Raw genomic sequence first — 275,308 nt, 5'->3', positions numbered from 1 at the left:
ATTTATTTGGCTGTGTCAGGTCTTAGTTACATCACATGGGATCTTTAGTGCAACATGCAAACTCTTAGCTGTGGAATGTGGGATCTCGTTCCCTGACCGAGGATAGAACCTGGGCCCCCTGGGAGCATGGAGTCTTAGCCAGTGGACCACCAGTGGCATCCCTTATTGAGCTTAATTTCTAATGTGGAGAAGCAGATAACAAACACGTAAACTAATGTGGTGGGTATTGGAAGCCTTATCTGTATCATACTTTAAATTTTTACCAAGAACTAGTTGTTATGGCAAGTTTAAAATAGAGCCACAAATTCTTTGAGACGCCTCCCATTGAGAGGTGAGATCTATGTCCCAACCCTTGAAACTGGGTGGGCTGTCGAGGCAGTGATCAACTAATAGAGTAGGACAGAAGTGATGCTGTGTGTTTTTGAGGCTAAATCATAAACATTGGTTCGGTCTCCACTCGGCTCACAGGAACACGCGTGTGTGAGCCCTGAGTTGCCGTGTAACCAGGCAAGCTGCCCTTGTCCACCATGCTGTGAGGAAGCCCAGCAGCCCACAAGCAGGGCCCAGGTGGGGGGAGGGAGACACTGCCCCCACCCCGGGCCCCCCCCCCCCCAGCTGCTTTGGCTCCCATGTCCCAGCCCCAGTCATTGTAGTCATTGTCACCGTCCAGTCACAGAAGAAATTTCCATCCAGAACTGCCCAAACCACATTCCTGCTGAATTCCTGACCCACAGAAACAGTGAGAGGTACTGATGATTAAGTCACTATGGTTTTTGGTGTTGCCGTTGGAAAATTAAAATAATCTTTAAAGCCACTAAGGTTTGAGGTGATTTGTTCTGCAGTGCAGTAACCAGAACAGTTATTTAATTTAAAAAAATAATTTGACGACAAAGGAAATGATCACCCTGCTAGAATGGGTCCAAAGAGGAAAGCTTCTGCTGTTTTCTAGCTGACAGGGGAAGGAAGGTGGCCTGGACCAGAGCAGGAGAGGTGGTGAAAAACAGGAAGGTTCAAGACCAGTTTAGAAAAAAGGTAAATGATCGGGCCTCAGGATCTATCCAAATGTGAGGATGAGGGAAGGTAGAACGTCTGGAACCACCCCCAGGTTTCTTATTTGGGGAACCAGACAGGTGGTGAGGTCATTTACCAAGCCAGGGAACACTGGAAGGGGTGTCTTCAGAAAGAGAAGGGTGTTATAGACTCCAGCCCCAAGATTACCCTTTCCAATGGGCATTTCTCTTAACCCTGGAGATAGAGCAGGGCTGTGCGTGCACCCTCTGTCGTGTCCGATTCTTGGCGACCCCGTGGACTGTAGCCCAACCAGGATTCCCTGTCCGTGGGATTTTCCTGGCAAGAGCATTGGAGTGGGTTGCCATTTCCGTATCCAGGGGAATTTTCCCAACCCAGGGATCGAACGTCTCTTATGCCTCCTGCATCCGAAGGTTGGTTCTTTACCGGCTGAAACACTAACCTTTCCCTTTCTCATAAAAGGCAAAGACCCTCCACTCCTCCATCTTCAACTTTCACACAATCTATATCTTGGCCATCAGAGGGCGCCAATGTTCAAGCAGTTCGGATAGACGCCACCTGGATCTATTTTACTCTCTTCAGGGGAAAAAAAAAGAAAAGGAGGGAAAAAGGTTTTGGCTTCCTCCTCTTGCCTTAAAATCATTCTCCTGAGCTACCTTGGCACCCGGAGAACCTCTAATAGTTATGTCATGTGTGAGTGCATACCAGCTTATTTTATTGCCCAGAGCTAATCAGAAAAAAATCTCCCTCACCACAATTTCCCATGAGCCCATCTTACAAAGTCTGGGGACTTTTCCTTTTTTTATTTTCATTGCCAGTCTTGTGCAAAAATCAGTCAAGGTTTTGGTACACTGACACCCCTGCTTTATACTCTCTGTGACTCCCGTTCCCCCTCTTTGACCTCTTTTCTTGCCTGTTCTCATTTCTGCGTTTCCAGCAGGGAGCTCTAGGACTAACTAGAAAGGTAAGAGGATAATTCCTCCCCACCGTGAGTTCAGCTACAACTGCCCTGTATGTCCCCTGAATTCTCCAAGGGGCTTTAAGAGTGGGGGTCGCGGGGTCCCAGTCTAATGGAGCCCAGCCCTCTGAAGTCTACTGTCCCAGGTACCTTGTGGTCCCTCGTGATGGTGCCAGGACCCCACCTGTCTCCTGACCCCGCTGGGGACTGCTGCTCCCCTCGCAAACCTGCCCGGGATGGGGGGTGGGCAGGCAGTTAAAGGCTAGTTTCTAAGCTGGATCCTGTCAGAGGTGATGGTTTTCAGAGTGTCTGGGGCCCAGGAGGAGAGCGGACCAATCCCTCCCCTTGCTTTCATGAATGCCCCAACTGGAAGAGATTATTTGGCAATAGAATCTCTGCTCCTAAACGGTACCAAGACTCTAGGAACTGTAGATTCTCTCCGGTCTGGGAAAAATTACCTCCCAGACTTATGGGCACGTAGAATTCATCCCAGCCCACTCAGATCTCTTCTCCCCACCTGGTTTTCCCCACAGTCAGAACTGATTTCTGTCTCTGGGTTCTTTTATTACTTGTGCCTCAAGGATTAAAGCAATTATCCTATTTTTTTCTTCTTGGAACCTGACTCTCCTTAAGGCAAGAACTGCTTTTTATGCATCTCAGAATTTTCTAGAGCTGGGGTACCTAACATCCCCCCAACTATACACACACACACACACACACACACACACACACATAACCTGGCTAGACAATGAGGAAGGTTTTGGATTTGTTTTTGGTTTTGTTTTTTATTTTAACCAATTCATGGTATTTTGGGGGAAACAACAATGTAGGGAAATTTTTATAAACAACTGCTGTTTATTCTAATATTTTAATCTTTTCCCCTGTTTAATGGATAGTGGTGCTTAAAATGTTCTTTGTGAAATAATGTGAAAATAACTCTTTAATTTTCTTTTATATTGAAATCTTTACTTAGCAATATAAAAAAGAGACCATCTTGTGTAGATCACCAAATCACGTGTTTTGTGGAAATATAACATTTGTGGAAATGCCATCTGATTCCAGACAGCCCTGTGCCTAACTCAAGAAAAAGAGGATAAAAGCCACTGGGCTCCACAGTTTATTCGGGCCTTTCTTGCTTCTGTAAACATCCACATTCATGCTAACAATAGCACTGGAGTCCTGGATCAAACTGTGCCTGAAATTAGGACGTACTCTGGACTTTTCAGTTATATAAGCTAGTAAGTTCCCTTTTGCTGCTTAAACCATTTGGGGTTGGGTTTTTGGTCACTTATAATCAAGAGTCCTAACACATTTATCAAGCACCTTTATTCTTGTATTCAGGAGATACATTCCAAGTATTGCCAAGAGTTCATCATTCTGATCTAACAGCATGGGAGGAAACCAAATCCTGTGGGTAGAGTCCAATCAGAGAAGAGTCCAATCAGAGAAGAGTCCAATCAGAGAAGAGTCCAATCAGAGAAGAGTCCAATCAGAGAAGTGTCCAATCAGAGAAGAGTCCAATCAGAGAAGAGTCCAATCAGAGAAGTGTCTAATCAGAGAAGCAGAAGCACCTCAAGTATTCAAACTGAGGGGCCATAATACAGGAAATTGGTTATGTGGGTGACGGAAGAACTGGAAAGCCTAACAGGGCTTATTAAGCAGCCCAGTTATTAATCGTAGTAGGAAGAGGCTGCCCCCTTGTAGAGGGGGAGCAAAGACAGGAGTTGGTAGTCATGATTCCATCCCTGGGTCGGGAAGATCCCCTGGAGCAGGAAATGGCAACGCACTCCAGTATTCCTGCCTGGGAAATCCCGTGGACCGAGGAGCGTGGTGGGCTACAGTCCACAGGCTTGCAAGGAGTTGGACATGACAGCACGCGTGCACGCGCACACAGTCAGAGCCTGGGCCGCCTGGTGGAAGCTTCGACAGGCAGCAGGAGCCAGGACCCGTGGGGGAGGGCCTATGTGGCAGGAACTGGAACCACGGAGGAGACACAGCAGCTGCTAGAGCTGCTGCTGGAGGCAGAGAGAGGAGGGAAAATGCCTGAATCTTCCCTTCCTTTCACCCTCTAATCTCCAACTAGTGCCTCCCATTTGGCAGAATTCACCCACAAACCAGTGGGGTTATGTACCTACAATACCTACCCGAGTCCTGGCACATGACAGACCTTTGGGAGGTGTTGGTTGAATTTGAAGAAAAGAGAGAAGTCTGTAGTTTCTCGGTGGGGACAGTGAGGATGAGGAGAGAGTGAGAAGTGGGATGGGCTTGAGGTTTAGATGAGCTGATTAACGTCAAGCCCTGGCACAGACATTGGCATATAGTAAGTGTGCAATAAACCCATTATAATAACCACAATCTGTCCCACCGCCGCACAAGGCAGATGTTAACACGTTATTCTCCCAGTCTCACTGGGAGGCTTAAATCTTTTTGGAGCAGTGGTTCAAAAGTGGGGATGGCTTTGCTCCTCGGAGCATACTAGGTTGGCACAGTGGGGTGGGAGTGCTACTGGCATCTGGGGGGAAGAGACCACGGATGTCACTAATCCCTCATTGTTCAGGACAGTACCCACAACACAGCAGGATCTGGAGAAAACCCCCCGGACCCCCCGCAGCTGCAACAGGACCCAGGGTGTGTTTCCTTTTCCCCTCAAGTCCCTCTCTTCCCCTCCCCCAAAGCCTGACACTGCTTTCAATTCCCCATTGGTTTCTGGGAAGCATTTCTTCCTGTTTATAAAATTTCATCTAAGTGGCTTGGGCTCCAAAATCACTGTGGACGGTGACTGCAGCCATGAAACTAAAATACACTTGCTTCTTGGAAGGAAAGCTATGACAAACCTAGCTTGACATCTTAAAAAGCAGAGGCATCACTTTGCCAGCAAAGGTCCATATAGTCAAAACTATGATTTTTCCTGTAGTCATGTATGAATGTGAGAGTTGGACTATAAAGGAAGCTGAGTGTCAAAGAACTGATGTTTTTGAACTGTGGCGTTGGAGAAGACTCCTGAGAGTCCCTTGGACTGCAAGGAGATCAAACCAGTCCATCCTAAAAGAGATCAGTCCTGGGTGTTCACTGGAAAGTCTGATGAAGCTCTAATACTTTGGTCATCTGATGCGAAGAGATAACTCATTGGAAAGACCCTGATGCTGGGAAAGATTGAAGGCAAAAGGAGAAGGGGGTGGCAGAGGGTGAGATGGTTAGATAGCATCACTGACTCAAGGGAGATGAATCTGAGCAAACTCTGGGAGATGGTGAAGGACAGGGAAGCATGGCGTGCTGCAGTCCGTGGGGTCGCAAAGAGTCAGACACGACTTAATGAGAGCAACAACCATAGTCTAAGTGGCTCAGCTCACCCAGGTAGGCACTCTGTGGGGAACTCTTCAGGTGCTTCCTCCCTTAATCCGTAGGACAAAGCCCATGAGGGCAGTGCTATTCCCTGCCCTTCACAGATGGAGAGATGGAGGCTTACAGAGGATGAGTGAATTTCCACATAGCTAGGAAGTACTGAGCTCCTGAGTTTGAACCCAGGGCCATGTGATCGCAGAGCCTGGAACTGACGCCATCTAGCCAAGGACTCTTCCAAAGTCCCTTGGACACTTCTAGACAAGGCGATCCAACCAACAGGACCCAACCCCATCTCCAAGAGCCAAATGGCAGTGCAGCCTGCCTGGGGGCTTTGACACTGGAAGGGCTACACAATTGGTTTCACATGTACCAGCCAGAGCCAGAAGAGTGTGGATGGATTGGGTCCAGAGGGCAGGGTATGGGGAGATAACGTGAGATTGCCTATGAACGACCTCACCATTGGTGAGGGTTTTCCTGTGATTTAACACCTTGGCATTTCCCCAGGAGAAGGATGATGCTCATATGCTCCCAGGAAGGCAGCTTGAAAAATAAAGGGGGTGTGGTAGAAATACCGGAACTGCCCCAGGAGACCATGAAGGAAGGGAGCCAAGACCCAGAAAGGCAGGTTTGTAAGAGTGAAGAAACCCCCTCCTGCGAGTCTGTTCTGCAGAAGGGCCCAGGGACTGCTCCATTCCCAAGCCCGAGAGGGATCTGCCGGTGCAGGGCTCAGGGGAGCTGGCTCCTGTAGATCAAGGCTGGTGATAGAGACGCTGCCTCAGACCCAGGCTCCCCCGTAGGTGTGGGATTGCTGGACATATCACAGTTTTTAAAATTATTATTTTTAAATTTTTTGGCTGTGCTGGGTCTTCGTTGCTGTCCTGAGGCTTTCTCTAGTTGTGGCGAGCAGGGGCTATTCCTTGCTCATGCGGTGCATGTGGGTTCAGTTCTTGGGGTGGACAGGCTCAGTTGCCCTGAGGCATGTGGGATCTTCCCAGACCAGGGATTGAACCTGTGTCCCCTAGAGTGGAAACTCAGAGTCTTAATCCCTGGACCACCAGGAAAGTTCTTACTTTTTATAAAAAAATCAGGTTTCTTCTTAAAGAACACTTAGGCTGTTTCCAATTTATTGCTGTTACAAGCAAAGTCTCAATAAGTCTCAATAAACATCTTTGTACACGTGGGCATGTTTTTCTCTGGAGTAGAAAAAAGTGGAATAGCTCAGCCGGAGGGTGTGTACAATTTTAATTTAGTAGATATGCCAAATTTCCCTCCAAAGAGGCTGCTATCAGTTTATAGTTCCATGTTCTTACACTCTTGCCAACGCTTGATAACATCAGTTTCCAAACGTGTGTTTTATAACTAGTGAGATTGAAGTTCTTCGTATATTTGTTGATCATCTGTTTTACCTCTTCCGTGAATTGCCTGTTTCTCTCCTTTGCTTGCTGTTGCCTTGGATCATTCGTCCTTTAAAAAAATTAATGTGTAGAAGTTCTTTTTTAAAAAGATATTTTTTTTATATCAAAGTACAGTTAATTTACAACATTGTATTAGTTTCAGGTGTACAACATAATGATTCAGTATTTTTATAGATGATATTCTACTTAAAGTTATTATAAAATATTGGTATTATTCTCTGTGCTGTACACTCATCCTTATATCTTATTTATTTTACCTTCCCCTGTCTTGCATTTGTAGGAGTTCTTTACATATTTTGGGCCTTAACCCTATGCTCGGATAAGCTACAGATATTTTCTCCCATCCTGTCCCTTGCTTTTCGACTTTGTTTCTTATTTTTCTTCTTGTTGAGCTGATAGATATTTATAAAACTTTTCACAGCAAGTCACCAAAAGAGTTAGCAATTCCCCAAAAGAAGCAACAACAATGGCAAAGGTATGATGAATGCTTCCTCTATGCAAAACGAGGCTGGGGCCAGGTAGGTTGAAGCAAGCCAGGCAAGATACAAGGAGGTGCCAAAAAAACTCCGTGATGGGGAGAAATGATATTTATAATGCAGTATTTACAAAAATCAAAATGAATACCAAAAAATCTACCACGAACAAAACACTAACATTTTCTGTAAGGACAGGATCAGAAACAGCGCCATGCTGCACCCTGATGGAGCCTGGGACAAGAGGCAAAGTCTATAGTACTTTGTTGTTTCTATTGTTTAGTTGCTAAGTCCTGTCTACCTCTTTTGCAACCCCATGGACTGTAGCCTGCCAGGCTCCTCTGTTCATGGAATTTCCATGGGATTTCCTAGGCAAGAATTCTGGAATTGCCATTTCCTTCTCCAGGGGGGTCTTCCCAACCTAGGGATCGAACCCACATCTCCTACATGGGCAGGTGGATTCCTTTCCACTGAGTCTCCAGGGAAGTTCCCTATGGTACCGCTCCTCTCTATTTAAAATGTTGGCTATTTTAATCCGGGGCTTCCCAGGTGGCCCAGTGGTAAAGAATCCACCTGCCAGTACAGCAGTTGCAGGAAGACCTGAGTTCAATCCCTGGGTCAGGAAAATTCCCTGGAGAAGGAAATGGCAACCCACTCCAGTATTATTGCCTGGAGAATCCCGTGAACAGAGGAACCTAGCAGGCTGCATCCCGTGGGGTTGCAGTGAGTTGGATATGACTGAGCACACATATATACACACACATTTTTATCTATCATGAGCTTTTTCCATTCATTTGATTTTTTAAAAATATGGCATTACAAATATTATTTATCTTAATCACCAAGTTTTTTGGTGCCCCTTAAATTTTGCACCAAAGCAAGTTCCTCACTTGTCTCACCCTGGTCCCAGCCTAGGTTCCAAGCACTCTTCTAGGTTCTTACATGCATTAATTCACTTAATTCTCATAAGAATGCTAAGAAAGATGGGGAAATTGAGGCACAGGGGAATGCTTTAACTTGATCATGGTCATGTGGCTTCTTTTCCATCAGCAAGTAGATTCTAAAATTCATGTGGAAATGCAAAAGATCCAGAATTGCTGAAATAACCTTGAAAAAGAACAAAGTTGGAGGACTCACAATTCCCAAATTCTAAACTTAATACAAAGCTACAGTAATCAAGAAAATGTGGTTTCAGCATAAAGCCAGATGTAGATCAATGAAACAGACCAAAAGAGTAGAAGTAAATCCCTTAGTTGTTTTTTGACAAGGATGCCAAGATAATTCAATGGGGGATAATCTTTCAATAAAAGGTGCTGGGACCAGTCAATATCCACATCCAAAAAATAAATTTGGATCCCTTCCTCACATTATACACAAAGAATAATTCAAAATGGATCACAAACTTAAAGGCAAGAACTAAAACTATAAAATTCTTAGAAGAAAACGTCAGAGCAAATCTTTGTGACCCTGAGTTAAGCACAGCCTTCTTAGATCTAACACCAAAAAAAGCACAAGGGACTTAGGAAGAAAAATAGATAAATTGGACTTTATCAAAATTTAAAACTCTTCTGCTTCAAAGATCACCATAAAGAAAGTGAAAGGACAAGCTACAGAATGGTAGAAAGTATTTGAAAATCATGTATATGATAAAGGGTTTGTAACCAGACTATATTTTTAAAAACCACCTACAATCCAACAATTAAAAAAAACCCAATAAACCAACTGAAGAGTGGGCAAAGCATTTTAACTGACATTTCTCCAAAGAAGATATACAAATGGTAAATAAACACATTAAAAGATGGTCAATATCACTAATCATTAGGCAAATCAAAGCCAGAAGACACTATGTCATGCCTACCAGTGTGACTAAAATAAAAAAATAGACCATAATAAGTGTTGGTAAGGCTATGGAGGAGCTGGAGCTAGTATACATTAGTGGTGGGGATGTAAAATGATGTAGCCACTTAGGAAAATAGCAATTCTTTAAAATGTTAAATATAGACTTATCATTTAACCTAGTCATTCCACTCTGAGGTATATAAACAAGAGATATGAAAATATATATCTGCACAAAAACTTGTGCATAAAGGCTAATATCTTCATTATTCATAGTAGCCACAAATTGAAAGGAACTAAAATGTCCATCGACATTTTAGCCAATGATTGGATAAACAAAATGTGGTATTTCAATAACATGGAATACTCTTTGACTGTAAAAAGGTATGAAATATGGATATATGTCATGACATGGATGAACCTTGAATACATTTTGCTAAGTGAAAGAAGCTAGTCACACTTGGGAAAAATGATATTGTATGATTCCATTTATACGAAATACACAAGCTAAGCAAATACATGGAATGAGGAAGTAGACAACTGGTTTTTGTCTAGGACTGGGTATGGGGGGAGGGGTTGGGGGGGAGGGGAGGGGAGTGTGACTTCTCATAAGTATGGGATCTCTTTTGTGGGGTGATGAAAATATTCTAAAATTAGTTGTGCTGATGGCTGTATAACTCTGTGAGAAACCAGTGAATTGTACATTTTAAAAGCATGAATAGTACAAGAGGTGAATTACATCTCAATAAAGCTGGTAAAAAAGTAAGTTGATAAAGAAAGTAGATAGAAAGGCCCAAAAACATGAGAGAATAGTGATGAGAGAAACTGCCTGTCAATTAAGCTTAAAGCAAATTTATTAAAAGGAACATTTAAAAAACGATTGTTGGAAAGGATTCGTTGCAGAGTTTAAATCTTTTTTTATTATGGAAAAACTTAAAATATACACCAAATCAAAGGGAAACATAAAACACACGCCCGTGTGTCCATCACCCAGTCCAGCAATTTTCAACTCATGGCCCATCTGCTTTGAGCTCTTCTCCCACTCACTCCCTTGTCTTGAGTTTTTGAAGCAAATCCCAGAATCGTGTTGTTCCTTTATTGCAGGAATATTGTTAAGGATATTACCCACCATGTCACATGTCTTCCTCCTGAAGACCTGTAGGGGAGACTTTCTTTTTAACCTCTATGTTTGGAAAAGGTGAGTTTTTTTGCTCACTTGTCAGTTTGGCTGTGAAGCGTGAGGGATTTTATTTCCCTGACCAGGGAAATGAAGCCCAGGTCTCAGTCATGAGACCATGGAGTCCTAACCACTGGACCATCAGGAAATTCTGTTTTTTTTTTCTTCTGAGCAGTGGATTTGCTTTCAGATATATGTATGTGTGTGTGTGTGTGTGTTAGTCACTCAGCTGTGTCCAAGTCTTTGTGACCCTACGGACTGTAGCCTGCCAGGCTCCTCTGTCCATGGGATTCTCCAGGCAAGAATACTGGAGTGGGTTTCCATGCCCTTCTCCAGGGGATCTACCCGACCCAGGGATCAAACCTGCGTCTCCTGCATTGCAGGCTTCTTTACCGTCTGAGCCACCAGGGAAGTCCGTGTGTGTGTGTGTGTGTGTGTGTGTGTGTGTGTGTGTGTGTGTACTCTCTAATTGTGGTGCACGGGCTTCTCATTGTGGTGGCTTCTCTTGGTGCAGAGCGCGGGCTCTAGGACGCTTGAAGACAATCTGACCACCAAATACCTGAAACATCTTGGCAGTAGGCAGTTCTGTGAACCAGCTCAACTCCTAGCTTTCTTCCCTTTTCTGACCTGTGGCAGAGATTCCTAGGGGCCTACCTGTTATCCATTATCCCTCTTTCTTGGCAACCAAGCCCTAATTTTATTTGAGGTGGCAACATGCACAGTTAAGAGACTTCAATTCTCAGTTTCCTGTGCAGCTAGGGTTAAATGCTGGCCAGTGATAGATAAATAGAAGTTTGGGGCTGGAACTTCCAAGAAGCTCCTTAGAGAAAGCTGGGATGGCAAGGTTTTCTCCCTTCTGGCTTCCTGTTGCCCAAAATGTGGTTGTAATGGCTGGAGGTCCTATAGGCACCTCAAACCATGAGAAATGACCTTGAGGATGGAAAACACATTCTAAGGATAATGAAGGAAGATGCTAGAAGGAGCCTGTATCTTCAATTATTGTGGATCTTTCACAGCAGTTCTGGACCTCCTCCCTCCAGACTTTAGTTATGTAAGAGAAAAATAAATGTCTATGGTGTTATTTCTGGTTTCTCTCGCCAGCAGCTGAGCGCAATACCTATCAGATGTACTGCTCTTTATTTTTCCTTCTCCCCGATTCCCTCATGTATTGATTTCATCTTGTACATATTTTTAAAAACCACTTTAAATCCTTTATGGACTTAGAGTCAAAATAAATAATTTATTAAATGGCAGCATTACGCAATCGAACTCAAGATTCTTATTTCAAAGAGCACCCACAAAAATCATTTGCAGATGAAAAGTTAAGCTGCGTCTTGTGATTCGCAAAAGCGGAGTTTGAAGCAGGAAGGAAATCCGTTGCTTATTACCAGAAAGATGGGCACCACATGGAAATTCAATTTCCAACAGAGTGAGTTTTTAAAATTTGAAAAGCTGAACAAAAATGGACCACATGTCCCACCGTGGAGGAAGGGTGAGGCTGGTCACCGTGTTAAAACAAAGGAGTGTCAGATGGCCACCAGGAATCACAAATGTGACCATGATGTAGAAATAAAGGAAGGAGTTCTACAAGATAATAGGCAGGGAGGAAAAGAGGACTTGGTCTGGGGCCCGTGCCTGCTTGGTCATCTCTGTGCAAAACTATGTCTCTGGCATCATTAGGATCAGAAGAGGCGACTTAATTCACAATAACTTGTGATTCGAGGGATCAAGGGTGAGACTTTTGTTTCATGGAACTGTTGGTAATTTAGTGTTTCCATCTGATGCATGTATATTGAAGAGTTGACAGATTATCCAGAGGTGATATAAAAAATATGTAACCTTAGTCAGAGAGCGTGTCCAAGAGGCTCCAGCTGGCCCTGGGGTTAACTCTTTAGGTGCTAGATTTTAGGTCAGGCTGGAGAGTCCCAAGAGAGGGCTTGGGTGCGTCCTGGAAATCCAAGGAGCACTTGGGAGATTCAGAATGGTGTTATTTAACAACCATCATGAAAATATTTTATTGTTCTAACAACCCACTTGGCCACACTGGTACCAAGTGAATACCAGCCCAGATGACGTGGAATTTTAATTACTTTTTTCTTAAGTAAATGTTTTAAAATTGAAAACAGATTTCAATATGTGTACAGAAGATGGAATCATAAAATGCTAATAATAATGATTCCCATTTTTTGGAGCACTCCCTGTGCTAAGTACTTTAGTATTCACAATCTCATTTAACCCTGACAACAGCAGCCCTTCAGTGTGTTCATCTGGTTGCAAGTGACTGAAACTGAGCTCAAATCGACTTGAGCAGAGAAGGGAATCTTCTAAGGCATGTAACGTTAAGTCTAGAGGAATTCAGGCATGGCAGGATCCAGGGGCTCAAAGATACCACCTAAACTAGATTTTTCTCTCCCTGCTTCACTGAGCTGCTTTCCCTGGTGTCTGTCAAGCAGGTTCTCTCCCTCCGCATGGTCGCTCTGGTGACTTAATATTTGTATTATCTTCCTAACAGCATTAGCATAAAGAGAGATTTTTATTTCTAATAATTCCAATGGAAGCGTCAGGATTGAATCTATTAGACTGACTTGGGTCACATACCCATCCCTCAACCAAGCTCTGTGAATAGTTCTGGAATGCTGCTGGAATGCTCTGATTGTCAGTCACAAGTCTATCTTTGGATCCGGGATGGGGTTAACACTTCCTGAAACACTTGGCGGGTGAAGGGATGTCACAGAGGTACCAGAAAAAGAGGAATGCTGGGTGGACAAAATGTAGGATGTCTCCTACAAGTATCCCCATCTTATTCATAAAGAAAGTGAGGCTACTGCATGCCTAATTGTTAGTGAGCAAGTGGAGATGAGCGGGAGAGGAAGTCAGTGAGGAATCGGAGTTGGGCAAGGGGCAGATCATGCAGTGCCTGGCGGGCTGTTGTAAGGACCTGGTCTTTTGTGAGACGGAAGGCCCAGAGCAGAGGAGTGAAATGACCGGGTGTAGGTGCTCAAAAAATCACCCTAGGTGCTCCATTGCTTGAATGTAAAATATTATATTGCTATCTTTAGCCTTTCATATTTATTCATGTAACAAATATGAAGTGAACATGGGCCCAAGTTTGGCCAATCAGCATATTCCATTCCCTTGGCCAGTGACTATCTCAGGAAGCAGCTTGTGACCCACATGAGTCCAGTAAGATCCAGTCCAGGCAGTTCTGCTATAACTATTGGGAGAAGAGAAACTCTTTCCACTGCAGATGCTAAAGATGTAATTCTTGCCACCAAAAGCTGCCACTTAGAATCTACTTGAGAATGAGGCCAACACAAAGAGCATGGGAATAGGTGATGGGGGGAAGAAAGTCTCACCTTGATGACTTTGGTTGACCCCTAGGTCCAGCCATGCCTGAACTAATTCTAGCCTTGAATTTCCCAGTTTCGTCTGAGCCATCCTGAGCTGGGTGTCTAATCCTCACTGCTGAGAGAATTCTGAATGAGATGACGTGTATATTGAGCCATTTTGTGCTTGCTACCAGAAACAGATGCCTGTGTAGTTTTTTGCATCCTTTCAGTATTTTTTATTTATTTATTTTTTATTTTTTCCCAATTATTTTTATTAGTTGGAGGCTAATTACTTTACAATATTGTAGTGGTTTTTGCCATACATTGACATGAATCAGCCATGGATCTACATGTGTTCCCCATCCTGAATCCCCCTCCCACCTCCCTCCCCATCCCATCCCCCGGGTCATCCCAGTGCACCAGCCCTGAGCACTTGTCTCATGCATCCAACCTGGGCTGGTGATCTGTTTCACACTTGATATGGACACCTTATCTTCGACAAAGGAGGCAAGAATATACAACAGAAAAAAGACAACCTCTTTAACAAGTGGTGCTGGGAAAACTGGTCAACCACTTGTAAAAGAATGCAACTAGAACACTTTCTAACACCATACACAAAAATAAACTCAAAATGGATTAAGGATCTAAATGTAAAACCAGAAACTATAAAACTCCTAGAGGAGAACATAGGCAAAACAATCTCCGACATAAATCACAGCAAGATCCTCTATGACCCGCCGGTGTAGTTCTGAGGAGGTCTGTGCTCCTAACGAGGTCACAGTTCAGCGAGCTAGATGAAGAACCTGTGTGGCTTGTCCCTCCTTGATCTAGATTCGTTGTTGTTGTTTGGTTGCTTAGTTCTGTTCGTGTCTTTGTGACTCCGTGGACTGCAGCACGCCAGGCTTCCCTGTCCTTCACCATCTCCCAGAGTTTGCTCAAACATGGCCATTGAGTCGATGATGCCATTACAGACCCCTTTTATGCCAAGACAGTCTTTTACTTTTCTGTCCCTCCCTCCTAAATGGTGTTCAACAGTTTACTTGAGGACGTGACTTGCAACAAGAAAATGTTAAAAATCCAGGGTGGCTAAGAAAAGCTGCCTGCCTCCCAGGCCAGAGTACAGTCTGAGAGTCACCCACAGCTCCCATCCCCCAGACCCCCTGGCCAGCAATTAACCAGGAGGTCAAAGGAGAGAAAACAGGGACAGTTCTATTCCCTTTCTTTGATTCCAAGGAGGAGTTGGCTCGGTCAGATCAGCACTCAGCCACCTTTGCCATCTTTCATGTTGCATTGGGTTTCACTTGTGTCCTCTAAGGGGCCGGTCTCGCGGTGAGAACTGTCTCCAGAGGACGCGGGCTGGCTTCCATCCTGCCCACCTGAGGCCAGGTGAATGAGAAAAACAGTTTTCCAACCTCAGTCTTAACAGCAGACTTGGGCTGGAGCCCGCTGGGGAAAGTGCTTCCTGACCCAGGGGTTGGGGATAGGATTACAGGATCTGTCATGCCCATCTGCCACGTGACCCCTCCAAAAGGTGTGTCTTTGTGCGAAGGAAGAGGGGGAAGGGCCCCAAATGCTTCATTCTGGTCCCTTGGGATGAGGGATCGGGGAGCTGAGCCCGACTGTTATCAGGAACCATCTGATCCCGCTGCTTCCCAGTTCCCGTGCCTGGTGTGGGGCATGGTGTACTGCCTACCCCCGGCAGAACCCTGGCATCCCCTGGGCCCCTCTCCTCCAGGAATCTAAGCTTATGACCTCTCCATGACCTATTTCCTTCATCTACCGGGCACATTCAGAGCACCCTGCTCTATCTTCTGCCTGGAGTGTCCTCCCCGCCCCCGTCGCTAGTGAGCTCCCATTCATTCCTCAAGATCTAGCTCAGATGTCACCTTGTGACACCTTCCAGATGCCAATCCCTCCCTCCTCTCTCCCACACCACCAACACACCAGAATTTGTCTCCTCTGTGCTTTGTCCGAACTCCGAGTACATGGCTTCTCAAGTTGTGTTATCTGAGGCACCCCTTTGAAACCTTGAATTTCCAGCTGCAGAGCTGACGGAGGACGTTGTACCCCGAATCATCACACAGTTCACGCGGTACCTCCCCGGCCCTGATCCCGAGCCGCATGCTGCCCTGACCTTGCTCTTTTATGTGCTCCCGAAGTCACTCTTGCACGGTCACGTAGGTGTGCTGTTCTCCTCTGGCATCGGCACATGGTCATGCACACTCAGCCCCTCTTACCTGCTTATCCCACGCAGGTCAGCCTGATCCCTGCAAGCTCTGCTGACCGCTTGGCCTTACCTCATCCCCGCTTCCCCGCCTCCATCACCACCCCCTACCTCACCACCCAGGCATCCTCTCATCCTCGGATACTCACACCCTCTCTGGCTTCCATCAGGGCTTTGCCACGTGCCATTCTCTCTCTTCCCCTGTTGCTGTTGTTTTTTTGTTGCTAAGTCGTGTCTGATTCTTTTGCCACTCCACGGATTGTAGCCCACCAGGCTCCTCTGTCTGTGAGATTTTCCAGGCGAGAATACTGGAGTGGGGTGCCATTTCCCCCTTCAGAGATCTTCCCGACTCAGGGATTGAACCTACCTCTCATGCATTGGCAGGCAGATTCTTTACCACTGAGCCAGCAGGGAAGCCCTACTCTTTGCCTGATTTCCACTCAGCCTTCAAGGTTCTGTTTGAAGGTCAGTTCCTCAAGAAACCTCCCCTGATCCCGGTCTAAACTGAGCCCCCTGGTGACACAGCCACATGACATCATGTTCCTGATGCAGGCCAATATTCATTCTTTCTCCTTCTCTAAATCCCTCCCATTTTCTAAGAAAGTGCTTAAGGCTCATGTCCTCCGGCGTCCACCTCTCAGAATAACAGAAAACATCCCATCGGTGTCCAAGCACATCCTGCTGTGACGCTCAACTGCATCAAGAGAGACTCCTTCTTTCTTTAATTATAAGTGACCGGAGGGTGAGTGTCTTTTCTCCACAGTGTTTCTCCCAAAGCTCCTAACACAAGCCCAGTCATAGTAACAACATTTTCCTTTTCCTAAAACTCACTGTCAACACACACACAGTCTTCCTTCTCGGAGGTCCCAGAGGATAGGCAAAGTGGGCTAGTGGCAAGTTTGGTGGTACAACTAGATCCCCCTTTTATAGAGGCAGTCTCATTGTAATAAAGATAATTTTTGGAAAGTCCTAGGTTTGAGTTCTGGTTCAGCTATTGAAGAACGGGGTGGTCTTGGGTAAATGTCTTAACCTCAGATTGCTCACTTATAAAACAGCAACTCAAAAGCTCTAATCATAGGGTCAATATAATTGTTAAATGGTTAGATACTTATAATTGTCATGTGAAAATACATAGAGTATGAGCTCATTGTGTAAAATAAAAACCTTCTGTGTGTGTGTGAAAGTGTGGGAAAAAGTCTGATGGGACTTGACCCAAAATGATGGGGTGATGGTGATTCTGCCCGGCTGGGGAGACAGGAGGATGGGGAGGAGGATAAAGTATTTTCCTCCCATGTTATGTTTTTATACTTTCTTTCTTTTTTAAAAAAAATTATATATTTTTAGTTGGAGGATAATTGCTTTACAATGTTGTGTTGGTGTCTGCAATACATCAACGTGAATCATCCATAGGTGATTTTATACTGTCTTGTTTAAGTTTTTTTAAACTATTAGGCATTATAGTTCTATTCTTTTTTTAAAAAAAATAATTAAAAAAATTTAGTTCTTACTCTCTTTATTTTATTTTTTGTTTTGTTTTATTATTTGGTCTTGCCACATTGGATCTTAGTTCCCTGACATTGTAAGTGTGGAGTCTTAACCAATGCCAGGGAAGTCCCTCTTGATTTAATATTTAATGCCACGCTATTCACATACCCAGTCCAGTATTCCGACCTGGAGAATTCCATGGATTGTATAGTCCAGTTCAGTTCAGTTCAGTTCAGTCACTCAGCTGTGTCTGACTCCTTGCGACCCCATGGATGCAGCACGCCAGGCCTCCCTGTCTATTACCAACTCCCGGAGTTGACTCAAACCCGTGTCCATTGAGTCGGTGATGCCATCCAATCATCTCATCCTCTGTCATTCCCTTCTCCTCCCACCTTCAATCTTTCCCATCAGGGTCTTTTCAAATGAGTCAGTTCTTCACATCAGGTGGCCAGAGTGTTGGAGTTTCAGCTTCAGCATCAGTCCTTTCAATGAATATTCAGGACTGATCTCCTTTAAGATGGACTAGCTGGATCTCCTTGCAGTCCAAGGGACTCTTAAGAGTCTTCTCCAACACCACAATTCAAAAACATCTTCTTTGGCACTCATCTTTCTTTATAGTCCAGCTCTCACATCCATATATGACTACTGGCAAAACCATAGCTTTGACTAGACATTATGTCTCTGCTTTTTAATATGCTGTCTAGGTTGGTCATAACTTTTCTTCCAAGGAGCAAGGGTCTTTTAATTTCATGGCTGCAGTCACCATCTGCAGTGATTTTGGAGCCCCAAAAAATAAGGTCTGTCATTATTTACACTGTTTCCCCATCTAGGTGCCATGAAGTGATGGGACCACATGCCATGATCTTAGTTTTCTGAATGTTGAGTTTTAAGTCAATATTTTCACTCTCCTCTTTCACTTTCATCAAAAGGCTCTTTAGTTCTTCTGTTTCTGCCATAAGGGTTGTGTCATCTGCATGTCTGAGGTTATTGATATTTCTCCCGGCAATCTTTGATTCCAGCTTGTGCTTCTTCCAGCCCAGCCTTTCTCATGATGTACTCTGCATAGAAGTTAAATAAGCAGGGTGACAATATACAGCCTTGACGTACTCCTTTTCCTATTTGGAACCAGTCTGTTGTTCCATGTCCAGTTCTAACTGTTGCTTCCTGACGTGCATACAGGTTTCTCAAGAAGCAGGTCAGGTGGTCTGGTATTCCCATCTCTTCAAGAATTTTCCACAGTTTGTTGTGATCCACACAGTCAAAGGCTTTGTCATAGTCAATAAAGCAGAAATAGATGTTTTTCTGGAACTCTCTTGTTCTTTGATGATCCAGCGGATGTTGGCAATTTGATCTCTGGTTCCTCTGTCTTTTCTAAAACCAGCTTGAACATCTGGAAGTTCACGGTTCACATATTGCTGAAGCCTGGCTTGGACAATTTTGAGCATTACTTTACTAGCGTGTGAGATGAGTGCAATTGTGCGGTAGTTTGAGCATTCTTTGGCATTGCCTTTCTTTGGGATTGGAATGAAAACTGACCTTTTCCAGTCCTGTGGCCACTGCTGAGTTTTCCAGATTTGCTGGCATATTGAGTGCAGCACTTTCACAGCATCATCTTTTAGGATTTGAAATAGCTCAACTGGAATTCCATCACCTCCACTAGCTTTGTTCGTAGTGATGCTTCCTAAGGCCCACTTGACTTCACGTTCCAGGGTGTCTGGCTCTAGGTGAGTGATCACACCATCGTGATTATCTGGTCGTGAAGATCTTTTTTGTACAGTTCTTCTGTGTATTCTTGCCACCTGTTCTTAATATCATCTGCTTCTGTTAGGTCCCTACCATTTCTGTCCTTTATTGAGCCCATCTTTGCATGAAATGTTCCCTTGGTATCTCTAATTTTCTTGAAGAGATCTCCAGTCTTTCCCATTCTGTTGTTTTCCTCTATTTCTTTGCATTGATTGCTGAGGAAGGCTTTCTTATCTCTCCTTGCTATTCTTTGGAACTCTGCATCCAAATGGGTATATCTTTCCTTTTCTCCTTTGCTTTTCACTTCTCTTCTTTTCACAGCTATTTGTAAGGCCTCTGCAGATAGCCATTTTGCTTTTTTGCCCTTCTTTTTCTTGGGGATGGTGTTGATCCCTGTCTCCTGTACATAGTTCATCAGGCACTCTGTCTATCAGATCTAGCCCCTTAAATCTATTTCTCACTTCCACTGTATAAGCATAAGGGATTTGATTTAGGTCATACCTGAATGGTCTAGTGGTTTTCCCTACTTTCTTCAATTTAAGTCTGAATTTGGCAATAAGGAGTTCATGATCTGAGCCATAGTCAGCTCCCGGTCTTGTTTTTGCTGACTGTATAGAGCTTCTCCATCTTTGGCTGTGAAGAATATAATCAATCTGATTTTGGTGTTGACCCTCTGGTGATGTCCATGTGTAGAGTCTTCTCTTGTGTTGTTGGAAGAGGGTGTTTGCTATGACCAGTGCGTTCTCTTGGCAAAACTGTATTAGCCTTTGCCCTGCTTCATTCTGTACTCCAAGGCCAAATTTGCCTGTTACTCCAGGTATTTCTTGACTTCCTACTTTTGCATTCCAGTCCCCTATAATGAAAAGGACATCTTTTTTGGGTATTAGTTCTAAACGGTCTTGTAGGTCTTCATAGAACTGTTCAACTTCAGCTTCTTCAGCGTTACTGGTTGGGGCATAGGCTTGGATTACCGTGATATTGAATGGTTTGCCTTGGAAACAAACAGAGATCATTCTGTCATTTTTGAGATTGCATCCAAATACTGTATTTCAGACCCTTTTGTTGATCATGAGGGCTACTCCATTTCTTCTAAGGGATGCCTGCCCAGAGTAGTAGATATATTGGTCATCTGAGTTAAATTCACTCATTCCAGTACATTTTAGTTCCCTGATTCCTAGAATGTCGACATTCACTCTTTCTTGCCATCTCCTGTTTGACCACTGACAATTTGCCTTGATTCATAGGCCTGACATTCCAGGTTCCTATGCAATATTGCTCTTTACAGCATCGGACCTTGCTTCTATCACCAGTCACATCCACAACTGGGTATTGTTTTTGCTTTGGCTCCATCCCTTCATTCTTTCTGGAGTTATTTTTCCACTGATCTCCAGTAGCATATTGGGCACCTACTGACCTGGGGAGTTCATCTTTCAGTGTCCTATCATTTTGCCTTTCATACTGTCATGGGGTTCTCAAGGCAAGAATACTGAAGTGGTTTGCCATTCCCTTCTCCAGTGGACCACATTCTGTCAGCCCTCTCCACCATGACCCGTCTGTCTTGGGTGGCCCCACACGGCATGGCCTAGTTTCATTGAGTTGGACACGACTGTGGTCATGTGATCAGATTGGCTAGTTGTCTGTGATTGTTGTTCCAGTGTGTCTGCCCTCTGATGCCCTCTCACAACACCTACCGTCTTACTTGGGTTTCTCTTACCTTGGACGTGGGGTATCTCTTCACGGCTGCTCCAACAAAGCGCCTCCTGCATTTTACCATGAGAAGAACATGTTCTGGGCAGTCTGCTAGTCTTCAAAAAAAAAAAAAAGAGTGACATGTGAGGCACCCCTAAATCAATTTGGCCCCTGTTGTTTACCTGGGGCCAAACTATGGTGGAGGTGATGAAGACAGTGGCGACCTCCTTCCAAAGGTCCCACGCGTGCACTGCTACGCTCAGTGCCCCCAGCCCTGCAGCAGGCCACCACTGACCCAAGCCTCTGCCAGAGACTCCTGGACACTTTTGGGCAAGTCTGTGTCAGTCTCTTGCAGGGTCAGTGCTCCTTTCTCTTGGGTCCTGGTGCGCAGAAGGTTCTGTTTGTACCCGCCAAGAGTTTGTTTCCCAGCCCTTGTATAGTCCATGGGGTCGCAAAGAGTTGGCCATGATTGAATGACTTTCACTTCACTTCCAATCATGTATTATTGCTTGCAGTAGGTAAACTCGCTTATGTTTGAGCAAATATATATCCTCTCCTCCTCTACTTCTGCAGAAGAGTCCTACTTCATCTCTTGTTGTTGGCCTTAGCCATGTGATTGGCTTTGGCCATTGGGCTGTCAGTGGACATGATGTAAATGAAGACTTGAAATGTGCTGGTGGAGTCAAGATGCTTCCCTGGCCTCCTGCATTTTACTGTGAGAAGAACATGCTTTGGGTAGCCTGCTAGTCTTAAAAAAAAAATAAAAAAGAATGACATACGAGGCATCCCTAAATCAAACCTGCCCAGAGGCCCAGCTGAGATCATGAGATCAACGGTAGCTCCCCACAAAATCCACAGATGTGCGAGCCAGAAATAAATGAGAATTTGTTCTGTAGCAAAAGCTGACGTACACTTTTTAAAAAAACAAACCCCCCTTTTTTTCATGTTCCCGTTTTAATTCCTTTTTTTGGTTAAAGTAGAGTTGATGTATAATGTTATATAAATCACGACTATAAAATAGAGTGATTCACAATTTTTAAAGTCTATCCTCCAGAGGATAAGGAGGACAACGGGATGACAGAGGATGCGATGGTTGGATGGCATCACTGATTCAGTGGAAATCAGTTTGAACAAACACTGGGAGATAGTGAAGGACAAGGAAGCCTGGCATGTTGCAGTCCATGGTGTTGCAAAGTGTTGGACATGACTGACTGACTGAACAACAACAAATCCTCCAGTTCTCATTACAAAACATTGGCTATCTCCCCTGTGCTGTACAATGGGTCTTTCTAGCTTATTTAATTATCCCATACTTTGTACCTCTCAGTCTCCTTCCCGCGTGATGCCCCTCCCCCTCTTCCCTCTCTCAACTGGTAACCACTAGTTTGTCCTCTATATTTCTGAGTCTGCTTCTTTTTTGTTATATTCACTAATTTATATTTTTTAGATTCCACATGTAAGTGATATCCTATTGGTGTTATTTTTTAAAGAGAAAAAACTCAATAGAAGAAATTAAATCAGGAAGCAGACTGCCAAGCAAATAGCTGTTGAATAAATGCGAGGTCCTCTTCCATTCCCTAATCCTCCTTTAAGAACTGATTCTGAATACTCCAGAAGCCCTTCCAGGCTCCCATTTGAACGGGCTGCCCTTCCCCAGGGCACTTTGCACATTTATTTCATTCCATCTTGCAAAATATTTAGCCCTTCCATGCCTGTGTCACCCACTAGAAGATAGTCCCTGCTGTCAATCTAGTTGCATAAAGTTGAAAGTGAAAGTGTTGGTTCTCAGTCGTGTCTGTCTATTTGCGACCCCATAGACTGTAGACTGCTCCTCCGTCCATGGAATTCTCCAGGCAAGGATACGGGAGTGGGTTGCCATTCTCTTCTCCAGGGGATCTTCCTGACCCATAAACACAATATAAATACAAAGGAACTGTTTTCCCTGTGTATGCAACCGGCACACATCTAATTATATTAATATGTGCTCAATGGAAAAAACCATGATGTGATGAATATGGGTGATTCTGTGCACTATTCTTGACTAAACGAGGGTGTGACATGGAGAAATAGGAACCCATAAACCTCCTCTCCTTTCACGAAGGCCCAGTTCCTTTGAACCTTTCATAGCCTGAACATCTTGGTGAGCTGGGCCTGATTCTCATGTTTGAGGTACTTATTTTGTGTCCGCTGTGGTTATCACAATTCCAAATGGGGACTATTTTTATCCTCCTATTATAGTTGAGGAAAAAGGAAGCTTCAGAGAGACAATTATCCAAAGTCATAGTGTTTACAGGAGGATTGAACCAGAAGTGGAACTCAGATCAGTCTGGACCCAAAGCTACGTTCTGGGTTTAGTTGCAGAGTCACTTCTGCAATAAGGGGCTTCCTCAAGCATGGGCTCAGCTTTACCAGGGCTCAGCTGGTAAAGAATCTGCCTGCAATGTGGGAGACCTGGGTTCAATCCCTGGGTTGGGAAGATCCCCTGGAGAAGGGAAAGGCTACCCGCTCCAGTATTCTGGATTGGAGAATTCCATGGACTGTATAGTCCATGGGGTTGCAAAGAGTCGGACATTACTGATCGACTTTCACTTCACTTCAAGCACTTGGATGAAGGATGTTAGATTCAAAGAACCCAAATAAATAAGAGTTTTGTGGTTGATTGTTACACAGCAACAACTGACTGATATATCTGAGGGGAGGTACTTGCTGGGTGTGGGGATAGCTCCGTTGACAGTCACCATCTGCAAATAAGCCTGGTTATTCTTTCAAATGTTTGAGTTGACAAGACAACTCTGCAGAAGCTCTAGCTTCTTACCACCTAAGCTGAGGTGTCCCCTAAGTTGGCAGTTGACTGAGAAGTAGATCAGGAATAGGAATCAAACTGTCAGGATTTGAATCCTGACTCTGCACTTCCTTTGCTTTGCAACTTGAGGGAGGTCAGTCAATGTTTCTGGGCGTTGAAGGGCTGACGTTGTTAAACTCAGGGCTGATACAGTCCACAGGCATGTTTGTTTGGATGCACATCATTTTTATTCTGTTTCATTTTATTTGTCAATATTAAAACAATAAGGTGTTTAATTGTGAGGAAACATTCATACACAATTAGTGAGAATGGCTCTCATACCACTACTATGAGGGGGACAATGTGTCAAGGTTGTTAAATATTAAAAATGCAAATATAGAAATTCTACCTTTTGGAAATTAGCCCACAGATACATGTGCACATGTGAAAAATGATATATGTTGGAGGTTATTCAGGCAGCATTGTTTGTAATGCATAAGTTTCAAAAAAAATTTTCAAAAACAATTCAAAAAAATTTCTATCAATGGGGGATGGGTTAGATCAAATGTAGGCCATCCATAGAATGGAATACTATGCAGCTGGAAAAAAGAAGACACTGTCTAGTACTAATCAGGCAAGTTCTTTAGGATAAAATGTTAAGTAAAAAGCCAAATGTAAAACAAAGTGTTTATTGTGGTCTCTTTTGTGTAAAAATGGAGAAAAGGAAAAATGTATGTAAATATTAATACTATTTGTTTGTATAATTATGAAGAGACTTTAAGCATTCATAAGAAATCAATAACTGTTAGCTATGGGGGTGAGGGACCCAATTGTGAGGGAGAATTTTTATGTTTATCTCTTCAAAACATTTTTAATTTTGAATTTTGAAAAAAGAGTTTAAAACATTTGGTGTTTTAAACAGCCAAGACATGGAAACAACTTAAATTCCACTGACAGATGAATGGATGAAGAAGATGTGGTGTATATATGCAATGGAATACTACTCAGCCATCAAAAAGAATGGGATAATGCCACTTGCAAACATGGATGGACCTAGAGATAAGCATACTAAGGGAAGTATGTCGGAAAAAGAAAGACAATACCGTGGGCTATCACTTATATGTGGACTCTAAAATATGACACAAATGAACTTACCTATGAAACAGAAACAGACTCACAGAGAACAGACCTGTGGTTGCCAAATGGTCAGGGGAAGGATGGATTGGAAATTTAGGATTCGCAAACTACTGTGGCTCAGCTGGCAAAGAATCCACCTGCAATGCAGGAGACCTGGGTTTGATCCCTGGGTTGGGAAGATCCCTTGGAGAAGGGAAAGGCTGCCCACTTCAGTATTCTGGCCTGGAGAATTCCACGGACTGTATAGTCCATGGGGTGGCAAAGAGTTGGACACAACTGAGCGACTTTCACTGATCACTGATACAGACAGTGGATTAAAAAAAAAGATTTTACCGTATAGCACAAGGAACTATATTCAATATCCTATGATAAACCATACTGGAAAAGAATATGAAAAAAATATGTATATAATAACTGAGTCAGTTTACTCTATACCAGAAACTAACACAACATTACAAATCAACTATACTTCTATAAAAACACATTTTAAAATAAATCAGATGTTTTCATATACAGATGATCTAGCATCTGTGTAGGCACGTGTCAGCTGGAGCTGAGTAGTGACTGCCTCTCGGATGGGGTTGCACGCACTCGTTTGCCACAGTCCCCGCCACTCCGTATTGTCTCCCTGACCCCAGTGTCTGTAGCCATTTATCATTCGCTCCCTGCAGTTTTTCTTGGACTAGAACTAAAAGAGTGATAGACTTGCCATCCCCATGCTCTACCAAGAGTGGCAGGCTCACTATACAACAGTGTGAATGCACTCAATGCTCCTGAAATGAACACTCAAAAATGGTTAAGATGGGACTTCCCTGGTGGCCTAGTAACTTCACTTTCCAATGCTGGGGGTATAGGTCCAGCCCCTGATCTGGGAGCTAAGATTCCCACATGCCTCATGACCAAAACACCAAAGCATAAAAAAAAAAAAAAAAAATAGAAGCAATCCTGTAACAAATTCAATAAAGACTTTTAAAAAATGGTCCACGTTAAAAAAAAAAAAAACTTTAAAAAATGGTTAAGATGGTAAATGTTATGTTATGCACATTTTACTACAGTTAAAGAAAGAAGTTGGCAGGCTCTCCACCTGTGAATAGATGCAGAGATGGCACCTGGTACCAACCAAGGTTCCAGAACCAATTCTCATGAGGCTGTAACTCTGACGTAGGTGGTCTCAAGGTCTCTTCAAGCTCTATGATTCCTGAACCGTTGCTGCCCCTAACTTGCTATGTGACCTTGGACAAACCGCGTCCCCTCTGTGAGCCTTGATTGCTCCACCTGTTAAACGAGAAGCTTAACGTGAATTATCTTAGAGGCCCTCTAGCTCTAAGAATCTCCCACTTGATTTCTCCTGGAGCAGTGCTTCTGTCACTGTCTCCAAAGAGATGGAAAGTGGGCTTGGAGCTGGGGAAGGGGGAGCAGAGTCCTCCTTTCATGTCGGGGCTGTGTGGGCTGCAGTGGGAGGTTCCCTTTTCTTTCTTCCTTACTTTTTTTTTAACCAGAAAGTTATTTTAAACTCTTAAGTGGGGAGCTGCTGAAAGCCACACGCCTCAGACCTCACGTGCTATAGCCTCTTGTGGGGAGAGAGCAGAGTTCTGAATCCTTCCTGTTCTCTCCCCTCCCCCGCCTGCACCCAGAGGGACGGGGCCACTCTTCCATTCATCCTCTGCTCGGCTGAGTCACAGAACCGAAAGACACTTGTCTTCTGGACTTGGAGCTCTGGGGGTGGCTGCAGCCTGAAAATCAGTGCCTCTTCACCTTGAGCATCCACGCGACACACCTGGGCATCTTTTCAAAACGCAAGTTCTCTTTCCGCAGGTCTTGGGGGGGAGCTGAGGTCCTGCCCTTCTAGCAGTCCCCTAGGTGATGATCATGAGAGGCCAGACTGAATCTCGGGGCCCAGGATGCTGGAAACTCAGAAAAACCCAGCTGGAAAGCCACCCGAAATTACTCAGCTGCTCCTTCTCCTTTGGAATTTGCCCTGCGCCCCTATTTCAATAATATTCTTGAAACATATGGTAAAAGAAAAACTCAAAGTCTTCAAAAAGGGGGTGCACTGAAAAGTCAGCAGCCCTCTCTCCCACCCACATCCTTTAGTTCCCAGAAACAGGCCCTGTACCATCTTTCTTGTGGCTTCCTCCAAAGAAGGTCTGTATGTTATGTTGATAATTATTATTATACCTAGCCTTTGTTGACCACTTCCTACGTCCTAGGCACTGAGCGGAGCCTCCCATATAGCTTACTTTATTGAATCCTTCCAACAAGTCCAGCTGTCAGGACCCAGTTTCACATTGAGGAATCTGAGGTACAGAGAGGTTAAGTACAGTCATCTCTTGGTCACTGGGGGTGTTTGGTTCCAGGACCCCTGTGGATGCCAAAATCTGGGGATGTTGAGTAAAACGCTTACAGCGGACGGTGTAGTGTGTACAGTCAGCTACCTGTATCTGCACATTAAGCATCCTTGGATGTGGAGGCCATCTGTACTTTGCTCTTCATTACACGGCAAGGTGGGGGGCTTCCTTGGTGACTCAGTGATAAAGAATCCGCCTGCCCATGCAGGAGATGCAGGTTTGATTCCTGGTTGTTGGGAAGATCTCCTGGAGAAGGAAATAGCAACCCCCTCCTGTATTCTTGCCTGGAAAATCCCACGGACAGAGGAGCCTGTCCAGCTACAGTCCATGGGGTCGCAAAAAGAGTCAGACACGACTTAGTGACTAAACAGCAACACACAGCAAGGGAGGGGCCAGAAATAGAATGCCTAGCCAAAGGACCTAGCCTTCTCTCACGACTCAGCACCTCTGTAGACAAAGCCCTCCCTCCCCGCTTCCTTCTGTTACAGCCGAGATCTCATATAATGTTCTGAGGCTTGCTTTTCCCCCCTTAACAATTTATCTGGAAGAAACCTCAATCACAGTAAGTGGAGAGCTGACTTTTCTTTTGAGCAAAACTACAGTTTCTTTATGAGTCTGGACCTTGTTTGTTTCACCAGGGACCTGTTTAGGGGATAGGAGAACTGTGGGATTATTCCACTTATTTTGCTACAAACGGCTATAATGTTTGAGTTTGTGCCTATATCATCTTGGATATGTGTGTGTGTGGATGGTGTTGATGTCTGTAGGATGAACTCCCAGACTTGGGATTGCTGGGTCAAAGGCTGTGTTCCTTTAAAGTTGAGTAATTGTGATCAGTTGTTTTTCAAAGCAACTACAGCCACTTTATCTCATCAGCAGTATCTGAGTACCTGTTTCCCCAGAGGTTCACCAACATGATTCCAGAAATTTTTTGCTTTTTCTGCTGCGGATTTTGAACCACACCGGCAGGAAGCAGGGTTGGGCAAGACTGCCTCCCTACCACCCCCCACCCCCCGCCTGATTGTCACAAACACCCGCTGAGGTGTGTAGCTTTTTTCCATACCCAGGGACTCTGCTCTCTTGGTTAGGTCAGGCTGCTCTTCCGAAGGACAGCATTTGTCATCAGGGATTTAATGTCTTAAAAATAAAGGGGATCTGATTGCACTCAGCAGCCCTGGCCAGCCACGAGCCCTTCCCCCCCAACCCCTAGGGACCAAAGCTAAGCAACTGGAAGAAGCTAGAAGAACAATGAAGTTTGGCTTCTCAGAACCTGAAAGGCAGGGAGCTCCAGCACAAAAAAACACAAGAAACTGAAGATTAGGGTCAAGTCTGGGCTTTGCCACCAGCCCTCAGTCTAAAATTACCTCCTATTATGTCACAGTGTAGACTTGGGAGACCCAAGACTGGGTTCAGATGCTGCTTCCTCCACTTTTGAGCAGTGTGACCTTAGGTTAGTGATTTAACCTCTCTGGACTCCAGTTTTCCTATCTGCAAATGGAATAATGATAGTCTTACTTCCCAGGAGGCTTGTGGGGATCAGCTGCCTTAATGCACACAGAGTTTGAAACAATGCCTGGTGCAAAGAAAGTACAGAATAAATATTGACTGTCCTTTCATTATTTATATTATTTATTTATTTGCTTAGTTATTGTCTGTCTAGAATGTCAACTCTAGGAGGGCAGAGTCCTAAACTTTGTTTTCAGCAGTGCCCCCTGCCCCAGCGCAGCACCTACACATAGTAGGTCCTCCGTAAATATTCACTGGAGGAATGAATGAGTGAATGTGTCACTTCCCCTCCCTGAGCCTCAGTTTCCTGATCTGTAAAATGGGAGATTTTTATTTCACTCTCAGTGTCTACATTATCTTAATTCATGATGTTCCTATGTCACTACTTTTTACAACTGGAAGAAACAACTATTGAAAAACGTATAAAACTTTGTTCATAATTGCTGAAATGTGGAAGCAACCAAGATGTCCTTCTATAGGTAAATGGATAAACAAAGTGTGTTACATGCAGACCAAGGAATATTATTCAGCATTAAAAAGAAATGAGCTCTCAAGCCATCAAAAGACAAAGAGGAACCTTAAATGCACAGTGAAATAAGCCAATCTGAAGAGGCTACACACTGTGAGATTCCAATTACATGACATTCTGGAAAAGGCAAAGTTACAGTGACAGTAAAAAATTGACTTTGCAAGTGGCTCAGTGGTAAAGAATCTGCCAACGCAGGAGTCATGAGTTCAATCCCTGGGTCAGGAAGATCCTCTGGAGAAGGAAATGGCAACCCACTCCAGTTTTCTTGCCTGGAAAAATCCCAGGGACTGAGGAGCCTGGCAGGTATATTCCATGGGGTCGCAAAGAGTTGGATATGACTTAGCGACTGAGCATTGCATTGCGAAACAAAAATTGGTGGTGGCCAGAGGTTTCAGGGGAGGAGAGGGAGGGATGAACAGCAGAGCGCAGAGGATTTTGAGGGCAGCGAAACTGTTCTGTGTGATACTGCAGTGGTAAATACGTGTCACTATACATTTGTCAAAATCCATAGAATACACAACACAGGGTGAACCCTAACGTAAACTATGGATTTAGCTAATAATGATGGCATCACCGATTCAATGGACATGAGTTTGAGTAAGCTCCGGGAGTTGGTGATGGACAGGGAAGCCTGGCGTGCTGCAGTCCATGGGGTCTCAAAGAGTCAGACACGACTGAGTGACTGAACTGAACTGAACTGATGTGTCGTTATTGGCTCATCAATCGTAACAAAAGCACCACGTCAATGTTAATAATGGGAAGCTTTGGGGTGGGGTTGGGAGCATATTGGGCAACTCTGTACCTTCCTATCTTCCCCTCAATTATTCTGTAAACTTAAAATGACTTTAAAGAAGTCTGTTAATTTTTTAAAAATATAGACTCAGTTTTGAAAGTTTGGTTAATAAGCTCTTTTTTGTTTGTTTTCTAACTATTGGATAACCAGTGACTAGTTATCCACATTGACTACATATCCACTACTACTATATATATATGTATATGTATATATGTATATATTCTGCATATATATATTCATATATGTGTATACGTGTACATATATATACACAGACACACACACACACATATATACTGGCCACACTGCATGGCATGTAGGAGCTTAGTTCCCCGACCAGGAATCAAACCTGCACATTCCAAACCTCTGCATTGGAAGTGAGGAGTCTTAACCACGGAACTGCTGGGAAGTCCCCAGATTTTTGAAAGTGGTGACAGAGACACGGGGCGCCATAGTACAGAGCTTGTCTGGTGAATCTCGGTCCTTGTTATGCTTTCCGTACACCACCCACAGGTATAGTAGCAGACAGTCCTTGTTCCTCTGGCCTGAGTCAATGCTCGGAGCTGGAATGCATGTCTCCTTCACAGCAGACTTCTGGATCTCCCGGAGTGTCCAAGGAGCGTGCTCTTTGAAGTCCTTTCCATGGATGTGCTTGAGAATGTTGATGGTGTATTCTCTGGGTACCCCCTTGTTGCTGGCAGAAAGGTCCTTCTTCTCATTATTCCTTTTTTGTGGGAGCCCTTCTACTGTCTGGAGTGGGAAAGAAAATAATGCAATGGATTACTGATTAGTTGGTTTTTAAAACACACACACACGCATAACACCCAACACTGGCAGGTAGGTGGTTTCAAATTCATTCTTTTTATGTATATGCTTTGATTGTTAGGAAATGTGTTCAAGGCATGACAAAAAGTTTAGACCGTCAGGATGACCTTGCACATCTTAGAGATTATTTCACAGACGCAAAAACTGAGACTTGGAGAGAGGAAGTGACTTGTCCAAGGTCAGGTCATAAGAGGCAGGAGAGCTGAGGTCTATTCCCCACTCCTGTGCAGGCTGTGCCTCAGTTGCCTCCTCTGTAAAATGGGGCTAAAACAGCACCTACCTCCTCCGCTTGTTGTGAGGACTGAATGAAACAATATGCAAAGTGCTTAGAAGAAAGCCTGGTACACAGCCAATGTTCAACTAAAAATAGCCATTATCCATATTAATGGATGGTGAGGCGGCAGAAAAAGAGGATGACAATGTTCCTTCCTGTTTCTCCTCCTGTTGGAATTGTCAGGGAACAATCGCAAGAATTTAAGAAGGGTGCATTTTGCTTTTACTTTTTCCAAGTAATTTTTGTTTATTCACTTCTTTTCGTTTGTGCCAGGTGTTGTTGCGTTAGGCGGGCTTTCTCTGGTTGCGGCTCCGGGCCCCAGCGCACAGGCTCAGTAGTGAAGTAAACTAGTTGGGGCACATGGACTTATTGCGGCTCAGCATACGGAATCTTCTCAAACCAGGGATGGAAACCCAGGTCCCCAGAATTGGCAGGCGAATTCTTATCCATTGCTCCACCAGGGAAGTCCTGCTTTTTTACTTGCTATAAGCTTAGAGACGGAGGGTGGGAAGGAGGTGACTGTCTTAAAGCCCCTCAAACTAGGAGGCCTGGCAGGGGGGGCGGTCATTGTAGGCTCTCTTCCTTTTTTGCTGGGAACCCCAGAAAACTGAGGTAGGAAATCAAGTTGTGGGATGTCAGTGGGGGTTTGTGAGGTTCTCCGATTTAGGGAATTGGTCTGCGGAATGCTGGGGTTAGGAGTTCAGAAAAAAAGAGATCCCAGGTCCGGTGGGTCCCATGATCAGAAACCTCAGAGCTGTGTTTTCAAGGAAATCCTCACCTGGGAGACTGTCACTGAAGCAGGAGGGCCCTTGGATGTCACCTTGTTCAGGCTTTGCAGACTCGGCCACCCGCAGGGCCCTGTGAGGGAAGGTTCAGGCCCATGGGGGGATGGCAGGGGGCTCACTGGCCCTGTCCAAGGGGGCTGCCTCGGACGGCAGGGACCATGGAGGGACAGACCGTGGTGGCTTGGCCTTCTAGGGGGAAATCTCCCAATTTAATTATTTTAAAAATTCTTCCTTGGGTTCTTTTCGTGTTTGGCTGCACTGGGGCTTTGTTGTACCCACAGGCTACTTTCTTACTGTGGTGCACAGGCTTCGCATTGTGGGGGCTTCTCTTGTCGTGGAGCAGGGGCTCTGGGAGCCAGGCTCAGGGGTTGTGATGCACGAGCTTAGTTGCTCCTCGGCGTCTGGTAACTTCCCAGACCCGGGACTGAACCTGTGTCCCTGCTTTGGCAGGTGAGCTCCCAACCACTGGGCCACCTGGGAAGTTCAGAAATCTCCCAATTTTAAATCTTGTGAGGGCCAAGCAGGACATGTGGGGGGCCAGATATAACTTCTGAAGTCCACCCCCGTTACTTGTACAGATGGGAAAACTGAGGTCCCAGGAAGTAGAATAAATTGTTTAAGGTCCCTCACCCCTCAAATCAACCTTAGAATTCCCACTTCATCCCTCTCCACCTCCTTCACTGCCCTACTGTCCTGGGGCCCAATCTGAGATGGCTTCTCTTAGGGTCTCAGAGTTAGCCTCAGATCATTAATGTTCAGAAGGAGCTGAATGGGGCCACAGGGCTGCAGTCAAAACCTTGTCCTCCCCATCAGAAAAAGAGACCTCCTCTCTGGGCCCCAGCAAAGAGTCTGGGGCATCTTCGTTTTTAAACTGCTTAATTGGGATAAAATACACCTAACACACAACTTCTCATCTTAATCGTTTTAAAACCTATGGTTCAGTGGCATCAGTGGTCACATAGTGTTGTGAGAGCTGGACCTTGAGGAAGGCAGAGCACCGAAGAATTGATGCCTTCGAACTGTGATGCTGGATGAGACTCCTGAGAGTCCCTTGGACGGCAAGGAGATCAAACCAGTCACTCTTATAGGAAATCAATCCTGAATACTCATTGGAAGGACTGATGCTGAAGTTGAAGCTCCAGTAATTTGGTCACCTGATGTGAGCAGCTGACTCATTGGCAAAGTCCCTGCTGGGAAAGCTTGAGGGCAGAATAAAAGGGTGCAGAGGATGAGATGTCTGGATGGCATCACTGATGCAATGGACATGAACTTGGGCAAACTCCGGGAGATGGTGAGGGACAGGGAGGCCTTGTGTGCTGCAGTCCACAGGGTTGCAAAGAGTTGGACACGACTAGGTGACTGAACAACAACAATAGAGTCTATTCACACAGTTGGGCAACCATCCCACCATCCATCTCCAGAGCCCTTGTCACCTGGCAGAACTGGAACTCTCTACCCATTAAACAAACACTCCCCGGTGCCCTCTCTCTCCAGCCCCTGACAACTGCTGTTATGCTCTCTGCCTCTGTGAATTCAGCTGCCTAGGTACCTCATAGACGTGGAATCATACACTGTTTGTCCTTTTGTGATTGGCTTGTTTCACTTCATGTTGTTTTCTCAAGGGTCATTCACGCTGTAGCCTGTGTCAGAGTTCTTTCCTCTGTAAGGCTGGAGAATATCCTGTGGTGAGTATGTATCGCGTTTTGCTTACCCATTATCCATTGATCGACACCTGGGTGGCCTTCACCTTTTGACAATTGTGAATAATGCTGCTATGAACATAGGTGTGCAAATACCTGTTTGAATTACTGCTTTCAATTCTTTGGGGATGTCGACCCAGAAGAGGAATCACTGCGTCATATGGTAATCCTATTTTTAATTTTTTGAGGACCTACCATACTGTTTTCCAGTGGCTGCACCATTTTACATTCTCACCAGCAATGCGTAAGGGTTCCAATTTCTCCACATCCCTGCCAATACTTTGTTTTTAAATCGCAGCTATCCCAATGCATGTGAGGTGAGGCAGGCATCTCGATTTGCGTCTGAAAGGCCTTCCTGAAAGACGTTTCCACAGCAGTTGTGTGTCATGATGTGCGAGTGTCTTTCAGGTGGCATGTTATGGGGGCAGAGAGGGGGGTTAAACGAACTCACAGGTTTTGGTTTTGTAGTTGTTTTGACTTAGCTGGCTTTTGAAAAATTCATAAAAATCACCAAATTTTCTAAGACTCTTTTTATTTCCATTGGACACAGATGCTTTTATGAATGAAAACTTTAAAGTACTTAATTCTATGCATAGTATATAGTAAGAGCTCAATGCACGTGCAAACGTGTGTGTGCTCAGTCGTGTCTGACTCTTTGTGACCGCTTGGAGTGTAGCCCGCCAGGCTCCTCTGTCCATGGGATTTCCCAGGCAAGAATACTGGAGTGGGTTCCCATTTCCTCCTCCAGGGGATCTTCCCTTCCCACGGATCGAACTTGCATCTCCAGTGTCTCCTGTATTGTAGATAGATTCTTTACCACTGGGAATCCCAAGAGCTCCATAAATCTGAGCTATTATTATTATTAACATTCAGGAGACTTATAGTTGCCAGAGGTGGCGACTGAGAGTGGGCAAAATGGATGGAGGAGATCCAAAGACACAAAATTCCAAATACGAAATGAATCCTAGAGATGTAACATACAGCATGGTGACTGCAACAATACCATATTGCATATTTAAAATATGCTGAGAACAGATTGTAAAAGTTCTCATTACAAGACACAAAATTGTAACTGTGTGTGGTGATGGATGTTAACTGGACTTACTGAGGTGATCATTTTGCAGTATTTACAAATATCAAATTAGTATGTTGTACATCTGAAACTAACATAATGTCATAGTTAAGTATCAGTTAAAAAAAGAGAGAGACAAGTATCTATATCAAAGAAAGATATCACCAAGGAAGGGTTTGGGGACCAAACCATGATTTGCTGGGGAGTGAGGACTCACATCTCCCCCACAGGGGTCCCCTAGAAGCTGCCCTATGCTTGGTTATTTCTGGCCAGCCTCACTCTGGTGTCCCATCTGCCATCGCCTAACACCAGGAGTGAGGCCAGAGGGGACAGCTCTGGCCCGTAGAAGCCTGTCCCCAGGGCAGGGCTGATAAGCCCCTCAGTCATGTCTGGCCCACGTTCTCCCTGCCTTCCTACCTAGTTCAGAGTCACTCCTGCTCGCTGTCTTTCCCTACCCCAGTGCCTGCCAACGCCAGGGAGGACCGAGATGTCAGTTCAGCTACTGCAAGACCCCCAGCGAGGGTGAACTTGAGAAACCGAGGTGAAGACCTGCTTTTGTGTGAGAAAGGCCAGTTGCTGCTGAGCTTGTGGGCAATCAGAGCTGGGGGTGGGAACTTAGAATCACGAGCCAGGGTACAACCAGGAACTTCAGGGTCAGCTGAGGAAGTCCCGGGATGTGCAGGAGGTCAAAGGGAGCTGTGGACGACTGAGCCTCGGATCTGAAGATCTAACACCAACCCCAGAACCCTCCACCGACAGCCACAGCTCTTAGGACTGAATCCACAGTGGCCTGCGAGGCCCTGCCCCCATCTCTCTGATCTCATCTGTCAGATCTCATCTCTTACACGCCTCCTCCTGATCTGCCCTGCACCAGCCACACTGGCCTTTCCTTTCTGTTCCTCCAACACCACACTTGTTCCAACCACAGGGCCTTTGCCCGTGTGGTCCCAAGGCCTGGAACCTTCTACTGCCTGGCTCTGAACATGGTTGGTTGTTTCTGGCCCCACTTATATGTCACCTCCCCTGGGGCCCTTCTCTGACCACACTCAAATAGTCTTGCCAGTTCCTCTGTTTTATTTCATCCACCCTCTTGGTGTTGTCTGAAATTAGCTTGTTCATTATGTTATTTTCTGTGTGGTCTGCTCCTCACTGTTTCCCCCGCATTCACCGAGGTGCATATATGCTGACTGAATAAATAAACCTGCTCTACAGCCTTGGATGAGCAATTTCACTACTCTGGGCCTGAGTGTCCTCATCTGTGGAAAGGTGATAAAGTGCTTCGCATGGGCTGAGAAGACCTAAGAAGATCAGGGGAATGTTCTGAAAAGCACAAATAAGTCAGCTGAGAGCAAAGAAACCAGCCTCTGGGGATAAATTGCTCATTTAATTTGCTTTGCAGAGTGTTCCTCACCCAGAGGCAACCCCTCAACAAATAGTCTCACCTCCTTCTTGCCCTGGGGGAAGTAACAACTTCTTAAGAAGGCAAGACTATTGATTTTATTTGCTCTCATCTTTCACCTGAGAGTGGGATGGGTCAATATTTGTTTTATTTTGGAGCCAAATCCTGAAAACCGGGGCCCTAGCAGGAATGTACTAGGTGGACTTGGGCAGATCTCCCTGCTCCCTAGCTTTTCCATCCCTGGAGTGAGAGAAGGGAAATGTCTGAATCTTGGGCTCACCCAGGATGGCCTTAGGATAACAGAACCACCAGGCGGGAGGAGAAACGGTGTTGTCGCTAAATGCCCCTGGCATGGGCCTTGTACAGCGTGTCCATTCGTGACATTCTGATCGGCTGCCTGGTCTGCCTCTCAAGGGCTTCCCAGATGGCGCAGTGGTAAAGAATCTGCCTGCCAATGCAGGAGATGCAAGAGACGCAGGTTCCATCCCTGGGTCGGGAAGATCCCCTGGAGGAGGAAATGGCAACCTACTCCAGTATTCTTTGCCTGGAAAATTTCAAGGACAGAGAAGCCTGGTGGGCTATAGTCCATGGATTGCAAAAAGTCAGACACGAATGAGCGACTGAGTACACACACACACACACACACACACACACACACACACACACTCCCTCTCAAAGCTCTTTCCCTTCATTATATCCTGGTGCCTCCTGGGTGGAGGTGGGGTAGCAGGCTGCTGTCTTCATCCCAGTGTTTCAGATGAGAGAGTGGAGAGAAGCAAGGCCTTGCCTGTCTATCCGAACTAATTTCCTACCACTCTCTCCCCTGACTGCCTCAGGGCCTTTGCACATGCTATTCACCACCTCAACCCTCACTTCATTAGCTTCACTTCAATGTCTCCAAGAGGCTGTCCCAGATCACTCTGTTAAGAATAACGAGTCTCAACTCCTACCACTCTCAAGGTCCCTACAGCTGTTGTTCAGTCACTGAGTCATGTCCCACTCTTTATGACCCAATGGACTGCAGCACGCCAGGCTTCCCTGTCCTTCACTATCTCCCGAAGTTTGCTCAAACTCATGTCCATTTAGTCGGTGATGCCATCCAACCATCTCATCCTCTGTCACCCCCTTTTCAACCTGCCCTCTTTCCCAGCATCCGGGTGTTTTCCAATGAATCGGCTCTTCACATCAAGTGGCCAAAGTAATTGGAGCTTCAGCTTCAGTACCAGTCCTTCCAGTGAATATTCAGGGTCGATTCCCTTTAGGATTGACTGGTTTGATCTCCTTGCTGTCCAAGAGACTCTCGAGTTTTTTCCAGCACCACAGTTCAAAAGCATTGATTCTTCAGCGCTCAGCCTTCTTTATAGTCCAGCTCTCACATCTGTACATGACTACTGGAAAAACTATAGCTTTGACTATATGGACCTTTCTCAGGAAAGTGATGTCTCTGCTTTTTAATACTCTATCTAGGTTTGTCATACCTTTCCTTCCAAGGAGCAAGTGTCTTTTAATTTCCATGCACTTATTCTTTTTTTTTTTTTTTCATGGCATCTCTTGATATTTGGCATTAGATGATCTCTTTACTTGTTTATTGTCTGTCTCCTCTTCCACAAGGCCAGCTCTATGAGACGGGGATTTTTCATGCCATCTCCCTAGTCCCCAGCAGGTGCCTGGAACAGCCCAAATACTAAATAATTGTTGAATTAGTCTCCAAGTGGACATAGAGATGGAAGTGATCTTGAAAAAATTTTATCTGTCCCCTTGCCACCAGGCTGGACTGGCTCCCCCATGTAGGTTTCTCTTCTGTGACAATCTCTCGGCAGATATCAAGATTCTTAATGTCTTTAAAAAAAAGTGGTTTTGACCCAGATCTGCAAACTTTCTTTTGCTAAGCCTATCTTGCTTTCTTACAGGGGTTGACAGGAACAGGAAAAGAGGCAAGATATTTAGGTTACTTGTTGTAGATGAATGATATGAATAAATTGTTAAAAAGAGAGATTTGATTCCTTCTTGCAGAGGTCTGAGTTTTTTTTTTTTTTTATATCTCATTCAATTGTACTGGATAAGATTAGGCATGATAATCTTATTAACAATGATGATTTTTCAGAAGAGTTGATATCAGGTGAAAGGTCTTGCCTGCAGGACTTTCGATACTTCATCGCTGAACCTGAAAACACCCTGAAAGGTGGGTGTGGCTACGATGATCCTCATTTTACAGGTAAGGAAATGGACACTGTGTAACATGAAGCACAGGGTTAATTTGCCCAAAGGTTACACTGCCAGATGCCCAGATAAGGGACACCTGAGAAACCCCTTCCAAGAATGAAATTGGCTGTGGCCAAGAGGTTCAGAGTTGGGGTTCTGGGGTAAGCTGCCTTGGGCCTCAGTCTCCTCATCTGGAAAGTGGGGATGTGATGATGATGTTGCCAGTACCAGCAAAGATTCACTGAATTAATTGATTAAAAAATTTATTTATTTGGCCATGCTGGGTCTTAGTAGCAGCACGTGGATCTTTAATTGTAGCATGTGAACACTTAGTTGTAGCAGGTGAGATCTAATTTCCTGACCAGGGATCAAACCCGGGCCCCCTGCATTGGAAGTTTGGAGTCTTAGCTACTGGACTACCAAGGAAGTGCCAACTGAGTTTAATCTGTGAGATAAATAGGACAGAAATTGGTACACAACAAGTGCTCAATATTTCTTAGCTTTATTATTATCTCCTTGTATGCTTTCTGTCTCTGCCACACACGCGTGTGCATGCTCTCTCTCTCTCTCTCACACACACACACACACACACACACACACACACACACACACCACACGGTGGGCTTCCTGGAGGAGGAGTTCTGCTAGACAGCCAGGCAGCCAGTTGAGTTCAGGACCTAAGGTCAAGCTTAGATCTCCTTGGGTAGGAAATTTCCCACTGAGGGGAGTGGCAGCCTCTTGTGGCTTTTCCCGTCCTCCCCCAGCCACTGCTCTCACAAGAGTCCCACACACAGGTCATGCGCTGTCCCTTACCCTGTGTGACTCAGCCTGGCAGCTGGACCAGAGGGTGGGCGGAGAGTTGGAGATTGCACGGTCAGGGCTTGCTCAGAGCAGCTGCGGCCTGACTGCAAAGGTCGTGGTGTTGGGTTTCCACCTTGCACGGTGCCCCAGGAGGTTAAGCAAGAGACCCCATGAGGCCAGGCAGGGGGCTGCCCCAGCCCTGGCCCACCATCAGGGCTCTTGGTATAATAAGTCTTTTCATGTGGACACTTGACAGCATTTGAAGCATTTTCCCACCATCCCAGGTCGGCAGGGCAGCCAGAGTAATTTTGATTGTCCCCATGAAATGGGGCTCATTGAGGTGGCATGTGTTGCCCTACACCACTCAGCTTGTGGAACTGAGATCCAACAGAGGTTTGCTGTGTTTTATCCCAGTCTCCTTGCCAACACCCTGCACAGACTGTCCTCAGAGCTCTATGCAAGTGTGTGTGGTGTGTGCAAGCACATACGTATGTGATGTACCAAGGGAGGGGATGACCTGCCCTGGAACTGCTTTTCTAATGGTCTAAATTCATGTGTGAGCATTAGAAGCACATAGTGATTCTTTTTTATTTGGGCATCATTATAATTTAAATTTTATTTTTTTGAAAAGGTATTATATTCACATAGTTCAAAATTCAAACGGTACAGGAAAATGTCACCCTCTCTCCCCCATCATCTATTCACTCAGTTCCTCTCTGCAGAGGCACTTAGTTATGAGTTTCTTCTGGCAGGCTGTTCTGAGCTTCTACAAGTCAATATGAATATGAATATTCCAACCCAACACTTTATACACAAAATGTACACATTCTATTTACTGTCCTGCTCCTTAATTTGTTTGTTTAGTAATCCTTCCTGGAGAACATTCCATGCCAGTTCATAAAGAGCTGCCTTGGTATTTTCCAAGGCTGTGTAATATTCGGCTGTAGGGATGCACCTCTCTGACTGGTCCCCTGTTGATGCACAGGCTTCGCTGCTGGCTCAGATGGTAAAGAATCTGCCTGGAGTGTAGGAGACCATGGTTCAATCCCTGGGTCAGGAAGATCCCCTGGAGAAAGGAATGGCTACCCACTCCAGTATTCTTGCCTGGAGAATCCTGTGGACAGAGGAGCTTGGTGGGCTACAGTCCATGGGATCAAAAACAGTCAGACACAGCTGAGCAACTAACACTTCACACTTTACTGTGGATGGAGATTCAGAATATTTCCAATACTTGCAACGACAGACTAGAGAACAAGGAGGGCCTTTGCATCTATATCACTGGGTATGTATGTGGGGAGATGTAGACCCTTGCTTCTTAAACTGTTCCAGAGCTAGCAGCTGGGTATCAACTGACAGCTTGGTTAGAACTGCAGCATCACAGGCCCCACCTTGGACCTGCTGGATCAGGATCTGAGTCTTAAAAAGATGCCCAGGGGATTTGTATGCATATTACAGTTTAAGAAGCACTGCTTGGAAAGACAGATTCCCAAAAGTGAAATTGTTGGGTCAAGACATAGGTAAATTTGTAAGTTTGACAGGTACAGACAAACTGACATCTGCAGAGTTTGATTTGATACATAATTCCTCTCACCTGCAATGCATAAGCATCTGGGGAGAATAAAAAAAAAAAATCCATATCCAGTGGTACAAAATATGGGGAGTAGGATTCAGCGGGTCTGGTGTGAGCCTGGAATCTGCGCTATGTACTGTCTGGGTGATTGACATCTTTCCAGGCTTGGGGAAAACTGGCCTAATTACATGCCCAACCTTTGACTCTAGAGGCTTCTTTAGAGTTCTTGGACATTCTGACCAGAAGGACCTTTTAACTCTCCATCCAGTGACAGCAAACTCAAATGCCCACAAGAGCTGGTTAGATAGCGCTCATGACTAAAAGGTGCCAGTTTACAGTAGGTCTGGTTTTCACTGACATCAAAGTAACAAAAAAATTAGAAAGCATGCACTCCAAGCCAAACAAATTTGGGCTGAAGTCGGGTCCACAGTCCATGAGTCTGCGACCTTTGGCGCTCTTGCAATGCACTTTTTCACAAAAATAAAAATAGAAAGAATCTGTTTTGGACTTCCGTGGCGGTCCAGTGGATAAGAATCTGCCTGCTAATGTGGGGGACAAAGGTTCGATCCCTGGTCCAGGAAGATTTCACAAGCTTTGGAGCAACTAAGCCCCTGAGTCACAACTATTGCGCCTGCGCTCTAGAGCCTGGAAAGTGCATTTACTGAAACTTGCGCTGCTAGAGTCTGTGCTCTGAAACATGAAAACCCACCGCAATGAGAAACCCACAAACTTCACCTGCTAGAGAGTAGCCCCTGCTCGCCACAGCTAGAGAAAGACTGTACACAACCACTAAGACCCAGTGCAACGCACCCCCGCCAAAAGTCTTTAAAAATGTTGCACATTAAAACAGTCTTTAGACAAAAAGAATCTGGGGACTTCCCTGGTGGTTCAGTGGCTAAGGGTTTGCACCCCCAGTGCAGAGGGCCCGGGTTCAATCACTGGTCAGGGAAGTAGATCCCATCATGCCACAACGAAGATCCAGTGCAGCAAAATAAATAAAAATAAATATTAAAAAAAGAAATCTGTTTTTGCAAATGGTCTTATATAACCTAGCACGGACTCAGATAGGCTTTCTCCACAGTGTTGAAGATCTTAGGGATCAAGGCTCCCATTATACAGATGACAAAACTGAGCCCAGAGTGTAGGAGGGTTGGCCCCGAGTCCTCAGGAGAGCTTGCCCAGTATTTACTGACTACCAGGCAACATGCTTAGTGCTGGGGGATTTCAGCCTGCAGGTCCCAGTCCTCAAGGAGAGAGGGGACAAACAGAGCAAGCAAGTGGTGGCCAGTGAGTGCGGGCTGTCCAGTGATGTGACTTGGTTCCCGGGGCCATAGGGAGTCCCCAGGAACAAAGGAGGTTTTCAGAGAGGAGGTAAGGCTAAGAAAGACGTTGGTGGTTTTTGGTTTTTGTTCATCTCAAAAAGGGATTGAGAACAGGGTTGGCAAACGTTTCCTGTAAAGGACCAGATAAAATATTTTAGGCTTTGCAGGCCACACCGTCTCTGCCGTTCTGTTGCTCCGTCCGTTGCTGCGCAGAAGCAGGCCCAGATGACAGGTAAACGGCTGGGCGTGGCCGGGCGCCAATACAAGTTTATTTAGGGACTGTGAAATGTGAACTTCATGTAATTTTCACAGGTCAGGAAGTAGTCTTCTTCTTTCTTCCCTCCAGCCATTTAAAAATGTGAAAACCATTCTTAGCTCACAAGCGGCCGGAAAACGGGCAGTGGGCTGGATTCGGCTGGTGGCTGGATTTTGTCGACCCCTGATTTAGTAGGTGAAGAGCAGCTTGCCAGGCCAATGGGAGAAGGGTGTTGCAGGCAATGAGGGTGGCAGGTGCAGGGACAGGGAGGAAAAGATTGAGTAGAAAAGCAGGGCTCAAAATGCTGCCTCTTGGGAATTCTCTGGTGGTCCGGGGGTTAGAACTCTGCACGTCCCCTGCAGGGGGCGTGGGTTGGATTGCTGGTTGGGGAACTAAGGTCCTTCGTGCCTTGGAGCAGTACGAACAAAAATAAATAAATATTAAAAAAAAAAAAAAAAAAGAAGTAGTGTAGACAGCACCTCCCTATCTAATAATCCATTGTTGCCAAATTCTTCTGATTGTTAAGAGAAGTTGGGAATGCACACATTGCACACATGTTACTATGTGCTGGGATGGTTCTGGGCACTGGGGAATCCATGGAGGGCGAAATAGCCAGAAGACACTGCTTGCAAACTCACGGAGGCCCGATGTGGACAAAATAGCAGGTTCGATGGTGGGAACTGCTATGGGGAAACATAACACAAGGCAGGGGGCAGAAGTGTCGGGGGGAATGTGGACTTTTAGGCGGGGTGTCAGGGAAACCTCTGAGATTTGAGTAAAGGCTGGAAAGAATCCCAGAAGGAGCTGCACGGTACCCTCCCCTCCCATGAGAGGAGCCGCAGGTGGAGAGAGAAGCAAATACAAAGTCCTCAAGAGGGAGCCAGGCTGGAATGTTACAGAAGAAGTGAGAGGTAAGCTGTGTAGCTGGAGCAGAGGGAGTGAGGGGCAGAGTCAAAGTCGTTGAGGGCAGAGAGGTCACGGGACAGACCATGCGGGACTTTACGGCCACTGTGAGGACTTCAGCTTTAGGTCTGAGTAGGTGGGAGCCATGGAAGGTTCTAAGCAGAGGAGAGAGAGGACCAGACTTAGGTCTTCACTGTATCCCTCTGGCTGCCTGTGGAGAATGGACAGGACGTGGTGGGAATGGAGGTGGAGAGAAGTCACTGACTTCTGGAGATTTGCAGTTTAAAGGTGGAGCTATAGAATTTGCTGACGTTCAGGATGCGGGGTGTGAGAAATTTAGATCTTCCTGTGAAAACTTTCTAGATGTAATTGATGGCAACCAAGTCAAAACTGAAAATATCTCCCGTTGGGCCACCAAAGCCTTGTGTAGGCTGCTAGCTTGCAGTCTTTCTTCTCCACCAGGTCTGCCTCCCATGTTTTGCATCTTTCATTATGATTTTACGCTTTTTATGTTCCTGTGTCCTTTTCCAAACTAGCTTGGCATCCACCCTTAATCAGGGGTGGGGACTGTACTTTTTCTTTTTATGTTTCATGATGAGATTAGTGAATGTGGGGGTGGGTGGGTGGGGCACCTTTTCCCTCCCCATGGTTATCTGTTCAGTAGACATTGGTGGAACATCTAACCACAGCAGGAACTTTCGGAGAGGGTCAGACCCTGACCTGCAGTCAGGACTCCTGAAATCATTTTTTCCCCTTAAAACTGCTCAGATCTTCTACCCTGAGAAATCAAAACATGTTTCTCCCCTTCCAAATACAGCCCTGTCTGGTCTGATTTCTCCTAAGGGCACTGCTGCTCCGGACCAGCTCCTTCCGCCCGAGCACAGGCCCTGGCCGTCTGATGCTGGCTTCTGCTCTAACGTCCCCAACCCCAGAGGTCGCTGCCAAGGTTCCCTGGTTGCCCGGCTGCGACGGCTACTGCTGCGTCTTCCCTGAACTCACCTCTGTTCAGGGGCTTTTGTTGCCACTGAACAAACTGCCCTTGCTTCTGGAAACTCCACTGGTTCCAGTAAAGCTGCTCCTCTCCGGGTCCCCTCCCCCTTGGACCGCCACTCCCCCACCTCTTCTTCCTCCGGAATAAATGTCCTGAGTCAGTGGGTGGAATAGGAAGGGGCTTCCCTCATAGCTCAGTCGGTAAAGAATCTACCTGCAGTGCAGGAGACCTGGGTTCCATCCCTGGGTTGGGAAGATCCCCTCGAGAAGGAAACGGCAGCCCACTCCAGTATTCTTGCCTGGAGAATCCCACGGGCTGAGGAGCCTGGCGGGCGCCAGTCCGTGGGGTCGGAAGAGTCGGACACGGCTTAGCGACTAAGCCACCACCACCAGCACTGGCCAGGAAGGTGAGAGCGCTGACTGAAGCGACCTGCAGGTGTTCTTTTAAGGACAAACTTGAGTTGGTTATTAAATACTAACAGTAGAGGACGCTTACTGAATGTTTAACAAGTGTCCATCCCTCCTCTAAGCAGTTTAGATACGTGCTGATTCTCATAACAACTCTTGGAGGTGGCTGATTGTTATTCCCATCTTTCACCTTGGAAACGGAGGCACAGAGAGGTTGAGTAACTTGCATGAGGCCACACAGCTTGTTGGCGGCAGAGCTATAATGGGAGCCCAGGGCGTCTGACTCCAGGGCATAGAAACATAATCGGATGATTCTACAATCGGGTTCTACTACAACTCTGTACCTATCAATACCTTCTCTCCACCGCCCCTAATTTGCCAAGTAAAAGAAATTCTATCTATTTACTGTTAATTCCCCTATCCCATGTCTCAAGTGGACAATGTATTGATCTCAGAATATCTGGTGGTAGAGATCCTGCCCCTTTGGCCAATTTCACTAAAATTTACACTCCATAGACTCTTAAGAGACGCTTGCTGCTTGGAAGGAAAGCTATGACAAACCTAGACAGCTTATTAAAAAGCAGAGACATCGCTTTGCCAAGAAAGGTCCATGTAGTCAAAGCTATGGTTTTTCCGGTAGTCATGTATGGATGTGAGAGTTGGACCATAAAGAAGGCTGAGCACTGAAGAACTGATGCTTTCAAATTGTGGTGCTGGAGAAGATTCTTGAGTCCTTTGGACAGCAAGGAGATCAAACAAGTCAGTCCTAAGGGAAATTAACTCTGAATATTCATTGGAAGGACTGATGCTGAAGCTGAAGCTCTAATACTTTGTCTACCTGATGCGATGAGCCTACTCATTGGAAAAGACCCTGGTGCTTGGAAAGGTTGAAGGCAAAAGGAAAAGGGGGCAGCAGAGGATAGATGGTTAGATAGCATCACTGACTCAATGGACATGAATTTGAGCAAACTCTGGGAGACAGTGGAGGACAGAGGAACCTGGCGTGCTACAGTCCACGGGGGTTGCAAAAAGTCGGACACAACTTAGCAACTGAACAAGGTGCTCACTCGGACCCCTCTATTTCCTTCTGAGCTACAGTTCTAGAGAAATACTGTGCCAGGTGGGGCAAGCCCAGGATGTTGAAGGCAGCAGAGTTGCTAATAATGAAAACTCGGAAGCAAACTAAGAGTCCATCCATAGGGGAATGAAAAAGAAAATTTGCATATTCCTGTCACAGCATATATGCGGCAGGTTAAGGAAGGAAATAGAATGTAAGTGTTGACTTAGAAAAATCTATGACTTACAGAGGGGGAAAAAGGGAGTTCCAGAACAATGCTGACACGATCCCGGCATTCCATAGATGTTTATGGAGCATCAGCTCTCTGCCTGACACTGCTCAAGGCACTGAGAATACAGAAGGGAATGAAACAAACAGCTTGCTGTTTGAGCTAACATTCTACCGAGGGGAGGAGAGAGGCTGGGAATAAGTTTATGTTGGGTGTGGTAAACTCAGTGAGCAAATAAGTAATAGGAGAAGGTTTCCCATTTTTGTAAAAAGATTCACCACAAAATAATCCTTGTGTTTTCTAGGGGTATTATTTATGTATATAAATGCACAGGAAAAAGTCTGCAAGGAAGCACCCCGAACTGTCGATGGTGCAATTCTGTGGGGAATGGCAGGTGCCTGGTGGTCCTCCAAAGGTGCTTTAGTTTTGCGAAGAATGTACCCACGTATCATTTGTGTAACAAAAAATGAGTAATAGTTAGCAACTGGAACCCACATGCCATGCTGGTGGAAATATAAAATGGTACCACCACTTTGGAAAGCCATTGGCAATTTCTAATAAAAGTAAAGCGTGTGACTCAGCAATTCCCCTCCTAAGTGTTAGTTTAAAAGAAATGAAAACCTATGTCCACACAGAGGTGAGTGCACCAGCGTTTAGAGTGGCTTTGTACGTAACAGCCTCAAAGCAGAGACAAGACAAAAGACCATCACAGGGTGGCTAGACCAACACTCTGTACGTCCACACGCTAGAACATTACTCCACAATCAAAAGGAGCATGCTATTGATATGTGAACAGATCTAAACGCATTGTGAGTGAAAGAAGCCAGGCAAAAAAGGCGCATACCATGTGATTCCAATTACACGACAGGCAAAACTCATCTATGGTGATAGGAATCAAAAGGATGGTTGCCTGTGGGGGTTGTGGGTTGACAGGAAGGGGACCTGAGGGAACTTTCTGGAATGACAGGAATGTTCTAGATCTTGACTGGGAGGTGTACCTGGAGTAGGGATTTGTCAGAATTCATTAAATCATTGACTTTAATCTGTGCATGTCACTGTTACAAATTTCACATTAATATTCATAATAGAACAACCTCCAAAGCCTGGAGAGGAATATTCTGACGTGTTGAGTGTTTATTTCTAAATGGTAAAAATATAGGTGATTTTCATTGCCATCATATGCACATCTGGGGTTTTCCAAAGTTCCAGCAATACACATATAATCCTTTAGTGATCAGAAAAAAAAAATAAAGAAAAGGACAAGGCCTATACATTTACATAGAAAAAAGAACATATGCCTCTTTTGTGCATATTTTATTTGTTTAGTCATTTTGAGGGGGTATGTTTTTTAAGAAGAAGGAAGGGAAGAGAGAGGAGGGTGAGAATAGGAAACCTTTCTGTCCTTTTAGTTTCAACAAAGATTAACTGGAAAGCATCAATATTCAGTGTAAGATTGTTGTGAACAAATGAAAATAATTCAGTGCCATATACGTGTTAGTCAAGAAACTTGTAATTGTACTGCGCATGTGGGGAATCCTATCTGCCTCTAAAAGAGCGTTTGAAAAAGGCCCCCTCATCCACGAAGCCTTCCTTGATTTCTCCTTCAAACCTCTGTCTCTGAACATCTCATCTTTCCACCGTGCCCCAGGAGGACAGAGTGCTTTCCTTTATTCTGAATCCCCAGGGTCTAGTGCTGGGCTTTGCACCAGGTGGGTCTTCTGTCCAGGCTCTGTGCATTTCATTTTTTTTAAAGAAAGCCCCAGAGCAGGTCCCAGGCGTGGGTAGGTCCCTAGCTTTTCACACTTTTACCCCACAATGAACCCATCCCAGGCTGAGGAGGAACCGAGAGGTTGACCTTCTATTCCCTTGGGGCTGGGAACAGATACTTAGGGGATTCCCAGACACGCTGTAGAAACTCCTGCCTTGCCTTGAAAGGTCACGCTGGTCACCTCTGGCCTGCTTTCTCCCTCCCCCGTTCTGGTTTCCTTGAGATGCATGGGTAGGTAGAGGCCGAGACAGCAGTGCCAAACTCACGTCTTGCTTCCCTTCTGCCCCTCTGGCCTCGGGGGACTCGGGCCTGTGGCGGGATTGGGACCAAGTTTGTTTGCAGTCTTGTAGAGCCACTGGGCCACTGGCATTGTTTTCTGCTTCCCGCAACACAATAAAAGCTTTGCTGAGGCCCAGGGAGCGTCTACAAAGTGCTTCTCTCCGGCTTTTTGGCGGCTTTTTATCTTTGGATCCAGGCAAAGCTGTGGAGGGCAGGGCAAGACCATGTCGGAGTCAGTTGCAGCGATGTGGGGAGATGGTCCTGTGAGATGTACAAGATGCTCTCGCTGCAGGTTAATGGGCTTCGGGATGGGGTGGGGACCTCCATCCATAAAGTGGGCAGGACGGACTCGGGGAGCCCGTGACCTGTCTTGCTGTGGCAGCTGCTGAAAAGTCTTGCTGGAGAAGGGAATCAGAAGGTACAGCCAGGATACTGCGCGCACCACCAGAAAGTTCTTTCCTTTTTATCTTGACATTACAGTCTTGATCCATCCTCTTCCAAGCCAGGCAACCCCCTCTCACCATACACACCGTAGCCTCTAGCTAGGCTCCCTGTTTCATGCAATCCAGGCTCCTCTAATTTACTCACTGTGTGACCCTGGGCAAGTCACCTTACCTCTCTTTGCCTCAGTTTCTTCATCTGTAAAATGGCATCATAATCATTCCCATTGTTATGAGGAGGTAATGAATTAATATATGGAAATTGCTCAGAACAGTGCCTGGCACGCAGTAGGTATTATAAAAGGATTGGTGATGGTCTTTTATTGTTATTACTTTTTATTATTGCAAGCTATTCTCCATCCAACAGTGTGACCATTTAAAAACCGGAATCAGAATCAGGTCATGGATTTAAACACCATTGTTTAAATCCCTCCCCAGGCTGTCCACTGTGCTTATCATAAAATCCACGCATGGACTGTCTCCACATTACTAATCTGACTTCATCGCCTACTACTTTTTTCATTATCATTGTTCCCACCTCACCAGCCTCTTTGCTGTCCCAGAATGTTCCAAGTGTGGTTCAATCTCAGGGACTTTGCACTTGCATTTTTTCTGCCTAGGAAGCTATTTTCACGCTTTATAGAATTGGTTCTGGCTCAGCATTCAGATCTCAGCTTAACCATTACTTCCTTCAGAGAGTCTTCCCAAATCACCCTATCTGGGTACAGGCCTTCCTGTATTTCTCTGTGAAAATGCCTTGTTTATTTCTTAGCTATTATGGGCTATGTGTTTATTTATTTACTATCTCTCTCCCCAGACTAGAATATAAACGTCAAGAGGTGAAACTTAGTCTTATTCACTATTTCCCCCCCTACATTTAGCATAATGATTAGTACACAGTAGGTGCTCAGTACATATGATTTGGTTAAAGGAATGACTGCAGAAATGAGAAAAGGGCTCTAGGATTTAGAGTCTCCTGAGAGAGACTATTGATGGAGAAGTCATCCATCTAGGGGAGAGTGGATAAAGTTTTTGGGGACTATGGCAGATAATTGGTTCAAGTGGGACATATTTTTGAGGTGCCTGTAGGATTGCTTGGAAAGATGTTCCCTAAACACCTCACACATGGGTCTGGAGTGACCAAGACTTTTTTCCACAACTGAATGAAGACTCAACTCAAGGTGGTTTAAACAACGTGACCTTATGTAGGGCAGTCTCAGGGTTGGTAAATTCAGTGGCTTAACTGCAATATTAAGGGTCCAGGTCCTTTCCACCCACTGTGATGGCACGGTCTCTCCTCATGGGCCCAATATGGCTGCCAGAGCTCCAGACATGGAGTCTTCATGCAACATCCACAGGTCAGAAGGACAAAGAGATCCTTTTCTTTTCCTGAGTCCTGTTTTAAGAGAGAAGAAAACGTGAAGCCCTCAGTCTTATTGCGTCAAGTCTTATTGGCTGCTGTGTCATATGTCTGTTCCTCATGATTGATTAAGACTCCTTAAGACTCCTTAAGATTTCAGAGAAGGCAATGGCAACCCACTCCAGTACTCTTGCCTGGAAAATCCCATGGACGGAGGAGCCTGGTGCGATGCAGTCCATGGAGTCGCTAAGAGTTGGACACGACTGAGCGACTTCACATTCACTTTTTACTATCATGCATTGGAGAAGGAAATGGCAACCCACTCCAGTGTTCTTGCCTGGAGAATCCCAGGGATGGGGGAGCCTGGTGGGCTGCCGTCTATGGGGTCGCACAGGGTCAGACACGACTGAAGTGACTTAGCAGCAGCAGCAGCAGCAGCCTTGAGATTTACCTGTTGTAGGTGGGAAGGGGTTCATTGTCTTCAGAGGTGGCCAAACTTGGAGTTTTGATAGTGAGAAGGGGAGATGGTTATTCTCTACAAAAATGGTATCGTCAGTCTTCAGAAGGTGAGGTCTGAGCATACAGTCTGGTTACCAGAGAAAGCCGGTAGGAAGTGGCAGTGCAAGAGAATGGGGGAGAGGAGGGGAAGGTGGGCAGGGCACCCCTTGCATTTACTGCAAAGAAAATGTTTTAAAAAGGAGGGAGATGTCACTGTGCTGAGTGCTACTGAGTCATCGAGTAAAATAACGATGGAGAAATAGCCACTAGGGTTGGTCTTGGAGGTCCACATTGCTGGCTTTGATGAGAGTAGTGGAATGATGGATGTTTCTGGAATTTACACCTGCATTCCCCCCACTGCTACCCAGCTCCATGCTTTACCACTGCTTTTCTGGATTCTTAAAATAGCTTCCTTACTGATTCCTCCGACTGGTATCATATTACAGAGGTCTTTCCACATCAAGCTGAGCAAGTTGTCATTGTATCAGTCAGCAGTAGGGAGCCTCTAGGGGTGCTTGAGCCAGGGAATAACTGGGTCATGGCTGCCCTTATGGAGGTTATCCTGAAAGAGTGGTAGAGGGCGGGATGGAGGCTGGTGAGACTGGAGGCAGGAGTCTCCCTAGTCCTTTGTTTTTGCCTCTGTTCTTTCTAGTGCTAGGGCCCTGCTTGATCTTTGGAAACATTCTCTCCCCGCTTTCAGCCCATAAGGTTCAAGTAGGACCCACTCTCCTATCCTCTCTGGTGGAAGAAGACACATGACCCAGACCCGGCTGTTGAGTCAGTGATTGGCCATAGGACCCAATTCTAATCAGATGGCCTTTCAAGCTGGACTTTTGGGAAACAGTCTATTTCTTTTAGCCCCTAGATCCAGCTGTACCTGAAGCTACTGCAGACTTTTTACTTATATAAACCAATATGTTCCTTGTTTTGCTTGAACTGTTTTGAGTTGGATTTCTGCCCCTTCCATCTTCAGTTCAGTTCAGTTCAGTTCAGTCGCTCAGTTGTGTCGATTCTTTGCGACCCCATGAATCGCAGCACGTCAGGCCTCCCTGTCTATCACCAACTTCCATCTTAAGAAACCTTAAATAATACAGTAACTAGGGGATTTCGGAGATGAGAGTTCTGGATATGGAAGGAGAGAGTCAAGGTTGACCGTGGATCTTCCTGGGAGGCTAGTATAGGCAGGTATTGGAAACCATTTATTAATTTATTCAATACATGTTTGTTGAGTACCTATATAGCTCCTAGCTCTGTCATAGACCCTGGAGATACAGCAGTGAGCAAAACAGATAAAAATTGTTATTTGTATTGAACACATAGTCTAGTGGCTCAGGAAATAGCAATATTTATTGTGCTATCATGATTATCAACATCATCCCCGTTCATAGATGTGGAAAATGAGGCTTCAAGAGGTGAAGTCACACAGCCAGTGAGGAGCTGAGTGGAAATCTGACTTCATCTCTATGATTTCCAAATCAGCTGTGTCCACCCCACCAGGCTGGAGAGAGTACACCCACGTGGAAGTGACTTCATACTTCAGAAAGAATGCTACACATTGGTTGAAAGGAGTAGAACAGGAATTTTCTGCACTGAAGGCTGGAGGAATCCACTGCAGGACAGAAATGCGATCAGAAGATGGGGAAATTTGAGTCACAAATCATAGTGGTTTTAGAGCTGGGAAAAGGTCATTGAGATCAGATTAGTCAAGAAGGCTTTCTGAAAGGAAAGGGTGCTGTGGCCTGTTTTTTTTTTTTTTTAAAGCTTTTTATTTTATTTTGGAGTATAGCCAATTAACAATGTCGTGAGAGTTGCAGGTGGACCGCAAAAGGCCTAAACCATACATATACATGTATCCATTCTCCCCCAAAGTCCCCTCCCATCCAGGCCGCCACAGAGCATCTAGCAGGGTTCCCTGTGCTGGACAGCAGGACTGTGGTCGTTATCCATTTAAAATATAGCAATGTGTGTTAATACCTGTCAATCCCAAACTCAGCAGGGTCTCAAAAGAAGGGAAAGGTATTGGTAGGAGAATGTATAAGTCTGTGGCTGCCTCAGTACTCCATGGGCCACATCTTCAATCAGATGCTGAATCAATTATCACTTTTTTCTTTCTTTCTTTCTTTTTTTTTTTCATTTGTTGGATGCTGATGACAGTGGGGAGAAGGAGTCCTGTTTAGTATGACTTGACAGCTTTTGCTGTTGCTGCTGAAATCATCAGCCCCCTGCCAACAGCACCCAGATCTTGCAGGTCTGCAGGCTGGAGATACACACACAATAATGCATTAAAAAAAAAAAAATTCTCCAACAGGAACTGTGACTCATACACATTTCTGCCGGGATGAATAAAAATATCGAGAGTGAAAGATAGATTAGTCACTGGAACACAGTTTGCTTTGGAGAACTGAGTCCCCCACAGTTGCTGCTGTTTCTTATTAGCTTCTGAAATTTGGAAACTGGACCTCTAACCTGGTGCCTACCAGGGGTGTGGGATGAAGGCTGGCTGGGTGGTTGTGGGCTTTGGGGGGCAGAGGGTGGGCTCAATGCCCCAGGACTGGATGCTGCTGGGGCAGCACTTCGGTCCGATAGGTGGTCTTCCCTTGGCTGCTGTTCTCAGGGGCCTTTGCCTGGGCTGTTTATTAGGACCACCTCGAAACCCACGTCGTCCGTTTCTTCATGCATTCACTGCTTTATTCATTCCATCAGTCCACTGTAAGCAAGGCGATGCGTTAGACTCTATGTGGGACCCCAAAACGGATTGAAGAGAGGAGCTTACCACGGAGCCAAGACCATTTCAAGGTAAAAAAAAAAAAAAAAAAAAGACTTCCCAGATGGTCCAGTGGCTAAGACTCCATGCTCCCAGTGCAGGGGCTGGGGTTCAGTCCCGAGTGCTGCAATGAGATCCCACATGGTGCCCCAAGAAGATGCTGCATGCTGCAAGTAAAGATCCCACATGCCCCAACTAAGACCTGGTGCAGCTAAATAAATAAATATTAAACAAACAAACAAACAAAACCCGAAAGAGCCAAGACCAGGAAACATGATATAAATGTCTACAGAGAGATTTAGAGAAAGGTGAGATCTTTTTTTTTTAGTCTAGCTCAAGGATTGGCAAACTGCAGCCTGCAGGCTACTGTTTGTATAAATAAAGTTTTATTGGAACACAGCCACACTCATCATTTACATATTGTCTCTTGCTGCCGTTAGTACTCCAATGGCAGAATCGTGTAGTTGTGACACAGACTGTACAACCCTGAAAGCCTAACATATTTACTAACTGGCCCTTTACCCAAAAAGTTTGCTAGCTCCTAATTTAGTGTCGGTCACAGGTTTGCAGTTGTAAACAACAGAAACTGCGCTAGAATTTTATGAGTGGTTATAAGGAGCTCCCAGAATCTCAAGAGTGCCCAGGAAGTCAGTCTTGGCAACCAGACCCCAAAGAATGGTGTCCAAACCACTCTGTGGGGTGGCTCTAGGAAAGGTCCTGCTGAGCTTAGACACCCCAAGTGGCAGTGCTGACTCTGGGTGACTGAAAACCAAAACTTCTGCTGTCACTCTGCCCCAGAGCCGGATGCTTCTGCCATCGCTTTGGTCAGGGGCAAGCAAAAGACACACAGACCTGATGGCGCAGCAATTCCATTTCTGATTGACAACCTAAAAAAATACTTGCTCACAGATACAAAAGGAAATACATATGAGGATGTTTGTGACACGTTACTTTGAAGAGTTTGCAATGGTTTCTAGCACTAGGAAATGGAGAGGTAGAACATAGTTTTATTGGTTAGGGTTACTATTAGCTATAATAAACAGACCATAAAGTATGTGAAGTCTCAGACCCCACGGACATTTCATTATTTGCTCAATAAGGTGTTCCAAGGTGAAAGTTACCAGTGGGTGGTCTGTCTCCTCTCCATGCAGGCATTCAGATCCAGGCTGAGGGGTCACTCTGGGGTCATTATCCGTCAGTTTAGAAGGGAAAAGAGCATGGGCAAGAGGGCATGAGAGAGGTTCTAAGGTCCAGGACTGGAGGTGATATGCATGGCATGTCCTGGCATCTATGGGCTAAAGCTGTCATATGACTCTGCCTCCCCGCAAGGGAAACTGGGAAATGTAGTCCTTCCATGTGTCCTGGACGAGGAGGAAACCATATTTGGGGCATAGCCAGCAATCTACCACTGTGATACATTCACATAATGGAATCCTAAGCAACAGTTGGAAGTCATAAGTTATATTTATAAAGAGCAACAAGGAATGATCTCAAAAATAAAATGAGGTTGAGATAAAAAAGTAACAAATTAACATAGCATGGGATGCGTAACCCTGTATCATTTATGTAAAAATTTATAAACAACCATTGGGCTTCCCTGGTGACACAGATGGTAAAGAGTCTGCCTGCAAGGCTGGAGACCTGGGTTCAATCCCTGGGTCAGGAAGATCCCCTGGAGAAGGAAATGGCAATCCACTCTGGTATTCCTGCCTGGAAAAATCCATGGACGGAAGAGCCTGGCGGGCTACAATCCATGGGGTTGCAAAGAGTCGAACATGACTGAGCAACTGACTTTAACTTATAAACAAGCAACCATAAAACAACATTTTATCTCTTTATATATTTTTTTTACTATGTCTATCTGGATATACTTATATCCAAATAAATGTATGGCAGATGGGCAGAAAACACACACTTTAAATATACCCAAGTGGGTGTCCCTGGGAGGGTGGGGAGGGGGGAAGGAGGAGGAGAAATGGGTGATGAAGGCAAAAATAAATGAAAATAAAATAGAGGCAATACTCTGATGTCACTGATGGTGTGACATGGCCTAAAGAGTGTTATTAACTAACTGCGTGCATCTGAGGTCCAAATTAAAAAAAAAGGAACCAGAAAGGGGACCAACGTATTAAAGAATAAAAGTAATATATTCAATATATCCATTGTAGAAAATTTGGGAAATATAAGTGTAAAGAGAAAAACAAATACCCATAATCCCACTGCCCACATGTAACTACTCTTGTTATTTTTGTACATTTCTTTCCTGTCTTTTTTTGGTATGAATACGTAAGACATATTGACAATATTGGGATCACAGTCTATATGTAATTTAGTCTACTCTTTTCCTCCCCGTTTATCCATGTATCTTGACCATGCTTCTATTTCATTAAATATACTTTGACAGCAGACTTCTAAATAGCTAAATAATTTTCCACATTGTGGATATACTATAATGTATTTAAGTATTTACCCATAAGGGAGAATTTGTGGTTGCTGTTATTGAGTCACTGGTTGTGTCTGGCTCTCTACGACTCCATGGACTGGTGCATGCCAGGCTTCCCCATCTTCCACTATCTCCTGGAGTTTGCTCAAGTTCATGCCCATTGAGTCGGTGATGCTATCTAACCAAGTGGGCATTTGGGTCTTTTCAAATATGAGTTATTATAAGTAACACTGCAGTGAACATCTTTGTGAATCAAAGTTTGTGTGAGTGTGTGATTATTTCTGTGGTTCAGATTCCTTGAATGAGAATAACTAGGTCAAGGGGTATGAACATAGATGTGTATCCAATTTTTAAGGTGTTCGATGCATTTTTAAGTGGTGAAATGGAGAACACAGAGAGAAGAGCATAGAAGACACACATGTAAATCATAATAACTTATTAAAAAGTGAACCTTTGTGAAATCATCAGCAAGGGTAAGAAATACAACACTGCCAGACCCCTCATGCCTCAGTATGGCTCATCTAAATCCCAGACCCCTACTCTCTGGTCTGGGAGGAAACCACTGCTTCGATACGTACAGTAAATGTTACACTCTTCTTTTTATGGCTTTGCCATCCAAATGTGCACCTCTAACTACTGCGGTTTAATATGCTTTTGAGCACTATGTATATGGAATCATACGTAATGTGCTTTTGTATATCTGGCTTTGCTGGCTCCATATTATATTTTAAAACTTCATCCACACGTTGTTGCATGGGGCTGTATGTAGTTCTTTTTCTGCCACAACTTCTCTTTTCTTTTCTCCAAGTCTGTGTACATTTCACATTGCTGAGGACCTACATTTGCGTGATAGGGGAACAAAGTCCTTTCTTTTGTAGAAGTATCTTTTTTTTTTTTTTTTTCAAGATTTCTGGGGGCTGTAAGATCTCACTGTGCCCTCACATTTCCTTGTAGAGCTGGCAGAGCAGGATTCTTAACGTCCGCATTTAACAGATGAGGAAACTGAGGCTCAAAAAAAGAAGCAAAGTTTCAGTTCCCAGTCTCTGCTGTCATACATTTATTTGGGTATATGTGTATCCAGATAGACATAGTAAAAAATAGTGCCTGATATATAGTGAGGGCTCAAAAAAATAAACGGCCACAGTTGGTATTAGAACTGTCTCCCTTTCAACAGAGGTTCCAGGAATGGAATTTGCCCAGGATGTCTGGAAGGCAGGCTACAGTATAAATGGCACTTGGAGTGGGTGCGGCTGTTAGTGTTTCTGCTGGCTAAAGAGGAAACCATCAGTTTTCAGTAAAAGTCACCACTGAGATTGCCAGGTGTCTGGATTTGGACTGGGCAGCCCTATTTTTTGAGCATTGAGTCTAGGAAACAAACCAAAAAAACCCCCAAAACCCAGACATATAAATGTGTGTCCAGTATGTCTGCTGAAACCATCTGGCATCTCTTGCTACAGAATTTCAAGATACACCATCCAGGTCAATCTCCGGGCTTGACTAAGCTGTAGAATTTACCTTTTATGCACCAGTCTGTTTCTGAACCTTTTTCTTCACTTTTACCCCCAATCTAGGCTTCAAGTTAGGGATCTTAGATCTTTGCTTCATTGGAAAAGCATTATGACAAATAGCAGTCCTCTCTGGGGCATCTGCCTTTTAAGAGAGAAGCAGTAAGTGGGAAATACTTATTTCAAAGAATTAGGTGACCCTAATACAGGAAGTGCAGATGTCAGATGGCTCTATAGTTGGTTAATTTAGGAGCTCAGTGACATCAAAGATCTAGGTTCTTTCCATCTGTCATTTCTGCCATCTTCAAATGATCAGCAATGTCCTCCCTCATGGTGTCAAGATGGCTGCCACACCTCCAAGCATCATGGCTTCACTCAGTTATAATAACTAACACTCAATCGAGTGTCAGCAGCATCCCATGCACTTTCAAGTTATTAAGTATTTTCATCTGCAAAACAACTCTGTGAGGTAGGAACTCTTATTGGCTACATTTTACAGATAGATACATCAAAGCTGGAAGAATAGGAGGTTGTGGGGCTGGAATTTGAACCCAGGCAGCTGGTCTCTAGAGCTACAGTGTCCAAAGTCTAGAGAAAAAGGAAGGGACCAGGTCAGCAGCCAAGCTAGGGTCAGAACTGAAGGTCCTAAGCACTTCCTTCTCTCTTTCCTCTAGGCTATATTTCCAAAGCTTTCCGGAAGGAATATGACTTGGCAAAGTGCTCGAACCATGAATCAATCTGATATCTATTATGTTCAGATCGGACCTTGAACCAGAGCCTTCTGGAGATATCTGCTTCTAAAAGCAAGGGTTTCTTTGGAGAAGCTTTGACTTGGGGAGTTGCGGGTGGCTCCACTAAGAGCAGCAGGAAGAGAATTGTGTTTTGGTCTGAAGAAATGAACTCTGGCCTGCGTGTGCAGCCTTGGGTCGGGGTGTCCAGCTGTTCTGTCCAATGCCAAGGGTGGAGACATCTCTCTCCTCATCTCAGAAGGTTGTTCTTGGTGCTTGGAATGGGAAAAGACTCTCTGGGCAGATGGCCTGAATTACTGAGAACTCATTTGTATGTGGGAAATGATTGGCAACCTGGGACAGTCCGATAACGTGATTCTCACCTGGCTTGTTCAACTTGGGATGGGGTAAAAACCACCCCTTGGGGCTTCCGTGGTGGCTCAGTGGTAAAGAGTCCGCCTGCCAAGGCAGGAGACACAGGTTCAATCCCTGATCTGGGAAGATCCCACACACCGAGGAGCAACTAAGCCCATGCGCTGCAACGACAGGGTCAGTGCTCCAGAGCCCGGGAGCCGCAGCTGCTGAAGCCCACGTGCTCCGCAACAAGAGAAGCTACCGCAGCGAGAGGTCCGTGCACCACAAGCGACAGTAGCCCCTGCTTGCCGCAGCTGGAGGAGAGGCCGTGAAGCAGTCAGGACCCAGCACAGCCAGAAAGAAAGAAATGAACAAATGAAACGAGAAAACCACCCCTTGCTTTCTCTTAATTATTATCATTTTAAAAAGCAGAGCTTGAGAAGTAGGGGGGCCTTCACATCCTGTTGGTTATTGTTTAGTCACTCAGTCGTGTCCGACTCTTGTGACCTCATGGACTGTATAGCCTGCCAGCTTCCTCTGTCCATGGGATTCTTCAGGCAAGAACACAGGAGTCGGTTGCCATTTCCTTCTCCAGGGGATCTTCCTGACCCAGGAACTGAACCGGGTCTCCAGCATTAAAGGCAGATTCTTTACCAACTGAGCTACAAGGGAAGCCCAAATCCTGAGCCCGCAGAATCTGAGAGCGTCTCATTAGGGAATAAGGAACACTCTGTGTAACGTTTCCAAGCAGCATTCACTTCTTCCGCACAACCGTGAAACTTGTGCAACAGAAACGAAACGGTATTTCCCACTGTTTGCGAAGTACACGGTGACAGAAATTCTAAAGTTGTCCCTGCAGGAGAGAATTCCCCTATTATTACCGTTGCTTTTTTTTTCTTTCTAAACTGAAAAATTTTTTTCTTCCTCCTTTCTCTCTCTTCTTTTGGTGAATGTTTCCCAGCTAGAGCTGATGTCAGGCCCTGCCCTGGAGACAGACAGGGATCTAAGGGGCTTCCAGCTGAACATCCTGGATGGGAGGGGTGGAAGTGATGAGGAAGAAGGGAGGAGAGGTCAGGCTGAAACAGGGAGAGAAAAAGGAAACCTCCCCTCGCTTGTGATTCCTGAGTCTCGTTCGGTTCAGTGAGCTGCTGTGTGCCAGGATTAGCTGGGATGCGGCCAGCCCTGGACTAAGGGAGTCCCCACTGATCACATGAGCGCCGAGCTCTCTATCTGAGTAATGAGACCTGGGCAGGCAGTGACCAGAGGCACAGGCCTGGAGGTGCCACCAAACAACTCTGGAAAAGTTGAAAGGATCCTGCTGATTTGTTTGCTTGTTTATTGATGGATTGCTAATCTGGTTGTTGCTTTTCTCCTCATGCTCTGATCTGGAAACACCAGGAGGGCGGGAACCTTATCCATTGTGGTCACTGCTGTAGCCCAGCCTAGCGCACAGTAGGTCTTCAATAAACACTTGAATGAATGACAGAAGGAACTTGCTGTCTTTCTTTGTCGAATGCCTCACTGTCTGCTCCCCTTGCTGGTCCTGGAGCGAGGGCAGTTCCATGAGGGCCTGAATGGTTATGTCTTGCTGACTTCTGTGGTCCCAGCACCTCCTTCCATGTGCAGAACTTTGTAGGTGCTTGTGGCGGACACCTCACTTTCTCTTTTTTTTTTTTTGGCTGCACCATGCGGGATCTTAGTTCCCCAAAGAGGGGTCGAACCCATGCCCCCTGAACGAGGAGCGTGTAGTCTTAACCATTAGACTGCCAGGGAAGTCCCAGACGCTTCTTAATAACAGAACCCCAAGTTGTTCAGGCAGCCATGTCCCAGGAGATGGAGCAGGACTGTTTTAAGTTGATAGTTACAAACTCCCTCTTGGTCAAGGACTATTTAAAGGTGGTCATGTGTCCCATTCTGGCCTGTGAGATGTAAGGGAGAGCCTGCTTGCTGCGGGCTTTGGAGAAAATTTGATAAGAGAGAGGCCCTTTATCCTCTTCTTTCCCTTCCTGCTTTGGAGTGGTGTTAGCAGGCAATGTGGTGGATAGAGCAGCCATGTTGTGACTGTGAGGCTCCAAACATTGGAAGAAAAGCCACCATGATGAGGACTGCAGGGTCGCAGGTGCCTTGGTCCTTGATGATGTCACCAAGTCCAGAACCAGGCTCAGGCGCCAACCTCTCCTCAGCACCTCTTGTTAAATAAACAACGTCTTACGGGTCGCAAAGAGTTGGACACGACTGAGCCCTGGTCAGCGTTAGTTACACTAACGCTGTAACACTGTATGATTTAACCCATCAGTAGCCCATTTTCTCCTCTGTGAGCTGAATGCATCCAAATAGATTCAGCACTCAATGCAAGAATTAAATAAATAAAAGCCTTCACTTCTGGAGGGCTTCCCTGGTAGCTCAGATGGTAAAGAACCTGCCTGCAATGCAGGAGACCCTGGTTCAATTCCTGGGTCAGGAAGATCCTCTGGAGAAGGAATAGGCTACCGACTCTAGTATTCTTGGGCTTCCCTTGTGGCTCAGCTGGTAAAGAATCTGCCTGCAATGTGGGAGACCTGGGTTCGATCCCTGGGTTGGAAAGGTCCCCTGGAGAAGGGAAAGGCTACCTTTCCCTTCTCCAGTTTTCTGGCCTAGAGGATTTCATGGACTGTATAGTCCATGGGGTCACAAAGAGTCGGGTATGACTGAGCGACTTTCACGTCACTTCACTGGAGTGCTTTCTATCTGTTCTTAGCGCTTTCCATGTATTAACTCAGGAATCTTTGTAACAACCTCACAGCGTTGGTGCAATTACGATCCTCAGTGCACCGATGATGAAAACGGGGCACAGAGAGCTTAGTTAACCTACTGAGTTGTACTATCTCACTAGGGGATGGGATGGTGGAGGAGAAACATCCCAGAGGAACCCGAGGGAGTAAAAGACTATCATGAGCTGGGCTCCATGCACAAACGCAGAAACGTTTGGATGGTCTTTTGGGCAGTATGGGCTAATTCTTGGGTGAAGCATGGGATCTGTGTGTGTGCGCACATGCATGAAACTATCCCTGAAGCTGAAGCCGTCTTCCTTGGTCAAAGCTGGGAAGGGGACTAACATGTTGAACACCTACTATGTGCCAGCTATCTGCATCAGATACTTTGAATCAGTGGTTCTCAGTGGGGAGCAATCTTGTCCCTGCCTGTTAGGGACATGTAGCAATGTCTGGAGACATTTCTGGTTGTCCTTGGGGACGGAGTGCTGCTGGCAAAAGCCGTGGGTACATCATGCCTCTGCATGCCCTACAATGTACGGGATGGTCCCCCACAACTAAGAATTATCTGGCCCCAAATGTCACTTTTCTGAGGTTGAGAAAACATGGCTTTCCATGTTTTTTTTTTTTCTTATAATGACTCCCATTTTACAGAACAGGCAACTGAGGCTCAGAGAGGTGAAATGTTTTGACCAATGCCACCTAGTCAATTAGATCTGGAGCTGGGAAACCAGTGCAAGTCAGTTTCATTCCAAAGCCAGGGTGTTTCCACTATGCTCTCTCCTTGGGGGTCGAAGGACCAAAGGCAAGGCAATTGAGGATCAGAGAGGTGCTGTGACCAGCTGAAGGTCACACAGCAGTTACTCCAGAGACCTCTTTCCAAGGGAGCTGGTCACCTTTTGGACACAACTGACTCCACTCCTCAAACCTGGCAGGCTCATCTACCTCATACCCTTGACTCTGTGTCCAGAGGAACTTAACTCACTCAAGGCCCAGGTCAAACATCACCTTGCCCAAGATCAAAAACAAACAGCTCGGACAGGGCAGAAGCCACCCTACTTTCTCCCTCTTAGGCACCTGCAGTATTTACCCAGAGGCCACTGGGAGAATAAACCTGGGTGTTTGGAACAGACTGAAGGATGATTACAGCCTACAGGGGGATATTATTGATCAGCTAATCCACCACACAGACAACACAATCTCTGGGTCCAGAAGAGGGGCAGGTCAGGAACTGTGAGGACATTTCGGAGAGTGGGGCCGGGCTAAGAGGGCTGTTCATACCTACAATATTAACCAAGAAACATTAACAGAGAACTTTCACCTGCGGGGCATTGTTCCAAGTAGCCCCTATGGATTAACCATAACCTTGTGTAGAACCCCATGAGCTAGGTACCAAGGTCATTCCCATCGTCCAGTTGAGAACACTGAGGTTCTTGAGGCAAGGAATCCAGGGCAAGGTCACCCAAGGAAACTAGAGAGGGTGGGAGCTGGGGTAGTAAACCTGAACAGCCCCCAGGGAGATCGTCCCTTTCCATCTTCCTGTGAGGCAGGTGAGGACATTTGTTGAGCACTTCGCTGACGACCAAGGTCACACAGAGCAGCCTACACTGGCAGCAGGGTTTCCCAAGGCATTACTGGGGGGTGGGGGGCTCGGGGAATGGGTGGGTGGGGCTCGGGCAGAGCAGCAGTCGCTTGATTAGTACCTGAGAGCAGATAATAATTTCCTCTGGGAAAGGCAGCAAAGGGCAGGTTCATCTCTGGGGTCGGGGGGTGGGCACAGAAGTTATAAAGAAAGAGAAAAAGAAAAGGCAGGAAAAAGAAAAAGGAAGGGGAAAGAGAGAAGCGGGGGTAGGGGAGAGAGGAAGAGAGCCGAGCCGTGCGTCTTCCTCCCAAGGTCGTGGGAGCGCCCGAGGGCACCCAGCTGGGCGCCCCAAAGGCAGCGGGTAAGGCTGGCCGCCTTTTTCGCGGGCCGCTAGGGGTGCGCGCGGCGAGGCGAGGCGAGGCGGGCTTGCTCCGGAGCGGCCCAGCCGCCAGCTTCCCCAGTCGGGGGTTGACTCAGCCCGAGCGGCGGCCGGCCCTGCGCGCGCGTGCTGCGCACGGCGGGGGTCGCGTGTGTCGGGGTGGGAGTGGCGTAGCCCGCGGCGGGCGGGGAGCCGGGAGCCACGCGTCCGGGCGCAGAGCTGGTGAGCCGGCCGCGTTGCCTCGGCGCCTCAAGACTCCGCGGGGCCCCGAGCGGAAGAAGACTCTCGCCCGAGAAGCCGGATCGTCCGGCTCGGGCCGAGCCGAGCTTCCGACGTAGCAGCGCCGCGTCTCCAGGGCACCCGAGGCGCGCGCGGAGCGCCTGTGCGGCCGCGCCGCGGCGTGGCACTTGGCCGACGCTCCCTGGGCGGCGGGGCCCGCCGTCCCGGAGCCCCGAGGACCGGCCCCCTCCCGCCCCTCGTCCGGCCTCCGCGCGCTGCCTCCGCCCCCGGCCCCGGCCGCCCGCCCCCAGGCCCGCCCGCTCGCCCTCCCGCCGCGCCATGCGCCGGGCCCGCCGCTGAGCCCGGCCCGCCGGCTCGCCCCGTCCGGGATGGGGCGCCTGGACGCCTGAGTCGCCGCTCTGCACGATCTCCGCGCCGGGGGAAGGAGCTGGTGCCGCGCGGCCGCGCTAGGATGGAGGTGTCCGGCGGCCGCGATCCTGGCGGCGACGGGGCAGGGGACAGTGCCCCGCCGGACCCCCTGGCGCACGGCGCCGCTGCGCCCAACTCTGGCCCCTGTGCAGCCGCCCGGGAGTCGGAGCGCCAGCTGCGCCTCCGCCTCTGTGTCCTCAACGAGATCTTGGGCACCGAGAGGGACTACGTGGGCACCTTGCGCTTCTTGCAGTCGGTAGGTGTCGCCCCCGGGGGGAGCGCAGGGACAGTCTCCGCTCCGGCCGCCAGCCCCGCTGCGGAGCTCAGCGGGGGCCTCCGGCGTGGGTCCCCACAACCTGTGGCCACGGTCCCCGGGGGGAGTCTCGAGGATCGCCTCAGAGGCATCCCGCGGGGCGCGCAGAGCCGTGGGGGCGATCGGGCTGCTCCAGAACTGGGCTGTCGCCTCTCTTGCCGGCCCGCGGGTCCAGCCCCAACCCGGGGTCTCCTGCACTCCGTAACCACCCCCCGCCCCTCGCATACTCAGCCCTTTTGTCTTTTTCAACCCCCCTCCCCTTCTTTCAAATAGTTTTAAAATTAGTTACGTCCGTGAGGCAGGGTCTCTGGGACCCAGGCGCCGAGAGCTCGGGCTCCTGCGTCCCCCACCCCCCCACCGCCGGGGATTTCTTTGCCACCTAGCGCACCACGGACTACTCATCTAGGACGGACCTTGGAAATCCTCGAGCCCAGCATCCCTGCGCGCCCCGCAGAGTAGGATAAAACCCAAAGCCCAGAGTAGGAACAGGGGCCGCCAAAGCCCCCTGGGTAGGACCTCTCTTTCCCACGCACACGCAGTTGCTGAGGCTTGGGGACAGTGGGTTTCAAACTCAGGACTCGCCGGTTCCATCCCATCCCCCCTCCACCCCCATCTCCAAGTTGCCAAACCACTGGCATCAGATTCTGTAAAATAACTGAGCGCTTATTATGCGCCTGGCGCCTACGTGTGTCGTGAGAAGGTTGGACCTTCCCAAGTGGCCCACGAAGTAGGGACGAATACCTCCCTCATTTTTCAGATGGGAAAACTTAGCCCCAGAGGGTCTGAGTAACTTGCCCAGAATCAAACAGCTGTTTAACTGGGGATACTGGGCAGCCTCCGTCAGTGCTGCAAGCCCCTGTTCTGTACTGCATTTCTTTTTTTGTTTGTTTGTTTCTTCTCTTTCTTCTTCTTCTTTTTTTTTTGTCTATGAGAGGGAGGAAGGGGCCACTTCCCTACCGTCCTAGGAAGTGAGAAAAGTGGCTAGAGGGTGGAGGGGGTGGGTCTGAGGCAGCCTGGCTGGAAGTTAGGAGACTGGCAGGGCTTTAATCTCCAGCCTCCTGCTGGGACCTCATTTACTCCCTTCTCTGCTCTAGGAAGTCTTTTAATCCTGGTGCAGGAAGGGCTGGGGGCAGTGGGCAGCGGGGGCAGTTGGTGGTTCCTTCAGAAACCCCAGAGCCGGGCCCTGCAGTTTCCAGTCTCCCGGGGAAAGAGAGAGGCTCTGGCATCCTCTGGGATCCTCTGTGGCTTAGGGGTGCAGCCGAGGCTGTGTGAGGTCTGAGTTTTAACTCCAGGAGGATGGAGCCCTTCTCTCTGTGAAAGGAGGGGTGTGTGTGTGTGTGTGTGTGTGTGTGTGTGTGTGTTGAGGGGGTGGTGGTAGAGAGTTGTGCGGAGGCATTGAAAACCTTTTGGCTAAAGGACCCTTCTAGAAAAGCCTGTGAGAATGAAGCAGGATTGGCATTTCTTTCCCATCCCTCCCTCTCTCACAGAAAAAAGAAAAAAAAAAAAAAAAAAGAAGAATCTGCTCAGTTTGAAGCTGGCAGTTTCTGAATTAAAGATGTAGGCAGCCCTGGTGTCTCTGAGCAATGTCAGCTTCCAGGGAACTCCTCACTTCTCCTTCTGAGCCACTCCCTGCTTCTTAGTCTGGAAGGGAAAGAGCAAAGACAAGCCAGTTTTTACATTAATGGGGAAGAAAAGATACCTCGTACTCCCACATCCTTGCCCTGGATGCTGTGGTGCCTTTCGGAAGAGATAGGAGATGGTGTTTGGGTTCACTGTGGTTTTAAATTGTCCACGTGTAGAGTCTGAGGAAGCTGAAATAATGGAAATTGATTAGAATCCACCATTCTTCTTATTAAAAAAGGACAGGAAAAAGATAAAAGACTTCTACACTTCCATATTGTCCCCTTGACACTTTGAATCTGCTGAATTCATCCTTTTTCTTTCTTTTGGATTGCCTGTCGGTTTTGAGATGAGCTGGTTCTGACTTTGACATCTTGGATCACTCTTATACCTGTCCTGGCCTCAGTTTCTCCACTTGTCAAAGGCGGGGAGGGGAAGCCAGGCTTTCTTTCTGCCTTGTCCTTCTGGGTGCCCCCAAGCTTGTGCCAGCAACGGACTGATTGTGTAACTTGACCAGGCGTACCTCAGTTGTGAGCTGCAGGAGACCTCTCTTGTTTTGCTTTATCAGAAATGGTCCCTAAACAACCCAAGGTCTTTTAGTTTTGAAAACCCAGGGCTTGGAGCTTCATGAACTGCTAATTACCAAGGCTTTCCATGGCAGCCAGGCTGGCAGCCTGCAGGTTGTGAATCTCTCTTGTCTTCCCACTCCCTCCTCCCAGCCTTTATGTGATACTTACTGAGGGACTGTTCCTGCTTGGAAGAAATGTTGGGTAATCCCTCCTTGCTTTTAATTCCATGTGGCAGAGGCAGGTCTTGAGGGGCTGCCCTGACCTCCTTGAGTCCCTTGTTTTAAGGTCCCTTTGCCAGTGAAAATGAAGCTCTGTGGTAGACCGAGCATTATGGAAAATGCGGAAAAACCAGGTCTTAAGTTCCTGTGCTAGAGGAGGGCATGTTCTAGCCAAGGGTGGCAATATGTGAGTGTTTCCAGAAACCCAAGTATGAGGTTGAGCTCTGGAACCGGACTGCTGGGGGTCAGGTCCTTGGGCTCTGTGACCTTAGGCAAGTGTCTTGACCTTTCTGAACCTCACTTTCCTCATCTGTAAATGGAGAATGATAGTACATCTTATAGGGTTTTGAAGAGGATAAGTGAATTATATTAATATATATAAAGCACTTAGAACAGTGCCTAGCAGGTTGTAAGGCAATTCTGAGTTATTATAATTAATTGTTATATGATACTTAAAGATTACAGATGATTAGGATTGTAGGATTCTAGTAGCCAGCAGGCAGGAGTAGTCAGGGAGGGCTGCCTGGAGGAAGTGAGATCTGAGGCATTACTGAAAGGAGGACAGGAACTCTGGGTGAATTTCCTTTTGATCATCTACATTCCAGAACTAGTGGTTTTGTTTGGCTCTGGGTTTGCGGGCTCTCTCAGGTTCCTTCAGAATCTCCCCATCTTTCCTTACCTCCTTCAGGAGCTGGATTGCACTTGCTGCCTTATCTCCAGTGGGGCCTGATGACTTTGGGGGCATATTCTCTGTGTGTTTATTGAAGAGTCATGGGAAGGGAAGGACAGCCCTCTCGTATTGATGCTGGCTGTCTCTTGGAGGACCCCCTAGAGGTGGCAGGAGAAGATGCCTCGGGTTTTGAGAACCTTGGATCTCAACCTTTAGAAGCCCTGGCTGTGTTAGGTGCGCCGTGTATATGCTTGTTAATAATAATGACAATGATGTTGCTGCCTGCCATCGCTGTGTAGGAGCTGACACTGACTCACTGCTTACCCTTCTATCCATTCCTTTGATCTTTCCAGCACCCCTGTGAAGGAAGTGCTGTCTTATCCCCATTGGCAGAGGAGGATGCTGAGGCAAAGATAGTTTAAGTGAGCTGTCTGGTTCATGCAGACAGCTGCCTGCCCTGGAACTCATGTCTGCAGCCACTTCACAGACTGCCTCTGGCTTATAAAGGGCTTGACTTGTGACTTTTGGAGGTGGCAGAACTGGGATTTGAACCCAGGTCTGTGTGACCCTTCCCCGCTGTGACTCCTGTCTCATGGAGGAAAGGTTGAATTTTCCGTGAGCCTGACGTTATTGCTGTTAGCTCTGTGCCAGGCACACAGTAGGTGCCCAGAATGCGCTGGTAGCTTTTTGAGGGGATGTGCAGCATTGGGGGGCAGAAGAGTTGGTCTTTTTGGGGCTCAAAGTCTTCCTCTTTAAAGAGAGGCCGGGTGATCCTTGAACCCACTTGCCTCATGTTTAGATTGGTTTGGGGTCTCCACCTACAAGTCAAGGAGGCTGCCTTTGGGGACAGCTGCCAATGGGTTCCCTGAAGGATGTATCATCCAGCCTGGGTGGATGGGCGGAGAGACTCCTGTGTTGGGGGTGGTCAGCAGACCCCTGAAGGGCTCCCCTTGGCTCTCTGATGAGAGAAAGTGCTCCTTATTCCTCCATGATGCAGCAGCTGCTATACTGTACCCATTATACAGATGGGGAAACTGAGGCACAGAGCAGGCTGGTGACCTGCCCAGGGCCACCTACAGTCAGTGTGGAGTAAAGCCAGGGTTTGAACACCAGGACAGGACAAAGACCAGGCACTCTCAGACACCCACAGGGTCTGCCTGAACTGGCTGGGCCGGGGTCCCTGAGGGACAACAGGTAGAGAGCTCCCAGAATGCTTTCTTTGGTTCTGCTTTTTGAGGGTAGGAGACGAAAGCTTTTCTTCTCATTGGAGCTCTGCTTGCCAAAACAAGAAACTGTGGTTTTGTGTTGTCACTTTTTTTTGTTTTTTTTAAGATTTTTGTCCTCTTAGTCTGACACTAGGGAGCGATGCTGGGGAGTGGGGGCGGGGGGTGCGTTTTAAATTCTACAGTCACAGAATGACCTGCCCGGTGACGTGGGGGAGTGGTTTCACAAGATTGTGTTGTGCAAAGTAGGATGCTCAGAAGTTCCGCCTTGGGAATATAAGCAATAACCGTAATATGATATACACTGTATGTATGACATGACAGGAATTGGGAGCAAAGGATGGAGAGATGTGTATCTTGTGAAGAAAGGCCAGCAGGAGGATAAAAAAAGGAAAAACGGTTCTAAGAAATGTTTTTTAAAATGCCCTTTCCATGTGAACTTAAGCATATGTATGAGAATATATTTTTTACAACTCGCCAACAGAAGGAATGATTGTATTTTCAGCCTGATTATTAGTTGAATGCACAGCAATAATTTTGCTAAGACTTACATAGTGCTAGAAGCTTGTAAGCCCCAGGTAAAGCATTCTCTGTGTATCACCTCCAAATTTCCAGGCGTTACTGTGCTTCCTGTTCTGCAAATCAAACAGAGGCACAGAGAGGTCAAGTCAGTTTCCCAGGGTCACACAGTTTGACGGAACTGGGATTCAAACCCAGGTAGTCTGGCTGCGCAGCCCACGTTCTTTAACACTACCCTGAACTGCCCCATCAGGGTGCTGTGTTCTCGACCCACATTCCTGCCTCTGTGAGACTTCTGGGATGCCCAAGTGTGCAAGAATTAAGCCCAGCGATCCGAATGATCTGAGCTTTAGGATGCGAGGGACCCAGGACCAGGCCACTCTGTATTGGGCTGAACGTCATCAGGAAAAGGCGGTGAAAATTTTGTGATGATAAAAACCTTAGCATCCGCAGGAGTTAGGTGGGGCCCCTCTTTTGTGTATGGCAGACACAGCTACATACAGGTAAAGCCGTAAAGAGATTAGACTGCTTTTTTCAGAGGTAGAGGCAGCATCTGCTGTGTATTCCAGTCCGTATTCCAGGCCACGAGGATGCAGCCAGCCGCCAACGGGGCAAACGTGGTCGTTGTCCTTATGAGAGAGATGAGTCAACAGGAATGCTTGAACTCACGCATTTGAATGAGTGTGTTCTTCAGATAAACATCCCAGACGCCCACTCACTATTATTCCGATGTTTGCTCTTGTAACCGTTGCTCTGTCACTTTAAGAAGAGATGGATGGGGTTGGTGTCCCTGGCTTTTGGAGGCTTCAAGGGCACCACTTTCTTCGAGAGTATCCCTTTTATCAGGCCAGTGAGCAGAAGAGCTGTTGGACTCGGGGCCACACCCTCAGATTAAGAAACCCACATCCTCTCTGCTTTACAGCCGGCCCTCTCTTAAAGCTTTTGTAAAAGTTGAGTCTTTGAAGTAGGCCATGCTTCGCTGCAGAACTTTACCTCCCAGATTTTTGTGTTTTCTCTTCTCCAATAGACGTAGGTTTTCTGGCTGGAACCCTAGTGGGAAGTGGGTAACCAGAGTTTGCTGTGCCATTGGCTTTGTTTCAAAGGCACCGGCTGAGGTCAGAGCTGGTTCTTGCCCCGGAATTTAGGAGATATAGAACTTGTGAGCAAGCCAGAGGTGGAGGGAGGGTCTCAATCTCCTTGTTTTGCAGGTAAGGCCCCTGCAGAAGTTGCATCCCCCAGAGGGAGGTGAGCCCTGGTCAAGGATGGTGACTGTGGCTGGTCGGGGTTCCATCCTGAGAGTTCTGGGGAGAGAAGGCTTGGGGGCCTTCTCTGGGGACTTGTGTTTTAGCCTGGATCCACTGTCCCCCTTAAACAGGTTCTACAAGGGACATTTCCAGCCCTAGCAACTGATTTGGGGTGAATCCCTTCATCTTTCAACCTTTGGCACTATTGACACATTCATTGGGTAGGGTTATTCTTTGCTTGTGGGGGTGTCCTGTGGGTTGCAGGATTTCAGAAGCATCCTTGGCTGCCACCTACTAGATTCCGGTAGCGTCCCCTTCCCCCAGCTGGGGCAGTCAGAAGTGTCTCCAGACATTGTCACATGTCCCCTGGGGGCAAAATAGCCCCCGGCTGGGAATCACTGGCTGAAACCTCCTTTGATCACCAGCTCCACTTTCAGACCATTTGAAGGCAACTGCATGTGTAGCATTGATATGTGTGTGTGTTTACATAAATGGCATGGTGCGGGTTTGTATTTTTCACTCTGCAATGTGTCTTCGGTTCACGGTTAAGGGCACAGACTCTGGAGACAGACAGCCTGTGCTTGAAACGCAGCTCTGCCCCCGTGTGACTTTGGACGAGTCGTTTTGCTTCTGCGAGCCCTGGTTTCCTCATCTGTAAGATGGTTGTAGCCCTCCGGGGGTGGCTGCAAGGATGGAGTGTGGTCTCTCACACACCTGGAGCAGCTGGGTCCTGGGGCAAGATCAGTCTCCCCGAAGTACATGCCACAGAAGGAAGCCCCGAGGAAGGAGGGAAGCCCTCCAGACTCCCAGACGAGTCTGGAGTTTTAGGTTTATTTTTAAATTCTCGATTCTTTGAGGGCCAGAAGGGAATCTGCCTGTCCGCCCCTCTTCTGTCGTGTGGTCAGACACACAATCTGTGTTTACCCGCCTGGTTCCTTCCCTAGGGTGGAGCTGGCAACTGATCCCTTGGTTCTGGGCCAGGAGAGGTGAGGCTATTTCAGGCTGGCTGGCCTAGGGCCACTGAAGTTTGGTAGCAGCAGGTGGCCAGTTGCCGTGGAGGGCAGGTAGCTTCTGCAAGAAGCTGCTCCCAGGAGGAATGAGGCCAGGGTCACCGTGGGGTATAGGCAGTCAATGCTTTCATTCATAAATTCACTCACAAATTCACTTCTTAAACCAACAGACGTTAAGCACCTACTAAGTGTCAGACATATGGGCTAGATGTTGGCACATGGCCAGTACAAGGTGGACAAGGTTCTTGCCCTTGTGGAATCTTCACACAGCACAAAAAGAGATCGCTTGAGAAAGTGACGAGAGGTGTAATAATGATAAGATAATCCACTGAGGCCCTGCTGGGTGCCAGGTACTATATGAATTAGCTCTTTGAGTCCTTGCAGCAACTCTTTGGAATAGAGGCTGTCATTATATCTATTTTGCTCCTGAGGAAACCAAGGCCCAGAGAGGCTGAGGATATTGTTCAAGTCCACACAGTTTGGAGTGGGTATGCCGAGGAGAAAGGAGAGTGGAGATACACTGGTGACGGAGGTGGTGTCATCTGTTGAGATGAGGTGGTCAAGGGAGGCCTGTCTGAAGAGATGGCTGAGAAGGAGCCCGCCGAGGAGGGAGCTGAGAGAAGCGTGCTCCGGGTGGTGGGCACAGTATGTGCAAAGGCCCTGAGGCAGGGCCCGATTCAGCTTGCTGAAGAGGAGGTGAGGTTGGCGTGGGCAGCAGGGGCTCTGGTGGCGTGAACCTCACGTGCATGGTGAGGCGTTTGGGCTTGAGTCTTGGTGGGATGAGGAGGCCCTGGGGTGTGGCACGGTTTGACTGGGGATCTGAAAGTCAGGACTGCACGGCGCCCTTCCCAAGGTCCAGCAAACACCTCCTGCTTCCTGCCTGGGCACCCAGCCAGGAGGCAGGACCACGTCTTCCCCTCCCACAGGCAGATCCCCCCTGTCTGTGCCCCGGCTGTCTAGTGACCTGGGCCATTTCTGTCCTCTGTCTGGGTGGGTGCTTTGAGCCGACCACACGTGGAGGGGAGTTTGGGCCCCTCTTCGTGGCCTGGGTGTGGACAGGCTGCACTGGGAGGGCTATTGAGGTCCGACAGGTCCCTGCTTCCCGTGAGGAAGGGGCCACCCCATGTTTTCTGTTCAGGAAACTGATTTGCATGATTAAAAACTGTTCGGTGGCACCTCTGACTCCACCCTTCACTCACAGCCCTCACGGCAGCATTTAACCTGGTGTCAGCTAGCATGTCTTTTTCTTTTTTATTTAATTAATTAATTTATTTATTTTTCCATTTATTTTTATTAGTTGGAGGCTAATTACTCCACAGTATTCCAGTGGTTTTCGTCATACATTGACATGAATCAGCCATGGATTTACATATATTTCCCATCCCGATCCCCCTCCCACCTCCCTCTCTACCCGATCCCTCTGGGTCTTCCCAGTGCACCAGGCCCGAGCACTTGTCTCATGCATCCAACCTGGGCTGGTGATCTGTTTCACCATAGATAATATACATGTTTCGATGCTGTTCTCTCGAAACATCCCACCCTCGCCTTCTCCCACAGAGTCCAAAAGTCTGTTCTGTACATCTGTGTTTGCGTGTCTTTTTCATACCCACTTCACATATGAGAAAAATGGAGGCACTGAGGGGAACTCACCCGAGGACCCACCCTGGGGAACTGGCCACTGCCTCCGCGGCCCTCATCCTTGCCTCCCGTGGTCTGCTGTCCATGCGCAGCCCGAGGAGCCTAGTTAGACTTGTTAGGTCATGCCACCGCCCCATTCAAAGCCCGGCTGTGGCTGCCAGCGCCCTCAGTCAAAGCCAGGTCCTCAGAGGGGCCTAGGAGGTCCCACACCACTTGCCCTCTCTCTTCTCCCCTCCCATTCTGAGTAATCTTTTTTCTTCATACGGTTTTTTTAACATTGAGATATGATTCACGCACCATACGTTCTACCCCCTCGAGAGTACAATTCAGTGGTTTGGGGTATATTCACAAAGTTGTGCAGTCATCACTGCCGTCTAATTCCAGTGTCCTGTTGCCTTCTCTTGCTCCCCTTCAGCCACATGGGCCCTTTCTCAGAGACCCCAGACGTGTTCCTGCATCAGGGCCTTCTCATTTGTTCTGTCTGGAGTGCTCTTCCTCCGGTATCCCCGTGGCTCACTCCTTCAGGCCTCTGCTTAAACCTCGTGGTCTTTGGAAGGTCTTCTCTGACTACCCCACCACTTCCCGTTTGAAATTGTACTCTGCCCCGACTTACTGCTTCCTGTCTCCTTTTCTCTGGGTGGTCCTTTATTTACTCTGTCTCCAGCACCATAAACAGTGCCTGGCACATAGTAGGTGCTCATTAAATATTTGTCAAGTGAAGAAAAAAAAGTCTCTTCTGTATATACACGTGTGCACACGCGTGTGCACACACACACATTTATTTGTTTACTTTTTGACTGCATTACACAGCTTGTGGGATCTTAGTTCCCCCACCAGGGATTGAACCCATATCCTTGGCAGTGAAAGTGCATAGTCCTAATCACTGGAGTACCAGGGAATCCCCATATTTTTAAAATAATGGGATGGTCTTGATTTATATAAATGTTCAGTATTTTTGCATGGACTTTTGGTCCCCGGGGTCTGGCCCAGACTGTTTGGGTCTAAACTGTGTTTCTGCCCCTCAGTGGCTCTGTGATCCTTGGCAAGGAGTTTCCCCAAGAAGTTTCCCCTCTCTGGGCCTCAGTTTCCTCATCTGTAAAATGGGTTGGGACACTTTGTTCAGTGTTGGCATATGGCCAGGCTCCAGTCAATGGTAGTTGTTCTTTTATTGAAATTATTATTATGTTTTAGAATCTCAGTATTTCCCTTCTTTTTTTTTTTTTTTTCAAGAACAGTTATGGGGTCTTGTCTTGAAAAACGTGCCTCAGATCATTCTTGGGGCTTGAAATAAGCAACTGAATTCATTTTGGCCAGGTGGCCCCTTGCCCCAGACTCCTGGTCTCTGTACTCTGAAGGCAGTTGGGAGCAAGGACATCTCTGGGATGACTGGCATTTGGAGCTAGAAGAGATTATTCATCTCCTTCCCCGAGGAACCCACCCAAAGATAGAAGAAAAAAAAGGTCATCTTCTCAAAAATGCATGAAGGCCCCTCCTGTTCTCCCATTCTGAAATCTCTCCACAGACTTGAGTGGACACAGAATAAACCGTTTTCCACTTCCTGGGCGAGGCTGTTGTACATTCTGCTTCCTTTGCATCCTCACAGTTGTGCAGATGAAGAAACCAAGGCCCCGAACTGTGAGCCCACTTGCCCAAGGTCACGAGAGGGTGTATCCGTTGTCTATCGCTGTTTAACAGACTACCCCGCATTTAGTGTTCTGAAGCAGCCCTACTGATGACCACTGTGCAGTTTCTGTGGTCAGAATTCTGGGCACTATGTGACTGGGTTTTCTTCTCCGGGTCTCACACGGCCGCTGTCATGGCGTTGGCTGCACTACTGTCTCGTCTGAATCTTGGGGACCCCTGTTTAGCTTCTTGGTTGAATTTAGTTCCCTGCGGCCGTAGAACTGAGGTCCCCTATGCTCTTTCTGGCTGTTTGCTGTGATGACTCTCACCTCCTCAGATTCTTGTCATCTGCTTTGTGAAAAATCCCTTCTGACAGTCTCTGCCTTTTCATTAGACTGTTTAGCTCACATACATCAATGCAGTTATTGACAGGGTTGGGTTTAGGTCTGACATCCTGCCGTCTGGTTGGATCTCCTTCCTCTCCTGTCCCCATTGTGCCGGAGGAGAGGGGAGCAGGAAATGCAGGTTGACTGAATCCAGACCCCTTGCTGTGGCTTACACGGCCTCTGAGGCCTGGACTCTGCTCACCAGGCCAGCTTCCTCTGCCATTCATTATGTCCTGGGCCTGTCCGCCGGCTTTCTGTTCTTGAACTTGCTAGGCTGGTTCCACCTTCTCAACCTTTTCATTTTGCTGTTTCTCTTACCTGTAGCACCTCTAACTGCGCGGTGCACGGGGCCCTTCCCTCTCGTCTAGCTGTGTAACCCCAGTGTCACCTCCTCAGGGGGCCTCGAGTCCTGGGCTCTGGATCACCACACCCGTTTTCTTCTTGGTAGCTGTCACTCCCTGAAATGCTCATCTGTTTACCTGATTCGCGTCTGTCTCCCGCACTGGGATGTAAGTCACACGAGGTCAGGGCCCTGGTCTGCTGTGTTCACTGCAGCATCCAGCACATAATGGGCGCTCTGTTAATGTGGGTCTCGGGCGTGAGTGTGCGAGCGAAAGGGATTGGATGGGGTGCACTGTGTGCTGGAGGCTCTCCTGGGTCCTGCCACCAGGCCTTCTGGTTCCTTGACTTTGGGGAGCTTGGACCTCAGCATGGGGAGTGCCTGCGGACTGGCGTCCTTGGCCTCTTGCCCTTACCACACTGGGAGGGCCGAGGGAGCTCTGTGTGGTCCCAGCCACGAGCTGATGGCAGGCCAGGCTGTTGATTGGGTGGTTATTTTTTTTAAAATTTTATTTAAAAAGTTTATTAATTAAAAAAAATAAAAAAATTTTTTTTTGTCTGTGCTGGGTCTTCGTCGCTGCATGCGGGCTTTCTCTAGTGGCGGTGAGCGGGGGCTTCCCTTCCCTGTAGCGTGCAGGCTTCTCCTTTCAGCGGCTTCTCTCGTGGAGTATGGGCTCCAGACACAGGGGCTCGTGGCGCGCAGGTTCAGGAGTTGCGGTTCGAGGGCTTAGGTGCCCCGCAGCATGTGGAATCTTCCTGGAGGAGGGATCGAACCCGTGTCCCCTGCATTGTCAGGCAGACTCTTATCCACTGTACCACCAGGAAGTCCAACTGGGTGGTTTTTTAAGACTTATTTCCCCTTGATCAAAAAGGTCATAAATATAGTGGGCGTGTATGTGTCAAAAACACATTCTGTCATGTCATTTTATTACAGACTTTCTCATATGAAACCAAGTATGGTAAAATGATGTTTTATCTATGTACTTGGCTGTATATGTTACACATTTCTGCACATGTTCAGAGGTCTAGATGTAAAACTCCAGTGTGCTGTATTTGTGGACATTTTAATTCACTTTTTCAAAGTTGATTTTTGGGTAACTTTTTATGTTGACATTTCAAGAGTAGAGAGCACCCCACAGACCTTTAACCTAGGTTCACCAGTTTGTTTTATAATTCTCCCCTCTTCTTTCCCCTCCCCACCTCTCCTACCTCCTGCATACACATGCATGCACGCACACACACACACACACACACACACAGAGTTTTTATTACTTTGATCCATTTGAGAATAATTGCAGACATGATGCCCCTAAATAATCTCCTAAGAACAGACATTCTCTGCTATAACCACAGTACACTGAACAAAATCAGGAAATGTAACATTGATAGTACATTATACAATCCACAGTCTGTATTCAGATTTCACCTGTTTTTCCGAAGGTGTTCTTTATACCTCCCCTCTGCTCTTTCCCCATCTCCAGAATCCAGTCCTGAATCATGCATCGTGTTTAGTTGACTTCACTGGCGATTTTGACTGGGGGTGACTTTTACCCCTTGTGTGGGTGTTAGAAACTCTCTGCTGAGATGTAGTTCTTCCACTTTTGTCCCCAGGCCACCACTTACCAGCTCTGTGACCTTGGGCAGATGGCTCTTGGGCCTCAGTTTCTTTGGCTGTGAAATGGGGAGATCTCTTTTTCTCCCTTGCACATATTTTATTGCACGTCTGCTGTGTGCCTGGGTGTGTTGACACTGGGGATTCAGCAGTCACAGGGTAGGCAGACATCTGGGTCCTTGGGCTGGCAGCGGAGAGGAGAGGATTTGGAGTAAGATACAATACTAGGTGCTGGGCATGGGGCTGGCTCCCAGGGACGCCCTCTATGCACGGGCCATTTTTGCTGTCACTTTGCTCATTGTAGAACGTTTGGAAAATAAAGACAAGCAAAAAGATCTCACCCTTCCAGACGGCTGCTTCACCTTTCGGTACATTTCCTGCTTCTTCTTTGTGTGTTGTTTCAGCCGAGGTGTGATCACACCACACACACGATGTTATGTCTTCTCTTGCCTCTTCTGTGCAGCGCCTGCGGCGCGACTGAGCACACTTCATCGCTGAGCTTTTGCAGGCTTCGTGGTGAAACGTGGGGCTCTGGGTCCGCACCGTCCAGGTTGCGTTGTTAGGGAGCTGTTGACCGAAACCGCCCACCTTGGCCAGGCCCACCTGCCTGAGTTGTCTCACCGCAGGAGGTCCCGATAAGGAACGCGGTGCTGCTGCTAAAGACTGACCGGGAACATTGGGGCGGGGTCAGAGGAGGGAGGAGGGAGGCGGCCAACCTCCCAGAATCCTTTGCGTTGGCCTCCATCTTGGCTGAGTGATGCACGTGCCACCAGGAAGGACCCTGAGTCAGACCATGGGCCGAACAAGATGACTGGCCAGAGACAAGCCAGAAAAGAGGCCCGTTCCCCTAAAGCCCGAGACTGTGAGCCGTGTGGCAGAGGGGTTCTCCTGGGCTCCCTTAACCCGCTGCTCTCCGCCTGGGCACCCCCTTCCAATAAAGTCTCTTGCTTTATCAGCACGTGTGTCTCCTTGGACAGTTCATTTCTGAATGTTAAACAAGAGCCCACTCTCGGGCCCTTCTCAAGACCCACTCTCGGGGTCTTCCCCTTCCTGCATCAGAATCTTGGTTACTTGCCAGCTGTCTAATAGTGAGCAAATTGCTTTACCTGGGCACGCTTCATCCTGGAGCTAGTGCCCAGGCCTTAAACCGATGGGGAATTAGATGAATTAAGACCTGTCATGCTCTCAAAGCAGTGCCTGGCACATGGTAAATGCTTGGTATATATTAGCTATAGTTATAATAATTATTATAATAACATAATGTAATAATATACTATAATAACAATGTATGAATATACTAGTAAAATTATTATTATCACTTAACCATCCCTTTTATATTGGGTATTTACACAGACTTCAGCTTTTCACAATTACAGACCATATGCGTCTTTGTTCAAGCTGCCAGTTCAGTAACTGGGAGCTGAAGAACCTTTGGTTTAGGGCTTTGTGGTCTTTACCAACCCAAAGAAATCACCCACACCTAGAATCCTAGAATTGAGTTGTCAGAGCTAGGAGAGACCATGACATAATCTCAGCCAATTGTGTCATTTTTCCAGATGGGGAAACTGAGGCACAAGATCGTTCAGTGAGTTAGTTGATCCAGGCTTAACAACTGAGTTTGTGGCTGAGATGGAACTTGAAATTGAAAGCAGAACCCCAGGATTGTTCTGCTTTTGTCCAACAGCTCAGATGCTTGGAGGACAGAGAGGGAGGGTTTAAGTTGTGTCCAGATGAACTGGAGGAATCCTCTGTGGCCAGAGGTTTCCTGTGTCTTTGGGAAACTTCATTTTCAGATCCTTTGACCTTAGTGGCCATAAATGATGTGTGTCTGTCTGTCTGTCTTTCTGTCATTTATTGGCCGTGGGTCCATGGCACCACAAGTTCCAAAGTGGGGGTCCTCAGGCCAGCGCAGGCCTGTGCAGTGTTTAAAATTTTTTTTTATTGGTTGCCAGCATTTCTTGAAAAATTAAGAAATTTCATGTAAAAATCTTTGTTTCTGAGTTCTGAAGTAATTAGAAGACCTGTCCGCATTAAGCTTGCGGGCCTGCAGGCAAGCTCTTGCCTGGAGCTGAGCAGCAGCTGCCTTCTTTAGACAGGACTTGCAGTCTTCACTTTGCCACAGTCTCTACCCTTCCCTAACGTCCCCGACATTGAAACCCAACATTGGTTGCCATTTACCGTTGTGCTTGCTCTGCTGGACTTAAGAAAAAAAAAAAAAAGACTCGAGGACATTGGACTAGTTCTTCTAACTCTTGTTTCTATCAGATAGAAAACTGAAAGCCAGACCAAGAGAGTTTCGTGTTCTTTTCTGTTTGCCGTTTGGAGATTTTATTGGCTTCTTTATTTTTGGTTGTGTTGGGCTTTCTCTGGCTGTGGTGACTGGGGCTGCTCTCTAGGTACAGCGTGCAGGCTTCTCATGTGGTGGCTTCTCTTTTGTGGAGCTGGGCTCTAGAGTGCATGGGCTTCATTGCTTCATAGCACGTGGGATCTTCTCGGACCAGGGATCGAACCCGTGTCTCCTGCATTGGCAGGCGGATTCTTAACCCCTGAGCCGCCAGGGAGGTGTGAGAGTTACATGTTTTAAGAAACAAAGGCGGCCAGCTTTCGCTTTGGAAGGAGGATGGATTCCCTTTGGAAGGATTACTAGCACCTTTAGTAAGCAAAAAAAGTGCTTTTTTGTCCAAAGGTTGTGACTCTCATCGTCATCACGGAGGACACCCATCCAGCCCCAGCCCCAGCCCCAGCCCCAGCCCCTTCCACGCAGGCAGCTGAGTTTGAGATGCATTTGTAGTTTGTGGGTGGTCCCTCTATTCTCTGAGGTGAGCGGAGGGGGAGAAGGTGGTTCTCTCTTAGAGAGGGTGGTTCTCTTACCCCAGCTTCCACTTCCTGTGGCCTGTGGGCAGTCACTCTCCTTTCTTTTTGCAACCTCAGCTGTTGAACTGGAGGTTCCCACATTCATTTGTCCTACTTCCCGAATCTTGTTCTGTATTTGGGCTCCTCTGGGAGATTCCGGGCTGCAGATCCCAGAGAGGACGCAGTGGGCTCCTCTGTGGGTGTTCGGGGGCCCCTCAGTTGCCATCGGGGGCCTCCGCTTGGACTTGAGGACCCCGATACCTTCCCGGTCAGGCTTGGTGTCCTCCTCCTCTCGTGCAGCCCCGTGGAGTTTCTCTCCCCTGCTTTGTTTCTTCCAAATCTAGAAGGTTTTGAAACAGCAACCGTAAAAGGGCAGCAAGTGCTGGTTCTCGAGCTTCTTTGGTTGCAAGTGACAGAAAACCCAGCTTAAACTGCGTTCAGCACGGACCAGACTTGCTTGGTTTGTGTTAGGGGAGGGCCCGGCTGCTCTCCTGAGGGGCCCACCTGCACCCCGTGCCCGTGGAGGAGCCGTGGGTCCCGGAAGGCTGGCTGCAGAGCCCTGGGACCGGGAGAAGGGGAGGGATGCCAGCTGAGAGCCTCTCTTCACCTCTGTGCTGGCACCATCACCCCGGATTGGAAGCCTCTGCCTTCCCCCGAGTCCTGGGTCCCAGGGAAGCCCTGTTGTCCCTGGGGCTGCCCACATTGCCCAGCGGCGTTTCCACATCCTACCTTCAAAGCCTTGCTCATATCCTGCTTCCTCAAAAGACCTTCCCTGACGGTTCTGGCTCTTGCCATGGGTCTAATAATAGCACCAGCATCCACATGTGTGTGATGTCCTCAGTGGACAAGTCTCAAGCAGCATAACCTCCCAGGAATCTCATGGAGAAGCCGATCCTGTGTTACCTATTTTATCCATGAGGGAACAGAGGCCCAGAGAGGTTCAGCACTCAGAAAGGCTTCAGGGTCACACAGCATCCTTCTCTCTCTCTCGTTGGAGGCTCCTGCGTGTGTGTTTTGTTTTCTCTGAGGCCACACAACCGGGATTTGAATCCCTGGTGGCTCAGTGGTAAAGAATCCGCCTGCAATGCAGGAGTCCTGGGTTCGATCCCTGAGTTGGGAAGATGCCCTGGAGGAGGGCATGGCAACCCACTTCAGTATTCTTGCCTGGAGAATCCCATGGACAGAGGAGGCTGGTGGGCTACAGTCCATGGGATCACAAAGAGTTGGACACGACTGAGTGACTAACACTTTCACACTTTTCTGCCTCTTTAGGAAAATGGCTTAGCCTCTGTATCTGGGGAAGAACATTCTAGGCACAGGAAATAGCAAGTGCAAAAGCCCTGAGGCAGGAGTGTGATTCAGGAACAGAGAGGAGGCCGTGAGCCAGGTGAAAACTGAATTGGAGGTGAAGTCAGGGAGGTAACAGTGCAAGTGGAGAGGTTGGTGGGCAGAGTGTGGGCTATTGTAAGGACTTTGCATTTGACTTTGAGAGAGCGGGCAGCCCTTGGAGCTTTTGAACAAAGGAGGGACAGAATCTCGCGTAGTTGTCCCAGGATCCATTGATTACCAGGGGAGAATGGACCGTAGTGGGGCAGCCTGGAGGCAGAGCAGAAGCCTGCCTGGTCGTAGCCCAGGTGGAACAACACGACAGGTCTGGGGTGTTCTGCGGGCGGTTAGAAGTTAGTTATTTGCCACTCCTTTGTGTTCCTGGGTTGTTCATTGGCTGTATGACCTTGGGTCCTGGTTTTAATCTCTTTTAGCTTCAGATTTCTCATCTGTAAAATGGGATTAGTGGTGTTACTTCTCTTATCAGGCTGTGAGTATGAATTGCATGCAGTGATAAATGTAAAGGGCTTTCCGGAATGCCTGACAAACACTCAGCAAATATTTGTGGAATAAACCAGTGAGTGAACGACAGGGAGTTTGGGGCTGCTCCAGCTCTGCCCAAGACAGCATCTACCCCTGAGGTTAGCCCCAGAGCGGGAAGCATCCCTCCCCACCACCCCCAACTCTACCCTCCTCCTCCCGACACATGGAGATTTGAATGAACAGAACCCAGAATGTTCTAGCAACAGTCGTTCCCTCTTTCCTAGTGACAAAGACATCTTTGTTATGCCTGGGTATGAAATCCATCTCAGAGATGAGGATGGTGCAGGCTCAGAGGGCAGCTTGCAAGGATGGGGAGGGACTTGGGAGGAAGATATCTCAGGGCCCCAAAGAGGGACAGCCTGCTCCCCCACAATCATGTAGCCTCATGTGGGTCAGAATTCTCTTGAATGGTAGTGTTTTGTGGAATGAGAACTATGTGGAGCCACATTCTTGCTCAGTAACCACATCAATCAGCATTACCTTCTGTAGCATTACCATTATCTGTCTCTCACACACAGAAAAAGTCATAATACCCGGTGCCGGTGTGCTTGTTTGGAAATGGACAGTTCCATGATTCCTGTCAAGAGTATTAATGCTGCTGTCTTTTGGGAAGAATTAGTCTGGCCATGTTTTCTTATTTGTTCATTTATTTTCCTTCCAACTTCATTGAGATATAAGTCATTGAAATTGGAAGGAAAATAAATCAGAGGACGAGATGGTTGGATGGCATCATCAACTCAACGGACATGAGTTTGAGTAGGCTCCAGAGATGGTGAAGGACAGGGAAGCCTGGCATGGTGAAGGGCAGGGAAGCCTGGCATGCTGCAGTCCATGGGTTCGCAAAGGGTCAGACATGACTGAGCGACTAAACAGCAACAAATAATTTACATACAGTATTGTATAAGTTTAAGGTGTACAGCATGATGATTTGACGTACATCATGCAGTGATGATCCCAGTAAGTTTAGTTGACTGTCCATCAGCTTGTATAGCTACAACAAAAAAGAAAAAGATTTTTTTCTCTGTGATGTGAACTCTTAGGATTTAATCTGTTAACCGTTTTCATATATAGCATACAGCAATTTAATGATATTTATCATGTTGTAAGTCTGGCAATATTTTTAAAAGTCAAAGACCATGATAACCTTTGACTTTCTTTGGAAATCTCTCCTATAGAACCGAGAAGCAGCAGTATGTAAAGATGTAAGTTAGAAAGTTGTTTGTTCCAGTTTTATGACGGCCGTCCCCTGCAGAACGGAAACCACTTGGATATTTGTTCACAGAGAGAAGGCAGAGGTTATCGTTTATCCATGGTTGGGGTGTCAGGCAGCTGTTTAAAGGAATGAAATTGATCTGTTCACTTGACGTGAAGGGCTGAACATGCTGTACTGTTAAGCAAGAAAGGTTAAGGTCAAGCGTAGAGGGTGATCCCAGTTTTGTAGGAAAAAACCCAACAGCCAAAAAAGACCCTCTGGATGGGTATTTACAAATGTTGAGAAGGGCACCGTAGGGTGCCCCCCAGGTGGCCTTGGGCTGAGAATGGGGAGGGTTTCAGAGAAAGATATTTCATCTTTGTATTTTTTGCATTGTTTCACTAGTTATAAGTATTGCATTATTTTTCAAATTAAGATAAATCGATGATTAAAGAAAAGACAGTTGCTGGCTTCTCACCCATGGGTGGTAGACGTGTATATAATATTGGTTCATATGAAGACTCTCATAATCCTTTGAGAATCAGAATAATGGGATGGGTGAATAAGATTCTGAATCCAGGTCTATTAAGTTAAATCTGGGCCCCAGACTTGACCAGTGGACAAAGATCTTTGCCCTTGTGGAGCTGACATCCTGGTCAGCATAGAACTGTGCCTAGAACAGGGGTTCCCAAACGAGGGCATTTTTTGCCCCCCACCCCCGCCCCAGCCCGGGACATTTGGCAAAGCTGCAGGCGTTTTTAGTTGTCATAAGTGCAGAGGAAGGATGCTGCTGGTATCTGGTGGGTGGAAGCCAAGGATGTTGCTAAATATCCTCCAATGCTTTAGGACCGCCCCTATGACATGAATGATCTGGTCCCAAATATTAGTAGTGCCGAGAACTGGGGGCTAGATCAGTGACACGCAGTAACAGCTCAAGAAATATTAGCTGCTGTGATGAAAAGATGGTGTAAACATGTCTTTGCTTGCCGCCCATCCTAGAGACAAAGAAGTCGGGGCTTGGAGAGGTGTCGAGGTGGGAGCGGGATGCCCCGTCCCTGGGAGGGGGCTGTGGGCTCAGGACTGGCCTGTATGTCTGAGAAGTGGGGAGAGCCTGCCACCGGGGAGACTCTGGAGACCCTGGCCTGAGTTTGGTGCTGGCTCCCCAGCTCGGTGCCAGCCCTGTCGTCCGCCAGTCACCACGATGCCTCTGGCCAAGAAACGTCCGCAGCCCCTCCCCATGTGTCAGCCTTTGTCACGTCCTCTGTGCTGGCAGCCCCGGAAGGCAGGGTGAGGGGGGCATCCTCTTTACTTCTGCTCGTGAAAAGCTGTGTTTGGCAGCAACACGTGGTGTCAACAGCCAGGGGGCCCGATTCGGGCGGCTCCGCCAGCAGACAGCCTTCGGATTCCCTGGCATCAGCCTTGTCGCTCTCCGAGCCTCACCTGGGTGATGGAGTGAGGTTTGTCACCCAGGTTTGTCACCTGGGTGATGGAGTCGGGGTGGGGGTGGATGCAGGTGAGATGCTGTATGTGCAGCTCCTTTGTCCACTCCAGGTCTTTCCAGAAGGAGGAGCTGACGTCACTATTCCTCTCTATTATGGCTTTCCCCCAGCACGAAGTTGGGAACGGGGGATGGGAGCCCAGGGGCAAGGGGGTGGGGGTGGCTCCTTCCCTCTCTCCCTCTGTCATTTCTTCATCATTTTGTGATTGAGTCTGTATTTTCAGACTCCTTCCTGCCATCCCTTTGCTGACATTTCCCAAATGTTTCTTAGTCTGCCCTCTGCCCTGACCTCCCAGCATCTGTATGTATCCGGTGACATGGCAACTCTCCTTAGGCGTCTGGTGGGCCGTTGCCAACTCCCCGATCTGTGCCAGCTCACTCTGCTATGGCCCTCCTGTCTTAGTAGTGGTGTCTCCATCCTTCCACCTGCCCAGACACATCCCTGAGACCATCTTGATGCTGCTCTTCCTCTTATATCCTGCACCTAAACAATCAGAAAATCCTGTGGGCTTCACTTTTAATGAGCATCCAGAATTGGGCCACTCCTTACCCCTCTGCAGCTGCCGCTGTGGTGTTAACCACCATCGTTTCTTCCTGGGACTGTGGTGGGCACCTCCTCCCTGGTCCCTTGCATCTACCCTTGCCCCTGACAGGTGGGTCTCCACACACACCCTCTAAGTCAGGTCACATTCCTCCTCTGCCTAAAACCCTCCCAGGGCTCCCCCTCACTTGCTGTCAAGTGTCAGGACCCTGATGATGACCTAGGAGGCCCTTCAGCGTCTGGTTTGCCTGTTCCTTGTGTCCGTCTCTCTGACTTCATCTCCAAACATAGCCAGCATATTCCTGCCTTGGGGCCTTTGCACTTACTGTCTACTTGCTCTAGAACACTCCCCAGGTATCCATGTGGTTTGGTACCTCTTCAGGTCTCTGCTCCCGGACTGTGCTTCCTCAGTGCATCCTTCCCAGACCTTCCCGTCTGGAAGCACCCCTTCTCCCCAGGCTCCGTCTCCCCCTTCGCCGTTGCAGTTAGATCTTACTCACTAGTTTAATAATTGTCTGCCCTCCCCTTACTAAAGTTTAAACTCCTGGAGGGCAGGGATTTTTGTCTTTCTTGTTTCCTGCTGCTTCCAGACATAGAACAAAGTCTGGCGCACATTGGGTGCTCAGCGAATATTTGTAGGGTGAAGGAAGAGCCATCCGTTCATTGTCCTGTATCTCTTGAGATTATATTGTATGTTAGGCTTTCTTCTAGGCACCAGGGACAGAATTAAATAAAAAAATGGTTTGTGTCCTCAAGGAGTTCCAGTCCAGGCGAGAGAATGGGCATACAAGTAATGATGCTACCGGGTGTTAAGTGCTTTAACAGATCTGTTAATACTCTTTGGGTTGTGAATGACAGAAACTTCAAGTCAGTGTCTTAAGGATAAAAAAGGCTATTAGGGGCTCGGCTGACTCAGGATTAATGGCTTCAGGCATGGCTGGATCCAGGTGTTCCCCAGCCTGACCTCTGGGACATGTAAACGAAGTAAACGAAGTATTGCCTATCTAGGAGCCCAGAACTGTGATTGTTTGGCTTTGGTCACAGGTTCATCCTTATCAGTGGAGATGAAGGGTCAGCTCTTTCACAGACAGGCGCATGTACCCAGAGGTTCAGGGTTGACCTGCAGGAGGTCACATCTCCGGGAGCTACAGAAAGGGTGGATTTCAGGTAGATTCTAAGTGGTTTTGGGGGTATGTGGCCCTGTCTGTCGCAGGCGGCTGGGAGACAGAGATGGGGGTGCTGCGGGCATCCTGGTGGCGGGTCCCCTGCCTCTCCCCGCACTCAGCTGCTTCGCCCGCTCGGCCTGTGCTTTATAAATACTCCCGGCTGTCTGTCTCTCTGCTGTCCTCCCCTCCCTGTATCACAAAGGGGCTCCAGATGGTGCGACTCTCGGGGAGTCTGCCACACAAATCTGTTGGGTTCGTATCCCCCTTCTCCCTCCCCACCTACATATGCCAGTCTGGGCGTCTCAGATCCTGTTTCAGGCCTGAGGGAGGAAGCATGCTTTGGGACCCTGGATGGGCCTCGCCGCTCTTTCTGGCCAGTGGCACTGGGAGGCTACGTTTTATATGACGGTGGCTTCACAGGCCTGCCCTGGGCCTTTCAGTTTCCAGGGCCACCCTGAGCCAGACATGCTTACTACTGCCTGCTTATCCTGGGGTCTAAAGCAGGATGTGTCAAGGTTTACTATACATAGGAACTGCCTGGGGTGGATCTAATTAGAATGCAGAAACAGCAGGCCCTGGGGGTGGGGCCTGAGATGCTGCATTTGTAACAGGCTCCCAGGAGATGAGATGCCCTTGCTGCTGGTCCGGGGACCACACTCTGAGGGGCGAGGATCTAACGCACTTTCTTCTTCTCGGCTCGTCCCCCCGCCTCCCCCGGCAGGGTCGCTGCCCCCATTGGTCTCTGCACCGTACATCTTCGCTTGGAGCCCTTGTCCCATAGGGAATGGGTGACCTGCTGTGTCAGATGCAGTTTAAGCTCCAGGAATCTTGTTCTCTGATGTCTTTATGCGCTTAGTCACTCAGTCGTGTCCGACTCTCTGTGACCCCATGGACTGCAGCCTGCCAGGTTCCTCTATCCATGGGGATTTTCCAGGCAGGAGTTCTGGAGTGTGGGTTGCCATTTCTTTCTCCAGGGGATCTTCCCAACCCAGGGATCGAACCCAGGTCTCCCTTATTGCAGGTGGGTTCTTTACTGTCTGGGCCGCCAGACATACTGTCTGATGTCTTTATACTGTCTGCAAATATTGGTTAAGGTTCTGCTAGGTTCCAGACATTGGAGAAGCAGCAGTGATCAAAACAGACAAAAACCCTACTCTGAGATCTGGTATTTTGAATAGGAGGACATGGAAAACAAACAAACAAGCAAATCCTGCAAGTGACAAGTGCTGCGAATACCATAAGTCAGGGATATGAGTTAGATAGTGTTGGGGGCTGTTTTGGATCTGATGATCAGAGAAAGACTGCCTGATGAGATGAGTTTTGAACCGGAACCTGTATGCCCAGAAAGCCAGCCATGAGAAGAAGGGCCAGAGGAGTTGTGTTTCAGTCAGAGAGAACAGTAGGAGCAGAGGGAGGGGTGAGCTTGGCCAGTTTCCGGATCAGCAGGGAGGCGGTGTGGCTGGGGTGAAGCGAGTGAGGGGATGACAGGTGGGCAGAGGAGGTCTGAGTACTGTTGTGGGGCCCAGGTGAGGTGCTGGGCTTTTATTCTATGAGCAGTGGAGGTTTTCAGCCAGAGAATCTCAGTGAATGACTTATCTTAGAAGAATCTCTCTGACTGCGGTGAAGAAAGTAGATGGATGGGGAGAAGGGGAGAGGAGTGTCTGGGTTCAGGATTTGGGCTGATTCCTGAGCAGAAAGTCAGTTTCCGTGTGGTGGAAGCTATTGCCTTGACTGTCACCTACTGAAGGATCATGCTTTGGCCAAAACAGAGCCTATTAAAGGAAGGTTCTAGGAGGCTTCTGGGTGCTGCTGTGTGGTTGGCCGGTCTGGATTTGCTTTTTACGGAGATGGCTAGTGCTGGGTGGGTGGCTGGGAAGGGTCTAACCTCAATGCTTGTCTGCAAGGGGGAGGGCCCGGCTGGTCCTGGCCTCTCACAGTGTGACGTCTTTTATCCACATGGACATGGAGAGTTGCTGAAACAGGGGATGTGCCTTCTCTTGCTTATATGGTTTTCATGAAACTAGGCTGCTTGCATGATAGCAATAGACATTGATACCAAAACTGCTACAACCATTAATAGTAATAGCTGATATTTAGAGTGTTTTCTTTGTAGATCATGTTCTAAGTGTGAGCTCATGGGATGCTCACTGTGATCTATGAGAGAAGGACTCTTACTCTTCCCATTTTACAGATGAGAAAACTGAGGCCCAGAGAAGAGCAGGAACGCGTCCAGAGGTCAACTCACTCATGAGTGGCACATGTTAATATTTTTAGAAATCCCCTGACTGTTTGCAGCTGCAACAGTTTGGTCGCATGTCTTGTATGTTAAACTGTTTCCCAGGTAGAGCAGTGTTAAGGAATCTGCCTGCCAATGCAGGAGATGCAAGAGATGAGGGTTCGATCCCTGGGTTGGGAAGATCCTCTGGAGTAGGGAAAAGGGCTACAGTCCATAGGATCGCGAAGAGTCAGACACCACTGAGTACACACGTGCACATGTGTGTACGCACACACACACATGTATGTTAAAGGCGTCCATCTCATAAAGGTTGGTGTGAAAGCAGACCATGACTCCTGGCTTCTGAGAGCCTCGGGACGTGGCATGAGGGATGCTCCTGCCATCTGGGAGGCCGTGTGCCCTCTACCTGGTGCTGACCGTGGACAAGTTCTGCAGCCTCCTGGTCCTCAGTTTCCTCCTCTCTGAAGTGGGGGAAGCGGGTAGGCGAACAAAAGCCCCATCTCTAGGCTGTTGAGGAGTCAAGGGAAAACCTGCCCTAGGGGTTTGGACAGAGCCTGACACGTGTAAGTCTACAGTGGTTGTCAGCTGCTATTACTTTTAATGTTATTATTATTTTTATTGATAACTAGAGTGGTAAATGGGGCTTCCCTGGCGGCTCACTGGTAAAGATACAGGAGATGCGGGTTTGATCCCTGCATCAGGAAGATCCCTTGGAAGACGAAATGGCAACCCACTCCATTATTCTTGCCTGGAAAACCCCACGGATAGAGGAGCCTGGCGGGCTGCAGTCTGTGGGATCGCAAGGAGTCAGACACGGCTTAGTGACTAAACACACATACACACCCATACACACACACAGTGGTAGAGTGACCAGCTGCCTTGGTTTGCTTGAGACTGTCCTGGTTTTAAAACTAAAATCCCATCTCCTGGGAGAGCCCCTCAGTCCTAGATAAACCAGGATGACCGCTCATCCTCTGCTTCAAGGGCTTATCAATAAGTTTGGGCCCCGGTGTCAGCTGAGCCTAGATGTGACTACAGCTCAGATGCTGAAGCATGTCACTTAGCCTCTCTCTGCCTCAGTTTCTCCACCTCCACAATGAGAGGCGATTGTTGTACCTGCTTCAATGGATTTTTGTGAGGTTTACTTGGGGATTAGGAGTAGAGAGGGTTTGGTGAAATAGTTGCCTTCAGATTGTCTGGGGGAGGGCTTCCCTGGTGGCTCAGTGGTCAAGAATCTGCCTTCCAGGGCAGGAGACGCGGGTTCCATCCCTGGTCCAGGAAGCCTGTGCTCTGGAGCCTGGGAACCGCGTTTACGGAGCCTATGCTCTGAAACTCCTGAAGCCCGTGCGCGCTAGAGCCCGTGCTCCGAAACGGGGATGTCACTGTGATGAGAAGCCCACGAACTGCTATGAAGAATAGCCCCCGCTTGGCTACTAGAGAAACGCCCGTGCAGCAGCGAGGACCCGATGCAGCCAAAATTAAACACAGACACAAATAAAATACTTGGTTTCAAAAAAAAAATTGGCTGGGGAGGGGGGCCAAAGTGGACCGGAGGGGGGCTGAGACCATGGGGCTCCGTGGGTCTTTCCCTCCCCCACGGCTGGCCCCGGCTCCCGAGTCAGGCTGGCTCCATCCTCCGCCACATCAAAGTTCTCCCAGGGCCCCTTTATGGTGGGGGCTGCCGGGCCCCTGGTCCAGAGGCTGATTAGAGTGAGATCCTATCTGCGTGGTCAGGGGTGCCTGGCGGAGGGGAGGCCCTGCGCCAGCGGTCCCTGCCCCTCCCACACAGCTGGTCCTCCTGGGCTGGACAGACGCTCGCAGGCCTGTGGGACCCCGCACAAGCTGGTCAGCCCTCTGTGCCTCATTCTCCTCTGAGCGAGGCTGCAAGTGTCTCCCCGTGGGGTGCATGGGAGCACCCCTCCAGTCTTGTGCCTTTGTTCACAAAATGCATGCTGGACCAAACTGGGTCCCCAGGGGTGGTATTGGAAATATCTTACTGTGAACCAACCGATGCTGCTTTGAACACATCCCAGCTCCAGGGCGGTGGTAGGACTGTACTGCTCACAGAAGGGTGGCTGGGTTTATGGACTTCCCCAGCGGCTCAGTGGTAAAGAATCTGCCTGCAGTGCAGGAGCCGCAAGAGATACGAGTTTGATCCCTGGGCCCGGAAGATCTCCTGCAGGAGGAAATGGCAACCCACTCCAGTATTCTTGCCTGGAGGATTCCATGGACAGAGGAGCCTGGTGGGCTACGGCCCATAGGGTGGCAAAGAGCTGGACATGGCTGAAGCGACTCTGCATGCACGCATGCCCAGGGTTTATAGAAGTTGCTCTTTATTCTTAGGATGCTCCAGACAGGGTGCTAGGGGGCATCTCACTGGGCGATGGCGAGGGGTCTCTGTGCCCTGACCCCCTGCCACCCCAGCCCAGTGTGCAGGGGAGTCTTGAGAATTACATGGAAGAAGCCATTTCTGGCTTCTCAAGAAATGGTCATTGCTGATTTTTTAAAGTCAAACTTTTATATATTTACGTTTACAGGTTTAAGTCAGGGCCTTGCAGAGATCTGAAAGATTCCAGTGTGATCCCAGTGGGGGGATGAGGTACACAGCTCTCTGCAGACTCACTTAGGCAGATGACAGTAACCATGGGAGGTACATTTTACTGAGCACCTACTGCGTGCGAAAGCCGCAGCGTCCTTGCTCTCCTCCAGCTTTGCTCCAGGGACCAACAGCACTGGCAAGGGAGCTTGGGCCCAGCCCAGCTCCACGGTGACCCAGTCTGCTCCTAACAAGCCTCACCCGATGATTCCCGAGCTGCCATCTGAGAGGAGTCCCTGTGGCTGTCATTCCCTCCTTCAGTCCCTACAACTGCCCTGTGAAGCAGAGCTCCTTAAAAGGGGGGGACACTGAGGCACAGAGAGGCTCAGTAACCTGCCCAGCTCACGCCAGCAGAGTCGCTAAGAGTCTCTGACAAGAGGCAGATGCAGGATTCACAAAGTCAGCCTGCCGCACCCCAGAAGCCTGCTCCTGACCGTCATGTGGTACCACTCAGTGCTGCACCAGCTGAGGACGTGGGAAGGGAGTGGGGGATTCTCTTGGGGAACAGGATTGGCCTCCGGGGCACCCTGATAGAACTGGATTTGCAGAGAGGAGGAGGCCTCCGCCAGCAGAGGGAGGGACTTGGCTGGTCCCCAGAGGGAGCCTTCACTGGCCGCCCCTGCCCAGCGCCTGGTGGGAGGGCCTGCGTCTCTTTTCTCTGCTCCAGCTTCAGGAGCTGTTCAGGACCCCAAAATGCCAACCCTCCTCTTACTGCAGGGAGGTCCCAGCCGGTCCAGTTAAATAGCCCAAGACCTGGTCAATAGCAGTTGGTTAGTAGCTCCTGCCCTTATTGTAACAGAGTACGCACCAGCTCTTGAATTAGATGCAATTAAAGAAAAAAAATAGGAACCATCTTTCATTAATGGGCCAAACCCCCTACCTTGTGCCAGGTGCAGTACTGGGGGACACGGGAAAGACCATAACCGAGTCCCGGCCCTGGAGAGGCTGATGTTCTAAGGGGGTGACAGAGAAATGGCGAGTACAAGGAGCAGGACCGTTCTGGGTTTGAACATCCTCACACTGGGATGGGTACGAGGCAGGGAGGGTGGTGGGAGTGATGAAGAGTGACCCGGAGGAGGGCCTGCCTTTAGCTGGGTGCTTGGGAAAGGCCTGACCTAAGAGCGAAGCCATGGAGGATAACCCAGGAGCCAGGTATGTGACCCTTTTAGGGAAGAGAATCCCGGGAGGAAATGGCAAGTGCAGAAGCTCGGAGCTGGGAAGGGACGTGGTGAGTTTGGAGTGCAGAAGGTGCTGGAGTGCGGGGAGGAGGGGCGATGAGAGGAGGGACTGGCGCCTGCGCCGAGCCAGGCAGGTACAGGTGAGCCCGGGGCTCCTTCCTCGTGCAGCGGGCAGACCTGGAGGGCTGGAAGCAGGGCAGGAGTATGGTCTGATCTATGTTTTCAGAGGGGCTGCTCGCGTCAGAGTGTGGAAGCTGGGCTGAAGGAGCAGCAGGACCGGCTGGGTGGGACTTCCCTGGTGGTCCAGTGGTTAAGACTCCATTGACATTCGACATTCACAATGCAGGGGTCCTGGGTTTGAACCCTGGTTGGGGAACTAGATCCCACACAGCGCAACTAAGAGCCTGCATGCGGCAATGAAGACACAGAACAGCAAAAAAAAAAAAGAAAAAGACTAGTTGGGTGGCGATAACTGGCAAAGGATGGTGGCGGCTTGGACCAGGAGCTGGCGCGGAGAGAGGGCGACAGATTTAGGATGGTGCTAGACCTGTCTCAGACGTGAAATGATGGCAGAGGAATGTGGGAGGTGAGGCTCTTCATCAGAGGGAAGGTGAGACCTTGACTGGTGTAACCTGGAAGGCTTCCTGGAGGAGGTGGAAGCAGTCAGGATGGGCACAACAGGCTGGGGGGCACTCCCACAGTGGGAATCCCATGAGCACGGGCCAAAGTGGGTTCATGTGAAGGGCAAGGGATTGGCTTATGTGACCTCCTTCCAATGCTTAAAGGTCATCAATGAGCTCAGAGCTGTCCCTGGGGTTTCGAAGCTAGAGAAGGGATTAAGGGTCAAAGGTTTGGGTCACCCCCTTGAGTGGGGGCAAGAAGACAGCTAACGGAAAGTCAGGACACACAGGCGGGGAGTTTCATGGCCCTGGACCACCCACTCTGGACTTCGGTTTCCTCAAGTGTCAGGTGGGGTTCCAGGGAGGTGCAAAGCCAGCGTGCTGGCGGCCTGGCAGGTTGGAACTGAGGGTGTTGATCCAGGGCCCGCCGCCCCCACGCCGGGGCCCAGAGCAGCTTGGTTTGCAAGGCGGCGCTTTCTGGGTGAGAACAGTTGTTTGAAGAGGGGGTGGAGAGGGGAGGAAGGGGGGGCTCTCTCCTTTGTCTCTCTGGGCAGATCACCGAGGAGGCGCGGGCACACAGCAGGGCAGGGAACAGAGACAGCGCTGTGGGCCTCTCTTTTGGGGGGTGGCGAGGGGAGGGGGAGCTAGGTCAGCTGTATGGGCCACTTAATACCCATGAACTTGCAATTAAATGCGGAAGTGGGAGACAAGGGGGTGGAAAAAGGGGACATTGTTCCCGCTCCGGAGAGGAGGACGGCTGGAGCCCTGGGGAGATGGCCAGCCTCCAACATGAATGGGCTTCAGTGTCCCTGGGGCGGGGGCTGGGGGGGCAGGGGGCTGTCATTTGGCCCTTTATCCCGCTCTGCTGGACCCAGCCACAAAGGCCAGTTTGATTCCCATTCGGCTTCTTTTGGGGGGTGAAGCAGGGGTGGGTAGGGGCTCAACCCCATCTTGGCCCCTTCCCAGGGCCCTAAGCAAAGAACTCCCTTTGGTCGAGGGGGCCGTCTAGAAATCCCCCTCACCTTGCTAGAGGTTTGTTTTAGCCTGAAAGTTTCTGCATTTTAATTTTCAAGTCATATCTTCCATGCAAAATGTATAATAGTAAGTACATGGCTTGATGAAAATTTACATGTAACTTGTCTATAATCTTCACCCATGTCAGCAAGTAAATATCGCCCGCCCCCCAGAGGGGGTTCCCTCTCACGTCAGTGTCCCCTAAAGTAACTATTGTTCTGATTTCTCTCATCACAGATTACTTTTGCCTGCTTTTGAACTTTTATATAAAATGGAATCATGTAGTATATATTCTTTTGTGCCTTTTAATTTTTAAAATATTGTAACATACATGTATATGTAACTGTATATGGATATATGTGTGTATCTAATAAATTGTATGTATGTGTCTATTGAATATATATTATCTTTTATATGTATTGTATGTAGTCATTTCCATGGTTTGTGTTAAAAAGGCATAAATAACACATATTAAAAAGTCAGCCTCCAGTGGGACTTCCCTGGGGGTCTCAGCGCAGGGGGCCCTCGTTCAGTCCCTGGTCAGGGAACTAGATCCCGCATGGCGCAATGAAGATCCCGAATGCCACAGCTAAAAGGATCCTGTAAGCCTCAGTGAGGATGGATGATCCCGTGTGCCTCAGCCAAGACCTGGCACAGCAAAGAAACACGTAAAGAATTACATTCTTGGGGGGAAAACCCTCAGACTGAGAGGTCTTGGAGCAAGTGTGCAAAGCTGCGGGCTCTGGACCCGGGCTCCTGGTTTAAATTCTAGGTTCATCCCTTTAGCTGCTCCCCCAGGGTTGCGATCACCCCGCATCCCACAACCTTGTTCACAGACTGTGTTTGTCTGGGCAATCTCTTTTTGTTGTTGTGGTTGTACACATTCCCAGCCCATTCCTTCTAACTTCTGTCTACTCTTTCACAGGACAGTTGTACCGGAGCTTGTATATCCTCTCCCGTCTCAATAGGTGTCTAGGTGGTTCTTTTCCTTCTGCATCAGGAGTTCTCCACCTTTGCACAGCGGACAGTGTGGGCCGCATGACTGTTTCCTCTGGGGGCCTGTCCTGTACATTGTAGGGTGTTGAGCATCACCCCCCGCCTCTGGATGCCCGTAGCCCCCTCGCCCCCAGTCGTGACAACCAGAAAGGTCACCAGACGTTGCTGAACGTAGTGCTGAGAAGTGCTCTAGGGAGTGTCCTTCTCCCAGCCTTCCTGTATGCACAGGCAAGGTCATCTTTATTGCGTTCCTGTTCCATAGATAGGGCTTCCCCGGCGGCTCAGTGGTACAGAATCTGCCTGTCAATGCAGGAGACTCAGGTTTGATCCCTGGGTCGGGAAGATTCCCCGGAGGAGGAAATGGCAACCCACTCCAATATTCTTGCCTGGGAAATCCCATGGATAAAGGAACCTGGCGTGCTACGGTCCAGGGGACCAAAAATGACAACCTTCTGTAGATAAGGAAATGGAGGCCCAGAGACGTCGAGTCCTTTGCCCAAGGTCACACAGTGAATACATGGCAGAACCAGGATTTGTGCTTACACTTCTTCCCATTTTGGGGCCCCCGCCAAGTGCCAGGCACGGTTCTAGGCTGAGCTGGATGTCTCATGGGTGAGAGGACTGACCCAAGCCCCTACCATCATAGAGCTAGCATTCTTGTGGGGATGGCAAACAGTAAGCCAGTCATCTAATAGACACCTGACTCATCGGGTGGTGGTTGGTGGGTGCAGGTAAGGAGATAGACAGTCACAATAATAATGGCACCTGACGTTTGATGACAGTAACACCTGATGTGTAGTGAGGGTTTCAATACGTCAGTTACTGTTCTAAGGAGTTTCACAAGATGAACTCATTGAATCTCCACCAAACCCCCTTATGAGATACCATTAGTCTTATTGCCATATTGCAGATGGGGAAACTGAGGCACGGGGGTGTTGAAGTCCTTTGCCGGGAGGTGGCAGGGCTGATCCGAGAACCTGGGCTGCTGGAACTCTGAGCCAGCATGCAGGCCCCCACCCCACCTCATGCCCACACTGGGACCTAGTTCCTGGGTGGTCCTGAGGGTCACCTAAGAGTGTGGTTTGTATGGAGATAGGACAAACTGAGAGTGAATGTTTACAGCTTTATAGTAATTTGGGAGAATGATTTTATGCCAGTATAGTCCAGTACTAGAAAAATTGTGCTTGTAATCTGCCTTTGTACTTTGTTTTTCTAATAATTCACTTTCATTGAAGTTTACAGAAGTATTAGTCTCAAACAAATGAGAAATTAAAGACAAAAATAGTTCTTCCCAGGGATTGCCTGGCGGTCCAGTGGCTAAGAATCTGTGTTCCCAGTTCAGGGGACCCAGGTTCTATATCTGGTCAGGGAGCTAGATGCCACATGCCATAGCTAAGAGTTCGCATGCTGCAACCAAAGACCTTATATGCCGCAGTGAAGATCAATGACTTCACATGTTGCAGCTAAGATCTGGCACAGCCAAACAAACTAAATAATAATAAAGATAAATATTAAAAAATAGTTCTTCCCAACAGATAGTTGGAGGAATGCTGTGTTAGGACGGGGAAAAGGGCTGGGAGCAGCTTATCGTGTGACCTGGCTTATCGTGTGACCTCGGAAAATGTGAGGTTTGTCATTAATCTGTTATTCTGACATTTGGTTCTCTCCACATAACCTCTTTACTGCTGGGAACTAGAAGAAGCTGAGATCTTCCTCCTCTTTAATGCATGAGGAAATAGAGACCCAGGCAGGTTAGGTGTTTAGGATTGGCTGGCAGGGTCTGGATGCTTGGGGGCCTTTTCTCTGCTGACCTTGCCTAGGCTGTGATTTTTCACGCCTCCTCCAACCTTCCAGGTGGCTCAGTGGTTAAAGAATCTGCCTGCCAATGCAGGAGAGGCAGGAGAGTTGGGTTTGACCCCGGGGTTGGGAAGATGCCCTGGAGGAGGAGATGGCCACCCGTGCTACTACTCTTGCCTGGAGAATCCCGGGGACAGAGGAGCCTGGCTGCAGAGTCTATGATCACAAAGAGGCAGGCGCAGCTGAGTGACTGCGCCCAGCTGCAGTTCACCTACTCAGGCCGCCGGATAGGCCCCGGCCTGCGGGCCTCCCCTCGGGGTGCGCTGGGTCAGCGGCCTAGCGCCCTGGGTAAGCAGGTCCCAGGACAGACTGGGCTTCCCTTGGGACTGGAGGTGGCTGGGGCCCCTCTTGGGGAACCATCCCAGGCCTCTCCTCAGCCCCTCTCTTTGTCTCCGTGGCCATGGCAACCTGACTGGATGCTTGGCACATCCAAGCCCAGCCCCCAGACTGACTGCTGGCTTCCCCCTTGGCTGAGGCCGCCCTGGCAGGCCTGACTGGGGAAGCCGCCCCCACCCCCATTCCCATCTCCCACTGATCGGGGCTCCTGAGCAGGGTTGATGCTGTCCCTCCGTGTGGGAAGGACCCCCAGATGCAGGCCTCAGAGGGTTCTCTCCTCTGCATCCAGGCCTCTTTGCTGCTGGCTCTGGTCACACTTGTATTCATTCTCCCCATTTGCTTTCTGTCTCCAGCCCTACCTCTGACTTCCTCCTGGCTTCTCTGCCAACCTGCGTCTGTCCCTTCCCTTCCCTCTGCTTTTCCATCTTGGTCATATTCTCTGTTTCTTTCCTGGTGTCTCTCCCTCTCTCTCTCTGGCTTCTAACACATCACTGTTTGCAGGCTGGTCCCTGCGTCCGAGAATGGTCTCAGAATCGCCCAATGCAGGGCACCCCTGGGGACCCTTCTGTGCTCAAAGAAGGGACCGCACTTGACAGGGGCTTGTTTGCAGAAAAACTGCAACCCCAGCTCCCACCAGCCCTGTGAGATCCTGCTGCCCCACATGGGGTAAGGGTGGTCTCCCCACCTCTCAAGGGAAGAGTTTCTGTTGTCCCGCGAAGGGGTCTTCCCGGTGAGGGAGGGGTGGTCCTCCCACCCTGAGAGCCAGAGGCTCCCCTTGTCTCGTGGGGTTTCCTCCTGCTGAGGGAGGGGGTCCTCCAGCCCCATGAAGTGGTCTTCCTTCCTGGTGAGTAAGGCATCGTCCTCTCCTAGGACAGTTCTCCTGGTCAGACCCTCTTGGGAAAAGGTGAGCCTCCTTGCTGTGACCTTCGAGCCAGCCACGTGAAGGGCCTGGACTTGGACAACCCAGAATGTTTTCTTCCCTTGCACCTGGGAGAAGGCCATATCCCACCGTGGGTCGTTAAAGTCATCATTTATTAATGGCCACAGCTGTCCCTATAGATATGAATAAATAATGCTCCACTATAGTCCCCTAGTCTTGTAGGATTCTTGAGCACCTTAGAGGGATCTAGCTAAGAGTCATCTCAGTCTGGCCTTTGACTGGAGCTCAGAGAGAGGAGGTGATTTGCCTGGGTGGGGTTTCAAACCCACATGCCCATGGGTTGACAGGTGAAGGAGCCAGGTGCAAGAAACATTATGTCACCGTCACCATCTGTCTTTTTGTTTTTCCACTTTTAACATCAGCTTGGATATCTTTAATCTCTGTGCCTTGGTTTTTTCATGTGTAAAACAGAGATAAGACTATTTGTCTCATAGCTGTTTCTTTAAAAATTAAAAAAAAAAAAATTGAGATATATTCACACACTGCAAAACTGACCCTGTGTTACCAGTGTCCACACCACTGCCTTTTATATAGTTGCAAGGTTATGCGCTGTCATGGCTTTGTAATTCTAGAACATTCCATCACTCTGAAAAGAAACCCCAAACCCATTAGCAGTCCCTCTGCATCTTCCCGTCCCCCAGCCCTGGCAACCACCAGTCAGTCTACTTTCTGTCTCTGTTATTGTTTAGTCGGTAAGTTGCGTTCGACTCTTTGTGACCCCATGGACTGCAGCATGCCAGGCTCCACCGAGTTGGTGATGCTATCTAACCATTTCATCCTCTGCCACCCGCTTCTCCTTTTGCCCTCAGCCTTTGCTAGCATCAGGGTCTTTTCCAGTGAATCGGCTCTTCGCATCAAGTGGCCAAAGTATTGGCCACTTCATAACGTTGGCGCATAACATTGTATGGGAAAAAAAAGGAACAAACTTCTTGGCCAACCCAGTACAATGTGTGGCCTTTGTATCTTTCACGTAGCGTGACTTTGTAGAGGTTCATCCTTGTTGTAGGTATGTCAGAATTTTCTTTTTTGTGGCTGCATAATTTTCCATTATCTGGCTACAGCACTTTTGTTTATCCATTCATCTATCGATGGACATTTGGGCTGTTTTTCCACTGTCTGGCTGTTACGAATAATGCTGCTGTGAACATTCACATACAACTATTTGTGTAGACAGAGGTTTTTTCTTTCTCTTGGGTGTATACCTTGGAGTGGTCTCATAGGTTTCTTGGGAAGATGAAATGAGTCCTTATAAGTACAAGTCTTAGGAAAGGTCCAGGCAATAGCAGACGCTAGATGTGTGCTGGCTCTTACTATTACAAAGCAAGCCTTTGGCCTTGACGTTGGAGAGACAGCGATGCTATTTAACACTCACTGAGTATTTCCTGGGTACCAGGTGCCCCATCCTATGGGGCGGCTGCTCGTTTACAGATGAGGAAACTGAGGCCTGGGAGCAGTAATTGGCCCAAGGTCACACCGTGAGGACGTGGCGGAGCTCAGATAGCAGCGAGCCTGGCAGGCCGGCTCCGGAACCGCGCGGTGACCCCACGCCTCCTGGAGAACCGGAGGTCACGTGTCCCGTGTTCCGTGAGAGGGGGGCAGCTGCTTCCCACCCCCGCAGAGCAGTCCCTGTGCGGGAACACGAGCCCAGCGTTGCCAGATCTCCTGCCTTTTTAAAGATGTTTTCCAACAGCCGGAAATGGTGGAGTTTGGGATATGAAATCACTTGATTTTTAAAAGTTGGCAACTCGATCATATTTTTAACAAACATTTCATTGGCCAAACAAAACACGTCTGCGGGCCAAGCCCGTGGGTTGCCAGTTTGCATGCTCTGCCCCTGGGGCGGCTTGTTGGTGGGGGAGGAGCGGTTGCTGGGCACCGGACTTGACTGCGGGCATTTCCGTACCTCGGGCTCCTGCCTTCCCTGGGGTTTTCGGGCTCATGTGTGTGCCCGTTGGGGTTAAATCTGGCCCCTCACTGGCATGGTGGGCTTGGTGAGGGCCCCGGTACCGTTTGATTGTTTGGGATCCTTGCTTCTCACCCCCAGGGTCATGAAACTGTGGCCTGCTCATATCAGGTGCTCATTGGACAGCGCCTGCCTTTTTAAAAAACCTTGTAGTTTTATATTGGAGTATAACTGATGAACAGTGATTTGATAGTTTCAAGTGGACGGCCAAGGGACTCAGCCATACATATACATGTATCCATTCTCCCCTAAACTCCCCTCCCTTCCAGGGGGCCATGTAACATTGAGCAGCTTTCCCTGTACTTTGCAGTAGGTTCTTGTTGGTTATCCATTTTAAATATAGCAGTGTTTACATGTCGATCCCAAATTCCCCAACCGTCCCTTCCCCCTAGGAACCATAAGTTCGTTCTCTAAGTCTTGTTAGTCTGTCTCTGTTTGGTAAATAAGTTCATGTGCAAATGTCCATCAGTGGTGGTGGTGGTGTTTAGTCGCTAAATTGTGTCCCTCTCTTTGTGACCTCATGGGCTGTAGTCCTCCAGGCTCCTCTGTCCATGGGATTTGCCAGGCAAGAATACTGGAGTGGGTTATCCTTTCCTTCTCCAGGGGATCTTCCCGACCCAGGGATTGAACCCAGGTGTCCTGCGTTGGCAGGAGGATTAGGAGCATTCTTTACTGCTGGACCACCAGGAAAGCTGATCCATCGACAGAGGAATGGATACAGAAGTTATGGTACATACACAAACAGTGGAATATTACTCAGTCATTAAAAAGAATGAGATAATGCCATTTGCAGCAAGATGGATGGAATTAGAAATTGGTCATACTGAGTGAAGTAAATCAGACAGAGAAGGAGAGATATCGTATGACTTCCCTTATATTCAGAATCCACAGCTCCTGTCTTTGACTTCAGGGGTTAACTCTCTTCCAACAGCTGGAAGCCGCTTGGCACATCGGGGTCTGAGGTCTAGAGGCCATCCCTGGTTCAAACTCCAGCCCTGCGCCTTCACCAGCTGTGACCTTGGGCAAGTTGTTTAACCTCTTGGTGCTTTTATTTTCTGAACTGTACATCTGCAAAATGGAGCTCATCCATTATTTCTGGACCGAATATGTAAATGGTGATCAGCCTGCACCTGGAGCCTGGCTGGTTTGCAGCAGCATAAAGCGGTGACGTGAGCGCAGGCTTCGGAGCCGGACTCCCTGGGTTCGAATCCCAGCTCTGCCACTCACTAGCAGTGTGACCCTGGGACAAGTGACCCGACGTTGGTGTTTCAGTTTCCTCATCTGTCAAGTAGAGGTAACATTATAGTAGTCCCTCCGTCCTGGGGTGGATGTAGCAAGTGGAGCAGCACCTGACTCATGGTAGGAACCCAGAGCATCAGCTATGGTTAGTATTACACACACACACACACACACACACACACACACACACACACAGACGGATGTGCAGACAGACGTGGTGACCACCAGGGCTCTGCCATCTGGCCGAAGCAGCACGAGGGGGACTGTTTGCTCATGCGTGTGTCTGTATGTTTGCTGCAGGAGTGACGTTAGCCTGTATGCGTGTGTGTGTGTGTGAATCTGCGTGGGTCTGAGCCAGCTAGCGGGGATGCTATTTTCTGCACACGCACCCCCCATGCATCAAGAGAGCATGTACCTTACGTGTGTGTGTGCACGCTCACACTCTCCCCGGCACGTTCCCAGAAATAAACTCACGCTCGGGCTCTCAGTGAACGCCGCGCCCTGAGCCGCCAGTGGTGTTTGAACTGATGCGGGGATGGTGGGAGCTGATGGGGCGGGTGGGGCAGGGGTTGGGTGCACCGAGGAAGGTCAGGGTGTGGCAGGGAGCGGAGTGAGGGTGCTGAGTGCTGAGCTGTGGGCCGTGGGTCTGAGCCTGCTGGCTGTGGTCTGGAGAAAAGGCTCTGGGGTCTGACTTTCATTCTCCTGATGCTCAGCGCAGGTGTGGCACGTCCAGCCGTCCCTGAGCCTTTTTCTGCCTTTCCTCACCTTCCCTTTCTTCTCCTTGGCATATTTGCAGGCACTAATTTAGGCAAAAGCTCCTTGGAGGCTAAGAAAAGCTGAGGCACGCAGAATTAACACAACAGAATTTAACTATCAGGAGAGGCAGCCTGGGCTACTGAATTTAGCCTCCCCGCCGCAGCTCACGTATTTTTTTTCTCCCCCTGTTGAACTTCTCAGATTACCTTGCTGCCCACTGCCCTCCTTTTCCCTTCAAGCCTGTGGGGGTGTGGAGCACTTTGTTCCCATCTTTTCTCTTTGGTTCCTGGAAACATTTCTGGGGAGCCCAGTGGGACGTCAGGCTGTGTCTGAAAGGGTGAAGCGGTGAGATTTTGGGGGGTTTTCCGGTCCTGATTCTAGGATGGAGTCACTATCCATCCTAATGGTAAGATTCCCTTTCTTACTGTTGCTGCTGTTTAGTCACTAGATCGTGTCCGACTCTCTGCGACCCCATGGACTGCAGCCCGCCAGGCTCCTCTGTCCATGGGATTCTCCAGGCAAGAATACTGGAGTGGGTTGCCATGCCCTCCTTCAGGGGCTCTTCCTGACTCAGGGATTGAAGCCTACCTCTTGTGTCTCCTGCAGGTAGATTCTTTACCACTGAGCCACCTAGGAAGCCCAGTGGACACATATCAGGCACTTAAGATCTGTTACGCTGTGTCCTTGGCATCCTACACCCAGGGCATGCATGCTTTCATTCTTTCACTCACAGGCCTGCCCCTCATCCTAGGTACTGTGGTTTCTGGGTGCTATGATAGTGAACAAGGCCGAGAGTCCTCACCCTCATGGAGCTTGCATTTAGGTGGGAGTATAGACAGTGAATAAATAAACAAATGGATACACAGAGTATCAGCTAGTGATAAACACTAGTGAGAAAAACAAGACAGAGATGGAGATGGGGTGCCGGGGTGGGAATGGCTTCACAGAGGTGGTGATGTTTGAACAGAGGGCTCTAAGTGTTAGTCATGGTAGCAGCCGGGCGGAACAGTAAGTGCAAAGGCCCTGGGGCAGGGGGCGGGCGTGCTGGTGTGGTGAAGGTTGGGATGGCTGGAGCAGCTTGCAAGGAGTGAGGTCTGGGGTGGCTTGGTGAGAATGTTGGGCTTGATTCTCAGCGGGGTGGAAGCCACTCTGAGAACCGAAGAGGGACGTGATCTGGTTCAAGGCGCAGAGAGGCTGAGGCTGCTTGACTGCACAGCAGAGAAGAAAGTGGTAAGGACAGAGTGAAAGCGCAGAGGAGCCCTGAGTTGTTGAGGGCTGGAGTCTGGGAAAGGGGAGAGGTGGGCAGCTCCTGGAAGTGGACAGGTCAGCGCTGTGGGTGGCTGGATGGGCACTGGCTGGAGCCTGGGCCTGCCACGGACAGGCTGTGTGACCCTGGCAAGTGACTTAGCCCTCTGCAGCTTGGTTCCCTTATGTGCAGCACGAGGGTGATACCAGTGCGGACCTCTGAGGGTTTGGTGAGGATTAAATGAGATCCTGCATCAAAGGGCTTATGCCTTGTGCTGTGCCCGCTCAGCTCATCCTGGACTCTCAGGAAGAGCTTCCTGTTGATACGCCCCTCTTCACCCACTCCCCTCCTCCCCTCCCTCACCTTCCCCCTGCCCAGTCCCCCAGCTTCCTTTCCCTTCCCCCTCCTCTTCCAGAGAAGCACTATGGTGAGGACCAGGGTCAGGGCCTGAGGCTCAGCATGTTGTCCTGGCAACGAAGGTGGATGAAGACATGGAGGAAGTCATTGCCAGATTTCACTGTGAGGGGACGCCTGAAGGACTTATTTCATTCTGAATTGGTGGTTATTTGGAAGGAGTGCTCATAGCTGGACTTCTGAGTTCCTAGCCAGGGTCAGGCTTTTATTTAATCTTTGGTGATGGACTTTCTGTGAAAGTGACTGAAAACCCAAACCAAACTGATGTAAACAAGAGGTTAAATGTAGCAGCTTGTGCAGCTGGGAGATCAGCTTCAGGTATGGCTTGATCTAGGTGCTCAATGTGTGTCTCTGTTGCACTGCCCTTTCCATTACCTTCATTCTGTGTCCTGTGTGGCTCAGGTGGAGGTTATGTATGACACCCCTCAAGCTGCATTAGGTTGCTTTGCTACAAAAGGGGACACAAAAGCTGATGGCAAAAGGTGAGCTGCCTGCAGAACTTATTTGAAAGAGGGGAGAGTCCTGTGTGAGGTGGCAATGGGTGGGCCTCTGGGTCTGAGCCCAGTGTTCCGCAACTGAGATTTCTGAAGGACATTTGAGGGCTGCTTTCATGACTCATTCTTAGATGAATTCACTTCACCCAGGTTACATCATATCCTCAGACATCTGCCCGCCATCCTGCAGAAGTCTCCAGGACACTGCTTGCCTGGTCCTTGGGTGGCGGAGGGCAGGGTTCTATGGTGGATGTGGACTTAACAGTAAAATCCTCTTCACTTACGAAACACTTCCCAGGGGCCCTTTAAACACGTCAAGTGAATTGCATGTTACATTTGGGTTTGCGCATGACCTCCCTGTGGTCCCCTCTCAGCATTAGAGGTTTGGGTCTGGGTGCGTTCACTGTGAAGCCTCTGGCAGTCCTCACGTTAGGTTTAGTCACCACATTGGCAGTTTTCTGAGTTTTTCCTTTTCCTGGGTATTTGTGACTTCCCTAATTTTTAGGTTTCTTAAAAACAAAGAAAATAAAACAAACCACAGTCATATTTCCAGACCCCAGCATCTGGTGGCCACTTGTAATTTGGGATGTTTGGGGGAAAAAAAGTGTTTTGATCATTTTTCAAAATTAGACTGAAAATGTTTCATTGGGTATTTCTATGTTAAAAGTTTTTTTTTTTTCTTTTCCTTTTTAAAAACATTTTGCAACCAGGCTTCTATAGGGTGTTTCTTAGTCTTTCTCCTACCCTCCAGGTCTGCTTAACAGAATTCCTTGTAAAAATGAGTTTTTCTTTTTTGCAGGGGGTTTTTTAAAAAACCTTTATATAAATCTACAAAGTTGTGAGTAGCATAAAGAGGAAATGAGCTAGAAAAGTGCTCTGGTCTTTGAACGAGTCTCTCGTGGACCCTGGTTGACTAGAGGCTCTACTGCTAATGGGCATTCAGGCATCTGTTGCCCCTTCAAACACTTATCATCAATACATGTGATATTTTGGAATCAGATTTTTTTTTTTTTAAAAATAAAGGACCTTTTTGATGCCTTTTAATAGAACTCATTGGACAGTTGGAATCAATTTCCCACTGACCGTGAGAATGGTGTACCCAGAGGTGACGTGCAGTCTTCTGGCCGGGGCAAGTGGACGCAGGTGTCAGTCTCCAGGGATAAAGGAATTCTCTCTGTCCTCGAGGCACTGCCTACTGCCCACACACCAGGGTGGGGAAGGGAGGGGTCCTGAATGGCTTTCCGCCCAGCTTTGCTAGACTTGCCTGCCACCAGGGGGGCCCAAGGAGTGAGTCCCCGGAGGGTCATCAGCTTGCGGTGCTCAGGGGGGCTTCTGAGAGGTTCTCGGAGTGTGGAGGGGGGGGGAAGGGGGGCTGGGAGGGTCATGGGTCATCGGCCAGAGATGCTCTGAGCCATCCCAGCGACCTCGGGCCCTTCCCACCCCTCCCCCACCCCTTTCCCTTTCTTCTCCGCTTCCCCTCCCCACCCCCATCTCCCTGCGCTCTGCCTCCCGAATCCCAGCTCTTCACCACTTGGCTCTCTGCCTCCTTTGCAAGGAGTGTCCTGGGTCACAGGTGCTGGTGTCTGCAGGATTCATTCCACAAGGGCTTGGTTTGCTGTTTCTGAGGGCACACATGCATTTTGGATTTTGGTAGTTGCTGCTCATTTGTCCTGCAAGGGGTCTCCCCACCTGCCTTCCCGACTCTTCCATCGAGACACCGGGTCCCTTTCCCAGGAAACTTGGTACAAGCCTAGATTCCTGGGTGTGCCGAGTGGTGTTCCCCTCCGCCCGCCAACCTTCCCGGTCCTCCATCTGGCATGCACCCCGCCCCCCCTCCACTCCATATCTGTGCGCTGGATCGCTCTGGCGCAGCCCTCTCTTCCTGCTGCCAGACGCCCTCCCCCAGGATCCACTGAACCTGCGCCCCCCACCCCACCCCAGTAGGCCTCTCTCCCCTCTAATACTCCCCGCCCACCTGTCTGAGAAGTCCCGCCTCCCCCAGCTTTCTCCTTCCTCATAACACCTCTCCTCTGGGTCCCTGGGGATGTCTGTCTGCTGGCTGATCACGTGTCTCCTTTTACTAGAAGTCAGGCTCTGGGTTCCTCTCCATCCTGCACCTCCATTGCCCGGCTCGTGGTAGGGGGCTGATAAATATTTGTGGACTGAATTTGGGGAAATGAGCTCAGTTTTCTTTTTCCTGCTGGGGCCTTGGGGGATCTAAAACCTCAGAGGTGAACAGGCTTAAAGGGGGAAAGAAGAGGGGCCACTGGCTGGGGCCTGATTATCGGGGTAGGTGAAGTCTTGAAAGCTGACCTTAAAAGCCCAGAGAGGTTGGCCGGTGGTGATGAGTCCTTGCCGCTGCCCAGGGGCTGGCGGTCACTTCCACGGGGTGAGAGGAGGGGCCTCAGAGTTTGCATCTCAGCAGTGATACCCGAGCTTCAAACTGGCTGGGGGGCCAGTTTGATACACCAGCTTCAAACTGGTGCCGGGCCTCCTGGAAGGGGTTTTGGGAGCCCTGGGAGGCCCAGTGGCTGCAGCTAAGCCTGAGCACCACCAGGGGTGGTGCCCCAAAGCCAGCTTCTTGGGACAGAGTGGACAGCGGTGGGGCACCAGTGGCTGTTAGCATCCTTTGCCGTTTTGATGAATGAGTCCTTTTTAAAAATTTTATTTCCTTTTAATTGAAGGATAATTGTTTTACAGTATTGTGTTGGTTTCTGCCATCCATTGGCATAAATCAGCCAGAGGTATACACATGTCCCCTCCCTCTTGAACCTCCCTCCCCACCCCGTCCCACCCCCTGGCTTGTTACAGAGCCCCGATTTGAGTTCCCTCAGTCAGACAGCAAATTCCCGTTAGCTGTCCGTTTTACGCATGGTCGAGTATGTGTGTCCATGTAACTCTCTCCACTCATCCCACCCTCTCCTTCCTCCCCCAGCCCCCGTGTCCGTAAGTCTGTTCTCCTTGTCTTCACCTCCCTCGCTGCCCAGCAGACAGGTTAATGACTGAGCCTGAAGGGCGCTCCCTGGCCCTGCAGGCCCTCACCTGTACCTGGCGGGGGCTGGGCAGCCTGCTGCCCGCTGCCCTCCAGCTGGCCCGTTACAGGAGACCCCAGATGTGGTACTCTGCACAGGCAAACCAACTCTTATTAAATATCTAAACCTTATTGAGATGAAATTTACATGAAATGAGAGGCACCCATTTAAAGGCATGCCTTATCAAATTTCACCAGGCTGGGCCCACTTGGCTAAAGGGAGGGGAGCTGACAGCCTCTTTCTGCCCAGCCGGCAGGGCAGGGAGGGCTGCTGTGGGGTTGGGGGTTCGGGAGAGGCGCTGGATACTTGTCACCTGAGGCCGCACACCCAGAGGTCCCCTGGACTTTCTCTTCTGGTGGGTTTTCGGTTCCTGTGGGCGAATCAGCTTCTTGCCCCCAGTGATGAGGTTTCTTCAGGAAGGTGGGGAGGCCTTTAAAGGTTCTCGGGGGCTCAGCAATCTGCAGATCTAGGACGACCTCACTGCCTCGGTACCAGAAAGCGGACCATGAATCCATTGGAAATGGACCCTAACAGGGCAATACTGGGAGTGGAGGGAGGGACTGGATGAGGACTTTACCTTGTGGAAAACCAGATATCCTAAAAATAAGTTGAATTGTATCTTTTCATTAATTAGGATATAGGATTTAGGATGAAGGAGCAATGTGGCATGCATTCTTCGATCAGTAAAGAGTGAATCTAGTGTGGATTTTTTTTCCACTGGGGGATGCATAATTTTTCTGATAAAATGAAGTGATTGCATGATGTGATGTCATTTCACATAAAGTTGCCCTTTACAGCGTGATGATAAAGAGTATGATGATCGAGTCATTTTGCAAAAACTTTTGAGCTGCTTCTCAGGGCTCACGCCTACCTCCCTTTGATGGTCCGTCGTCTCCCGGAACCCTCTTGTCTTGTCTTCCTTTCTGTGTGAAGCGGTCTACCTGCCAGGTCCTTATGTGTTTATAGCTTTGTCCCGCGTTAGCTGCTTGCTGTTTGCCAGCGTTACCTTCGTTGATGTCATGAAATCCAGCATCTTTTGCAAAGCTTGCAGTTTCACTTTGCAACTGATTTGCTTTCACTTTGCCCCGTATTTTGACTGTGGTATATCCAGGAGAGCAGGAGCTGGAAAGACACAGAAAGGAGGTTAAATAGGGTGTTTGGGGGATAATTTTAGAAGTGGTCAGCTTCTTTGGAATATTTTGAAGACAGGATGGCCTTTCTCCCTGGAAGGACTTGGAAAATGAGTGGACTCTGGGGGAGTGTCTCTGTTCTGGAGAAGTTGCAGAGTGGTCCAGGGGACTGTGATTTTCCAGCCTCATCTTGTCTTTCCTCTGTCTTAGCCCTAGAATTAACTACTATCCAAGGAGCTCGTGTTCTTTTTATTGGAAGGTAGGATTTAGAAACCTAGGTCTGGGGGTGAGGTGTACTTGCTGCTGTGACTGCTTGTCACTGCTTCTGGGCCCTCTTGGTGGATAGAGCTGAGAAATACATGCGTATGTACTATTCACACCTGCACACACATCTATATTTCTATAGCATTCTACCTGTATATGGTCATTCCTTGTATCCATGGGGCAGTGACCCCAGGATGCCCACAGATAGCAAAATCTGAGGATGCTCGAGTCCCTTATATGAAACGTCGTAGTATTTGTGTGTAACCTATGCAAATCCTCCTATATACTTTAAATCACGTCTAGGTTACTTATGGGCTTCCCTTGTGGCTCAGCTGGTAAAGAATCTACCTGCGGTGTGGGAGACCTGGGTTCAATCCCTGGGTTCGGAAGGTTCCCTAGAGAAAGAATACCCACTCCAGTATTCTGGCCTGGAGAATTCCATGGACTGAGTCCGTGGGGTCTTAAAGAGTCAGACATGACTGAACAACTTTCACTCACTCACTCGCTTAGGTTACTTAGAATACCTAATACAATGTAATGCCATGTAAATAGTTGTTGGTACATGGCAAATTCAAGTTTTGCTTTTTAGAATTTTCAGGAATTTTGGGGCAATATTTTTGATTCATAGTTGGTTGAATGCCCAGATATAGAACCTGTGGATATGGAGGGGCAACTGTACATTAAAGAAAATAACTCCAAGTTCGTATTGATACCCAATGCAAGAGTTTCAAAGGTTTAATTTTTAAAATGTCATCATTCCCCACCACCCGCCTCCCCAACAGAGGTCCTACCCTCCCTGGGTCACGCCCTTCCCAACCTGTAGCCATTGAAAAACAGTCTGCTTTAGCCCCTGTAGTTTTGCCATTTCCAGAATGTATAGATTCCAGGAATCACACGGCACGCAGCGTTTTGAGCCTGGCTTCTTTCATTGACCCTAAGGCCTTTGAGCTCCACCCACGGTGCTGTGTGTATCCACGGTTTGTTCCTTTTCACTGCTGCGTCATCGCTGCGTCTTCTTCCATTGTTTGGATGTTCCACAGTTTGCTTATCCGTTCACCTGTTGAAGGGCATATTGTTTCCAGTTTTTGGCGTTTATAAATAGAGCTGTTATAAACATTTGTGTACAGGTTTTGGTGTGAACGTAAGCCTTCATTTCTCTAGGATGAGTGCCCAGGAGTGGGACCATAAGGTAAGTGGGTGTTTAACTTTATGAGACATTGCCGAGCTGTTTCCCAAAGTTGCTGTGCTGTTTGACGTCCCCACTGGCAGTGTCTGAGAGACCCTGTGGTTTCACGTCCTTGTCAGCACTTGGGATTGTCAGGTTTTTTAAAAAGCCATTCTGATGGAAGATAGTAGGATCTCACTGCAGTTTTTGTCTGCGTGTCCTTAATGGCTAATGATGTGGAGCATTTTTTCACGTGCATATTTACCATCCACGTGTCGTCTTTGGGGGATGTGTATGTTCAGGTCTTATATCTGCTTTTTCTGATTGGGTTGTTTGTTTTCTTACTGTAGAATTTAGAGTTATATGCTAGATACAGATCTTTTGTCAGATGTGTCATTTGCAAATATTTTCTGCTAGTCTGTAGCTTGTTTTTTCATTCTCTTAACAATATCTTTGGCATAGCAAACATTTAAAATTTTAATGTATCCCTTGTTTTCTTTTGTGGATCTTGCCTTTAATGTCATGTCTGAGAACTTTTTGCTTGACCTTGGGGCATGAAGATTCTCTCCCATGTCTTCTGAGTCGTGTAGTTTTACATTTTGATCCCCATGATCCATTTCGAGATAACTTCTGTACAAAGTGTGCAGTTTAGGTTGCGCTTCATTAATTTGCATATGATGTCAGTTATCCCAGCACCATCTGTTAAAAAGACCATCCCTTCTACATTGAATTGCCTTTGCACATTTGTCAAAAATCAAATGGCTTAATTTGTGTGGGTCTGTTTTTGGACTCTATTCTGTTCCTTTGATCTATGCGTCTGACCTTTCACCAGTACCGTCTGGTCTTGACGACTGTAACTATCGTAATTCTCAAAGTTAGGTAGTGAGGGGACTTCCCTGGCCGTCTAGTGGTTAAGACTCCGTGCTGCTGATGCAGGGGGGCCGGGTTCAATCCCTGGTTGGGACTGGGGTTCCACATGCCCCTTGGCGCGGCAAAAAGATGAAAAAAAATTAGATAGTGTGAATCCTCCAATATTGTTCTTTTCTAAAATTGTTTTGGCTGTGCTAGTTTCTTTGCCTTTCCATGTCCATTTTAGATTTAGCTCGCACAGAGTTTTAAAAGTTGGAGAAATTGTTGTAAATGTCTAGATTTCCAATTTCTCTTGGGAAACTGAGAGCTCTGGCTCTGTTTCTGCCTGGTGGCTGATGATCGGAGCAGAGTAGCGGCCGCCCCTTTGATGAACATCTGCCATCCGGTTTGCCACAGTCCGCACTTTCTCCCTTTTGCACTGCCCCTCTCCAGCTTCACTGTGCGTGCTCCCGGCGTGGCTTCTGTAGGCGTTGGTGTTTGTAGTCTCTGGTGTAGACTTCTTGGGCACCCCTGGCTGTGGGATCTGACCTCCCGATCATCCTGATGATGATGATGGAGCGGTAGAAGTTCCGCTTGGAGCTTTGTCTTTGGCGCTGTTCTGAGGCCTTGGTCTCTTTTCAGTTCTTTGCTGCTATAGGGCACTGCTCTCACGACGCCCATTTTACAGAGGTGGAAACTGAGTCTCAGAGAGGTAGGTGAGGCTACTGACCCCAGGCTATCACAGCTTGGCTTTGCTGTGACCTCAAGCCTATGTTATGTCAGAGTCACTGTAGGTGCTTCTGGCTGCCTGGAGCCTGAGGGCGGAGACCTCGTGAGCGTCCCAGGTTCTCAGCTCCTCTCCGGTTGTGCCTCTGGTGTCAAGGTTTGCACTCAGATGTTTGTAATGTGACCTTATGAGGCCATTCATTTCCTCCTAGGATCTACCTGTAGATAATTCTGCATGGCAGGAGGGGGATGAATATCCAGCCTAGTGGCCAGCCCCGAGGGACAGTGGGGTTAGCAGCCTTCTTCGTGGGTGCCTGAGGTTGAGGTCCACTGAAAGTATAATGGTGCGCTGTGGCCGGGACCCCCGGGCCTCAAGCTGGAGTTTGGAGAGTCCGAGAACTGGGGACTTGGAGGCTCTTCCAGAGTCAGACTCAGGTCATGATCATCCAATACCTGTGAAGTGGCTAGTGTCTTGCGGTGGGTTTTGGTGCCAGAAAACCTGCATTTTTGCTGTGGTTTCACTGCTTCCTATTGGACCTTTTTAGGCACGTTCTTTGCCACCCTTGGCTTCCCTTTGTACAAAAGGGCTCTTCCTAGACGGCTGCCTTGCAAGGTTGTGAGGATGTAGCCAGTGTAGTTGGGTGTCTGGAAGAGCACATGTCTCGTATAGCACACTCAATAAGCATTAGCAACTGTTATTATGTCATTATTAATGCTGCAGAAGTTGCCGACTGGACCAGCGGGTGAGAGAAGAATCTTGGGCCCTTACACACATGGGATGGTGGCCTGGGTGACAGGCCTGGCGTGGAGGTCAGCCTTTCTGATGGTGCCCCTTGCTGAGTGTGGTGTTCGCGCTCTCAGCACCTCAGTTTTCTGACCTGTGAAATGGGATTAATTGGAATACCACCTGCCTGAGGAGAATTACATGAGATAGTGGCATATAAAATACATAGCCTTGGGATTTCCCTGCTAGTTCAGTGGCTAAAGTTCCACGCTCCCAGTGCAGGGGGCCTGGGTTCCATCCCTGGTCGGGAAACTAGATTCCAGATGCTGCGACTAAAGATTCTACATACTACAATGAAGAGCAAAGATCCCATGCAACTAAGACCCGGCGCAGCCAAATAAATAAATAAACAATTAAAAAAAAAAATAGGCTGGAGCCAGGCATGTAGGCGATGTTCCATATAAATGCTTGTTCTTATTTGTGCTGTTCTTGCTGTTCTTATTTGTATTTATTAATGCTGAATTCTCACATTGGTCTTCCTTCTGGAGAGAAGCAGAGTGAACCACTCAAGAGACCCAGTGCTAGGCAGAGGAGAGAAGCCTGGGGCTCCAGTCCTGCAAGCGGTGCCTGCTGGCTTTTCTGAGGGCCCGTGAGTCATGCTGCTTTAGAGGGGAGCCTGGGAACCCTCCCTTTCCCATTGACTCTCCCTCCAAAGCAGTGCCCAGCCTTGGGCCCCAGCTGCTGGTTGCCATGGAGCCCGGCTGCCATCCCAGCCCACCGTTGCTAGGCAGGCGTCTGGTTGCCAGGCACCACCTCCTTGGACACCTTAGCTCTCAGAGAGCCTGTTTCAGGCTGTCTGAGGGGGGTCGGGTCCCTGGGAGCCCAGCGTTTGTATTACGCTGGAGCCTGGGAGGTTCGTTCTCGGGGGCAAAGGGGTCTGAAGAAAAGTGAGGCTGGGGTCTGGGATACCCCAGGCTCCAGCTTCAGTGTGTGAGCGTGTTCCTCATTGGACCCCCATAGGCAGCTGGGCAGGGCTCGTATCTGTTTCATAGATGGGGACAAATGACGCTTGCGGAGGGGAGGGGAAGGCTCCAAGGCGGCCCTGGAGTCTTCTCCCGTGTTCTGGAGGAACTGGGGCCGCACTGAGGACTAGGGTCCTTCTCCTGCTTGTCCACGGTGCTGAATGCCCTTCTTCCTCAGGCCCTTGCCCTTCATGCTTAGAACACGGTCCGTCTCCTCAGCCTGTGTGATCAGGCACCCGCGTACTTTTCTGCCCGCGTTGGTGACCCATCCCTGCCTGGGTCACCTTGCCTGGTCCTTCTGCTTAGCTGTTGGCTCTGCTCCGGCTGCAGTGGTCGCCTGGCTGTTCCTCAGACACAGCAAGCGGGCCCCTGGCCCCAGGGCCTTTGCACTTGCTGTCCGGTGCTGCGCTCTCCCCTGCTCTCCCCTGGCTCATTCCCTCATCTCCTCAGGGTCTCAGCTGAATGTCCTCTGGTCACGGCATTTAAAATCCCAGCCCCCTGCGCCCCCAGCTTCATATCTCCCTTTCCTGCAGAGTTTTCTTCAGAACACTTAGTGATGGGCAGGCCAAAAAGTTCGTTCGGGTTTGGCCACAGACTCTTTGGCCCAGCCCGTGTCTTGTTTGTTTATGGCGGAGCATCCCTGCATCAGCATCAGCTCTCGAGGGCGGGCGCATCCCCGCCTTTGTTTCTCGTTCTACGCCCAGGGCCTCGAGCAGGGCCTGGCGCCTCGCAGGTGCCCGCTGTGTCCTCTGCTGAATCATGAGTGACTCGGCGGAGCCCTCACGGAGGCAGCAGCTCTGCGTTCCGGGTCGGGCAGTGGGCGTGAGCGAGCGCGTGGCGGCTGACACACAAGAGGAGCTGCCGCACGGCTGCCCGTGTCCCCAGAGCCGGGGCGACGTCGGGCTCTTGTTGCCCGCGAACCAGGGTCCTCTCCCTCCCTCTGAGAGGTGGGTGATCCCTGCCTCCCTGCGTGATACTTCAAGACTAAATTCAGCCTCCGTGGAAAGACACCCCTGCCCCCAAGGAAGCCCTAGTGTTCATCAGAGAGTCCCGTTTTGAAGGGGTGGAAAATCCCAGCGGGACCGGCCAGGGCTGGGGGAAGCGGGAGGCGCCCCTGGAGCCGCCGCTGCGGGCGGTGGTTTTAGCCCTGCGGGTCCACCCTCCCCGTCCTCCCAGTCGGTCTCCATCCAGCCTCCCCGACAAGGCAGCTTTTGCTGAGCTCTGGCGGGGTGGCCACGGCGCGTGAGTGGCGGGGGCTGGCGTTCCTCTCTGGGTCTCCGGGGCGTCACACCGCGCCCCCGAAGATGGCATTGTCATTCCTTCTTAGAGATGAGGAACCGAACCGTCGAGGGGTGGAGTTGCCAGCCCAAGGCCACATGGCAAGATAGAGGTCAGTCTGGGATCGGAACCCACCGTGTCTGACCCCACAGCTTGACCGCAGGAGCCGTGCTGCCCTCGTTCTCGGACCCTGTCGGCTCAGCTGTGAAATCGTGGGGAAAGGGGCAACAGAGGTAGCAGCTTTCACCGCCTGCCTTGGATCCCTGGCTCCTCAGCCTTCTTGTCTGTCTGCTCCCGTGTGCCTCCTCCAGGCAGCCTTCCCTGAAAGCCCCTGCCCGCGTCCCCTTGCCCCGTCCGGCTTCCTGGCACTCAGCATGGCTGCTGTCGAGTCCACATTGTGCAATGATTGGCCGATGATCTGTCTCTCTTGCCACACAGGCTTGCATGACAGAGACCTAAAATGTCCCCGATTGAACTCTTGGTCTACACGCTCCCCCCTACCCCCAAACCACAGTATTTCCTGTCTCAGTAAAAGTGACCTCCATCCTGCCGGTGTCTTGGGCCAAACACCAAGGAGCTGACCTCCACTCCCGTCTCTCACCCCCAACATCCCATCCACCCGCAAATCCTGTGGGCTGTGCCTTCGAAGTCCATTTAGAATCTGACCATTTCTCCTATCCCCATGTCACTACCCTGATTGAGTCCACCATCATCTCCCACCTGGACTCATTCAGGCAACCCCTCCCTGACCTCCCTCCATCCCTCCCCAGTTCAGTCGCTCAGTTGTGTCCGACTCTTTGCAACCCCATGGACCGCAGCACGCCAGGCCTCCCTGTCCATCACCAGCTCCCGGAGTTTACCCAAACTCATGTCCATCGAGTTGCTGATGCCATCCAACCTCTGTTGTCCCCTTCTCCTCCTGCCTTCAATCTTTCCCAGCATCAGGGTCTTATCCAATGAGTCAGCTCTTCACATCAGGTGGCCAGAGTATTGGAATTTCAGCTTCAACATCAGTCTTTCCAATGAACACCCAGGACTGATCTCCTTTAGGATGGACTGGTTGGATCTCCTTGCAGTCCAAGGGACTCTCAAGAGTCTTCTCCAACACCACAGTTCAAAAGCATCAATCCTTTGGCGCTCGGCTTTCTTTATAGTCCAACTCTCACATCCATACATGACTACTGGAAAAACCATAGCCTTGACTAGATGGAACAACTCCAGTCCATGCAGATGGAAAGCTTGAACTTAATCATCATTAGGGACATTTATGGAGCACATACTGTATGCTGGGCCCTGGGCCAGTAAGGCCTTTACAGGTATTCTCTTATTTAAATCATCCTAGTGGCTCTTCTGGAGAAGGCAATGGCAACCCACTCCAGTGTTCTTGCCTGGAGAATCCCAGGGACAGGGGAGCCTGGTGGGCTGCTGTCTATGGGGTCGCACAGAGTCGGACACGACTGAAGTGACTTAGCAGCAGCAGCGGCTCTTCAGTAGGCACCATTTGGCCCATTTTACAGATGAATAAAACTGAGGCCACTGCAGGTAGTGGGTGATTTGCTTATGGACACAGTTCCTGATTAGACTTGTTCGATTTCTCCAGACAGCTTCTCTAGCTGCCCTGGCACGCGGCCGGGTGGCCAGCCCTGGCTGGTTGGCAGCCAGCAGATGAGCCCTCGGCCCGTTCGAGCAGCCTCTTCCTCTTTCCTCAGCAGACATCAAATGATTTGTGTGGCTGTTGCCATTCCTCCGGCTGGGACGCTGACTTCCTTTTCAGCCTGATGTGGTGGGAAGTTCTGCAAAGAGAAAAGGGGAACTGGGGCATCTGTGCGGAGCTGAGTGCAGTATTCTAGGTCTGCGTCGCGTGTCTTGCGGCTGGTGGCCTGGGGCGAGACTCGGGGCAGCGGGGCACTGCCTTGCCTGCTGGTGTCTCAGCAGACTCCTGCCTTGCTTCAGTCATTCATTCTCTGACATCTGTACTCCCGAGGACTTGGCCCCAGGCCCTGGGCCGTGGGTTGGGGCATCGCTTCAGCAGGCAGAGTCCAGCCCTGCCCATGGATGCCTGGCATCCAGTGTCGCAGGGACCAGGGCTGGCTCATCAGCGGGAATGGTTCTGCCACAGGAGTGTAGACCGATGACCTCTCGTCCCTTCCTGGGGGTGTGGGTGCCCTGCTGGGCCATCCCTTGTGCCACCTGAGAAACCCAGGCCTTCTGGAACTCTGACTTTGCTCAGTGATGTGGTTGGACAAGTCGTTTTTTAAAATTTTTCATTTTTAGTTGGAGGAGAATGGCTTTACAATGTTGTGCTGGTTTCTCCTGTAGAAACGTGAATCAGCTCTAAGCATACATGCATCCCCTCCCTCTTGAGCCCCCTTCCCCCACTACATCCTGGGCCTCTGGGTCATCACAGGGCTCTGAGCAGAGCTCCCTGCAGGATACAGCAGGTTCCCACCAGCAGATCTGTTTTGCACATGGTAGTTAGTGTATAGATGTCAGTGCTGCTGTCTCAATTGGTCCGACCCTCTCCTTCCCCAGCCGTGTCCACAAATCATTTCTGTAGGAAAATTGAGCACGGGTGATGGGGAAGACGATCAGACACGCACTTGCTGCATGGCCATCCCAGCACACAGGGTCGTGGTGAGGGTCACAGGAATTCAGGTTGGTGAATCACTCAGGACAGCATCTAGTAACGAAGTCAGCTTCGAGTGAGCGTCCGCCACAGAGGCTTTGCTGTCCGGGCCTCCACTCCTCCTCTCTACTGCGATGGGACTTCACCTCTGATAAGACTCTACCTTGTGGCTGTTGACATCCTTTGGGGGCAATTTGGTTGGTGCAGACCCTTCAGTGAAACATTTAGCAGAGTGTTCATGAGGCTCCCAAACACGATATCCTGGGACCCCTGGATCTCACACCCATAATGGAGACTGAGAAAAAGTCCTAAGTGTGGGGGGGTGGAAAGCCCCAGACACTTAAGTACCATGATGTTCATCAAACCACTGTGGGCGAGAACTCAACACTGGAAACAACCTAAATGTCCGCAAATGGGGAAATGGCAAGGTGACCAGGCACGCCCCCTCCTCCACCTGCCGCAGACAAAGGTGACGTGCCTGATATGTACAGCTTGTGATGGCATCTGTGCCTTCAAAACGATGCAGAGAGAAACCACTGAAGGTGACGTACCAAAGTATTAGTGGAATGTGCAGTTGGAATGTGTGATTTCCAATCTTCTTACCGTGCTTTTATCTAGTTTTGCCTTGAAAAGACACTGTACACATTCAAACCATAAGATTAGACTCAGCTAGCACTTTCTCGGGCTTCCCTGGTGGCTCAGACGGTAAAGAGTCCTCCCGCAATCTGGGAGACCTGGGTTCCATCCCTGGGTTGGAAGGTCCCCTGGAGGATTCCACGCACAGAGGAGCCTGGCGGGCTACAGTCTATGGGGTTGCAAAGAGTCAGACATGACTGAACAAATTCCACTTCACGTGTGCTTTCTAAACCTCAGAGCCTGCTTCAGGCACCTGGGAAAGTGTTTGACAGATGCAGATGCCCAGGCTCCCCCCATCCCACTACACTGCAGCCTCTGAGTAGCAGGGCCCAGGAATCAGCTTAGTCTGATCTTGGCTGTTTGTCAGGATTCTCTCTGTCCTCCTCTTCCGAGCAGCCCTCCTTGACTACCTGCCTGCTCCTGAGTTCCCCATGCTCCCTCCAGCCCTGGAGAGTATCTGGGACCTTCTACCAAGGCACAAGTTCCATGACTTTCCCGTACCTCTTGAATCAGATTAGCACTTCCTGTTACACCTCTTGGGCAAATGTGTCCTTTGAAAAGCTCCCTGGGTCATTTTTATGCCCTCCTTTGGACATCAGATCCCCCTAACCTAGGGATTGCCCCCACTTGGCTTTTAAAATTAGACTTCTAGTTGTACCTTAATATTATTTTATTTTTTCTTTTGGCTGCATTGGGTCTTCATTGCAGTGTGCAGACTTTTTCTAGTTGTGCGGTGCGTGGGCTTCTCTAGCTGTGGCATGTGGGCTTTGTTGCCCCTCAGCAGGTGGGATCTTAATTCCCCGAGCAGGGATCGAATTCATGACCCCTGTGTTGGAAGGTGGGTTCTTAACCACTCAGACCCCGCCAGGGCAGTCCCATGTGCCTTAATTTTAAATTGTAAAGACCACACGTGCTTGTAACATTGAAAGGACTGAAATGATGCAGAAAACTATAAGAAAGTCAGTCCTGTGATCAGCGTGTGGTTTATACCCGCAAGTAATCTATTGAGCACCTGCTGTGTACCAGGTGCTGGGGATGCAGCAGTGCATGAGGCAGACAAGACCCTCACCAAGAGGAGCTCTTTGAACAGAGACCTGAAGGAGGCGAGGACATGAGTGGTGCAGCTACCTGGGGACAGAGGTTCCAGGCAGAGGGGATGGTCTGTGCAAAGGCCCTGTGGTGAGAGCCCGCTTGACCCGTTCCTGGAACACCAGAGTGGCCCTGTGTGCAGGAGGAGGGGTGGGAGAAGCGGGGCAGAAGGGTTGGGGAGTGGAGTTGTGTCAGCCCCCCAAGGAGTTTGGTTTTATTCTGAGAGTGGTAGGCGCCATGGGAGGGTTTTAAACAGGGAGAAACACGTGGGGTGTGCCCAGGGCCGGGGCTGCTGCAGATGCCCCCTCAGCAACGATTGAGCAAGCATTTGAGGATGTCTCGGTGCCCGTGGTGGGTGGGTGGGGGGGCGCCTGTCAAACCCCAGGAGAAGATCCCTCCTAGTATTGGAGGTGGTTCTCCATTCAGTGGGGAGCCCCCCTGCCTCCCCTCCCCAGCACTGCCACTCTGACCTTCAGAACCTCCGAACAGTCTTCCTGTTCTTGCATTTTCTCGGAAGCGGGCCGTGGGGGCAGTGAGGGTGTGTGTGTGCGTGTGCGTGTGCGCGCGTGTGCGTGGTGGCTTGTCTCTTTGGTAACAGGCCTCACCGAAGCCAGGGCCGCGTGGGAGGGGGGACTCAGTCTGCCTGAAGTGAGACGGATGTGTTGGCTGCCGGAACCTGTGGCAGGTTAGGTTAGTGACCCACGTGTGGGCAGGTGGAGGAACCAGGGTGGAAGGGAACCATCTCCTTTCCATCACTTTGCTGGAAAAATAAAAAGTGTGGAATAATTTTTAGAGCGGTGTAACCACACCCATTTAAGTACACAGCTCTTACACGCACATCTCCATGACTCTTTACTTGTTCATCACCACCAGGCCAAGGTCTAGAACATGCTGACCCCGGAGGTCACTTCATGCCCCTTGCCGGTCAGAACCTGGAGAGAAAAAGTAACCTGTTTGGTGTTCTGATGAGAAAAGTGACCATTTTGGTAATCTCTGTCGTCAAAGATGCACTTTGCCAGTTTGCTGGCTTTTGTAGAAGTGTGGTCCTGCGGGATCCAGCCTTTTGTGTCTGGCTTCTTTGGCTCGGTCAGTGTTTTTAGGACACACCCGTGTCGTCCTGTGTGTCAGCGGTTTTTCTTTTGATTGCGGAGTTGTATTCCATTTTGTGAATACGCTACAATTTGTGCATCCACTCGTTTGTTGGCGGACATCTGTGCTTTTTTAAAATATGAGTTTTTATTGTGTTCCTTTCCCAGTGCTAAGCACTTTCTATGTAATGTTTCTTTTAATCTTCCAAAGAACCCTAAGAGATAGAAGCTCTTATTTACCCTGTATTACAGATGTAGAAACAGAGGCTCAGAGGCTTATGTAACTTCCCTTCCTTTCTTCTCTTAATTATTTTTTGAGCATCGTGTATCTGCGTTGCACCAGTCTAAGTTCTGTGGAGACAGCAGTGATCCAGACACACAGAAATCCATTCCCCTGATGAGAAAGGGCCATTCATCAATGTATAAAATAACACATTGACTGTGATAACTGCTTTATAAAGAATGAAAGCAAGGTGTGAGGGGGAGAGTGTCTTGTTCTACTATAACCTGGGAGAAGAGCCTTCCAGGCTGAGGGAGCAGCACATGCAAAGGCCCTGAGGTGGGAATAAGCCTGGAGTGTCACAGGAAAAGGCAGATTGGCTGGTGTGGTTGAAGTGGAGTGAGACACCCAGTTTCTGGGGAAGTGTGAGGAGAATACTTTGAGTCTGCGTGTTGGGGGTGGGGGCTTTCTTCTCTCATCAAAGATTGACAGATAAAAATAATATCAGTGATGGGAATGTATGTGCTGGCATTTCATGAGTCCTCACTCTTGTGCGAGGCTGAAGCTGAGGTTCATTATCTGTGTCATCTTCTTGAGGTAGGTGTTTGAATCTCCGGTTACAGGAGAGGAAGCCGAGGTTAACACGTAGGTACCTTCTCCCGCTGGTAGGTGGGATTTTGAACCAGAGCCGCCCCTTGCCCTCTTCTCCCTCCCTCACGGGGTCCCTGGGCGATGGGTGAGTCCCCCAGAGAAGGACCTGTCAGAAGACTCCCTTGGGGATATCTTGGTGACTTGTCAGCCTGTGGGCCCAGGGAGGACCAGTTAGTCTCCCCAGATCACCTAGCTAGTGTATGTCATTTCTTATAATCCTCATGGTGATCCTTGAGGCACTCACTGTTCTTTTTTTTTTGGCCGGGGTGTGTGGTATGCAGGATCTTAGTTCCCTGACCAGGGATCGAACCTGTGCCCCTTGCAGTGGAAGGGTGGAGTCCTAACGACTGGCCCGCCAGGGAATTCCCATGCTGTTCCTGTTTTCTAGATGAGGAAACAGCCCCAGAGAAAGGAACATCTCTCTTTCTCTTTCATTCATTCGTTTACTTACTTTCACTTACTCATTCATCAGAAATACATTAAATACATTAAATGCTAAGTGCTGGGGTGGTAACCATGAATAAAACAGAGTGAATGCAACAGGAATAAAGCTGTGACTCAGCAAGACGTCTTGGAGCTCTGATGAGGGAGACAGGCTTTAACTGAATCATCTCATAGGTTACACTGTAGCTGTGGCAGCTCTGAGAAGCGTTTATGGAGCTGCTGGAGCCTGTACGTGGGCTTTGAGCTGGTTAGGAAGGCAGGCAAGGTGAATCGATATTAACTGGGTTATGGGAGGGCCATGAGCATTGTGTTATCCCAGAATGGTGGGTAGCCTTTGGTACGCCCGGCAGGACCTTGGGTGACCACATTTGCATTTTGTAAAGATCTCCCTTGTGACTTGCCTGTAGTTACGGCAGCCAGAGTGCCTTACTGACTTTGGCCTCCCGACTCCTGGTCATCCCACCGGGCCATACCACTCCCCGACCCCCAGCTAAATTCTCCCACCTTTTGAACCCAAGCGGCAATCTAGTCCGGTGGGAACGAGTCTGGACTCTGGAGCTCCAGGGGCCTGGGCTCCGTCCTGGCTCCATCCTTTCTCCTCTGCATGACCTTGACAAATGCCCTGACTTCTCCCAGGTTCCATTTCCTTGTCTGCGAACAGGGCTACAGCAGTCACCTCCTCATAGACTCTTGGCGTTGGCATACAGCAAGCCCTTAATTCATGTTGCAGCTGGTTCTGGTGTTCTTACTCCATTGGAAGCACAAACATGGTATAGTTCAGATGACTCGGTGTCTGAGGTTTCCAGCATCTGATCTCACCAAATGGCTTCTTGCTTTCTAAACTCAGGAACTAAATAGAGCCTGACAGTTAAGGAGAGTTGATGTTATTATAATTATTTTGATAATTTTTGTTATCAGACCACCTGTCCTTAGTGAATTTGTTAATAAAGACCATCAGTTGTGGGGAAAGAGGACATATCACAATTTACTAATTAGAAGACTAAATAGAAATGCATGAAATATGTAGCTATACTATATAATAGTATCTATTAATATTATATATTCATAGGGCTGGGCTTCCCAGGTGGTGCTAGTGGTAAAGAACCTGCCTGCCAGGGAAGGAGATGTAAGAGACTCAGGTTTGATTCCTGGATCGGGACAATCCCCTGGAGGAGGGCATGGCAACCCACTCCAGTATTCTTGCCTGGATAATTCCACAGACAGAGGAGGCTGCTGGGCTACAGTCCATAGGGTTGCAGAGAGTCAGACACAACTAAAGTGACTTAGCATGCACGCACATATTCATAGGGCTTCCCAGGTGGCTCAGTGGTAAAGAAATGCCTGCTGACGCAGGAGACGGGGGTCTGATCCTTAGGTTGGAAAGATCCCATGGAGGAGAAAATGGCAACGTAATCAAGTATTCTTGCTTGGAAGATTCCATGGACAGAAGAGTCTGGTGGGCTTCAGTCCATGGGGTCGCAAATGAGGTTAGATACGACTTCATGCAGCTGAGCACACACACACACATTATGTATTCGTAATAATGAACAGTGGAGTATTAGGGTTGTGCTAGGCTGTTGATGGAGATACCTGTGTCCCCAGGTAGGTGGTTGCATCAGTTTCCCTTTGCTGCTATAACAAGTTGCTACAAAACTGGTGACGTAAAACAGCACAGATTTATTATCTTAGGTTTCTGGATGTCAGACGTCTGAAATGGGACTTACAGGGCTAAAATCAAGATATTGCCAAGGCTGTTTTCCCTCTGGCAGTTCTAGGGGATCATGCCCTGACTTGCTTTTCCAGTTTCTGGGGGTTGCCTGCTCTCCTTGGCTCCTGGCTCCATCCGTCTTGACAGCCAGGGGTGGCTGGTCTTTCTCACGCTGCATCCTCCTGCCACTCACTCTCCTGCATCCTTCTTTCTCTTTAAGGACCCTGTGTTCTCAAAGGGCCCAGTTGGATCATCTGGGATAATTTCCCCATCTCAACATCCTTAACCAGATCACATCTGCAGAGTCCTTTTTTGCCATGTAAGATCACATATTCTCAGGTTTGGGGATTAGGATGTGGACATCTCTGGGGAGTCCTGATTCAGCTGGCCTCGGTGGTTGGGAGCAGCAGGGGCCTGTCTGCCCCCCAGGGTCTGCGGGCTCCCCTGGCAACTTCTCCCTCCCTTTGTCTCCTGGACCTGGAAGGCCAGAGGCAGTGCTGGACCACGGGGACCTCGGCAAAGCTAAAGGGGAGAGGACTTCAATGAAGTGGCCCCATTGCGAGTCGGATGTGGGTGGGTCATTGGTCAGGGAAGCTGAGAGAGCAAGACCAGGTCAGAGGAAACACAGCGGAAGGCCAGTGTCCAGACTGGTGGCCCAGAGGTCCGATCCCAACTCTGTCTGCTTAGCTGTGTGTTCTGGAACTGGCCCTTCATCCACTGAGAACATCAGTCTCCTTTTCTTTTCTTAAAAATTAAAAAAAAAATTTTTTTCAAAAAATAATATGTATTTGATTTAATTATTTTTGAAGACTTTTTTTTTCTTGTTGTTGTTGTGGACTGTTATTAAAGTCTTTATTGGACTTGTTACACTGTTGCTTCTATTTTATGTTTTGGTTTTTTTGGCCAAGAAGCATGTGGGGTCTTAGCTCCCCAAGCCGGGATCGAACCCATACCCTCTGCATTGGCAGTGAGGAGTCTTAACCACTGGACTGCCGGGGAAGTTCCTGTTTCTTTTTTTTTTTTTTTTTTTGCTGCACCATGTAGCTTGCAGGATCCGAGTTCCCCGATCAGAGATTGAATCCACACACCCTGTAATGCGAGTGAGGGGTCTTAACCACTGGACTGCCGGGGTCTTAACCACTTAACCAGCACTGCCTCTGGCCTTCCAGGTCCAGGAGACAAAGGGAGGGAGAAGTTGCCAGGGGAGCCCGCAGACCCTGGGGGGCAGACAGGCCCCTGCTGCTCCCAACCCATCCGTCTCCTTTTCCAAAAGACAGGGCTGAGGTTGTCTGGGATGAGGCGGTATGTGGGAAGCAGTGGGCACCTTGCTGACGTGCCCTAAATTTAAGACCCCAGACTCCCGTCTGAGCAGTACAGGTCTGTACTCTGGAGTCTGCACTGCTGTCTGCAGCCTCCTTGAGCCCCTGAATCCCTTTCCCGGGCCTGAGCAGGCTCTGGGAAAAACAAACCGGAGGAAACCTCCACGCTGAGACCCCCGCCCTGGCCGGTCCCCGAGTGCCACTATTTTTACATTCTCACTTTTGTGTGTTGTTTCCTGACTTTCCAAAGACAATTCTTCATAAGCCAAGGAGTGGTGGGGGGAAACTGCTCCCCACACCAGCCCCAGTCGCAATTGTTTGGGGAGATGGAAAAAAAAAAAAGCTGGGCGGAGGAAAAAACAAAACCTCTTGAAAGTCATTGTCCTCAGATGTCAAGTGTCAGCCCCGCGGAGAGGAGAGCGCATTCCACCCATTGTCCTTCCAGAGACAGGCGCAGGGACCCCAGGACGTCCAGCCGCCCCGCCCTGCATCCTGGGGCCCCCGAGTGACTTGGTTCGCTTTGTCTGGGACATTCCGGCGGGAAATACCACCCAGAGCGGAGCCCGTTCCCAGCCACCGCTGTCTCGGTCACTGCGGGCTTTTCCTCGAAGCCGCCCGCCCATCTGCGTCTCCAGATGAGTGTGGGCTGATGCTGATAATACGGACGAGGGCTCATTTTCTGCTTTCCGAAGGCACTTTATCCTAACTCGTCAAGTTCTCACCATGCCCATGTGAGGCAGGCACTGTGTGTGTCTGCGTGCAACAGCTTGTTGAAATATAATTCACGTACCATACAGTTTAGCCACGTAAAGTGTATGCTTTAGTGGTTTTTAGTGTATTCACAGAATTGTGCCATCACCAGCTACCTAAGAACATCACCCGCCCCCGCCAAAGAAACTCCATTCCCCTTAGCAGTCAGGTACCATTTTTGTATCTGCATTTTGCAGAGAAAGAAACTGAGAGAGGCTGCCCAGTGTCACATGGCCAGTAAATGTCAGAGCCAGGATTTGTATTCAGAATACTTGGCTCTGGAGACATGTTCTTAACGATGATGTAATCGGTGGTTCTTGACGGGGCTTCGTCGGGTGAGGGGGTAGGTTTTGCCCCCTCCCCGCGTAGGAGGTATTGGGCAATGTTTGGAAACATTTCTGCTTGTCACAATTGAGGGTGGGGTTTGCTACTGGTGTCAGGAGGACAGAGGCCAGGGATGCCGCTAAACGTCCTGTAATACAGAGGACAGCCCCCCACACCAAAGGATCATCTGCTCAAATGTCAGTGGTTCAGAGGCTGAGATGCCCTGCTCTTAGTCCCATTCTGATGAGTCCATTCTTTAGGAAAAAAAGACTGGGGGCTCATAGAAGTGGGGAAGAAGTTGGCGCTGGAATAGGAAGGATCTCAGATCATGTTATGGGTGGGGGTGATAACAGCAAGGGGAGAGATATTCTCCGCAGTGTGGAGAGGACTCAGCAGGAAAGATGTCTGTGCTCCATTAGTGATGTCTGCCCCGGTTGCTGGTACGGGGAGCATCCGTAGGCGTCACCTTTGCCAGGCCTAGGACTGGTCTCACACTTAAATGCCCATACGGCCAGGTAGGAGGAAGATGAGTGTCGCAGCAGGCTGGGTAGTGGAAAACAGAGCGGCTCCTGCCCGGAGTACATTTGGTAGCTGCCGCCTCTTACAGCTGGCTGTGGCCCTTAGGATTTTGGAGACCCGTGGTCAGCTTTTTCAAGGGAAGCTCAGACCTAAGATTTTAATGGGAAATCTGATACTCAGAGCCTGGATTTCCTCAAAGCCCTTTGCTGGTCAAACTAGACATGCCTATGGGCCACCAGTTTGAGACCCTTGAGAGGGAATTGTATCTCGGTAACGTGTTACAGGCACTGTGTGGATCATGGTTGAAGGAAGGACATGTCAAGGGTGAGTTCAGGGAGATTGCAGGCTCGGCTCCAGCCCCTGGGGTGGAACCCTTGTGGAGAAGAGTGTTGGTTTCTTCTCTTTGGCCCCCACCGCCACCCCCCCCCTTCCCCCACTATTGCATCAGCCCTGTTCACAACAGGTTGTAGCAACTCAGTTTTTGCTTGAACTTCCTCCACGGTGGGGGATGTGAAGGGGCTAGGTGAAAACTGGGCACCTTTTCTTGAAGCCTGGAAGCTGGGTAGTGGTTTTTTGTTGCTTGGTTGGTAAGTCGTGTTTGACTCTTTTGTGACCCCACGGACTATAGCCCACTAGGCTCCTCCTCTGTCCTTGGGATTTCCCAGGCAAGAGTACTGGAGTGGGTTGCCATTTCCTTCTCCAGGGGATCTTCCCGACCCAGGGGTCAAACCCAGGTCTCCTGTATGGGCAAGTGGCTTCTTTACCACTGAGCCACCAGGGAAGCCCCTGGGTGGTGGGTATTGGGAGTCTTTTCCAGATAACTAATTGGTTAGTCAGTTAAACTCTTATTTGTCAAGGATCTTCTGTGCTGGGTTGAGTCCCAGGCTCTCTGAGGGTACAACAATGACCTAGATGGATCATCAGAGCCTCTCTGGAACTCATATTCCAGTGGACTTGAGAGACAGTAGACATAATGTGCAGTGACACGTGCTGTGAAGAAAACAGGCCAGGAGGAGGGTCAGGTATTATTTTTAGGATGGTCTCAGACAGATTGAACATGCCTCAGGGCCTTTGCACTGACTGTTCCCACTACTCAGAATGCCCTTCCCTCAGATACCTGCAAAGCTGCTTCTTCACCTGTCACCAGGTATCTGCTCAGATGCCATCTCCTCAAAGAGGCTTTCCCTGAGCATCTTTCAAACACTCCCTCATTCCATCTCTCTCTGATCCCTCATCTTGCTTTATTTTTCCTCATAATGCTCATCTTGACATGCCATGTTATTTTAAAATCTGTCTGAGCGCTGAAGAATTGATGCTTTTGAACTGTGGTGTTGGAGAAGACTCTTGAGCGTCCCTTGGATTGCAAGCAGATCCAACCAGTCCATCCTAAAGAAATCAGTCCTGAATATTCATTGGAAGGACTGATGCCGAAGCTGAAGCTCCAATACTTTGGCTACCTGATGCAAAGAACTGACTCATTGGAAAAGACCCTGATGCTGGGAAAGATTGAAGGCAGGAGGAGACGGGGACGACAGAGGATGAGATGGTTGGATGGCATCACCAACTTAAAGGACATGGGTTTGAGCAAGCTCCGGGAGTTGGTGACGGACAGGGAAGCCTGGTGTGCTGCAGTCCATGGGGTTGCAAACAGTCAGACACGACTGAACGACTATACGAATAGTCAGTCTTGCCACCGTTCCATGAGGGCAGACTTGGTCTGATTTGTTCGTCTACTGATGTTTCATTGGCTCCTAGCACGGTGCCTGGCCCTTGGTAGGTGTGCAGTGAGCATTGAGTAACTAGGCGAAGGCAGGTCTGACTCGAGCCCCCCATGGAGAGGTCGTGTCTGCCTCTCCAGCATGCAGGTCCGTGGTGGGTGCACAGTAGGTCTGGGGTCACGCTTGCTGGCGTGGGTGGCGTGACAGCCTTCCCCTGAGAGTGTCATCATAAGCAAGTTCCTGTTTCCTCGCGCAGTCCAGCCCACTTCTCCCCGCCAGCCTCTGTGCTACTTCTTCCAGGAAGTCTTCATAGTGAGTTTTTACCTGCACCTGCATCATCTTGCTTACGCCTCAGCAACTGCCTCTTTTTTTTTTTCCTTCGGATGAAGAAATAGACTCCGAGGAAGAAGTTCAGTGACTCTGAGGTCACGTGGTGGGCAGGCGGGTGCAGCAGGGTGGCGAGTGCGGGGGAAGGCAGTGGCTGGCTTTGCATGGCAGTGAGAAGGATGTGGTGACACCATGCAGTCTGTAAAGTACCCGCCCCCCTGCCACCATTTCACTGCACCCTGGAGATGGAGACGCAGTTGATAGAAAGACTGTTCTTAGGGTCAAAAAGACAACAAGTCAACAAAACATAGGATAAGTACAAGGAGATCAGTAAGTGGGGTTGGTCCAATCCCAGAAGTCTCCTTAGGAAACACAGAGGGTTCATGTCGGTCTCCCTATCAGCTCAAGGTGGGGCTGGGGAGGTTATACCAGTGGATGCTCGACTGAGCCCTCACTGTGTACCAGGCACCACTCAAAGTGCCTGATGTGTGTGTAAGCACCCAGAATCCTCGCTGGATTCCTGTGTACCCGTTTTACAGAGGACGAAACTGAGGCAGAGAGAGGTGAAGCCGGTTGCTCGAGGTCACATAGTTCGTCAGTGGCTCTGTGCTCCTGGAAGAGGCCTGATGAAAGAGGGTGCTTGCAGAGAAGAGAGTGCAGAGGTTTTTCAACCTCAGTCGGAGTGGTGATGGTGGCTGTGGGTGGAGGATGTTCTCATGTTCCGCCCCAGGCTGTGGAAGTGCCACGCTGGCTCCTGGGGCACCGGGTGGTTTCTAGAGTCAACATAGAGAAGGAGGAGTGGGCAGCTCAGAGGCCCCGCTGCAGGACAGCCTGGTTTTGTCTCTGCCAGTGGGTACCACTTGCTCTCCATGGGGACATCTGCCCTCCAGGAGGAGAATGCAGACTAGCCTCCTTGATGCTGCCGAAGTGATAATCAGGGTGGGCAGGGGAGAGCCTGGAATGTGGAATAACCTCTCCTATCCAATTTTTTTTTGAACGCATGTATTTATGTTACAAAATGACTTTTGATTTCAAAGTTAAAATTTGGGAAAAAAACAGAAATGAAGGAGAACATTGAAATTACTTATCATTCCACTCACAGAGTTAACTTCCATGGCTAGTGATAAAACCCACACATTAGTGCCTTAAATGATATGGAATTTTCCTTCTTACTGAATTATAGGCTTCCCAGGATAGATGTGTTGGCTCCACTGTAATTAGGGACATAAGCTCCTTCTGTATTGCTGCTCCGTTTTCTTTAATCCCTGGCTTTTACCTCATGGTATAAGATGGTTGCTTGACCTCCAGGCATCACATTTGCTATCCAGTCAGCAGGAAGGAGGAATAGCAAGAGAATCCTGGCCCATTCCTCCCCTCATCCCCAAGGATACTTCTGCTTCCAGTGTATGTAATCCACTCCTGCCTTGCTAGCCCAAACTTAGTTATGGGACCACATCTAGTTGCAAAAGAAACTGCAAAATATAGTCTTTATTCTAAGATCTGGAAAAGGAGAGACCAGACATTAGGGAACAGTTAGTAATCTTGGCCATATTCTCACACAGCTTAGGGTATTTCATTCCACACTTTTTCTTTTCTGTGCCTATGTAGAAATTATTTAACCAGAAAGGAGATTATATTTTATGCACTCTTCTTACGGTTTTTTTCCTAAGATACATTCACACTCTTTTTTCTGTATCACTCTATGGACTTCGGCAAACCATTTTTAGTATGATGATCCTTTTGCCGAGATGGACAGTTTATTTACCTAAACCCCAAGTGTTAGAATTTAAAATCAGATACTAAAGTTAAATCTTGATGCCACATGTGAGACTTAGCTATTCCTATAGGATAAATGCTAGAGTGGATGGAGGAAAGGATTTGGGCTTTGCTGGAGTCACTGTGCTTTGGGGGGTCTCCCCAAACTCTGGCGTTTGTGGGGCCACTTAGTGCAGGCTGTTCAAAGGCCCTGTCTGTTGTTGTTGTTATTATTATTTAAAATTTATTTTTATTTGAAGGATAATTGCTTTACAATGTTGTGTTGGTTTCTGCTGTAACGTGAATCAGCCCTAAGCATGCTGTTGTTATTCATTCTGTCGTGTCTGACTCTTTGCGACCCCATGGACTGCAGCACGCCAGGCTTCCTTGTCCATCACCAACTCCCGGAGCTTGTTCAAACTCATGTCCATCGAGTCAGTGATGCCATCCAGTCATCTCATTCTCTGTCGTCCCCTTCTCCTCCTGCCCTCAATCTTTCCCAGCATAAGGGTCTTTTCTAATGAATTGGCTGTTCGCATCAGGTGACCAAAGTATTGGAGCTTCAGCTTCAGCATCAGTCCTTCTAATGAATATTCAGGACTGATTTCCTTTAGGATTGACTGGTTTGGTTTCCTTGCTGTCCAAGGGACTCTCAAGAGTCTTCTCCAACACCACAGTTCAAAACCATCAATTCTTTGGTGCTCAGCCTCCTTTAGGGTCCAGCTCTCACATCTGTACACGACCACTGGAAAAACCATAGCTTTAACTAGATGGACATTTGTCAGCAAAGTGATATCTCTGCTTTTTAATATGCTGTCTAGTTTTGTCACAGCTTTTCTTCCAAGGAGCAAGTGTCATTTAATAAAGTAAAATGCTGTTGTTAGTATTACTTTATTATTGTTGCTTGGATTCATGGTTGTTCTGTGACACTCTGCTTCCCTGGACCCTGGACCACCCAGATCACCTAGGGATTTGGGGTCCTCAGGGTGCCCCCTTTCCTATGTCTTTGTTATGGTCTAGGGGCTGCCCCACCCCACCTCCCCTACTTCTTGCCGTTCCCCTGGGCCTCTCAGGTTTCGCCATATGTCTGGTGAGGTCACCCCAGTCAAGGCAGGGATGTCCTTGGGGGCAGGCGGGCTGCCTCCCCTTAGTGATCAGGTTGCTGGTGGCCGTCTCAGAGAGCGCCTTCGAGGCCTCCTTCTCTCCGTTTTCGTCTCCAGGGAGAGAGTTTGCCTCCCAAGGCTGTGGCCACGGGTTCCAGACAGATGGTGGCTCCCCAGGAGCTCCCCAGAGGGCAGCTGCTACCTGTCTGCTGCTTGCGCGGCTTGTCCTGTCCAGTTACTGAGCGCTGCTGTGAGTTGGAAGTGGGTTGGAGACTCACCACCGGGCCAGGCTGCCTGGGTTCGAGGCCCAGCTTTGCCCCCTCCTAGCTGCGTGGCTTTGGGTGAGCGCTTTACTACACTGGGCCTCAGTTCTCTCCTCTGTAAAATGGGCACAGTCATGGTAGGACCGAACTCCTGGCATTGTTTGAGGATGAAAAACACTTCGAGTAACACCTGTGGTGTAATAAGGCCCAGAGGTGTGAGGTAGGATAACAATTGCAAGGGAATAGTAGATCTATCATTGTTATTTTTCTACTTTTCAACGCTGCACCTGTTACTTCTGGAACCTGTTCCGGGCCCCTTCCCGAGAACAGTGTGACATCAAGCAGGTGCCCGGTGTGGGGCCCACGTGCCTCAGTTTCCTCGTTTGTCTTTGCGGCCTGCTCTGCCTGTGAGAGAGGGGCCTCAGACCCAGCGATGTGGGCGCTGGTGGCCGAGGTGGTGTCGGGTGCACCCCAGGGGTAAGAACCAAGGGGTGTGGGCGGAGTATGGATGGCAGCTGTTGCCAAGTGCACGTGTCGATGTGGGCCAAAGGCGGAAGGTGCGACGTGGAGTGAGAATAAAAGCAAGTTGCTGAAAGCACATCACTTAGAGAAGTGTTGTAAACTCGCAAAACACTTTTCTTTATTGCTTCTCGGTTTGCATGTGCCCAGTGAGTGGGCACAGGTCTGTGTGGGGGCGAGGAGCACGCGTCCAGGGCAGTCGGTGCCTTGCAGTATGGGCAGGCACCCAGGGAGCTCACCTCGCTCTGTAATGATTCCTTTCTTCCTGCGTCCGCATTGAGGGCTTGATATTCACAAAGCACATGGATAAAGTGCCCTGATCTCAGGTGGCCCGCGGATAAGGCTTTGAATATGCATTTGCCTGTATAACTGCCTCTCAGATCAAGAAGTAGAATATTTCCAGCTCCTCCCACCCTGATCCCACCCACGGCTCTCCCTTGTGTCCCTTCCCAGGTGGCATCTCCTCTGGACTTGATGAATTTCTTTTAGAAAATGGTTTAAAGCAAATTCGTTGTTGTTCAGTCGCTTAGTCGTGTCCAGCTCTTTGCGACCCCATGGACTGCAGCACGCCAGGCCTCCCTGCCCATCACCAACTCCTGGAGCTTGCTCAAACGCATGTCCATCGAGTCGGTGATGCCATCTGACCATCTCATCCTCTGTCGTCCCCTTCTCCTCCCTTCAATCTTTCCTGGCATTGACATGGTGTGACACAATGCTGATAAGATTTTCCAAAACTGGGTAGTGATGTGTTTGTGGGTGTTCAATTTTTCTGTAACCGTTCGGGGGTCCTTGACGTATTTCATCATCATCATCATCATAAAAGAGAAGAGGAGGACGTGTGCCAAGAGGCAGGGGAGCGATGCAGGCAGAGGTGCCGCGTGGACGTGGCATGGACAAAGATGCCCAGGCCAGAGGGGAGCTGCAGGCGGCCCTGGGACTCCTGAGAGCGGGCTCGTCTCTAAGGGAGGTTTCCAAGATGAGAGACACTTTTGGCCAAGTGTTCCCAAACTGTCAAGGTTTGGACACGGAGTCGCCCTGGAGGGTGCCTTTTACCACCCCGCCCTCACAGAGGGCATCGGTGCCCGCCTGGCAAAGCCAGTCGTGCCTTGGGCCGTGTGCGGGCCGGACTCAGAGCCCCTGCCTGCCCGTTCTTTCCGGGCCGTGAGCCTCAGTCGTGCCCAGCACACCAGCCTGTTTGTGGCTCCTCTGTGGGTGGCCCGAGCCTCGCGTTGTCCCAGCACAATCGCGGTGGCCGAGCTCTTGTGGGGAAAGTGGGGCAGGAAGCCCCGATCTAGGCCAGCTGCGCCGCGCTCCCAGCTTCCTGCTCTGCCCGATGTGCCGGCTGAGGCTGCCTTGTCCTCCCGCCCCGTCTGGGGAGGCTGGAGGCTGGACTTCCCGGCAGCATCACAGGCCCTGGGAAAACATCCTCTGGGAACTCCTGTCTGCTGAACCTCCCCCCCCCCCCATTGTCTTTTAAAAAGAAGGATCATCAGTCTTCCTGTGGCCCGAGCTGGGGCTCCACCATGTGTCAGGCACTGTGCCAGGCAGATTTTAACCCTTCCTTTGATTCCTGAGGGCTTATTGTGTGCCAGGCGCAGGTCTGGGCCCTGAGAGTCCAGCTGGAAAGAAGACTGGCCAGGACCCTGCCCTCATGGAGCTCCCATTCACTTTATCCTAATACATTCTGAAAGCCGGGATGGTATGACTATGATCTACGTATCTGGGAAGAGTGAACTGAGACTCGGGGCTTCCCAGGTGGCACTAGTGGTAAAGAACCCCGCTGCTAAGGCAGGAGACGTAAGACACGCACGTTCTGTCCCTGGATCGGGAAGGTCCCCGGGAGGAGGGAATGGACACTTACTCCAGTGTTCAAGCCTGGAGAATCCCCTTGACAGAGGAGCCTGGTAGGCTATGCCCATAAGTTCGCAAAGAGTCGGACACAACTAAAGTGACTTAGCATGCACACATGCACACAAGCATGCATGCAAACTGAGACTCAGAGAGACCGATGCACATTCCTGAGGTCATACAGCAGGAAGGAGGAGGAAGGCAGTTTAAAGCCAAATCATCGGTTTCCAAGCCTGACCGTTGCTTTTGGATTGGGGTAAAGGTTTCATCCCAACCATGCTCCCTTATTTTTGCCTTTCCTCTAGGAGCTGGTGTAGATTGCTTAATCTGTCTTTTTGTCTGACAAATGGGCTCTTAATGCAAGATGAGAAGGTGATAAGTGCATGAAGACAAGGAGGGCATCCTGGAGGAGGTGACGTTTGAGCTAAGGCGTGACGGTTGAGAAGGATCTGGCCCAGAAGAGAGGTGGGAGAACATATCCTGCCAGTAGGAGCAGCATGTGCAAAGGTCCTGAGGCAGGGGTGTGCCTGGCAGGTGGAAGGAATAGAGAGATTGAAGATGTGGCTGAAGATTATTGAGGTGTGAGGTGGGAATGGAGGGCTGGAAGGTGAGTTCAGAGAGATTAACTAGTGCATGGGGACCTTATGGACTGTGGGAAGATGTGATTGTTTTTAAAAAGTGTATTGAGTAGCCATGGAAAGTTTTAAGCCATGGATTGGTAGGATCTGATTCACGTACTTAAAAGGATCCCTCAGGCTGTGTGTGGAGGAAGGAATAGGGAGGAGGGGATTACAGTCCAGGCAGAAGGTAATGGTGACTTGGGCCAGGCAGGTGACTGAGGAGGTAGGGAGAAGTGGTCCGATTTAAAAAACACGTTGAAGGTGAAGCTGTGACAGCATTTGCTGATGGATGGAAACGGAGTGTTAGAGAAAGAGAGGGTGGAAGATGACTGGGGGGCTTTGGTTGGAGATCCTCAATGGCAGAGGTGCCATTTGTCAGGCTGGGAAGGGCTTGGTGCTGTGTGGGTTTGGAGGAAAATTCAGGAACTAGGTTTGGGATGCATTAAGTTTGAGATGGCCCTTGGATGTGTGGCCTTCCCTGTTGGCTCAGATGATAAAGTATCTATCTGCCAATGCAGGAAACCTGAGTTCTGTCCCTGGTTAGAACTGGGAACATCCTCTGGAGGAGGGCATGGCAACCCACTCCAGTATTCTGGCCTGGAGAATCCCCATGGACAGACGAGCCTGATGGGCTGCAGTCCCTGGGGGTCGCAAAGAGTTAGACACGACTGAGCAACTGACGCTGACCCGGACATCTAGGTGGAGTTGTCCAGTTGTCAGGAAGCCAGCCCAGTCTGGATGTATGAGGCTGGGGGTGTACACTTGGGCTGCAGGGACTGGTCATGAATGCATCGCAGTGAGAGTGGACAGAGAGGCAAGGCCACCGTGCTGCCTCCTGATCTGTGGACTGGAAGTTGTCTTCACAGGGGGCTCCTTGTGGCTGTTGCCAGGTCAGCCTAGGGCAAGTGCTGGAGTCGGGGCAAACCTCAGTCTCCCTCAGGGGTTGGCTTTCACCCTCCCCCCCACCCCCACATCCAATCCCCTGGCCCTTCCAGGGGACTCAGAGGCGCGTCCGTCCCACCCACGCCAGGGCCAGGCCACTGCCATTGTGCATCAGCGTGGCTGCGCACCTCCACTCTGGTCCCCAGCTTTTGTGCTCAACCCCTGAAACCTAGTTCCTTGCAAAAACAGATGGCTCTTCTGGCACCATTTAAACGCTGGGAAGGACTTCTCTGGTGGTCTGGCAATTAGGACTCCGTGCTTCCTCTGCAGGGGCATGAGTTTGATCCCTGGTCAGGTAACTAATACCCCATATGCTGTGTAGCATGGCCAGAAAGTAAAACAACAACAAAAACCCCCAAACGCTTTAAAAATAATAGTAATAAAAGCTGGGAGACTTTGCTTTTTTTAAAAAAAAAACCCCAATTTCTGGCTTCTCTTGGGGAAGGAAAAAAAAAAAAACTCCCCCAGAACATCTGGCGATCCTGGGCCTGCTGCCCTCCCACGTGGCCGCACTTCGAGGGGACGCACGGCCGCCCCCTCTTCAATGGGCGTGTGTTCACCTGTTCCCCACGACGACCCTTGCCAGGCCCTTCCTTTATTGCCTCACGTCACGGAAGGGGGAAATGATTTCTCTGTTCCAAGCCCTTGAGAAAAGTGGCAGGACGACTCAGGCAGGTTCGTCCATACAGTTGCATCCTGGGCAGCCATAAAGGAGAATGGGGATGTTGCCTGGGTTGTGATGTGGAGGGATCTTTAAGCTACATTCCGTGGAATAAGTAGGTCCAGGGCATCCTGTCTATGCTGCTATCTTTGGGTGTATATAAAGGGGAAAAGAGGAATATGTGCATGTGTGTGTGTATGCATAGATTTGCATGTGTGTTTATTTTTTCCGGGCTTTGTTGGGGTATAATTGACATGTAACATTGTGTAAATTGAAGATGTGCCACCTGCTTCAGTACATTTATATACTGCAAAATGATTACCATCATAGTGCAGCTTTAAGTATATAATAAGTTTTATTGCCTGGAATTGCTCTTCTGTACAGTACTAGAGCCCTAGAATTAATTTTTCTAGTAATGGAAACTTGGTACTTTTTGACCAACCTCTGTGTTTTTATTTGGAAGGGTTCCCAAGGTGCAAGCAGCTGTGGTTCCTGGGGCGGGGGAGGGACTAGATGGATGGGGGCTGGGGTGTAGGAAACCCACTTTTCATATTTTTGACTTGATATATACATATTTTAAAAAAATTAAAAAATTAAAAAAATTGGGGGATTCGGGATCTTAGTTCCCCAACCAGGGATTGAACCCACGTCCCCTGCCGTGGAGGCGTGGAGTCCTAATCACTGGGCTCCCGGGGACGTTCCTATAGTTTTGACTTTCGAGCCCTGCGCATGGTTGTTATTTAGAAGTTAAGTTTTTAAACAAGAAAAATAATGGAAAAACGAATTGCAGTCCACGAGGGTCCCCTGGGCGATGATGCAGGTGTGAGCACAGGTCTTTGGCGTAGGGTTTGTGTTGGTCTCTGCAGAGCCTGGCTGAGCAGGTGCTCCATAAACGCGTGTTGGCTGAACAGCCGGCCGAGTAGGTCTTTGCTTCTTTCTTGCCTGTGTCCAGGGCTGCGCTGGTGCTTGAACTCGTGACCTTCCTTTTGTGCCACCTCCAGGGGACTGGCAGCGTGGAAGCTCACCTCCCTGCTTCTGTCTTCCAGGCATTCCTGCATCGCATCCGGCAGAACGCGGCGGACACGGTGGAGAAGGGCCTGACGGAGGAGAACGTCAAGGTGGGGGCCCGGGGTCCCTGCTGCCCCTGCTGCTTGCCCGGAGGGGCCGCGGGGGTGGGGGTGTGGGTGCTCCCTTGGGTGATGCTCGGAGGGGCTGCGGGGCTGGCGCTGGGTGCGTCTACCCCACGGGCAGCTGGCTCTGCCCTCCGCCACCCCCCGCCGCCCCGCTTGCTCCCTGTGGCCCCTGGGTCCTGTGAGCAGGCCGTGCTGGGGGTCTGTGAGGAGGACTCGGCCTCAGGCCCCCACTTCCCAGCTCAGGATTTTTCTTCCCTCACTCAGTACAACCATCCTGTCTTTCAGCCTCCTTGCGCGGGGGACCCTGGCTTGGTGCCAGTGGAAAATCCCTTCCCAAGTGCCCCTGGGAGCGTGGCACCTCCAGCCGCCCTCCTGGCAGCCCGGGCCCCTGCCCTGCACTGGGCGTTGAGTGCAAGGCGGAGCGGATGAGTAACTGGGTGCAGGCTTCATCTTGGCTGTGGCTCTGGGGAGTTTCGGGAGGAAGTCAATAGGCCTTCTGTGTCCTCAGTACGGGCCCCAGAGGCCCCCAGGCCTGGCTTTCCAGGGTGATCTCACTCTCTGAGAAGCCGCCTCCAGCCGTTTGGGGCTCTGGGGTCCTGGTGCCCAGAGAGAGGGGGAGTTGGGGCAGGGTGGGAGTCAGCTGTGGCCAGCACGTATGGCTCATAAAGGGCTTGGTCACACTGGACATCCCCCTGCATACATCCTGGTTGATAAGAATAGCAGCCTTGTACATTGATGATTCTGAGTCTAGTATTTTGGATGAGAAAGCTGAGACTTAGAGGTGTAAAGAGACCTACGCAGGGTCAGTGCATGGCTGGTTCCTGGTAGGGCTGGCATTAAACCTTTTATGCATTCATTCAGAAAGCAAATATTTACTGAGTCCCTGCTGTTCATTAGTCTGTTTGTTACAGTCTCTTTATTTATTGGCTTCCCTGGTGGCTCAGCGGGTAAAGAATCCACCTGCAGAAGGCGCAAGAGACTCAGGTTCAATCCGTGGGTCCCTGGAGGAGGGCATGGCTACCCACTCCTATATTCTTGCCTGGAGAGTCCTATGGACTGAGGAACCTAGTGGGCTACAGTCCACAGCATCACAAAGAGTAGGACATGACTGAAATGACTGAGCACATTTATTTATTACGTCCTAACACGACGCATGATAATTAAGAATTGTAATTTATTGCAGTTTGGAAAAATTACCTCTTTTACGAGGTGTAATTCATATAAAGTAAAGGGTCCAGTCCTAAGTGCAGCTCCTCAGTACATGGCTCCTCCTCAAAGACAAACAGTGACTTCTAGCGGTGTCGGTTAGCTTCGCCTTTTCTTGAACTGTGTATAAAAACGATCCCTTTGTGGTGCCTGGCATCTTTTGTTCACTGTTAGGTCTGGGAGACTTGCCCTTGTTGTTTGGTGTAGCTGGGAGTCACTCCTGTTCATTGCTGTGTAGTAATCCATAGTACAAATGCACCACTATTGACTCATTCATTTTCCTTTCGGTGACTATGTGTGCAATTTCCAGTTTTTGGCTGTGATGACTGTTCTCATCTGTCTTTGGGGGGGACACAGGCTCTCATTTCTTTGGGGTGTATGCTCAGGAGACAGATACTTATTGTGAAATTCTGCAGCCATTGCTTGACGTGAATGTGAGAATAGGAGGTATCCTATGGGTCTTTAAGCACTTTCAGCCATGTGAGCTGGACAGAACAAGAAAGAGAAAAATAACCCAACAGCGCGGGTGATTCTTCCAGCCACTTCATGTGACCAGTGACCCCCAGGATAAGGCCGAGGAGGAAGAGGGTCTCTGGCCCTCTGGGACTTCGGCTCTGACGCGTGGTCTCCTGCCCCTTGGCCTCCCTGCCCACCCTCAGGCCTCTACAGACTGTCTGGTGCCTTTGCAGGGTCTGTGGGGTTGCTCCTCATTCCTCAGGGCCTTGACTGCAGTGTTAGCTTTTCAGAGCAGCTGTCCTTGGCCCGCTGTGTTTAATGTGCAAACTCCTCCTCCTGCCCCATCCTGGGATTCCCTTCCTGATTTCATCCTGAGTGCTTCTTGTCACCTGGAAAACTATCGTTATTTGTTGGCTGTCTGTCCCCTTCCAGTTGAATGTCAGCTGCCTGGAGGCAGGTAGGGGGCTGTTCTCTTCTGGTGCCCAGGGCCTGGCACACAGTAGGGGCCCAGTTAGTACTCGCTGAAGGAATGACTGTGTAAGAAACTCTAGAAGGAGCTGTAACTCGCATGACTGGTGACCCGGGCTACTAGCTGCTGCAGGTGGGAAGTAGGGGGGTGGGTGAGAGAGGGACTCCGCGTTGTATTTACTGGGGTGCTCAAAAGGAACTTTTTGTTCCTACAATATTTAGATTTTTGAACCCTGTGAATGCCTTCTTCAAAATTAAATGAAAAATACACCTGTTTAAAAAAAAGGCAGAAAAAGGAATTTCACAGTTCAAGGGGCCTAGAGTCAATGGAAATTCTCCCTTAGTTGTTCTTAGAGGCCTTGATGGTTCCTAGTTGGTGTTATTGTCCAGGGGTCTCTGCTTCTGCCAGCGCAGAGAAGAGTGGCCTTTGCGCGTGTGTTATCTTACACAGATGGATCCATATTGGAATTCCAAGTGGTGCCATGATTCCCCCCACCCCCGACCCCCACTTAACAGTATATATCAAGGATCATTCCAGGGCTCCAGATCCATATATATAAACCTGCAGATTCTTTTCACAGGCTCAGAGTATTTCAGAATATGGGATGTATTTAAATATAACCAGTCCAGCTTGTTTAACTGTTTGACAGGTGCCCATCAATGCATGTTTAACTTTCTTCCAGTCTTCTGCTACTGCAAATAAAGCTGCAGTTTATGGTCTTGGCCATCCACCCAGTTCTCAACCTTGGTGCAATGAACATGTTGGGCTGGACAGTTCTTTGCCATCGAGGGGACTGTCCTATGTCTTGTAGAATGTTCAGCAGCATCTCTGACCTCTTCCTATCAGAACACCAGGAGTGTCCTGATTTGTTGCAGCTGGGTTTGTCACAATCGAAAATGCCCCCATACATTGGCAAATGTCCACTGGGAGGCAAACCTGTCCCTGCTTGGAAATGACTGATCAAAAGGTTCAATTCTAAAATACAGACTTGCCGGGCCAGATTGTGCATTTCAAACTTTATAGGTTCTTCTGTGGGAAACACTCTTGTGTAGTTTGTGAGGGTTTAAACGGCATTTTGATCTTCCTTCTCTATAGTATTTTCTTATGTCACATCATTTCAATTGGTGTCTGGAACTACCTTCACCATTTAAAAAAATCAGTCCTATGGTTGGACATATAGGTGCGTGTCTTAGACTGCGATGAATGTCACAGTGTATGATCTTCCGCACGCCGAGTGTGAAGTTCACATCTGTCTGCTGCTTCACTGGCCTGCATGACCTTGGGAAAGTTAATAATTTTCTCTGAGCCTCCGTTCTTCATCTGTGAACTGGGGATGAGAACCGTTCCTGCCTCATGGAGTTATACTGAGGGTTAGATGCCATAAATGCACATAAAGTTCTTAGCGCAGGATTAGCCGTTAATCCTGTTTGGTGAATGTTGGCAGTATTTTTGTTATTATCGTGATTTCTGTGAGCCCGTTTCCCTGTGCCCTCCTCGCCTGTGCCAGGGAGTTATGTATTTTTTAAGGCTTCAGATTGTTTTCCCTCTGAGCCTGGATTGATGCTGTCCTTGGGCCTCATGTTCCCCTCGCAGATCCTGTTCTCGAACATCGAAGACATCCTGGAGGTTCATAAGGATTTCCTGGAGGCCTTGGAGTTTTGCTTACACCCAGAGCCTCAGTCTCAGCATGAACTTGGGAATGTGTTCTTAAAATTCGTGAGTACAATGCCCCAGCCCCTGTCGGAGCCTGTAGCTTTTAGGGAATGGGCTTCTCGCTGGGTCCCCTTGACCAGTTTCACCTGCGGGCCTGTCTGGGCGATGGAGAGGCAGGTGGGCAGGCCCAACCCCTGTCCCTGCAACACTGGGCAGAGTGTCGACCCCAGCGGACCAAGGGTCTTTTTATTAGCTGGCTCCCCTCCCTTCAGCATCACCCGGAGTGTGGTCCCCTTTCCCTCAGAACTCTTCGCTGAGTGACTGCATTCTGGGGTTCCTGTGGCCGCCTGGCTTGGCGGGGCCCCGGGGTGGACTCGGATCAGACACACCAGTGTTTGAGTCCCGGCTGGGCCACCCGCTGGCCAGTGAGGCTGTTGACCCCTGGGTGCCCACTGGGACTGCGGAGATGGAGGCTGAGTCTGGTTGTCGTGGCCACTGTCTTCCCAAGTCACTTAGGATTGTGGGAGGGTGGCCGGAGGGAGGCGGTGGGCTTAGCCCGCAGGAGGCACCTGCTTTTCCACACCTGCTCGTCCTGTGCCACCCGGGACCCTCCCCGCCGGGAGGAAACCCGCCCTGGACTCGTGGGCAGGAGGCCTGGGCCAAACTCCTCTGCTCCCCTAGCCTCAGTTTCCTCCTCTGATTGAGAAGTAGGGATAATGATGCCTCCTTGGGTTGATGGAAAGACTCAAAGATGTAAAGCGATCAAACGTGTAGCCTAGGGCAGCGGTCCTCAAACAGGGGGTGATTTTGCCCCCAGGGGACGTTTGGCCACATCTGGGGACACTTCTGGGTGTCCCAGCTCGGGGAGGGAGGCCATGCTACTGGCTGCTCGTGCGTGGAGGCCAGCCATGCCAGCAGTTAGCCCATAATGCACAAGATGGTCCCCACAACAGAGGCTTATCCCGCCTCAAGTGTCAATGAGATGAGAGACTTTGGCCTGGGGCAAGGGCTTGGTCTGTGTTGGCGCCTACTTCCATTGTCACTGTCATCCTCACTAACTCCCTTCTCCAGGGTGTCACATCCGGATGGCCCGAGACGAGGAGGGCGGAGCCGGGCTGCCCAAGGGCTACGTTAGCCTCTGCAGGTTGTTTTAACTTGTCTGTGCCTCAATGTCCTCACCTGTAGAATGGGTATAAAACTAGACCTGACCCGTGATGTTGTTGAGGATCAGGTTTGTTAATATAAGGAAGGAGAAGGCTCAGAACAGCACATCAGGAAGTGCTCACTAAATAAATGTTGGTTATCAGCTGTCCATGTGGCCACTGTTCTTCAGTGTCTGAAATAGGATGAACACAAGAGAGAGACGGGACACAGGTGAGCTGGGCACTCAGGGAGGGCGAGGAACAGGGCAGGAAGGTGATCTGCCGCAAGGGAGAGGCCTGGAGGGGCGGGGGAGGCGGGGAGACCAGGAGGAGGTCACTGCACATGTGAGATGCTGGTGCCCTCGGGTGGAGTGGTGTCCATGCGGGTGGTGAGAGGGGTGAGCGGCAGTGCTGGTTCAGGACACGTATCTTTTACTTGTTTACTTATTTTTTTATCTTTTTTTGGCTGCTCCTTGAGGCTTGCAGGATCTTAGTTCCTTGACCAGGGATGAAACCCGGGCCCCAGCAGTGAAAGCACAGAATCTTAAACCCTGGACTTCCAGGGAGCTCCCAGGACATGTATCTCGAATAGGAAAATAAAAAGGATGGGAGGGGCAGTCTTCCATTTGGGTTCAGAGGAAGAAGTGAACCCCCATTTCTCCGGAGCCAGACTGCTTCTGTTTGATTCCCTGTTCTACCCCTGAGAAGCTGAGTGGCTTTGGGCAAGTCAGTTCACCTCTCTGGGCCTCAGTCTCTGACTCTGTAAAATGGGGGCAGTGATAGTACTTGCCGTGGGGTACCGTCATGAGGATGAAATGAGCTAATTCGAGTGAAGTACTGAAATCTGGCCTGGTGCGAGTGTAAGCTGTGGGCATTATTCCAGCTGAGGGACCAGGGAAGGCTTCCGGGAGGCGGTGGCATTGTTGGGACGGCCTGTGAAGGGATGGCATCTGAGCTGGAAGCGAAACAGTCCATACTTGAGCTGAGGGCGGGGAAGGGGTCCTCAAGGTGCATTATCCAGCTTGCCACTAACCCCAGGCTCCCTGGGTCCCCCAACTTCTCTGCCTGAGCGGCAGAGGTGTGTGGGAAGCAGGTTTAATAGATCAGCCAGCGAGGTCTCTGGATCGTGAGTCCCCACTAGGGCTAATTTGCTCAGAGATGCAGGGGATGGCTGGAGGAAGGAAGGTGGGGAGTTTAGGGCCCAGGAGGCAGCCCTCTTCTCCGTACCCTCCTGTACTCAGCCTGCAACCCTCCTCACGTGGCCTCAGCGAACTGGACGATCGGGGCGGCAGTGTTTATCCTCAGAACCTTGATGCGTCGACAGTGAAGTTCAGGCCTTTGTGGGAGAGCCAAACAAACTTATTTAAGAGGGAAATTTGCATCATTACTGGGTTTGGAAAGTGAGTGTCTCTCGCTGTTAAAAATAAATGCAGTAGAAGCCAAGCTGTGTTACGGCATTCCTTCCAGAAACTTCTGCCCATCTGCGTCTCTGAGCTGACACCTGCTCAGGTGAACAGTTGGAGAAGGAAATGGGAACCCACTCCAGTATTCTTGCCTGGAGAACCCCAGGGACAGAGGAGCCTGGTGGGCTGCCATCTATGGGGCTGCGTAGAGTCGGACACGACTGAAGCGACTTAGCAGCAGCAGCAGCAGATGAACAGCATCAGACTGGCTTTGGTGTCTCGCCACAGCTTGCCGACACTCTCCCTTGAGGTTACTGAAACAGCTGAAAGTGGAGTCCGCTTTCTCAGTGGGTGACTCGGAGTTTTTAACTTAAACTCATCTTTTTCATTAAAATATTGCAGTCGTCTCCCCCCGCCCCCCACGCTCATGGAGAATGCCGCTGAATTCTTTTCAAAAGGGGCCACTGTTGTAGGTTGGGTTTCCGGAAACGCGAGGCCTGCAGTTCAAGAAGAAGGTTGCAGTCTCCACTTGGCCTGACCCCACCTGGGGTTGGGGGAACGCTGGAGCTGGGGGTGCCTCTTCCTTCAGGTCACCTCAAATTGCCACGAGGGAATGGGGCTTCTGCACCCCTCTTGGATGGGGGCCGTCCTGGGGAGTGGATGGACAGCTTCAGGCAGGCCAGGTGCTGTCTCAGACTGTGGGGGGTCCCTGGGGAGGGATGCACGGATGGGACACGCTCGCCACCGCATCCCTGAGGGCCTCAAAGGGAGGGAGTGCCCGGGCCAGCAGGACTGCATCAGGGTGGCGATTGGGAGCGGAGCTCTGCGGTCGAGGAAGGGGCATCTCAGACCCTGTGAGGGGCTCTGGCTTACAGACCAACCCACCCCTGCTGCCCAGTCAGTGGACGGCAGGAAACTCCATCACCCTCTCACCCCTAGGCCCAACCCCTGACTACTGAGATGATCACAAACTAGTATTCAGTCAACTTTCTCTTTGTCCCAGGTGGTGTTCTGAGTGCTTTATGTATACTAATTCATCACAGCATCACAACAACCTTTAACCGTGGGTGCTATTATTATACCCACTTTACAGATGCAGAAACTGAGGCCCAGAGAGGATAAGTCAGTGTGCAAGTTTACCCAGCCAGTAAGTTTTGGAGCTGGGATTTGAGCCAAAGTTGTCTGATTCTGAGTCTTGTGTTTTTCACCATTCTACATGATAAAGTCTCTTAATAGTATCGTTAAGCACCCACTGTGCACCAGTCACTCTCCTTGGCCCTGAAGTTGGTGCCCTAAATAAGACAGACCTGCATTTTGCTGCCATGAGGCTCTTAGGCCAAAGATGTGGAGGGTCCATCAGTTGAGAGAGGATGTCATTGCAGATGGGGACGTGGGTTTGTGAAGAATACACGATGCGTGTATAAGGAGCAACTCTCCTTGAGGTTGTATGAAACTTGGAAGTCAGGAATAGGGTTGCTAGATTGAGCAAATAAAAACACCTAGGATGGGTGAGATAAATTTGGATTTCAGGTAAACAGCAGATTTTATTTTAATGTAAGTATGTTTCATATGGGTTTCTCAGGTAGCTCAGTGGTGAAGAATCTGCCTGCTAATGCAAGAGATGTGGCTTTGATTCCTGGGTTGGGAAGATCCCCTGGAGAAGGAAATGGCAACCCAATCCAGTATCCTTGCCTGGAGAATCCCATGGACAGAGGAGCCTGGTGGGCTACAGTTCGTGGGGTCACAAAGAGTTGCACACAGCTAAGCAACTGAGCACGCACACAGCACGTGTTTCATACGATGTTTGGGACACACGTATCCTAGAACACGCTTCCTGGTTTATCTGAGGGCCGTCAGCTCAGTGTCCTGTGTTTTATCTGGCCATCCTGGTCAGGGAAGGCCTCTGTGAGGTGGTGAAGTGGGGGATCTCGGGGGAGGATTTTCCGCATGGAGAGGAAGCCGGGACTGGGGGCCTTGGCTGGAGCGGGCTTGGTCCACAGCGGGCAGGCAGGGAGGCCAGGATGGCTGGAGCAGAGTGAGTGATGGAGGGAGACCAGGGGTGTCATGGTCGGGGGGGATGGCGATCCTGCAGGGACTGCATTCTAAGAGTTGGAGGGTTTAGCAGGATGTGGTGTGGTCAGCTATGTGGACAGGCGGATGATCGGTTGGGGAAAGTGACCTGAATCTCACACTCTTCTTCCCACCAGAGGTGTCTGCACGGCCAGCTCCTTCCCTTCTCCCAGTCTCAGTCTTTGCGGGTGTGAAGTGTGGTTGGGAGCAGATGGTCTCCGCGGAGCTAGTGACATTCCGCGTTCCCCCCCCCCGGGTACTGTGGACAACAGCCACCCAGCTGACGACCCTTGAGCCCTCCCCAGGGGGCTCAACCCTCTCCCCCAGCCGTCCCCAGCTGGCAAGCGTCCCCTTCTCTTCCTTCACAGCCCAAACCCACCACCACGTGCTCCCCACCTCCCACATCTGTGTGTGTACAACTGTGTGTCCATTTCCTCCTGGCCAAACAATCAAAGCCCCGTGTAGGGCCCCTAGGAGGAAACAGAACACTTGGCCTCTTCATTGTCAAAGGCGGCATTTTCACACTTGCTGCATCTTGGGCCTGAGATGCAGCTGGGATTGGGCTCTGTAAACGGAGATGGGAGTGATGAAACTCGGCATGGTTTTGAAGAGGGGATGTTGTCAGTTGCTAAATTTAACTTCTCCGAGCCTCAGACCTTGGTCCCCTGCCCTTTTCACTATGGAAGGAGAGGATGAGAGTGTGTCAGAGAAGGGGCTCAAGGGAACGAGGAATAACAAACCCGTGGAGATCTTCCCACTTACTCCCCTTTTGTGCATCCATCGCAGACATCACTAATCAATTACAGCATTCTCAATGGGGCTCCAGAGTTGTTCTCGCTAGTGTTTCAGCCAGCATTACTTATTGATTGGGGTTGGCATGTGAAAATGAACAGATTTGGGCTGTGCTTTTTGGACTAAACCCTTCATGGAGCAGATAGAGATGAACAGGAAGACTGTGTCATCTCACCAGACTTGGATCCATTTTTTTCATTTTCTTCCCCTTTTAGAATGTGCATATATTAGGACTGTCTTCACTGCAAGTGACGGAAACAACTCAAATAGGCTTAAACAACAACAAAGGACTTAACTGGCTCATACAAATGAAATAGTGTTGGTTGACGTCAGGTATAGCTGGATCCAGGATCCCATGCGATGTTTTCAGAACGTGGTCTTTAATTTTAGGCTCTGCTTTCCTCTGTTTTGGTTTTATTTCTTGGCGTGATGGCAGAGATGGTCCTCAGCAGTTTCAGGGTGACAGTCTGCTCACTTAGAAACAAAAGTTCAAAGAGAGCTTCTCTTTGCAATAATTCCAGCCTGAGTCCTTGAGGGCTCTCCGGGACTTGGGTCACATGACCACTGCTGCCAGGACTGGGCCTGGGCATCATGCTCACCCCTGGTGCCTGGGGGTGGAGTCGAGTCAGTGGGGTCAGAGTGTAGGAGGCAGGCGCCCAGGGGAAACACTGGGGGCTGAGACCAGAGCCAGGGGGCGTGGGTGCTGGGTGGGTGGAACAACATACAGGCGAACCATGAGGCTGCGTTGTGGAGGATCAGAGGAAGAGTGAGGCTGGTGTGAGGGTCTCGGGCATCACACAGCTCCCCCGGCTGCTCCCTCGCTTCATTCGTCAAGTAGGTGTCTCTTCTCTGTCTGGGACTTCAGTCCTCTCTGGCATCGCAGCCGTGACCTCATCAGGTGCAAACCCTGCCTCCAAGGAGATCCTAGTCCAGGGGGTGGTGGCGGGGAGATGGACGGTGCAAAAATGAGACATCAAACATGCTGGGGGGCAAAAGTCACCATATTTCACAAAATCCGCCTGGTGCCTTCCTTGGTGCCCTGCCCCAAACCTACAAGTCCACTTCGCTGTCTTCCTCCTGACTCTGCCTGTCTCTTTTTTGCCATCAAAACCTACCCATTCACTGCCCCGCTTGTCATATTATAGATGGGTTCACCAATGGGATAGTGAATTTGCGGAAATAATAGCGATAGTCATCTTAACAACGTCAACAACAGTGATAACAGTAGTTGTTGATAGTCAAGGAGTCCTTCCTGGGCACTCTCTTACACATTTACTATAAATTCACTTGATGACCCTCACAACAACCTCATGACCGGGAGGTCATCCCTGTCGATAATTTACAGGCACGAATGCAGAGACTCTGAAATTTTACGAGGTCACAGAGCTGGGAATCTGGGCTGTGCACCTGGGTGGTCTGGGTGTGGAACCTGGGCTTGCACTCAGGAGGCTGATGCAGATGGTGGTCACGGGGGCTCTGCTGTCTTACCCTGGAGCTGTGCTAATAGCCGAGCCTGTAGTCTCTTGGCTGTAGAACCGGGCATCAGTGTGGGGGTTTAGAGAGGTCGAATCCTGTTCTGCCGCTTCGCTAGGGCTGAGGCCCTGGAAATCAGCCTTTCCTTGGTTTCCCACGTGGGTGAGGGGTCGAATACAGCGTCCGCGTGTCAGGGGATTGTGAGATGTGAGTGAGTCTGCCTGCATTCCAGGACAGCATAGGGTGGCCAGTCCTGACCCCTCCGCGCACGTTCCATGTTGGCCGTGGGCTCCATCTGTAGGCTTTTTGCAGCTCAGATGGTGCACACGCAGCCCCAGACGGAGCTTGCTGATTCTGAAACCTCTGCCCACCAGCAGGATGACTGGGGGCTTATTTAGAAACAAGATGAGCTGCTTACCTTGCAGACCCACCTCTTCCTTCCTAAGCTTCTTGGGGTCTCCCGGCCACCCCCTCAGCCCGAGGTCAAGAGCCTTCAGCCCTTCCTGTCCTGTGGCCTTCCCCAGGACATCCTTGTTTGGGGTTTGGCGGGATGGGAGGAGGTATCCTTTAAGCCTTTGGGAACTGAGGCTGCTCGATGGAGAGCTTCCTGTGAAGATGGCTCCTGGCCCCTCCAGTCCCGGAAACCCTGACTGATGGTTACAGACCTGGTGACCCACAGGTGACCTCTAGCCTGTAAAGAATCTAGCTCTGGGCTCCAGGACTTCTGGAGGTCAAGAGAGCGATCCCCCATCTCAGCGGTGCCACGGCTGCATGGCAGTGACCAGAGGTTTACATGTTCTCCCAAATTCCTGAGTCTTATTTGTGCATTGTGCATAGCAGGTGTGTGAGTTCATTTGTTAAGTGTTCGCTGCGGGCCTACTGTGTTCCAGACCCTGTACTGGGACCTGGCGACCCCTCAGTGAACTAGAGGATGTGGTCACTGCCTTCAGGGAGCCGATGGCCAAGTGGGGAAGGACAGATGATGAACAGATAATCTAGATAACTCCAGATGGTGGGAATGCTATAAAGAAAAGGAAGATGGTGGTGGGGGAGTGATAGAGAACACTTGGGTGGCCACTTTAGCTAGGATGGTCCAGGTGTCATTTGAGGAGGTGGCATTTGAGTGGAGACCCCAATGGTGCAGAGTCGCCAGGCTTCAGGCAAGAGTGTTCCAGGCAGAAAGAAGACAAGAGCAAAGTCTGAGAGGTAGAAACAGGCTTGGCAAATCTAAGGAGCAGGTAGCAGGCCAGTGAGAAAGGCAGGGTCACATTGGCTGACCCTTGAAGGCTATAACGAAGTGTTGGATTTCATTCCTAGTGTGGCAGGACACCACTGCAGAGTTTAAGCCATGGTGTGACACAGTCTGATTTGCATTTTGATTGTAAAGACATTTATTGAGCATTTACTGTATGGTGAGACATACCTATTAAATCATTTAATTAAGAACTCCATGAGCTAGGGACTGTAATTAATTCCACCTTAACAGATGAGGAAACCAAGGCACAGAGAGTTCAGCTAGCTTGCCCCAGTTCATAGCTGTAAATGCAGAGCCAGGGTTCAAGTCCAGTCTGCCTGGCTTGAGCCTGTATCCTTGACCCTGGGCCATGCTGCTCCCTGGGAGGTCGGTGGGTACAGAACTGGGGCGAGAGTGGAGGTGGGAGGTCAGTGGAAGCTCCTTTAGCTGAAATCCCACCTGCTGGGTTATCTCTCCGGGTCTGGGGTCGTCCTTTCGTCCCGGGCCCTGCTGGCCCAGCGGTCCAGCACGTCTCAGAGCATCTGCCTCCCTGCTGTGAGCTGTCTCCCACAGGCTCTGTCCGTGTCTTGCAGAAGGACAAGTTCTGCGTGTACGAGGAGTACTGCAGCAACCACGAGAAGGCCCTGCGGCTGCTTGTGGAGCTGAACAAGATCCCCACCGTGCGCGCTTTCCTCCTGGTAAGTCAGCTGCAGCCCCAGCCCCGCCGTCCTCTCTGCCTCAGCCTTGCAGGTCCACACAGACCCGCGCCGCCTGACCCCTCCTCGGCTCGGGCGGCCTGGGTGCAGCAGATGCGTGCTCTGTGAAGGCCTGATGGTGACTCATGTTTGCCTCACTTATAGCCCCTGTCGCAACAACTCTACTCTGCTACTATAGCGTGAAAGCAGCCATTGGTAATATATAAGAAATGAGCTGTGTTCCAACCAAACTTTATTTATAAAAGGAGATATAGGAGGTTGGATTGGCCCTAGGGCCAATTTGACCAATTCCTGGTCTAAAGTAATGATCCTGATAAAACTGATAACAGCAGTAGTAGTAATTATATTATTGTGTGTGCGTGCGTGTGTGTGTGTGTGTGTGCGCGCACATGTGTGTGTGTGTGTGTGTGTGTGTGTGTGTGTATGTTAGTTGCTCAGTTGTGTCCGACTCTTCGCAACCCTATGGACTGTGTAGCCTGCCTGTCTCCTCTGTCCGTGTCTGTTCCCAGGCAAGAGTACTGCAGTGGTTGCCATTTCCTTCTTCAGGGGATCTTCCCAACCCAGGGCTTGAACCCAGGTCTCCTGCATTGCAGGCAGATTCTTTACCATCTGAGCTATCAGGAAAGCCCCAATTATATCATTAGGATTATTAATTGTAAGTGGAAGAAAATCTGGCTAAAATTGGCTTAAGGAAAAAAAAAATTACTAGTTCACTCCTCTGGGAAGTTTAAGACCTAAGACAGCTTCAGGTACGGCAGAGTCTGGGCGTCCCAGGGACACCACCAGCAGTGTCTCTTGGTTCTGCTCTTCTCACCTGGGCTCCGTTGCCAGGCAGGCTTTCCTCATGAGGTGGCAGTGTGGATTTTAGCAGCTCCACGCCTGTGCCTCTCATAGCCAAGCAACTCCAGGATGAAGAGGGCTCGGTTGTGTCCAATGCTTTGTGACCCCATGGACTGTAGCCCGCCAGGCTCCTCTGTCCATGGGGATTCTCCAAGCAAGGATACTAGAGTGGGTTGCCATTTCCTTCTCCAGGATATCTTCCCAACCCAGGGATCAAACCTGTGTCTCCTACATTGCAGGAAGATTCTTTACCAACTGAGCTACGAGGGAAGCCCCTTTAAACAAGGTAGACATTGTATTTCTCTCCTAATGTGGAAATAGACAATCTAGGGCTATTATAGGGGCCCCAATGTCGGGGTCAGTGTCCCAGTGTATGCCCTCATCATTGATATGGTCTAAGATGACATCGCACCACTTGCACACTGCAGGTAGTAAGATGCGGGATGATGGGAAGAAGGGCCGGCCCCTCCCCTTCTCTGGGCACCGTGGGAGGCTGCACACAGCTCTTCTCACATCCCATTGGCCAGAGCTTAGTCACATGGCCATCCCTAGCTGCAAGGGAGGCTGGGAAATCTAAGCTTTGTTCTGGGCAGCCCTGTGCCTAGCTGAAAGTTTATTTGCTATGGAAGAAGAATACATTCAGGGTCACCACCTAGACGTTGCCACAAGTCTTTTTGATGACTCCAAAATATTAAGTGACTTTCTGAGAGTACATACTTGAAAAGTGATTGTGCTTCTCGTGGGTTTGGCTCTTTATTTTTTGACTCTGAGTTCCCTGCTCATTCAGTCACAGACCACCCCAGCCTCCACCAAGCCCCCATACTATTTTATTGCCTGAAAGCACACACAGGATTCAGCGCACAAAAGTAAACAGTCAGCTGACCTGGCATAAAGCGTCTTAACCACATGCCCAGAGAGCTAAACTACGTAATGCAATTCTTAACTGCACTTTGCCCGAGTGCACAGTCTCCAATAATGTATTTCCAGGATTTGAGTCACGAAGTATGTTTCCTTCACTAGTGAGCTGGTGTTGCTTGGCCCAGTTCCAGTGAGCATCTGAGGCAGGACAGATTGGTCAACTGATTTCCGCTTTTGTCCCAAGCATCTTAAGTGTTCAGGACTGATGATGCTTTTTGTTGCTGGTATCTGCATCTTTCCTTTTCCACTCGTATTCAGAAGTGACACAAAACAGAGTTAAGTCAGGCCGTGTAAAATTACACACGTGGGTATGTTTCTGTGATTGGCCCAAAACTCAGTAGTGGTCCAGTTGCCTGGGCTCTGGACTCCCCCGAGTCCCACCTTCTGGGCTCAGCTCTGTCTTGGGAAGCAGGAAGATGTCAGGAAGTTGTTTTCAGGGGTTTGGGACAAAAGGGACTCCCTTCTTTTCCCCTTCCTCTCTCTCCTGCAGTCTTCCTGGTGACCGGGCTGCCCTTTTCCTAGCAGCAGCCAGGCGGGCCGGGTTGGGCAGGGGGAGGAGGTGTGGGGCGCCAGCACACACACCATCTGTTTTCCTCCTTGCTGGCATCTCCCGGCTCCTGGCCACCTGCAGAAGAGCCGTCTCGAGCCTATTATGGGATGTTAAGGCACTGGGAACAGACACCATCTGCTTTCCATTCATGATGTGCTGTGCACTAGCGGAGAGATGGGGCAGGGAGTTCATCTTTCTGTGCCTCAGTTTCTTGTCTGTAAAATGGGGATAATGGATTCACTTATTCATTCACCAGTTTCATTTTGAGTTGCCTGACATGTGGTCGGGATCATTCTAAGTCCTGGGGATGCAACAGTGACCAAGGCAAGAAGAGTCCCTGCTCTCATGGAATGGCCATTCTCATAGGGGAGATTTCCACAGTATGTCACGTGGCATTAAGTCCTCTGCAGGAAATAAAGTAAGTTAAGGACGACAGGATGTTTTTGGGTGGCGGCTGCTATTTTAGATGGTTCTTTGGATAAACAGCATCTTAGGTGACATTTAAGCAGAGACCTGGATAAAATTAAGAGTGAGAGACAAGTCGTATCTGGAGGGAAAATATTCTAGGTAGAGGATTGCAAGTGCCAAGGTCCTGAGGCCTGCGTGTGTTTGGGGGATAGCAAGAAGGGCACGGTGGTTGTATTGGAGAGTTGAGAGGAAAAGTAGAAGGACGCGAGGTAGGAGAAAGACTGAAAGAGACCAGATTATGAAGGAGCATCTAGACAATGGAGCGAATCTGAGATTTTTAGAAAGCTTTTTTTATTGCCGGGTAGCATACGTGCAGTGAATGTACTCACAGCATAATGAATTCTCCCATATGTGTGCTCCCGTGGAGCCACCCCCGAGATCAAGATTTAGAACCCTTCCATCACTCCGGAAAGCGCCCTCCTCCATCCCCTTTCCCAGTCATGCCCCTCTGTGCAGCCAGAGGTAACCTCTGTGCCAGGTTCTCTCACGAAAGGTTAGTTTTGCCTGTTCTAGAATGGTTCATGAATGGAGTCACAAGGAGGCTTTTGTGTCTGCCTTCTTTCGCTCTGCAGAACGTCTGTGAGATGCATCCAGGTTGGAGCATGTGGCAGTCCTTTCAATAGAATATTCAATTTTAGTCTGAGTGGGATGCAAACCATGGGATGGTTCTGAGCGGAGGAGTGACGTGCACTCATCTGCATTTTGGACGGCTCTCCTTGGCCCTGTGACGGTGGAAGCTGGGCGGAGACCAGGCTGGGGGCTTGTGTGGGTTGCCCTGGGCTGCTGTTACAATGCTCATGAGCTGGATGGCTTAGAACAGAATGATTCTCTCACACTGCTGCAGCCCGAAGTCTCAGACCACTGTGTCGGCAGAGCCGTGCTCCCTTCGAAGGCCCCCGGGCAGGACCTTGCCTTTGCTCTGCTAGCTTCTGGTGGCCTCACGTGTTTCTGCCTTGTGGACCAGACCTTCAGCCTCTGGCTCCCTCTTCACTTGTCTGCCTTCTCTGTGTGCTGTCCTCCTCTTTCACAGGCACGGAGCTGGTTGGTTTCAGGCCCACCCTAATCCCGAATGAGAATGACCTCATCTTAATTTAACTAATTATATCTGTGAGGACCTTATTTCAAAAGAAGGTCACATTTTGAGATTCCGGGTGGGCGGGACACTTGGGGGGGGCCATGATTCAATCCCCTTCAAGGGCTGCTGCAACCATCCAGGCAAGAGATGATGGTGGTGAAGATGGGGTGGTAGTGTTTGAGGGCTCTGTCATCCAGTCGTGTCTGACTTTGTGACCCCATAGACTGTAGCCCTCCAGGCTCCTCTGTCTGTGGAATATTCCAGACAAGAATACTGCAGTGGGTTGCCATTTCCTTCTCCAGGGAATCTTCCCCACCCAGGGATTGAACCTACATCTCCTACATCTCCAGCATTGGCAGGCAGATTCTTTACCACTGAGCCACCTGGGAAGCCCATATTATACATTAATATGCTATATATCACCAAGATATATAGGTAACATTGGCTATCAAAAAGTTTTACCACTCTTTGAAAAAAAAACTTTGAGTTTGAGAGGTAGTCGGATTCATGTAGAGTCCGATTGTCCAGCTGACAACATTTGCTGTGTGCTTGGCTTTGGTGTATTAATGAATGAGAGGAATCAAAGATGACTCCAGGGTTTGGAGCCCAAACAGCTGGAAGAGTGGAGATATGATTTCCTGAAATGGTGAAGGCTGAGTCGGAGCCAGGATGAGAGGTAAATAGAAAAGAATTTCCTTTTGGATATATATGAGGTTTACGATGCCTGTTAGATTTCCAGGTGGGAATTTGGGCCAGAATCAGAGATTTGAGTATGGGGTGTAGGGAGCCGAGGGGCCAGGCTGGAGATAGAAAGCTGAGTGTTTCTTCATAAAGGACGGTTAAAGAGGTGAGAGTGATGGGTCTGGATGAGGTAAGGTGGGGATAAGCGTGGGTGGAAAGAGGACCTGGGACCACGCCGGGCACAGCTGCCTTTAGAAGGTTGGGAAGAGGCTGAGGATGACACGTCACCTGGATCAGTTCTGTGGATTAGGATGGTTTGAAGAGAGGATTCTCAAAAGTTCTTCCCATACTGCCCGGGGCATAATCTTATTAGAATAGTGAATAGCTCTGTGTGTGCTTGCTTTTTTTTTTTTTTTTTTAAATGAAAATAAAGTGAAACAATAATCTAGGATGTTTGGGGTGAAGAGGAGGTGGTGGCTGTGACAGTCCTATGAAAACTTCTTGATCCTGAACAAAGAGCCAGGCCTTTCTCCCGCCAAGCCCTGGGGGCGTCTGGAAAGCAGCCTCCACTCCCAGTCCCCCTCTCTCTGCCCAGAGCTGACATCACCAGGGCAGCCTGTGGGGACCGCTGGCTCGGAGGACAAAGGCCCGAGTGTGAACGGCATGGGGCCTGGCATATCCCAGCTGCTGCAGCCCCGACCCCCCGTCTGTGCCAGGCGTAGATGTGGGGCTGGGAGCCATGCCTCTCCTGCCAGAGCAGGGCCCCAGGGTCCCTGGGACTCTGCTTCTCCAAGGAGAGCGTCGCAAAGGTCCCCGAGAGGCAGTGGACGCAGATCTGAGACTTGGGCCAGTGCTTCCGGCTCTTGAGTGCCAGTTTGCCCATCTGGAATGGGGATCTGGTTCATTCTAGGGCTGTGAGCATAAACTTTACTTGTGGGTGAAGCCGAGGCACAGAACCTTAAGCATGGTCAGCGCATGGTAAACGTTCTCTAGTCTTATTTAGCCTTGACCGTACGGCAGGGAATTTGTCTGCTTTCTTGAGCAGTTCCCCAGTGCTTGGAACTGTGTCCAGCGCATAGTAAGCACGCATTGTGTATTTGTAGAATGAATGAATGATTGATAGGATGGGAATCCCTTTTCCCAGGAGTCCTGTTCCATTTCCAGTCTGCGAGCATGCTGTTGAGGAGGAAGGCTGAGACCCCTTCATTGCTGGATGTGCTGGCAGTTTGTTCATTGACTCATTCGTTCATTCATTCATTCACTGGGCCGTGGTGAGCCCTAGCGACTGGACTAGGAACTGTGACTTGGCTAGGGACAGCCCCTCATTAGGGACTGTGAGGGGTGTGGAGAGAGACCGTGGTAGACTTGTAACTTGGTACATTTCTTTCCCATGCATGACTTTCTGCTTTAGTACCCATAGATTCTCTGTAAAGAATGTCTAGTTTTGTTCTGTGTGTCGTTCAAAGCTTTATATAAATGAGTTCACATCATACATACTCTTGTTTCCTTTTTTTGCTCAAGAGCATGTTTTTGAGGTTCACCCATATTGCTACAGAGAGCTTCAGTTCTCCCGTTTTCACGAGTGCGTAGTATACCATTGTAGAAATCTGCAGACATTTTTCAGGTTGCCTTCCGTTGTTTGCTGCTACAAACAAGGCAGTTTTGAGTGTCCATGTTCCTGTGTCCTGGTGCGTGTGTGTGAGTTTCTGTAGATCAGGGGTTGGGGGACTTTTCTGTAAAAGGCCAGAGAGTAAATATTTTGGGTTTTGCAATTATAAGGTCTCTATTACAGTTACTCAGCTCTGCCATTATAGCTTGGATGCAGTCATGGACAGTATGTAAACAAATGAGTATGGCTGTGTTCCAATAAGAAATTTAATTGACAAAACAGGATTTGGCCCCTGGGCTATCGTTTGTCAACTTCTGATCTAGGGTTTGTGCTGGATTGTAGACCTTACAAATTTCTTCCTGTCCTCGGTGTTGTTAAGTTGCTTCCAAAGTTTTTGCATATAGCTCCGTTTTGCAAGCGCTTCCCATGATTATTTGAGGGTGACCAGACTCCTTGGCTGTCCTTGGTGAGTTCTGATGAAGGTCTCCTGTCTCTTTGCAGAGCTGCATGCTTCTCGGAGGCCGGAAGACCACGGACATCCCTCTGGAGGGCTACCTGTTGTCTCCTATTCAGAGGATCTGCAAGTACCCCCTCCTCCTCAAGGTGAGTCGTTCCCCCTATTCCTTTGGCCGATTAAAAAAAAAAAAATTCTACTGGAGTATAATTCCTTTACAATGTAGTGTCTTTCCCTGATTTTGAACTGACAGAAAATTCAGCTCTGTCAGGCTTAAGCAAAATATAAAGCTTGCTGGTTTAAGTAGCTGAGAAGCCTAGGGGTGACGTTAGTTTTGGGCCGGGCTGCATCCAAGCCAGGGTCCTGCCGCTTTCTTTCTGGTTCAGTTCTGCTTCCCACCTTTCAAAGCTTTCTTTTCAGTGTGGTAGCAAGTGGCTGTATTTGCTGCAGCCTTGCAACCTATCCAGTTCAAAGACAATGGAGAAGAGAGAGCCTCATTTCCAGCAGCTCTGACAAAAGTCCTGAGAGTCATTCAGGTTTTAGCCATCTATGGCCAGGAGAATGCGACATTAGGAATAACTTGGGCCTGAGTCACAGTGCTTGAATTTGAACCAATTACAGTAAGTCTTTGCTTGTGTTATTTATTTGCCTCTCATTTGCCTGGATTTGGACACCTGGACTTGGGACCCCTGACCCCATCATGATGAGCTCTGATTGGCTGAGATATGGTCCAATAACAGTGAGCAGGGCAGTGTCATGTTCTGATTGGCAGAGACCAGAGTCAGGTGCTCCACCCCTGAACCATTCACCCTGAGCAAGTGAGCTCTGATTGGCACAGACTTGTGTCATGTGCTCCAACCAATCCCTGGATTGCACAGGCCGCAAGTCCAGTGATGGAGAGAGAGGGAGCCCCCTCACCAAAGTCTGGGTTCTTTGTGGATGAGGGGTTGGGGCCGGGAGATGGGGCGGGGAGATGCTGGGTGGGCGAACCAGAGCCATCCACGCATCGGCTGTCTCCTTCCCTGCCCACCCACATTTGACTTAGTCTTGGTCAGGCAGACCAGGGGAAGGTGTGCTGCTTGCGTGGGAGCCTGAGAAGCCTTGATTATCAGCTTCGGATTTGGCTTCTGGGCAGGTCCCTGGCTGGGTGGATGGCTATGCCACCATCTACTGCTTTCATCCCAGGGTTTTCAGCCCTTAGTCATGGTGGCTGTTGGCCTGGGCCTGCCCTGGCTCCGTCCTGAAGGCCTTGCGTCTGACAGCTGTTCTCTGGGGTCCCTGCTGGTGGATTAAGTTGGCTGGTGGTGCCTCTTTCACACACCTGCTCACTGGGGCCACACGCATCTTTGCTCCTTGAGCTGAAAGGGAGAGGGAAGGGGGGAAAGTACTGAGATGGCCAAAAAGTTTCTTCAGGTTTTTCCATGATATGTAATGGAAAAATTCAAATGAATTTTGGCCAGCCTGATACTAGGGTATTCTTGAACAAACCTTTCTGCTGGAGGCGATGGGTGACCCTTGAGCCTCTGAGTTGGACCAGACCCTTTTGAGGGCCATCCACTCTGCCTGTGAACACAGACCTTTCACGTGTATAGCGATGGGTGGTGGCACCCAGTTCTCCCTATGCTTCCTCTTGCCTGCTGCTGTTTGTCTGCCCCGGGGATCCGGAAGAACCATCTACAGTTGTTGCAGCTGCTTTGATCCCCAAACAGATGTTGGAAATGCCATACGAGGCTCACCTCTTCACCTTGGTGCTGAAGAAGCTCCAGGTGGAACTTGTAAACTGGTAACCTGTAGACTGCAGTGGACCTGCAGATGGGCTTTGTTTGATGTCTTTGGTGTGTTTGCCAAACTTGCATCAGTTGCTGGTGTCCAAGAGTTAGCGTTCTGTGGTGGTTCAGGGCAGGGGCTGGCAAAACTGTGGTCTGTGTGCCAAAATCCAGCTCATGGACTGTTTTTGTATAATCTGCGGGCTAAGAATGGTGTTTGCATTTTTTTAAAGGTTGTTAAAAAAGCCCCCAAGACAAACAAAGAAGCATATGTGACAGAGACCGGATGTGGCCAGCAAAGCCTGAAATATTTACAATCTGGCCCTTTATAGAGAAAATTTGCTGACCCCTGGATGAGAGCCAGGAACTGCAGTCACAGGCTGTCTGGGTTTGAATCCTGGGTCTGCCATTTACTGGCTGCGTAAACTTGGGGCTTCCCCGTGCCTCAGTTTCCCATCTGTAACACAGTGTTAGTATCAATACAAACAGGTAGGGTTGATATCGTGATCAAACATTTATTTACTTAATTCTTAACTCAATGAGGTAGGCACTGGGATCAGCCTCATTTTTGAGATGAGGCCCAGAGGCAGAGAAAGGAAGTGGCCCGTTTAAGGCCACACGTTAGGTAAGCAGCAGGGACCACGGTTGGAACCCGGGCAGTCCGAGGCTAGAGTTCTGCCCTCTAACCGTCAGGCTACACGGCCTGTTGAGAAGCACTTTGGAGAGTCTAAACTGCCAAAGCGCTGGTGTGTCGGGGGTGCTGGCCTTCTCAGTTCCCTAGATGGGGTCTGGGGAAGGTTGGTAGCCTTGCGTTTTGTGGCTCAGTGGCTGGTCTGCCCCTTCTTTCCTGGATTTCAAATCCTTGAATATGTGACCGATTAGAAGCATCACCAGCTATAGCCCTAGACCCCAGCCAAGGTTGCCTAGGGATTAATGTTTGGTTTCTGGACCTTGGGAAAGTCTAGGATCCCAGTGGCCACTCGGAAAGGCAGTTTCTGTCTTTTAACAAGCCGGGGGGCTGGACCTGTGTCTCCCCGGGGCCTCTAAGCTCACCATGTGAAGTCCAGCTGGGTCTGGGACCTGCTAAGCCCCAGGGGCTGCAGTTTGGTCTGGCGGAGATGCTGGGCTCTGGTTTCCCTGAGCAGAGAGAAACAGAACCCACTGGCAACTGATGCAGGATTAACTGCCCACAGGAAACAGTGAGGAAGCAGGGCTGTGGGTTTCCCTCCAGACCAAATGGCTATTTACACTCCCTGTTTCCTCCATCTCCAGCTGTGTTTATCTGGGGCTCAGAGAGCCCTGGGGACCAGCCAGCAGGGCCCGAGATTCCGTGGGGCCATGCCATGCTCCCGCCTGGCACAATTGCTCAGAGTGTCCTGGCCTTTGGCACCCGCAGCTGGAATGTTTGCATCAGAAAACAGCTGGGGTGGAGGGGAACTCTTCGTACCCCTCCTGAGTTCCTCCGTCCTGTCACATTTTCCAGCAGATTTCCAAAGATGATCCCACGAGCGTGGGGCAGCTGAGCCCCAACCCTCTGTCCTGCCCCCACCCCCTCCGACTCTGACGCCCTCGCAGCTGTCCCCGTGGCCTTCTGTCTGAGCCCCCTTGTTTGAGCTGAACTTTGAATTGAGGAGGCGAACAGGGTTGAGGAGCCTGGGTGGGAAGGGGGAAGAAGCGAGAATGAAAGCCTCTTTTGGGAACTGCCCCAAAAAGCTGAACTTGAATGTTGCCTAAGAATAGCCGGAACATTCTATTTCAGCCTGCAGCCCAGGCCTGGGATAGACAGTTGGCATTTTCAGGCTTTGTTGAGTTTTCCATCAACGTTTCCAGGAGAATGATTCAGGCTTGGGGTGATGCCCCCGGGGCTCAGATGGCAGGTGCCCGAGGGGAGACCCACTGACCCTGACCCTTGTAGCTGTCGCCGGGTGACGTGTGTGTCTGACGTTGCTTGCTGCACACCAGCTTCTGCCACACCTCAGGACCGCAGTCACGAGCAAGGCAGACCCAGGGCCTGCCCCTAGGAGCTCTCAGTCTGGGACTGGACCCATGTCCATAGTGGAAGCAGGGTTGAGGCCAGCAGGGGGCCAAGTGAGGGTACCCATCGGCTTCAAGGGGACAGCTGCCCCTCCAGTCTCCTCTTCGCTTTGTCTCCTGCCTCTCTGACCCCTCCCTCTCAGTCTCCTTTGCTGCTTCCTCACCTTGTAGGCCTCCAAGCATAGGTGGGCCCCAGCCTCTGTCCAGGGGCCTTTCTCCATCTGCACTGTGTCTGCAGTAGCCTCGACCATTCTGTGCCCCTCCTTCTTAAAGTAGATTCAACAGTTGTGCAACCATCACCAGCACAGTAATTTTAGAACATTTTCATCACTCCCGAGAGAAACTCTGGATCCACGAGCAGCCACTTCCCTTTCCCTTCCTCCCCGCCAGACCCCCAGCAAGCACTCATTTACTTTCTGCTCCTGCGATTTTGCCTACTCTGGACATTTCATGTGAGTGTAGTCGTATGAAGTGTAGTTTCTCGTGTCTGGCTCCTTTCACTCAGCAGAGTGTCTTCAAGGCTCATCCATGTCATCGTGTCCATCACATCTTTATTCCTTTTTGTGATGGAATGACATTCCCTTGTGTGGGGATACCGCGTTCTGATGTATCGCGAACTGATGTGTATCCGTTCATCAGTTGAAGGGTGCTTGGGTTGTTTCCACTTTCTGGCTTTTGTGACTAGTGCTGCTGTGAACACCCACGTAGAAGTTTCGAGGTGGACATTCCCATGGCTTCAGACCCCCATCTCTGCCCAGTGACTTCCAGCCTGTACCTCTTGCCTGAACTGTGGGCTTGTTCGTCTTGCCACTGGCTTCTCCACCTGAATGTCTCACAGGCATCTTCTGCCTACCACGTCTGAAACCAAAGGCTGGACTCTCCCCTTCCTCCAGACCTGTCTTCCTTCCTACCTACCCCTTGTCCTCACCTCCGTAAGGAGTCTGATCAGACCTCTTGGGCCCAAACAGGGAGCCATCTTCTGGGACCACTGCTGCAGGGCTGTTGTGTCAGGGACGCTGTTCAGAGTCTCTGCTCGAGGTAGAGCCTTGGGGCCCTGCACAGACTCTGGTGTTTTCTGCACCTCCCACGCCTGTTGGCGGGGTGATGGAGCTGTCACCCACACACAGCCTGAGCACCTCGCCATTTGGTTGTCACCTCTGTTTGCTTGGCCGTCAGGGGTGGGGTGGCCCTGGGGATGGTCTGTGGTCCATCACTAAGGCGGTGTTGGCATCAGTTCTTGGTGCCAGGGGATGACTGGGGAGGGGTGTGTTTCTCAGAGCAGGGGCCGTGTACCACTGGCAGCTTGCCAAAGTGTTTTAGGTGGCACGGGAGAAAACTTTATGTTGGGGTGGGTGGTGGGGGAGGGGAGAAGACAGCACCAAACACAGTGAATCACACGGTGAAGATGGAGCTTTCTTAGCAAATCCCTCCTGTCTTCCCGATTACCTCCAGGAAGCCACGGTTGGTGCTGCGGTGTCTCTGGTTTTTGGAGCTGTTCGTTCATTTCAGTTCAGTCAGTTCAGCTGCTCAGATGTGTCCGACTCTTTGTGACCCCATGGACTGCAGCACGCCAGGCCTCCCTGTCCACCAAGACCCAGAGTTTACTCAAGCTCATGTCCATTGAGTCGGTGATGCCATCCAACCATCTCATCCTCTGTCGTCCCCTTCTCCTCCTGCCTTCCTTCAATCTTTCCCACCATCAGGTTCTTTTCCAAATGAGTCAGTTCTTCGCATCAGGTGTCCAGAGTATTGGAGTTTCAGCTTTAGCATTAGTCCTTCCAATGAACATTCAGGACTGATTTCCTTTAGGATGGACTGGTTGAATCTCCTTGCAGTCCAAGGAGACTCCCAAGAGTCTTCTCCAACACCACAGTTCAAAAGTATCAATTCTTCAGCGCTCAGCTTTCTTTAGAGTCCAACTCTCACGTCCATACATGATGTGATGTCCATTCATTTACCAATCATTTATTGAGCAACTGTTATGCATCAGGCACTATACTAAGTGCTGGAGACAGAGTGAACAAAAACTGCCCAAACCCTTTCCTCTGTGTTCTGACATTCTGCGGGGTAGAGTGGGGGGATGGAGTGGGAGGGGAAGAGACTGACAATAAATGAATGAATAGGGAATGTATGCATGTTTAGATGGAATGATTGCAGTGGGGATTAGTAAGGTCCAGGAGTGACAGACTGAGAAAGTGATATTCGTGCAAAGACCTCAAGGAGGTGAGGGAGGGGGCTATACAGGCACCTGGGGGAAGAGTCTTTCAGAGAGAGGAGGCAGTGCAGAGGCCCTGAGGCAGGAGTGCATCTGAGGAATATCTAGGAGGCCAGTGTGAGCAGAGGGGAGGACTTGAGGGGGAGAGTGGGGAGTGAGGTTAGAGAGGTGATGGGCCCAGGTTCCGCAGGGCCTTGTGGGGTCTCCATCTGCTCTGAGTGAGGTGGGCAGCATGGGAAGGTTTTGAGCAGAGGAGAGATAGGATCTTAGTTCTCATGGGATCCCTCAGGCTTCGTACGGAGAATGGACGATGGGGTGATGGAGGTGGGGGGGGGGGCGTGCACTGATGTGAGTGGTCCTGGACCAGGTCGGTGGTGGGGGAGGTGAGTGCATTTAATGACAACTGCCTTGTCACATCGTTTGCCCATTTTCTATCGGAGAGTTACTGTTTGTATCGATTTGCCAGAGTTTCTCTCTCCATTCTGGCTACCTCCGGTCATCTCTGTGGAATTCTCTGACCCTGAGGTTATGAAACGAGTTCCTTATCTGCTGGGGTTCTGGTGTTGTCACCATCTTGCCAAGGAGACACAGGAAGTCACAGGTCTCTTCGCTGTGGCCCCCGCTGCCCCAGCTCCCCGAACCGCAGTGCCCACCCTGCGTCTTGCCTCGTGGGCTGAGCCCCGACACCTTGCCCACAGATGCTTCAGCACCTCCGGCTGCACCAGCTCTTTCCCCTGTGCTAAACAAAGATGGCCTGGGGCCACTCGACTCCCTCTGGGTGGGACGCCTGCCCTTACCCGCTCCTTTCAAAGCCAAGCTGATTCTTGATCTTGCTAGGGACCCTCCCAGATCACTCTTCCTGGGAGCGCTGCCTGCATCCTGCTTCCTGCTACACTCTGCATAGTGGTTAAGGGTCTGAGTTTGGGGACTTCCCCGTGGTTTGGTGGTTAAGAATCTGCCTTCTGATGCAAGGGTCACAGGTTCGATTCCTGGTTTGGAAACTAAGATTCCATACACCATGGGGCAACTAACTAGAGAGCCTGCGTGCTGTAATCTGCAGAGCCTACATGCTCTGGAGCCCGTGTGCAACTAAGACTGGATGCAGCCAAAGATAGATAATCACACGGTGAAGATGGAGCTTTCTTAGCAAATCCCTCCTGTCTTCCCGATTACCTCCAGGAAGCCACGGTTGGTGCTGCGGTGTCTCTGGTTTTTGGAGCTGTTCGTTCATTTCAGTTCAGTCAGTTCAGCTGCTCAGATGTGTCAGCTAGAGAGCCTGCGTGCTGTAATCTGCAGAGCCTACATGCTCTGGAGCCCGTGTGCAACTAAGACTGGATGCAGCCAAAGATAGATAAATATTAAAAAAAAAAAAAAAAGAATTTGAGTTTGGAAATCTAGCTCCACCTCTTCTTAGCTGTGTGACTGAGGTTGCTGAACCTCTGTGCCCCCATTACCCGATCTGTAAAATGGGCATGGTCCCATCTAAGGGGGTGGCCACCACTGAGGTCAGCCCATTTTTGTTGTCTGGTGGAAACGCAGACCCAAGGTGGCCAGAACTTCTGCTTTGCTGAGTGAAAAGTGAGTTAGTCACACAGTCATGTCTGACTCTTTGCAACCCCGTGGGACTGTAGCCAGCCTGGCTCCTTTGTCCATGGGGTTCTCCAGGCAAGAATACTAGAGTGGGTTGCCATTCCCTTCTCCAGGAGATCTTCCCGACCCAGGGATCGAACCTGGGTCTCCTGCATTGCAAGCAAATTCTTTACCAACTGAGCCACCAGGGAAGCTTTGCTGAGAGAGCCTGGCAGTAGCATTTGGCCTGCTGGGCCAGGATGGTGACCCAGGCTCTGATACAGTCCTGCCCTGTGCAGCCAGGAGACCAAGGCTCAGAAAGGGGAGGCGACCTGCCCAAGGTCACATGGCATGTCCTGGTCAAAGCCAGAATGGAAACTCCCAGACCTGAGCCTTTTTCCTGTTGTCTTCTCTGCTGTTTCCCCAAGTGGAAGGAAGGAGTTTAAAAGACTCTTCTGCATTATTTCTTTCCTCCCATTAATTCCTCATCCAAGGGGCTACAGTTTACAAACATGTAGCAGGGGCTGGAACTGTTAAGATCGGAAACACGTTGGCATGAAATATAGTTCATACAGTTGCTGCACATGGAGCTTTTGTTGTTTTATGCCAGACAGCTTTTTCAGTTCTGGGTTTTCTTGGACTTCCACATGTTTTTTTGTTTCTTGTTTTCTTTTTCTTGCAAGGGGTGGTGGGTCTTGTCACTGCCCCTTTATCTGCATCCTGCTGTTGCCCTAGATAGGGCACGCAAGGACCCAGAACTGAGATACAGGAAAAGTCTTAATAAAAGAGATCAGAGCTTGGCTTGCTGAGCTTTCGATGGGGGTGCCTCGGGTGGAGGTCTGTGGACATAGCCACAGTTGGGTGCAAGATCTGCCCTTCCTGGAGCCAGCTGAAGTATCCACAGAAAGTGGGGGTGCTCCATGGGATCCAGCCCCCATTGGTGACCGTCCCAACCTCCAGGCTGCCATTTTCTCTTTGTAGAGGAGACAGCATGCCTTTCACCTCTCATGTCTCCTCTGGAGTCTCCATCAAGCCCACGTCACAGTGAGTAGTGGATATTGCCCCTTCTTCCAGCTATTTTCACACCATGATTTTATGGATCTGTCTTCTCATGGCTGTATCCAGGGGCTCCAGTGATGGTCAGGCTCTTCCCGTCTCCTGGCTTGGTTTTCCTCTGCATCCGCTTTATTCCCGGGAGTTTCTCGTCTCATGGTTGCTGCACTGGCCTCCAGCAGCCTCAGACCTGCCTCTGATTAGCGTGGCCACGAGGGAGAAGAGAGTGTGTCTTTCCCGCCTGTGTCGTGTAAAGTCCCAGACCCCGGGCTCGTTAGGTCGGCTCAGGTCCCCCAGGGATCAAACTCGAGGCCTCAGCAGTGAAAGTGCGGAGTCCTAACCACCGGGGAATCCCCGCTTTCCCATGCTCTCCTTGAGCTGGGAGCTGTGGCTGGGAGATGGAAGGTTCTTGAACACGCCCTGGGAGCAGGCCTGGAGCGGCCTCGCTTGGACTCCATGACGAGGGAGAGGATGGGAAAGCGGGGGCCTGTCTTCTCCCTGCCTCCTCCTCGCCCCTTTTTCCCTCCACCTCCGGGCCCCGTGTTCTGAATCTTGAGCCAGGCTGAACCGGAAAGGAGGAGTCGGCTGCAGTCTCGTTTCCTTGATGCCCCGGTTTGGCCTGGGGTTGGAGGCCCCGAGCCCACGCCTCTGGGGACACGACGTGGCCACCCAGGGTGGACACGAGCAGGCGTCCTTTTGGTAATGGTGACGGGAGGGGAGGGGGTGACGGGGCCCCCGGCGGAAGTGGCGACTCCTCTGCTCTGACATCCTCTCTTCCAGGAAGCCCTCACCTCAGGCCCCGCTTCTGAAACCACACAGGGCTGGCTGGACGGATGCTGGGGAGAGGTCACCTGGCCTGCGCCTGGAGGGGCTTCCGCTGCTGCTTTGCTGGGTGCCCGGGGCACACCCCGCTCCCTTCTCTGCCCCCGGTTTTTCTAAGCAATCCCCAGGGCCTGACTCTGCTCAGACATTGCGTGTTTGTTCTAAGAGCCTGCTTTTGGAAGTGTTCATTCCTGACTGGTACTGTTTCTGGAGGGGCCCGTGGATGGGGTTGGGTGTCCACCGGGTCCTGCCTTCTGGCTCGGTGACCTTGAACAAGAGACCTCACCTCTCTGTCCCTGAGTCTCTTTCCCTGTAGCCTGAAGATAAACGTGGTATCTCAAGGGCTTGCCTGGTGGCTCAGACAGTAAAGAATCTGCCTTTGATGCAGGAGACCTGGGTTCCATCCTTGGGTTGGGAAGATCCTCTGGAGAAAAGAATGGCAACCCACTCCAGTATTTTTGCCTGAGAATTCCATGGACAGAGGAGACTGGCAGGCTACCGTCCATGGGGTCGCAAAAGAGTCGGACATGACTGAGCGACCAACACACCTCATTGGGATGATTTGAGGGTGAAATGACTTAAGAAATTGAAGTTTAGAACAGTGCTTGGCATACTTAGTAAATACTCAAGTGCTAGCTATTATGATTACTCCTATGACTACAAGTTTCACTGTTATTATTACTACATAGGAATAATAATAAATGTAAGAGCTATTATTAGTATGGAAATAACCATGATAAATATCGTGTCCTTTCCGACCACCAACACTTTTGCATTCATCATTCCGTTTGATCCTGGCCACAACCTTCGGATCTGATTGTGATCCCATTTTATAGATATGCACACTCAGTCTACTTGGACCCTCTGAGGTCTTACAGATGCAGAGGGTTTCTTCTTGGTCCTGTAGTTTTCCCAACACACACGTGTGTGTGTGTGCGCGTGCCAAGTCCCTTCAGTCATGTCTGACTCTGTGTGACCCCATGGACCGTAGCTCGCCAGGTTCCTCTGTCCCTGGGATTCTCCAAGCAAGACTACTGGAGTGGGTTGCCATGCCCTCCTTCAGGGGATCTTCCTGACCCAGGGATTAAGCCTGTGTCTCTTAGGTCTCCTGCATCGGCAGGTGGGTTCTTAATCACTAAGGCCCCCTGGGAGACCCTCCCCCAGCTCCTCCTGCCCAAGATGCTTAGCAGGCAGCTTTGGGGTTCCTTCCAGAAATACTCTTCTCTGGGCCAAGCAAGCCCTGTATGTTCATAAAGCTGTTCCACCTTGGATGTGGATGTCAGGGTTTTCAACGCCGTAGCCTGTCTATTTTGAGCTTGACTCTGTCGTAGCTTACTAAGACAGTGTGTTAAATTCTGAATTGGGCAGGAGCCTTCTCACCTCTCTCCGTTTGCATATAACACCTTTGTTAGTGCAGCCCAAGCTTCCATTAATTTTGAAGATACCCATACTTTATGCTTGTCTGGGATTGACTGGGACATCTTTGGGATTCCAGATCCTTGCAGTCTCTCTGGGATTGTAAAGCAGTAGGGACTCTTTCAAATACAAGGGATGGAAAAACTAGCTCAAGCAGACTTAATTAAAAAAAAAAAGAAAAGGACTCTACACTTTCACTGCCAGGGCCGGGTTTGATCTCTGGTCTGGGAACTGAGATCCTGCAAGCTGCATGATGTGGCCAAAAAAAAAAAAAAGGGCTCACATAACTGAAACATATGTGGATACATGGTTTGAGATATGGCCAGGTCCAGTTGTCTTTAGGGAATTGCCAAACTCTTTTCCAAAGCTGCTGCACCATTTTAGAGTTCTTCTTGCAGTGTATGAGGATTTTAATTTCTCTCCATCCTCACCAACACTAGTTATTGTCTTTTTCATGATAGCCGTTCTAGGGGGTGTGAAGTGTTATCTCACTGTGGTTTTGTTTCGGATTTCTGTAATGACTAATGATACTGAGCATCTTTTCATGAGTTTATTGGCCATTGGTGTATTGTCTTTGAGAAACGTCTATTTAAACCTTTTGCTTTTTTAAAAAAAGAATTGAGCTATTTGTCTTTTTATTAAGTTGTGAAAGTTTTTTGTATACACTGTAAACGAGTCCCTTGTTCGATGTGTATTAATAATTTACACATTCTGTAGATTGTCTTTTGTCTTTCTTTATAGTCTTTGAAGCACAATGTTTTAAATTTTGCTTAAGTCCAGTTAATCTAATTCCTTTTAGTTGCCTATACATCTGGTGTCATATCTAAGAATGCTTTGCCTACCCCAAGGTCACAAAGATTTACACCTATGTTTTCTTCTAACTGTTTTATAGTTTCAGCTCTTACTTTTAGGTCTATGATCCACTTGGAGTTAATTTTTATATACAGTGTGAGAAGGAGTCCAACTTTATTTTTTTTTGTATGTGGATACCCAGTTTCCCACTAGCATTTGTTGAAAAGACTGTTCTTTCCCCATTTAATTGTCTTAACACTGTTAAAAATTTACTGACCAGAAATGTAAGGATTTATTTCCGGACTCTCAGTTCTTTTCCATTGATCTATATACCTGTCCATATGCCAATGCAGCACCACTTCTTACAGTTTGGAGATAGAATGCAAGTAAAGGGCAAAGCGTGTGCAAAGGCCTAGGGGCAGGAACAGGCCTTGAGTTTGTAGCTGGGCAGAGTGGAGCCCACACTCCCTTGTGAGCCAAGAAGGCAAAACTAACACTTTTCCTTCAGTTTTGGTCCAGTGAGGAGCCTGGTCAGAAGGCTGAGTGAGTTTCAATTCTCTATACCCAGCACTGATCTCGGTCAGGACAGACAGACAGAAAAGGGAACTAACCTTTCTCTCATTTTTACTAGCTACTGGGTGTTGGCAGCCCCTCAGGGAACCCATCAGAGGAGGACCCGGGTTTCCTGGTTCGTGTCTTGAGCATCTCTCGCCTGGACCAGTAGCCGCTAGCCAGTCTTCTGGCTTTTACGTTCATTTTATGTTCTTGCCAGTGCATCTTCCACTTGGCAGTCAGATGGATTCTGTTAAGGCTAAATGAATGGGATGTTGTTAGGCCTCAGCTCGTACCCGGCCCCCTCCGCCCATTGCTTCCAGAGGCTCTTGGGATGAACCTGAAGAGCACACCCCAGCCTTCCCTGATGTGTTTAGCGCGCACCTCCAGCCTCATCACACATCTTTCTTTCTCACTCTGCTGCAGCCTCTCTGGCCTCCTTGCCGTTTCTCGCTGCCTCAGGGCCTTTGCTCGTGCCCCTCTCATCCCCTCACGTTTTTTTGCATGGCCCATGCCCACACTTCGCTCAGGTCTCCATCTGGAGGCCCCGCTCCTCAGAGACAGGCCTTTGCACCTCCCTCACTGTCTGTCCTCATTTTCCACTTATCACTTATCCATCATATAACATATATTTATTAGAGAGGAAAGTGTTCCTGTTTAACTTTCAGAAAAGTTATAAAACAGTATAGCGGTTCAGAGCATTGACCCCAGAGCCAGACTGGTTAGGCTCCAATCTGCTCTGTGACCTCAGGCAGATGACTTGACCTCTCTGGGCTTCAGTCCTCACATGTGTCAAATGAGGGTAAAAGCAGGAACCATCTCACGGGGCTGGTGTGAGGGTTCCAGGAGCCTGACAAGAATGTACGCCCTCCCCGAGTGTTAGCTCTTGTTATTACTGTCAGTGGTTAACGCTCCACTTGTGGACTGTTCTCCCTTTCTTGTGAGCTCCCGGAGGGCTGTCTTGGGCTCAGTCTCCGTTGAGTTTGGGAACCAATGGAAATACGTCCTCTGTGTAGGGTTGGCCAGAAAGTTTGTTCGGGTTTTCCTGCACGCTATTAAAACCCGAACAAACATTTTGGGCAACCCAATGCAAAGAGCTCGATACTCAGTGACCGGCCTGCCTCTGCCTCACTTCCTCCTTGAAGCCTTTCCGGCCCACACTGTCCTTCCCCTTCTCTGATTTATCACGGGCCCTTTCACCACTGGGGGCTGTTGTCTGGGCCCCTCCCCGCCCCGCCCCGCCCCGCCCCTCCCCCTCTTCCCTGGAGCACCTTTCCCAGCTCACTTGCCTCCAGAGAGAGGGCTCCATCTCCCCCTTTTGCTTCCCCGCTGGCCTGTCCCTGGCCCAAGGCAGGCGCTCAGAAAACCCCTAGGGTCTGAGGTTACAGAACATCTGGGCCTCAGCACCGTTAGGATACGCTCCTGTTCTGGCAGAGAGGAGATAAAAGTGGCTAGAGGAGGGCCGTGTTTGAAACTGGTGCTCTGCAGGGTACGCTCTGAACGCACCCGACACCCGGCCGGCCCTTTGCTGCTCGAAGGCTCAGCTCACGCGTCCTGTCCTGTGGCGACAGGCCTGAACCTGGCCAGAGGAGACTCAGTGCTCACCGAGGCTGTCCTTTCCCAGCCGGGTGGCTTTCCCCACGGTGTCTGATTTACCCCTCACCAGGGGCTTCCCTGCTGGCTCAGCTGGTAAAGAACCTGCCTGCAATGCAGGAGACCTGGGTTCGATCCCTGGGTCGGGAAGATTCCCTGGAGAAGGGATAGGGTACCCACTGCAGTATTCTTGGGCTTCCCCGGTGGCTCAGCTGGTAAAGAATCTACCTGCAGTGCAGGAGACCTTGGTTCGATCCCTGGCTTTGGAAGATCCCCTGGAGAAAGGAAAGGCCACCCACTCCAGTATTCTGGCCTGGAGGATTCCATGGACTGACAGTCCATGAGGTTGCAAAGAGTCAGACACGACTGAGCGACTTCACTCACTCACCCGCTCACGATAGACTCAATGAACATGAGTTTGAGCAAACTCCAGGAGATAGTGAAGGACAGGGGGCCTGGCATGTTGCAGTCCATGGGGTCGCGAACAGTCGGTCACGACTGAGCCACTGAACAACAACAACAGATGACCATGAGCAGAACCAGACGGCCAGGTCCAGATCCAGGTTCCGCCTCTTACTTCTCAGAGGCCTTGGTCCTTCCCGCTGAGCCTCTGTCTCCTCATCTGTTAAACGGGATAATAACAGAACCTACAGGCACAGGGTAGAGGCTCAGTAGGCATTGACTGCTGCTTGCAGCCGTCGTCACCATCTTCCTTCTCATCACTGGTTTTCTTTTCTTTTCTTAAAATTTATTTATTTAGCTGTGTCGGGCCTTAGTTGTGGCATGTGGTATCTTTGATCTTTGTTGCAGCAGATGAGATCTTTAGTTGCAGCTTGCAAACTCTTAGCTGAGGCATGTGGGATCTAGTTTCCTGACCAGGGCTCAAACCTGGGCCCCCAGCATTGGGAGCACGGAGTCTTAACCCCTGGACCACAGGGAAGTCCCATCACTGGTTTTCAGATGATAAACCTGCAGCCCAGCGTGGAGGGCATCTGGGCCAAGGTCACCCAGCTGCCCAGGGGCGGAAGCAGCCCTGGAGCCCACCTGTGGCTGTGCTGGGAACCAACTGGCTGGAGCGTCATATCTGTGATTTTTGAGAGAGTAGAGAGATGGAGAGATACTGAAACATTTGGGCACACTGAGGCCAGCTGATTAGAGAAAATTATCTGTGCCAGCCCGGTCCTGTCGGTTAGGCGGTGCAGCCTGAAAATCTCCTCTGATATCTCGAGGCCTGGCTGGTCTCTGCGTCTCGGTTCCTTATCACACTTCCTACGGGGCTGAAACTCTTGGATTAAGACTCGCCTGTCCTCTGGAATGTCCCAGCCTGTGCTGTGGTAAGATGGGAGAGGAGAGTGAGAAATGGTGGGGCGGGGCTGGGAGATCCAGGCTCCTGATTGGGCTCTTTACATCTTTTCTCCATGTCCCATGAAGGCCAGCGGTTCTTTTTTTTTTTTTTTTGACAGTGCACCATTTTTAAACACTTTATTGAAATTGTTACAATATTACTTCTGTTGTTTATGTTCTGGTTTGGCCAGGAATCTTAGCTCCCCAACCAAGGATTGAACCTGTACCCTCTGCCCTGGAGGGCTCAACTGCTCTACCGCCAGGGAAGTCCCCAAGGTGTTCTTTATACCCATTTTACAGATGAGAAAGCTGGGGGCCGGGGAGGGGCAGTGTCTGTGACTGCCTCTGTGATCTACCAGACTCTGCCTCTGACTCGCCGTCTTTCTCGTCTCTCTCTCGTTTTCTCTCCTCCAGCCACACTGCCTCCGGGATGTTTCCCTTTCGCTCCCCACGCGCTCCCACTCTGCCCCTTTGCATTTGCTGTCCCTGCTGCCAGCCATGCTCTTCCCCCAGATTTTTGCAGGAGTCCCTCCTTGGCTTTTTCTGCACTCTCTGTTCAGATGTCAGCCCCCTCAGAGGGAACCTTCCCTGCCCTCCTTTTTTGAAAGACCACCACCTTGCCCAAGACCTTGTAGCCCCTTGTTCTGATGTGTCTTCATAATATTTGTCTAATCTTAAGTTATATACTTGATTTTTTTTAAGCCCATCTTCTTTATTAGAATGTAATATCCACCAGGGGCTTCCCAGGTGACTCAGTGGGTAAAGACTCCTCCTGCAGTGCAGGGGATGTAGGAGACAGGGGTTTGAGCCCTGGGTCAGGAAGATCCCCAGAGGAGGGCTTGGCAACCCACTCTGGTATTCTTGTCTGGAGAATCCCGTGGGCAGAGGAGCCTGGTGGGCTGCAGTCCACAGGGTCGCAGAGTCTGACACGACTGAGCGACTGAGTATGCACGCATGCAATATCCACCAGGTGAAGAATTTTTCTAGTTTATTAACAAATGTATCCCCCAGAACGCTGTCTGTTTTGGAGGAGCTGCTGAGGGGACGTTTACTGAATGTGTGAATGAATGAATGAGGTTCCCCAGCTCCAGGTCCCAGTTTGTTCAGAGCAGAGTTGGGACTTGGCTCAGACCTGGGTGACCTGGAGGCTGTTTGGTGCCCTCTGGGTTGAGGTCGCTCACCCCTGCCCTCTCCTCTAACCTAGGAACTGGCCAAGAGGACCCCTGGCAAGCACCCCGACCACCCCGCGGTCCAGAGTGCCCTGCAGGCCATGAAGACCGTCTGCTCCAACATCAATGAGACCAAGCGGCAGATGGAGAAGCTGGAGGCCCTGGAGCAGCTGCAGTCGCACATCGAAGGCTGGGAGGTGTGTCTGGGGCAGGAGCAACCTTCTGGGCTGGAGACAGACCCGGGCTGGGGGAGTGTGCAGCTGTGGGTTCACACTGCTGTCTGGGCACCAGCTTTGGCCTGCAGCATATTTTGTTTGGCCTACATGTTGCTTGCAAAAAAAAAGTTTAATTATTTTTCAGTGAGGTCCACATAAAAGTATAGATTTCAAGTTTCTCTTAAGAAATTGGTAACCCTGGGGCCGCATTTTGCACGGCATCAGCCTTTGGAGCCTTTAGTTTTTCTCCCTACCCCACCCCCAATCACTCTCCTTCACTCTCCTTTCCTGACCCACCTGGTGTCCTTTGAATGCCAAGGTCAAGGGTAGTGTGTGAGGGTTCACTCCAGGACAGAATTCTGGCTTTAGCACTCTTTTACGGTGGCTTTAGGCAAATGTCTTAACTTCTCTGAACCCTGCTTTCGTTATCTATGCCTGTACATAGTAGGTACTTAATGAATGGGAGGTATGGCTGTTACTGGGCTTCCTTGGTGGCTCAGTGGGGAAGAATCTGCCTGCAATGCAAAAGATGCAGGCGACACGGGTTCGATCTCTGGGTGGGGACGATGCCCTGGAGGAGGGCACGGCAACCCATTCCAGTATTCTTGCCTAGAGAGTCCTGTGGGCAGAGGAGCCCTGTGGGCTGTGGTCCAGGGGCTTACCGAGAGTCAGACACAACGGAAAGCGACTTAGTACAAGCACATGGATGTTACTGTGGCCATGATTATCAGGGGATGGGATTCTTGATCTCCTCTGTTTGTGGCTTCCTTAAATTATTAGAGCTTTCCTGAAAATCTGTAAAAGGAAATGGGAAAATCTGAATAAATAAAAACGTTAATGTCTGAGTAAGTACAGCTGGAATGGGAGAGTGAGACTAAAGGGGAAAGACTCGTGGACATAGATTTTTCTCTGAGTCGTCTGCCTTAGACCGTTTGGACTTTCTGGCACTTGCTTCATTTGGGATTTCCACTTCATCTCCCCGTGTTGTGTCTGTGTGTGTTCTGTCGCTCAGTCGGATCCGACTCTTCGTGACCCCATGGTCTGCGGACTGCCAGGTTCCTCTGTTCATGGAATTTTTCAGTCAAGGATACTGGAGTGGGTTGCCCTTGCCTCCTCCAGGGAACCTTCCCAACCCAGGGACTGAACCCACCCCCCTTGTGGTTCCTGCATTAGCAGGCAGAGTCTTTACCACTTGGGCCTCCTGGAACACTGTCCCTGTGCTGGGGAGTCCTAAATGAGACGGTATCGCTGGGAGGTCGAGGGTGTGACTGCAGAGGGGAGAGGCCTGTGTTCAGGAAGGAGGTGGGTGGTTGTGCATTAGTGTTTATCTTGTGCCCACTCTCCTTCCTGCCCAGCTGAGGCTGGAGAACAAATAACTGCATTTCTCAGACTCCCTGAGATGGGATGGGATCAGGCAAGATCAGGTCCAGCTGCGTGAGATTTGGAAGGCGGGGTTGGGACAGAACTCACCCTTCTGCTCTTGCAGCAAAGCACAGTCGTGGTTGTGTTGGCTCTCTGTGATCGCATTTGCAGAGGGCCCAGGTTCCAGCTGCTGGGTGTCAAGGGGAAGGGCTCTGTTGCGCTGTCGGTGGTGTGTGTCTGGCAGGACAGGGCAGCTTTGTAGCTGATAGTTAAGGCTGCATCACCTGAAGCCTGGCAGCAGCAGCTTGGGCAGCATTTCCTGAGAGTACCAGCTTGGGCCGGCTTTCCCATTGGCTCGACAGTAAAGAACCCACCTGCAATGTAGGAGATGTGGGCTCAATCCCTGGGTTGGGACGATCCCCTGGAGGAGGACATGGTAACCCACTCCAGTGTTCTTAACTGGAGACTCCCAGGGACGGAGAAGCCTGGGGGCTGTACAGTCTGTGGGGTTGTGAAGAGTCAGACACGACTGAAGTGACTGAGCATGCATACACAGCTTGCGCAGGTGGGGGTCTGGTTGTTCCTTTCCCCAGTTAGGGCGGGGGCACCGGCTCCCCTGGAGGGCTAGCTCTGCAGTGTTCTTGGCTTTCTGGCAGCTGTGATTCTAGGCTGCTCTAGCCCCTCCAAGAATTGAGTAAGGCCCTCATTTTTTTCTGCTTAAAATGCTTAGCTTGGTTTCTGTTCCTGCAACTGAAAATTGTGTCAGTTAGGGTGTTTCCTCTAAGGAATCTCATTTCACCTTCATGATGCCAGAGCTCTGATTTGGTTTCTTGTGACCCTCCGTGGTTCCATGATGGCTCAGCTCCAGGTATCATCTGACACAAATCAGGAGAAGATGGGACCCAGTTCTCCTCCCTTGTGGAGGAAAACATTTCCCAGAAGCCCCGGAGGGACTTCCTTTTCCATCTCACTGGCCAGAAATCGGTCACTTGGCTCCTTTCACCAGATATGCTAACCTGAAGTGTTTATACAGTGGACATGTTTAAGCATCTGTCTGTTCAGGCTTTGAGCTTCCTGGCAGCCAAGGTAAAAAGAGCAAGACACATAAGTTACTTACCATTCATTTGTCAAAAAAGGAAGAAGCTGGGCAATTCTTCTGGGAGACAGAGTTCTTGACATCCAGCTAGAAAGAAAATTTCTCATGTGGGCCCCTGTGAGGAGAGCATTAAGCAAGCAGTTTGGCAGCCAGACCAGAAGTGATTTCTAGATGCCTTCTGGTAAATGCCTAGGGAAATAGGAACTAAGGGTCTTTGAGGCTCTTTTGACCCTGAAAAATCTGTAATTTGAGAATGGCCCTTATTTTGATCAGTGTTGCTGGGTGCAATAGGAAATAAAGTGACCCAGAGTAAGAGTTACTGGCAATTATTGAGCACGTGTTACACATTATTCCAACACTGGAAGAGAGGGCTGTTGCTATCCCCATTTTACAGAGTAGAAGACTGAGGTGCAGGCTCTTGACCTTGGGTCCAGCCTTATAACTTGTAGATGATCCTGCCTTAAGCAAGCCTGTCTTATTCTCCTGGCCTCATTTCCCCCTACTTGTCTAATTTCGGGCTTCCCTTGTGGTTCAGTCGGTAAAGAGCCTGCCCACAATGAAGGAGACCCAGGTTCGATCCCTGGGTCGGGAAGATTCCTTGGAGAAGGAAATGGGAATCCACTCCAGTATTCTTGCCTAGAGCATTCCATGGACAGAGGAGCCTGGTGGACTGTAGTCCATGGGGTCTCAAAGAGTCAGACACGACTGAGTGACTACACTTTCACTTTCACTTGTCTAATTTCAGAAATAGTATCTCTAAAGTAGTCTTCTGTGTCACTTTGTCAATAAAGTGAAGCATAGAACACTGATGATTTTAGGATATTGTGACATAGTTTTCTCTATAGTAGAAAGGTTTTCAAGTTTGATCCTCACAGTGGACTTGGGAAAATGATATGTTCCAGCTAGAACAAATAATGTTTAACTGTGAAGCTGCTTGCAATAACTGCCTGCCATCAGCAGTTAGCACCTTAGGACAGGATGACTTAGGGCGGCGTTCACAGGGAACAAAGGTGGTTGCAGGTCCTGATTTCTGATTCTCTTCTCGATACTTTCTAGTCTGTTTGACCTCTTGCCAAGCTGATTAGATAGCTGTCTTCTCTCTCGGATATGGCTGGCAAGGGACTTGTTTCCGGAGGAGGTTGATCCTGTCTTGGACACTCTCTTGCTGTGTGCTCAGGCTTGCATCATTAGTTTGATCTCTGATCTGTGGTTTTTTTTTAGCCTGATCCTCTATAAGCCAATTGTCCTTTTTAGTTGCGGGACTGGTTTAGTTAGAACCAGATAAGGTAATCCATAAATCCATTTTATTGAGCAGCAGGAAATGGGAGTATGTCACAAGAGTGTGGGAGTAAGTGTCTGGGCCCACCCCCTCTGCTTGGAGAGTACCTTTGCCTCAGTTTCCTTATCTGATAAGTTTGGATAGTGGCAGGCCGCCACACGGGTCACTTGAGGATTCGGGGACTAGATGAATGCAAAGCGCTCAGAACAGTGTTTTTTTTTTTTTTTTTTTTTTTTTATTGGTTCGGAGTAAATACTCCATAAAGGTCAGGAAGAGCCGTGGCTGCAAAGCAGGATTTCTTGTTTGATTTTTTTAGATGAGAAAGCATCATGCAACTTTGGCGGGGCTCGTACCAGTGTGGGCTGACCCTCCTGCAAAGGGATGCTCCACAGACTTCCGTGAAAAGCTCACGGTCGTAAAAAGACATGCATGGTCTTAGTAAGAAAAAGAGAGAACACACCACTCTTGCTGGCTCTGGAAGCCCTGGTTTAAGAGACTGTCCACTGCTCACTCCCCAAAAGAGGGACAGCGGGAAAGAAGCATGAGGAAAACATAAAGTCATTAAAAGGAGGGACCATAAGTAGAAGTTCTTGTATGTTCTTCCCACCCTCTCTGGGATGCCTTGTGCTCTTGCCCTCCTGAAGACCCCTGCTCCAGGCCGACAAATGCATCAAAAACGCTTTGGGTCCCCGTCCAGGAGGGGCACAGGTGGCAGAGGTGAGTGGGTAGGGCGTTAGGGCCGCCTGTCTGGGCTCAGGTCGCAGCTCACCCACTGACTAGCTGTGTCGTTGTTGTGAAAGTCGCTCAGTCGTGTCCGACTCTTTGCGACCCCAGGGACTATGCAGTCTATGGAATTCTCCAGGCCAGAATACTGGAGTGGGTAGCCTTTCCCTTCTCCAGGGAATCTTCCTGATCCAGGGATCGAACCCAGGTCTCCCACAACGCAGGTGGATTCTTTCCCAGCTCATTCTTTCCCTGAGTCACCAGGGAAGCCCAAGAATACTGGAGTGGGTAGCCTATCCCTTCTCCAGGGGATCTTCCTGACCCAGGAATCGAACCGGGGTCTCTTGCATTGCAGGCGGATTTTTTTTTTACCAACTAAGCTATCAGGGAAGCCCGGACTAGCTGCATGACCTTGAACAAGTCACTTCGCTTTCCTGTGCCTTTGTTTCCTAAAGTGAACCTCCGTTTCTGTAAAATGAGAGCTATAAGGATGAATGGAGTTCTGTGAGATACTTAGAACCAGAGCTGGCGGGTGGTAAGCCCTGCGCCTGCGTTAGCTTTCGCCCTCTCTCTGCACGTCACTTCTCTTCTGCTCTGTCTGAAGGAGGCCTGCAGCCCCGACCGGCGGACACCGCGGTGTTCAGCCTCTTCCTGTGTATCTGGTCCTTAGCACCACCCCTGATCTGAGTTCGAGGATTCTGGGGAGCCTGTCGGCTGGGCTTCTCAGCAGGGCTGGGGCGGGAGTGTCTTCCTCTGTAGCATCCTGGGCACTTCAGATGCAGTTTTCTGCGTGGCCCTTGGCCGAGGCCAGGGAAGCAACTTGCCAGGCTGGGTGTGCTGCTTCTCTGTGGCCCCCTGGCCTTGGTCTGGGGCTCTTTACAGCCGGGCCCGGCGGTAGGTTCCTGCCCCAGCAGCCTTCCACCCTGAAGGGCAGCGGGCAGGACAGCACTGGTTCCCTTCATTTTGGCGTCAGCTGGTGCCCTGTATCTTACAAATCTGGGTGTCCCCTTTACTCTGAGGATAGTTATTCTAAAATACTATACATTGGAATGCTTCCCTGGCGGCTCAGACGGGTAAGAATCCTCCTGCAATGTGGGAGACCTGGGTTCAGTTCCCGCGTCGGGAAGATCCCCTGGAGAAGGGCATGGCCACCCACTCCAGGATTCTTGCCTGGAAAATCCCATGGACAGAGGAGTTTGGCGAGCTACGGTCCATGGGGGTTGCAAAGAGTCGGACACGACCGAGCGGCTAAGCACAGCACATGCAAGCAGCCCAAATCCCCTTTGGATCCTGGAAGGATGGGTGGGCGGGCACGAGTGAGGTGGGCGGACGAGACAGAAGCACGGGCCCTCGCAGGAACTGTGGCGTGGCCGTCTGCTCTGAGCTGCCCTGTGGGCCGCGGATGGCCTCTCATCACCGGGGAGTCGCACTCTCCCTGTGTGCACGGCTGCTGAGGCTCCAAGGGCCGCTTTTGCCCCCATGCCCTCGGAGCAGCAGGCACACTGCCTTGCTGGGTTGCTGTGCTGTGGGCGTCACATGTCTGCTGGTGGCACACAGGTGTCCAGGCGGTGATTTCTGTGCCCGGGTATGTGCTTGTGTCCTGGGCTGCACAGCCCTTGACTGCAAAGAAGCTGGTTTCCCAAGACCCCGAGGGGGCTGTCTGGCACCACTGGGTGAAGGTATTTGTTGCTTCCAGCTGGCGCATGTGCACCAGGCAAACCAACTGTGATGGCAGTGGAGGGAATTGCAGTGGGCAGTTAGCAGACAGTCTCATTTCTGAGTTGCCAAAACCAGTTACCCGTGCTGGGTCTCAGAAATAATTGAGATGGCAGGCCTCTCTGGGGTATGAACACCTTGTCGCTCCTGGGTGCTGAGTGTCTGGGGAAGGAGATTCTGCGAAGAATCCCCGCTCTTTCCTCCCTCAGTTTATTTCCAGGCAGGGACAGCATCTTGTCTCTTGGTTTCTTGCTACTCTGTGATCTGCAGGTTCATAATGAAGTTCCCCTAAAATAAACACTTACAGTGTCATATCCCCTGGGCCTCAGTGTCAGAGGCCCCACCTGTGGATGGGGCCTCCATCCTTATTTTGATGTATTTAAAGTACATCAAGCACTTGAAGTTGGAGGCTCTACGCAAGAGAGACTATAATGGTTTAAGTGAGATATAAGTTTAAGTGAGATAAAAATCTTGGGATTTCCCTGGCAGTCCAGTGGTTCGGGCTCTGCACGTCCACTGCAGGGGGCACAGGTTTGACCCCTGGTCAGGGAACTGAAATCTGGCATGCTGTGCAATGCAGCCAAAACAAAAACAGCAATAAAAGCAAACAACCCAGTGGTTTATTTCTCAGTAGTGATGCAGGCTGGGCATGGGGCAGCTCTGCTCCTTTTTGACCCTGGTCCCTTCCAATGCCGTCCTCTGCTGTCTGTGTCCACCTTCCAGCCTAGGCAAGGGGAGATAAGGGAGAAACGGGAGGCAGTTTTCTCTCAAGAAAAGGATGTTGGAGTGGGGCACGCTGGCCAGAATATCGTCACAGGACCACGCCTGGCGCGAGGGATGCTGAGAGATGGAGTCTGTGGTTGGGCAGCCACGTGCCAGCTGAAACTGCCTTTCTAGGATGGAAGAGGAGCATGGGTCTGCGACCCCTCCTCCCCAGGGGCTCATGCTCTCCAAGGTCTCTTTCCCGCTTCCTCTCTCTTATCACTGTAAGATCTCTCTGCCCCGGCCCTGGTCCCCTCAGAGCTCCAGATGGACCTGTGTGGTCCTTGGGTCCGAGGACTCCCTCCAGCAGGGACTTTGCCCCATCCGTATCCTCAGCCTCTTTATCTTCGCCGTCCTCCCACGCCTCCCCAGTGCCTTTCCTGACCACACTGCTTGAGCCCCACGAAGGTTCAGTGCACCCCACACACATCCAGCGTCTTGGTTATTTAGCACAGATGACCAGGCAGAATTCAGGAACCGTTCCCATCTCTTCTCACGTCCCCAGCTAGAGGGGGTGCTCTCGGAATCCTACCGTGGTGTTCCCTTGGGGCTGGTCACTCGTTCTGCAGGCCTCTGTTGATCTCCTCCTGGGTGCCACAGTGTGTGGGAGGTGCTAGAAGTACCATGGCAAAGGCTTGATAGATGCTTGATAATGCTTCCTGTCTTTATGAAAGTGGCATTCTTTGTATGTATGTAATGAATTCTGCCAATATTTAAAAAATAGTTATGTGTTTATTTGGCTGTTCTCAGTCTTAGTTGCAGCACTCAGGAGCTTTAGGTGTGGTATGCGAACTCTTAGTTGCGGCATGTGGAATCTAGTTCCCCTGCCAGGGCTCGAACCTGGACCCCCCGCCTGGGGAGCTTGGTGTCTTAGCTGCTGGACCACCAGAGAAGTCCCAGAGGTGGCAGTCTTGTGGAGGAGATAAAGTAACAAGTCAAGACACAAATAAATAAGCGGGGAGGGGATTGGCAAAAAAACCAACCAAACAAAACACAACAAAACCTATAACGAAGCACAGCCTGGGCTGTGTGGGCTGAGTGCATCCTTCCACCTTGCGGAGTCCTAGGCCCCTTCTCTGAGCGGTGGTCGTCTCTGTCTGCTTCTACCAGCATTATTCTGGCGCACGCACCAGAGGGCAGCCATCGATTGGGTGGTACTGGGTTTCTGCCTGTTCACCTCCAGTGGTGCATTGAGATTTTGGGGTTGTGAGGGAGTCAGGGACAGGTCTGTCTCTGGGAACCAAGAGGGGTATTCCCAAGAGCTCCCCTGGATTCACCAGCTCATACACTCCACCCCTGCCCTGTTGCTCTCCTAGGGCTCCAACCTCACGGACATCTGCACCCAGCTCCTCCTGCAAGGGACTTTGTTAAAAATTTCTGCAGGCAACATCCAGGAGAGAGCTTTCTTCCTCTTCGACAACCTGCTTGTCTATTGCAAGCGGAAATCCAGGTGAGTGGCTGGAGGCCGGGCCAGGGCTGCCAGGGTGGGTCAGGAGGCTGAGATCGGGTTGCACTCTTGACAGTTTCTCCTGGGGCTGACACCGGCTTGTCATTTCCCTCTCCGGGCCTCCCTTTTCTCTTCTGAGTTGCGGGATTTGTTCTTGATCAGCACTCTCAGGAATATAGGATACTTAAAATTTTCTAGTAGTCGCATTTAGAAAAGCAAAAAGAGGTAGGTGGAATGAATTTAAATAATATATTTTATTTACCCCAGTATATCCCCAAATATTATTATTCTACCTAATCAGTTTAAAAAATTGATTGAGTAGGTATTTTGCATTCTTTTAACGAATGTACACTAAAGCTTCAAAATCTAGTGTGTCTCTTATGCTTACAGCAGGTCTCAATTTGTGCTAGGCATCCTTTAAGCTCAGTAGTCACATGTGGCTTGTGGCCGCCGTGGTGGACAGTGTAGATTGAGATGATCATGGCAGTTTGGAGATTTTTTTTGTGGCACTCACATCCTGTGATTCTAAGATCCAAAGATAGATGGTTTGAGGGGAGGGGATCCTTCTCCTGTTACATTTTTTTGAGGGAAAGATAGTGTCTTTCTCATTTTTGCATCTTTCATTGGAGCTTCTTAAACTTTGTAGAGTGAGTGGACGGGTGGATGAATGGTAGACTGACCGATGGGGATGGATGTTTGGGAGGATGTGTGGGCAAATGGGAGGAGGGATAGATGCACAGTTGGAAGTTTGGGAGATTAATGGACGTAGGTGAAGGGAGACTGGGGGGCAGTGCTTGTGGATGCGTGTATGAATTGACTGGTGGATGGATGAGTGAGTAGATGAATGAGTGAGTGGTTGGAATTTAGGAGCTGGCTGGATGGAGGGATAGATAGTCGGTTGGGAGAATCTATGTTTGGGTCATTGGAGAATGGATATGAAGACATGATGGACTGGCAGAGGTGTGTTTAGATAAAAGGTGAGTTGGGGCCTTTATAAGTAAATGGGTAGATGGATGGCTGGCTGGATGGTCATAAAATTGGGAAGCTGAGTGGATGGTGGAGGTTTAGAGATTAGTGGATAGATGGTCTGTTGGATGGGTGTGTTGAAGAATGATTGGTTGGTAGTTGCCAGAGTGGCTAGTCCCTGGTGTGGGAGGTTGGGTGATTGGATGGTTGAGTTGATGGAGCGATGAATGAATGAGTGGAGAGAGGGAAAGTTAGGAGATGGAGGGGAGGGGGCATGAGTGGATGGTTAGATGGATGAGTGGGTGGGTAGGTTGGTGGGCCAAGAGAATTCTTGCCTTTCAGTTTTCTTGCCAAGGAGGTAGAGGACAGTCGCAGCTGATCAGTGCAGCCCTTTTTGATTGAAACTTTTTCCTGCTACGTTGTTTCAGGGATGAAATAGTGACTTGCCAGAGTCTTCTTTCTTCTTTTATCTAGCAAAAGCTAGGGCTGAGGGGAGGTCCAGATCTGGGCCTTACTCTCAGCATCACCTCCGCCTTCCTTCGTGGTCCTGGGCTTGTCACTTACTGTCTCCCTGAGCCTCGTGTTCCTGGTCTGATTCCGCTGGCCTCCTAAGGTTGTGGTGAGGAACTCTTCCACGGGATGAGTGAGGGGTGTTCATTGTGGGCGTGGGGACACGTGTCACTGTCCTCCTTCAGCAGTCTGACCTCTCTGAGCCTCGGGTTTCTCTTCTGTAAAATGGGGTTCATAAAACCCCTTCTTTACAATAGTGTTTGGTTAAGAGCCGAGTTCTTTATTGTTTCTCTAGCTCCGCGACTTTGCCTCTCTGCTTCAATTTCCTCGTCTGTGGAATAGGTTGAATTATCGTGTACCCTATAGAGCCATTTTGAAGGACAGACCTGTTAAGTTTGCTTGGCGCGTAGTAAGTGCCCGGAACGAGTAGCTGCTGTTACTGTTAACCTCCGCAGGCGACGAGTTCCTACTCGGTGTGATTAGCACACAGTAGGCGCTTCAGCCACAGGCCCCTCCCTCTGCCCGCTCCCCTCCTTGTTCTGGGACTTGCTCCTTCTGCTCAGAGGCCTCCGTGTCCGTCCTCGCCGTCTCTGCGTGGCTGGGTCAGTGTCTCTTCCTCACGTGACGTTTTCTTCCCGCTCACTCCCTTAGTCTGTCTGCAGCTCTCTCGTGTCCTCCTGTCCCTCCACCAACGCTGCCTTCTCCCCCCGCCTTGCGTCCTGCCTGTCCTCACTGGGGCCAGCCCGAGAGTCCTCCTTCGGCGATGCCAAGGCCACGGCCGGCATCCACCGGTAGCCCCGCCCGCACCACCTCCCCGGGCCGTCTGAAGCAGGCCGTTTTCCCAGAACACGGGGGTTTAGAAAACAGCACGTCCCTTCGGGCCCCCGTGGGCCCCCAGCCCGGGCCGGGTTTGCTCAGGCTTCAGCCACCCCGCGCAGGCCTTCCTCCGCTGGAGCTGGAGCGATAGCAGCTGATACTGGCGCTGCTGGACCCCGGGGGCCTCCTGGGGCCGGCCCTGTGGCCGCACGAGCCCTTGTAACGCCGTTTCCGGCCTCAGGCTTGCGAGTGAGCGGTGCCGGCTGGAGGCCGAGGGCATGTGTCACCCGGGGGAAGCTGGCAGGCCGCCACCTTTCCTGTACCGGGTCAGGAGCCCGAGGGCTGGGCTCTGAGAGGTCTCGGAGGGGTGGGGCCGTCAGTGGTGGATGGAGCTCCCGGCCTGACTCTGATGTGGTCCCAGGAAATGCCCGATGCTGGTAGGTGTCTGCTTCCCGTTATGTCTTCGCCAGGCACCACCAATCCGGGTCATGGGTCAGGAGAGGTCTCTGACTCAAGAGTGCTTCTGGTCTGATTCAAAACTGGAGGCTCTTCAGGACTCCCCTGGTGGTCCAGTGCTTAAGAGTCCCCCTTTCAATGCAGGGAATGCAGGTTCCATCCCTGGTTGGGGAACTAAGATCCCCCATGCAGAGGGGCAGCTAACCTCCTGTGCCTCAGCTACTGAGTCTGCAAGCTGCAATGAAAGATTCCCCAAGATACAGCAAAGATCCTGCCTGCTGCCACTAGGACCCGGGTGGCCAAAGAAATACGCATTAAAAAAAAATAAAAATAGAGGCTTCTCGGGTGTCAGAAGTGGAAGGGAGAGTTTTAAAAGCCCACCTCCCCATTCTTCAGAAGAGAAAACTGGGCACAGAAGAGCTAAGTCTCATGTGTCTCAGCTGCTTGTTTCAGATCATGGAGGCGTCAGCAATGTGTAGTGGTTAATACAGAGACGCTGCCGCCTGCTAGCTGTGTCAACTCTTAAGCCTCTGTCTTTCTGTCTGTTTAGTGGGGGTGAAAACACTCTCCATCTCATGAGGTTGTTTTTACAGGTTAAGATAAAACATGTAAGGTGGTTAGAATGATGCCTGGTACACGGTGTGTAAAGTAGGAGAAATCTAAAACTGTGTCTCCCCTTGGTTTTGTAACACGCAGCTCACACTTCACTTGGGTCTAAAACAAGATTCTTCATTTTATTTAGGCCGTACCATGCGGCATGTGGGATCTTAGTTCCCCAACCAGGGATCAAACCTGTGCCCTCTGCGTTGGGAGTGTGGAATCTAAACCACTGGACTGCCAGGGAAGTTCCAAGACTCTTGCTTTGCATTGCAGCATCTGCTCCAGACCTTTTTCTCCTTGAGTCTTTTTCATTCCTAATAAAGGGCGCCACCATTTACTCAGGCTCTGAGGCCAGAGTCTTAGCTGTCCTTCATTCTGACCTGCCTCACCTCCACATCACCATCAAGTGCTTTGCATTCTCTTATCAGACGTTGGCTAGAACCTCAATGGGATTCCGATAAAGATTGCAGGAGGGAGGTTGTGTGTCTATGTACGTAAGTGATTTTTAAAGTTTACATGGAAACACAAACAGACAAAGACAGCTAAGACAGTTTTGAAGGAGGACAAAGATGGAGGACTTTGATTACTGACACCAAGTCTTGCTGTGAAGCTGCTGTAATTAAGACAGTGTAGTTTTGGTGTAAAATCAGACAGATTAATGGAGTGCAGTAGTGAGTCCAGAAATAGACCTACGTGAAAGCAGTCATTTAAATTTCAACACAAGTACCAGTGCGATTCAGTATATGGTGCTGGATCAGTTTGATATCCAGAGGGAAAAAGATGAGTCTTGATCCTTCATACGATATACAAAAGTCAACTTCAGGTGGATCATTGATTTAAATATGAACAATAAAACAATAAAGCTTCTAGAAGAAGGCATAGGAATCTGTCTTCATGATCTGGGGGTTAAGCAAAGATTTTTTTAAATTGTACAGAAAGTATAAAGGAAAAATATATTTATCAGACTACATTAAAATTAAGAACTTTTGTTCCTTGAAAGACAACAAGAAGAGAATAAAAAGCCAGGCCTCAGAGGAGGAGAAGATCTTTGCTATCACTTTGCAATCCTATCCATAATATATAGGCCAACTTTGGCCTTCTGCCTATTTTTATAAATAAAGTTTTATTGGCAGATAGCCATGCCCATTCATTTTTGTGTTGTCTGTGGACACACTCATGCCTCAAGGGCTGAGTTCAGTAGTTGTAACAGAGACCATATGGCCCACCCAGTTGAAAATATTTACACGCTGGTTCCTTTTCAGAAGAAAATCTGCTGAGCCCTGTTATAAATCATTGAGAAAAAGACAGCCCAACAGAAAAATGGTCACGGGACAATCATTTCACAAATGGAAGACACCAGATGGCCAGTAAACATGAAAAAGTGCTTAGCCTCATTATTCACCAGGGAAATACAGATGAAGTCTTTATTAGAGACACTCCTCTCTGCCACCAGAGTGGCCAGAATGAGAAATTCAATACCAGTTATGGAGATGGTGGAGCAACTGGAATGTCTGTACGCCGCTGGGGGTGGGATAATCGTTATGGCTTGGCAGCATCTACCAAAGCCAGTTGTGGGCATTCTTATAACTGAGAAATTCAACTCCTAGGTAGATAACCCAAAGAAACGCACACGTATGTTCTTCATAAGACACATGCCCAGAACATAAGGCACAGCAGCAAACTGAAGCCGACCCAAACGTCCATCACCATTACCCTGTGTGATCCCGTGAATGTGAAGTTCCAAAACAGCAAAGTGAATCCATGAGGTTCGCCATCAGGATAGTGGTTAATCTTGCAGGGGGTAGGAGCCGGAAGGGGGAATGATGGAGAGCTTTGGGGGTGCCTCCTGCCCTCCCATATTGGAAGATGTAGTCTCAGAGACTACGTTTTGTTCCCTGCTGCAGACCCAGCACCTAGAATAGTGCCTGGTAGGTATTCTCTTGATCACCTGTTGAATGCATGGGTGAGTGACTGCCCTGATCCCACCTTGGTAGGCTTCCTAGAGGAAGTGCTGGTCAGATGGTTTGTCAAGTGACGAAGTAGGTGTGTGAGAATTCACCTGAGCGAGTGAATCAGTGGTAGGTAGGTAGGTGCAGATTTCTTCATGTAGAAATGGAGTTCCTTTCCATTCTGGTTTTATTTCAGGAAGTTCCTGTTTGTTAGACACCCTGAGAGCCTCTACCCATTTTCTAGCCTTAGACGAGTGAGGTTTCTATTGCTTCTTATTAGTTTCACATCCATATCTCCTGTTGGCTCAAAAGTAGCTCTGGGAGGTCAGCAAGGTTATTAGCCCATTTTCCAGATGAGGACGCTGTGGCTGAGAGTGGAAGAGTGACTTGCTTAAGTCACCCCAGCACCAGCCAAAATGCCACGCTTCGGAGCCAGTTTCTGCTCTGCTGCTGTCCCCGGGTGTCCTTCTGTGTGACTGTCCTGCTCCCGTTCACCCTGTTGAAGACGACTGAGGCCCGGGGAGGGGACGCTGACTTCCCGCTGTCTTTCAGGGTCACGGGGGGCAAGAAATCCACCAAGAGGACCAAATCCATCAACGGCTCCTTGTACATCTTCCGGGGTCGGATCAACACTGAGGTCATGGAGGTGGAGAACGTGGAGGACGGGACAGGTAGGCGCCCCCGTGCAGTGTGGGCTTCTCACTGTGGTGGCTCCGCTTCTTGCGGAGCCCGGGCTTCAGGAGTTGCAGCTGATGGGCTCAGTAGTTGTGGCTCCAGGGCTCTGGAGCACAGGATCAGTAGTTACGGCACACACCAGCTTAGGTGCCCCATGGCATGTGAAATCTTCCCGGGCCAGGGATCCAAACCAGGTCCCCTACATTGACAGCCAGGTTCTTAACCCCTGGACCATCAGGGAAGCCCCTGCACTAGGGTTTTAAGCAACCTAAAGTGCACGAAGGAGACGGGCAAGCAGGCAGGGAAGCACCAGGTGTCTCTCATGGAGTCGTTCCTGCGTGAAGCCCCTATAATTGAGAGCTTGGGGAGACTTCTTTACGGGCAGGTCTTCCTTGCCCACCAGGGAAGAGATAGGAGAGGGAGCATTTGAAGGGTGGTAAGTTCAACCCCCAAACCCGGTCCCATTGGTGTGCCCACCGCCCTGTCTCTCTGGAGCAGGCAGGGCTGGTCCCATGACCTCACTCATAGCACATAATGATGAATGTTGAGTTGTATGGCTGAGTCCTTGCTGACCTCCTCTCTTTGCTTCCTGCCTCTGCTAGCGGATTATCACAGCAATGGCTACACCGTCACCAACGGCTGGAAGATCCACAACACGGCCAAGAACAAGTGGTTTGTCTGCATGGCCAAGACGGCGGAGGAGAAGCAAAAGTGGTTGGACGCCATCATCCGCGAGCGGGAGCAGCGCGAGAGTGCGTGGCCGGGGGCTTTCCCAGATCCGGGAGTGTATATGGCTTCCCCCAGTCTGATCCCTCCTGTCGAGTGACAGCTGTGTCTCTCCTTTCCAGAGAGACTGGGGCCGCCTACCAAAAAGCAGGTCTTTGAAGGGGTAGGAGCTCTGCGACTGTGATAACCTGGTGGGAGCTCAGCTTATCTGGCTTAGCCCACTAGACAGATGGGAAGACTGAGGGCTAATGGAGGAGACTTGCCCAAGGTCATGCCAGTATGGTTGCTCGTCCTGGGATTCTTGGTGGCAGTGGGGGGTCAGCTGGAGACAGGCTTTCGGGATCCGCAGGCCTGTCCCCGCTGCTCTCAGTGTCTGGTGCTGACCCCGTCTCCTCCGTAGGCCTGAAGCTGGGCATGGAGCGCGACGCCTACGTCATGATCGCGGAGAAGGGGGAGAAGCTGTACCACATGATGATGAACAAGAAGGTGAACCTCATCAAGGACCGTCGGAGAAAACTGAGCACCGTCCCCAAGTGCTTCCTCGGCAAGTGAGTGCCTCCACCCTGCCCTCCCCTGGGTCCTGGGCCTCGGCTGGAGGTGGGCAGACCATCTACACTCACCTGGCTTTTCCCAGCTCTGCCCCTTCCCTCAGGAGCCCCCCTGGGTAGAGCCACTAAAGCACCCTAAATGCTTATGGAACAGCCCTTGAAGGTCAGGCACAGTGAGGTCCCCATATCAGGTCTTTCAAATGTTTTTGACCACGGCTCAGTGCAAAATGTAATGCTGATATTGTGACCGGGTACACACATACAACCCATTAATTGTATGATTGAAGCCAAAGTTTCACATTTACTGTACTTGATACACCCTGCAAGTTATTTGTGTCTATTCTGTTCTACTCATATCTTCATTTCAAAAATACTGCTGAGTGAGACTTCCACAGACTCCGAGAGGGTTGCCCACCATGGGTTGAAAAATGCTGCTCTAGCATTTAAGCAAAGAGAAGCCCCTGTAGCTATGTTAAGCAAAGAGGTATTTAATGCAGAGAGTTGATTTCAAAGGTTTTGGAAGGGCCGGAAGAGCAAATGTAGACCTTTGAATTAGTCTGTTCAGATGCCCTAACAAAGTCCCAGAGTCTGGGCAGCTGAAACAACAGAGATGTATTTTCTCACGGTTTTAGAGGCGGGAAGTCTGAGATCGAGGTGTTGGCTGGGTGGGTGTCTGGTAAGACCTCCCTTCCGGAGATACATAAGGGGAGGCAGTTCTCCTATGGCTTTCAGTAGTTGGGGCCTCCAATTTCCCTGTTTGGGAACTACATTATTTCCTAATAATAAAATGTTATTGCCCCTGCCGCTATTTTATAACCGAGGATCAAAGAGCCAGAATGCAGGTGAGTCGGGGTTGGATCCTAAACCCAGGTTTAAATCTCATTCACCTGGGGGAGCAGGCTGGGGATTGGGAGAAGCGGAAGAAGAATTGCAGTCCCTGTAAAACCATCCAGTTGTTCCCAGGCCCTGCTGTGTGTTAGACCTAGTGGTCATGCTCTGGAGAGGGTAGGAGAATGCCTGGGGCCCCAGAAAGCTTGTGGGGAGAGAAGCTTGCCTGTGAAGCTGGGGTTCTGTTTAGAATTCATTAACTTACACCCCACTTGCATCCCCAAAGCTTTTGGGGAGGCCTGGGATAAAAGCCCCTGGAATTATTCTCTTATCATAGACCAGGGGAGAGGTGACTGGGTCTAGGGTGGTCACCGTGGAAATGGGGGCAAGTGTCACATTCTGGGTCATCTTGAAGGTGATGGCATTTGCTGATGGGGCGAGGGAGGAAGGGAATTAAGGATTGTGAGTACTTGGAAGGGCGGATGGCTGCTTGCTGAGAAATTGTGGGGGAGACGCAGGGAGGTTTCAGGGGGTGGGGTACAGCCCAGGGGATGTTTGGATGCTCATGTATAGACCGGGCCCCAGATGGAGATGTCGACTTGCTAGGGGGATATGAAATCTTTACTCAGGGAGAAGAGTCTGAGTTAGAGATCTAAGTGCAGGGCATGTAGGCGTTTAGATGGTTTCCAAAGTCATGAAACTGAATGAAATCTGCAAGGGGATGAGTAGAAAGAGGGCCGGAAAGAAATGAGATAGGGACGGACTGGGCCCTGGGGGTGAGGAGCAACTATCAAAGGAGACAGAGGAAGCTGGCAGAGAGGCGGGAGGCACGTGGGTGAGCGCGGTGACCTGGAAGCCAGGTGGGGAAAGGGGCGGAGACTTGGAGACTTGGAACCCCGGTTTGGACATGTTAATAAGGTTGAGACACCCCGTAGACATTTGCATGTTGAAAGATATTGAAAGGTTGTTGGATGGGCAGTTGGAGACAGAGTGTGAAGCTGGGGAAGGGGGTGGGGTAGGGGTGTTGGCCTGGCAGCAGCCAGGGGGCCTTAAGGGTCGTCGAGACCCTGAGGGGTGGCAGCAATGCCTTTGAGTTGGGATCTGTTCTCAGGTCAGTGACCTGGCTCCACGTTCCCTGGGAGGCTCTGTGGAGGGGCGAGTGTGGGCCCCAGACCTGCGGGAAGCCGGGAAGGGGCAGCCTGGTTGGTCTCCATCAGCTAATCTCCTAATCCCTGGGCAAGAAAGGAGGTTTTTCTCTTAGGAGAGGTGTGCTTCCGGCCCCCCAGGGTCAGAGGCCCTCCCTGCCCCTTGACAAACCCTTCGGAGAGCTTAGTCCAGCCGGACGGGATAACTGGTCTGTGATTAGAGCTTCAGCAGTGTTCTGTCTCCTCAGGAAGGATTAGGGAGATTTCTTTCATTGCCCATTTGAAACAGGGCCAGGACTAAAGCTTGTTTATCATTGTGCTAATGGAACTCACCTCCCTGCAGGCTTTGCTCTGCCCCCAGTCCGGGGCTGCGGTCCTCTTTCTTCTCGGCTGGGACCCAGGTCCTCTCAGGTGGAAGGAACCAGCGGCCCTAGGGACATGGTCAGGCAGCCCCTCTCTGCTCCGGGTGTGGCCACGCGGCCATGCCTTTTCATCTTCACGTGACACTGTGAGGCAGTTGACTGCCATTATCAGTGCACGATTGTTGTTAGTTGCTAAGGCATGTCCAGCTCTTTTACGATCTCATGCACTGTAGCCCGCCAGGCTTCTCTGTCCATGGGATTTCCCAGGTAGGAATACTGGAGTGGGTTGCCATTTCCTTCTCCAGGGGATTTTCTCAGCCCAGGGATCAAGATACCTGCGTCTCCTATGTTGGCAGGCGAAGTTTTTACCCCTGAGCCACCAGGGAAGCCCCGTCAATACGTAGTAGGTGATAAATAATGATTTGCCAGGCATTGCTTCAGACAGCCCCCGGAAGCATTTCAGACCATGGAGTCACAGGGGTGAACATGACCCACCCCCAAACACCAGTTCCTGCCCTCATGGAGCTCAAGGCCATGGAGGAGATGAGCAAGAGAAATGGGATTCTCGTACTGAGAGTGAGTGGACACTGGCCCTCACTCAGGGACCTTCCCGGGAAGATTGCCAAGCGTGCCTGTGTGTCCCCCATGCCCAGCCTTGGACTTGACAGACAGTAGGTGAAACCCATGTTTACTGGGTGCATGATATAGTGGGGCAGGAGGGAAGAGCGATGAAGGCTGACGCATGCTGACTCTCAGCCAGGCCCCCGTTCCGTGACTCTCTGGCTCCTGCCCACGTAGGCCGATCTGCTCCCTGCGTCCCCAGCGCCCCCCACCCTGCACCCAGTTACGTCTTTCTGGAAGACTGGATCTCGCTGCTCCTCATGCCCTGGCCCCCACCAACTGGCGGCCGGCTGGCTTCCGCACCTTTCTTCTCACTCAGAGGCTGATCCTCCTGCCTGCACTCCTCCCCGCGCCCCCGTGGAGGCAGACGATGTCCCGCTGACCCAGTGCGGTTTGCAGACGCGTTTTCCATAAAACGTGGTATTCAATATCCACATTTAACATTTGGGAGATTTCACAGGAAACGCTGGATTTCTGGCTTCTCTTGAAAAGTCATAAGATGCTTTAGTCTTCCCATGTGGCCACGGTTGGCCGCCCTGAGTGGCTGTGTCTTCAGAAGTGCTGGCTGGCTCAGCAGAGTTTCCACCTGGCCCTTTTTACTCATTTACGAGAGGTCAGGGTCCCTGCATTAGAGGTGAATGGTGTCTGGTTTTGAACGCTGGACCCCAGCTCAAGATTCAGTGTGATTTGAAAATTACTGACAAAATCCAGAGGGTCCCTGAATGGATCACTTGCCAGATGGACCCTTTGGAGGCCCAGAGAGGGACAGCGATTTGCCCAAATCTGCCCAGCAAATTGGTCCTCAAAAAAGCTCGAGACTTAACTGGGGGCAGAAAGCTGGGTCTCGGCTCCTCTGTCTTCTGGGCTGCCTTTTTCTGTGCTAGCAGCTGCTGCAGGGGGCTTCCTGTCTCTCCCGCACCCTGGCCACAGGGCCGCCGGTCCAGGCAGAGGTGGCCCCTGAGGGGACAGCTGGTGGGCAACTGGCAGCCGAGTCTCAGCTTCCAAGAGTGGGCATTCCACATCTGTTTGCCTCCCCCAGCTGCCGGCAGCTTTCTTTCTGCCACTGATTTTGGGGACTTGGGGAATAGGGCTGGGGGCGGACAGGACCCAGAACCATCTCTTACCCACTCGGGGCTCCCGCTCTGCAGAATAGATCTGTTTCGTCTACGCCCGCCTTGGCCTGCGCTGGGGCTCCCTGAGTGCCTCGGCACACCCCACTACCTACACATAAGGCAGGTCTTTGCTCCGCCAAACGCTGGAAAGCTAAAAATAGCCCTGCTCCCTGCTGGCCCTGTAATTGGAGGCGGAACAGCTGGTTTCGATAAGCTCCATGCTCTGGCCAACTGCCACCCACTTTCATTGAGTACAGATTGCCTTGCGTCCCCAGCTCTCCCCTTTCCTGCTGACTTCCACTGGGCTGAGCTCTGCGTGGAGCCCCGAACACTCCCACGAGAGCTGGGACCTGGGGTCTGGGCTGAGCCCCTGCCCCGCTGGGTAGTCACGTTGGATTTGCCTCATTTCCTCTGGGCCTGTGAGCACATCTTTCTTGCTGAGGCCTTCCTGCTTCCCCCAGAATGTCCCTTCTTGTTGAATGGCTCATTCCTTCAGTTGTTCACGAGGTTACTCTGCCCTGCTGTGCTTGGGCCCCTCTTCCAGGTGCTGGGGGCGTAGAGCTGTGACTTAGACAACAGGTCTCCATCTGCATGGAGACGACATTCTGGTTCTGGGAGACGGCTGATAAACGCATCCACAAATCTGTAAAGGGTATGACTCTAGCGATGAGTGATAAAAAGGAAGTATAATGAAAGATGGGATGGTTTGTGTGGGGGTCGGGTGTTTTGATGAGGTGGTTGGGGAAGACTTCTTCAAGGAGGTGATGTTTGAGCTGAGACCTAAAGATGAAAGAGAAGGGCTATGTGAAGAGCTGGGAAAGGGTGTGTCTTGGCAGCGGGAACAGCAAGTGCAAAGGCCCTAAGGCAAGCAGGAGTTTGGCATGCTTTGTAAGCGTGGAAGACGGTGGGTGTGGTAAAGCAGAATAAGTGAAAAGAACAGAGATGAGGGGACAGTTCACGCAGGGCCTTGTCATCATGTGGGCAGAATTTGCATGTTTTTTTGAGAGTAACTAGGCAGCTCATTGGAGGGTTTTCAGTGGGAGAATGACATGATTTGGTCATCATTATCTCTCCTGACTCTCTACAATCATCTTTCTGGGTCCTTATTTCTTCCCGCTTATTGGTTTCTTCATTCCTTCTGTCTGTTCACCCATCCAGCCATCATCCATCTCCCACCTGCCCGCCCCGCCACCATCTACCGTAGTTTTTCCACTTACTCATCCATCCATTCATGCTCCCCTCCACCCACCTACCCACTAAGCTCCCCAGCCACTTAGTCATTTATCTGTTGAATCATCTAGTTATCTACTCACTTTTCATTCATTTATCCACTCATGTGTCCATCCTTTCATTCCTCCACCCATCCACCCATCCTTCCTCCCATCCTTCATCCAACCATCCATCCATCTATCCATCCTTCCATCCATCCATCCATCTTCTCTTGCATCCATCCATCCTTCCATCCATCCATCCATCCATCCATCCATCCATCCATCCTCCCTTGCATCCATCCATCCTTCCATCCATCCATCCAGTTAGCCTGAGGCAGGGCCTGGGGTCTGCTCGCACCCACCTCTCTGCCATTGGTCTTGAGGGAAAACATCCGTCCTCAGCAGGAACCTCTGCTTTCTTGTGGCTCAGCTGGTAAACAATCTGCCTACAATGTGGGAGACCTGGGTTCGATCCCTGGGTTGGGAAGATCCCCTGGAGAAGGGAAAGGCTCCCCACACCAGTATTCCAGCCTGGAGAATTCCACGGACTGTATAGTCCCTGGGGTCGCCAAGAGTCAGACATGATGGAGCGACTTCCACGTTAACTTTCACTTTTCAGCAGGAACCCTGAGCCTGAGCTCTGCTTCCCCATAGGCAGTTCTGGCTGTCATTCCTGAGAGTGGGTGGGATCAGGCCAGTTCAGTGCTGGCAGCTATGGTCCCAGGATGGGGGTGGTCCTCTCAACTGCATCTTATGTTTCTGGCAGTGAGTTTGTTGCCTGGCTCCTAGAAATTGGTGAAATCAGCAAGACGGAAGAAGGAGTGAACCTGGGCCAAGCCTTGTTGGAGAATGGTATTATCCACCATGGTGAGTGGGTCCTGGGTCTGGGTGGCTGAGGGGTAGGCAGGTCAGACCTCAGCAGCCGTGTGCAGAACTAACCTAGGGTCCATTTCTACTCTGCTGTGCAGAGTGGGCCCGGGGACGTGGCCGCCCTTATAAAACTGCTCACAGGGCTGGAAGATCCAGCACTCACTCGGGGCACCCACAAAGCAAGGTGGCCTCGTAAAGTTACGGGCAGGGAGGAGAATTTTCTCTCTGTCCCTGCAAAAAATAGCAAGAACCATTGAAGTTTTAGTTTCCAGTTGGAGCGTGGGCAGGGGGTTTGGTGAAATTGCACTTGGCATGGAGCCTGGCTGGGTGGAGGGTGAGGATGGGGGTGTGGGTTGGGAGGGGCCGGGGGGCTGCACTCGGCCTCACCAGCCCTGGGTCCTTCCAGTCTCTGACAAGCACCAGTTTAAGAACGAGCAGGTGATGTACCGCTTCCGCTATGATGACGGCACCTACAAGGCCCGGAGCGAGCTGGAAGACATCATGTCCAAGGTGCGGACCCTCCGCCCTGACCCATAGTCTGGACCCCACTGCCCCTGCTGGCCCCCCTCTGCTCTCCACACCCTCCTATCGGCTGGGATTTGCAGGACCCCCAGAGAATGTGGCCTGATCCCAGACTCCCCCTTTTTCTCTTTCAGGGTGTGAGGCTTTACTGCCGTCTCCACAGCCTTTACACCCCTGTGATCAAGTAAGTTACTCTCGCCAAGCTTCACCTCTGCCCCTTCTCAGCTGTATGGCCTTGGGCCAGTAACTTAACCTCTCTGGGCCTCGGTCTCCTTCTCCATCCAATGGGACTCATAACTGCACCTACCCTGTAGGTTTGTCATGAGGGTCAAGTGAGTTAATCTGTTGGGAGACACTGCAATGTGGTGGTGAAGGGTGTTAGTTCTGGGGTCAGACAGGCTGAGTTTGGATCTCAGCCTGCGACCTGGTTAGCAGCTGTTTCCCTCTGTGGAATGGGGATAATAATAGGATCCATCCCAGGGCGTTTGCACTTGCTGTCCTCTTTGCCTAGGATATTCTTTCCCTACCTATCTGCTCCCTTCCTTCCTTCAAATGTCCCCAAGTCAGAGGGGCCTTCCTGACCACCTTTCTAAAATATCACATCTGGAACATACCACCCTCCTTCCTTCATTTTGGTGTTCTTCTTGAAGCTTGTCAGTGGCTGACATACTCTATATTATTTCTTGGTCTGTATACTGTCTTGTCTTCCCCCACTGAATTCTACACTCACCAAAGGCAGGGAATTTGCTCACCACTGTGTCCCCAAACCCTCAGCAGCACCCAAAGAGGCGCTGGCCAGTAGAACTTCCCGCACTGGTAGAAGCACTCTGTACCTGTGCTGCCCAAGACAGTGGCCACTAGTCACACGTACGTTCACACTCTTGAGACTGAAGGGTGTAATCTGAACTCTGATGTAACACTGATTGATTGGAAAACAGCCGCATACTGGAGAGTGCTGGTCCAGGGCCAAGGAGCCCTCAGGAAATGTTTGTTGAATGGTGGCTGAAAGGTAACTAGCTTCTTTTGCCTCTGTGCCTCTGTGGAATGGGCATAAGCGTAGCTCACACCCCTGGAGTGTGACTCTGAGTGACGAGGCGTGAATCTGAGTGTGGCCCGGTACGTGGTGAGGGCTGCGCAGTGCCCGTGATTTGTGGTTGTCTACTGTGAAGCTTGTGGCTGTGGATGCAGGGCCGGGGAGGGTGACGTGATCCTTACCAGCTGTAGAGGCCTCTGCCCCATGTCCTGACAGCACTTACCACTTCTCAGGAGCGGAGAGGAAGGGTCTTCTCCCCTTGGAGGTGAGGCCCAGGGAGCCCCTTTGCGCAGGCCCAGAAGCCAGGTGGGCCGGCCCGGTCCAGCTCAGAACTCACAGGAGGGGCCCCTCCGTCCGCCCCCGGAGGAGGAAGTGGCCGGGCCGGCAGCAGGTCCCAGGTACCGCACACGTGCCCTGCCGGGCTCCCCAGCTCCCGAGAAGAGCTCCCCAAACCGGCCTTTCTCAGCCCCAACAGGGCTGGCCACAGAAACCCGTTTGCGTCGGCTTCAGAAGCTGAGCAGTTGTTGTGGTTTGGCTGCAAGATCCGCACAACCTTTCCTACCACAGCTTGGCAGGAATTAGATGCTACGACAGGCCAGAGTCAAGACCCAGGACCGTCACAGACCCCTGCCCCCTGCTTGGTCCTGACTGCCCACTCCAGCCCCTGGAGAGATGCTTCCACGTCAACATAGTTTTGTTACCTTTAGACGCAAGGATGTCAGCGACGAAACGAAAGAAAAAAGGGAAGAACTGAAAGTTTCTCTTGCTACTCAAGAGTAAATCAGGTCTCCGCAGGCTCAGCATTTTTGGCGTCTTGGGCGGGGATCATTCCTTGTTTGGGAGCTGTTCGGGGCAGTTTTGAGTGCTTGGCAGCATCTGGTCTCTACCTGCTACATGCAGATGGTACCTCCAGTCCTCCCCCGACCCTGGTCAGATCATGACAGCCAAAAATGTCACCAGACACAGCCAAGCATTCCTTGTGGGGTGGGGGGCATAGTCATCCCTGCTGGGGAACCCCAGGCTGGGGAGCTTTTCCGAAGCCTTAGAGCCGCCTGAGGATGGGGTCCTGGGTTGGGACAGACCTGCTCTAGGTGACGCTGTGAGTGAGGGGCGGGTCCGGCCGGACTCCCTGGCCTCTGACCCGTGGCTGGAGAATCTGGAAGTCCCTGGACCCCGAGCGCTTTGAGCAGGGACTTCGGGACTGTTTCCCCTCCCTCCTGCCCGATCGGCTCACGGCCGGCTTCCTCTCCACAGGGACCGTGATTACCACCTGAAGACGTATAAGTCCGTGCTGCCTGGGAGCAAGCTGGTGGACTGGCTCCTGGCCCAGGTGAGAGCTCCCCTGAGTGGGTGTGACCCGGAGCGGAGGGGCTGACCAGGATGTGGGCCTTTGAGGTTTAAAAAGCTTTAATTTTAAATTTTATTGATTGATTTGGCTGCACCGGATCTTAGTTGAGACATGCAGGGTCTTTAGTTGCAGCCTGTGAGATCTAGTTCCCGGACCAGGGATCGAACCTGGGCCCCCTGTGTTGGGAGTGTGGAGTCTTACCTACAGGACCACCTAGGAAGTCCCTAAAAATTTGTTTAAAAATTATTATTATTATTTTTCTGTCCAACGGTTTTTTTATTTTTTAAAACATTAATCTATTTATTTTAATTGGAGGCTAATTACCTTACAATATTGTGGCGGTTTTGGGCATGCATTGACATGAATCAGCCACAGGTGTATATGTGTCCCTTCATCCTGAACCCCTCTTCCATAAAATTGTTTTTTAAATTGTGGTAAAATACAGATAATATGGGCTTCCCACGTGGTGCAGTGGTGAAGAACCTGCCTGCCAATACAGGAGACTTGGGTTTGATTCCTGGCTTGGGAAGATCCCCTGGAAGAGTAAATGGCAACCTGCTCCAGTATTCCTGCCTGGAAAATCTCATGGACAGAGGAGCCTGGTGGGCCACAGCCCATGGGGTCACAAAGAGTCAGACATGACTGAGCACATCGGCAAACACATAAGATAACATTTACCATCTTAACCATTTTTAAGTGTACAGTCCAGTAGCCTTAAGTTCGTTATTACACAACCATCTCCACCGTCCACTTCCAGGGCTTTTTCCATCTTGCAAAACTGAAACTCTGCCCCCGTTAAACAGTAACGTCCTGTGACTCCCCGCCGCCTGGCTCCTGGCAGCCACCCTTCCGCTTTCTCTGAGTTGGCCTGCTGGGGAAACCTGTGTAAGGGGCCAGGCAGTGTTTGTGCCTCTGTGTCGGGCTTGTTTCAGTCCGCATAAAGTCTTCGGGCTTCGTCCACGTTGCAGCCTGTGTCAGAATTTCCTTCATTTTAAAGGCTGAATAATATTCTGTTGGGTGGATAGAGCACATTTTATCTGTCAGTCAAGGGACAGTGGGGTGACTGCCACCTTGAGGCTTTTTGTTTTAGACATGAGATGATCCCAGGCAAACTGGGACAAGTTGGTTCCCTCCTGGCACCAAACCGGAGCCTCCAGGTGGGGCTTGCCAGGTTATTCCTTTCACACAGGTCCCCAGTGAGCAGGGGCTGGGCAGAGTCTTGGAAAAATCTATAAGCCGCTTTTGCTGCAACTACCCCAAGGCGATTGTTCTGTTGAGGTGCTGTGAACACTCCTACCTGCCTGCCTCTCACTGTGGGTGGCTCCTGTTCACAGCATGCTTATTCTGGGCCAGGGCCTGTCTGGGCTTTTGTGCATTGTCTCACTGAGTCCTCCACCCCATTTACAGATGGAGAACTGGGGTCCTGAGGGGCCAAGTGCCTAGTCAAGGGCACACAGCCTGGCAGCAGCATAGTTAGAACTTGGGTGGGCCCATCTTATCCCCTCATGCCTCAGTTCTGCAGACTTTTCAGGGAGCCTGCAAGAACCTTCATTCATAGTTCATAAGAAGAATGCACTGGCTCCAACGACAAGGAGAAGACTGTGAAATTGAAATGGATACATGTTTAAACTTTTATAGAGTACAGCTCTATGGCAGCCTCATTAATTGTTAAGTTTCCCATTCATAGAAACTTCATTCCATTCGAAAACAATTTACTCCCTGGATTTTCTCTTGCCAAACAAATTGCTGATGATTGCCTAGAAGTCAGAGCCAATCTATGTAAAGTAAAGCCTTCTTGGCCTCAGATCACTTCAAAAGCAAGCTTAGAAAATGCCTTGAAAAAACTTTGTCAAACCCCCAAAATGTATTTACTGTAGGACATGGGTGCATTTTAAAATATGTTTGTTAGGATGCGGGGCCCCAAAACGTGGGAGGTCTTTAAATGACCTTGGATTTGAATTTATAGAGTTGCATGGCTCAGAAGCACAGAGCTGCTAGCCGTTATAGTACACCACCCCCTCCTTAGGATCCCCTGAAGCCAGCCCAGAGCATGTGCTTTATCTAGCATGGCCTCTTGGGAGGGCTCGGGCCACTGCAGGGCTCCCAGCACAGATGGGACAGCAGCTGATTTTGGTGGAATAAGATCTTGGGGCTGTTGGGGGATGAGACTGGCAATAGACCAACCGGCGAGGAGGCAGATTCAGAACTACAGGCAGGGGAGCATGAGAACTCTCCTGAGAATGGTGTGGCCTTGGAGGAGTTAGGAAACATGGTCAGGTTTTGGATTTTTTGAAGGTAGACCTAACAGAGTCTGCTGTTGGATGGATGGATTGTGGGCGAGGGTTGAGAGAGGAGTCTTGAAGAACTCCAGGGTCCTTGACCAAGCTGGGGAGGCTCAGGGCTGTGACCTGGAGCACTCCAGCAAGGAGGAGAACTAGCCAGAGCAACTGCGCCTGCTGGTTTCTGTTTGTGATTGATGTCAGGCGCAGTGGGGACCTGCTCTTGGCCAGTACTGTCAGATTAGCTATGTTCCTGGCCGAGGCTCCCCGGAATAGCCCGAGTCATTGTCAGTGGGTCCTGAGAATGCCCCCACCCCCATCCCCCAGCATCCTGTTGCAGTGGAGGCAAGGGGAGAATGGTGGAGTAAAGTTTGCAGCTGACCCTCTGTCCACTTCAGCAGGCCTCCCATTGCTTGGCCTGGTCTGGGGACACAGGGAAGCTAATTGGAGTTGACATAGGATGGCTTCCATGAGATTGACCAAAAGACAGCTGGCATCTGGCTCCAGGTCACGGAAAGGGGAGGATGGTATGCGTATGGGTCTCTCTGCGTGGGAGAGGTTGGTGATGAGGATGTGACCTTGAAGACTGGTTATGGCAAGTCTTGATTAGAGTCATCCCCACCTTGTACCTTGGCAGGAAGGTCAAAAAGAAAACATATAATTGTGTAGTTCAGGAGGGTTATTTTGCTTTGAACACCTCTTCATTTCTAACTTCTAGATCATTCTGCTCCTTGAAACAAAATGTTGGTTGAAACCTCCTTAATCAGCTAGAAATGCTTGTGGCTGCACATAATAAGAAACTTGACTTACACAGTAAAGGCATTTTTTGTTGTTGTTGTTGTTCATGTAACTAGACATCCAGAGCTCATGATCCTAGAGCTCAACAATGCCATTTACACCCAGGCTCTTTCCATCTTTTTGTTCTACCACCTTGCCCGCTGCCACATTGTCATAAGACGGCTGCCACAGCTCCAGATATCACATCCATATAGACCTATGGCCAAAGGCAGGCAGCAGGGACAGGTGAAGAGAGCTTTCTCACTCTGTTTATTGGGGGAGGAAACTTCCTCTTGTCCTGTCCCTTCCCAAATAGTCTTCCTCTTGGTCTCATGGCCAGGTGGGTCTCACATATACCCGTAAACCACTCCCTGGGGAAGACGACAAGGATGGCTGAGGGTGGCTTAGAATTCCTCAGAATTCATTCCTTGAGGCTCCCTACCAACTCCTTGGATGAATCAGAGTTCTCTTAGCTCTGAGAATGAGGGAGGAATCCTTTGATTGACAAGCTACATATTGCATCAGTTCTGCTCTCTGTGTATTGTCTCATTTAATCTTCAGAAGAACAGTTGTTATCCCTATTTTACTGATGAAGGAACTGAGCCTCAGGTTTTATAACTTGCCTCAGGACACACAGAAATGGGGTACCCCTATAAGACTGTGCGTGTGTGTGACGGGGGCTTTCATGGTGCCTTGATAGTCATAATAATAATAGAGATAGTAGTAATACTGCCTCTATTGATTATAACCTGTACTTGGAATCTGAGCAGGGAACACCACTGAGGGGTGGCAGAGGCCTTGGAAAGTCAAGAGCAAATCCAGGGATTAAAAAAATACAGATGAGGACCTGAAGCTTGGAGAGGTGGGAGTTGCCCACGGTCACGGCTTGGCCAAGCAGGGGTTTGAATGCGGGGACACCAGTTTCAGGTTTGCTCTCTTCCCCTCTCTGCTCACGATTTTTGGTCTGTGTTGCCTGGGCTCCAGGACGCCTTGGGCTGCGGCCATCAGAAGGAGAGTGGGGGGCAGGGGGTGGGACAGGAGAGAGCAGGTCAGGCCAGGAGCCAGGTGCTGCGGGGAGGCTGGCGTCTGCTGGCTCCTGTGCCGGCTCTGCAGAGATGTGCCCGAGTGCCTGCCTCGCTGACCCCACGGCCAGGCAGATGGTGATGCTGGCCGAGGCGGGGGTTCCAGTGCCTGGGGGTTGGGGCGGCGGGGCCTGGATGGGAGCAGGCAAAGGGCGGTCTGTCAGCTCAAGGCACCAGCAGAAGAAACAGGATAAACAAGGACAGGGCAGGGGTCCTGGCCACAACCCTGGGCAGCTCTCCTCCCCTCTTGGAGCCTCAGTTTCCCTATTTGTAACTTGGAGGGCAGACCCGGCTGTAAGAGGATTCCATTCTCAAGCTGTGACCTTGGGCCAGTGCCACGTCTGTTGGTCCCTCAATGTCTTCATCTGCCAAACGAGGTTAATAAGAGCAGCTGCCCCTGGGTCGACCCTCAAGGCTGTTAGTGTGGCTGGAGCCCCCCAGCCAGGGGGCTGGTGGGCCATTCGGGGGGCAGGGGAATGCAGGTGGAGAGGTTTATTACACTGTGGGGAGAAAATGGGGGCTTGTGACTTTCGATTTCCTCACGGCTGGTAGGATGTGGGTGGGGGCTTACTCTTCAGGTGGGGGGGGCGCATGCAGGGCTGGTGTATTTCACTCCTGACTGGAGGATCCTGCTGCTGTTGGGATCTTTGGAGCTGCCCCGTGGGTTACCCCAGGGCCCTCTGGGGAGAAGAGGGGAGGGGATGGGCTGGGGGCCCAGGTTGTGAGAGCTTCAGAGAGCCAGCTGGGCTCCAGACGTCAGCCCGGCCCCCGACCCCCTCCACGTTCGGGCTTGCCCGCCTCCTGGGCCCCTCACAGCGGGAGGCTGTGGCTGTGGATGTGGCCTTTGGGATGGATGGCAGCCCCCTGCCCCCGGCGAGGCTCAGAGCCTGCCGGCCCTCGAACCACCAGCCCCAGGTCCCACAGGGCAGGTTTGTCATCCATGAGTCAGCCTGGGGCAGCAAAACAGGAGGCCAGCGGCTGCCCCAGGCTCTGCTCTGGGGCCTGCAACTCTGAATTCATTTCTCCTTTAGCCCAGCCACTCCACTGCTGGCCGGGGGCTCTGAGGGTGGGTGGAATACACCCCAAGTGCAGGCCGCTGGCCTGGCTGTGTCAGGCAGTTGTTTAAATGAGAGGCTGTAGGCCCTGTGACCCTCTGAATGGAGGCGAAGCTCGTTGACCTGGCTACAAGCTCCTGAATGAGTTAGTCCTTGCTCACCACGTCTTTATCCAATCCGCAGGTATTTAGAAGCACCTGTGGTGTGCCAGGCTCTGTTCTAAGCCCTTCGCATTCAGCAGGGAACGGGCGCTTTCCTTGTGGAGCACCCTGTCCTCACTGGCCAGGCTGGCTTCTGTGCTGCAGACTCCGTCCACCTCTGGACCTCCATCCCTGCTCTTTCCTTTGCCTGTCACTCCCCCCATGCACGCACAATTCACATACTTTGCCTGGATATACTGAGATCGTTTGGGTTGCAAGAAGCAAAAATAGAATCTGGTTAACTTAAGGAATATAAAAAAGACACAGTGAATTCCTGGGAAGGCCATGGAGCACCCACAGAGTCAGGAGAGACCCTGGAGCCAGGCCTTAAAAGGAACCGGCACCAGGAAACTCCCAGCTCCTCAGGAGCAGGCGCGATGGGGCACTGTCTCCAGGGCACGCTCTCAGGCAGGATTGGCTCCAGCTGCTCCCTGACCTTGGGTTCCTCTGCTCAGGGGTCATGTTCTGGGCAGGGAGGCTTTGCACTGGCCTTGCCTGGACCCCGTGCCCTAAACCTGGCCAGGGGTTGGCGGTAGCAAGCCTGGAGGGACCTTCCCCTCAAGGCGGCATTCCATAAGGGAGAGTTGGCCCTGGAGGCAGGCCCAGCAGGGGCCCAGTACACTGGCCACACCCGTTCATTCTGCAGTTTCGGGTTGGATGTCACTTCCTCCAGGAAGTCTGAAATGAGCCAGACCCCCGATTTAGGAGTATTTTCAGTTACGAGAACAGAAAACGCAACTGAACACTGGCCTGAGCAAATAACATGCTGCACATCAGTAGCACTTCATATCAAGAACCTTCTGTCCTTCGCTCTGTCATCCTCAGCAGTCTGCCACCTTGATCATGACATGGCCTGCAGTCCCTGCATCACTTCCTCATGTAACTTTATCCCAGGCAGGGAGGGGTGCTGTTGCTTTTCCCTTTTATTAGGGAGGAAGATATTTTCCAGGATTGCCTGGTAGGCTTCCCCAGATGTCTTATTGGCTAGAGCCAGGTCAATTAGGAGTTGAACTTGATTTCTTAATATCAGAGAGCCAACTACAGAGGCTGAAACCAATTATGGGTTTGTTTTTCTTTAGTACGAGAGAAGGTTGGAGGTTGGTGAGACAGAGCTGCTGGGACAATCTCATGATATCTTTGAGGACCGCCCTCTCCCTTTCTTTTTGCTTTGCTCTGCTTTGTATGTTTCTATTTTCCATTGTGATATGAGATGGCTGCAGGAGCTCCAGCCATCACATCTGTGTTCCAGGCAGGCAGGAGGAAGAGATACGAAGGGCCAGGGACACAGTGTTTTTCCAGAGTTCACTGTCAGTGATTTCTGCTTGTGTTTCATTGGCCACCACTGGCTATAGTGGAGGCTGGGATCTGAGGTTATCTAGATAGATGCACTGCCATCTATATCAGTGAGGGTTTCAGTACCAGGGCCGGATGGGGTGGGGGAGGGTTGTTGCTGGGCAACCAACAGTGTGTGCCACATAAAATCTTCATTTCTCTTTTTGCGGTATTTATCACATGATACTCCATGCATTTGTTACATTTACATAATTAACATACAATTAAATATTTTTCTGTTTTGAGAGTTGTAAATAACAATCACAGACATGGTTGGGGGTACCACAGTAAATAAGACAGAGGCACATCCCTGCTCTCATGGGGTCTGCCTTCCTGGGGTAGCAGTGGGCTCTTTCTCCACCTGGCTCAGCCCCTTGGGCCAGGTCCACCTAACACCTTCCCCTTCTCGTTCTGTTCCAGGGTGATTGCCAGACACGTGAGGAGGCGGTGGCGCTTGGCGTGGGGCTGTGTAACAATGGCTTCATGCATCACGGTAATCCAGCCCTCCCCTCAGCCCAGCCTCCCCAGGGGGTGGGGTGGGGTGGGGTGGGGGTCTGTCCTGAGACAGAATTGCTGGCAGGGACCCTGGTCCATGGTGCACGTTTCAGTGAGGGGAAACAGGCCCAGAGACAGCAAGTGGTAGGCTGGCCGGCTGCCCAGCAAGGCAGTGGGTGTGGATGCCGGGTCTGTGGGCCTATGGACTGCTGTGGCTTTGGGCCTGCGCGTGAATTCCCCTCCTCCTCCATCCCCAGTTCTGCACTGATGCGGAGACCACTTCAGGTGTCTAGTGGGGACCGAGGTGTCTGGTAAAATCCATGGGCTTCCCAAGCCTTTACTTCTGGGTGGGAGATGGCCTCCCAGGGTCGGTAGTGAGGCTGGGTGAGGTGGGCCTGGTCCGTGGGCCTCCTGGGAGGGGAGGAGAGGGGTCCGTGGGGACAGAGGATGGCCGGGCTGTGAGCGTGAGAGGGAGGAAGCTAGGCGGGGCCTTGCCCCTCAGACACGTCCCTCCTCCTCCCGCAGGGAGAAGTGTGTCGGAGGGGAGGCGGGTGGACAGTGTGAGATGGTCCTGGGGAGGGAGAAATGGTTCCACTGACACCGCTTTAAGATAACAGAGAGATTATACCCTGGGCCCGGCCTCTCCTAAGAACTCTGCATGTAGTGATTAGTTTAATCCTTGTGCTGGTCCTTTGATGTTGGTATGGAAAACATGCCTGTGTGTAAACGAGGGCCAGAAGCCCAGGCAGTTAGGACACTTGCATAAGGAGGGGCTGGGATCTGGACCCAGGCAGGGTGGTGTTACAGGCCTCTAGTGTGCTCTGGTCCCTGGGGAGCCCCCAAGTTCCCACTTTTTTAGGATGAGTGGACTTTTAACCCCGCCCCCCCCAGCAGAGAGTCTTTCTCTGGCCTCCAGAACAACCTCAGGGCCTTGTCATGTGCAGTGTTTCCCTCGTCCAGGGGCCCCTCCCTCCCTGCCTCGTCCCCTGACTGGTCAGTGTTTCTGCTCAGTTCTGAGGCCCCCGACCAGCTCAGAGAGGTCCTCTCCTGCCTCCCGCTCTGGACCAGCTCAGATTCACTTTTTTTCCCGGGACTGTTCTGTCCCCGTGAGGCTGAGTCCACACGTCCCCTCTGTCTTTGATCATCCATAGCCTTTTGCCTGTGGGCACCATTCGAGGCTCTGGGGACCAGAGGTGAACAAGAAAGACAAGTCCTGTCCTCGCGTCATGCGCGAGAGTCACGCAACCGTGAAATAAGCTGAAGCCACGCTGGGAGGAGGAGCGGCGGAAATCCTCCCAGCGTCTGCTCTATGCACCCCTCAGAGGTCGGCAGACTCTGCCTGTAGACGGCCAGACAGTAAACGTCTTAGTTCTTGCAGGCCGCACAGTCTTTGCCACAGCCCAGCTCTGCCCCTGTGGTCTGAGAGGGGCTACAGGGCATGCGTAAACACGTGGGCGTGACGTTTAGCCAATAAAACTTTATTTAGAAAAGCAAGCTGGGGGCCACAGCTTTCTACACTTGGTCCAGGAGCTGGATTTGGTGTCCCTTTGCCCCATGAGGTGAAAGGCCATCCAGTTTGCCCTCTGCCTTGGAGCCAGCAGGCCTTGTTCTGGGCCCGACTCAGCTTGCTGACAGCAAAGCCCTCTCCTCTCAGCCTCAGTTTCCCCATCTTTCCCTCCCCGTCTGAGCTCAGCATTCTGACAGCTCTGGGTGGTTGGGGTCCACTCCACAGCTGAGAGGGGCAGGTCGGGCCCAGTCAGGGCAGCCCGGGTCATTCTCAAAACCCAGACTGTTCCCTGCAGGGATCTCTCTGAGCCCCATCCCTCTCTCCCGTCAGCTGGGCAGAACCTCTCATTTGTGGGTGAGAGTAATTAGGGGTCCACCCCAGCGGCTATTTCAGGAAGGCGGCTGTCTGAGGACCTTCTGCTGGGGTGACCCAGGGCAGCGCCGACACCCTCGGGGGCGCTCGGGGAGAGAAATTGCAGGGTGCCGCCCTTGGTCCCCTCTGCCTGCCACTAGCTCCAGACCAGGCTAAAAGAGGAAAGGGCCAATCCTAGGGTGGCGGCTGCTGCAAAATGCAGGTTAGGGTGGCGGGTGGAGGGCGTGGTGGGGCCTGCCTGGCGCCTCTCAGGGTGTCTGACCTGGGCTCGTGGGACCCTGGGGTGTCCCCGGGGAGAGACCCAGAGGCAGTGGTCCAGCCCCCTTGCTGTAGGTGCAGACAGGGAAACGGAGGCTCATGGTTTAATCTTTGCGGCAGCTCGGGGACGTTGGTTGTTATCCCTACAGATGAGGAAACTGAGGCTCAGAGAGGCTAAACGGCCTTGAGGTTGGGGGCGGGGGGAACTGACCAAGGCTTTCAGCGATGGTCTGTGCCCGCGTCTCATGAAGCCTGGCCAGTGGCCTTGGCTGGATGCTGGGAGTGGTCGGCCCTCACCTGGCCGAGCTCCTGGACTCCGGGATTCCAGCTGTTTCCCCAGATATTTCAGTTGAGACCTAAGACACAACACGGTGCTCCTCCTCCCTCTCCCGGAGTCCTGTAGCCTCGTGTTTACAGTGGAGGGGGAGCCAGCCGGCCTCCTGGGGCCTGGCTCCCAGCTCTGGGGAAAGCAGCAATTTGAGCGTCTGTTCTCTCCAAGGAGGTAATAGAGGTGGCCTGCGAGCCATGCTCACAAACAGCTAGCTGTCCCGGGAGGGGAAGGAGGCAGAAAGGAAGGCTTCTTGATGCTTTTCGTGTCCTCACAGGCCTTCAGAGAGGCCTGAAACTAAGGCAGCTGCTTGTCCTTTCCCGGGCCCACTGACCTCAGACGACTGCCTCGACCTCTGCCCCTTATGGAATTTGTCCCTGTGCCCATCTGTCAGGCCAGGCTGGGCAGTATGATGAAGAGGAGGAGCCTGGGCTCTGTGACCTTGGGCAGTTTATTTAGCGCCTCTGGGCCTTAGTCTTCCTGTCTTTAAAAGGGGTGCAGCAGGTCCTCCTTTGTCTGCGGAGTAAATGAACTTGAGCCTATATTACGGGTGTGCTCTGCACTAGAAGGTATTTAGTTAAATTGTAATCCACAGGGACCACATCACATGCTGATTGTTATCAGGTTTTTTTTTTTTTCTGTTTTTGTTTTAATATTTTTCGGTCACACAGCATAGGGGATCTTAGTTCCCTGACCAGTGATCAAACTCATATCCCCTGCAGGGGAAATGCAGAGTCTTAACCACTGGACCGCCAGGGAAGCCCCTGTTACTGGTTCTTTTTACTCACTTTCCTGCCTAGTCTTAGAGGTCTGAAGACTTCTTCTGTAAGGACCCGGATAGTACATGTCTCAGGTTTTGTGGACCATACAGTCTTCTGCAATTATTTAACTTTGTCATTGTGACCCCAGAGCAGCCCCAGACAATATATAAATAAATGGTGTGACTGTGTTCCAATAAAACTTTATTTATAAAAAGTGGGAGTGAGCCACATTTGGCCCACAGTGACTGAGTGTACCATTTCCTGGCCTAAAGTGTCTCACTGTGGTCTGTTTCTGATTATTAGTGAGGGTGAGTTCCTTTCCATGTACTTGGCACTTACATTCTCTTAGGTTTTCCCATTTGTTAATTACTTATTTATATCCTTTACCCATTTATCTATGAGTTTCCCAGCTTTCTCTGGTTGATTTGCTGGAGTTTCCCGAGATTTCTCCTTTGTTGATTTTAGACCATACGGTTAATTTTGAATCTGTGGCCTGCCTATGGCCTTGCTATTGAATGGAAGTCCTTAATTTTATCATACTGCTTTTGGGGGGGTCTTGTATATGAACTCCTTTTCTGTTTTAAGACAAAGACACTTGCCTGCATTTCATTTGGTGAGCTTTAGTTTTCCTGTTCTTATTTAGGTCTTTGATTCAACAGGAGTTTATTGTTATATATGGTGTGAGGTAGGGATCTGATTTTATTTTTTGCTGTAAGTGAATCAGTTTTCCCCGTACCATCTATGGAATACTCCACGTGGTTGTTCATCATCCATCATATGCTAAGTTCCCATAAAACAGTGTCTTCTTATGTGATAGCTGTTCTCTTCCACTGGTTCTTTATTTCTGCTGTGATTCCGCAGCTTTGTACCTTACATGGCTTTGTAACATGCCTTTATATGAGCAGGTGGGATGAGTCCAGAATTTCCACGAGAGTCGGAAAGCCAGGCTTTTATGTGAACTATCCTAATATGTTAGTTTTGGCACAGGACTTTACTTACTAGAACACCATGCTGGCCAACCCAAGCTTGTCCAGGGGCTGGTCCTGGCCCATGCCTGCCAGTCGTCAGATACCGCTGCGGGCTCCCCGTGTGGGCCTGACCCCGTTTCTGTGGGTTTGCAGTGCTGGAGAAGAGTGAGTTCAAGGACGAGTCCCAGTACTTCCGCTTCCACGCAGACGAGGAGATGGAGGGGACCAGCAGCAAGAACAAACAGCTGCGCAATGACTTCAAGCTGGTGGAGAACATCCTGGCCAAGCACCTGCTGGTAGGAGCAGAGCCGAGCTCGCTGCGTCTTCCCTCCCAGGCCTGGGCAGCCTTCAGGCTGTGGCTGGGGAAGTTGGGCTCACCCTGGGGCGCCCAGAAGTAAGGGGGGATTTTAGGCGGTGGTCGGCAACACCGCCCAGACGCCAGGCCACTTTCCTGGCCAGGCCACCCTCCTGACAGAGGAGACTGGGCTCGCTGGGCTCCCTTTCTTTGTCTTTCCCCCTCCTCTTGTCCACCCCACCCCCAGCCTAGCCTTTGCACAGAGGATGGCCTCTTGAAATGACCCCTCTCACACCAAAGCCTTGGGTCTTCTGGGCCGGCGCCCTTGTTCAGTTGCTGTGACTGGCCTTGCAGTTAAGGCAGGACATTTACCAGCCTGGTCAGGTGTTTTACCAGCCTCGCCCACCACATCCTGTTCTGTGCCTCCTGGTGGGCTGCAGCCTCCACCTTGAGGCCTGGCCCACAGCAGGCAACCGGGAGAGAGGCTCAGAGAGCTTGGGTCTCTTAGCATAAGCCAGAGTTGGGGCTGAAGCCTGCCCAGTGTGCAGGGCTCTGTGCACGTCCGTTTCTCCTGCCACAGAGCCCTCAAGCGCTCCACACCACACTTAGAACAAAACCTTCCTGCCTCTTTTTCTTCCTCTCCTGTGTTCTCCCCTTCCTCGCCCCATGTAGCCCAGCCACTCAGATCTTCCGTCTTACCCTCCAGTACTCTGGGGCCTGACTCAGGGCCCTGGCACCTGCTGTGCCCTCTGCCGGGAGCACTTTTCTCCACTCTTTATAAACTTCTGTCCCTCATTTCATTCAGGTCTCAGCGCAGATATCCCCTCCCCTGGCCCTGCTTCTGTGCCGCGTTCTATCCCTTTAAGTGCTTTATTTTAATTCAAAGTACATACACCCCAGCACCACATTCTGTATATCTTTGTTTGCCGTCTGTCTCTCCCACTAGACAGACAGCTCCATGAGGGCAGAAACCATTTGTCTTATTTGGTGATGTCTCCAGAACAGTGAAGTACCTGGCCCATATACTAGGCAGCAGCTCAGCAAAATATGTACTGAGCAAATAAATGCATTTCCCTATATCCCCACCACCACGGATCCCCGAAACCTCTGCGATGGGGAGGGACGGCTCCTCCCTAAACCCCCTTCCTGTCCCTAAGTTCTTGGTGGCAGGACACTTTGGGGTCTTATTTATTTCATTAAGCCAGTAAGTTGTTATTGAGCATCTGCAGTATGACCACAGCTGGGGAGACAGTGGAGCATAATAAGTAAGGAGGCTCTGTCCTCAGGCTGGGAGGAGGAAAGGGGAGACAGGCCAAGAAAGCTAAATGAATACGTGGTCACCCCACTCCCAGCCTCACCCTGAGCAGATCTGGGACAGGAGGAGCTGGCCGGGTCCTGGTCCCCTCCAATCCGCCCCCTTGTGGGGGCCAAGCTGGGGCAGGCTCCAGGCCCCCCTCCCTGTCTCACCACCTCTCCTGCCTCGAACCCCCAGATCCTGCCCCAGGAGGAAGACTACGGCTTTGACATCGAGGAGAAGAACAAGGCTGTGGTGGTGAAGTCAGTCCAGAGGGGCTCGCTGGCAGAGGTGAGGCGGCTCAGAGGGGCCCCCCCGGCCCCCCGGACTGCGTGCAGACAGGAGAGTGGGGCACCCCTCCTCCAGCTCAGAAAGCCCTGGAATGGCAGTGGTTCCTCCTTGCTCCTTGCCCTCCTGGGGAAACTGAGTCCGGGTCTCTGGGAACTAGTGATGGAGCCCCCCGGGGCCAGGTTGCCCTCCCAGCGTGTACCACCAGCTCCCCCTGCTGGTCCTGTGGGAGCCAAATGCAAAAAAACCACCCGGGGCTCTGAATCAGCTGATTATAGAAAAACTAACGGTCACCCGCCTGAGTAGGGCAGGTTTGTTTTGCTGTTCCGAGATGGATACGAGGTCTGGAGGAGGGAGGTCAAGGCTTCAGCCCCAGGGCCTCTTAGCTGGGAGATAGGGGGCTGTGCAGACGGCTGGGAGAGAGGCGCTGGCCACTTTTTCCAGGGGGCTCTGCTTGCTTCCTTGTAGCGATCAGCAAGGCATTTGGCTGTGTGTAGTAGCCGCAGGCTGGGCTTGACAGTGGCTGGAGCCGCGGGGCTGCGGTTTCCTTATGACGTAAGCAGTTTAGAAAGAGGTGGTTATAAGTCTTGGTTCAGGGTTGACATCTCTTCACCTTTGCTGGCCAAGGCCTCGTGGTCACAAGGTGGCCACCCCAGGTCGATGCCTCGTGTCCTTGCAGAGCCGGGCAGGAAGCAGGGGCGGGCTGGGAGCTTCTTCTCAGGGAAAATGTCTTTGCTGTTAGAGGCCCCCACAGGCCTCCCCTCACAGCTCGTTGGCCTCACTGCACAGAGGGCAGCAGGGTTGCCCTGGAGGTGGGGGGTGGGGGTGTCTCACTTGGGTCCTACTTGGTCCCTGGGGCTGGTGACTCTGTACCCCTGAATTAAGCGGCTCCTTAGTGAGAAGGAGAGGGGGTCAGTTACCTGCTATGCTGGTCTCCCTCACTGCCCCCGCCCAGATGGCCGGCCTGCAGGTGGGGAGGAAGATCTACTCCATCAATGAGGACCTGGTGTTCCTGCGGCCCTTGGCTGAGGTGGAGTCCATCCTGAACCAGTCTTTCTGCTCCCGCCGCCCGCTGCGTCTCCTGGTAGCCACCAAGGCCAAAGAGTGAGTGTCCCCAGGGGCGGGGTCCCTGGTGGCCTTCCTCTCAGGATGAGGAGTTGCCCGGGTCCTGGGGGGATGGTGGTGGTGGGGTGCCTGGCTGACCCGGGTCCCTGCGGCTGGGGGGTCCTTCTGCAGGCATCTGACAAGGCGCTGCTGGCTCCGTTCAGTCGGCAGGAGCTGACCGGGTGCATGCTCTGTGCCCGCTGGTGTTTCAGGCTCTGGGGACCCAGGCCTCGTCTGCATAGACCCATTTCTGCCCCCACAGAACTCGGTCTGATTGGAGGCTAGAGCAGGAGACGGACAAAATCAAAGCAGAAAAGGGAGAGATGTACCAGGAGGTAGTGAGTGTGGACCAATATATTGGGTTGGCCATAAACCGTTCTGGTTTTTGCATCACATCTTATAGGAAAATCCAGACGACCATTTTGGCCAACCCACTGTAAAGCTGGGACAGGAGAGGGGCTGTGTGGAGGAGTGGTGGTCAGGGAGATGCCCCTGAGGACGGAGGTGAAGACCTGAAGGGGGTGAGGGCGGGGGTCGGGGGACATCTGGAGGAGGGGGGTTCCCGGCAGAGGAAACAGCGAGGGCCCCTTGGTTGGCACTGGGGCTGGTGCGTTTGAGCAACAGTGAGGAAGCTGATGGGGCTGGAACAGGGTGGGCACTGAGATCGGTCAGACAGTAGAGGCCAGGCCCTGTGGGACCTGTGTCCACAGTAAGGACCGTGGAGCTACCGGAAGGTTCTGAGCAGAGGGGCGGCGTGATCTGACGTGGGGTCCCGCAGCATCTCCCTGGCTGCAGGTGGAGACTAGATTGTCAGGGCGGGGCGGAAGCCAGAAGTGTGGAGAGGAGGCTGCCGGCCGGCCCTGCCCAGCCGCGGTGGGCGTGGTGAAAAGTGGTCGGGTACCAGATATAGGCACCGGGAGGAGCGTTTTCTATTTTAAATCCTCCGCATTTGCTTTTCAGCTTCTCCCTTCTATTTAGGGCAGATGCTCCTGGTTTTCTGTTGACGGGAGTGATAGAAAGTTTTAAATAGGATTCTTTCAGTTAAAAGGCTTGTCAGTTTCGGGGACATGATTGATTGTTTGGTTGGTATGTAGAAGTGGGAGAAATCACCATGGTGGAACATGCCAGCTTCAAGTTCCAGAAATACCTGGGGTTTGAGAACAGGCTCCCAAGATGGCTTTTTATGGCAGGTAGGGACGATCCAAGGCCTAATGTGGGAGACATGCCTTAGACAGGGAAGCTGATGGCTACGTTGAAGCCCCTGGATTAATAATGACTCTGGGCACGGGCTGCCCACTCTGCCCTGGTGATCCACCCATAGAGTGGCTGGGTCGTCTGGGCTTTCACATCATGATCTCTGGGGGATACGTGGACATTTTTTAAAGTCAGCACCCAGATGTGCTGGGGGTCACTTGTCACTCTCCAAGTCAGTGATTATTGAATAAAATATACACACTGGCCAAGATACTGGTCTGGTGGCCACGAGGCCTCTTCTCACGCAGAGGATGACAGAGAAGGGTTAGGAGTGTGCATAGACGGACTTTCTGAGGGCGGGTTGGCTGGTTCCAGTGAATCACAGAGCCTGTTCTGTGCGCTCTGGTTGAGCGAGGTTTCTCTGTGCATTTGGAAAGTCTGGTGCTGCTGCTGTCTGGGGCTGGATTTCCCAAAAGCCCGGGAGGCAGGGGCTCCCCCGGTGGCCCCCTGGGCTGCCTTTCCGGAGTGACTGCCGTACCTCACGGCAGCTTCTGTTCTGTGCAGGATCGTCAAAGTCCCCGACCATCCGGAGGCCCTGTGCTTCCAGATCCGCGGAGCAGCCCCGCCTTACGTCTACGCAGTGGGGAGAGGTGAGTGGGAGCCCAAGAGACGTGGAGTGGGGCTTTGGGAGGCCGGTCTATTGTGTTTGTGGAAGGAGTTCAGAGGCGCCCGCCCAAACAGTCACCTCTAGGCCCATGCCTCTTAGTGCACTTACCTTCTTTGCTGGAAGTCAAGGCTTGTAAATATGCATGCCTGTGGGGGTCAGGCAGCTACACATGGGCAACTGAAAGGAAGCACTAGAGAGTGGTGAGGACTGTGGCAAAGTGAGAAACATGCACATTCACTCGAAACAGGGCAGTGTTTCTTCAGCTCCAGCTCCTTATTGCCAGGCAGGAATGTGGCAGTTTGAGAGTCATGGGACAGCTGAGAAAGCATGCCCTTGGAGCCTGGTAGACCTGGGTTTGAAACCTGGCTTCTCCTAGACACGTGACCTTGAGAGAGCCACTTTGCCTCTCTGAGCTTCTGTTTCTCTGTCTGCAAAATGGGGCTGATCCTGGCTGCAGTATCACGGGGTTGTTGTGGGACTTAAAGGAGAAGAGGGCTTCCCTGGTGGCTCAGGGGTAAAGAATCTGCCTGCAGTGCGGGAGCTGCAGGAGATGCGGGTTCGATCACTGAGTCAGGAAGACCCCCTGGAGGAGGGCGTGGCCACCCACTCCAGTATTCTTGCCTGGGGAATCCCATGGACAGAGGCGCCTGGCAGGCTACAGTCCACGGGGTTGCAAAGAGTCAGACATGACTGAAGTGAGTAGCAAGCACACGTGAAAAGGAGACGAAGCTCTGGAGTGAAATGTGCCTGGGTTCAAGGCCAGCCTCCCTTGCCGCATGACCGTGGGCTCACTGCTACTTCTCTGAGCCGCGGTCTCTTCTTCTGCCAAATGGGAATGGACAGTGTCTGTCCTGCCTCCTGGTGTGGGGTGGAGAGTGGCTGCAGGGTGGGAGGATGGAGGTGGCATTTGGTGTGGGGTGGGGAACAGGTTCATCTGGTTATTCGCCCTTGCCTGATACTACCCCAGCCTGTCATCGCCTGGTATCTGGCCTCAAGCACGCCTGTCCCCTTTAGGCTCCGAGGCTGCAGCTGCAGGCCTCTGTGCCGGCCAGTGCATCCTGAAGGTCAATGGCAACAATGTGATGAATGACGGAGCCTCAGAGGTCCTGGAGCACTTTCAGGCATTCCGGAGCCGCCAAGAAGAGGCCCTGGTGAGCTGCCTGACAGCCAAGGGAATCAGGGAAGCCCTGCTCGCTGGGGTGGAGGCTGAGGAGACCCTCCCTTCTCTGGGGAAAAGCTTGCATGCACTGCAGGGTTCTGCGTGGGGGTGGGGATGCCGACCTGAGGGCTGAGCTGGGCTTGGGCTCTGGGACCCCTCTGCTTCCCTAACCCTCGCGGCCTCAGTTTCTACAGCTGTGAAATGGGTGTGATAAGACCCTCTTTTCTTACCACGTAGGCACGTTGGGCAACTAGTCACATTGATGATAAGAAATTGATGTTATACTTGGGTTGGGGACCCAGGGTTCTGTGGACCGTGATTCATTGGTTTATTTAATAAGCGTTTCTTGCGCACCTGCTGTGTGCCTGGCGTGTTTCTACACCCTGGGGCCACAGGAGAGACAAGCTTTCTGCTCCCATGAAGCTGACTTAGGTTTTCAGTGGCTCCCCTTTCCTGGCTTCTGTGAGGAGCGTAGACTGTGGTCACTGAGGGTCAAGTGTGACTGGAGGTCCCTCAGGAAGTTTCCGGGGTAAAGTCTGGGAGGGCTCTCTGAAGGTGGTGTCGCCGACAGGCTGAAACCCTGAGCTTTGGAGTTGGGACAGCGTGCACCTATGCTCCTGGGGTCGCGGCTGCCCCTCTTACTCTGCTCCCCACACAGGGCCTGTACCAGTGGATCTACCGTACCCATGAGGATGCACAGGAGGCCCGGGAGGCTGCTGGCGAGGACCCCAGTGGCGAGGGGGCCCGAGAGGAAGACCAGCTCAACTCGGGTAACGGGACAGGCAGGCTGTGAGACAGAGACGCCGGTGGGGACTGGGTCCTCTGTGTCCACGCTCCTCCCAGTCCTGTCTGGTCCTTCTCAATGCTGTCAGCTCTGTATGAGTCTCTGATCGCTGCCGTAACCAGTACTGGGAACCAGGTGGTTTAAAACCACACGCATTTGCTACGTCACAGTTCTGGAGGACATAAGTCCGAAAGCGCTAATCAAGGTGTCAGCAGGCCTGCATTCCCTTCCGTGGCTCTTCACTTGCCTGTTTCAGAGAAACAGCTCCCCAGCCAGCCCTGTAAACCCTGCTTCTTTGTTGACCCCAAAGTCACCAGCGTGGAGCCCAGAGCTGTCAGACACCAAGGCATCGGAAGCCGCTGGTCTTCCCACGTCTCCTCCTGCCCCTTAGCCCAGCAGACCACAGAAGCAACTGGAGAGGAGGAGCTATTAGTCAGACTCCAAGCATCTAGTCGGCACCTACTATGTGCCAGGCTCAGTTCTAGGCTTGGAGGATACAGTAAGGATTAAACCAAAAACATCCCTGCCCTTGGGGAGCTGTTCTGCTGCTGAAACACCCACAGCCTGAAAGAGGGGTCCTAAAGGAGACAGGCCGATGGGAAGACGGAGAGACCGGAGGCCAGCTCCGAGCTCAGTTTATGCCCCTCTGAGAGCAAGGGGCCATGCAAAACATGGGTGACCCCAGAGATGACGATGGTAAACCACACTGGCAAGAGCTGGTGGCTTTGAAACTTCCATTCAATAAGTAGAAGCACCTACTGTGTGCCAGGTCATGTTCAAGGAGCTGGGGAAACAGGCGTGAACAAAGCAGACCAGGTCTCTGACCTTAGGGCGCGGACATGAAGGGAGCCAGACGATGAACGAAAGAACAGAAAAATTGATAATTGGTGATGTAGCATGGTGGGTGAGGGGGGAAAGGGTGACAGTGTGTGTGTTGAGAGGTACTCTTTGGAGCAGGTGGCAAGGAAAACACTTCAGGCCATAAAATGCCTGCTTTCTTCCTAGATATGGCACTGCCTAGATGTGTGACCTCTAAAGAGTCACAGTCTCTCTGGGACCTCATTAATCTGGACTGAAACTGGGCTCCATAAAAACATGGGCTCAGCAAACTAAAAAGGCTGAGTAGGGTTAACAAGCTTCAGGTCTGGCTCGATCCAGCATTTCATATACTGAGGAGGCCTTCTTTTTCTCCAGTTCTCAGCTCTCCTCCCTCTGTGTTGGTTTCCCTCTTACATGCTGTTTTCTCTACCTAGTGGCTTTGGTAACTTGAAATCCAGTTGAAAAAGAGAATGTCTCCTTCTCTTTGTAGATCCAAAGAGATCTCACTCTCATGGACTCAGCTTGGGTCACATGCTTGTTCCTGAACCAGTCACTGTGAATAGAGGAAATCAAACATGCTGAATGGCCAGGCCATTGCCTCTGGGGGAGGGTATGGATGGCAAATGAGTCTCCTTTTCTGAGCCCCAGAGACTGTGAATGAGACTCAAGGCTTGATTCCTAAAAGGAGAATCTTTTAGAGTAAGAAGTGAGTGATAGTGGGCTGGCAAAAGTGAAAAGAGCTGCAGCTCAGGTTTCAGTCTCCCCGTCTGTCTTAACACGGGGTGTCCGCAGTGCTGGGTCAGGGGCTGGCTTGCTGTGGCCCCTCCTCAGAGTCCCCTGTCCCTCTGGCTTCCAGCCTTCCCCCTGATGTCCCTGGGTGCCCAGCCGAGCCAGCACGAGGACAGCCCTCTGGTCAGCCTGACAGTGGACAACGTGCACCTGGAGCACGGCGTGGTGTATGAGTACGTCAGCACCGCGGGCATCAGGTGCCACGTGCTGGAGAAGATGGTGGAGCCCCGCGGCTGCTTCAGCCTCACTGCCAAGGTCTTGCTGGGTGTGGCCCTGCCCTGCCTCCCGGGGGGTGGAGCAGCCAGATCCCCACGTCCTCTGAGTCAGCCTGGGGAAACTCGGTCCTTATCCCTGCCCCTCCACTTGGTAGCTGTGGGGCTTAGGAGACTGACTTCTTATCTCTTAGCCTCAGTTTGCTCATCTGTTAAGTGGGCCAATAGTAGACCTGACCTATACAGGTATTACAAGGCGTATAGTAGTCACCCAAGATAAACTCCCTTAAGACTCTGCCAGGTGCCCGGTGAGTACTCAGTAGCTGTTAATGTTTCCGCAGATCCTTGAGGCCTTTGCTGCCGATGACAGTGTCTTTGTGCAGAACTGTGGGCGGCTCATGGCCCTAAGCAGCAACATGAGGACCATGTCCCACTTCGAGTTCCGCAACATCTGTGACACCAAGCTGGAGAGCATTGGCCAGAGGATCGCCTGCTACCAGGAGGTGCCTGCACCCTACAGGGTCTCAACTTGGGGTGTCTCTCAGTTGTAAATGTCAAATCCCAACCCAACTTAGCTTAAACAGACAGGATAATTAGCTGGTTTATATTACTGAAACGTCCATAGTAAGCTTCAGGCGTGGTCGTATCCAGCACTCAAACAGATACCACACTGTTACAAGAACAGGACCTAACCTCTCCTCTTGACTTTGTTTTCCTTATTGGCTTTGATTTCAGTTAGGCCCTTTTCATGCGGTAATAAAATGGCCCCCAGTAGCGTTAGCCTTAGCAACCCCAGCAGAAATAGAACGCCGTGAGAGCTCTCCTTGGCTTGGCTTGGGTCCCCTGCCTAGGCCTGTACAAGTTCTGCAGGAATGGGGAGGCAGCGTTACTTGAACCTCACAGGTGCTGGGTCAGGGAGAGATGTTCCCCCAGGACACCTCAGGTGCAGCTAAAATGGAGACATGTAGGTGGGTAGGTGCTTGGAAGCCTCACATTCCTCCAGGAGTTCCCTGAAATCTGGGTCCAGTGAAAGGCAGTGCAGGGGAATTTACTTTTCCATTTGGACTTCCTGGCATTTTTTTCCAATTTTGGAACGTCTGGCCTAGGCTAGGATAAAGTGGGTACTGGAGGTGCGCCAGAATTCCCAGACCCCTGAATCACAACCCCATGCCCCCCTCCTTTCCCAGTTTGCAGCTGAGCTAAAGAGCAGAATCAGCCCACCCTTCAAACAAGCACCCCTGGAACCCCATCCGCTATGTGGCCTGGACTTTTGCCCCACCAATTGCCACATCAACCTCATGGAAGTATCCTACCCCAAGACCACTCCCTCAGTTGGGAGGTCCTTCAGCATCCGCTTTGGTCGCAAACCCTCCCTCATCGGCCTTGACCCAGAGCAAGGTAACTGCACGTGTCCGTCAAAAATGTGTTCAGATCTCACACTACAGTACTTAAATAGAAGCATGTCTGAAGGCCAACAGGCTAGAGCTGGAATGGTGGCACTATGGTCATCAGGGATCCAGACTCCTATCTTTCTATGCCACCATCTCTAAATGTTGCTTTTATCCTGAAAGATGCCTCATGGTATAAAATGGCTGCTGGAGCACCAGCCATCATGTCTACATTCCAGGCAGGAAAATGATCACAGTAGTTAAGAGCGTATTGGCACCAAACTGAAACTTTCTTATTGAAGCAGTTTAATGTATTAAAAGAGTATTTTAAACGGAAATCTTTTTTTCATTTACTGGGATCCTTAAAATGGGTTTGTGAGCTTTTGCTCCCTACCATAGGTCACCTGAACCCCATGTCCTATACCCAACACTGCATCACCACCATGGCTGCCCCATCCTGGAAGTGCCTGCCTGCTGCGGAGGGGGACCCACAACGTCAGGGTCCCAACGACAGCAGCTTTGGGCCAGCCAATGGAGCCCTTGGCCAGGAGGACCGAGGCCTGAGTTTCCTGCTCAAGCAGGAGGACCGTGAGATCCAGGACGCCTACCTGCAGCTCTTTACCAAACTGGATGTGGCGCTGAAGGAGATGAAGCAATATGTCACTCAGATCAACAGGTGAGCCTCGTGTCAGGGTCAGGGTTTCCCAGCATCTGCGGCATCAACATTTTGAGTAGGATTATTTTTTGGAGTGGGGGGGTGTCCTGTCCATTAGTGGTTATTAGTGGTCTCTACCCACCAGATACCGGTAGCACTCCCTTCCCTAGTTCTGACAGCCTGAGATGTCTTCAGATGTTGTCAGATGCCTTCTGGGGGCAGAATCATCCTGACTGAGAACCGCTGCTCTAATAAAAGGATGGATGTAGGCAGCATCGTCAGTAGAGGCTGAAAGTATCGGTGAAAGGTTTGGGGGGAACTTTATTATTTCAGCACTGCAGAGAGAGAAAGCCGACTGGACGTGATGGCCCTTTTGGTGCCATGCAGCAGGCCATACACACAGCGCCACCTACAAAGTGTTCTCACCAACACAAGTCACACAATTCTCTGATCCAAGTTCCAGGCTGGCTAGATGATGCGGGGTATGAGGGAGGCTGAAATGGTACCTCAGGGATGACATTGGCTAGATGATGCGGGGTATAAGCGAGGCTGAAATGGTATCTCAGGGATGACATTGGCTCAATCCAGGAGGTGGGCGGTTCTAGGTGACAAATGACCCGGGGCTTTTGTGTCTTGAAGTTCAAAGTCTTTGCTCCCACAGGCTGTTGTCCACCATCACAGAGCCCACCTCCAGTGGGTCCTGTGACCCCGCCTTGGCCGAGGAGGCCTCCTCCCCACCGCTGGTCAGCGAAGAGAGCGAGATGGACAGGACCGACCACAGCGGCAGCAAGAAGGTGTGCTTCAAGGTGTGCGAGGAGGATCAGGAGGACTCAGGTCACGACACCATGAGCTACCGGGACTCCTACAGGTGGGGGCAGGCCTGGCATGCAGGGGTCTCGTGGGGTTTGGTGTGGAGGCATAGTTGAGGCCCTGGCCGTGGAAAGGTCAGAATCAGAGGATGTTTCTCAGGAAGCCGTGGGACAGAGTGCTATTGCCTACCTGTGTTTTTTGTGGTTCTGGGGAGTTATTGAGTCCCACAGCACACCCAGGACATGCTCTTCAGCCTCCCTCCCCCCAGACGAACGTTTCAGGGCCTGCCCCTTGGGGACACCACTGATCCTTTCTGCCTCAATTCCTGTCCCCATACGCTGATGGATCGTAGTCCAAGAAAAAGTCAAGATCTGTGTGTTTAAAAATCAACGTCAGGCCTCTGGTTTTTGCAGTAAACGCTGTTTTTCCTTGATCCAGGGAGTAAGACCATTTTTTCCCCCTCCTAACTCTCGAGGATCTGAATTGTTTTCTCCTGGTTAATTATTAACAAGATGGGTGAAGTCTTAATTAGTGGGTTGAACAGACCGAAAACTCAATTTCCTGTAATAAACCGTAGAGTGAATGGAATTCTGCACCACAAACAAACAAGCGCTGTGGCCTCCAGTGAAAAGGTTCTCCAACATCTGATGGTTGTGGTTAAACTAGAACCTTGGAGGGACACTTCATATGATTTTGGGCAAAAAGAGAACTGATAGAATTTGGCAAGGCTCTGGGCCCTGTCCTCCCGGCATTTATAGCCTTTCAGTCTTCAAGGGGCCCAGAGTTTCTTGGTGTCTGTGTAATGAGATGGTCTGGCTGTCTAGTTCCTGTGTGTTCTTGGAGCCCTGTGTCCACAGACCAAGATCTTATCTCTCTGCGTTTCCGTTCTGACATTTTTGGATCCTCCAGTTTTTCCTTTAATAGTCAGAAAAGTGAAGGAAAGAATTTCAGGGTTGTGGTTTTTGATTCCCCATACCTTCTGAGTTCCTGGGTCACAAGCTAAGCACACACAGCCCTTGTTCTAAGGAGGTTTCCAGCCAGGCCGTGTGGTCGAGTGTCGGGGTGCAGGTGTATCTAGGGACAAGACTGTCCCATGAGGGGCGTGACGGTAATTACACCCGAATGGAAAGGAGTCCATGTCCGCCTACCATTGCTGTGTTTCTATGCCGAGGCCTGGAGATGTTTCTCCAGGGTGGGACCTAGGAAACCCACCGGGACAACCTTCCCCGTCTCTGGCACTGGTGGTTGGCCAACAGTGCTCTCTTTGGGCCAGTCATCTGCCCGAGGGTTTTGGCTACACTCCAGAAAGTGGGTTCCGGGTGCTGGGACCAGAGGCTGTGAATGGGGAGGCAGAGGGTTGACTCACACCTTCCTCTCTGCCGCTCTGCAGCGAGTGTAACAGCAATCGGGACTCTGTCCTGTCCTACACCAGCGTGAGAAGTAACAGCTCTTACCTGGGCAGTGACGAGATGGGCTCCGGTGAGTGCCAAGGCTGAGTGGGTCTCCGATGAGATCATAATTTGTTCATTTTTATTTTGTTACGCTTTCCTACACCTTCTCTTGTTTTCTGTTACTTTGCATGGTGTGGTCATGGTTTTCCTTCACTCATTTCGCATGTCTTTATTGCACACCTGTTATGTGCTGGGACCACAGCCGTGAATTTTGAAAAGACAGGCCCTTGTAGAGCTCACGTTCTCTGTGAATGTCGTGGACACAGAACAGATAAAAAACACACCTAATCCAGTTACCGGGTGGGATGAGGGCTCCCGCATTGCTAAAATGGGGCAACCTGATGGTTTCCAGGAATGACACATGCTCAAACCCAAAATTCATACAGCAGAAAAGAAGTACATGAAAATCAGTCAGAATCTCAACCTCTCCCACAGAAGTGACCATTGAGGATATTTGGGGATCACTGGTGAACATGTATTTCTGCACAGAGGTGAAGAAATATGGGTGGATGGCTGGAGGGACAGTTAGACATAAATAAGAATTTATAGGTTAGCGTGGCTCAGTGGTGAAGAATCTGCCTGCCAATGCAGGAGACACAGGTTCAATCCCTGGGTCGGGAAGATCCCCTGGAGGAGGAACTGGCAAACCCACTCCGGTATTCTTGCCTGAAAAATCCCATGGAGGAGCCTGGCGGGCTGCAGTCCATGGGGTTGCAAAAAAGTTGGAAACAACGGAGCAACTGAGCACATAAATTTGATTATATGTTACTTGCAACTTTTACTGAGAGACTGAAACTTGTTTAATTTTCATGGATTTCAGCCTTAAAAATTTTTATTTTGTGAATGGGATAGACAATCACATGGTTCATAATTCAAAAGGCGTGAGAGAGGGTGGGTGGTGACAAACTCCCTCCCACTCTTGTTTCCCGGCCTCCTGCTTCCCAAGCTCCCACTGTCGCTGCTGTCCTGTGTGTCCTTCCAAAGGTAGTCTGTGCATAAAAATTTAATTTAAATTATACTTCAGTTTAGCAGAAGAAAAAGAAGCTCGGGAAATATCAGAGCTATTTCTGACCTTTGGATAAATATTTCATCACAGAAGCTATTCAGCTGCAAAAAATACCCCTGGGGAGGTTTTAGGAAGGCAATTTAAATGAAACGACTGGGGGATGAATGAGAGATGTGGGATCTGGTTCCTTTACTTGTTTTCAGAGTGAAAATAGTAACAGTGACTTACAGTTGTGTAATGTTTTAGTTCCTGTTGGCCATTTTGCAGATAAACAAACTGAGGCTCAAAGAAGTCAAGTGATTTGTGCAGCGTCGCACAGCTGGGACCTGGATCTATCAGGCTCCAAGTCCACTGTGGGTTTTGGAGCTCTGTAGCTACGTTGCCTTCTTGCAAAAGAGGCTGGGAAGGTGTGCGATGGGGCAGGAATAGTTGATGGCTGTGGTTTCTTCCTTCTGCTAGGGGATGAGTTGCCCTGTGACATGAGGATCCCATCAGACAAGCAGGACAAGCTTCATGGCTGCCTAGAGCATCTCTTTAACCAGGTAGGATCTTTGTCCCAACCCTGGCCTGACCTTGAGTCCTTCCCATCACCCGGGGTAAGAAGCCGGGAGCCAGGGCAGGGGCCAGAGGTCATAGGTTCTAGCCTCTTGGAGGGCCCTGAGGGCCAAACTAACCCGGGGCTTCCTGTTGCCCAGGTGGACTCCATCCACACACTCCTCAAGGGGCCAGTCATGAGCCGAGCTTTTGAAGAGACCAAGCATTTCCCCATGGACCACAGCTTACAAGGTGAGCGGAAAAGAGTCCTCCAGGGTGAGGGACGGCAGCCCCATCCATCGGGGACACAGCCACCTGTGACGTGGCGCGTGTGCTGGACGGGGGGCAGGCTGCCTGGGCCACACGCTGTCCTCTTTGCCCCTCAGCTGCCGAATGGCCGTGGGCCAGTCGGCAAGCTCAGCCCATGGGCCGAATCCGGCCCACGGCCTGTTTTTGTACAGACTACGAGCTGAGAATGATTTTTCCTTTATAGTGAGTCATCAAAACAAAAGAAAACATGTGACAGGAACCGAATGCCCTGCAAAGCTTAAATCAGACGCTATCTGACTCTTTACAGAAAGTGTGTGTGGACCCCTGGGCTGGTCTCTGAGCCCTTCCAGCCTCCGTCTGCCCATATATAACACAAGGGGAAGGATTGGAGCACAGTTTGCCAGACCTCAAAAACCCCTAACCCTCTTCGTCATTTTAGACGTATTCATAGAATCTACCGACATCTTTACATTTTTTAAACTATATTCATTTGCTGCCTGTATTGTTATTGATAGATCTTGTCTGAAAAAGTGTCTCCCTTTAAAAAATTTAATTTTGAAAAGAACTTACTAAACTTCCTGAAGGTGGAAAATCATCATAACATGCCATAAAATAATAAGTCCAATGGAACCAACAATGAAAAATGTCCTTGTCCTGTAGTTAGGCACTGTTGTCTGTCCAGAGCTCTTTGTTGTTTATTCATGAGAGGGATTAACAAGTTAAAGAAGTGTGAAGGACTTGACAGCACCAAATTGAGACTTTCTTCTTGAAATGATTGAGAGAAAAATAATCAACATTTATGTCTTGCTACCTGCCTTTCCTCTTGTTTACCATCGAGCCATTTACCCATCCCCCCACCCATTTATCTACCCATCCATCCATCCATCCACTCTCCCCACCCACTGACCCACTACCATCCACTTATCCGTTCACCCACCCATCCATTCATCCACCATCTGCCCGCCCACCCACCCATCCATCCATGGACCAGACGATACCCACGGCTCCCGCCAGCACCCTTGAGCTAAGAGTCTGAGCTTTGGGATCTAGTGATGGGACAGAGGCCTCTGTGGCACCATTTCTCAAAGCTTCTTGTCTCCTTCCTGCTCCAGAGTTCAAACAGAAAGAGGAGTGTACAATCCGTGGCCGGAACCTGATCCAGATCAGCATTCAGGAGGACCCCTGGAACCTCCCCAATTCCATCAAGACCCTGGTGGACAACATTCAGAGATACGTGGAAGGTCAGTCGGGCAGGGAAGGCTGTTATGTGGAGGGCTTGTGGCCTCCGGTTCTTAATGTGGAACACGGGAGGGTCAGCAGTGGGTCCACCTCTGTGCCCCCGTCTCTCTAGGCCCCGGGAGAGGACAGGAAGCGGCAGTGCCGCTTTCTCAGGGCCCTGGGACAGTACACACGTGGTCAGGGAACTGCTCATCTGGGGTGCCCGGGGCTTCCTTGCAGAATCAGGAGGCTGAGGAGGCCGAGCTTGTTCCTTCCCAGCTTCCAAAGCTGTGGATTTAGTTAGGTTTCTTTTGTTGATGATCAAGGTTACAGGTGTGTGTTGAGGGGAGAGAGGGTCCTAATCAAACTTGGGCCTACAGGTAGGTTTGGATGCTCTAGCGTTAAAAAATGCAATGTTTATAATCCGAAAGCCCACATACAAGTCTAGAGTTCTGGCTATTCTTGAACAATCAGATGATCTGGCAGTAACAGGCTTGCAACCATTCACACTTGGTTGGAGATGAATATGTCCTCCATCTTTAGGTTGGGGAGGGGAGCCTTCCAGTCCACGTGGACCCCACCATACCCTGTGGCCCAGGGTCTGCTCACGCCCCTTAGGTTACCTGCCTGGCCCTTGGCAGCATTTGAGCCTGAGACTTCTGGGTTAGAAGGACTCCAGGCCAGGGAGACATTTGATCAGCATAGCAGGGGGTACTTGGCCCCAGGCTCATGACCCCAGGAACAGCCCCCTCTGAGTTGTAAGTCTGGGTTGGCCCTGAGCTGTCCTTTCCAAAGCTGTCATTGGTTAAGAGCATGGACTGTGGAGCCAGATGTCCAGGGCTTGAACCCCAGCTCTCCCACTTACTGGCTGTGTGATCTTGGCAAGTTCCTTGACGTCTCTGTGCCTCAGTCTCTCCACTGTAAAATGGGCTCATAGGGCGCCTTCCCTTATGTGTTATTGTGAGGAGTGAATGAGTCAGTACACATAAGGCACTTGGTCCAGTGCCTGGCACACAGTAAGTCCTCAATAAGCAGACGCTGCTGTTCCTATCACACCAGCCCTGCGTCTTGATGCCTCCCCAGGGTAGAATGTATCACGAGAGCCCAGACCCAAAGGCCTTTCAGGTTTTTCTAAGCCCCTTCTGGGCCCAAGAGCCTTTATGTGAAGGAAAGAGACCAGACCTGTGTCTGGAAGGTCTGAGTTTCGTCTGCATGTGGGCAGGGCTTGGCCATGTAGGGTGGCGTGAATAAGTACCTTTGGATGCGTGTGAACCTATGTGAGCAGCCACATGTGTGTGCCCACGAGCAGGTATGAGGCGTGGGCTGGGGGCTCTAGCCCAGGAGTTGCAGGGGCTGGTTTCAGTCTTTGTTCAGTGGGTGTGTGTAAGCAATTGGGGTGCAGCTAACGGGGTTTCACCCCCTGGATGTCCGAGGTTTCTGGAATCCACCCAACACTCACTCAAAGCTTCCTGAACCTGGCTGTGTGTACCTAGAGCTTCATTGCAAAGGAGGGCAGAGCACGTGGACTGGGGGGCAGGCTTGGCTCTACCAGCATCTTCTGCTTACTCCACTCAGCCCATCTCCCTTCTCGGTCCCTTCTCCTTCCAGATGGAAAGAACCAGCTGCTCCTGGCCTTGCTGAAGTGCACAGGTGAGGGTTTTGAAAGGGCAACTGTCTGCAGGGTGCACATGCCAGGTATACCCGGGAGAGGCTGTCCCAGCAGCTGGCACTCGTGACCGCAGCCCAGGGACGGCCTCTCCTGCCGACCCAGGTTGATTTCTGCAGGTCCTCGGGGCCTGCCTGTGGGGGAGGTAGCCCTGTGGCCTCTGGTGCCTTGAGAACTTCTCAGACCTCACTTCCTCCTCCTGTGTCCAGGGGACAAGTCTCAGGCCCTGGAGCTTGGAGCACTTTCTCTTGTCACCTCCCAGGCCTGGGCTGATCTCAGTGAGGACCCAGCATGGAGCACTGATGATTTCAGAGGCTTTCTGCCTGTGGAGCCCTCAGTCCCAGCCCTGGGCTTCCTGCCCCTGCAGATGGTGGGAAGGAAGAGGGGCTGATAGGTGCCCAGGGGAATCTTGGAGGTGTTCTCTGTCCCATCCTTCCAGAAGTTCTCAGGCATGGGGCAGCTAGAATAGGATCTGGGTCAAAATTGGGCACAGAAAATCCGTTGGCTGTTGCCAGTCATCAAAAATAATTCCTTTCAGGAAATTCCCTGGTTCAGTGGTTAGGACGCGGCACTCTCACTGTGAGGGCACGGGTTCAGTTTTTTTTGGGGGAGGGGGGAGCTAAGATCTCGTAAGCCGTGTGGTGCAGGCAAAAGCAAAACAAAAAATCCCTTCCTGAAGATTAAGGACCCTAAATGACCAATTGCCCAAAATTGGCCAGTTCTGAAAATCACATTACAGGTAGGGGCCAAGGAATTGGAGGTGGGGGGAGGGATGATAGGAAGAAGGTATATTTCTCAAAAACAGAGAAAATGGTAAACTGCATTTCTTCGAACATGGAGCTTGGCATCATTGTCATTTTCGGTCAAGGCTGAGACATTTCCTAATAAATAAAGGAACAGCTGAGGGTAGGGGCTTGGGGCAAGTGTTAGGGAAATCACAAGTTTTTTTTTTTTTTTTAGTGAGGATCACTTTTTTCCTTGTTTTTACTGAATTTGCCACAACATTGCTTCTGTTTGATGTTTTGGTTTATTGGCCATGAGGCACATGTAATCTTAGCTCCCCAAACACAGATTGAACCCCCACCTCTTGCATCGGAAGGCGAAGCCTTCATCACCAGAGGAGCCCCTGTTTTATTTATTTTTTTAAATAGGCAGATGGGTCATTGAGAGAGTTGAGTTTTGCCACAGATCGGCTTGCTTTTGGAGAGTCAGTTTTTAATGGGGTTGGCTTTTGGTGCCAGGGGATGAAGAGAATTTTGGCAAGTTGGGCCCAGATGGGTGGTCTGGCTCGGGGAGTGGGGGCTAGCTCGGGGCTCCGGGGTGCCAGCCTGCTGATGGCCCCGCGCGGCCCCCTCTGCCCGCAGACACGGAGCTGCAGCTGCGGCGGGACGGCATCTTCTGCCAGGCGCTGGTGGCCGCCGTGTGCACCTTCTCCGAGCAGCTGCTGGCGGCCCTGAGCTACCGCTACAACAACAACGGCGAGTACGAAGAGAGCAGCCGGGACGCCAGCCGCAAGTGGCTGGAGCAGGTGGCGGCCACCGGCGTCCTCCTGCACTGCCAGTCCCTGCTCTCGCCGGCCGTGGTGAGTGGGGGGCCGGGGGGCGGGGGGCAGGGCTCGCTCCGCCGTCACGCTCCTCGTTCATTCATTCAGCAGCGGCTTACTGAGAACCTGCTGGGTGCCCCTGTTCCAGGCACCGGGGACCCGGCGCTGGGCATAGCACAGCGTTCTTATACTCAGGAATCTTGTATCCTGATTTTGGGGAGATGGAAATAAAGGACACGGATGGTATCAGACCTTTGGTTCTCACTGGGGCAGTTTTGCCCCCAGGGGACATGCAGCAGTCTCTGGAGACATTTTTGGTTGAAGAAGAGGAGGTACTGGTGTCTGATGCCTAGAGGCCAGGGGAGAGGGGGCTGCTCCTATAGGAAGCTCAATCACCCCAACCCCCAGCCGAGAATTATCTAGGCCCCAAGTGTCAGTCGTGCTGCAGTTGAGAAACCCCCATTTATAGAGATAAGGGAGAAGGAGAAAAATTAAGCAGAGAAGGGGGCAGGAAGGTCTGTGGGTAGTGGCAATTGAAAGTGTGATAAGGTGGCCACTGGGGGCCTCACGAAGAAGGTGACCTCTGACCCGAGAACCAAAGGAGGGGAGGGGATGAGCCATCGGACTCTGAGGAGGAGCCCTCCAGGCAGAGAAGACAGCAGGTGCAAAGGCCCTGAGGCTGGAGCAGGCACATAGTGTTTGAGAAACAAGGTACCCAGTGTGGCCGGAACAGTGAGCCAGCGGAGGGGCGGCGAGTCCCGGGAACCCACTGGGGTCTGACTGTGCGGGTCTTGCAGGCTGTTGTAGGACTCTGGGTGTTCCTCCGAGTGGGTGGGAGCCAGGGGAGGGTTTTGAGCAGAGGAGGGACAGGATCTCACTTTGACACTTAAAGGATCACCCGGGCTGTGGAGGGGGGAAGAGTGTGGAGGGGTAAGGGCAGAGGCTGGGTGACCCATGAGCAGACTTCTGTGATGATCCAGGCGAAGCTCCTCGGTGCAGATAGCTTCTGGTTTAGTCCTTGCAGTAGCCCCAAGGCAGGTCCTTTATACCCGCTTTTTAAGGATGAGAACACTTAACGCCCAGGGAGTAGGTATGAACTGTGAGAGTCCAATGCTAAGCCCAGTTCCCCCAGCTGATCTGCTTTCTCTGCATCTTTTTATCCCTCGTTGCCCTGTTTATCCACTCTTAGGGCTCAGAATTAGGGTGGGTCCTTCTACCAGCCTCTGGGGGCCATGGCAGAACCAATGACTCAGCATTGTGGGGTACTGGTACTTAGAACTGATGCCCCCCAGGAATAAAAGCCTGCTCTGTGCTCTTTGTTCCTCCATCCACATGCCCAGGCCCGAGCTCCCCTGGCTTCTGCAGGTCTGAGCCTCCTAAACATTTTCCCAGGTGGGAGGAGAAGTCACAACTGCAGGCCGGTTGGGAAAGCGTGGCCTTGGTGTTCCCTCTGCTGGCCGATGCTGCAGACGGGCGCCCGCCTGATGGCAGATCCCTTCTCACTTGATTTCTGGACCTGAACACCCAGCCCTCACTTCCCTCCTCTCAGATGAGGTCACCAGGACCCAGTGTGTTAATTCACCAGTCGACGAGATGTGCAGGCTCTGAACTGGGTGCTGGGTTGGAGCAGTTCAGCGGGATTGGTGGGAGGGCTCGGGAAAGAGGGCCACCCGGCACATGGGAGCAGAGGTGGGCCCTGACCCGGAAGAGGCGGGACAGGCCTGGAGTGAACGTGACCTCGTGTCCGCCCTGGAGAGCCCTGCACGGGCCCTCCTGCCTGGAAGGGCCACAGCCTGGTGTGTCAACCGGAGTTGAATCGCAGCATCTTGAAATAAAGCCCGGGGCAGGGGTGGGATCTGAGACTCCTCCACCCTCTCTTCCTCCTGCAGAAGGAGGAACGGACCATGCTGGAGGACATCTGGGTGACCCTCTCGGAGCTGGACAACGTCACCTTCTCCTTCAAGCAGCTGGACGAGAACTATGTGGCCAGTGAGTGATTCCTCCCACCCCCACTGAGAGAGTCGGGGTTCTGGGGTGGAAGGGACTGCTCTGGGGTCACCCTGCCCCTCCCTCCACCACCAGGCCAGCTGCCTAAGATTGACCTGGGACCCAGTGCTTTCAAATCGCCTGCTCCCAACATGCGTGGAAGAAGAGGGTCTCGTTTCTTATAAACCCAGCCATCTCCAATAGCACTTAGGAGGGAAAAACAGCCAGTGTGCAGTTCTTACTGAAAACTGCTAGAGATACCCTTCTTTGGAATGAAGATGTGTTAAGATTTTCTAAGAACTTAACACCATAATTCTCTTCTTTCCTTTCTTTTTCTCTCCCTCCCCCCATCTTTATGCTTGCCCACCCACTCATCCATTCATTAATGTACTCATCCATCCACCTATCCATCCATCCACGCATCCATTCACCCCATCCGTCCACCCCCCATCCACCCCCCTATCCATCTATCCACATACCTGTAATTATGAGCACATCCTGTGTGTCAGGCTCAGTTTTAGGTTCTGGGGCTGCAGTGGAGAGAGACGTGGCCATGGTTTCTGCCCCCTTGGAGCTCACAGTCTAGCCCAGTCTCAGCCCTGACTGCGCTGGGATCACCCAGGGAGCTTTTCAGATATTGAGGCTTGTTCCCATTCCCAGCCCTGGTGATTCGGATTCAGTCTGTGGGATGAATCCTGGACATTGGGATTCTAGACAAGTTTTCCAGGAGACTTAAATGTACAGCCGGGACTGAGAGCCACAGTTCTCTGCGATCCCTGGACCAGCACCTGGAGGATTGTTAGAAAACCTAATTCTGGGCTCCATCCAGGACTTCCTGAATCCAAAACTGGAAACAGAGCCTAGAAATCTGTGTGTTAGTAGGCCCTCCTGGTGATTTTGGAGCATGTTTGTTTGAGGACCTGGACACGAATTTGAGCCATCTCCGGGAGCTAGTGGAGGACAGAGGAGCCCGGTGTGGGGCCACAGAGAGTTGGACATGACTTAGCAACTGAACAGCAGCAGCAGAGTTTGGGAACCACTGGTCCTTTTTTTGTTGTTGTTATTGTTGTTTTTTATCACTTCCCTGAGGAGCCTGTTTAGACAATTTTTTGCTAATCGCCACACCCCCCAGTGGGGCTTTCCCTGGTGGCTCAGACGGTAAAGAGTCTGCCTGCAGTGCAGGAGACCCAGGTTCAATCCCTGGGTCAGGAAGATCCCCTCGAGAAGGAAATAGCAACCCACTCTAGTACTCTTGCCTGGAAAATCCCCTGGAGGGAGGAGCCTGGCAGGGTACAGTCCATGGAGTCGCAAAGAGTCAGACATGACTGAGCGACTTCACTCACACACCCCCGTGAAATTTTAGTATGATGGATATACTATATATCCGTTTAGGTATTGTATGTATGTCTGTGCTTTATGCATGAAAAGAGTAATGTTTTTTTTTTTGCCTTCCCCATAAGAACCAGTTTTTACCTTCTTGGAGGCCATATAACCCTGTTGAGAATATGTGGACTGGAGTCTAGTTGGACAGTGGGTTTCGTTTTGGGTACCTGTTGGAACTGGTTGACAGTGGCTGCCTGTCTAGAGGCCGAGTTGGGCTCAGAGAGGATTACCGATCGATTAGTGATGTCTGCCACGGGCACGGGATGGGGTGCTAGGGTCCAGGCGGGGATGGCCACCCCTGCCACGTGCTCCTCCCTGTGGGCGTATACAGGATGCAGGTGCTGTGTGAGGGCAGCTTTGGCCCGGTGGAGGCGCTGAGCTGCCAGGCGAGGGTGCAAGGAGCCTTGCTGAGGCTCTGAAGACAAACGTGGACAGCCCCCCAGCTGGACAGAATCAGTGTCAGGTCTAAGAATTAAGCAGTGGGAACAGACCTGTTGAGGGAGGTGAAAGGGAGGCCAGAGGCTGCTCCCCTGAGCGTGGGGCGGTGGGCTGTCTCAGGCGCCCCTCTCCGGGCGGGAGGGAGGGGGGCCTGTGGCTGCGGCTCTGGGTCCCAGCACATCAGTGGGGTCTGAAGGAGGGTCTTCTGAAGCTGCCCTCACAGCTGCGTCCCCGGCCCACCGTGTCTCCCCACAGACACCAACGTCTTCTACCACATCGAGGGCAGCCGGCAGGCGCTGAAGGTCGTCCTCTACCTGGACAGTTACCACTTCTCCAAGCTGCCGTCCCGCCTGGAGAGCGGGGCCAGCCTGAGGCTGCACACCGTGCTCTTCACGAAAGGTGAGCTCGGACACGGGCCACGGGCTGCCCTCGGGGGGACGGCTGTGCCCGTGGGGAGCCAAGCACCTGCCTCGCTCATCTCCCTTCACAGCTCTGGAGAACGTGGAGGGCTCGCCTCCTCCAGGCAGCCAGGCTGCGGAAGATTTGCAGCAGGAGATCAACGCCCAGTCTCTGGAGAAGGTTCAGCAGTATTACCGCAAACTCAGGTACCGGCGTGGGTCTCCTTTTGGGGCCAGGATCCTGGACGCTGTCACCTGGAGGGGGCCTTTGCGTGGAAGGCACCAGAGCGCCCCCAGTGCCCGGGTGGGCACAGTGCTGTTTCTTGAGCACCTGCTGTCTGTCAGTCCTTCTGCCTACACACGCTCCTCAGCTTCTCACAGTAGTTACCTTTCTAACCCATTTTACAGATGAGGGAAACTGAGGCCCAGGGAGCACACCCAGCTTGCCCAAGACCACAGCTAGACAGTGGCTGAGCTGAGCTTTGAACTGGGTCTGCTTGGCTTCGTAGCAGGTCCTGCCAGCTGGGAGGAGATGCCTGTTTCATTCTGCATGGGGGAGGGAGCTGTGACAGGGGCCCTAGAATCCTTGAGCCTGTGAGTGAGGGGTGTGACCCCAGGGCCTCGGCCCTGCTCAGAGGAGGCCCTCAAGGAGAAGAGGGGAGTAGGGGTCACATTCACCAGGAGGAAGCCTTGGGCCCAAGGAAGGAGCCCCACTCCTGCCCCCACTGTGGCCCCTTCCTCCTTCCACCTCACCTTCTCCCTCCATGAAGAAGGTGGGCTGAGAAGTAGACCAGGGTGTCAGGGTGTGGTAAGGGGGCCTAGCCCAGCGTTACCATTCGGAAATGGGAGAATGACACTTTCGTTTGTCTGCGCAGGGAGAACATTCACCTCTTATTACAACGGGCATTTCTTTGGATCGATCTATGCCATCGGTCTGTTCTCTGCCGTTTGCTGAATATTTAAAATATGGTCTCTGTGAGCGGCATTCATCCCTTCCTTCAGCACCTGTCAGCTGAGACCTGCCGTGGGCCAGGCTCTGTTCTGGGTGCTTGCTTAGAAGTCAGCAGTGACTGAACAAAGCCTGTTCTTCATGGAGTGTAGATTTCTAGAGCAGCCATGGCCCCTGGCCCCCACCACCCCGTTTTGTCCATAAAGTTTTATTAGCACACAGCCATGCTCAACCATGTTTGTATCGTCTATGGCTGCTTTTGCGCTGCAACAGCCGAGCTGCGTAGCCTCTCTAGAGAGACAGCCTGGTCCACACAGCTTAAAATGTCAGCTGTTTGGCCCTTTACAGAAGTTGGCTGAGTGCTGTTCTAGAAGGGGAGGTGAGCAGTGAACCAGTACGCAGAGCAGCGTGATGTGTCAAGTGATGCTGGTGTCAGAGGAGAGACACCGGCACGGGAGGGGGAGTGGGGCGCTGACTCAGATGGGCGGTGGGGGCAGGTGGCATTTGAGGACCCTTCCTGCTTCCTCCCGGGCTGTTGCAGGAACAGCTGACTGTGGGCATGGAGAGCTGTGTCCGCTACTCTCCCTGATGTGTTTCCTTGAGTTGTTGGGAGGCAGAGAGGCTACGGCTGTGGTGGGGCAGGGTGGGAGAAGGGGATGGGATGGTGCGTGTGGCGGCCCCACCCTCACACGTCTCTTCTCTTTCAGGGCATTTTACCTGGAACGGTCTAACCTGCCCACGGATGCCAGCACCACGGCGGTGAAGATAGACCAGGTGTGTCCTCTCGTCCCTCACCTGCCGTGGAACCTGGGCAGGGCTGGGGGTTCGCCGGGTCGGACAGGGACTAGGATCACACCCCAGCCAGAATGCTGGCTGGGATACTGCCTCTGCAGTCCCTTCTCCAGGAAGTCTCCTGCGGTCTCCAGAACCCTCCCCATTCTAGAAATTCCCATTTCTCCCTGACCCGCTTTTAGAATTCCTTAGATGATGGGTTCTCCCTGGCACCTACTCCTTGCAGCATCGCTCTGGGGCTGGAGCCCCATGCCGGATATGGCCATGCACTGTTCTTTTTGTTTGTTTCCAATTTGTTGCCAGCATTTAAAAGTCAAAAGATTTCCCATAAAACGGAGGCTTCTGGCTTATCCTGAGCAATGGAAAGATCTGGCTGTTCCCAGTCACGTTCCTGTGTCACACTCGGCCTTCTAGGGGCTCTGCCCACCCACTCTTCCCCCAACCCACCCCATCCCCTGCATGCTCTAGACCTTTCTCCCTCTGCCCAGGCACTATTGGGCCTCAATTTTGACGGTACTATGGGGGCTCCTGGCCTCAGATTGTGAGGCTGGGGCTCCAGGAGACGGGGCGGGCACGACCCTTGGGAGTTTGTAGTCTGCTGGCAGAGTCTTAAGACGACTCAGAAAGCCTTGGCCAGAGTTCTGTGCCTGCATTGGCAACGCCGGACAAGCTGGGGGGAGGTGGGGGGCACGGACTGTTCCCGGGGAGGGGCATCGGCTCTTGGCTCCACCTGTGCAGGTGAAGAGAATTAGATGGGCGGGTGAGGCCTGAAACATACTGTGAGTGTTGAATGCCGGCTTTTGGGGAAGCCTCAGGGGTCGTGGAAGAGTCCTGGCTCAGTCACCCCGGTGACAGAGTGGGGAAGACAGCTGCTGTGATGGAGCTTGATTGGAGGTGAAGACTGGGGCAGAAGGCTGGGTGCGGGGGGGCGGGCTCTGACCGTCTGGGCATGTGAACCTCGCAGCTGATTCGCCCCATCAACGCCCTGGACGAGCTCTGCCGCCTCATGAAGTCCTTCGTCCACCCCAAGCCTGGTGCCGCCGGGAGCCTGGGCACCGGCCTCATCCCCATCTCCTCCGAGCTCTGCTACCGCCTGGGGGCCTGCCAGATCGCCATGTGCCGCACCGGCATGCAGAGGTGCGCGGAGTCACAGGGGGCGGGGCGCGTGGCCGGGAGGGGCTGGGCGGGCCTCTGGGCGGGGTGGGGCCCCAGGAGGCGAGACTGGAGGCCTGCTTCGAATCCTGGTTCTTTGGCCGCCTGCTGAGTCCAGACAAGGCCGCCGCCCACTCTTGGCCTCAGTTTGCCCACTGTGAGATGGGACTTCTGGGGAAGGTGGTCCTGGGAGAGCTGCTGAACTTCCCAGCCCCCTGACTCTGGTTGGTGTGACCAAGCGGCTGAGCCGCCTGGTTCTGCTGGAGCATCCATAGAACACGGGCAGGAATGGGCGCGCGTCTTGGTTGGGGCCAGGCTGGACCACTCTCTCGCTTCTGTCCGTTGTCCCTGCCGCTCCGATCGGGGTCTTGGGGGTTGTGGGGGGCAGGACGTCGCCTACGTCTCACCTGCTGCCCCCCCTTCCCTTGCCACCCCACTGCAGGAGCACCCTGAGCCTCTCCCTGGAGCAAGCGGCCATTCTGGCGCGGAGCCACGGGCTGCTGCCCAAGTGCATCATGCAGGCCACGGACATCATGCGGAAGCAGGTGGGGCGTCCAGGCCCCGGGGCCCCGGAAGGCTGCAGGGGAGGCGCCCAGGCCTGGGCATGGTGGGCTCACAGCCCGGGTGGGATGAGGGGCCATCTGGGGATGGGGCTGATGACCGGGTCCCCTCTGGAGGGGCTACAGATCTTCGCTTCTGGGGATCTCCCAGTCACCCTCACCCCACCTCATCCCACCCACACACTTCCTCAAGCGCCCTGCGCTCCATGAAGAGACAGCTGGGCCCTCACTGTCCTCTCTTCCCAGGGCCCCAGGGTGGAGATTTTGGCCAAAAACCTCCGGGTCAAGGACCAGGTGCCCCAGGGCGCCCCGCGGTGAGTGGCTGTCCCCCACCTTCTCCTTCCCTCTGCTCCCTTCCCTGGGGTTGGCCTCACCCCAGACAGACCCCTCTGACATTCAGGTGGGGCTTCCCCCCTCGTCTATGGGATCCCCTTACTTTGGGAAACAGCAAATACGACTTAGTCTGTTACCTTCCAGGGCTCCCACTTTGGCTGGGAAGTTGAGGCCAGGCCCCAGAGTGAACCATGGGGCAATGAGGATCTGTGTGCCCCTCACAACTTGCTCACACACTGCTGCTTCTCTGCTGTCCTCAGAGCCCTCAGCTCACCTGCTTCTTCCTGTCCTCACGGCCCCATCGTCTCCGAGTCAGTGTCAGACTTTCTCACAGCGCTGTGCGCAGCCCCCTGTCCTAGGAATAATTCATTTTAGTGCGTCTTCTCTCTCCATCCACACTGTGGTGATTTGCTATTGACATCGGCCCACACTTTTAAAATAACTGTTTATTTTGAAATAGTTTGACCACAAGAAGTTAGAAAAATACTACAAAGTTTTCAGGGGTCCTTCAATGTAGCAACCCCTTCCCCCCACCCCCCTGGGATAATGTCTCATGTAACCACAGGACATTGTCAAGACCAGGAAACGGTGTTGGAGCGATACAAGAACTCATACAGATCTTACATGTGTTCCATTAGTTTTTGCCTACACTCTTGGCCCATGTTGCTTTTAAATATTCTTCAAAAATTTATTTCTTTATTTTTTATGTATTGGCTGCCTCGGGTCCTAGTTGCAGCGTGCGGAATCCTCATCGTGGCAGGCGGGATCTTTAGTTGTGGCGTGCGAGATTCTTAGTTGCGTGTTCCTGGTTGCGGTGTGTGGGATCTAGTTCCCCTCCTAGGGACTGAACCTGGGCCCCCTGCATTGGGAGTGTGGAGTCCCAGCCACTGGACCACCAGGGAAGTCCCTGAAATGCTTTTCTATGTCACTTCCCCTGCCCCAGGCACCGTTCCCATCTCTTTACCTATATTGACTGATTTGCTTAAACAACAAGTCTGTGAGCAAGGTCCCCGTGTTATCTGCCGTGGGCAGTGGGGACAGCGAGGCCCAGAGAGGTGAGGTGTCTTGTCCGAGGTCACACAGCGAACACACAGAATGAGAGCGGCCCTTCTGAGCCCAGGCCGTCCCCTTCCCGACCCCTGCGCCTTCCTGCTTCCCTGTGTTGTCTGTGTGGCCACCTCCTGTCTGGCCCCCCTGCCATCCTCCTCACACAGCATATATGCTGTCCTCTGCTTGAAACTTCTTAGTGGCTCCGTCTTACTTGAAGGTGGGGCTCAGAATCCTCCCAGCCCAGAAAGAAACCCAAGGCAGGTCTGCACGTGCTACAGGGAGAAGCCCCCAAGATACATTAAATGAAAAACTCCAGGGGCAGAGTGCTGGGTCTGCTTGGCCACCAGTAGTGTGGAAAAATGCACAGACACCCACACATGTAATCACATAGCCACACGCGTATCTTGACACGCAAACGGGTGCACGTGTTTGCGTCTGTATTTGTAAACCCCTTGCCGGTCTGGAGGGAGCAAGACTGCTGAGGGGCGGGGACTGGACTGCTGGAGGAGAGTGTGGGCGACCTCAATAATTTTTCACTCTGCATCTTTTTACACCTGCTGAGTTTTGCTTTCTGGGCATGACTGCACGTTCACATGAATCACATGTTGCTACGATAATAATAACAGGCCTTGGCTGCCCCTCATCCTCTTCACCTCCATCCACCAGGCTCTACCGCCTCTGCCAGCCGCCGGTGGACGGAGACCTCTAAACGCCGAGGTGCCTGGTGCCCGGCTGCATCCTCTGGAGCCGGGATTTGCAAGGACACAGGGGGCCACGCGGCCTTCTCCAGAGCTGGCCCGAGGCCTCCGCTCCGCCTGCCTCGAGATCTGCCCGGCCTCCTCCATCACGTCACCTCCTGGGAGGATAAACGGTGCCCCCACTCGTGGATGAGCTGGCGATTGGCCCTGGGCCGGCATGTTCTCCACACTTCTGCCAGAAGCCAGAGGGCGTCCTGGGGACCCACAGAACTGCTGGGTGCCTCCAGGGCCTGCGCTCCTGTCCCAAAGTCCCCAGGACACAGGGGAGACGTCAGAGGCGCCGCAGCTGGAGGTCCGTGTCCCCAACTCCCTCGGGATGACTCAACCTGCACTTTGGAAACCCCTGGTTTCCTTTAAGTCCACATTCCAGGTGACCACACGTGTCTCTTCCTCACCTTAGCTTCCAGATCCCCCTCTAACCCTGTACTAACCTCCCCAATGGACTCAGAAAAGCCAGACCTCTGCCAGGAAAGGCAGAGGGACAGGGCACAACACTTATTACCAAGAGGACGGTTGAAAGCCACCCTGGCTTACTCTATCAACGCCATTGGAACTGGAGCCATCAGCCCAGGGCACAAGATTTGCCCCAACTTTATTTATATGGCGTGAACTCTCTATGGTTTATTTTGGGGTTTTTATGTTGTCGTTGGTTGTGTTGAGATTTCCGCCTCCCGCCCCCCAGGTTGTGTGAGTATATATTTGCGTTTTAAATTTCTAAGAAAGCTATATTGTCTAACAGGGGACCAACATAAAGTAGTATTGACAACTTTTCCCAGTTTTACTAAAAAAAGAAAAAAAAAAAACTAAATTATTGAAAATGAAAGAAATGTCAGTATTTCATCTTTTTTTAGTATTAGGGTCTTAAGATATTGCTTACAGATATCAACTAGGGTTCCTTTCCCCACCCACCCTCAGTTCTCTAGCCGTTGGCCTGTATTAGGGTGAATTATTTTGTTTTTTGAATGACTGGCTCCAAGGGTTTCAGAGGTGGCTGGGCCAGGCCTGCGGGCTGGAGGGGGTTGAACCATCCACTGGAGAGGCAGTCCCACACCAGTGTGTGTCCTCGGTGGTAGAGGGGCTGCTGAGATATCCTGAGAGGTGGCTTCTGTAATTTATTTTTTAATGTTAATCCAGAGCAAGGCAGCAGCAGGGCATTTGGGACTTCTCAGCCAGCCAGAGAGACCGGAAGCAACCCTGCCCACCTGGGCGCAGGAACCTACACAAGATCTACCCCCCTGTCCGGCCCCCTTCCCCCCAGAGTTTGTCCCCTCCACCTCCTGTCGCCAGCAGGGAAATGTCTTTCCAGCCCTGGCTGATGGGTGAGATCAGGTGTAGGTTTCCCTCTGTCCTGCAGGCTTGAAGCTGCACCAACATCTTGGCTCCCTGCATCCCCAGGAGTCGCCTTCCCTCTCTTGCCACCCTGCATCAGATTGCAAGAGGTGAGCTTGTTGCTGGACAGAGGTGGCCTGATACAAATGAGGACCCCATGGCAGAAAGGGAGAGGGTTCCCTGCGGGCACGGGTGTTGTGCACTGGTTTACTTTACAATGTACAGATCTTCTCATTCAATTCATGATAGATTTTTTTATTATTATTAAAAGTTGGTTTATAATGCAAAGATCCTAATCTGTGGTGGTTTCCTTCGGGGCTGAACCTGGTGGCCTGGGGGTGATTGGGCCTGCACGTGTCATAGGCGGAGTGAGCAACTGCTGTGAAGATGGCACGGAGGCCGGTTCCATCGGTACCATGAGTTGCCACACTGAACCTCAGTTTCCTCCTAAAATGAGGGCAGTATGTGTATATTCCCTGCGGGGGAGTGATGAGGACTACCCGAGATCGCGCGGTGGGTCTGCATCTCAGATGCGCCAAGAAAATCACTGTCTTAATGTATGTGTTATTTCGCCTTTGTTTTGGGTTCTGAGTACTCATTTCAGTGTGGTGGTGGAAAAATTGGAAAAATGTGACTATTTCTCCAGGCATTCCCTTGCCTCCTGCTGGTGTCATGCCAGGACTCCCTGTCTCAGGTGTGCCCAAGGATCAGGGTGGTCTGAGTGATGGGCCATCCGGGTGGTCTAAGGGATGAGCCATCCATCACCGCAACCGGCAAGGTCCATTCGGTCCGGAATCCCACGGGAGTGGAGTTCCAAGTGCTCAACACGTGGTTGGCTGGTTCCTGGCCAATCAGAATTCACGCTGGCCACACACGGGCCAATCAGAACAGAGCCATGCAGACATGGTACCCGCACACGGGGTCCTGTGGTCTAGGTCCCAAGGCTGTCCGCGGGTTCTCACCCGCCCAGGCTCTGAGCCATCTTTATGAAGCTGCCTGGGTCTGTCTGCCCAGCCAGAGAAATCTAATCCTCAGGCCTGAATTGTCTGCCCTTGCCTTTCTCCATCTCCCTCCCTCCTCCCTACCCTGTTCCTTCCCTCCCTATCGCTCTTTCTTCCCTTCTTTCCCACACTTTGGAAAACACTGATGTCTATGAAGGGCTTCTTTGAGGGTGCCTTCTTCTGGAAGCCCTCACTCTCATGGGTGTGCTTGGGCCTCCCCTGAGTCCTGCCGTTTTGGACCAGAGCCCCTTCTCTTTTCATCTCTTTTCCTTCCAAACTAACTCTCCGAGCTTATTCTCTCCAGACCCAGGCTCTGGGTCCCTCCTGGAGAAAGAGCCTTGTGTCTTTCAATTACAGGTTTCAAAAGACTCAATAACGTAATAGATGAGAGTAGATCCTGGTGGGATTTGGGGCACAGTGATGGACTGATTACTTGAATTATCTGAAGCCTGTATTTGGATCCCAGGAAAATCACTCTAAGGGGAGAGCCATCACCTTGATATATATTTGGGGTCAACAGGGAGGATTTGCTGCCTTCCTCCAGGCAGACACTTACAGGAAGCAGAAGTGTCCTGTTCTGCACCCAGAGGGCCTGCAGTGAGATGAGTGAGTTCTCCTGCAGTGATGGCCACGGGCAGCTTTGGTTTGGAACTGAGAATTAAGGTCTCTTCAGCCTTGAACAAGTCACATCCCTTCTCAGACAACAGAGCTGCATCAGCAAATGGGTGGAAGCCTGGGGCTGTTTCTTGCTCTGGAAGGCCTTTCTTGGTACAAAGTGGAGCATGAAGGCCTGCTGACAGAGAAGGGGTGTTTTGTAAATGACCAGACGTCTTGAACTGGCAGGCTGAAACTTGGAAACTGATGTGGTTTGTTTTTGTTTTCCTGATGTTTTCCTAATTTTGAATTAGACACTCAAGAACCAGCAGCTTTCACTTCCAAATCCTGAATCTGGGTTTCTTTTGAAAATTCAGATGCTCTGGTCCCAGTGGCCCTTGTGGGACCATGTGTCCTGCCTGGTCACATATCACCTGAAGCTGGGGCGTGGCCGCTGTCTTTGAGCAAAGTCAGTTTTCCATCTCCCATCCGGCCTAACACACTCCTTTACCTGATTGCTCATCTCCGGGATGGCCCTGCCTGGGCGAGCTTGGCCAGTGCTGGCCTCCTGAATCTCCAGATCTTCGGCTCTGGAGTTGCCATGGCGATGTTGGCTGAGGGAGGAGCTGGTGACCAAGAGTGGCTGCGCTGACCAACGAAGCATCGAGAGGTGGGTGAACCCCTGCAGCTGGTGAGTCTCTTGACCCCCGGTTCTCTGCTCCCCCTGCTTCTCAGTTTCTCCACTTGTCAAATGGAGCTGACTCGGATATGGTCCCTTGGTGTGGGCTGTGTCGGGGGCCACACAAAGCCACACACAAAGCCAAAGGTGGTATGGAGTGTGTTGACCACTCTGTGATTTTATCTAAATGTAACTGCTCATATATTTACCATTCTCCACCATCAGTGAAACACCCCAAGAGCCGGAGTCACATCCATGCTGTCTGTTCTGTCCCAGGCCTGGCCCAGTGCTGGGTGTCAGTGAACCACTGATAAACAACAAAAAAAGAAGGCTCATCACTGTCAGAGCCAGGAACCCACACCCTAGCTGCGTGTGGCCAAAGCATGTGCCTCTAACCACATGCTGTGCACCTGGCCTTGTTTTTGGACTGGGCTGGATTGTTGAGGACGGGGAGAGACCTGGGCTGAGACTTTTGAGGTCAGACGTCTTCAGACATCTATACCTGGCAGGCTGCTGTACTTGCTGAGTGACCATCTCTTAACAAGTCACCATCTCTCTTGGAGCCTCAGTTTTCCTTCTCTGAGAAATGGAGACATTTGCATCCTAATCTAACTTCCTGGGGATAAACGTGGTACCCCATCTGTCCAGCAGGTGGAGCCAGGGATCGTGTCCCGTCCAGAGCTTGTGGTTTCCAGGGCTTGAGTGTTGCCAGCTCCTGCCTGCCTGGCTTCCCACCCAAACACTTGCTCTGCGTGCACACCTTTGGGACGGAGGCAGCAGTGGCTGAGACTGTCTGCAATATGGGTCCTGTCCTCTGCCCTTCTGGTCTGGGCTCGGCCTGACTTGGTGTGGATATTTTCTCTTTTTCTTGGTCAAACTTTTTTTCCCGCCTTTATTTCTCCCTTTTTCTTGATTATTTTGGTCTCTTTCCCCTCGGTTTTCCTTCCTTCCTAGCTTCCCCCCCCCCCCCGCCCCCCGCCCGCTTTGTCCCATAATACATGTCTGTGAGCTAGACTGTTTATTTTTATATTCTTTTCTCTTATGCTTTTCCTCCTCTCCCGTCTTTCTTCCCTTGCAATTGGATGTGTGAGAAGGATGTAAACTGTAAAACAGATGTTCATGAGGGGGCTGTGATCAGGAACCTGAAATTATTAATAGTCACGCGCACTCCTCCCTGGCGGGGCGCCCTGACCTGCGTGGAGTCACTGACCACCAGGTGGCGCTGTGGGCCAGGGCGTCCTGGCCAAACCTCCGAGAACAACTGCAAGGGCTTCTCGTTTTAAGTCTCCAGGGTTTTGAAACTTTGAGGGGAGGCGGATCAGAAAGCCAAGCTGAAAGCGGCCCCTCTCTGGGCACTGGCAGCATCACCTGGAGGCCTGGGAGTGGACAGGAGAGGGCAGCTTGGGCAGAGCCCTGTCCTCTGTGCCTCAGTTCTGTCACCTGTCATTGGGAGAACTCAATTCCTCAGAAAGGACTTCTGATCTTCTGGTCAGCCTCTCCTAGACCTCTCTGAAGGACCAATAGCAACGTTCAAAATCTCTCACGTGTTGATCACTCAGCACCGATCGGTCACTTTGCGTAAAGGCGTCGTCTCCTGTAATTCGCATACCAGCCCTTTAAGATAGGTACTACGGAGGCCTGATTTTACAGAAGAGGGGATGGACTCAGATAGTTAAGTGACCTGCCTATGGTCACACAGCTCAGAAATACTGCTGAATCCAGGGCGGTGGTAGCAACATCGTGCGTTTAGCGTGTGGGAAGTACAGCGGTCACTGGATTTCAGAGACTCTCTGCCCAGGGGCCCCATGGGAGAATCTGGTAGGACCTGGCAGAAATGGGGGCAGGGGAGTGAAAGGGTGAAGAGCTCTTACTAACGAAAGGATGGTTATCGTGAGCAAGTAGGTGCTTTGCTGCCTTCCTGCCGTGAGGGGGCTGCCCCAGGGTCTTTGCACGTGTGACTCCCCCAGGTGGCCTCACGCTTCTCCCCCTCATTCAGGCTGCTCGAACATCACCACACCTACCATTCTTCCCTCTTACCCTCGCCCTCACCCTTTTCATTTTTCTCACCTGGCCGAAATCTGCCCTGTGTCTATTTGTTCCTTTTCTGTCTCCTGCCATTCAAGGGCAGGGATTCTTGTCCGTCTCATGTAGTAGGGACCCCAGGGCACTGGAGTGTGGTGGGAAGGGCCTTCTAATGACAGAGCAGCCTCCTGCGTCTCTGACGGTCTTCTCCCTCTGGGCATGAAGCTCCCAGAGGAGGGCATGTCTTCAGTGCTGGCTCTGGACTGCCCCCACCGTGTGTCCCAAAGGCTGGGCCTGTCGCCAAGGCGGAGGGAGACGAAACCTGCCTGAGGCCTGGCGGATTGGGAACGGCTGCAGACACTGGTGGCAGCCCTGCCTCGGGCACCTACTGTGTGCCAGTGCTGGGCTAATGGCACAGGGCCTGGTGCATAGCACTTGTGCACATGCTCAAGCCGCACGTGTCTGCTTGACTGGAATGAATCAGCGAATGAGTGGCTGAGACCGGGAGGACGGCTTAGCCCCGGGGACAAGAATTCTGATCACTGAACCTCATCCATTCCTGTGGTGCCTGGGGGAAGAGAACAGCTCTTCATCCGATATTACAGACGAGAAAACAGAGGCCAAGAGCGTGACGTGCCCAGCTTGAGTTCATGTAGCCTTAGGGTTTGAATCCAGAGGGACTGATTCCAGTGCCCCCAGCTCCTCCAACACCACCAAGGCCTCCTGGCGGAGCTGAACAGACAGCAGGGGTCTCTGATCTCTCGTCTCCCCCTGCCTCCCACCCTCAGTCTCACTGGACTGACGGTCGGCCGCCGGGGCCTTCTTTCTCTTCCTCAAACCCCCTGGTCTCATTCCTTGTTCTCACCACAGGAACTTTGCACTTGCTGCTTTCTCTGCCCAGAACCCTCTTCCCACTTGACTCTTCCATAGCTGCTTCCTTTCCATTATTCTGGTCTCAGTTGAAACCACCCCCTCTGAGAAGCCTTCCTGATTGAGTAAAAATAGCATCACTTATTGACTCCCTAACACAGCATGCTGTCTCCTTCTGCTGTGGTACAGATCCCATTCTGTATTTCATTTACTTTTGTATTTTTAAACTCATGTATTGTATGCTTCCCTGGTGGCTCAGAGGTGAAGAATCTGCATGCCAATGCAGGAGACCTGGGGTCGACCCCTGGGTTCTATCTCTGGGTTTGATCCCTGGGTCGGGAAGATCCCCTGGAGAAGGGAAATGGCAACCCACTCCAGTATTCTTGTCTGGGAAATCCCATGGACAGAGGAGCCTGGTGGGCTATAGTCTGTGGGGTTGTCAAGAGTCAGACATGACTTAGCAACTAAACAACCACTGCAACAATAACAAATTGTCTGTCTGCTCCAGTTAGACTGCAGGTTCTAGAGGGCAGGGGCGGGGCCTGCCTTCCTCATGGCTGTGTTGCAGCTTCTAGCATAGTGGCTGGCATATACTAGGTGCTCTGTCAATCCTTATTGACTCTGGCAGAATGAATCAGTGAAGGAAGTAGGATTCCAATGAATACACATCCCCCCACCCTCCCATGAGAGGTGCTGACGCTCGTTTAATCCTCAGGTTTTGGAAAGTCCACAGTTGTGTCTTTCTGCTGCCTGTGACGTCTGAGGCCGGACCAGCCTCCCTGGACGCCCTCTACTGTTTCCCTCACCGGTGATGGACAGCTGTGCCGTCACCCTCTCCGGGGCCTCAGGTCCCTTGCAGGAAACCAGGATGGAGCTGAGTGTCTGCACAGGAATGTTCTTCCGTCAGGCTGGGTCTGGTTTGGCAGAGGGGCATAACAGATGATGCAAAGCCACCTTGGGCTGAGGACCCCCACCAGAATGTTTCCCCCCCCAGCGCTCTGACACACAAGAGGTTTGCAGAAACCCATACAACCAGGTCTCATTTCACTGGGGTTTGCTTTATTGCACTTCACAGATACTGTGTTTTTTCAAAAATAGAAGGTCTGTGGCAACCCTACATGGCCAGATGATGGTTAGCACTCTTTAGCAATAGAGCATTTTTCAATTAAGGCGCGTGCATTTTTTTTTTTAAGACATAATGCTATTGCCCACTTAGTAGACCAAAGTATAGTGTAAACACCCTGCAATGCAGGATACCTGGCTTCGATCCCTGGGTTGGGAAGATCCCCTGGAGGAGGGCATGGCAACCCACTCCAATATTCTTGCCTGGAGAATCCCAGAGACTGGGGAGCCTGGTGGGCTGCCGTCTATGGGGTCGCACAGAGTTGGACACGACTAAAGTGACTTAGCAGCAGCAGCAGCTTATCCTCTCCAGTATCATTAAAAAAATATTTACTGAGGGCCTGCTGAGTGCCAGGCCCTGTTCTAGGCCCACCGTCCCACCAGTGAAGAGTTTGTGAAGTTCATTTTCTGCTGGAGGGAGACAGACAAAAAAGCCAATGGACACATGGGTATGTAATATGTCAGATGGCATAAAGGCCAGTAAGATCCATCAGGCAGGAGGGAGGGCAGGGATGGATGTGAAAACTATTTTAATAAATGCCCAGGGAAAACCTTGCTGGGGCGGACCCTTGAATAGAGATGTGAGGAGCAGAGGTAGCTGGTTCCAGGCAGAAGAAACAGCAGGTGTAAAGGTCCAGAGGTGGGAACTGCCCCCCTGGTGAGTTGTGGGAGGAGTGAGAAGGCCACTGGGCAGGGAGGCTGGTGAGGAGGATATGACGCCAGAGTGGGCAGGGACCAGGGCACGTAGGGGGCTGGTTGGCTCTGGGGTTCACAGCTGGAATCAGGGGAGCACTGGAGGGCTTCGGGCGAAGGACAGGCAGTTTTCTCACATGAAAACAGAGCCATCACAGCTCTGCCCTTCTGAGTGCTTTTAAAAGTAAGTCCAGCGCACTCTCCAGAATGGAAGTGGGATTATAACATTTTGTTTCTACAATATGTTGTGCTTTTCCTATTGTGTTTCATGAAACATGTAGCACGATTGTGACATATAATTACATTTCTGTCTATTCTCTGCAGCCGCCTCGCTGATGGACTCCAGAGCAGGGGAGCTCATGGGCTTTCCTGGCGACAAGGTAGTGACTAATGGGGGAACTGCAGGCACTCAGGCTGGTGGTGGAGGTGGGGAAGGGAAACTCTCCTGGAGTCCTGGGGTTACAATCCTGTGATACCAACAGGCTGGGAAGGACGCGGATCTCCTCCTTAGAGGTTAAGAAAATAGTAAGAGACGCCGTTCCAAACACCTGATACATGTCGCTCACATCTTCCCAGCAGCTCCCTTGGACTTTGCCCCATTATAAGGGCTGTAACTCATGCACCCGGATCTCAGGCTGATGAGACTGCAGCCCAGACTGGGGCCACCTCCCCACTGCGCTCCCTCCTGCAGTCTGTCTGGGGGCGCCCCATGCTCAGCTCAGGGGGTGAATTAAGGAGTCAGGGCTGTCTTCCGGGCTGTGTGACCTATGCAGTTCCGTAAGGATCTGTGCTCAGAAGAGCTCGTAATTAGCTTAAGGCTCTGCTGTCACAGCCTTCAAATTCGTAATAATTTTAAATAAAGGGCTCTAGATTTTTATTCTGCAGTGGGCCCTACAGATTAAGAAGGTGGTCTTGCCACCTTGCCATCATACAAGCCAACCTTAGGATCCAGCCCCTTTGCTTTGATTGGTGGATGTTAACTCACGTCTGACCAATAAGATGCAAGCATTGTGCTCTGGGGCCTTCTGGGAAAATCTCATCTCCCTGGAAAGAGACGGCGTCATGCAGAGTATTTATTTCCTCTCTGTGGCCCTTGCCTTCCTTTGAATCTTGAGCACTTGGATACTCCTGTCCACACCTCCTGCTACTACCCTGATCCAGATGATTATCGTTTACCGCAAATGTCCCGGGCTTCTCACTAGTCTCCCGGCTCCCACGCTCCCCCTACCGCCCCTCCCCACAACTGTAGTCAGAGAAATCCTATCAGATCCGTCAGGTCCTGTCCGTCCTCGCTCAGACCCTCCAGGAACTTCCCACCCCTCTCTGAGTGAAAGCCCCAGACCCCACACCCCCTGCAAGGCCGCTCTAGATCCCGGGCCGCGCGCTCCCGGACCTCCCGCCCTGCCTCTCTCTCCATCTTCACTCTGCCCCTGCCGCTCTGGCCTCAGTGCTCCTCAGGGAGGAATGAGCTGTTTGCACGAGCTGGGCCTTCGCATGAGCTCTTCCCCGGGAATCCCCGTGGCTCCCGCCCCTGCTCCTTCAGGTCCCCTTCACGAGTCAGGCCGAGCCGAGCGGAACAGGGATCCTGGACTGGGACCGCGATGACTCAGCGGAGCCCCTGCCAGCCGTGGCCCTCTTGCTCCAGGATTATCCTTGACTGGAGGTAAGGAGTGCACCTTCACCAGTTTCATCTCCTGTTATTGCAGCTCGATTCCTCGCACACGGATAGTGGTTGAGATTTGAGTTCAGGTTGCAGCTGGGGTGTGGTCTAGGGGCAGTAATGGGCAGTAACGGGCAGTAATGGGGAGGGGAGGCCGGGCGCTCCTCTACCTGAGTCCCTGTCGCAGCCTTCGGCCCTTGTCCCTTCCCACCCAGAAGTCCCGAGGGGCTCCGGTGAGGGGTCCGTTCCCACAAGCCCGTCCCCTCCTGGGCAGGCTTCAGCCAGCCTCTGCCCAGCACGCGGGGAGGGCACTGCCCCGGCCTCCCTGCTGTTTCCTTCCAGCACTTTTCAGGCCTAGGTTCCCAGGGCAGAGCCGCCCCGGCATCCCTCCCGTGGGGTCTGTCCCTGCTGCTCTGGCTTCAGCCTCCAGATCGTTCCACTTCCTTTAGCCGTGCCCCCTCTCTCCGTCAAAGCCTCCCCATCCTCTGCCCCCTCCTCTGGCCCTGCTGAGGGCCCCCGGGTAACGGGGAGCTGCCCCCAGTCAACTCCGTGCTTCCCCAGAGCCCCTGGGACTGTGGGGGTGACACATGATGGGGAGGGGGTTGGCTGTCCTGGGGACAGGACCCCGCAGACAGGCCGTGGGGAGGACAGCCAGCCCTGCGGGGGCCGCACAGACTGGCCGCTCTCCTTCCTGGCTTTTGGCCCAAACAGCTCCGAGGAAGAGAGCGCGGGTCGACCCTGGTGGGTGGGACTTGTCTCCGCTCTGATGCTGCAGGACGATGGAGCGGCAGGCTGCAGGGGAGAGGGCCTGCCAAGTCTGTGTCCTGTCCTCAGCCAGGCCAGACCAGGGTCCTGTGTGCAGAGCCTCAGCTGTGCAAGGGGGGGACCACCCTGCCTCCCTCCCCCATGAGCCCCTCCTCTGCTCCACGGGTCTGACTCAGGGGCAGCATCCAGTGTCTGACCCTGCCTCATGGGCACGAAGGAAATCCAACCTCTCTCCTCCCAGTTACCAGAGGAGTGGGATCCTGTCTGACACTGAACAGTCGATGTGATGTTCAGAGTTAACTGGACACCTAACAGGTGCTGGGCTCGGTTCCCACGTGCATGTCACCTCCTTGACTCCTCCCAGCAGATCCGTGAGGGGCGCTGTGATCGCCGTCCTCCTGCTGCGGAGATGGACGGGGGTGCTGGAGGGTTCACTCAGGGTCGTGGGGCTCCAGGACACAAGGGGTGGGGTTTGGGCACACGGCATCCTCACTGCCAACCCCCAGGCCTGCCTGCAGCTGGTGGAATGAGAGACGCTGCCCCTGAGCATGGGATCTGTCAGAGAGGGGACCCTCAGTGTGATTCCATCCTGGGGGGCTCCTGCTACATAAGAAATGAAGAAATGGTAAAACAGGGTTGTGAAAACCATGGGCTGGCTGAAATATTGACATGAACTAATGAACACCCATCTTATACTATTCACAGAATGAGAGCTGCATTGATTAAAAGCTACCGCACTGATTCCAGGTACGCTCAGACATGAGGACCAGGACAGACAGACAAGTGAAGACGCAGGCGATTCAGTGCTTGAACTTGGTGGCCTGACTTCCTGGGTTCAAACTCCTGGACAAGTGCCTTGGTTTCTGTGCCCCATCTGCTGCATGGGCTCACGGCAGCATGCTCCGCCCGGGGCTGGTGTGGGTCTTGGCTCACGAGCACAGGTAAAGCCTGTGATCCGCACCGGGTCACAGAACTGCCCAGGAGGCCGCGATGGCTATTTGGCAGCGTAGCCCACAGTTCCTCTTTGACTCAAGACAGCCTCATTTGAGGCAACTCCAAGAGTCTAAGGTTCAGGCCTTTTGTGGAGGTGAAGCCCGGGCCTGGGATAGGCCGGGGCCCTGGGGACTGGGGACAAAATGTGTTCATTTATTTTACAAAGAGGTGAGTTTATCTGCATTTTCCACCTGAATGCTCCAGGGAAACATTTGTGAGGATGCTGCTCCCAAAATAACCTGTGATTTCATTTGAGGAGCTAATTAGGCGGAATCAATGAGGTTTATTCAAAGGAGGGGTCCATTCCAGACCAAGAGGCATGGAGATTACAGGAGGAAGACTGCTTGGCTGAATGCAAAGTGGGTGAAGGGTTGTGTGACCACACAGCCTCTACCCCTGAGAATCATCTCCCTCCAGCCTCCAGAAACTGAGGATGCAGGCCTGAGCTGCTCCAACACTAGCACTTCCAGTGGACACCCTCTTCCCATGGCAGAGAGTGTAGAACACACGGCCCCTGGGTATCTGTACCCCACAGCCTGCCCCAGCCCTCAGGTCCCCTCCAGGACCCAGGGTGACGTTAGCAGGAACCGGAAATGAGTCAGAAGGGCCTTGGTTCAGATTCCACCTCTGCCACTTACTGGCTCTGTGGTCCTGGGTATATGCATGACCACTCTGAGCCTCAGTTTTCTCATCTGTAAAATGGGAATAAATAGAAGCATTTCCCTCCCAGGGTTAGTATGAGGCTTGAAGAAGTTCTGTTCAAGTGCGTACATAACAAGTCCCTGCCACATCATCCCTGCTCAGGGGATGCGGCTGTTACTGTTATTTCCTCCTTTGTAAAGTGGAGAAGAATACTTGCCACACCGATATTCGTCATACACACTATACACCTCGTACGACTGAGCACAGTGCCTGGGCCATGGGGGGAGCTCAGCAGATGGGGACGGCTCTCCCCTTGGGTTCCGGATCTGTCTGAACACTTGATACACAGTCAGGTGGGCTGGGTTATGCTGCCTAACAAGCAGTCTCCTGAGCTGAGAGGCCTGAAGCATCAAGGCTGATTTCTTGCTCAGACTGCAGGTCCCCAGAGGGTGGCTGGGAGCTGGGCTCAGCTTCCTCGTCGTGACCCTGGGTGAAGCGGTCTGCCCTCTCCGATGTCACCACAGACCTGGCAGAAGGAAGAGGAGGTGGGGAGGGGTCTTGCCCGGGCTGTTAATTTCCCCAGTCTTTGGGTGGCCTGGTCACTGTGCTCACCTCTCATTGGCCAGGAGGAGTCACGTGGCCACCGCCACAGGGGACCAGAAGTGCAGCCCTGTGTGTGCCCGGGGTAGGGATGGCACCGCTGTCTTCCAGAGATTCCTTGGGAACCAGAACTTGGTAACCGCCTCCAAGAGCATGACCTGCGGTAGAGAGCCCTGCTCCATCGGGGTGCTCGGTGAAGGGAGGGGGCCGCTTCCTTCTCCTCATTCATGACTCAGGTTTAACCTGCTCCATCGGGGCGCCCAGTGAAGGGAGTCGGGGGGCCTCTTCCTTCTCATTCATGACTCAGGTTTAACAATAGGCGCCTCGGTGGAGAACAGCATGGCCTGTAGCTAATTCTCTTTCAGATCTTCCCTCCTGGATAATCCCTTTGATACTGCAAAACTAACCAGTGAGGAGGTAAAAACAGGATTTGTTTGATTCTGCAGGAATCGTGCTTCTGTCTCCATGTCATTTCCCAAAGAGAAATGTTTGCTGCAGAAAGAGCTTCCGTCTTAATTACAGTGATTAATAAATAGTAGCCTCACTCGTGGATGTGTATGTGTGTGTGTGTGTAACTTTCACAAGACTTCTAAGCTGGCACAATGCCACCCTCCCCCAACCCGATCAATGCCCCCTACCCTCAGAGGCCCGATTAAACAAACAAGATCCCCGAGAGCAGAATCGGTGAAGAAGCACTGTGTTGATGTTCCTTATTCTTCCTCCCTTTGGACAGTGACTCTCCAGCTCCACTCTGCACACTGGACACTCTGCCAGCTTGGGCATAGAAAATTCCAGACAAAGACAGTTCAGCCTGGCTCAGGATTTCCCTGGTGCTCCTGCCTGGCCCCACAGTACTCCTGAATTTCAAGCCCCCCATGGAAGTGCAGATAAGGGGTGCTGTCTCTGGCCTCTTGCGTCATCCTTCACATCCTGCGTCCCCCTCTGCTTGGCATCGCCCATTCCTCAGGCCAGGCGCCTGGGCCCAAGGGGCTGTTCTCAGAGGCCCGTGTTGCCGTGGGAAAGGGGCCTGCCAAGTAGGTCTTAGCTCCTCCACCTGGGGCCTCCCTGACCCCCTTGTCTAAGGAAGCTCCTGTCTCCTATGGAGTCTCTTCTTGTTCCATCAGACTGGACTATTTTCTTCATGGGGTTTATTAGATCTGTGATCCTGCTCATGAGATTATTGACTATCTCCTCCCACTTGAAAGCCAGCTCTGTGAGGGCGGAACAGTAGCTGGCCCAAGGCTGGGATTCCAGGTCATAGCACAGCCTCTACCACCTAGGATGCACTTAATAAGTTTTCACTGAGTGAGTGCAGGAAAGAAGGAATGAATAAAAGAGTGAAAAAATGAGTGAATGAATAAAAGCTCATCCTGGTAGTATAAGTAGACTCAGCTCCAAACTTACCAGTCCCATGTCTCTTTTCTTTCAATGCTTGCCACATCTGAGACCTAATGAAGAACTCATTTGTGCTAATAAATACGTATTAGTTCTTTCAAGATGAGATATGCATATTTTAATGAGGACTGTCTAGAGGCTCCGGTTTTTAATCCAGGGAAGTTACCCCACTAATGAGAATGTGAAGTGATGATGATGAGGGGATGTGGATATTTAGGGCATGGAGGCTGGGAAGACACATCAAATCACAGAACTGACCAGGCCTCCTAGATGCAGTGTGGGATGGAGGGGGATCTCTGCAGTGGGACTCAGCAAGGACCAGAGCTCGTTTCCGTTTAGCCTGTGGTCTGACTTCCTTGGCCTAAACATTCCTACATGTAAATGGGGACTGTAACCCACACTTCACAGGGCTGGTAGGAAGGTAGTCCTGGTTTGTTGTAAATTGCAGGCTTTGCTCACCAAATAGAAGGAATGATGGTAATGATCAGCAGTGACCCTACCTGTCACAGATGGAGTATCTTTGGCTTCAAGGAATAGAAAACTCGCAAATGAGTAGCTCAATAGGAAGGACAGTTTATTATGTCATAAACCAAGGGAGCCGGGGGCAGCTCTTGGTTTGGCCGGCTCAGAGGCTGTGTCTCAAGGACCCAGGTTCCTTCCAGCTTCCCTCTGTGCTGTCTTCTTTCCATTGGTTCGATTCCCAGCTATTCCCCCTGATCTGTGCAGGAAGGTTCCACAGCTCCAAGTACCACAACCTCAGGCCACAGAGCCCAGAAGCAGAAAGACAAGAAAAATGTGTCTTTCTTCTTGTTGCTTCTTTTTAAGACTCAGGATACCTTTTCCAGAAGCTCCCAGTGGATTTTTTTCTCGTGTTACTTCAGCCAAACTTGTATCTCATGCTTGTTCCTAGACCAGCTGCTGGCAAAAGAAATGGACTGGTTGTCATTGACCAGTGGTTTTCTTTTTTCTTCTAATATTTGTTTATTTGTCTGCATCAGGTCTTAGTTGTGGCACGGGGGATCTTTTATTTGCAAATTCTTAGTTGCAGCATGTGGGACCTAGTTCCTTGACCAGGGATCAAACCCAGGATCGAGCCTGCATTGAGAATGCAGAATCTTTAGCCACTGGACCAACATGGAAATCCTGGGTAGGGGTTTTCTACCAGAGAGGTATGCCCCCCAGAGACATGTTGGAGATGAGGGTGTTTTGGCTTGTCTCAATGATTGATGACTTTGCTGGCATTGAGGAGGGTGGGGCTGAGAAAGCTCGATGTTCTACAATGTGTTGGACAGTCTACTCAGGACAGACTGATCTTTCACATGTGTGAAGAGCCACTTTAATCATCTGAGCTTAGAACCTGTGTCAATTTCATATCCAAACAAAATATTTTTGTAAGATTTTAATGCATACTGACTATGCTATTTATATTCTAGTCTCTCTTTCTTTTTCCTGTCCTTCTGTTGTAGGGTGATTCCTGTTCTTATTCGCTTACATCCACACTTATTCTCCAGATGTTGGCAAGGATCTGACTATTCGTCATGTCTTTTTGTATGTCTATAGCTGTTCATTTGCATACTGAAAAATGATTTATGTTATTTCAAATTATTTTCTTTTATTTCTTTTTTATAATCCACTTAGAGCATTATAATGGGTTTTTAAGTACTTGTGATGTCATAGATTAATTATTTATGACTTTCATTCCAGGGCAGTAGAAAGGTCATTAAATACATTTCTTCTTTGGAGAGGTCACTGCATCTGATGGATTGAGAGTCACTGGCCTGAGTCCATCAAGATCACACCCTGGGGCTGAGAGGGGCGTCTGTGTTCTGAAACTCGGGCTTCCTGGTGCCTGAATCAAATCAGAATTGGTTTGAGATTGGAGCCTGAGAGTGGCTATTGGCTTGGCACCCGTGGAGTCAGATGTGTCCCCCGTACACAGTCTCTTAGCTGCCACTGAGTCGCAGTATATGAGAGATGGATGGTTCTGGGAGAGGCTGTTGGAGGCAGTCTGCCACGTTCATTCACTTAGCTGTTACTGAGGATCTGTTCAGTTCCAAGAATCACACTCCCAGTTGTGATGGTCTGGGGGTTCTGTTACATGAGGTTTAACAAGAGGAAAAGGCTAAGTTTTGACGGTTGCTTTGTCGTCATCGTTCAGTCGCTCAGTTGTGTCTGACCCTTTCTGACCCCATGGACTGCAGCATGCCAGGCTTCTGTGTCCTTCGCCACATCCCACCGTCTGCTTAAACTCATGTCCATTGAGTTAGTGATACCATCATCTTGTCCTCTGTTGTCCCCTTCTCTTCCTGCTTTCAATCTTCCCCAGTATCAGGGTCTTTTCCAGTAGGTTGGCTCTTTGCATCAGGTGGCCAAAAGACTGGAGCTTCAGCTTCAGCATCAGTCCTTCCAATGAATATTCAGGGTTGATTTCTTTTAGGATTGACTGGTTTGATCTCCTTGCAGTCCAAGGGACTCTCAAGAGTCCTCTCGAGCACCACTGTTTGAAAGCATCAGTTCTTAGCCGTTCAGCTTTCTTTGTGGTCCAACTCTTATATCCGTACATGACTACTGGAAAAACTATAGCTTTGACTAGACAGACCTTTGTTGGCAAAGTAATGTCTCTGCTTTTTAATATGCTGTCTAGGTTTGTCATAGCTTTTCTTCCAAGGAGCGTCTTTTAATTTCATGGCTGCAGTCACCATCTGCAGTGATTTTCGAGTCCAGAAAACAAAGTCTGTTACTGTTTCTATTGTTTCCCCATCTATTTGCCATGAAGTGATGGGACCAGATGCCATGATCTTAGTTTTCTGAATGTTGAGTTTTAAGCCAGCTTTTTCACTCTCCTCTTTCACTTTCATCAAGAGGCTCTTTAGTTTTTCTTCACTTTATGCCATAAGGGTGGTGTCATCTGCGTATCTGAGGTTATTGATATTTCTTCCAGCAATCATGATTCCAGCTTGTGCTTCATCCAGCCTGGCATTTCTCATGATGTACTCTGCATATAAGTTAAATAAGCAAGGTGACAATATACAGCCTTGACATACTCCTTTGCCAATTTGGAACCAGTCTGTTGTTCCATGTCTAGTTCTAACTGTTGATTCTTGACCTGCATATAGGTTTCTCAGAAGGCAGGTCAGGTGGTCTGGTATTCCCATCTCTTTAAGAATTTTCCACAGTTTGTTGTGATCCTCACAGTCAAAGGCTTTAGTGTAGTCAATGAAGCAGAAGTAGATGTTTTTATGGAATTCTCTTGCTTTTTCTGTGACCCAGTGATGTTGGCAATTTGATCTCTGGTTCTTCTGCCTTTTCTAAATCCAGCTTGTACATCTGGAAGTTCTCAATTCACATACTGTTGAAGCCAACTTGAGGATTTTGAGCATTACCTTGCTAGCATGGGAAATGAACAATTGCAGGGCAGTTAGTTGCTTTGTTACAAGTTAAAAATAAAATAGAATTTCAAATGTTTGACTCTTACTCTTAAAAATGTTATCAATCCATCCAAGAAATATTTATTGTGTACTTACTAAATGTCTGTCCTTGTAGTGAGCACTGGAAATCACACAAACATTGAGGAAAAGAAACAGGGTCCAGGTAGAAGTAGAGGCAGCCTCCTTCCTAGGTCTCCCTACAAGCTTGTTCAAGGTTTCCTTGCAAGGAACTACCTACTCCCCTCAAGCTCGACCCCAAACACCCTTGTTGCTACTAAACTAGGGTCAGAGGTCAGCATGTTCTAGGGGGACAGTGCAAAGTCTTACCTGGGAGGAAACAGCATATACACCAAAATCATTGCAAGGTTAGCTGATTCATGTTGGCAGAAACCTGGGGAGTATGTTTAGGAACAGATTATAAGACTTAAGACTGAGGAGGACAGCAATAACATTGGATCAAAGGACATTTTTGACTTAGTACATTTAGTAGGGATTCTAAGTTTAATGGTTGGCTCATGAAGCTGAAAGTGGCTCTGTTTGTTTTGTTTTTAGTCACTGAGGTGTGTCTGAGTCTTGTGACTCCATGGACTGTAGCCCCCCAGGCTCTTCTGTCCATGGATTCTCCAGGCAAAATACTGGAGTGCATTGCCATTTCCTTCTCCAGGGGATCTTTCTAACCCAGGGATCAAACCCAAGTCTCTCTCTCTCTTGTTTTAAATCACTGAGCTACCTGGGAAGCCTGGCTCTGTTTATTTGGTTGGTGACAAAACTTGGTCTCAATGATGGCTGTCATTTAATGAGGTTGGGATGACAATGTTCTTTGCATGAGGTAAATGAAGGAATCCAAGGCTGAGGGATTCAAGGATGCTGGGGTAAGTTTATTGGGAATGGTAGGCACCACCAGCCCCCCAGCCTGCTGCATGCCCCCCAGGGTCTGTCAGACACTCCGCTCACTGAGGCATTAAGGAATCTGTCAGTGAGGGGGCATCTGCATTCTCGAGAATCTCCGTTTGGCTGTTCTCAGGAGGCCAGATATAACGGTGGAGATGCCAGAGGGAGAGACCAGATGGGAGATGTAGGGATGAGGACAAGTGACAGCATTGATCCCCCAACACAAGATGGACACACTTACAGTATTTTCCTGAAGAAAAGAAGTGCTCATCAGACTGTCTCAGGAAATCTTTTCATGGCTTATTCATTACAGTGTCATTAGAAATGAAATAGGAAAACAGTGAACTGAAATATTATTTGAACTATGGAATAGAAAAAGATCTGGTGGCCAGAAACTGCTGCAATGGAGAGTCATGACCTCTTGTCTGATTTTTTTTTTTTTCTGAGAGATCAGGTAATAAATTGAATTAAAAAATTATTTATTTAGTTTTGGCCACACTGGGTCTTCATTGCTGCTCATGGGATTTCTCAAGTTGCAGCAAGTGGGGGCTGCTCTGTAGCTGCGGTGTGCAGGCTTCTCGCTGCGGTGGCTTCTCTGGGCGCAGAGCACAGGCTCTAGGCGAGTGGGCTTCAGTAGTTGCAGCACGTGGGCTTAGTTGCCCCATGGCATATGAGATCTTCCTGGACCAGGGATCGAACTCATGTCCTCTGCATTGGCAGCCAGACTCTTAACCACTGAATCACTAGAGATATCCTAATATTAATAAATTGAATTTTGACCCAAATTCAAATCCCAGGGGACCCAGTAGGTCTACAGATCCCCCCCTATGCCATTTCCCAAGGTTCTTGGCAGCTAGAAGGACTCATAAAGTCCATGATAGTAATAAAACCTAAGTGAAACCATTTGGTAATTTCCTTCCTAATCAGGATAGCATTTTGGAGTCAATTGCCACGATTACTGCCACCCTCCAAGACTTGAAAGATGTGGGGGTGGGGAACCCCATCACGTCTCCATTTCATTTGCTCGATTGGTCTGTACAGAGGCAGATGGTCCTTGGAGAATGACTGTGGATTACTGTAAACCCAGTCAGGTGGTGACTTCAGTTGCAGCTGCTGTTGCAGACATGTTATCTTTGTTTGAGTAGATCAACGACCCCCTGACTCCTCCAGTGCAGCTATTGACCTGGCAGATGCTTCATTTTTTCTAGACCAATTTGCAAGGACTATAAGAAGCAGTTTGCTTTTATCGCTCAGAGCTAACAGTCCGTATTCAAAATCTTGCCTCTGATCTACGCCAGCTCTTCTGCTTTTTGCCACAGTATCGTCTTCAGAGATTTTTTTTTTTTCATTGTACCAAATATCACAGTGTTCTACTGCATCGTTGGCATTCAGCTGTTTGGACCCAACTGGGCCAAAAATAGCAAGCACATTAAATGCCTTATTTAGTAAGTCCAATGTGAACCCTGATCTTGGTTCCAGTTTCTATAGGAGGAAGAGTCCAGTCAGGAGTCAGAAACCATGCTAGTTATTTTTAACAACAATATTAATAGTATATTTATATAATTGTTAATGAGGTATTAAAGAATTGCAATGCAAAGAGAGGGAGGGATCAGGAAACCACTGGTCACAGGTGAGCTGTCTCTCTTTGTAAATAAAGTTTTATTAGCACACAGCCACACCCACAAATTGCATATTGTTTGTGGCTGCTCTTACATTACAAGGGCAGAGTTGAGTAGTCAAGACAGAAGTCATGTAGCTTGCAAGCCTCAAGTATTTACTATATGGCTCTTAAAAAAAAAAATCCCATCCCTTCACTAAGGTGTCAGAGGTGGCAACTGCAGTAGTCAGATACCCCCTTTTAAAACAATTATTTGGCTGTGCGGGGTCTTTGCTGCTGCCTGCTGCCTTTCTCTAGTTGCAACAGGCAGGGGCTACTCTTCGTTGCAATGTGTGGGCTTCTCATTGCAGGGGCTTCTCTTGTTGCAGAGCATGGGCTCTAGGGCATGTGGGCTTCAGTAACTGTGGCATGTGGGCTCAAGAGCGTGTGGGCTTCAGAAGCTGTGGAATCTTCCCAGGCTATGGATCAAACCTGTGTCCCCTGCACCGGCAGGCGGATTCTTAACCACCATGGAAGTCCAGCTACCCCTTTGTGGCTGGGGAACTGAGGGAAGGGTTGTAATGAGTAAAGCAGAAGCTTGGGAGAGGGACTTTGCAGAACTGGAACCGCGGGGCTGAGAATCATCTAGTCCTGGCTGGTTGGTGCCGCTGTGTCTGAGGGCACTAAGGTGACATTAACAGGGACAATAAAACAGGAAGAAGCAGCAAAACAGGGAGCAGATAGGAAAGAGCAAATCCTTTCTTCCTGCCCAGTCTGTAAGTTTTCCTCTAGCCCTCCCTACTGGAGCGCTAACAAAGCTTGCAGAGACAACCCCAGGATCACAGACTTGCACGTAGAAGGGAGGGTTCTCAGCAGAAAGATAATAGCTTAAGACCTGGTAAAAGGTGCAAGGCTTCCTTTCCTTAGTCATCCAGGCAAATGAATTGAGAGATGAAAGATAGAGTGTGTATCAAATAGGTTATGTTCTTTTTTTAAGAGAAGTTTTTTTTGTTTTTTTTTTTTAATTTATTGGACTGTTCTGGGGGTTAGTTGCAGCACATGGGATCTTCAGTCTTCATTGAAGCATGCAAGATTGTTGGTTGTGGCATGTGGGAGCTAGTTCCCTGACCAGGGATAGAACCCAGGCCCCCTGCACTGGGAACATGGAATCTTGGCCACTGGACCACCAGGGAAGTCCTCAAATAAGAATGTCTTGCTGGTTGTAGATTCCACAGCAGACCTCAGTTTCCTCATCTGTAAAATGGTAATGAAAATAGTAATAATAATAAATCTGTTAGTGAATATATTTGGTTGCATTTGGTCCTGACACCCGGTAACTGAACCCAGCACACCCCCACAGCTGGAGGCTGCTGGAGACCAGATCTGCCTGGGTCTGTGGCTCTGACTGGCGCTGACGACCTAGGCCAGCATCTGAGACGCCTGTTGTCACCCACACTCACTGTCGCAGTCTTGGGTCTGACGTGTCCTCTGGCTGATGTTACTGTCCCTCTCCGTGGTCACTGTCACAGGCCCCGTAGCACTCGCTTCCTAGACCTTATTCTTGTCTGAGCTTCCCCGGACAAGCAGGCTTCTTCCTGCTTCTGGTCTGTTTTCTCCAAGCACCCTGAGGTCATCGTGGTCTCTGCTGTTTCCCCAGGGCATAGACCCGGGCCTGGCACAGAGAACGTGCCCAACAGAGATTCCATTCAGATCTGCATCTAACCCTCAATCACCTGTTTTGGTAGGTTTGTTAGGTTTTGGTAGATTTCATTATTCACAATGCCTGGTGAGGCCATTCAAGCCCAGAGGGCTTAAGTCACCTGCCTGATGTCACAAAGCAGTGAACTCGCCCCACGGGGCTAAAAAGTCCTCTATCTCATACTGTGTGCTCTTGCTACAACCCTGAGCATCTCCTTTCCTGCCTTACCTTCCAGGGGCCTTTCTTAGGCCAGATTGCCACAAGTTCACAGAAGGCCAGCCCCAGACAGCACAGGAGTTTGCCCGAGACAGAAGTCCACTGTCCTTTTCAATATGATAATTGAATAGAGGCCATAAATCCAGCCATATGTGTGTGGTCAGCTGCCCCATTTTTTTTCCCTAAGAAGCAGATTTATGGAGCATCCACACTCATGAATGATTATTCCCCAATAGTTTATAGTATCAAGGCTCCTTTATTTCCTCCCAATAAATCTCATTTATATGGACTGGCAGATTAAGCAGTGCATTTCCTGGCGTCAGAAGGCCGTGAATCATTCACACTGTTTTCAGAAACTTGAGATTAAGGTTTTGCATAATGCAAATCGGGAAGAGAAGATGTTTGCTCTGCCCCACTGTGGATGCAATTAGAGCGATGAACACCAGGAGAAATTCATTTTCCGGGGACAGAGAGAGGTCTGCTTGGTATGCAAAAGAGCACAATTATTTGCAACACAGGAGCCTGGAACTTGGCTAGCAAAGCACCCAATGACTGTTTGATTTGCGGCATTAAAGAATTTAAGGATGAATAAAACATTGAATGAATTTTCAAAGAACTGTTGTCAGACAGCATAAGATCTAAGCATTTGAGGGAGACAGAAAGGAAGTCTGTACGTGTGATATTCCAGTTCTGAGCCCCAGGGAAAGTGCAATTGGTTTCGAATCTGTTATGCTACCTGGAATTTTCTCCAACCCAATTTTACGCCTTTCCTAATCCCATCCATCCCAACCCACATCCCCTCTTCCAGGAAATCCTCTCTTGTTTACCTGCCCGCTCACCCCAGCTCCTTTGTCTGACCCCTGGTTTACTCGTTCATTCGGCAAGTTTTCTCTGACCATCTCCTATGTGCCAGGGACTCACTGTTCAAAGGACATAAGATAGATCAGCCCTTAAAACAAACAGAAGTCCCTTCGTTCTTGGAGCTGATGTTCCCGAGAGGAGGGAGAGACAGTAAACAAAACAGAGAAGTTATTATAACGTTAAGAGGATGCCAAGTGCTATGGAGAGAAGGAAGCTGAAGTGGAGGTGGGAGGATAGGAAATGCCAGGAGTTGGGATGCTATGCAGTTTTAGGCAAGGTGCTCAGAGAGGGCCCGAGATGATGCCAGTTAGACACCCGAAGGAGGTTAGGGGTGAGACATCTGTCTGGGGAAGAGTGTTCCGGGAGCAGGAAAAGCAGGGCTTCCTGGGCCGTCCTGAGGCTGGGGTTAGTGAAGGGGAAGGGAATGGCGTGTGCTCTGCTCTGCACTGTGTTGGGGTGGGGGCCTTGCTCAAAATGGGGGCCCTGCGCACACTCACCAGGCCTGCAACAGTCCAGCCCGCTGGGCAGTCCCATCCTGTGGCCTCAGAGGAGGGGCTGGTGTGGAGGAGGGGGAAACAGGTGTAATTTTTCTGGGTTGAAGATGGACAGGGTTGGGGGAGCGAGCCACCAGCGGGAGAAGCGCCCAGCGGAGGCTGTTTGTCCAGGGGCCGCTCCAGGCACCCAATGAGGACATGGCCTCGGGTCCCCACTGCCCGGCCGGGCCGGCTTGGTGGACATCTGTCTGGCTGTCTCCCCCCATTTTCATGTGAAAGGCAGGCGGGACATGACCGGGGACTGGGGGCCGCCATCTGCTGGGGGAGCTCATTGTCCGAGACCCGGGTCCCACCGCACGGGTGGAGGGTGGAGAGTGGAGAGTGGAGGGTGGAGGGTGGAGGGGAAGCCGACAGAAGGCGCCTTCAGGGCCGAGCGCGGCTCTGCGGGGCAGGCCTGCTCCGTCACCATCTGTGCCCAGCCCTCCCAGACAGCCTGGGCTCGGCCCCCTTAGAGGCCCCCTCCCCGCCCCGGGCCAGGCTGGGCTGATGCGGGGGCGCCCAGCCCTCCCCAGGGGCGGCCGTGGAGCCAGGGTCTGCCCAGCAGGCCGTCCTGCCTCAGTCACGGGGCGGCCAGCGCTGGGGACGGGCCCCGGGAATCACCTATGGGTGACCAGGAGGCTGTCCTCCTGGGGGACTCCCTCCAGCACTGACCTGGCCTGGATGCCTGGACGCTCCAGCCGGGGCGGCCGGGGTCTCCCCAGGAGGGGGCAGGAGGGGACGGCCAGCCTCTGCCCGCGCGCCGCCGCCCGCGTTCCCAGGAAGGGAGGTCTGTGTCCGCTCCCTGCAGGGACTCTGGGCGCCGGGGTGGGCTCCGCGCTGGCTTCGGACGCCCCCCGGGTCAGGACGCCCCGCGAGCCTGAGCGCGTCTGACAGCGCGGACACAGAGCGATGCTTTTCCTTGTTTCAGCTGAAACTCCTGGAGCCGCTGGCCGTGGGAGGAGGCGGCTGCGGGGAGCGCTGCGGGGAGACCCGAGGGGTCTGCCTGGTGATTGGCAGGAGGGGCTCCTGGACCCGTGCACGACCTCCAGACGAGACCGAGGACGGAGCCTCGTCCCTGGGCCCCGCAGGGCGGCCCGCGTGGTTCCGGTGTGCTGATGTGGGCGGGAGACGCCCGGCCGGCCCTTCCTGCAGAGCTGTGTTCCTTTCTCTCCCCTCCATGCCCGCCCGCGCCCACGCAAAGGGAATGCACACATATTCTGCTTGTAATTAAAAATAAATTTAATTATCTGCTGAAAATGAGGTTCCAGAATTAATATGGAAATGAATTCTAGCTGTGTTCTCAACGTCTTTCCTCCTTGTTAGATAATTGGTGATGGGGGGCGGGGTGTGGTCGGGGGGAGAACACGGAGTCCCCAGGAGGAAGCGAGAGGGGTCCTCAGCTCCTTCCTTGCAGCTGCCACAGCCGCCCCAGAGCTGGGGAAGGGAGACACAGCCCGGGGTGCCCCCAGACCCAGAGTGCCTGAGGGTCTGGGGGAGATGGGGGAGGAGCCAAGTTCCAGCCGGTGGGGGCTGGAACCTGCTCTGCCCCTCGGTGCTGTGTGGCTGTGGGCTAGTAACCGAGCCCCTCTGAGCCTCACTTTACTCACGTGGACAATAAAGATGGTTGTTCTCTGTCTCTCATAGGGTAGTTGGAAGGATCGAACAGCCTCCTTGAGGTCTTGACTCAGGTCACCTCTGCGTGAGACTGGCCCTGGCCACTGCATGTTGAAGTCCCAACTCTGACCCCTGATACTTCTGCCTGCCCCCCACCTCAGTTCTCCCCACGGTCCTCACCACTGTCAGACACGCTGTATGTTGTACTTCTTCTTTCTCATACCTCTAGAACTCACAATAATTGATGGCACATAGTAGATGCTCAGTAAAGACTCGTTCAGGTGAAATACTAAATGAATGAATGAATGAGGTACAGAGCCCTGAGAGAGAGGCCCTCACCTAAGAAACTCCATGGGGGTGCTACCCAGTGTCAGCCATCAGCAGTCTGGTCCCTCTAGATTAATTTTTGTCCCTTCGTTTATTCCACTGTCTTTTGCCGACCTCCTACTAAGTGCCAGGTGCTGTTTCTAGATACTGCGTGAATACGGCTGTGGGAAGAAAGTCTCAAATGCCTGTCTCAGCAGCAGGAGTCCCAGGACCTGTGAGTTACTGTCCCTGGACCCTGGGCATCTGTAACTCACAGAGAGTAAATTGCTGCTCCTATTAATTACTTACAATAAAGCTCGAGAAGTTAGAATGCTAACTTTTGGGGCCCAGATGGTGGCAGAGCAGAACCTCGGGTCTTGGGTCCCCCGAGTCCTCTTCTTCCTGCGCCCACCTGCCTCCTGCCAAAGCCTCCGGGATGCTCCTCTGGCCCTGGGAGGACAGGCTCCTGGAGCAGAGGGTCACGAGGTCCTGCAGGAAGCCGGGCAGTTCAAGGCTCTCATCGACCAGCGCTCTGATCAATACTCTGTCAGCTGAAGCTTCCCCGCAGGGGACCGCTTCCCAGAACTGGGCACTTAGGGTCAGGGTTGTGACAGGAGGGTCGCTGGGGACCTGGCTTTCTGGATGCCTGGCAGGCGGGTGGACACAGGTCTCTGAAAGTGGCTCTGACAGGGGCCTCGCCGGTCACAGCTGGAGGGTGCTAGGATCTGCAGGCAAACGAGGTAGGACCACAGGGCACGGGGCAGAGCAGGGCCTTACACGGCGGGCACCCGCTGGGCAGTGCGGCTCGTTCAGGCCTCCTGTCCCTCCTGACTTCCCGTGTCCGAGGGCAGAGCGCCCTCCACCCCTGCTCACCCGCGGGCTGGATCTGCCCTGGGGTGCCCAGCCGTGACCTGTGTCGGGCACGCGGTGAGGCCTGTCGAGTGCCCGCGAGCCCCAACAGCTGCTGAAAGGAGCTTTTCCGGGGCCTCCGAGGATTTTCTGTCTGCTGTCTTCTCTTTCTCACCCCGCCCCTGCCCCCCCCCCCCTCTGATCAGGCACGACTGACACTTGAGCCCCAAGAGGTCAGGGATTGAGGAGTCCGGGCAGACACACGCCCGGGGCTGAGGAACTGCCTGGCAGCTGCGGAGGGTGAGGGTGAGGGTGAGGGGAGAGGTGGGGCGAGAGGTGGCCTGCAGACCCCTCACTGGGACGCGCCACGTGGAGGCAGCGTGAGCTGGGCTGGGGACGCAGGGAAGAGAGGGATCCTGTCCCCACCCCAGTGACATTCCTGCCCACAGGTAAGAGCAGAAGGCATACTCTGGGTTTGACGCAGGTCCATACAGTTGGGTGAGCAGAAAATCCATCCTGTTCCCTTCACCACCTCCATTTAATAACTTATTCTAAGCCACCATTCCAGTGGAAGTGAGAGAATTTTGTAGTTTTTTGTTTTACACTTAGATCTGTGATCCATTTTAAGTTTATTTTGATGCAGGATGTGAGGCTGAAGGTGAGGTCTATTTTGTTTTTTTCCCATATGTACAGCCAGTTGTTCCAACACTTTGTGGCATGAACTGTCTGTTCTCCATTGATTGGGTTTTGTACTTTGTCAAATACAATTGGTGATATTTGGGGGGACTGATCTCAACTCTTACTCTCTTTTATGAATCTGTGTATCCGTTCCTTCATTGATACCACACTATCTTGATTGACATAGCTTTATATTTACTCTTAAAATGGAATAATGCGTCTTTTGTTTTGGTTGTACTGTGTGGCATGCAAAACTTTTCTGACTAAGGATCAAATCTGTGCCCCCTGCAGTGTAAGCATGGAGTCTTAACCACGGGACAATCAGGGAAGTCCGTAGAGTAGAGATTCTTTTTTTTTTAATTATTTGTTTATTATCGGCTGCGCTGGGTCTTCATTGCTGTGCCCGGGCGTTCTCTAGTTCCAGTGAGCAGGGGCTCCTCTTCGCTGCGGTGTGCAGGCTTCTCATTGCAGTGGCTTCTCTTGACGCGGAGCACGGGCTCTAGGCACATGAGCTCAGGGACTGTGGTGCTTGAGCTTAGTTGCTTCTCAGCATGTGAGATCTTCCCGGACCAGGGATCAAACCTGAGTCCCCTGTATTACCAGGCAGATTCTTAACCACTGGGCCATCAGGGAAGTCCCAAGAGTAGTGATTCTCCACATGCTATTATTCCTTTGCCAGATTGTTTGAGCTAGTCTAGTTCCTTTGCCCCTGCCTCTACATTTCCACAGTTAGCTTATCTATGTGTATAAAAACTCTGCTGGCATATTGATTGATATTATATTAAATCTGTAAATATATTTGGGAGAATTGACATTTGACTTTGTCACGTCTTCCAGTTCATGATCGTGGTGTATCTTTCCATGTGTTTAGGTCTTCTTTGATTTTTTTCATCAGGGTTTTGTAATTTAAAGCATGAAATTGTATGTATGTTTATTAGATTTATACTTAAATATTCCCCTTTTAAAAAGCTTTTGTAAATGGTACTTAAAATTATTTTTAATTGTACATTGCTATTGTATAGAAATAGGATTGTTATTGGTGTGCTGGCCTCACTATCAACTTGTAGATGTTTGTGTATGTGTACATTTTGGGGGTATTGTTTATATAAGCAATCATATGAATGCGAATAAGGACAGTTTTAGCTCTCTTTTCCAGTATGTATGTCATTTATTCTTGCCTTTGCATGCTACTTTTTAAGATTGTATTTTTGCCAATATTTTTTTTTTAAAAAAGAAACTAGTTTATTTCATATCACGATTCCTGACTTCATTCAAAAACAGAGGAGTAAGCAGCACAGGGCTTGCTTCACACAGCAGCCTGGCAGAGTCAAGGAGCAGCCACCCCTGCACATGGGGCACGTGCCCTCCTGCAGCCCCTCCGTGGCCCAATCACTGGCTCATCCCTTCGGGTGTTTGCAAACTGCTCTGGCTTTCAGTCTGGTCCCACCAGTGGGGAGCCCCAGCAGGAGGTGTGCAGGAGAGGGAGGACAGTGCTGAGGTGGTGATTTGCCTGGCTGACTCCTTGGTCACCTTGGACTGGCTGTACCTGACCTCCTATTCCTCCACTCCAGGAAGATCTTGCTGGCCTCTGGGCCTTTGCACTTACTGCTCCCTCTGTCTAGGAAGCTTCTTCCCTGGCTCTTCCCACACCAGCTCCTCTGATCTTTTAGTAAATAGGGGGGCCACAGACAGAGCTGGGGAAGACTGAGGGAGAGAAGGGCAGGTTTGATAGTGAGAGAAACAGGAACTTCCCTTTAGCCATAGACTTGGAGTCAGAATGGACCTCGGGGAAGATGGTGAGTTAGCATCTGGAGCTCAGAGCCTGGAGCTATGAGAAAGGTCTGCACTGGAGGCAGATGTCTAGGGGTGCATGCGCTGATGTGTCTCCTTCAATGTCACCTCCTCAGGGACACCCTTCACAATCCTTCTGTCCTTATTGGATGCCTCTGTTTTCCCCACACTGTTGATTGTCTTTATCACACTAATGTCATTGTAATATTATTTTGTTTTATTGGTGAGCTTGGGTTTTGTCTGTCTCTTCCACTGGACTCTGATTCCATGAGGGCAGGAACCTTGAGGGCCATGTTAACTTGCTGGTTCATAAGTGTGCAGCACAGTCCATACATAATACATGCTCAGTAAATATTAGCTGAATACTAAGTGAATTAGTGAATACACGCATACGCATGAACACACAAACTCATGCTTAACCCGTCTGTTCATATACACATGCACATCTCCAAGACACTCATGGACCATCCTCATTCATTTGTTCTTTCATTCATGCAGCAGTATTTATGGAGTGGGGACTTAATAACTTATAGTGAGTCTCGTTACAAACAAAGGTAGGTGCACATCCACTCAATATACCTCGGGACCTGAACACTCAGGCACAGAATGGAAGAGACTGTTCCTCCAATGTTGTTTTCCCTTTTTTCCTTAGGGAAGAAAGACGATAGCTGGCACATTGCTGCCCAAAATAATGACTACATTTCTCAGCTTTCTTTGCAGTTAGATGTGGCTATGTAATTAAATCATTGCCAGTGGAATGATACCAGAAGTACCATATGTAATTTTCAGAAAGTGTCTTAAAGGAAGAGGGACATGCTTTTTTTGTGCCTTCTTCCTTGCTGCTGGCTGGAATGTGAGTGTGATGGCTGGAGCTCAAACAGCCATCTTGGATCATGAGGCAGAAGCCATGTGTTGTGGTTGACAGAATAATAATATAAAAGGGGCCTGAATCATTAATTAGAGTGAAGCCATCCCATTAACCCTGGCTGCTTACTTCTGGGCTTTGTTAGCCAGAGAGGAAATTATCTTGTGTTTTGCCTAAGGCACTTTGAAATGGATTTACTGTCACTTACAGTTGAATCTACTGCTGATACACACACACACACACATACACACAGTGCAAACCATTAGGAGGACCCATTCTGTCTGATGACATCACTCAGCTCCCTTGGAAGGAGCTGCATACTGCATACAAACTCCTACTTTGTATCCAGTGAGTGCCCCCACCTCCCCCCACTAGCCCTGCTGACAACCACTTGATTCCAGAACAAGGGCTTTATTTAGTCTCTTCCTCCTCTAGACAAAGAGCATCGTCCTCCCTTCATGGATTTATGCTCTGTCCGTTCAGTCTCTAATCCAAGGATGTCTGGGGAAAATTTATGGAAGAAATAGCAGAGTGAAACCTGAGTTTCTTACAGCCTGGGGACGTCAACCACAGCATCTTGGGAGGGAAGGAAACTTTTCCACGATGGCACCTGTCACATGGTTAATGTCACACGGTTCCCTTGGGAAGCTCTACCCCTGGCTCCTCTACCTCCTGAGACCCACTGGCCCCTCACGGTCTAGCCCAGTTCCGCCTCTTCCATGAGGTCTGCTCTGAGGCCCCTGGCTCACAGAAATGAGTGTCTTCTTTGAGCCCTGAGGCAGCCCTGCTGGCCCACTTGCTGGGGTTTATTTCACATAAATGTCCTCCCTCCTCTCCAGGCCCTGCTCCAGGACACTGCCTCCCCTCCAGAGTCGTCAGAACACTACTTGCCCCACCCAAAGGCCCAAGATTCTTCTTTTTGGTTGTTTCCTAACCAAGGACTTAGCATCAAACAAGTCACAGATAAGACCACGTTATTTCACTGTAGGTCATAAACCAAAGTTACAACTTTGAACCTCTGTAAATATTTAAAAGTAGTGAAATTATACTCCAAATTTTATAAAGATGGTCATAAATCAGGAGTCCATGTTGATTATATGTGGGTCCCCCAATGTAATAAAAATGTACACATCATATATTATAAATGTATCTCTCTAGGCCCATAAATTTGAAGTAAAACTAACATATGAGTTATCACAGGCTTTAAACATTTCATTAACACTAGCTTTGCTTATGTTCTTAGAAGTTAGGATGTCTATTTTGGAATAATTTGGGTTGGCCCAAGACTGTGCTAAAAAGCTGATGTGGAAAGGTGTTTGAGTTTAGCAAGCAGGGAGATACGAAATTCCTTTTGTTGACCTTGGTATGTTGTTGATTTGAAAAAATAGCCTGTGGCCCCCTCCCTGTTCTTCTTACTGGCAAAGTCATATGTGAGTCCACTTGGGAGGAGGGAGGCGAGCAACAAATATGGAGGACCTACTGTTTGTACTATCTTTTCACATTTAGTTATAACATTCGTCTATGAAGCCACTTGTCCGTGAAGAACCATGGAGAATGCCATTTGCTTTTTAGCATTGTAATCTTTGTAGTAGACAGAGTTTTTTTGATTGAAAAGATGGAAGCCCAACTTACACACTTAAGCCAAAATGGGAAGTTATTGGCCTAATTGTGGACAAGTCCAGGGGTTTCAGGAGGGGCTGGATGCAGGAGCTTGACTATGACTAGGAAGTATTCATCTCCATCTCTCATCCATCATTCCCTGGAAGATCGTTTTCTCACGGTGGCTGAGATGGTCCCCATTAATGGTAGCATGCTATTCCACCAGCTTAGCAACTCCAAAGATACTTTCTTCTTTGTGAGAGTTCCAGCAATATCCCAGACTGACTGTCACTGGACTAGTGAGAACCACTCATTCTGCCTAAAGGATCATCTGCTTGGATTGCCCAGGCTTAGGTCATGCCCATTCTTATACAGGGTGTGGGAGCTGTCTCTTCCCAAAACTTGTAGACCAACTGTGAGAGATGAGCTATCCGCTTGATTTCCTTGGTTTCCAATAACATAAGCTGAATTCAGTTAACTGAGGCAAAATGGGAATTCACTGGATGCAAAAAGATTGTTCAGATGATCATAGATAGATGGCTGAGAAATAGACTTAGAACAGGTGGAAATCAGGAGCACTCCAGAACAACCATGCAGCAGGAATATCCCAAGTGGATGACCTTGAGGCCAATACACAATGGAATGGGCCCAGTGAGTATTTGTTGGTTAAATGAAGGAATAATTAGTAAAAAGCAAGGGGCCTAGAAACTACTCAGACAGAACCACAGATTATCTATTTCTTCCCCAGTTCTTTCCCCATCATTTATTTTGGACTGTTTTTGCAGGATCCAACTCTGGCAATGACCTCCAACTTCCTAATGCACATTACTCTCCTGGCTTCCAAGATCTCGGTGTTAGTATTTCCTCCTTCATCTCTTGCTGTCTCCTCCTCCTCATAATGTCTGCATGTCCCAGAATTCTGCCTCCCCCTCCTCTCTCTACCTGCTCCCTCGGGCAGCTCCTCTGCTCATAGCTTCAGGTGTCACCTCATTTCTGGTCTCTCAAATTCTAATCTTGGGTTTCCACAAACTCAGATTCTGATTCTATTTATTAGGCACTGACTATATGCTGAACTCTTTGCTCAGCTCACACAGTGTCTCATTTAATCCCCATGACAACTCAGAGAAAATAACTCTTGTGCCCATTGTACAGATGGGCGGCAGGAGGCGGAGAGGTTAGGAGCCTTGCTCAAGGCTGCTCTGCCAAGTGGTCATGGATCCAGGATTCAAACCCCAAAGTCAGTAACTTTAGCCTTGCATTAGTACTTTCAACTAAGTCAGCTGACACTGAACTCTTCATTCAACTTCCTTTAGATGAGCCAACCTTTCCTTTAAATGCCAGGGTCAGAATTTGGGCACCTTCCTAATGGCCTCCTTTTGTCCACCACGTCCAAGCAAATTCCTAGTCCCACTGTGTTAAGATTCACAGATCCCTTCTTCCTTAAAATAATAAAGAAAGATGATGTTTTATGACTTTGTTAGTAAAAGATGAATGTATTTCAAGACAGATTATTTTCATTTTTTTCTTCATGATTTTCAAAGAAACTAAAATATTTGTGTGGGCTTTGAGGAGGATCGTGCGCTTTGGGCGTGTTCCCTCCATGCCTTGCTCGCCTCTCCGCTGGCCTCTGCCAGTCACGGGCTTTTCAGCCGTGGCGCATCCGGAACACGCAGGCAGAGCGTTCCTTCAGCAGCGGTCGCCTGATGCAGGCACCCCTCGGGCATTCATCCCTCCTTTGCCTTCTGCTGACCGTGACCCAGGTTTCCCTTGAAGAATCTCTGCTCCCCACTCTCAGGCCAGTCCTACTCTGGCTCAAGGAGAGGGCACATGACCAAGGTCTAGCTAATCCGAGTGGTGCACTCCCCCAGCCTCAGTGATCGGCTCAGCGGGTGGAGCCCCTGAAACCAGCTGGAAAGAAGCAGTCCCTTTCCTTGAGGATACTGAGAAGGTATGAAGGAGGCTGGGGGCTTCCTGCACTACTCAGAGTGGGCTTGTGGGGAACAAAGTCAACAGAAAGGAAGGTAGAGCCCAAGGGAGGGAGGGAGAGAGAGAGAAGAGGGAAGAGAGAGGGAGAGGGAGGGGAGGAAGGAGGAAGAGAGAAAAGACGAGGAAGACCAGATTCGATGGCATCGTTGGAGTCCCTAGATCCAGCCATGCCTGAAGCAGTGCAGTTCTTGCACTCTTCAGTTCCATAAGCCAAAAATCTACCGCTTTTGCTTTGGGTTCCTGTGACTTGTACCTGAATAACAGCATACTCCCTAAGACAGCTTCCTGCACCCCGGCTGTCCGTTCCTTCAGACTCTGCTCTGACTGCGCAGGTTGACAGGGTCAAGCCTCTGTCCATCTTGACTCTCTGGCTCCTCACAGTCAGGCCCATCTTTCTTTACTTCTGACAGAGCTCAAGCCATCAAACGATAAAGAAACAACCCGGATGTCCTCCGGAGGTGAATGTTTAAACAAACTCTAGCACGTCTCTGTCGTGGGACCATGGAATACGACTGAGTCATAAAACGGAGTGAATTATTGGTACACGCAACAGCCCTGATGGATCTCAAGGGCATTATGCTGAGTGAAAAAGACAATTGCAAAGGGTTACGAATTGTGTGATTCCATTACCTGACACTCTCGAAATGATGAAACTATGGAGACAGAATATCTAAGTAGTTGCCAGGTGGTAGAAATGGGAGTGGGGTTTTGAGTGGATTGGGTGTGAATTTTATAACGGGGCAGCACAAGGGCTCTCCTTTGTCATGAAGGGACAGTCCTATATCTTGACGGCTGTCGTGGGTACATGAACCTCTTCGTGTGATAAAATTGCACAGGGCAGTATGCATGTGCATATGTGCATACACACATGGACACACAAATGAGCACATGTAACTAATGATGAAATTGGATAAGGTCTGTAGTCTAGTTAACAGCTGTGTACCAAGGTCAGTATCTTGGCTCTGATGTAGAATTACAACTGTATAAAATGTCACTAATGGGGAAGATGGGGGCAGGATATACAGGACTCAGTGTAATGTTATTTGCAGCTTCCTGTGAGTCTATAATTATTTTAAAATTAAAAATTTAAAAATTCCAATAAAATATGGCTACTTTCTATTGCTCACACATTCCTGTCCCTTTCTGAGATTCATGGGTTTATACTTCCTGGGAAACCCCTGCCAGGTCTTTCTATACTCCGCCCCCCTCCCACCCCCCCGCTAAAAAAAAGAAACTATTTATCCTTGTGGTTCAAAGTATGAGCATTGTTTTGGGTGACAAAAGTCCTGGGTTTTCTGGGGCTCAAGGGGTTTCCAGGATGTAGGACTTTCAATTTTCAAGTTGGGATGGTTCTGGGCAAACTGGGATGAATTGATTACCCTAGCTCTGATAAGTCATGTGAACCTGGGTTTAAGTCCCAACTCTGTTGCTTAAGAGCTGTGTGACCTTGTCGAAAATGCTATGCCTCTGTTCCCTCATTTGTAAGTAATGATAACAAGACTTGGCAGAATGGGGTTGTCCTGAGAAGTCAACAAAATCACACATGTGACCATTGACATGGGACCTGGCATGTAGTATGGGCTCATTTAATTGGAAGATTTTGTTACTATTTGGCTACTCAGCAGACCTTCCCCCTGCCCCCGAGGGAGCACTCCCAGTTCCCTGGGCTCTGCTGAATTCCCCAGGGGCGGGGGGTGGGAAGCAGAGACCCCATACTGTACCTCTATCTCCATCAATAGTTTAAACGATGAACATATGCACCAGGACTTAAAACATATTGATTACACAAATTTACTTTAGGTAATAAGACACAGCACTTTAAAATATAACTCTCTCTGGCTTATAAATTTGACCTACAGCTTGCACATGAGCTGGAGTAGACATCAAACGTTTCATTGACACTTGTTTGTTTGCCCTCTTAGAATTCTGAAGAAGGTCTGGTGACACCTGTCGCTTTCTTCTGGGCGATTCAGTTCCCTGTAGACACCCCCTCTCTGATCTACGGTTCTGGGACTTGGCATTTATACCAGTCACCTCTCCAGTTAACCCTGACCCTGACAAGGGGCTTTCCATCTGCCCAGGACTCAGGGGATTCACCCATTTGATTGTTTTTTTTTGGAGTACTTGCTTTTTTTCTTACCCACCCCATCCTCCAGGCCAGAATGTAGCTCCACCAGGCAGTGTTCTTGTCTGTCTTGTTTATTGTATCCACATGGGCTAGAAATGTGGCTGGTGCTTATGTTCCACAGATATTTGTGGACTGAATGAATGTGAAGGAGATAAACAGCACTGACATGAACCTGCAGGGTGTGGGGTGGGGGTGTCACATTTGAGCTGAGACAGGCAAGACAGGAAAAGACCACAGGGAAAGGTGTGGGGAAACAGCAGGTGCAAAGAGCGTGGGATAGGACTGAACTTGGGGAGTTGGGAGGAACAGTAAGGAAGTTAGCCTGGCTGCAATGCCACGAGCCGGGGGAGACTGGAGGGGGATGTGTTGGAGAGGCAGCCGGACCACGCAGGGCCTTGCAGGCCATGATCTGGAGTTTAGATTTTATTCTAAGAGCAGTGGGGTGCCATTGAAGGTTTCAGAGCGGAGGGTGACATGATTTAATTTACATTTCTAAAGCTTGCTCTGACTGCAATACGTGTTGAATGACCAGAGCTTTGGATTGAAGGGCATTGAATGGAAGCCAAGAGACCAGGCAGGAGGCTGTTATAATCCAGGAAGGTCATGCATGATGGGTGAGGGAACTCAGCCCAGGGAGGCAATGGCCAGGAAGAAATGTGGGTGAACAGAGGACACGCTTCAGAGATAGACTCAGCATTCCAGCTTGGCTGAGCTGAAATTTGGGAACAGTGAGGTGTGACTTTGCCTGGAAATTCTCTTGATTCCTGGACATATTTACTTCGGGACATGGTGGGATGATGGGATGAGATGCAATTTTAATAGCACTCTCAAATCCCTGCTTCTTCCACGAGGCTCCAGAGGCCCTAATTCCCAGGCTTCCCTGCTGGGCTTCATGCTTCTGAGGTTGTTCTTTATTTTCAGTCTGCACAAAGCTCATGTTTATTTTTGCTAATTGATATAAATGACTTGCCTTCGCTGTCGTACTTTAGTGCTGTGCACTTTCATATTAATTGGTTTGAAGGAGGAAAATTAAGTGCTTCAATTTGCCATCTTTTCAGATGACAAAATGGGAAAGACGAAAATTACTGGGCTGAAAGAGAGGAGCCGTGAGTACCTGAAATTCATTTTGGAGGAGGGGGCAGTGGCTGAAAGGGGCAACCTGGTGGGGAGAGGAGGGCTGGTGGGGATGAGGTCACAGTCTGCCAGCACCTTCAGGAGCCCTTCCTATATGAAGTGCTTAAAAAAGACTAAGTGCTTTTCAAGGACTGGGTCTCATCTAGCTGCATGGTTGCCCTGCAGGGTATCCTTGCCCCTCCTCCTGCATCAGACAGGTCTCCAGCAGATGTCAGTGACAGAAAATCCAGTGCCGATGGATGTGAACAAAAGAGGAATATGTGGTTGTGCTTATAGAACTGAAAAGGCCCGAGGATAGTTCTGGCCTCAGGTAGGGCTGGATCCAGGGGCTCTAGCAGTTTCCCCCTCCTGTTCCCTCTCTGGGGGAAGAAGCCATTGCCAGTGCAGCAACCCTAGAAGGAAGATGTTCTCTTCCTTCCATCCCTGAGTCCATTCTGAACTAGGGTCCTCATGCCTGGTTTTGTTTAAGCCAATAGAGGGAGACAGAATTCAGTTCAGACGCAAAGGAAAGCTTTATTTTTTGATTAAAGAATGGAGGGGTGTGCAGTCCCACTCTAAAGCCCATGTTCCAACCCCTTAGGCTATGGGCAAGGCTGCTTTATATGGTCTTGTTAGTGGGGAGGACAGAGGTCCATATAGTCAAAGCTATGGTTTTCCCAGTAGTCATGTACAGATGTGAGAGTTGGTCCATAAAGAAGGCTGAGGGCCAAAGTATTGATGCTTTACATTGTGGTGTCATAGAAGACCCTTTAGAGGCCGCTGGACTGCATCGAAATCAACCCTGAACATTTATTGGAAAGACTGTTTCTGAAGCTAAAACTCCAATACTTTGGCCACCTGATGCAAAGAGTCAACTCACTGGAAAACCCTTCTGCTAGGAAAGACTGAAGGCAAAAGGAGAAGATGGCAGTGGAAGATGAGATGGTTAAATAGCATTACCAACTCAATGGACAAGAATTTGAGCAAACTCCAGGAGATAGTGGAGGACAGAGGAGCCTGGCATGCTGCAGTCCATGGGGTCGCAAAGAGTCAGAGCATCTCTGCACACGGCCCTCCGCCGCCATCTCGGATTGAGTATCGTGGGCAGTGCTGCTGCCCACTGTGGGGCTGGGGTACCCATTCAGCCTTTCCTACCAGGAGCTCTGGTCTGAGGGGCGAGGTGTGAGGCATCTGTATGAGGCACCCTGTGAGCAAGCAAAACCAGACAAAGCACCAAGGAAAAGAAAAAGGTTAGACTATTACCCAGATGTCTATTTCTTGTTTTATTTCCCAAGAATTGTTAATAGGCTTTGCTAGTAACAGTGGCACCTGTGGATTTCTAGGATTCACCTGGTTGGACCAGCCTGGTTACATGCCCGTCTCTGACCCAAACACTGGGGTCAAGGTGACGAGATTTGCTCCTGGCCAGGGCTGCCCCCTGAGGTGCCTCTGTGTCCGTTAGGAAGGGTGCCCCTTTCTCTTGGGAGAAGCAGCCTTGTGCCAGGGCTTGAGGGGCAGGGATTTCAGCCCCTGGTGTGGGTACCACCTGCCCAGGTGTAGCCAGTGGTTTTGGATATGTGGACTGCCAAGCCTGAGTCATGGGCCCGTGTGCAGTGGGTGTGGGGCTTCCCCCACTCACAGCTCCTGAGCGGAGAGTGCAGGACGGAGGTTCTCCAAAGGACAATCGGGGGTGCTGTGCCCAGAAGGGAGACTTCGTTCTTTCAGTTAACGTATTTGTAGAAAGCACCCACTGTGTGCCAGGGCTGTGCAGTGAGGACCATGAAGGAAAACCCCTGCCCTCATGGAATGTTTGGGGGCAGAGACAAAACAGAAATGCATGAATTTGTTAGTTACCTGTAATCATGACCGCAGAGCTGTGGAGAAAAGGATGCAGGGTGGAGGACGGTGTGCAGTGTCGGCTGGGGCAGCCGTTCATTTTTCAAGCAGGCGCGGGTCCCGGGGACCTCTCCTCCCGCCTCGCACTCAGATTCTGTTCTCCAGGAAGCCGCCTCTACTGTCTGCCCAGTGTCACCCGACTGGGCCCGGTGCAGCCAACTTGGGAGGACCAGTGCTGCCCACGGAAAGAGGGCTGTGAGCTCGGCTCCCTGTGGTCCCCTGAGCCCGGGGCCATCCTGGGTGGGTGAGGGGACTCAGCACCGCCCTGTTCTCAGCCCGCCTGGGCCTCAGACGCCAAGCACACAGCCTTCCTGCAGCAGTCCCCCTTCTGCGGTCTGCCTGGACCCACCGCTTAGACGTCCCCAGGGCAAACTCTGGGCTCCAGGAGTAGGGATTCTTCTGGTTGCAAGTGGCAGAACTCAGTCTAAGCAGGCTTAAGTGAAAAAAGAAAATTTACTGTCTCAGGGAACTAAGGTCGGGTGTCCTGGGTTTCTGACCCAGCTGCATCCAGGGACTCCAACAACCCAATCATGACTCGGTCCCTCTCTATGTCTGGGCTTCACTCTCAAGCAAGGTGT

At 50.5% G+C, this 275,308-nt stretch overlaps 1 protein-coding gene across 1 annotated transcript; it reads left to right on the top strand.

The window, feature by feature from the left end:
* The first annotated feature begins 62,988 nt into the window (after nt 1-62,988).
* On the top strand, nt 62,989-237,932 carry PREX1 (phosphatidylinositol-3,4,5-trisphosphate dependent Rac exchange factor 1). The gene is made up of 40 exons (XM_061127442.1): nt 62,989-63,339; nt 135,438-135,509; nt 139,249-139,371; nt 148,016-148,120; nt 154,781-154,882; nt 171,094-171,255; nt 179,528-179,661; nt 185,508-185,626; nt 186,233-186,382; nt 186,757-186,904; nt 192,950-193,050; nt 193,460-193,563; nt 193,710-193,759; nt 195,863-195,938; nt 203,102-203,174; nt 207,524-207,666; nt 209,158-209,250; nt 210,203-210,351; nt 212,110-212,195; nt 213,227-213,363; nt 214,030-214,141; nt 215,831-216,018; nt 216,317-216,478; nt 217,163-217,373; nt 217,763-218,039; nt 218,680-218,886; nt 220,219-220,307; nt 221,745-221,827; nt 221,981-222,071; nt 223,202-223,330; nt 224,916-224,957; nt 226,338-226,555; nt 228,406-228,505; nt 230,579-230,722; nt 230,814-230,928; nt 232,378-232,444; nt 233,427-233,599; nt 234,057-234,159; nt 234,421-234,488; nt 236,224-237,932. The coding sequence occupies exons 1-40, from the start codon at nt 63,127-63,129 to the stop codon at nt 236,264-236,266; spliced, it is 4,962 nt and encodes a 1,653-aa protein (XP_060983425.1). The 5' UTR covers nt 62,989-63,126; the 3' UTR covers nt 236,267-237,932.
* The last annotated feature ends 37,376 nt before the right edge of the window (nt 237,933-275,308 follow it).

Source organism: Dama dama, chromosome 23 (assembly GCF_033118175.1).
Source record: "Dama dama isolate Ldn47 chromosome 23, ASM3311817v1, whole genome shotgun sequence".
Lineage (NCBI taxonomy): Eukaryota > Metazoa > Chordata > Mammalia > Artiodactyla > Cervidae > Dama > Dama dama.
This window is presented reverse-complemented; position numbering and strand designations above follow the sequence as displayed.

What these genes read in the sequence shown, in the direction of transcription:
- PREX1 (XM_061127442.1), top strand. Translation starts at nt 63,127, where the DNA reads ATGGAGGTGTCCGGCGGCCGCGATCCTGGCGGCGACGGGGCAGGGGAC. An exon ending in GCTTCAGCCTCACTGCCAAG is followed by an intron (nt 216,019 to 216,316) that starts GTCTTGCTGGGT and finishes ATGTTTCCGCAG; the next exon opens with ATCCTTGAGGCCTTTGCTGC. An exon ending in TAGAGCATCTCTTTAACCAG is followed by an intron (nt 221,828 to 221,980) that starts GTAGGATCTTTG and finishes CCTGTTGCCCAG; the next exon opens with GTGGACTCCATCCACACACT.